This window comes from Lontra canadensis, unplaced genomic scaffold (genome assembly GCF_010015895.1).
Source record: "Lontra canadensis isolate GAN:19392208 unplaced genomic scaffold, GSC_riverotter_1.0 scaffold1, whole genome shotgun sequence".
In the NCBI taxonomy this organism is placed as follows: Eukaryota; Metazoa; Chordata; class Mammalia; order Carnivora; family Mustelidae; genus Lontra; species Lontra canadensis.
In genome coordinates this window covers 47396512-47684869 of record NW_022630995.1, presented here as the reverse complement: position 1 = coordinate 47684869, position 288358 = coordinate 47396512, and the positions used below count along the sequence as shown (strand labels likewise).

Genomic DNA, 288358 nt, shown 5'->3' with positions numbered 1-288358 from the left:
TTATCCGGATATGCTGACTGTACCAGCCTCATCGCTGCTGGAAAAGGTGCCCCGTCTCGGCGCATCAGACCTTTAGTAAGAGTTTACGGTCCGTTTTCAAGGTGCATTACCTTCCACATAGGTATTCCGTGGATTGCAGAAATGCCATCCACCGTAGCTAAAGGGCTCCATCTCCATCTGCAAAATTCCCGATGCTGCCAGTCGGCGTGACATGTGTGCACTGGGCCTTTCACGGCCATCTGGCAGCCTCTCTGAAATCACAGCTTCTCCTGCACCCCCCAACCCTGTCCTCCATCAGGAGTGGGGTCCCTGAGCCAAGACTATCGGTAAAGCACGATCAGGACGTATGGATGCTGGTGTGATGATTTAGCTGCATCACTTGCTTTCTGACATTTCCATAGCTCTTCCCGGCTTCACCTCTGTGGCTGGCCGGTTGAAAGTGGCAGGAGGCAACAAGCAGAAATTGAATTTTCCACAGTATGCTCATTTGGGTGGCTCATTCCTCAGTTCTATGGGCAGCTACCTGGGAAGTTTCCAGCAGCTGCTACTGTCCCCCACACTCTACCCTTGCCAACTCCCCTGAGGGGAACTGTCCCCGCCTGGGAAGGGAAACTTGGCTTTGAGGAGCTGGAGGTAGGAGTGTGCCCTTCTCTGGGGCCACTTAAGTGGTATATGGAGCTCCCCTCCCCCTGCCCTGAGTATCCTCAGAAAGCCCAAGAGAATTTCCCATTTTGTTGACAGTTTGGCTACACAAAGACTCCCAGGAATGTCATGGTGAGTGTGCTTATGGGAAAGGTCCATCAGCATCCACCTAGCCAACATCAGCATCCACGCTTGGCTGGTTCTCTAAATCCCTCAGACGAAGGAATGTTCGCCCGCAGCAAGGTGACACAAGAATCAGCAAGAGAGATTTTCTTTGCAGTCTTGACACCAGAACAATGGGCTGATGTGAGGGTGTGTAAGTGAAGTGAGGGCGCCAGACAAACTGGTTATTTGCTTTTGTCTAAACCCTAAATCCTCCTTCTCTGACTGAGCGTTTCACTCTAACACCTATGAGGTGGGTGTCGCCCTGAGCGGTGGCTCCTCCATTCTGGTGGGTAAAGGAATCTCCTGCTGGTTGTGTCAGGACCTGTCCAGTCTCCAGGGGTTCTAAGTTGCTTTGAATGAACCCAGGACAAAGCACGTCAAACAAGTACTATGTAGGGTTCCCTTGTAGGTGCATCTCAGCGATAGTTTAAGAAACACGCTTGCTGGGGCACCTGGGTGGCTCAGCTGGTTAAGCATCAGCCTTTGGGTCAGGTCATGATCCCAGGGTCCTGGGATCGAGCCTCATGTCGGGCTCCCTACTCAGTAGGAGCCTACTTATCCCTCTCCCTGCTGCTACCCCTCCTTGTACTCTCTCTCTTTGTATCAAATAAATAAATAAAATCTTTAAAAAAAGAAAAGAAAAGAAAGGAGAAGAAAAGGAAAGAAAGAAATGTGCTTGCTACCCACAGTCCCTTCCCTCTGCATTGAATCTTTCCTTGATGGCGTGGGTACCAACATGGGGTATGTTCTGTGTGCCCTCTTTTCCATCCCTTAGACACTGTATCCACTCCCAGCCTCTGTAATTTACTGCTTGGGATGACTCTCACTTTCCTGTGTCCTCCCTCCCATGGTGTTGGCTTGTTTCTGTCCAAAGTGACCTGTCCCACTCCAGGTCACACCTGGTTCTCCATGTGGGCAGCAGCAGAAATGATGCCTAGCATGGCAACAGACTTTATAAATATTTTTGAGCTACTGCATCATATATATTAAGTATTAACCTTGCTTCAGGCCCTCAGCTAGCTGCTAATGAGAAGACAGTAGACAAATAATTCTAACCAAAATTGATAAATAACACTGAAGGTAAATTATAAAGCCTCAAACCTGTTGGATTGGCCAGGGTTGAAAAAAGTAAAACACCCAGCTTTGGCCGAGGTGAGGAGAAGCTCTGACAGTGTGTGTAGGACTATAAATTGGTAGGACCATTCTGGAAAGCAATCTGGTGATATGTGACTGAAATAAAAATATCTATTCCCTTTGATCCTAAAATTCTAGTTCTAGGAACTTTTTCTAAGGAGATAACAGAACAAGGACACAAAGTTGTTCACTTGAGTTGTTCCACAAACATCTACTGAGGACCTTCTTTCTATATACCGGGCCTGGAGCTGGGTACTGGGCAGAGTGTCATCGAGCAGGCAGGAGGATGGGAGAGCGTGGATCCTGTCCATGTACAGGTGTCGGGGGTGGGGAGGAGAGTGGTTATCAGAGCAGAAGGCCCGCAGCATCCTCAAAGTCATTCCATGGCTGACCCATGCCACATTTTGACAGAACAGAATACTAAGCAGCCATTTAAAACGTTGCTGTGTGTCTGTCGTCACTGTTGGAGGAAGCTCTCTGTGATACTGTTGAATAAGAAAAAATGCAAATTGGGAAACAGAAAATGTTTCATTATGTCAAGTGACACATAAATGTCTGCATGAGTGTATACATAGAGAAAGGTGTCGAAAACTTGGCTGTCAGATGTCAATGTTCAGAGGATTTGTTTCTGGCTCATAAGGTGTTGTGTATGTTTCTTTCAAACCTTTCTGTATTTAATTTTTTTACACGAGCAGGTACACAGAATGCAAATACCATCTTTGTGAACAGGATGAGTGAGTGAATGAGTGAATGAATGAGTGAATGAGTGAATGAATGAACGAACCCACAAGGGAAAAAGCAAAATAGTATCAAGGCTCAACCCAAGAACTCAGTGCCTGGGAAGGCAAAACTCTCCCACTCCGTCCCAGGAAGATGTGAGCTCCCGGAGGGTCGGACCCCGGAGGCCGGTAGTAGGTGTGCATTTGCGTGGCTGCTGCCCTTCTCCTGTGTCCTAAGGTGACCCCCTCTCACCCCAGAGAGCCTCGCAGCTCTTCCCTCCTCCAACAACAGTTGCACCCCGTGATTTTCCTGGGCCTCTTCCACCTGGGAAGCTCGGAGAGGCTGAGACTCAGACAACTGGTGAAATCAATCCAGGTCCCATCGGGCTAGGGTTGGCTGGCTGGCCCCGGGTTGTTGTTTCTTATCTGCAGAGGCTCCATGGAACTGGCTGAGTGACGAGGCACAGCTGAGGCTGTTAAATCTTCCCCGGCCACGCATGTGCTGTCAGGATTATTCACAGGGGCTTCGGTCCCCTGCCCGAGACCCCGTTTCTCCAAAGACATCCTTCCAAGCCCGATGCAAGGCTAATAAGCCCAAACCCAAATTGATCTCCCAGCTGTTCTTCAGAGGTGCTGCCAGTGCCCTTATCCGAGCCAAGCGGTTTGGGATTGCCATAAACTGGGGCGATTTTTCATCCGGGGCTTTTCATCGGCTTCAGAAACTGTTCTCATTCAGCAAAGGCTTTGTGTTCCGGGTTTTTCGTTTTTAAGATTTAAATTTTTTGGAGCTGTTTTAAGTTTACAATAAAATTGAAAGGAAGGTGTAGAGACTTTCCATATATCCCCCTTATCGCTCCACATGCATAGCCTCCCCCATTATCAACAACACTTATCAGAAGGGGTTTTTTTTTGTAATTTTTTTGTTTTTCTTTCTCTCTTTCTTTCTTTCTTTCTTTTTTTTTTTTTTTTTTTTGATTAAGGATGAACCTATGTCGCCACATCATAATCCCCCAGAGTCCAGAGTCCATAGTTTACTCTTGGTGTTATACATTCAGTGGGTTTGGACAAATGTATAATGGCATGTATTACCCGGAGCCATAATGGTGTTGGCAGTTGTGGCAGAGGAAGAAACAAATATAACAACAAATACTTATGTAGAGCTTGACCTTTCATAAAGCATGTGCCTGTATATAATCCCATTAGCTTCCACTGCAAAGCCAGGTTTTCAGATGCATAGATGCATAGCACTCAGTGGCCAGGCAGGATCCATTTACTCATTCATTCATTCGCTTATTGACAAACACTTTTGTCTGAGCTCTAACTTTTTCCCAGGCACTCTGCTAGGTGATTGTATTGTCCAGGGTATGCCAGAGAAACAGAGCTGTTATGATATTTAAATATAAAGGGAGAGGTTTATTTTAAGGAATCTGCTTACAGCTATGGAGGATGACAAGTCCAAAACCTACAGGGCAGAATACCAGGAAGAGCTAATCATAGTTCAAGTCCAAAGACCATCTGCTGGCAGAACTCCCTCTTGCTCAGTGGAAGTGAGTCTTGTTCTATTCAACTGATTGGATGGGGGCCTTCAACTGATTGGGCAAGGCTCACCCACATTATGGAGGGCAATCCCTTTTACTGACTGTCAACTGATTTAAATGTTAGTCTCATCCAAAACACTTCGCAGAAACATCCAAAATAATGTTTGACCAAACATCCAGGCACTATGGCCCAATCAAGTTGTCATCACATAAAATTAAGTACCATACTAATGAAGGCACTCAGCTGAGTAAACTCAGCCCTCAACAGTATGTACTGGAATGGTAGTACAAGACAGGAAGTGATACATGCTATGAAAGAGACACAGATAGTGCTAGAAGTCTGAACCGTGCTTCGTTTGGCCATGGGTAAGAGGTACAGGAGCAAGGGGTTCACAGGAGGCTTTCTGGAGTAGAATTTGAGTGGGCTCTTGAAGGATGGGTAGTCTTTAGATGGGTGCACATAGAGGGAGGAACATAGATGGCACAAGGCAGATGGAAGGGCGTGAGCAAAGAAAGATTCGAATCTGTTCATGGTGCAGACAGGAACGGATTACAGGTATGTAAAGAACTAACAAGCAATTTTGCAATCAAGAGAGCAAAGGCATTGCACCCTAAATGTTCTTTCTTGTCCTTTTGTGCCTTCCTGTTGCCTGTGATCTGACTTCTTCCTTCGCAGAGTTATAGTTAACCATGAATAAGGCAGGCTGTGTGACACACACATCCACTGCCTGCCCCAGCACCCGCAAAACCCCACCTGCGACTCCTCTGGGGGATACTCTTCTCCAATCTCCCAATCCTGAACCCGTCAGAGCCCACACTCACGCTGCTAGAGTGATTGGTCAAGAATGGACACGTGACGCCACCGGGCCAATCATGCCTTGTGGGGTGGGGGTTTCACTCTTAGTCTCCCCATGAACGTGAGAGGTGGTGGCAGTGAGACAAGGCACACACAGGAGCGCAGTGCAGAGAAGGGAGAGAAGACAGGTCCTGGTACCTCCAAACAGAGCCTTCAGAACATGGAGGAGGCTTCTGCGGGACAGAGTGTGAGCTCGAGGTCTACAAGCATCTGGCAATGATTAAAACCCTGACAATGAGCAACAACTGTTTACTGAACACTTAGTGTGAGTCAAACACGAATGAGGTCTGTCATTTAGTAGTCCCACCCTTGAAAGGTAGTTGCTATCACACACACACACACCCCCACCACCATTTTATCACGGAAAAAACAGCCTCCAGAATCTAAGGAATATCCTCAAGGACCTTCATCAAAAAGCAGGAAAATCAAGTTCAAACCCAGGTCTCCCTGGTGTGGAACCCCAAGCTCCTGCTTCTTCGGTGGTTCAGAAACACCTGGGAAGAATCTGAGGAAGTATGGAAATCCAGGACTCCCGCTAAGACAGGTGGGTCACTTGACCTAGAGGGGGGCCCCTGGCACCCCTAATGGGCAGCCACCGCAGGAGATCGTGTGGGAGGCAGTTCCTAGTGCTGGCCGCTTGCACAGAAACATGTGACCCCCACCTCCCAAACTCCCAGCAGCCCAGGGCGACCCTAACTTTGACTAAACACCGCCCTTTGGATTACATGATTCCAGTCACCCCTGATTCAGAGAACTGTCCTGTCATCTAGGGGGTGCAAGTGAGGGGCTGGGGGCAGGGGGCTAGGCTAAAACAGGAGACTGCTCCTTCTCTTTTTAAAAGCAGCTGGTGGTTTTTAGAAAATGGGCTATATAGTCCACGAGGTAAGGAAAAGCAGCTGCAGTGGGAAACTCAGGGACGTTGGCTCCTGGCTTGTCACAGCTATGATCCACGTTCAGTTCCACTCCACTTAGGAGCGCAAATGGCCCTGTGATGTTCCGGGAACAGTGTACGCAGCTGGTCCCACCACACACATACAACCCCGAGGGCCGGGAAAGGGACTAAGGCAGGGCATGAGCCTGACTCCATGTCTGGGGGTGACTGGGATATGTTTAACTGCTGGGTGGTAGGGATGGGGGTCGGGGGGCAGATGGGCGAGAGGCTGGGGTTGTTTGCCTGTTTTCTGGAGTCGGGCAAATGTATTCATTTCGGACTTCTTTTCTGAACATTCTTCTTGCCTAAAAAAAAAAAAAAAAAAAAAAAAAAGCCTGGGCTGCAATTTTGTTTTTATGGCCTCTCTCATGAGACCAGCTTTTATTTCAAAAGTAAAACCCTAACACAAAGGGTAAGGAAGGTTGCAAACCTTTTGAGGATGGCTATATAGCATGAGCTTTCATTAAAATGCTTCCGTAACTCCTGTGTTATCAGGAAAAAACCTTTTGCATTACTCTAGAAACTCCAGGTTCCCTCTGGTTTTATGATCCTGTGAGGCTCTTGTGCCTTACACAGTGCCTGGCATGTGGTTGGTATTAAGCAATTTTTGTCCCCCAAGGAACAAGAGCAGGAAAGAATGCTTATTGACCAACTGGCTTTTGTCTTCATCAGCAAGTTGCCTCAGGGACTTCAGTATCACATGAAATGTGAAATTATTACCAAACAGAATTTTAATGAAATATTTCAGCATTGGGGGAAAGTTTAAGAAAAAAATGCAAATGCACAATTATCCTATGTTGTTACGATTTTAACATGATTCTACAAATGAACTTTAAAACAATGTTCAGAGAGAAAAAAACGAACAGAATAATAAGAGTGGTGCTGGAAAGCATTGTATCTATTTCTAAAATGCAAAAGAGAGATGTTTGGAACCAGGACTTAAGACCTTCCTCTCAAACTGGTCATTATTCAACATTCTTTGGCTACAATCAAAGATGAATCAGCCTACCTGTGCTATAGTCAGGCCACATTTCTCCTTCTTGTCCAAAAGGCTGTTGTTAGGGTCCCTGATGATAAATCTCTCTCAAGACCAAGGTCTTCCAAGTCTTCAGCATTTTCCAGATCCATATTAGCCCCATCCCCAAAAGACTCGGAGTGGGTTTGGCATGACTTACTTATAGTGAACCCATGAGAGTACCAGAAACTCTATTTCTTCTAATTCAGGGATGACCAAAGTGTCTAATATTTTTACAAGGGATCATAATCACATCAGTCTGGAGTTTCTACAATTTACCCTTTTCTCTTAAAAAAAAAAATCAGGAAAACCCTTTCCATTCCTGGCTCTCTCCCACCACTCCCCTATCTCTTGATTCCTTGGCCGATACTGACAACAGCTCTATGGCTACGTCAGCAAGTTTTTCAGGGTCCTGGGGGTACAATTTAGCTGAGCCTTGGGAGTGGCCCTATATGCTTTCTCTCTCTTCCTGGTCTTTGGAATCAGTTGTCTCATTCTCTGGACAGTTGCTTAAAGGTAAGCTCTCTGAAGAAGCTAGAAACAAACTAAGCATGGTCATGGTCTCTTCTGGGCTTCCCCACAGGCTCACAGGTTCTGTATAATAACAGCTTCATCTCCTGAGGAATATTCAACCTGTTAGACATTGTCCCACAGGCTTTACATACGGGCTAACAAGTGACTCTTTCAAGAACTAAGTGAAGAAGGTACAGCTATTAACCTTGTCAAGCAGGTGAGGAACGTGAAGCACACCAGCCTGAAGTGGAAAAGGAGAAAGAGGATGCAAAGGTCCAAGAAAGCTGCTGGCCTGGGTGGCCGTGGAAGCCACAGGAGCAGAAATGTGGAAAGCCTGAGGCTGGGGACTACACACCTACTTCTAGACCTTGATTCAATGGGTTTAGAGTATCCATCACCATCTGGTCACAGTGACCACCTGTGAGAAACCCACCTTGCTAATACCAAAGCTGTCCCTTTTGGGCCTTTGCCCTGGACCTGTGACTTGTGGGACTAATTTTCTTTTCACCTGTGGCTACCTGTGATGGGTGTACAATAAATCATGGATTCTGCTATCTTAGCTGAAGAAAAAAAATGTTAAAGAAGATATTAAGGGGTATAGTTCATGTGGGGTAGCATCCTGTATGCAAACATATGGATGTCTTCAGAGCAAAAATGGATACATATACATGCAAAGTGGGTTAAATGAAAACTAAAACTAAAAAGAGCCCTACATTCAAGTCAAGTCAGATTTAAAAAAAAAAGATTTTATTTATTTATTTTTAATTGGAGAGAGAGAGAGGGAAAGCACAAGCAGGGTGAGGAGCAAAGGGAGAGGGAGAACCAGACTCCCCACTGAGCAGGAAGCCCCATGTGGGCCTCAATCCCAGGACCCTGAGATCATGACCTGAGCCAAAGGCAGACGCTTGACCAACGGAGTCACCCAGGTACCCCAAGTCAGATTTTTTTTTTTTTAAGATTTTATTTATTTATTTGACAGAGAGAGAGATCACAAGTAGGCAGACAGGCAGGCAGAGAGAGGGGGGGAAGCAGGCTCCCTGCTGAGCAGAGAGCCCGATTCGGGACTCGATTCCAGGACCCTGGGATCATGACCTGAGCTGAAGGCAGAGGCTTTAACCCACTGAGCCACCCAGGCGCCCAGATTTTTCTTTTTTAAACTAGATTTTCAGAGGTTTTGGTGCTGGGATGATGTTAATGGAGTGTGGCTCTGTTGCTGAGCAAAAGCCAAACTGAGACCCACATCTCCACTCATACATCTCGTTTCTAAGAAGGGAGAGTGCTCTGGCAGAGAGCCTTTCCCTTGTCTCTGTGTTCTAAGGTCAAAGTCAAGGTGTGTTTGGGGTGGGGTTCCCAGAAGAACCTGTTGAAGATAAAACCGTTTGTTCACTATACAAAAAGACAGTGCTTTTGCTCAATCAAAAGGTGAGAGGCAGTGACAGACGTCTTCTCAATGAAACTCAAATCTTCCCTTTAGTTCCAGACTCCATCTTTCCCTCCCTAATAAACCTCATTTCCCTGGGAAAACGTTCCACAGACATCTTCCCAGCTATTCGGAGCCCAGCTGTCCCAAGCTGCAGATGGTCTGGGCAATATCCACGTGGAGCCCCGGGGAGCCTGAGGGGCAACTCCCGGGACCTGCTAAGCATTGAGAATGCTCCCCTCCTGAGGATTTGCCCTTGAACCTGGTTGAGCTTATTCGTGCGTGACTGAGGCAGCTGCTCACATAGATCTGCGGTCACTCAAGGACCACAAAGCTGGTCCAAGCTCAACTTCCTCCACCTCATCAAGGGGTGAGGGTTAGGATAGGGCAGAGGGAGGAAAATAAGATTCAAGGCCAGGCAGATTTGGCCCGCAGGCTTGTCCTTGCCACTTGCTTTGTGACCTTCGGCACATGACTCCATCTTTCTGAATTTCAGTATCCCCCTCTGCAGAACCGGAATAATGATTTCTCTTGCAGGGTTGCTGTGAAGATGAGACCAGATGGCATATGATAATATAGGAAAAGCCTAGGCCCTTAGTTTATAGCAACTATTCCTACATTTGCTGTTCCATGAACCGCCCAGTGATATTCTTGGAACCAGTGGCCCACAGTTGCCTAGGCGGTATGTGGGAAGTGGGGTGATGGGGGTGGCGGGCTTGGAAGACATTTGGAGCAAGGCCCCAAGCTTCTCCTGTACCGGTCCATACTCCCCAAACCTCAGGCAATCCCACAGCTTTGGGGGTCCTCCACAGACTCACCAAAGAAGGTTGTCCTGGGTTTAGGGCTGGTTCCTGGGTCAGTGTTTCCAAGCAGTCACTGATGCTCCCACCAGCTCATCTGTGTGTGATCTCACCTACCTGAGGCTGGTAGACCTCTGCAGCTGGCCCTGCCCCAGTGCACACACCCCGAAAGCCTGGGCACAGTTGGGCAGGGCACAGCCCCTCCATTTCTACCAAGTGAGCTGGTGCAATGGTTGGCAGTTCACAGGTGCAGGAGCATCAGGGAGGGGACTCAGCCAACACTGAGTGCTGGGATGAACACCCAGGATAGCACAAACACCTCCTTAGCTTCCAGTCCATGTTAGGTTAGGTTCTGGAAAGACTTACCATACGTGTCCCTCTTGTCTACACTGTGCCCTTCACTCCTGTATCAGTTTAGATCAGGTTTGGCTATATGTAACAAGTGTTTTCATGACAATAGGAATTTTAAAAGGTAGCAGTTTATCTGCCTCTTATGAAAAATGCCTCGAATAGCTCAGGGAAAGTTTTGTGAAACTGTCATCTTCAGAGGCTCAAACTCCTACCTAGCTACTCTACCAGGCTTAGTGTGTCCAGTTTGGGGCTCAGGATGGTGGCTTGAGTTCCAGCCATCACATCTGAATTCTGTGTTAAGAATAGGGAAGCAGAAAAATGTGTATTGCTTCCCTTTCAAGGAAACTTTCCAGCAGTCCCACACAACAACTCTGCTTACTTCTCATTGACCTGACCTTTCTATGTGGCTACACTGAACTCCAAAGCAGGCTGGGAAGTTTCACTGGAAGGGTGCCATGATTCCCAGTTAAAGTTGGGATTCTAAGGGAGAGGTGGGAATATTGAAAAGAAAATAGCAGGGGTGCTTGGGTGGCTCAGTGGGTTAAAGCCTCTGCTTTCGGCTCAGGTCATGGTCCCAGGATCCTGGGATGGAGCCCCGCATCCGGCTCTCTGCTCAGCAGGAGGCCTGCTTCTCGTCTTCTCTCTCTCTGCCTGCCTCTCTGCCTACTTGTGATCTCTGTCAAATAAATAAATAAAATCTTTAAAGAAAGAAAAAAGAAAAGAAAATAGCAGTCTCTAGCCAAAGCTCAGTAAATCTTAGAAGAATAAATGCTGTAGCCCTTCCTAACCACGCCCTGGGAAATCCCATCCACTCGAAGCCCAGTTGACCTGTCATTTGCACAGGCTATGACTATGGTGTGTGTCAGAGTCAGAGGGTAGGAGATAGGCTCAGGAGAGATGGATGGACAAGGCAGAAGCAACCACTGTCCACGTTGTGGCATACCCCCTCCATCCCATAAGCACACCCCCCGAAATCACTGCCAGAGCAGTCCCTGGGCACAGAGGAGGTGACTGACCAGCAACGGGGCTGCCTTGGGGACTAGGCGTGGCTACAAGCTGAACTTCCTCACTCATGCTTCACCCCAGGATGTCATCTGCTTGGCAACCCATGGTTCTCACCATTCACCACCCCGGGAGGAAAAATGTCACCTTGCAGCATGGTCAGCGGAAGTGCCGGGGGTCCCCTGGGCACATGCAGACATTCCAGCTGACCAACTGGGGCTTCAGGCCTAAGAGGGCAGATACTCCGCACCATCTCTTGGGCTCCAAGAGCCCTGCTCTCACCTCTGGACCTGTGTCCTTCCGGGCTCAGGGGTGTAGAATCATCTGAGCAGGTGGGTCTCTAGAGGTTTCCAGAGAGAGGGTATGCACCACAAGCATCTGCTCCTGAAAGGAGGGAGTGGGGAGGCAGATTCGAGGCCAGCTGCCCACATGCTGAGCAGACAGACTCGGGGCTGTTTCCTGGATTCAGCTCCTCGGCATGTTTCTGCACTCACAAGCACCTTCTGCCGGCCTCTGTCCCAGTCTTGTCTGGTGATGCCAAGCCCCATGGATGATGACTCCTGGCCGGGGTCTGAATTCTCTGGTGATAGGATCAGAATGCTGTTCCCAAAGTTCTCACCCTCTGTGTCCTCAGGAATCAGAGGTGCCTGTGTGGCTGACAATCCGCTTGCCCCTGCACCACCACCAGCATCAACACCAATGCCAGTCTCACTGGAACCTGAGCCAGGAGGGGGCCACTAATGAGTCACAGAACGGGGAGTTCACCTGCTCTGGAAGAGGGCTGACCCTACGCAAAGCACCAGCATAAACCTTGTCCCCTATTATCCCATTTGACCTTTCCTTGGAGCCTAGGAGGTAGAGTCTATTATTATTGTCCCCATTTTTCAGATGAGGAAATTAAGGCCAGAACACAGAAATCCCTTATCCTGGTTTCGGGTCAGGAAACCCAACAGGCAGCCTGTATTCATTTAGTTTGGGCCTTTATTGTCACTGATGAGATTATTTTTAAAGGGCATAACTTTGGTTTAAAAAAAAAAGTATTTCTGCCCTGTGGGCATGTCTGGATTTCTCTTCAATACATGATTTTTCATTAGCACCAGGTGCGGAAAAGGCTGAGGTTGTTTGAAAGAGACAAGTAGATTTGGGGAGGACAAACGATTCCCCAGAATGTAGCATCAGGGCGTTCTGGCACCTCCCATCCCCCAAGGGCCGACTTCTAACGAACATTCTGCTGAATAATGAACGTTCTGCTGAAAGCTTCACAGTCGTGACATTTCATCGTCCAGTCCCCGCAGGGAGAAATCATCACCTGTCCCATCTTGTGGCTGAGGACACGGGGGCTCCTCTGGATCTGCCCAAATGACACACTTCCTGACCGGCCAAATCAGCTGTAAATGGGCGTCAGCCCACCGCGGCCCAGAGCAGCTCCAAATGGCCTCCTTATTTTTGTACAGCTCATGAGCTAAGAATAGTTTTTACACTTTTAAATGATTGGGAAAAAAAATCCCAAGAAGACGAATATTTCACAACGCATGAAAATTATGTGAAATTCAGATTTCGGTGTCCATAAATAAAGTGTTACTGGATCACCGCCAGGCGCATCATTTACATACTGTCTGGGGCCGCTTTCGAGTAATTACGGCAGAGGGTGTATGGCCTGCAAAGCCTAAAATATTTACTACCCGCTGCTTGAGAGGAAAAGTTTGCCTGTCCCTGTCACACGATCCTGTTGGAAACCCTTGCTCCAAAGTGTCCAAGGACGCTCTGAGGCTGGGGTCACAGCCCTGAGTGCTAGGGTTTCTAAGACCCTAGCCCTCAGAATGAGGCCACACAAGACACCTAGGTCATCAAACTTCTCTTGGGCTTCACAGCAAAATAAGGATCATCACAGGGGCGCTGGGGTGGTTCAGCCGGTTAAGCGTCCGACTCTTAATTTCTGCTCAGGTCATGAATCAGAGTGCTGAGATCGAATCCTAATCGGGCTCTGAGTTGGGCATGGAGCCTGCTTAAGATTCTCTCTCTCCCTCTCCTTCTGCCCCTCTCCTTCCTCACACACTTTCTCTAAAAAAATAAATAAATAAAATAAAAATAAGTAAGATCATCGCCATGCCCATGCCCTGCCTGGCTCCGAAGACTGTCAGAAGATGAAAAATCGATAATGTATGCGGAAGCATTTTGTAATCTGGAAAGCACTCTCTAGCAATGGGAGGGATTACTGCATTATTGGATTCAGAGAAAGGTGATTGGTATAAGGGAAGTAAGACAGTAGGGTGGAGAGGTAGGGGGTGGAGGGAAATACACTTTGCTCTTGCATGATTCGTAAGAAAATAGAACAGACCTGCTAGAAATGGGCTTTTGTCATAAACCCGGTGCCCGGGACTCACATAATGGTTTGTTGGGCATTGCCCTGTGAAATTGACCCTTCAGCATTCATATCTGAGACTGGTGCCTCTGCCCTGAAGTGGCTTCAGGGGGCTTCTCAGGTCTGGCATTCTCCCCAAGGATTGGGCTTCCTCCCCAGGAGATCTTAAGGTGCTAAGAAGACATCCCTGCCCCCAAAGGGGCCCTGTGCCTTCTGCTCACTGGTTTGCCAGATTTCACAGAAATGTACTCCTCCTTTTTTCCAAACGTGTTAAAAAGGAATATTTCTAGAACAGGCTAACAGTCAACCCTATTGGTTATTGCTCTAGAGTGAGAAAGTCAGTTGATCATTTGTTCAAGAGATATTTACTAAGGCCCTTCCATGTGCAGAGGAGAAGGAGGAAAATGTACAAAGTAGATCAATGACACCCCCCAGAAAGGAGGCAATCCAGGGTATGGGCAGGGGAGGCTGGGCAGGAGAAATCGAATCTGGTGCCATCACCACTGTGCGCTGAATCGACTTTATTTCTCAAGGTGTCTAAGCAAGTGAAAGATGGAGAAGAAAAGGCAGCAGGAGTCTCAGAAGGTATGGTTAGGCTTGGATAGTTTTGCAATACAGAAGGCGCAGGCATAAGCCACATCTTGAGTGTGAAGGGGTATTTAGAGTTGGTGCCTGGTAACTCTGGGCTGGGGTCTGTGGCTGTGCTGAACCCCCTCCCCCGTACAGAAGCCTTGCCGTCTTGGAGGCCCTCCACACAAAGGCCAGGCTGGAGCCCAACAGCAGCCCTGCTCTCCGGTCTATGCCCCCCGCCCTGCATCCCCCCACTGGCACCGTGCATGCCTGACACTCAGCCGATCTTTTTAAAAGTGAGAGACAAACAAAACTGTGTGCAGAATTGGATGTTTATTTCCACCATCTGCGTGGCAATACAAGTTCAAGTTTTAATGGCATCCGCTCTCCATCAGTATTAGGGGACCGTTTAAACATCCACAGCCATTTACTGATTATAAACACACACTAAAAAAAAAGGCGGCAAGTGGCATGTGGCCCCTGCACCTGCTGCCTTTGTGTGCGTCAGTCAATTTCATGCCTAGGAAGTGCCGGGCTCCGTGGGGATGGCCATATACGCAGCTTGCTTGATTGGGAGTTGTGCTGTTTTTCTTTTTTTCAGGGGGAATAGCATAAACCAAGTTGGCCCCAAAATACTCTTACTGCAAATAGATGGGAATAAATGGAAAATAGACAATGATCATAAATGCAAACCAAAAAAAAAAAAAAAAATCTCTGAATTTCCTAATGTCAAAAGGTCCATTTGCTTATAATTAGTAGATTAAAACTGGAGAGTATTTTTACTAGCTTTCAAGAAAAGTCCCAGGGGTCGCTGTGCAAAAGGCTCCTGTCTCCCGCCCTTCCACTGACCCTCCCACCTCACCCACAGCCACCCCTGAACGTTTGAGTCACCCGGCAATGGCAAATAGGGCATACATTGGACACAGTGAGAACAGCCATGGGAAATTGAAGGAACAAAGAGAACTTGATGCATTTTATAGGGAAACAAAAGTTTACCCCAAAGCTGTGTGAATGTTCTTTGGATCAACTTTTTTATCTTGCAAAGGGTTTCTCCACCTCCTTCAGACCCGCCCCTGCCCCGTCATGGGTCCACCCATGCTTCAGCCTCAATTCTGACCTTGAATTAGCTGCTCAATTTTGGGTCGCATTCTAGAAACCTGTTCTTATTGGGGAAAGCTGAAAGGGCTGGGGCAGGGGTGTCCCATTGGACCAGTGTGCTCCCTAGGACCTGTGGATCTCACCTTTCCAGGTTAACCTCACCAAGGAGAAGGGTTTGGTTTTTTTGTTTGTTTTGTTGTTGTTGTTGTTGTTTGTTATTTTGGGCTTTGTTTTGCTTTGTTCTGTTTTGGATTTTTTTTTTTTCCCTGCCCCTGACAGCTTCCTAGCTCAAACTACTGTCTGCATTTGTGGTGTAAAGGACTCATTATTGCCTATGACCCGATTTTTGGAGGGGTAAGTGCAGAACAGCACTCTGTTTCTTGCCTAGTCAAAAACTCCAACTACTTCCTAAGAGTTCCTTTGTCTCACTGATGTGATGCACAAGGCACGTGAAACCCAAGGCCAACTCTCGCCACCGGAGCATCACCTTCACTCCTCTGATCCATCCCAGGGGGCCTGTCTGCCTCCTTTCCCTCTGAACACTGGTTTTGGATGGCACTCTAGTTTCCATGGCTCATTAAACCTGGCCAGCTGGAGCCAACATAACGGCTCACTCCTTTGATACATTTATTTAGAACAAGGGTTCCTCTATATATCTAGAACGATTACCTCCACTGCCCTGTGGGCCAAAGTAGTTGGGGTTCTAATTCACAGCCTTATGCTAAGGAAGCTGGCGTTGAACTTGTACACATATATGGACTGAAGTCCATTTTTAGGTGAACCAGCAAAACTGGGAGCAGGTCCAATCGTAACTTCCCCAGCGTCCTGGGACTTCTTCGGGAGCCCATGCAGAGCACAAATCTCCTTCATGAATCCAGTATCACCCATCTGTGGAAAAGTTGTTAGAAAAACACCAGCTCAGGTGTTTTGCATCTCCTCTCTCTGCACTGGTCACATTTTCATTGGTTCCTCGAGCTACTTCTCGCCTCTTTGCCCTTTTCCACTAAAATCTACCCCCAGGAAATCTTATTTGGATCCTGATTCAAACATAAAAAGAAAGGTAATTAGAAAAATGGGACACTGACAGCATATTTGATGCTATCAAGATATTGTTATTAATTTTTTTAAAGTGTGATAATGGTACTGTAACTTTTTAAAAAAAATGAGTCTTTTACTTAGGAGATATATATTTAAATGAGCTATCTGTGAAATGATGCCTGGGAGTTAATTAAAATAAGGTGGTGCTGGGGACACAAAATTAGACGTGAGTTGGTAAGTGTCAAAGCTGAGTAATGGATATGAGACTTCAATATATGGTTCTCTCTCTTTTATATATGTCTGAAATTTTCTGCCAGAAAAGGTCTTTTTGTTTTTGTTTTAAATAACCTGCTCCTGAGGCACCTGGGTGGCTCAGTGAGTTAAGCATCTGCCCTCAGCTGAGGTCATAATCTCAGAGTCCTGGGATTGAGCCCCATGTCAGGCCCTCAGCTCAGCGGGGAGTCTGCTTCTCCCTCTCCCTCTGCCTCTCCCATCCCCGCCGCCTGGCTGGAACGCTCTCTCTCAAGTACATAAAATCTTTTACAAATTAAATAATTAAACAACCCACTCCCAGGGAAACGTGATAAACTCATCTATGGTAAAATGTTGCTAACTGATGAGGATAAATGGCAGCGTTCTATTTCTTGATGTATCTGCATTTTATTTTATTCTTTTTAAGATTTTATTTTATTTATTCTGAGAGAGAGAGAGGGAGAGAGAGAGAGAGAGAGAGTACATGGGCAGGGTGATGAACAGAGGCAGAGGGAGAGAAAATCTCAAGCAGACTCCATGCTGAGTGCAGAGCCCAATGTGGGGCTCGATCTCATGACCCTGAGATCATGACCTGAATCGAAATCAAGAGTCAGACACCTAACGGATTGAGCTGCCCAAGTGCCCCAACGTTAGGGACCTATTAACAGGAGAAAACAGACTTAAGACAGAACAATGAATCCAACCCTGGTGGATGGGGCAGAAGCAAAGAGCAGGGTGGGGAGGGAGCGGGCCAGGAGGGAACAGGCCACATGAACCAAGACCTCACAGCGCAGTTCAGCTCCATGTTCTTGTTTTCATCTGACCAAATAGGATCTAATAGATCACACAGCTGTATTGTGAAATGATGGTTTTTGGTGCTACTTAATAAAAGATACTCTCCATTTCTCCATTCTCAGGTAAAAATAGCTACCGTCAGACCACTTGCTCTGAATCAGTCTTTGCTTAGTACTTGACACATATGAGCTCATAGGACCTTTATTAACCCTTTTAGATTTTTTTGTCCCCATTTCACAGATACATCAAAAGTGACTTGTGCAAGTCCCCTTGGCCCAGGGGGAGCCTGCCTTTTAATTACTTCACAGCCATGACAGAGCCTTGAACGAAACTCCTCCCGAAGGTTGGTCAGTGGAGGGGATTTACTTCTCTCCCAGAATACTGAGCACTCATCAGAGTTATGTTCAATTACAAAGTCTTGCTACATAGTCAAAAACATTAATTAGTATTTTAAGTTACAAAACAGCTAACAAATGATGCCAGACAAAAACAATATAAGAATCTGGGATGGCCAACAAGTGAAAAATTAATTAGGCTAAAGAGGAACTGTATTATGCATTCATATTATTTAAATAGTAATAAGCGATGCCCTCTGGGTTTGTCTGGTCTCTTTAGAGCCAGGGAGAGAGGGGTGGGAGACATGGTCCTGGGAAAGGTAGGCAGGGGACTAGAGAGCACCCTGAGGCCACAGGTGTCCTAGGTTGGAGTCTCAGGGAAGCAGAGGCTGAGAAAGAACCTGCATTTTGTACTTAAGAATACAATGGGTTTAGGGGGAGTAAGGCCTGTCAAAGAAGGGGGGGCAGGCTGCGGCAGGGGGAGCCAGCAGATTGCAATGCAGAACCCACCAAATTCAGCCTGCCCTGTGGCGGGATCTGAAGCAAAGACAACCCCTTTGAGGAATCCTACATCAGGTGGAAAGAGCCAGGCCGTCGTGTCACTGCCTTGCTCGGAAATGAGCCAAAGGTGTGACTTTGGCTCAAAAACGGAGGTTTGTGCTAAACTTGAAGGAGCTCAAGGCAGGGAGGCTGTCAGCTAAGTGCCCTCCCTGCAGCTGGGTAGTTAGTCCTTTCTTGAAGGGAGGTCTCTGTGTCGGCCACAACGACCAGGAGTTTGGGGACTCTGTTCTAGAAGTAGTAGAAAGCTACAGTAGAGTTTCAATCAGACATGACGGGATTTCATATATAGTTCTAGAAGTATTTAGTAATGCCTAGCGAATCATTCCTACCACAAATATTTGAGAGTCTGTCACGGGCCAGGTACTCTTTGGGTGCTTGGGATACATGAGTGGACGAAACAAAGATCCCGCTCTAGTGGAGGTTCTGTTCTAACCGAATGGACAGAGACAAACAACAGGACACAATAAATATGTAAACTACATGGTATGCTGGATGTATGCTCACGTGTGGTTCGTGAGATCAGTATCCCCCTGGGGTTTGCTAGCAATGCTGACTTAGCCCCAGATCTACTGATTCCAAATCTGAATTTTAAAGAGAACCCAAGGAGATTCTTACACACAGTAAAACTGAGGCTTCATTCTCAATTTTAAGACCATTTTTAGAGACACTATTAAGGGAGGGAGGGGAGTAACCACGGTATTAAAAATCAATAGTCTGGGGGCATCTGCTGGTAGCTCAGGTCATGATCTCAGGGTCCTGGGATGGAGCCTCAAAGTCGGGCTCCCCACCGAGTGGGGAGTCTGCTTCTCCCTCTTCCTCTGCCCCTCCCCCACTGCTCATGCACATGCTCTCTCTCTCAAATAAATAAATATTTTTAAAAAGTAAATAAAAATAAACAAAAGAGATTGTCTGGGTAGACATCATCAAAAAGGAAAATTCTGATTAAAAACAAGAAGCAGGGGAGGCGTGTAGCCAAGCATCTGGGTCGGAGTGTTCCCAGGTCGGGGGGGCGGGGGGTTGGAGGTATCCAGGAACAAGGCTCTGAGGAAGAGTGTGCCCGCAGTGTTTGAGGCACAGCAAGGCAGCCAGGTGGGCTGGAGCGGAGGAGGCAAAGGTAAATCGTGGGAAGAAAAGTCAGAAAAATCCCGGAGGTGGGGGCAGGCAGGCCACATGCTGCAGAACCCTGGGGCCAGCCAGGACTTTGGCGTCTGCTCAGTAGCAGTAGCAGAGTCCGAGCAGACAACCGATAGGATCAGTGTCTTAAAGGTTCACCCTGGATATTGTATTCCCAATAGACTGCAAAGGGGCCTGGATAGAAGGCAAGGAGGTTCTTTGGGGCGGGGGGACACAGGGAGGGGTGGGATACTGTAATAGTCCAGACCAGGAACAGACAGTTCAGATGTGGCTGGGAGCAGAGGAGGAGGTAAGGAGGGGTTTGATTCTGGATACTTTTTAAAGGTAGACTCAATATGATTTTTTTTTAATTTTTATTTATTTATTTTTTTAATTTTCAATTTTTAATTTTTAATTTTTTATAAACATATATTTTTATCTCCAGGGGTACAGGTCTGTGAATTGTCAGGTTTACACACTTCACAGCACTCACCATAGCACATACCCTCCCCAATGTCCGACACAATAGGATTTCTTGATGGGTAAGACATAGACTGTGAGAAAGAGAGGAGCAGAGGATCTCTCCAAGGTTTTTGGATTAAATAATTGAAAGAACAGAAGTCTATTCAACTGAGAAGGGGAAGTCTGTGGGTGGAACACGTTTTCTGGGGGAAAAGATCAAGGAATCACCCTTGGCATGAGGGAGATAAATGTCTAGCACATCTAAAAGATGAACAGGCAGTTTCATTGAGTGTGGAGTTGAGGGAAGAGGTCTACTAGAGATGTAAATTTGGGAGTGTTAGTCATTCTGCTGAATGTGGAAAGTCATCTAAGAATAGGGCTAAATATAATGAACTTAGCTATGCTTGCGGGTCTGCTGGCTATCCCAAAAACTTTAGTCCATAATACAGCCAATTTGGAAGTCACTATGGCATGAACTATTTCTGTCCATCTCTCCTGAGTTCTCCTGAGTGATCCGAATTCAAGTCCATAAAATAGTGAATGCATTTTAAATATGTTTCTTGAAAATAATTCTCAAGCGTAAACAGAAAACAAAAAGAAATTCATAGAAACCAAAATAGAAACTCTGAAAGTTAAAAAAAAAAAAAAAAAGGTGGTCATCTAAAATCAACCACATACTTTTTGACTTCCACTGGAGAAGGGACAAAATCCATTGATGACCCCCCCCTCAAAAAGAGTTCTACTAAATTAACTAGAAAATGAATGTATTTTAATTTAACTCTAGTACAAATTAACTTTATGTAGTGCATCATAGCAGTTATTAACAGAAAGTGCTAATATCAGGCACTGAGTTAAATCTTTATATATATTATCATCTTATTTAATTCTCAATCCTGTAAGACTGTACCCGTTTCACATATGACGGGACCAATACTCAGAGGTTAAATATGTGAGCTCACATGGTTAATAAGTACCCATGCAGAGATCCAGCTCCAAAACAAATGAGAACTACCTGCAAAATTCAAACAGCACAATTTAAAAATGAAATCTGAAGAGGAAGTAACACATTTTATTTTCAAATAAAAGATAAAGTGTTTCTTTTAGAAAAGATGAAACGCATCTAGCTTTCTGTAGTCAACAGATCTTTTGCAAAAGCTTGCTGTAATGTCATCTCCTTCCTCTTTAAACAATAACAAACTAGCCCAACCCCGTGAGACTTGTGATTCCCATTATAAATAGGACTTTTCTTGCTGATTGGTACTGATGACTGAATCAAAAAATGAGTAAGTAATCTGGTGTTCATTATCTGTACTTTTCAGATTTTCTCTGCAGCCATGATTAGGTAAACTAAGGAAATGCACTGTCAATGATTTATTAAAAATTTATTTCATTGTAAATTATATAATTAATTTTTAAAGTCTACACCGAAAATATTTTTTGAAACATCTTTCTCTTTTGGGAAAGCGTACAGGGTAGCAGGCTGACATCAGCTTCAATTCTAGTAGGCAGAGTCCCCTCACAATTATACAGTGAAATGTAGCTTTTCTTCACATTTCTCTAGAAGTTCAAGTTGACACTGCTTGCTAAAAACAGGACAGTATAAACACTTCCAGATTCTGCCTAAGGCCTTAGATTGACCTAAATAGTACGTAGGAGATTATAAAGATATATTCATTAGCCCTGTGCTCATCAGCTGATCTGTGTACACACCATACGGCTGAAGGAACAGGAAAACAAGACGAAAGGCACAAAGGGATGTGGTGGGGACGTCTTGCACCTGTACACTAGGCGCGGCCACAAGAGACAGAGAATCAACACAATGGGACAGACAAGGAAAAGCTGCTGATGGGAATTGTTTTTTAACCGCTAACAGAATATTCATAGTTTTTATTTAGAAGGTACCTAACTTCTGAGATGACCAGGCTTCTGTGTATACAAACCGGACTATATTTTTGTTCCCAAATAAAGTCAACCTCATGAATGCAAAATACAACAAAATCACTTAAGGGCTTGGGAGAAATTAGGACATCTTAGGAAATGAGAGGAGAAACCCCAAGTCTTGTGTGCACCCGATGTGTATGTTTGCAAAAACCTTTCTCTGAGCGTTACATGAATGAGACTCACCAGTTTGCTTCAATTATTTTCAACTGTTAGCTATTCTCCTCTTTGAAAGAACACAGAATTTTACTCTCATGATGAGCTACTAATTCAAGATTAAAGTAATATCACTAGTTAAAAAAAGGTCTTTAGTTCATTTAACTTTTACTAAAGCCTCTCATAGACATATCATCTACAAATGAAAACATAGCTTATAGCTTAGGCTCGATGACAGTCATGATGGGGTGCTTACAGAAATAGAACCACAGGAAAGTTATGTGCTGGGGGGAAAACCAGAAAAAACTTAATTTATATTTAAATTTACCATTCTGTATATCAAGGGCCTATTGGCTGAACAGAACTGTATTCAATAATTCACACTCTATAACTTCACTCAACTAATGCAAAAAGCTAACTAGAAAGATTTATGGTTGAACACTGAACTCCTGAGGCTGGTATCGCGTATCATTCCCTGGTAGAGTGAGAATTCATCAACAGAGGACGTAAGAGCCAAATTGAGAGCTGGATCTTAAAATACCTTTCCCTGCTGTCTGTGGAAGTAACACATTGTGTAGTGACCTAAAGAATATTTTGTGTTATTCCATTTTCTTTTCTGGGAAGACTACCACAGTCCAATGACTTTAAAAACCAAACTCCAAAACTCTACCTGAGAGGCTTATTAAGGGCAGCTGGATCGTGAGGACAGGTCATCTTAGTCACGACTGGAAAATGGATCAGCCATTGCCCCTCCACCACAGTTCAAGGGTAATGAAGGCCAATTACGAGGTTTACCGATCAGTACTAGCAACTTAAAGTGAATTTAACTGTACATACATACTTTTTTTACACTTACATGTGGAAAGGGGCGAGAGTGAGCAAAAACAACACTGGGGTGGGAGCATAAGGCAAGCCCGAATCAGCAGAACCTACAGCACCCCTTCAGAAACTCTTGTGAATTCCAGGACCCCAAGGTCAAATTTAAACCAGCAGGAACAGAGCTGTTACTCCAAAACCTCTGAAAGGAAAAAACTAATAATAAAAACTGCAGCTGATTTTATGCAACAGGAATGAAATGTTACAACACATCTATCATTCACATGTGGGTTCATGTAATTTATCTTCAATTAGAATTATTATCTATTCAGCAGCTGAAGCCCAAGAACTGCTGATACACTGCAGATGAGAAAACATTTGCTGGTCTCTCGGCTCCGGCCTTCTCAAGCTAAATGACGCTCACACGGTATAGATCACTTGTTCTAGAAACCCGCCCTGGCTCCCTCATCCAGGAAGCTGTGCCAGCAGCACTTAGCATCTGCAACACGGCTCCATTCCCTCTTGCAGACTCCAGAGGCATGGCTGGGACCCTTTCGCTTTATTGGTTCTACAGCTCGGTCCCAAATCCACATAAAAAACCTCACACCACCTTTTCACCCAGGTATGACTCCCCCGGAGTGTGTTGTTACAGCTATTAAAAAAAAAAAAAAAGATATCTAAAATATTCGAACCCCAAATGCAATAATTAACTTAAAAGTAACCTTTACAATATTGATAATTAAACTTTATGACATCCAAGGAGGTCAAGCTAGGGTTAGAGTATTTTAACTTACGCACTGGCAGGAGTGGTATCTGTCTGAGCTCATATGTGAGACAGTTTACACCACCAAGTGACAGAGAAAAACACAACCCAGAAACCAAGGCCGCATTCTCAACTGCAGTGTTTTTGAAAGCATGTTCAGTGGGATGTCAGTAAGGTTTTAGTTGAGAAAAGGGTGCCACGTTTGGATAAGGGCACACTTAAGTTGGTTTCCAAGGAATTCTCAGAGCCTTTAATGTGCTGATAGGCAGGTTTACGAAGGCCCAAAATGATCTGCCCATGGGATACTTTATCCCTGTGAGCATCTCGTAGAAACACCGCTCCAGCGAGCAGGTCTTGAGGAATATGGCTTTGGCATTTTGGCGTATTCAAAAGCTTCGCTCATTCCTCAGGCTTGGAGGCATTAGTCTATTTCTTAAAACATAAACAACAAAAATTGTTACAGCCGGTAAGTCTGGAATATCAAACTAAGAAAGTGAGCGTGGGGAGGGGGGGAGGAGGCAAATACACCTGTTCATCCTACTACGTCATTTTCACCTTCCTAGCAAAAACAGATCCCCAAATACCCAAGTTAACCACTCTTGATAATGGCTGTGCATAACACCTGAACTAACCAGTATGCAAAGCCTGCTTAGAGCAGAAAGAGTGGGAGAAAGCTTTCACTGGCCCAAATGGAAAAACGCACAAATGCCATATAATCTCAGGTTTAGAACAGGCAGCCCAGCTTATCACTTAAGAATCTAACGCTACATAATTTGGTAACATTTACTGCTTTCTTCTTTGAAGCACTACTGAATAAGGAAAGTTACTTCGGGAAACTTTGCTTGAGGAGTTGGGTTAGGGTGGTATTTCTCCTTCTCAGCATTACTGAGATTTGGGGCTGTGTTCCAGAAAGCCGCTCATCCACTGTGGGATGTTGAGCAGCAGGACCCCTGGCCTCCAGCTCTAGATGTCAAGAGCACGCCACAGGTTGTGAGCACTAAAAATGTCCCCAGGTGTTGCTTAGATATAAGCAAATCATCCCCAGCTGAGAACCACTAAGTGAAAGCTAAAGCTTACGCTGGACTCTGCTTCCCTGGGGAATGACCATTTCACAGGCAGACTGTGACTTACAGACACCAACATCTTGTAAATAGCAGTAGTGGATCGTTCTCAATTCTCTGTGACCAGAAACAGAAGTCATTTGTGAATGGTAGAGAATGGTCAGGAAGAAACAATTTACACATTTCGAAAAGAATTAGAAGTAATTTTACTTGTCACGCTAGTAAGAATGATCTGAATCATAATGCTTAATTGACAAATATTCTAACAATTAGAAAAATCCTAATGGTAGTTTTATCTGTTAAGGAACATAATAATTGAGGCAGTCTAAGAATCTAAAAAAGATAGCAAGTCATCAGATGGCTAGCTCAGACCTCAGTCTGTACCTCAACCAAATATCCTCCAAATCCTCCAAGACATTCTCAGTTCCGAAACCTCAAGCCCTATCTTTAAACTGCTTTGTACTGTAGCCTCATCACTTCTTTCAAATAGTCAAAAAGAAACCTTACACATGTCATGAAGAATTCTGGGACGTGTCAAGAAGCACATTATCTAGTTTTAAGGCCATTTCTTCAATATCTACATCTTCAGTTTTGTTGTAATTTTCAACTGCAGATGCATTACTCTCTTTATTTTGTTCTTTTCTTACTGTCTTTAAACACTTGTCAAGTCTCTTCACGAACAAGTCCACATCCTGTGTCTTCATTCCAACGGCTGCTGCAGCGTTGAGGTAAGCGCAAGGGTAATTATTTGTATGTGCCATAAAGCCTCGGAAGGTGTGGCCACTCACGGCTTGCACAGACCCAAGAGGCACAACCCTGTAAGGTAGAAGATTTAGCAATTTAATATGTCTGGTGGTGTTAACAGACTATTACCCATAAACAACAGATACCAGTATTACTAAGCCTTAGATCTACTGATAAAGAAGTTAAAAACAGCCATAAATCAGGGCCTATGAAAATAGACGGTGGCAGCCTTAAGATAAAATTATACAATACACGGCTATTCTCCGTAGAAGAGTGCTGCCTGGAGATGACCACTGACTTATCTTCCATTAAGAGCTATTACTTCTAGGAATCACAAATACCTTTGCCCCTTCTTCAAAGAGAAAAAAAATAAAATTATTTGTTTTTGTACTAAATATGGAATCTGACTTCACATATATATACTTCAAATGGAATACTGAAATTTCTAAGTCAAACCACGTTGACAAATTGCTGTGTATCACCTCCAACAATCAACATACCGAAATTCCACCTATCTGATCCGTGCTGTGCAATGGAGGGTTTTAAAGCAAGGATCCAGAAAGAATTCTGTGACTGCTTACGGGGGTGGTGGTCAGCATAAAGGGATATTTGGCGATGGCACATGCATTCTGTAAGCTTGATTTCATTGGCATACTTGATATAAGCAGATTTCTAACGGTACTTTAAAAAAAATAAGTCAATTAAATCATCCTAAACAAAAAGACAAATAGTGGCAACACTAAAAGCAAGGCCAAGAAAACCATTTTAGAAGTGTCAAAACTATGCCATGAATGGATATAGTTCATCAAGGTAAAAGGTGAATTAATCTAAGATTTTTTTCTTTTAAAAAGTTGTCCTTTGATGTGAACTCTCTAATCTCTGGTAGTCAGAGAGAAATTCTTTAATAAAGGGACGTAAAGAAGAGTACTTAGAGCAAGATAGTTCTTTTCAAGTCTTTTCTCTGACCTCATCAAATATAAAATGAAAAATGAAATGCATTTTTAAGACATGTAAGAGCAAAAAGTACATTTTTCAAAGGCAGTACTTAGACAAGAATTGCCTAACTTTTTGGTTTAGGAAATGAGCTTTTCCTTAAAAATGTTTTCATCTGAATTTAGTAATGAAGATGACTTATCTCTAGCACCAAAATGTGACACCACTGAAGATGATCAAACAAAGGAAAATAACGATAAAAATATGTACAGAGGGGTGATGAAACTTTGTTTCTGGATGTCCATGAAAACAGACAAGGTCCCTATCCTTCTGAGACTGCTTCAAGTGCAGGCCTTCCACACATGGGCTACCACAGCCCTACACACTCTCCACCTTATCGTTCCTTCACCCATGAGGAACACTCACACGGAGCTCAGCATATACTTGGGGTCAACTGTTTAGGAAAAATACAGTTAAGTTTTTGGAGACACAAATAAGTCCAGGCCTCTTTCACACATACCTACCTGGCTCCAGAAACCTGTCTGGTAAAAAGCATTGAGCCAAGCTGAGTGACAGATCTGTCCTGGTATTCACTTAGTGTCTTAAGTGTCATAGCTGAAAAAGAAAAAAGGATCCCAATACACCTTGGTTCACCAGCACAGAATCCCTCAAAAAATAAACACTTAATGAAGGAGACCCTACTTTTGTGTGTGTGTTAAAATACACATAACATAAAATTTACCATCTTAACCATTTTTAGGCATACAGCTCGGTGGTATTAAACACATTCAACTGTTGTGCAAACACCACCACCATCCACGCCCATAATTCTTTTCATCTTGTAAGACTGAAACACTGCACCTACTCAACAGTAACTCTTCATTCTCCTCCTGCCCATCCCCACCCCCCACAACCACCATCCTGTTTTCTGTCTCTATGATTCTGACTACTCTAAGTACCTCTGACAAAAGGATCATATACTTTTTTGTAACTGGCATGGAGACATTATTTTTTATTCATTGTCAAGTGGCATGATTTCATTTTAATGCACAAATAAATGATAGTAAGGATCTGTTTACCTATCAGACAAAAAGATGTTAATACAAATTAACACAGTAAGAATCAGAATAGAATTTCCCTATCACCCTTCTAAAGAGTGAACTTGCCAATTGAAAATGGAACACTGACATGATCAATATGGCAGTTTATTCAAATTCAACCGTGTTTTAAGAACATATAAGATGAGAATGTGGGAAATTTTCAGTACATATGTGAGACTAAGTAAAATCAACTTCGGCATATGAAAAGGAGAATGCTCTTTCGGATGTTATGTGAGTAAACTATATTCTCACCACTACTGCTTGCTACCATTTCCTGATATGGTATACTATATACTTGATAACCTCAACCATTTTTTAAAAAAGATTTTTAAAAATTTATTTGAGAAAGAGGGAGGGAGAGCAGTAGGGACGGGAGCAGAGGGAGAGGGACAAGCAAATTCTGCGCTGAGCTCAGAGCCCAACATGGGGCTCAATCATGACCCTGAGATCATAACCTGAGCCTAAATCAAGAGTCAGATACTTAACCCACGGAACCACCCAGGTGCCCCTTAACCATTCTTTAACAATTTTGTATGTGAGGGATCGTCGCCTCTATTTTATAGATAGGGGAAAGGAGGTTAGAGGTTAGTAAATGGCAGAAGTGGGATTCAAACCATACCTTATCATCTTCTACAACATTTACATAGATTAGAAACCAGCCAAGGACTAACTAGGGTGGGTTTTATTATGTATCAGTGGCAAATGGTTTTCCATGGAAGCCTATTCCTGAAATAGGCTTCAGTTACAGATGATTGAGTCCTTACTTTCCTTAGATACACATAAAATATGAAGTTGGGGAACTGTCATTCACAAAAGGGATAATAAGGAAACTTGAAAGTTAAATGCATAAAAGTCAACATTCATATTAACCTGTTTCATAGTCCTTGTACTACGTGACAAAAATATATAGTCCTTATAAAAGGAAATTATCATGAATACAGAGTTCTCTAACATAGACAGTCAGGAAAACAATCACAGCATTAAAAACAACACAGATTTAATTTCTAATATTATAGTTTTTTGTTAACTGGTAGAAACTTTTTAAAATTTTTAGAGTTCTTACTAGTGACTAAATTATTTTGGTTAGAAGCAGGAGTTAAAGTATCATTTTCTGCATATGCATTATAATACTTAATATTGATTTGGACTCTTTTCAGTGTATCCTTTTTATCTCAGAAATACATTAAAGCATTTCAAAAGGCTACACTTTTTCAATTTCCAAATTAATACTGTAATGAATTTAGAAATATCATTGTAACCACAAAGAATTCATACTCTTTATAGAAATACCAGCTCCCTGCTGGGGAGGGTTAAGAAGCAATGATTTTTTTTTTTTCCTTAAGAAAAACATATTACCTAAAGATATGGGATTGTGAGGTGTATACAACAGTCTTTCATTGTAGCATTCTGACAGCTTCTCTAGTTGGCTGGACAAATATGAAAACATTTCCTGCAACAACAAAATGGTACATTTTTTAAAAAATCAAATAAATGCTTAATGCAACTTGCCAGATTAAATAAAACAAAATCTGTTTGGTGTGATGTCTGTGCTGTAAATTAACTCATCTACATGCCCTACGATCAATTCTTCCTTTGACACAATATAGTGACATTTGAAGCTGCCACAATGATCAGAAACCACAGGATTTAGGTAAAGAAGGCAAAGGACCAGCATATTTCCTGCTTTGGGGCTATTATGTATCTATCACAAATTCATCCTCTTTTCAGAACCTCCAGGGCAACCACTGGAGTCCAAGCAGCCATCAACCAGTTCCCTGGACCGCAGCAAAAATTCTAAATGATTTCTCTGCCAACTTCCTGGCCCCTCTAATCTGTTCTACATGCACAGGCCCTATGCAGTCTTTGAAAAGCATAAATCAGATCATGTCCCTCCCAATGACTGACTCCCTTCTCTGTAAGTATTACCTAGAAGGCCCCAAATGAACTAGCCAGCCAACACAGCCAACTGAGCAACAGTCATTCCCCCACTTAGTAGAGCACCACAGCAGCCTCCTTTCCAACTGCTGAACGTGTCAAGCTCCTTCTAGGGTCAGAACCTTGATGCCTGCTTCCCCTGAATGGGACCTCCCTTTATGACTTCCCTATTAATGTACTCCCATCTCCCTCCAACCACTACATATTCTGGGTTTTCCACTATACTTATCACAATCTGAAAATACCTCATGGACTTGCTTAAATGAATACTCCCTGTGACTACCTGCTCAAATGGGAAAACTTGAAAGCAGGGACGTGGTGTTCGTCACTGTTTTCCAAACACCAAGAAGAATGTGCCAGACTTTTAGTATGTGAGTAACTTAGGAAAAAGTACTTTAAAATGCATTTCCTTTAAATTGCACAAACTCAAAATCAACAATTCCCTCAAATCAAAAGAACATAGCAACTAAAAATGAAAAACTGTATTCTTGGTCTTACTCTGGAAAATAAATAATATCTAATAGTAGAAAATAAAATAAAAATATTTTATAAGTATAAAATTTCATGTACACATGTAAGTAGTTCAACAAAGTTTAATAAAATATTGTAAATAAATATTAAATTGTCAACTGTTTGACTGAAAATTATACTTTCTTCTAGAAAGTAAGCTCTTTATAAAGTGTTAAAATAAAAATCTGCCCAAATAAGTCTTTCCTGAAGAAGCCCATTTGCACTCACCTCCTCCAAGTTATAGTCAAAACACATAAAACTCCAGAGATACACCAAAGAGCCAATGACCAACAGAGCTGGACCCAAGAAGAGACAGCAGGAAATGATATTTCTACTTCAAAGGCCACAAAAACTGCTTCAATTTTTTCTAAGGTAAAAGTTAGTCTGATCCTACTAAATCCATCTTTTGTTAAGTAAAGATTAAGAAGAGGAAAAGTTGTACAAGTTTGTCAATTATTAATGAGTCTACTTAAGACCACAAACATTTTTACCCTTGTCAACATGGTATATTTTATACTCTGACCTGAAAAAAATTTAAATAGTCATTCTTAAAATTTTAGACTATTTTGTAATATCAATACTCTCAGCAAGTCAGGATTGGGAAATCTTAGATCACTAAAATAAACTGATTTTTTTAAATGAAAAAGTTAACATCCATACTTGTCATACCTAATGAAGCTAAGAGGAAATGTTACTATTAGACGTAGTAAGCCTTTCTTTTTTAATAAAAAACAGTGCCGAGAAATATTTAAGGAGGCAACTGTTATCACCACTTGCAAACTGTAAAAAGCTGTTTAGGGCATCTTTTCTTAGACATATAGAAAGGCCTTCCCTCTTAAACTACTATTCTGACATTCACTTCAGAAGGTGAAGCAGTAAGATAATCAAATGGAATGCATAAATCAAGAGTTTTCCAGGCAACTGGAGTAATTCGTAATCTTTTAGTACTATACCAATGTTAATGAACAGTAGAACTTCTGGGTTTCATTTTACATTTTCAACAACTATAAAGTAATTAGATCACTAATTTAAATGCTCTGTATTGTTTAAAAAAGAAAAAAAAAGCAGTGACATATTTTAATTTAGATATAAACTGCTGATTTTTCATCAACTATGTTATACACCAAAGTCTTAATCTGCATCTCTCTTAGTTTCAAATTCAACCTCTCATAAGCAGAAACAAATCTGATAGACAGGAAATGCCTTTTATAGACTCTTACATTTTCTACCCGAACAGTAACAGCAAAATACTTATTTCAGCGATGAGGACAAATCTAAAATATATTCTACCTAGTATGGCTGCCACAGTAATCACACTGGGGTCACACATAAGCTAAGAGAAGCCTGATGAGTAATTAATATGTACTTAATTTGTAGTTAGCTATTTCCAAAAAAAAGAGGAAATGTTTCCTTAGTAACACCCCTAGAGGCTGTTTTTAAACTTACTGAGGCACATATGGCTATTAAAAAAATTGAGATTTTCCAAATATTCCATTTCTAATACTTAACAAATCAGTTTTAACTGGTTCTAGCAATCACTTCCTAACGCTACTAGAATTCAGTTTTAACTGCAGCTAACATCTTAAGACTACAAACATAATGCTAAGGTAAAATAAATCTTACCTATCACTAGTATGGGAGTATTTAGACAAAAAAGAAAATATTTGTGAGTCAAGTTCACATCCATCTACAAATACTCTGTGTAAAGGGTAATGATAGGTAATCCAATAAGCAAAGAAGCTTAAATACCTTAATGCACAAGATACTGAATCCTATAATATTTGACAGCTTAAGGTCCTAAATGCTCTCCCATTAATATCACTACATTTTAGAAATATTGTTTAGGAGATTGTACCACTATTTCCTACACTACTACTTAGCTAAGCAGTTTTTTCCTGATATATTAAAGGTACTACAAAACCTGCACTATTTTTTTTTTTGCCACAGTTAAATCTATAACTGACATTTATTATAAAATAGTTCTGTAAAGGGAGAAATTTATAAGCACCCAAAGCAAATGTATATAGAAAGATCTTACTTAAAAGAAATGAAATATTATTGATTTTCTATGTCTTTTGTGCTATATTTAACTTAATTTTAAAAGACTCTTCACTAGAGATAAACTGAACTGCATACCTGAATGCTAATGTCAGCTATATTTCTAGAATAAAAATACAAAACTTTACACCATAGTTCAGGATGTTAATGGACGGGAAGCTGAATTATATTAAGCATTATCTCTCACATGGCCTTTTGTAAATTGATTTGCAGTCGTGAAGCCCAACATTTAGCCTATCCCTTCCCATAGCCCCCAAATGTGCATAATTCACAAAATTTTAAGGGAAAATGTCCTAAGCAATCATGTTTTCTGAAACATACTGTTTCATGTTACAAGAGCAGACGAAAAGAGAACTTCACAAATTATTATAGGATGTCTTATAGGGTCGGTAATAAATCAGAAGGGAAACCTAACAAGTGGTCTAACATGTTCACAATACCATGGAAGGGCAGATGGACAAGAGCCTATGGGTACGGATCCATGCACACCAAGGTCCGTAGGTGTGGATACCAGTACTAAATGCAGCACACGGTTCGGCCTGCGGCCTTCCAAAAGAACCTGGGCATTCTCGGCCGGCTGTGCAGCTCAGGCTGAAGTGCGGCTTCCACACACTCTTCTGTCAAGACCCCAGAGCCATGCCCAAAATGAGATGCTTCTGTTGACATCAACAACTCCACTTTCAGGGCGAAATCTACTCCTGTTTCCAAACTTAGCTTTGTTACAGGACAGTGTTTGCAGCTGTATGTCTGATGTTCTTCTAGAAGTTAGCTTGTCTTCCAGAGCCTCAGCTAACAAATGCTAGCCACTGGAGCAGCCATCTGCTGTCATTCCTCTTCTGTACTCGGCCAATTCAGCAGGTATTTGCAACAATGAATGATTATCTGCTTGCCCTGTTCAGCAAAGCACTCTTTTAAAGGAAAGCTAAGCAGAATGATGGCTTCTCTGGAAGCAAAGAGAAGTCAGGAGAAACTTCTAAGACTGATCTTTCTTTCTGCTGAGAGAAACTCCTAGAAATAGTGTCTTAAATTTTAACCCCTTTTCTTAAAGGCCTCTTCAGTTAAATTTATGGCCGTTTCTCCCCTGGTGAAGATGTGTGGCTTGGCAAGGGGCTAAGGGCAGAGGTTCAATTCACACACACAGTTCCACTCTCTCTGATCCTTTCACCCTTCAAAAAAGAAGACTTGAGAAGGAATGGCTTCAAGCTGAGTTCTTGTCTGCCTCTACTGTGAAAAGATAAAGCCCTTTCTGAAGAGATATACTAGATGAAATAACCTCTAAAAATATCATTGTGGTGAATAAGGGCACAGGAAAAAAAAATCCTAAGTTTTCTTTTAACACTCCTTTTTTTAGAACGCAATAACACCGATAATATGAAAAGGAGCTCTCAGTGATGGTATATAAATAGCTCTGGCTGAAGCAAAATAGCTTTACCTCAGCTTCTCCAGAGCTGAACCGATAAACTATCACGATTAAATTGTCATAGTTCAAAAGCAAGTCCATTTAAACAAAAGAGGCCCTTACTTCTGCAACAAATCCAATAAAAAAACAATATTTATGCTACATATATGCAATTAGGGTTTATCGAGGACGTTCACATTTTTCAAGGAAAAGATCTGCCTGTTGAATGAAGTTGTTAAAGAGTAAACTTTTACTCACTTAAAATGACAGAGTTCTCAAAGGAGCACTTCGATCCTTTGAAGATTACTTCAGGTAGACTCTAAGTAAATTCTATACAAAGAATTTTTAAATAAAACCAATTAATATATTAGAGCCTTTGGGGTTTTACATACCTCTAGTAGCTAAGAACAGAGAGTCACGAGATCATAAGTTTTAGGGCGCCAATGCCTAGCCCAGAGCGGGAAAGCCCTCCCTCAATGCTGGATGAGTGAGCGGAAGCAGTGAGAAGAGGGTGATGAGACACAAAGCGCAGAGGCTTTAGAATCATGCAGACCTGGTTTCAGGGGCAGTTCTGGCACTTTTTGTGCTCTTTGGATAAGTACTTAATGTCTCTGAGCCTCAATTTCATCTGTAAAACGGGGGTAATACCTACCTCATAAACTTGCTTTAAGTAGCACATGAAATAATATAATAAACCTCACAGAGCTCCTCGCACACAGCAAACATTCATAAAAATGCTGACTTCCCACCCACCTACTTTTCCCTCCTAAAAGAGTTTCCAAATAAAAAACATTAGTGGTGCGTCTGGGTGGCGCAGTCAGGTGAGCATCCAACTCTTTGTTTCTGCTCAGGTCATGATCTCGGGGTCGGGAGTTTGAGCCCTGCCTAGGGCTCTGCGCTCAGTGCAGAGTCTGCTCGGATTCTTTCTCATTCTCCTCTGCCCCCCAACCTCATACTCGCACTCGCTCGCTTGCTCTCTCTCAAATAAGTAAATAAATCTTTTTAAAGATAACTAAAAAATAGGGGCACCTGGGTGACTCAGTGGGTTGAGCCTCTGCCTTCAGCTCAGGTCATGATCTCAGGGTCCTGGGATCAAGCCCTGCATCAGGCTCTCTGCTCAGCGGCGAGCCTGCTTCCCCCTCTCTCTCTGCCTGCCTCTCTAACTACTTGTGATCTCTGTCAAATAAATAAATAAAATCTTTAAAAAAAAAAAAACTAAAAAATAGTAACTAACATTAGCTGGCAGGACCCTTACAGACATATGCTAATACCCTGTAGCTACAATCCTATTCTTGTCCTATCCCTGTGAATTCAACTCTACTCCATCTAGATAAAAGGAAAAGAACAAAGTTCTGGATGTTACAAAGAGAGGTTACCTCTTGATATCCGAGATGGAGCCATCTGATTCATAAATATCACTAGAATATAAAATCTGGCCTATAGAATATTTATACAATGATTAACAAAGTCCCCTTGGGAAGCAAAGCCGGGCTACCTGCTGGATCTATTTACCAGTCAAGCTACATATTCCTACAGGTCATTCCCAAAGCAGGTGGTTTTTCTTTTTCAAACTAAGCAAAAGTTACACGCGCATGGGTATTTGGAATTCCCTAAAAGTATCTGAAAATTTTAAAGTCAAAACCTCAATGTCAAAAGTCAAAAGAACCATGGCATCATGGAAATTCTTAGATTCCAAAAAGATGACAGGGCACCCCTAAAATCAACAAGTCCAAAATCCCAAGGTAAGGAAATTATCTTGGAAGAGAAATACCTGCTAGTGAGGAAGAACTACTTCCAGAAGTATAATACCGGTCACACACAACAGGTATCACCATTTCAACTCACTTCTTTTCACAAATTTCCAACTATAAATATATAGAGAAATATTTCTATGACAACATCTAACTCATAATGTAAGTCAGGATCAAAAAGTTAATTTACTTTCTAATTATCCAGAAAGATACTTATTCTGTGCAATGTAAGAGATGACTATATGAAACTAAACCTAGGTGTTCCAAATACCATCCATTAGTTCATTCCACCAACATCTGATGAGCATCTACTAATATCAAGCAAAGGACATGAAGAGTAGAGGGATGAATGCAAACTCCAAGGTGGACGCTAGTCTCCCAGACTACTATAATCAAGGACCAAATTTCATTTCAGAGACCTGATGGTGATTCTGGGGGGCATGCACTCAGATAATCAGCTTAATTTGCTAGTTCAATAAATTTAACTACAAAATCACTCAAGACCTGTTTTAGTTTATTAAAACTAAACTAAGTTATTAGAGCAAATATATAATAATATTAGTTATCATATACAGTTTCAATTCAAGAACAGAAATAGGAAATATTAAATAGTATATTTGCTTGATATAATAAAAAGAGCATATAAAAAGTTTTAAAGTTTCTATCTATATTATAAAGAATAATCTTTAAATGTCTAACTTAAAACTTTATGTAATAGTCTTATGAGAGCTATTATAGATTCCAAAAATGAATTTTTAGCCAAATCTGCAGAGGGATCATTGTAGGGTAAAGAGCAGCCACAATATAAGACTGTATCTAGGATAATGGAAAAGATCAGAAATAAAGAGGTAACTAACAAGTTATATTGTTAAGCTTTGATATTTGGGATATTTATACAGTCTGTATCAAACTCCATAAAATATTATCAACCTATGTATTCAAATGCTAGGACACTGTTATATTTCTTTTCCAAGTTTCTGCTATAGATACAAGTGACCTCTGTGCCCCCCAAACAATGGGTTTCAAACTAGGGTGTGCATCAAATTCATCAGGGAAGTCTGTTACAAATGCAGGTGTTTGAGCCCCACTCCAGAGTGACTGACTCTGAATTTATCCCAAAGGAAGGCCAGTTTTATGAAGTTACCTAGAACAAACTCTCCAATAACTGGCATAGTACTTTGCTTTCTAGATTCAGTCTAAAATACCCTTTAAGAGTTCAACAGTTATTTTAGCCATCCATTTGAGTTAATGATGACACCATAGGAGTCTAATAAATGGACGAGCTGTACTTCTGTAGAACAGATGTCTCTTCCTCAGGGAGGCCTTCCCCATCCCTGCTGGAACTGCCACACGCTCCCCTACCTTCTGCTTGTCCTTTTCATAATGCCGGACAGATTTTTAATTGTTTATTTAATATCTAGATTTCCCCTGACTATAATTTCCATGACGGTAGAGACTATGCAAGTCTCATTTGTGAATTTACCTTAGGGCCTATGCATAAACATTTCTCTGCCTGAATAAAAGAATGACATGGTCCAATACTGCCAAAGTAATGTGAGAGCAGACTATAAAGGATCATGATGGTAGGCTAAGGAATATGGACTTTGTCTTGCCGGCAACCATAACCCAAAGCGGAATAACTTGAAGAACTTTAAAATATTAATCTAGCACTCTGCTATGCTATAACATAGCAAATTAGAGTAGACTAAAATTGGGGAATGGGAGAAGAACTGGTCAATTACTGTAAGCATCCAGGTGTACTACGGTAAGGGTCTGAGCTACAAGTGGTGGCAGGGGAAGGGGAAAGGAGGAAATGTATGTTGAGAAACATTACAAAGGACTCAAGGGTGTAAGGGGAATCAAAATATCAGTGTTAGAAATCGAGTTTTTTTTTTTTTTTTTAAGATTCTATCGATTTGAGAGAGAGAGAGAAAGAGCAGGAGCAGGAGGGAGAGGCAGAAGCAGACTCTCTGCTAAGCAGGGAGCCCGATGTGGAGCTCGATCCAAGGACCTGGGGATCACGACCAGAGCCAAAGAAAGACGCTTAACTGACTGAGCTACCCAGGTGCCCCAGAAATCTAGTTTAAAACGGAAAAGGGAATTTGTTGGTTCATCTCACAGCCAAGTCTACAAGCAAGCATGGCTCGATCCAGAGACTTAAATGACTTTTAGCTCGTTTCCCTCTCGTATTCTCGAGTCCCAAGAAGGCTTTCTTGGCATGGCCAGAAATATGGCAGCTGAGTATCATCTCCTTATATATCTGCAAAGCAGCAAACCTCTCTCTCTAAAGGACCTATCAAACCTGCTGGATGGCATCTACCTCCACATGCCCACCTGCAAACCAAGTTAGCCAGATCACATGCCCACTGCTCTGAACAGAGCAGGAAGGGGTGCTGTGATTGATAGTCTCACAAGGATCACCTGGAGTCAGGGATGGGCCATTCCCAACAACAGTGATTCTGCACAAGGCAAATACGTTATATCCTTTCTAAAATATAACTGCGCTTTTTTTGGCCACGATCACTAAATTTATTCATTGTTTTTGCCTCCACTGGCTATTAGTAGACCCAAGTCTTCAGATTTATAGCTATATAAGATAACTATATAGCTACCAGGCCAGACTATTTATCTACATAAGGAAAGAGCAGTAGAGTTTAGAGGTTAAGACAGTGGATCAAAGGCTCAACTGCCTAGCTTTGAACCCATGTCTCACAGTTTACCTCATACATGTTAGCACTCTATCCTTCTACTTCCTGTAAAAATGAGGATAGTGGGAACACCTCACAAAAAAATCTGTGAGTTCAAACACCTTTTTCATAGTGAAACAATCAGTTATAGGAGAGCTAAGGCCCACTGGCATCTAATACAACTAAGCTCTCATATAAACAATATAAACCCATGATAGTTTTGCTCATTTATAATCAGGCTTCATCTGTCATGTGGAAAAGGTTCCTTGGAACATTTATTGAGGTCTTCTCTTTGTAGCTACAACAATCTATGACCACGATGCTTACCTTTGGAAGCATATCAAACCGGACTTTTATTCTAATCATTTGAAAATCTTTGTTAGGTTTATTGAGGCATAATTTACATATAGCAAAATTTCAGAGGCCCAGTATTTAGGGGTCCATTTCTATGAATTTGGACAAACATACACAGTTATGAAACTACTCCCATTGTCAAGATACAGCCCATTTTCCCATCCCATGAGTCCCTTCCCTCAACCCACAACTGTCCACCACTGATTTTTTTTCTCTGTCCTGATATTTTTTGCCTTTTCCAGAATGGCATATAAATGAAACCAAACAACATGCAGCCTTTTGAGTCTGGCTTATTTCATTTAGTATAATGCATTTGAGAGCCATTATTTTGTTGCTTATATCAGTAATTCGTTCCTTTTTATTGCTGAGTATATATGCACCACAGTTTGTTTATACACCAGATGATGGACATTTGAGTTGTTTCCAGGGTTTGGCAATTATGAATAAAATCACTATGAACATTCATGTATAGGTTTTTGTACATACATAAATTTTCATTTCCCTTGAGTGAATAGCTAGGAGTGGGAAGGCTACTTTATACAGTGAGCATATGTTTAACTTTATAAAAGCCGTGAAAGTGTTTTCCAAAGTTACTGTACCATTTGTGTTCTTACCAGCAATGTCTGAGAGTTCTCTACTTGCTTGAGCTCTTTGCCAGCATTTAGTATTGTCAGTGTTCTTTACACTAGGTGTGTAGTGGTATCTCCCAGGTTTTCAGGGGCATTTCCTAAAGACTGAGGTTGAGCCTCTTTTCCTAGATCTCGTAAATCTTAAGAGATGTCCTCATAATACAAAGTAAGCAATTACTTTCCTATGGACTGAACTGGTGGGGGCAAAGGGATAACTAGAGGAAAGTAGGAACAAAATTTTTCAACTTCTGTTACATATTCATAAGGCTGTTGAGAGGATCTATCAGAAAATACAAAAAATACATAAATATATTATAAATCTCAGGGATTATAATTGCTACTAAATGTTAGAAATTTACACAAATACAAAAACTGTACCAGGGGCCTCTAGGTCTCCCAGATGGGGGATGAATAAAACATTTTAGTCTGATCCACCCTGCCAACACTGTCTCTGTCTACAATTTTGGAGTTGTCCTGAATTAATTAAGCCAGTTTTTAGTGTTGGAGACAAAGTCCAGTTTTCAAGCACAAATATCACTTTTCTTTTCACAGCCAACATAACCAATGAGTTCAGCATTCCAGTAATGACAAGAGATGAATGTATTACTTTAGAATGAGAAGCTGGCCAACTTCTGACCTGGTTCTTTCTCTTGTGACTGTCATCTCACACCTACACAAGTCTTCAGACTTCCAAAAACTAAGAAGAAAAAACTTGTCCATTTGTCTCTCAAGACCCTCTATCTTTAAGTGATAAATGAACTGAATTTTACTAAACTTAATAAGAATCTCGGATGTAAGAGTTTCTAAAAAAAAAAAAAAAAGCAAACTCACCTGTCCAAGATCACTCACAATATCTGAATAAACAGGACAAAATGATTAACTGAAATCACCTGGAGTGATTCCACATCAAAGTAATTCCCTTAGGATCACACTAGCCATCTATACTCTCAAAGTGGCAAACCAAAGGCAAAAACACCAATAATTAGGAATAATTCTAGTCAAGATTTTAGACCTATCTTTTACCTAATGGGAAAGCTTACCTTTCTTTCTTTTAAGAGCTTCTTATAGCCATTTGATCCAAGTGATAATAAAGTAATAAGGACATCTAAAGAAGGTGAAGCTGAAGCTCTTCCTGAGATAAGATAAATAAATTATATTCAGGAAGGGGGGAAAACCTTTAGAAATTAAGATTTTTTTTTTATAGTAGCCTAGGTATAAATGGATTTTTGTTAGTTATTTCTTTACCTGGATACATCTTGCTGATTTCCTGAATGAAGGAATCATTAAAGCCAGCAATTATAGCGCCACCTACTGGAACCATAAAATTTTTGTCCAAGCTCTGAACGAAAGCATCTATTCTGCCAACCCGAGCCCCCTAGAATGAAAGAACATGTAATGTTAAATATTGGCTTCTAGGAAAAAAACCAACAACTGCTATTAAGAAATAAATACCATTAAATAATGCATGAAAAATCATAAATAGATCAAATATCTTATTTTCTTTGTAACAGTACCAATAAAACATTTTTAGTCATGAAAAAGTTTTTAAATGTTGCTCCTTTTATGTGAAAGAACACTTTATTTACAACCTGCTTTTATACAAAAAAAAAATCATTAAATCCTCACAGGATGTTTTTAGTATTAGTTTAGGTGGGGACTCAGCTTTTCACCTTAGAGTTGGCTAGGAGAGTAGTTTCCTCCCCAAGAATACCAACAGTCCATCCTGCAACTATTAAGTCATTTTAAACACCCTCTGTGAGTTCAAGACTGGCCACCAGTATCTAATGGACGGCAGCCACCAATGTTGCCCATCAATCAGTTATACATTTACATCCTTCCCTTTGATGCTGGGACAATCGGCCATCTGCATGACCACTTTAAGCAACAAGCTCTGCTCCCACCACCACTCAGATCACAAAAAAGAAGAAAAAATTATTTTTAACATCAACTAATGGAATTTTTTTTGTATACTCTTGGCACTGTTTTTGTATAACTCACGTTTCCTAATGTTATCATCTTAGATGATCTCATTCTACTGCAAATGAACTTCAAGTGAAAATCTAACATCCCAGTGAAAAATTGAATACTTAACTTACCAGAAACGTAAAAACTAAGTTCTAGTCCCCATCCAACATAGTCTGTGACCTTCTATATAATGTGCTTCAATTTTCTCCTCTTAAAAATAGAGATATTATCTAAATTTCAACTAAGATCGTTTTTTTCTTTATCTGTAGTGACAGATTTTCAATCTGTATTCACAATCTACATTCCTATTAATATTACAACCACATTTGACCTTCATCTTCACACTTTCCCTCCACATCCATATCTGAGGGAGAAGAGAAGGAGCAGATCGCTGGCCTAATCTGAGAGACCAGATCCAGGCAATAGGGAAAAGCACAAAAGCAGGAAAGGGAAGCAGACTACTTTGGAAGCTACCGCATAATTGTTTAAATCTTAACCTTTCCCTGTTACTCTTCTGATGTCCTCATAAATTAAAATCAAAGAAAATCTCACCATATCACAAGGAAACAGAAAGAAGCATATAATGACTGATGAAATATCCAAACAGCACGCAAAGTAGTAGAACGTAAAAATAAAGAGGAATCCTTAGCGTTGTCTTTTATTAACATTTAAGTACTGTCCAAGGCTTCCTGAGAGAAATGTGAGTCTCAATCAGGAGCAGGAGTTTTAAGTGAACAATCACTGCCAGACTTTGCTAGAACCCTTCATCACTAAAACACAGAAAGCATAAAGGGCAGCGCACTCCGTGGCAAGAAAACAAACAGCCTGACAAATAACAAATGGTTTTATCAAAGAAACAGAGTGAATAAGCCCCAATATATACCTACATATGCTTTAAAAGAAAAATAAAATAAATGTGGAAGTAAAATATGGGTTTTTCATTTTTTTTAAATGAAAACATTATTTTGCCAGTTTTACTGAGATATAACTGACACATTCTGTGTATGTTTGAGGTGTACAATATGATGATTTAATATATGCATACATTATGAAGTGACTACCATAGTAAGTTTAGTTAATATCCATCAAATATGGCTCAATACGTTAACTGCTTCACAAAAAAGAACAACAACAACAAAAAAAGCAGCAAGTTGGACCCACTCTCGCAGAAGTCAGAGGATATCAATGAGGAGGGGAAAAAAACACCAAAGACTGAAAGGGCTTACGTAAAACAGGGAACATATGCGCATGTGCTATGAAGGAAAGGGCTACCATCAGTTCATTTGTTTCCTTGTTTATTCACAAAAGAAATATCTGGGCACCTATCAGGTGCCAAACATTGCTTAAGGTGCTAGGGGTACTGGTAGCAAATAAAACAGATAACTATTCATATAATAAAAATTTCTGCCAAAATTTACTGAGAACTTACTAAACATCAGGCACTGTTCTAAGTACTCTATGTTTTTAACCCATTTAGTCCTCATAATAACCATATGAGGTAGATGCTACTATAATAGCTATTTTACAGATGAGAAAATTAAGGCATAATAAAATTAAAGTGGCCTGCTCAAGGTCAGAAATGTACTTAACAGCACAGCTGGGATTCAAATCCAGGCAGTTAAAAGCACCTTATTGAAAGTCACACAGGCAATCAAAGGCACAGCAGGACCCAAAACTGAGGTAACCTGGAGGAAGAGCCCACGTTTATAAAACAAAATATTATTCCTGTGGCATTTCCATTCCTCCAGCTACCCAAGCCAAAGCCCTGGAGTCCCTGAATTCTCATTTCCTCATACCTCATGTCTGATTCATCAGCACACCCTATAAGATCCACTCTCAAAATACATCTGAATCCAACCATGTCTTAACCATTAATGGCCACCACCCTGGCCTGAGCCACCAACACACTTCATGTGGGCTCTGCAACAGCCTTCCACTCTTGTCTTCCTACAGTCTACTCCCCACGTAGCAGCCAGAATGAGGGCTGAAAAATGTAAATTACATGTCACTCTTCTGCTCAAAACCCTCCCGTGGCTGACAACCATACCACAGATAAAATCCCTAATCTTTAGGGCACCTCAAATCTCTTACTATCTATCATTGCTGTCCTCATTTGCCCTGGTCCAGCCATATTGGCCTCCTTGCTCTTCCTCACATCCTCCGAGCACACTCCTGCCTCAGAGTCTTGGCACTTACTTGCTGCTGTTACCTTCTGTCTGGACTCTGGAGAGCTGCAGGGCTCACCCCTTCCTATTACTCAGGGCTCTGCTCAAATGCTACTTCCTGGAGAGGACTTCCAAGATCACTCCATTTACTCTGACACCCCCTCCCCAATCCAGAGCATTTATCAAGACCTGTCATACTTATTGTTTACTGTCTCCTTCTGCTCCAGGAATAGAAGGACACTGTGGTATTTACTACTGTATCCCCAGTGCCTAACCTGATGCCTGGCACATCAGGGGGAACCCTGTATCTGTTGAATGACCTGACAAGTAGGTCTGTGAATAAGTAGTATAACACCTACTTTTTGCAAATTCTTAGTAAGCGAAGCTGCTGCTTCCCACACTCTGGGAGCTTTGTAATCCATTCCAACTCTAAATCAATCTTACATATTTCTGTGACTTTACGACATCCCTCTCCATTAATCTGTCCTACCATCCATACTCCATCAGTCTCCTAAATTAGTCAGTTTACTATATAAACAGAAGTACTGGTTCCTCAAAGCCACCTTCCTGGGGATGACACATGTATACCAAAATATTTTATATGCTCTTCATTAAACCATTCTGGAGCATCATTTTAAAAGAAAAAAAGAAAAAACTGGGGTGCCTGGGTGGCTCAGTCAGTTAAGCATCTCCCTTTGGCTCAGGTCACAGTCTCAGAGTACTGTTGCTCAGCGGGGAGACTGTTTTTCCCTCTGCCCCTCACCCTGCTCTCGTGCTCCCTCTCTAATAAATAAATAAAATCTTTCAAAAATAAAAATAAAATAAAATGAATAAAGCTGAAACATTTTAGTTATAGCTTTCTCCACTGACTGATTACTACAATACTATCTTCTCAAGAATGTATTTGCAATTTCAGCACTCTGTTTTTTAAGAGAAAATATGAGGCTCTGAAGTCACACTGAACTAAATGGGCCATTTTGTAGCTACGGGACCTAGGGCCAGTCACTTAATCCTTCAGAGTTTGTTTCTTCATTTGCAGAAAGGAAATAAATAATAAGTACACCTTAAATTGTTAGGATTAAGCTAATAAACTTTAAAAGTCTAGCAGAATTCCTGACAAATGGTGGGTACTCAATAAATGGCATTACTAATGGCATATTACTAAGAAGAACTATGGAGATGAATTAAAACTAACTATAATTTTTTTTAGAATGTCATCAACAGCAAGTCTCACTCAATAAGACCCAAGTATTTCCTTGGCTTAAAGCAACAGTGCCACCACCTCATTTTGTGAGGGCCAATTTGGGAACATTAAAACATTTAAGTACAGTTTTTTTCCTTTTAAGAAATGCTAATTTTAGAAGTTAATATAGTATCTGCAACAATACAGTAACTTTAAATATCACTCACCCATCTTAAAAGTGTTATTTTCTGATTAAAGTTTCAGTAAAATCACCTCACAAATTAGAATTGATGACAAAGTAGAGCATGCTTTCAAAATAATTGAGACTGCTAAAAATTAAAGAGGAAAGGGGAAAAGGGAAATAACAAATCACTGAAATAAAATGTTTTCAAGAATTCCAGTATAGAGGGTGCCTGGGTGGCTCAGTTGGTTAGATGTCTGCCTTCCATTCAGGTCATGATCCCAGAGTCCTAGGATTAAGCCCTGCATCGGGCTCCCAGCTCAGCCAGGAGTCTGCATCTCCCTCTGACCCTCCCCTTTCTCATGCTCTCTCTCTCTCAAATAAATAAATAAGATCTTAAAAAAAAAAAGATTTCCAGTGTGGAAAATTATACAACCTTTCTTGGCTACCATTCACATTGGAAATAATCTTGTCTAGAATTATGACAGAGGGGTGCCTGGGTGGCTCAGTGGGTTAATAAGCCTCTGCCTTCAGCTCAGGGTCGTGATCTCAGGGTCCTGGGATCGAGCCCTGCATCGGGCTCTCTGCTCAGCAGGGAGCCTGCTTCCCCCTCTCTCTCTCTGCCTGCCTCTCTGCCTACTTGTGATCTCTGTCAAATAAATAAATAAAAATATTTAAAAAAATAGAATTATGATGGAAAAGTTCCTTAAAAAGTTAAGGAATAATGGAAAAGGATATGAAAGTAATGATAGATAGTCTTCCTCTGGCATAACATGCCTACCAGCCACTCCACCTGGAGATTTATGTTATATAAACTAATCATTTCCTCATTGGTTAGCTGAATTTGAGTTGGGCTTCTGTTACCTGCAGCTAGTTGTGCCCTGATACAACCTTTCAGTAAAGAAGTTAAGCAAATCAGCTAATACTATCATATAAACTACATTTATATGAGAAATGATACTAGTATACTCCAAAAATTATTATTATTATTTTTAACCAGCTAGGACCTACTGGGCTAAGGAGCATTCACCAGTGCACTGGAGAAGGCCACAGATAATCTGTGAATAAGTCTTCCCCAGGTAACACAAACCACATGTGTGTCAAAATTAAGTATGTGATTAACACCATTATGCACATAGATTATATAACTCATACCATACATGGATAATAGCTATCCACATCTTAATACAAGTAATTAACCACTCTAAGTAAATATAATATTTCATTTATTCATCCAATTTTTCCAGGAACCAGTCACTGAATATCAATTATGTAACACATTCTGTCTTAAGTATTGAAGACATAACAGTGAACAAAACAAAGTCCTTTCTCTAACAAAATCTTAATTCCAGTTATTACCAATAACTAAACAATAAAAAAAATAAACATCATATCAAATGGTGATATGTGCTACGGAGAAAAAGAACAAGAGGCCATCAATTTTAAGAAGCACCCAAATTTTCCATACTACTAGGTAAGAAAAAACATTGTCAATTAAATACACTATAAGACACCACTGATTCTAAGACACCCCAATTTTACAGACATTATAATGTGGAAAACTGTGTACTTTAGAATAAATGAGTATGATATAAAATAGGAAAAGGGAGTCAGAAAATGCACGCAAAAAAAAAGGAACCTGAAGTTTTAGATAGGGTGTCTGAGAGAGGTAAAAAGCCACGCAGCTCTCTGGAAGAGGAACCCAGTGAGAGGATGAAACAAGAGCAAAAGCAGGGCAGTGCGCACACACATGGCACAATGAACAGAAAAAATGTGCCCAGAGGCAGCGGGTCAGAGAGAGAGGGCAGTAGTAAATGAAACTGGAGAAGGTGCAGAGGCCTGAGTACATAAAGCCTCGCAAGCCATGGCTATGCCTCTAATTCTGAGCAGGACGGGATGCCCAGGAGTATTTTCAAAATAAGAATCTACAACAGGGGTGCCGGGGTGGTAAAGTCAGTTAAGTATCTCACTCTAGGTTTTGGCTCAGAGCGTGATCTCAGAGTTGTGGGATGGAGCCCTATGTCGGAGGAATCTGCTAGAGATTCTCTCTCCCTCTCACTCTGCTCCTAACCCCCACATGCACGCTCTCTCTCTCTCTCTCTCTCTCACTAAAATAAATAAATAAATCTTAAAAAAAAAAAAAAGACTCTATGGGGCGCCTGGGTGGCTCAGTCTGTTAAGCATCTTGTTCGGCTCATGTCCTGATCCCAGGGTCCAGGGAGGGAGGGCTGAGTTGGGCTCCCTGCTCAATGGGGAGTCTGCTTCTCCCTCTCTCTCTGTCCTCCCCCAGCTCGTGTTCTTTCTCTCTCTCTTTCCTTCAAAATAAATAAATAAATAAAATTTTTAAAAAAGAATCTAAAACAGATGACTAGGATCTGGCTGATCCTTAAAATAACAAAATCATAACTTTTTTTTAAACCTGCCAACTTCATAGTTATACACTCAAATGTTTACAAATGAAGCCATTTCCACCCTAGGATAATAAGTTATAGTGATTCCTTAAATACGGAATAAATCATCAATATAGTTTTAAAAATACAATAACCCAGTATATTAGAAAAGCAACAATACTGGTAATGAAACAATCTCAGAAAGTTAAAAAAAAAATAAGCTACTAAGTAGTTCTACGTTGGTCCTGACCAAAGCTATCAGTCTAATAACCAGCAAAGAAGAGTCACTTTTACCATATGGATATTAGATGCCAATTTCTAATGCTCCATGAAGGTGAAGATACCACAGTCGATTTTACTATATTAAGTAGTAAGAAAAACGAAGGAATAATCTTGTAATATATTAAAATCATTTTTTCCCGACATTATCTTTTTAAACTCTCTTACCTGCTGGATGAGGTGCATACACTTTGAAGACTGCACTCCGTATGCATTGTTGACTATATGTGGGATGCCATAATTAGCACAGATCACAGCCAGTTCTTCTACTCTACAAACATAAATATTCAACAGAAAGACATATTCCTACTGTGCTTTTATAAATTACAGTGTGAAAATTTCTTTAATTCAATAGTTATTCTTAATGTACACCAGAAAAAAAATGGGAAAACTGAAATTTCTACAGTGGTATTTTAGCATTTTCAGCAGCAGGCACTTTAGGATAAACCTAAAAAAGCTTTTAAATTAATATTACCAATAAATGAGAAAATGGGTATTTATCAAAATCTGTACAGATGGTAGCTTTTAAATCACTTTAAGATTTCCCATATAAAAAACAAGAAGCAGATTATAATGACCCCTTCATGAGGTGGTATGTTCATTTTCAAATGCTTTTGGTTGCTTATCATACTAAAGCTAATAGCTGCAAAATAATTAGCATGTCTTGAAATCTTAGGAAATCTTACATTTAACATCTCGTAAAGTAAAAAATACATTTTCAAGTAGACTTTAATGTATTAAAAAATACAGAACATTAAATGTTTCAGTACCAAAATAACACTTTCCAACAACTTGCAAACTAAAGGATCTTTTAAATAGCTGCTGGTTTTAAATTCACTCTTACTTTTTCATTTGACACTCCTTATATTAAAACAATTTGAGAGTCTAACTCTATGCAAAGTAAGGTAATAAATTTCAATTAGAGTGTAATAAATGATGTTCCCTTGCAAAACCAAATACTACTTATGACTGAGGCCATTTCTAATAGAAATGTCTTCACATGCTATGAAGCTAAAACTAAATCCTATGATTTAATAAAACTAAATTTTTTTAAAAAATGTTCTTTCTACAATACAAAGAATTTGGAAGCAAAGCATTTTTACTCAATAAAAGTTCCTTCCCATAAGGATGTATTTCAAATATATATTATATGATTTTATCATTTATTTTTGCAAAATACATTTTCTTTTTTAGATGTTTATTAATATGTTCTTAAAGTACAGATAGGAATGATATTATTCTGTTCTTCTGTCAGAGGTTTTCAGTTTACTATTTCCTTAAGGTATTATGAATTAAAAAGTCATTTTATCATTCATTTTCATAAACCTCACAAACTGACAGAGGAACCTTTCTATTACTCAAATTAATCAAATGTTGTTTTTAAAAAACAGAACTTTTCTGGGTACGAACAAGTATTTTCTTCATAAAAGTCACTTTTGTATGTTTGTGTTCTAATAAAAGCATTCCTTAATAATAAAGCTCCTTTAAAGTATGATACTATAACATAAAGTACTATTTTAAGAAGGAAAAAAAATCACTTGTGAATTATTTTAAATATTCAGAATTGATCAAATCTGCTAGTATTTAGGGGGTGCATAAAGGTATTTAATGAAAGGCAAGGAGACAAAAAATATCCTCCATGTGGATCAAACTGTATTATAACTTAGTGGCCAATTTAAGATGTCTGTCAGATAGAAGAAATGATATGCCTTTTTTTTACATTTCCTTTGACTGATCTGGTCCCACAATATTCTGTCCAATTAACTGATAAAGACCATATATATATATATATATATATATATATATATCCCTATTCAAATTAAGACTATAAAGGAATAAGCTTAATGTAAAGAAATCAAAATATATTTTAAATTTAATAAAATCAGAAATTCAAACATATTAATAACTGTGCATCACTATTTTCCTAAAGTTTACTCTTATCAGAAACATTCATTAGATAACAGAACTAAAAAGTGGCATTTAAGAATTTGCTGATAAAAAACTTTTGTGGTTTTTTTCCAAAGGAGAGAACAATGTAAAAGACTTAACTCTATACCAAGTATACTGTAAACATCTAAAAAAAATCAAAATGAAACAAAACTAACCTCAAGCATAAACAATCTATCACAAATACCCATGTGCTATTTTTGGAAATGTGACTTATTTCTATCACATGAAAATTTTTCTAGATAGGAAAATCATCAATGAAGAATGAATAGTGATGTTTATTTAATATTTCAATGCAAATTTAAAAACTGATTGGTAAGTAATGCATAAACAAGTAAAGCATATGCAATATAATCTTAAAATAGAATTCAGAGTCCCAAATTAAACAAGGTAAATTTTCAAGAGCATGGTCTTAACATGTCTCTTAAAACATGCCTATAAAATAATAAATAGTAACATACATTCATTAATGCCAAATTGTGTGAGTCCATGAATTAAATAAAACTAAAGTATAATTTGATCTTAAAAAATAGACCAAAGTCAATATAGTTTTTAAAATTACCAGCACTTCTGTTCAAAATGTTAAAATGAAACAAAGAGTTGCTGTCAAAACTAGAAATCTGTATTACTATACCCAAGCCTATTACATTTTCAGAATTAAATCTGTGGACATCCTTTAGAAAAGTATGCTTTTATTTTCTTAAACATATGCATTCTTCTCAAAATGCAGAGACATCCACTGTGTACACTTAAGTGTACATCTGAGTTAATCTTGTAATTAAAAAATTCAAAAGGCAATAAATAATCCTAAAATTTCCTATTCAAAAAATTTGTTAATACTAATAGTTCTTATATAGGAAAACTAACTGTAAGATCAAAGAGATAGAGATAGCAATGAAAACAAGTAAATCCAACATTATGCTTAGAAGCTTCTACTAAATAATGAGGAAAAGATGCAGAGATCAGAAACAGAAAAAAGCAAGAACACAGAGATGTTCTGTGTCTACACAGGTGATAAAGAGATCTCCACTTGGTATTAGTTGTTTTTCCTTCTTCTATATCAAATTTTTATTTTCCCAAACCACCAAGCTTTTTCTCTGCTAGTCCATTTACCTATTTACTACCCAATGTTACTTAAGCATCTTTGAGAATCAGCATATCTGCATTTTATTTGAAAGACCCAATGAAAACCTAAAGGACAATATTTGCAAATGATTTACCTATCAGGCACCCTTGGAGCGAAACAGGATGTAGTGGAATGAACACACAGAATGGAATCAGGCCCAAGTTCCTGGACTTTAGACTCCACTGCTTTCAGGTCTGTGCGCAGCTCGTCACCTTCTACAACATTCTCTATCACCACAGGCTCAAAACCTAACCAAGCCAATCAGAAATCAAAAATGTTAGATAAACTAAAATAAGGGAAGATCCTGGAACTCTAGGTAGCAGTGCTATTCCACACAAGAACTCTAAATCCCGTCAGTGAACCCTCCCTGAATAATAGAGACATGGCTTGATACTGGTAGGACTCAAAAGCAGGCCAAAATAATGTGAAGGACTAGTAGACCACAAATAGGACCACAAATTTACTTAACACTTAGATAGGACTACAAAGATTAATTCTGGGAAGGAAAACAAATGTCAAATAAATACCTAAACAAGTAATAACACAGTCATTGATGACAAAAAGGATCATTTGGCACAATTCAACTTCAGACCCCAGAAAAGTAAATCTACTCATTCTCCGGCAACATTTCACTTTTTTTTAAAAGATTTTATTTATTTATTTAATTGACAGAGAGAGAGACAGCAAGAGATAGGGAACAGAGCAGAGGGAGTGGGAGAGGGAGAAGCAGGCTTCCCGCAGAGCAGGGAGCCCAATGTGGGGCTCAATCCCAGGACCCTGGCACCATGACCTGAGCAGAAGGCAGACACCTAACTGATTGAGCCACCCAGGCACCCCTGGCAACATTTCATTTTTAAGTTCACTTTATTTCAGAGATGGACAAGAATAACAATACAATTCAAGTACTAAAACAAATCACAATCACCAATTTAATATTTTACTCCTAAAGAAAAAGTAACGAACTTTAGTAGTTTACTGACCACTGACCTATCCCACAGTTTCACAAAGGCCTTCTATAATTTAAATATAAAAACTATTTCTCAATTTTCAATTGAATTAGTACACTTAACTAGCATATGATCAAAGGTCGCCCCAAATAATAACTGTGTAATCTTGTATGGTGAACATTTAGGTATCCATAAACTTCAAGAGTTGTATGTGCAATATAGACACCAAACACTGCACAGAGCACTTAGATAACCAAATACTTTGTAATGCTACTAAGTACTTAGGGTATAAGTAAAATCTAAGTGGTCAGAGTCTTACAAACTGGATAGAAAATAAACTTGGGAGATTTTACACATCAAATTATTATGTAGTCACATCTTCAGTATTCCTAAATAGCAAATCTACAGCAGGCTGGACTTATGCACTTAGGGGCTCTAAGAGACTTAGAAACCATTTACCTCAACTCACTCATTTCAAAGATAAGGGAGCCAAAATTCAGGAAAATTTAGTGGCTTCCCCAAGGTCAAACAGCAAATTAAAGCACAGTTATAAGCAAGTAGTTTTCTTCTGTGCTTAATAATCCATATCAAGTTGTCTGCATTCTATCTATAGAAATATAAAAACCTGGCCACTATAAAATCATCAATTCAATTATACTGGCTCAGAGATGTCCGGGTTTTATATCTATACTTTCATAGCTTTCAAAACAAACAAAACTTAAATAAGTAGTGCTTCCTAATGACAGCTTATTTTCTATTATTTTTCAAATTCTCTCGACCCAACCCTATTTTTGCCTTCAAACATCTAAAATGCAAGTTTTTTTGGAGGATACAACTATCTGGCTTCCTAAGAATATATCCTAAGAAAGGTTAAACTGTACATTGTAATATAAATCCTAATATCTTTTGGAAAAGTTTCCCATTTTTCAATATGGCAACCTTTCTCGTAAGTTTGGTAATTAGTTCTTTGGTTAACAGGATATAAATAAACAGACTTGACAACTTCATACTACTTAACATAAATCAGTGTATCTTTTTATCAATTTCTGCTATATGTCCTTACTATGAATCCCTTTAAATGGATTTCTTTAGGATTATTTATGCAGTTTAATTACAGGCCAATATAGTTTACTTCCTACAACAGACTGAGGCTATTCAAAATTAACTTTAAGTTCCCAAATTCACCTTGACTTAAGCAAGCTAAATACTAAAATACCAACGTAAAGTTTTTGCCTCACCTATATGTAATGATGCCTGGATCCTTACACTTGCGTTTATGGTCATAATTTATATGTATCCCATTTATGTATCTACACCCACCATTCCTGAAGCTCCTTAGTACCTTTATGCTCCAGGGATTACTGCTGGGTATTTCATATGTCATCCTGCTCAATGATCAAAACAATGTTGTGAGACAGATAATCATATTCCCATTTCAAAGAATAGGGATATATGATACAGACATTCCACTTTGGAGTATAGACCCTAAAGAATTCAAAGCAGGGACTCGAACAGGTATTCTTGCACCCATGTTTACTCAGCATTATTCACAAGAGCCAAAAGGTGAAAGCAATCCAGGTATTAATCAACGAATGAATGAATGAACAAAATGTAAGATATAAAGATATACAGAGGAGTATTACTCTTAGAAAAGGAAAGAAATTCTGATACATGCTACAACATGGATGAACTTTAAAGATATTGTGCTATATGAAATAAGCCCAGTCTCAAAAGGACAAATACACTATATTCCACTTATATGAAGGACCCAGAGTAGTCAAATTCATGGACACACAAAGTAGAACGGTGAATTCTAGGAACTGGGAGTAGCAGGGATTTTTAATGGGTAGGGATGTTTAATGGGTAGAGATCCAATTTAAGAGGATGGAAAAGTTCTGGAGATGGTGTTACACAATGATTGCACAACACTGTGAATGTATTTAATGTCATAGAATCTTAGCCTTAAAAATGATTAAAATTGGGGCACCTGGGTGGCTCAGTTGGTTAAGCATCTGCCTTAGGCTCAGGTCATGATCTCAAGGTCCTGGGATGGAGATGCCACTGGGCTCCTTGCTAAGCAGGGAATCTGCTTCTCTCTCTCCCTCTGCCTCTACTCCCCCGCTGCTCGTGCTTGCACTTGCTCTCTCTCTCAAATGAATGAAATATTTTTAAAAATAAATAATCAAATTAAAATGATTAAACCAGTAAATCTTATTATGTATATTTTATTACAATAAAAAGGAAGAATAAGAACACATTTAGTTTCTTTTTCATTCAATCACCTCTAAAAGGGTGAATTTTCTACATTATATATGTCACTTTTCTTCTTTTACCTGCAGTGATCATGGATTTAAAGCAGGACTTCTGGTCTATTCTCGGCCATATAATATACTTTGCTTTTGGTCTTTTATGTCGTAATGTTAAGAAACACAAGGTTAGACTCATACCAGTTGCCATGGGAACTACAAAGCAGTTGGTCACTGTAGGGACACCTACAAATAAGAAGTAAAGGAGAAATTAGTTATTTCACTAAAAAACCAGCATCCTTCTTGAAGAAATGATATAATTCTTCAATCAAATAGTAAGAGTTATAGACAGTGCTTCCTCTGTACTTGACCTCAGGAAGCTTACTGCCAAATTCATCCTCCAGGCTTATGGCTCTGATTTTCTATTTTTTCCTAAAGGATTTTTAAAAATATGTATGTCTTTATGTCTTTTCAAGAGCCCTTCAGGACCTGTTTGGAAAGAGGCATTAACAAAAGATATTAAGCAAAGGTGGGTGTGGCTGGTCAGCCAAAATATTATGATTAATATAGTACATACCAGCCAACTTCAAGATGTCCAGGACCAAAGAATTGGTAATTTTGTTCAAAAGGCTAGAACCTGCAGCTTTTGGTTGCACAGCAGAAATATCACCCGATCGTCCAATTCCGTGAATGAACCTAAGCAAAAAATGGGCCAACAACTGGACAAAAATATTCAGTGTTCTAAGTAATTCACTGTATAAGTATACAGGTACAATAATTAAAAAAAAAACACTAGAGGCAACACTTGACTACTGCAGATATATTTCATAAACTATTAAAAATGTGAAAATATCCTAGTTAAACTGAAATCAATTATATTACAGTAGCTAGTCTCCAAAGATGGCCACCATCAATTCCTTTTCTCCCTATGCACACACACTACTGTCAACACCAAGAAATGGAATCAAATTCCTCTCCCCTTGAATCTGAATTGGCCTTAGTGACTTGATTGGCCAGGAAGCATCTAGTAGAAGTGATGCTCTGGAATTTCTGATCTAGGTCAAAGAAGACATAAAGCTTCACCTGGCCTCTGGAAGGGCCTGCTCTTGTGGGAGCTCCCTCCTATAACCCAGATGCCATGCTGGGAGAGGCCCATGCCAGGTGTGAAGGCCATCTGAGCTCCCAGCCGTCTAAGTCAGTCAACCTGGATAAATTGCCCCAGTTGACCTAATAACTAAACTCTCAGCCAACTTCTGACTACAACTGCATGAGAGACTGGAAGCAATAATCATACTGCTGAGCCCAATTAACTTACCACAGAACTGTGAAAGACAATAATAATTACTGTTTTAAGCCATTAAATTTTCAGGTGGTTTGTTAACAGCAATTGAAAACCAGAATATATATGACATTAGATTCTCTTCTTTCTTTCATTTCCTTAACCAGAGCAGTGGACTAAGTTCCAATGGGGATGAGCTGCTATTTCAAATATAGCCTTAATTTAAAAAATACTACAGGTCACCCTTGGTGGGCGGGGCGGGGGGTGGTGGTTAGGGGTGCCTGACAGTCAAAAATCTAAGTATAACTTTGATTCCCCCAAAACTTAATTACTAATAGCCTACTATTGACTGGAAGCCTTACCAGTAACATAAGCAGTCAATTAGCACATATTTTGTATGTTATATGTATAGTACAGTGTTTTCTTACCATAAAACAAGTTAAAGAAAATGTTATTAAGAAGATCATAAGGAAGAGCAAATACATTTACAGTATTGTCCTGCATTCACTGAAAAAAATCCACATGAACTGCACAGTTCAAACCCATATTATTCAAGGGTCAACTGTATACACTCCTTGAAAAATCAGTGTGCAAATCCACTCATTTTAAATTAGATGAAATTATACACATGAAAGATACATCTGAGTATTTTTCAAAATCAAAAATGTTTGTACTGGGGCACCTGGGTGGCTCAATGGGTTAAGCCTCTGCCTTCAGCTCTAGGTCACGATCTCAGGGTTCTGGGATCGAGCCCCGGGTAGAGCTCTCTGCTTGGCAGGGAGCCTGCTTCCTCCTCTCTCTCTCTCTGCCTGCCTCTCTGCCTACTGTGATCTCTGTCTGTCAAATAAATAAATAAAGTCTTAAAAAAAATGTACTACTTGTAGTAATATCAGAAATCCATCACACTGGGATTATCACAGAACACTGGTGTCTGTGAAACATACTGAAACATAATGTACAAAGCATTTTTTAACAAATATTATAAATCATGTTATCAGCCCATTTTAACCACGAATTTTTCAGCCAAGTTACAGATCATTATCATTAGTTCTGACTGCAATGGTTTTGATTGAAATAAAATTCTACTATGCTCAGAAAAATTTCATCACCGAAAATTTCAAGACAGGAGTTTTTAAAAGTTTACCTATATTTCACAGAAAAGTGGAAGAACAGAGAAATGATCATATTTGGAAACACTACCAATGAAATGGTTAGCAGAATTGACAAAAAGCTTTCTAAAATATTGCAAAAGGAAAGTGACTTAATAATCTAAAGTTTAGCATACCATTCCTACATCTACTGCAACAAAGCAAGCTATTTATGAAATAGGATTCGGTTTAGATACTGACGAACATTTTAAAGTTCTACCTACATATCATTCTCTAAAGAACCATGCAATACCAGAAAAGAAATACGGCAAACTATCAACAACCTTAACATAGTTTAAACTCTTAAAACCAAACAGATTTATTATGTTAAATGCATAGGCAGTATTCTTAAACACCCAGAACGTTGACAGGATAACTAGAACCTTCTCCCAACTGTCTTGAAAAGCAACTACTCACACAAACTGTTTCCATCTCCCTGTTGCATCTGGTTTATATGTCCATTTGAATAGGGAAGAATAGGTCACCAATAGATGTTTTATAATTTAACATTAGTATTAACACCATTGTTTTTAACAAAAAAAAAAGAAAGGTTTTCTACTTTAAAAATATACCTGTAATGACGCCGAGCAACTAAGGCAGATGCCACTCTCCCTTCCCTTTCTCCCACACCACAATTGCCCAGGAAATTGTTGCTATCCATGATTGCAAGTTCATGTAAAAAAAGTTCAAGTGTACTTTCATCCCAACCATCCTCTGGACACTTGCCCTGGAAAAAAATAGAAAAGCTTATATTTCAGAAAATCATCCCCTAGAACTGTACTTCAATGAATTTTTTAAACTTTGCAGTGTGTATTTTGCCATGCTTCTTGCTTTCTAAATTTAGGACATAAATTCAGCATAAAGAAGAAACCTCGAAGAGGCAAAACATTTGTTACACGGCATTACAATTATCTACAGATTCCCAGAAGGGATAATAGATGAATACGATGACATTTACTCGGGTTTAAAGTTACAGTAAATTAAGGTAACTGAAAACAAATAAATTGTATCTTCAATGAGGATTCTTCGAACCAGACTGCTAAGACTAGGTCTTGTCAAACTTGAGTGAAATTAAAATTCGGGTTACTGGCAGGAACGAGACCCGTGAGGTTCTGCAGCAGTTGTTGGTTCGAGTTACTGTGTCCTGGTTTACAAACACAAAGCACTCCCCCAGTCCTTGGGATAGTCAGAGAGAGAAGGTGCGAACTTTGCCCTCTTCGCAAACAAAACAGTAAAGCAACTGGGACTTCCCCTCACTTCAGATCCCCAAGTTCGGAAAAAACAGAGGACTCAAAATCCGGACTCCCACAAGCTCAACTACACGCTCTGGGTTTTGCTGGTTTATGGTGAGGCTGAGAATTTGCTGAGAGCAGCAAGTCAGCCCAGCGCACCGCAAGCTGCGAGACACTCCGGGCACAGGTCTCAACCAACATACAGGTGTGGGTTGGCAGTACGCGGGACTAAAGGGGCGCTGGGCGGAGCCAGAGGCTCTGGGGGGCGCGGCAGCTGGGGAGTGACCCGACAGCTCGGTACCTTCTCCAGAAGCAGCCTTATGAGGTGCTCATGCGAGCGGCGGGCCTCACAGCCCTGCCGCACATAAGCCGGCGACACCAGCCGCTCGCCCGCCGCGAAGCTCTCGCGGTTCATTTTGTTGGTGGCGACAGTGATCAGCAAACACTCGACACACGCCGTACACACTAACTGAACCAGGATGCAACTCGCCGCCCGGACGGTACGGCAAGGCCTTGGGACAAAAATCTTGTCTCGCTTACGCACATGCGCAAACTGCCCTAGTTTGTGCGCCAGAAACCGTGGATTTGAGCATGCGCAGGGCTGTCCGTGCGTAAAGCGACTTTCGGAGAGTACCCCTGAGACAGACTTGGAGGAAGACTTCTGCCCTTGTGCAGAGAGGCTGAGGAGAGTAAGGGGGAGCGGAACTGTCTGGGCTTCTCTGGAGAAAAGCTTCCGTAGCTTGCTCTGTGTTCCAGCCCTGTTGAAGGGTGAGATTTGTGCAGTCTGTGCTTCAGTCTTACTTACACCGTGTTTCTCATATTCCACAACCTTTCCTCCTTACTTTCGTAGGTCTCCGTATTTGCCATTGCCTGACAGCCCGCTATGAAATAGCAGCGCCTCTGCAATAGAGAATTTTTACCCCCAACACTAATCACCCACCACCTGATTTTACTTTTTTTCTTGTACACCCCACGACCACACACCAATGGGTGTAAATTTTCTAAAGGTACAGATTTGTTTTTCTTTGCTATACCCCCAAGCACCTAGAACAGTGCCCAGAATACAGTAGGGGCTAAAAACAAACAAACAAAAAAAACATATTGATGAATTGCTTTGACCCTTCAACAACCTAGCGCTCGATATGGGAGATACAGAAATGAAAAGGTAGGATTCCTGCCTTCAGTTTCCTTGCACTCGTCTCCTTAGGTGAGCCTACAGTAATTCCTGACATTGCTCTTGTTCAGTGGTGTGCTAGAGTCCACTCGAACGGTTCCAGTTCTGCTTTCCAAGAGCTGATGTTAAATGTTCAGTAATTTTATGGGCTGGTTTTTAAATACGGCTGTTTTTTAACAATAGGTTATGTAAGTTTACAGTAAAGTTAACTATATGAAAAGCAAACGTGATAACTACACAAACTTGTCACTTCCTACCTACTTTTTCTACATTTTACTGTTATCTGTGCTTTTGAGATTATTTACATCTCTTATATCTGGACAGTGGAAATAGGACATGATGGTGTACTGCTGCACATCTCTTTTCAACTCCCTTTTAATGGTATCCTATTGTAAGCTTGAAATTGGCCATGGTGGGAGTATTTATGTAATAAATACTCAAGAAATGCTGCAAATGAGGCTTTGACCTTCCTGCCACTCCCCCCAGGAATTAGTTGTTTAACAAGTACCAACTCACTGCTGTTCCTTCTAATTGTTCCCAGGGTATCGATACCCACCATTTGTCAGCCTGGCACTTGTCAAACTGCATTTCAATTGTTAATTTTCTGTTTTCCTCAACTAGACTGTGAGCCCCTGTTTGACAAGGCAATATTTGATATCTGTGTTCAAAGCACAGAACTAAACACATAATAGATATTTGACAAATATTTATTGAATGATAGACCATTGAGAACTTTGTGAAATTATGCAGAAAGATAAAACACAAAAATAATGAGAATTTAGCTTACTTTTTAAAGTAAGCATCAGCCTTTAAACTTTTGAAGTGATGAGTTCTTATTCCCAACATATAACTCTTCTTGCAATTTCTCCTTTGGAAAAGCCTTCAAAACTGATTTGTCGATCACAAGCAAATGTGTAAAAATCACAAGAGCCATCTCATTACTGAGTGGATACACTAGGTTTCTGAGCCAGCAGTTTCTCTCACCTTAGTTTCTGGTCTTAATTTGGGAAAAAAATGTTTGTTTCTACAAACTAAATCCATAATCTAGCTCTGCCTTCATAGAAGTTATTTTAAAAAATACAAGCTCTGGAGGCAGTTGCAAAAGAAGTGTTCCGAAATTATTTTCATCCATTCTCTCACCCAATATGCACTTATTAAGCACTTATTGAGCATCTAATATTTTTAATAGGACAACATAAGAATAATTTCATTGCCCTTTAAGACATAACATAGTTAAAAATAGATCCAACATTCATAGATCTGAACTTTGCTTGTGTTGCTGGTTGTATGACTTTGGATACATTACTCATATTCCCTGAGCTTTGCTTTCCTCACTTGTAAAACAGAGACATGGAGAAAACCATCATGATGATTAAATGAGATGTAATTGTTCAGGCCATCTTCGCCTTGATAGACTTGACAAGGACCGGACCCTGTCTGATAGGATTAGAACCCCAGTCCATAATCTCTGCAACAGGTAGCTCAGGAAGCCAAACTACAACCCCTGCACCTATCTTGCCAGAACATTTAGGACTCAGTCGATGCCTGCCAGCTTCCCAGGTTTTTCACTCTCTTCCAACTCAGGACCAAGCAGAGAAAGCCAGATATGCTCTCCCTAAATCAGTGATCTAAGATGCTCTTTTCTAGTTAGCCTACCTCCATCTTCCCCTTGCCAACAAACCCCAATCAGAGCTGATCTGAACCCTTCCCAGTTTTCACCATAAAGCTTTTCCACTTCCCTGGCTGCCCTTGAGTTTGCCAAATGCAACTGATGGTGACTTACTCCCTTGCTCTAGCGAGCTCCGAATGAATAGTTTCTGTTTATTATCTGGGTGGTCTTTGTTTCTTGCCACAGTTTTCCTAAAGACTGCACTGAGAGCACTGAGACACGGTCTGCACTGTCCATCACCTCCTGGACCCCAAGCTTTGATCCAATGTGGTCCCCACAGAGGACCCTTGTGCCTTGCTGCGTGTGGTTTGTAATGTCTGTGCCTACATCATCAGTGCTGGGTCCAAACTCTGCTATCTTTGCATTGAGTTCCTCAGCTATTTATTCTACTTAAGTTATCCTTGGTGGAATCACACTATTCCTTTTCATCCTTTTGGGGGAGGCTCTCTTTTATACTTTCATTTTGTATTGTGTTATCTGAAAGTATGATTTGTCATAAGGAGGATCATAGGGTAGAACACAGCCATAGGCCCTATAAACCTGTTGTTCAAGCCAGCCTCACAGACCAATGAGTTTGCAGTTCTTACCAGATGGGCATCCACTGGACAAACTTCACTGTGGATCAGTTTTATTAACTGGGTGAGGCACCTCTTCCTAATTTGCCTTCAGTTTAGAGGGAGTGATCTCTCTAATTTTCTACCTGCCAGGGAGTTAGTGTTTGGAGGGGGCCAGCGTTCAGGCGGGGCACTTGACACACAAAGAACACAAGCATCACTTTCAATCAGTCTTTGCAGGCTCTTCTGAGGTTGTCTGAGCCTAAATCCGCTCCTCCTCCAGGAAAAACTGCTGCTTCTTATATGTGTTGTCATTATAATCACGGCTCTGGTGGCTGTCTCTCTAAATGGTGTGACTTCAGCTGTAAGGATTTGCGCCTTCAGTGGCCACTCTGCGGAACATTTGACTTGAATAAATTTTGTATTTAATGAGCACCCTAGAAAAGAAGGGGAATTAAGATTTCCTAGGTCAATGGGCAGCAGTTTTTAATTGGTATAGCAAATCCTCCAAAAGAAATTCTGGTTCAAAAATTATTTCATTAAAAGATTATTTGGCCAAAGCTAGTGAGCAATTTGACAAGCCTAAGCAACAAGAAACTAAACTCATTTCCTAGTAAATCCTCCCTCTCCTTGTCTTCCCCTTGCCTCCCTATATCCAATATCCCCTTTCCTCTTTATCCTTCTCATCTCTGTCTTTCTTCACTTGTGTCAATTACGTCTGTCTCTTCCTCTTGAGCAGACCCTCTATGATTTCCCAACAACCTTCTAGCACCATAAAATGTCAGTTGCCTCTAAAGATCCATCTCTCTTATGAGCCAGATATACAGCAACTGTAGAATTTAAACTTTGGACCCAAGATGAATTAAGAGCTGTAGTTAAGGGCCTCCCTACAAGACCCCCAACAAGACCAGGAACTATTCCTAGAAGAATTTACAATTATTTTGTGTGTATATGATTCAGGGTTACCCAGCCTACATCAGCTTGTCCATGTGTTGGTCAGGACCACAGATGCTAAATCTTGAATAGCAAAAGCTGATTGGATTAACCCAGAAAGAGATCTACAGCATCTCTTTTGCCATAATAAAGCTAGGGTTAAAAAAAAAAAAAAAGCCTGAAAAGTAGGGCAAAGCCTCTTACCAGTAATATCCCTAAACATTTCCAATAAAAATTGATTGGACCATAATTTAATAATGAAAACAGAAAAGTAAAAATGAAAGAGATTTTTGTGCTAGACTAGAAAATCCCTCTGACAACATTTGGGAGGTTCACCAAAGGTGTCAGTGTGAAAGAAGCCCTTTCATCTCAATCTGTCAATGGAGTTAAACCTGAAGCTGAAGACTGATTCAAAAATAGAATAGGAAATAGCACCTTTTCCTGAACAGTTGTTGGAACATTTTAAGAAGGGTTTCAAACAAATGGGTGATGGGTATTAAGGAGGGCACTTATAGTGATGAGCACTGGGTTTTTTATGTAAGTGATGAATCACTAAATTCTACTCCTGAAAATTAGTAGGTCTACTAATAGACTTATTATTTTGTCTTTCAAACAACTCCCAGATTTTTTTCCTACCTGCCAGTTCTTAACTATAGCACTTGAATCCTTGAATGAAAAACATTACTTTCTGCTCTGTGATAACATTCCTGCAAATTTAATAAGGAGAGACTTACTCTACAAATGGAATTGTAATATTAAATGCTTAACAGAGGAACTATTAAGGTTCTGGAGGACTCCTCTATTCATAATCAAGTTGTGTCTGAGATAAATATATATATATATATATATATATATATATATATATATATATATATATATATATAATTGGTATAGCAAATCCTCCAAAAGAAATTCTGGTTCAAAAATTATTTCATTAAAAGATTATTTGGCCAAAGCTAGTGAGCAATTTGACAAGCCTAAGCAACAAGAAACTAAACTCATTTCCTAGTAAATCCTCCCTCTCCTTGTCTTCCCCTTGCATATATATGCCTTTGTCCTCCTAGATAAAAACCTTGTCATCACACCTGACATTCTATGACCTTCAAAGTCTCTTGATGCAGAAAAAAATAATTGGAGCAGAACCCAGAGAGTAGATAGATCCTACCAAACTGCTACCCAATATCTCCAATATCCTTTGAAGCCAGAAGCAAAGGAAGGGAAGCCAGAAGCAAAGGAAGGGTTCAAAGCTATACTTGAAGGTCTTATATCCAGAGACACCTCGGTGGCTCAGTTGGTTAAGCATCTGATACTTGACTTTGGTTCAGGTCACCATCTCAGGGTCATGATCTCAGGACTGTGAGATTGAGCCCTGTGTCTAGGCTCTGCACTCAGTGAGGAGTCTGTTTGAGATTCTCTCTCTCTCTCTCCTTCTCCCTCTGCCTCTCCCCTAAATAAAATCTTTGAAGGTCTTATATCCAAAGGCCTTCTCAGACCATGCACAAACCCCTGTAACACTCCACTCTTGTCAGTAAAGAAACCAAACAGGTAAAGATTATTAATTTTTTCAAGACTTCAGGAAAATCAATAAAATTGTTGTCCCTTGCTTCCCACTAGTACCTAACCCAAATATCATCTTGGCATAATTCTACCTAAAGTGAGTTGCTTTCTTGTAGTCAATCTTTGCTTTGCCTTTTTCAGTGTGCCAATCCAGGAAAGCATATTGCATTCAGTTATCATGTCTCCTTCATTTCTTGTTTTCCATGACTGTGACAATTTTGAGGAATACTGGTCAGGTATTTTCTAGAATGTCCCACAATTGGAGTTGGATATTTTCTCATGGTTAGACTAGGGTTATTGGTTTTGGAGAATGCCACAGAGGGGCACTGCTCTTCTTATATCAGGTGTACATGATATTCAAATGACTTAATCACTTATGGTATCCTAGATTGGATTCTGAAGTGGAAGGAAGTCACTAATGAGAAAACTAGAGAAATCCAAGTAATAACTGAAGAGTGGTCAAGAGTATGTGTCAAGTTGGCTTCTTAGTTTTGGTAAATGTATTATGGTAAGATAAAATTAACATTAGGGGAAACTGGATGAAGGATATATGAAAACCTTCTGTTTTATCTCTGTAATTCTAAAATCATTCCAAAATAAAAAGTCTATTTTTTAAAAATTAAAGGGACATTTTCAGATAAAAACTGAGAATTTTCACCAATAGAGCACCATGAAAGGAAACCCTAAAGGGTGTCCTTAAGGCAAAAGAAAAATGGTTTTAGATGGAATATCAAATGCAAGAAGGGGTAAAAAGCAACAAAAATGGCTAGTTAATTGTGAATGAAAGTGGGTTAATATTAGCTATATAAAAAACTACAGTTATGTATTGAGGGGTTTATATAAGAGCTTAATTGATGTTTAATTAGGGAGGGGTGTAGTAAATAGAGTAGAAGTGTTCCAAGGGCTTTGTACTCCTAGAGTGGCCTATAGAGTTTATTAGAAGGGAGAATCTTGGTGTTTTCTCCAGACTTGCTAAGTCAAAATTCCCATTTCAACAGAGTCTTCCTCTGTGATTTACATACACATTAAAGTTTAGGAAATTCTGTCCCAAAGGTATTTGTATTATCTCAAAAGAGAGTAAAAGTACCAATTGACATTAGATTTTTACAGATGTGGAAATTATTCTTTAATCTCTAGGGTAACCAATTATGAAATAGTAAAAAATTATATAATTTCTAAATGAATACAGGAAAAAAAAGAAAAATAATAAAAAATGACCAGTTCAAAAGAAGGCAGGAAAGAGAAAAGGAAATGGGTAGGACACATAGAAACCAGTATTAAATATAAGCTAAATATTCCTTTTAGAAAATGATAATTATCAGACTAGATTTTTTTTAAGATATTTATTTATTTATTTATTTTACAGAGAGATCACAAGTAGGCAGGGAGTCAGGCAGAGAGAGAGAGGAAGCAGGCTCCCCGCTGAGCAGAGAGCCCGATGTGGGGCTTGATCCCAGGACCCTGGGATCATGACCTGAGCCGAAGGCAGAGGCCTAACCCACTGAGCCACCCAGGCATCCCATCAGACTAAATTTTTAACAACAAAAGCAATTGCATGCTCTTTCCTGAGAGCACATCTAAAACCAAAACCTATGAAAAAATTAAAAGTTGAAAGAAAAGGAATGGGGAAAGTTATAACTTGCACACATTAACAAAAAGAAAGCGAGCATAGATTACTAATATTACTTTAAAAGTAGACTTTAAGACAATTAGCATTATTAAACATAAAGAGGAATACAGCATAATGATAAAAGATTCAATTCACCAGGAAGATAGAATATTTCTAAATTTGTATATACATAATAACATAGTTTAAAAATATGTAAAACCAAAACTGAAAAATGAAAAATAGGCAAATTTACAGTCATACTGGGATATTGAACTCATAGTACAAGTTAACCCCCCAAATTAGTAAGGACACAGAAACACGATGTTTGGCAACTTGACCTAATGTACATTCATTCGTAGAATACTATACCAAACTGCAAAGTGTACATTCTTTTCAGGTCCACATGAAACATTTACCAGAATTGACTGTATCCTGGGTCATATAAGTCACAACATATTTCAATGCTGTGAAATCATGCAGAGCGCACTCTCTGACATAAGACAACTAAGCTAAGAATCAACAATAAAAACAAGGCTTATTTGGAAATTAAGCATAATCTATACATCAAAAAATAATACAGTAGAAATTAAAAAGAATGTTTAACTGAACGGTAATAAAAATACCACATATCAAACCATACTTAGAAGGAAACTTTTAAAGTATACAAGAGGGGAGTGGGGGGAATAGGAGGGAAAGCATATAGTAGAAAAGGAAAAAAAAGGCTTTACTCTCTGAGCTAAGATTTTATCTCAAAATTTAGTAAAAGAACAGAAAACAAACCCAAAAAATATGGAAGGAAAGAAAGAAGAAAGACCAGAAATTAGGGAAATAGAAAACAAAAAGGAGATTAGCAAAACCAATAGTGGTTTCTGTGGGGGAAAAAAAAAAAAAAGCTACAGATGAAGTGAGGAGAGTCCAGGTCCAAAGGCCAGGAAACTGCAAGAAGGCAGTGTGGGGGGAGGTTGATGGGCAGCAAGGGGCTAAGGAGGGAGAGAAGGGGCCAGATTTTCAATGGGGGATTTGAAGTGAAATGCTGTACCTTCTGGAAGAAATCCCCATCCTCCATATCCTTATGAAACATTTAGTAAAATAGTCTTATTAATCCACTATAGGTTTGGGTGTATTTGGGGGAGGCCTTGAAACACTATATCCTGCTGTCAGGGTGGTCAGAGAGTGAAATAAAGATAGCTCAAAAGCACCTGGTCCTCTGATTTACACTAATAAACATTTGTACCGAGCCCCCGTGTGGGGTGCTGCTCTATCCTTACCTGCAATGGCTCATCCAATCCTCCCAGGAACACTACAATGCAGGTATGAGTATCTTCACTCCACGTTATAGCTGGCAAAGCTGAGTGTTAAGCAGGATGGCCCCGGTGGTCAAGGTAAATAGCCAGGATTGTGACCAGACGTCTGATTTCAGGGACTGTGCTCTCTCCCACTCTTCCACCCTGTCAATATGTAGTATCAGGGTTCTATCCAATGGGGTGTGCATGGAGTAACAAGATTAGAACCAGAAGGGGAGAGAGGACAAGTTGCCAAGAAGTGTACTGAGCCACAAAGCTATGAACAGAAGAGCACCCCACAGTAGTAGGACCGAGATTCCTTGATGCTGAAAGTGCAGAAAGCATTATAGACCCTCTGCTCCAGAACCACTCACACCTCTTCGGTCAGCAATGTCATCATGCCTCACTCCACCCCTTCCTCCCCCCCACTCCGGCCAATGCCACCACCTAGACCAGGCCTCTGCCATCTCCCCTTGGACAAATGCAGTGGCCTCTCTGCCCTCCACTCTCCACTCTCCACTTTGGCTTATCATCCCTTATCCCACTCCAGTCCCCACTCAGCAGCAAGAAGTATCTTTTAACTATACATCAAATTACATGCTTCCTCTTTAAAGTTTGCCCAGCAGGCTGAGCATGCAATCCACGCTCTTGATCTTGACTTGTAAGGCCCTACAAGGTCCAGCCCCCCACAGACACTGAGCACTATCCTCCCTCAACTGGTGAGCTCCCACCTCACTGACCTCCCTACAGACCCAGAAACACACCTGTTTCTTTTCTCACCTCAGGACCTATACACATGCTCTGCCTGCTGCCTTCAATGACCTTGCCCTCTTCATTTTGCATGGCTGGCTTCTAGTTCCCCTCCAGTATAAATGTCATTTCATGTGAGAAGCCTTCCCTGAATGTCTTATCTAATCAAGAACTTAATTTGAAGTAAATGGTATGTATATTCACTTAAAATTCTTTTACGAATTGATTGCTTATGTAATGTCTGGAATGGGAGCTTCTGGAAGCTTGTATTTATTCACCTAATCTTCCTAGCACTTAGCACGGGGCCCAGCACATGGAATGCATTCACAAACATTTTTGAATGGAGAAATGATAAGAATGGATTCCAAAGATTGCTTATCATTTGGAGGTTGCTGAATGAACCCAGGGGAGGAGAGAGGACAGAAGGCAGACACACAGGAACAAATTGGTGACATCTCAGATTATGAGGGCATTTTGAATTGTAGAGGAGATATTTTCCATTGGCAGATGCAAATAACAAATAAGGACTGTACCATTTTGTCATTCCATTCACATGTGTTCCAGAATGTTTGGGGTAGGGGAAATGACAAGTGTCTTGAGAAGCATGGCAGGCTATGGCTGTCATAAACCTCATTAACGAGGCCTCTTAAGCAATTCAAAGCAAAATAACTTCCACGCCAAGCTTCAAAGAGCAGTTGGAAGGAGGGAGTCGGGGAAGAGCAGAATCAGTAACTAGGTTGCTCAGAGAAGTCTCCTGTGATTAGGGAGGGAAAAGTAGTAATTGCATTTTGCTGAGACTCAGAATTCAGAAACTTGGTCTCGCCTTCATCTTCTCTATTTCAGATGGAAAGAGATGAAATAAAAGTTGATGTGGATGTAGCAGAAGGTAATTTAAGAACTTCCCTGGGATGAGTAAAGCAGTTCTCTCTCCAGAGGGTGGAGAGGTAGGTAGAGAAACCGCCTCTGAGCACTAAATCTGCAGAGATGGATATAATCCCTGTAAAAGCAGGAGGGAGAGAAAAGCTGCAGGAAACTTGTCTGGGGTCTATGAACTGGCCCAGAGCCTGGGTCTTGCTGACACTTGAAAGGGAGCGAGGACGAGTCTCCCAGGCCTTTGACATAGAGAAAGGGCAGGAAGTAGAGCCCGGGTAAAGGCAAGTGGTCAAGCGGTGCTGGGGAAGGCGGCTCCGGAATCAGGCAGATGGAGTCCTTGACTGGCTCTTTGTCTTCCTCGCCATAAATTTGTGTGAATTACTGGGTCTCTCTAGGTCCCAGCTGTGTCTCTGCGAAAGCGGATCATAATATTGAGGAGAAGGCAATGAGGGATGGCAGGGGTTTGGCTCGGCACAGGGCCCAGAGGAGCACTTGGCAAATGTGAGGCCATGATCTCTGTTGTTACAGCTAGTCATGGCCATGGTAGCGAGGGAGCCACCGGACCCGGAGTGTGCACTGGCTTGCCCAGCTTCCTTCTCAGGGACCTTACCCGAGGCTGGAATACTACAAACTACATTCTCCAAACTCCCTCCCAACATGCATTCCAGAAGCAAATTAAGCGTAACTCATTAGATGTACTTGCATCAGACTTGGAAGGTGGAGAGCATTTTCTTGCTTCTTTCAACTGTGTTGTCATTGGCAAGCAAGGCAGTGGTGCCATGAGGGTTTTTTGGCCTTTTAGGGTCCATCCTCTGGGTGTCCAGAGGCAGTGTGGCTTCCTGACACAAGAACAGTCTCGGAATGGCTTCTTGGCATCATCGCCTCCACAGTGGTCTTAGAGATGGTAGCTCCTTTGGTGGGTCAGTTCTGTAGTATTCTGGGAGTCAGTTCTAGAAGCCCAATCTAGAGTCCACATCTCTAGACCACCTAATGATTTTGTAAACATCTTATCTTGGCAGGTGAGAGATGGGATATGCTATCCAGATGGAAGTACACTTGGGAAATTGGAGGTCCATCATAAATACTAGATTAGACAGAATAATTATTAATGTAAATAGAGTTCAAAATAAGTAAGTTGATAAGTCCCCTCATAGCTAAAATATCTAGAGTCACATCTGCTTCCTTCATTCAATCCTAACTGCTACTCAAGGCGTTTGCATTTCTTTTCTCCAAAATCTCACTCATGTACCACATTTTTTACAAGTGAAAAACAAGTTCAAAGCATCATTCACTTCACCAAAAATAAATAATAACTTTTCCTGCGTAATTCACACCTACAGAAAGACTAATGAAATGCCCTATCCCTAAGTAACTAAGCTTAAGGCATCATCGTCCCCTGTAACAGCTGCCCAAACTGCAATTACAGTGCTGGGAAGGGAATATCAGAGTCAGAGTTATGAGAATACAGCCAAATTCACAATCACAAACCAAGAAAGTGAAGCCGAATCAATGGACTTTCTTACAGAATGTTGAAAATGGAGACATTGAGTGAAAAGAATTTGTCCAGTACTGCCCAAGAAAGATTGAGCAATGATGACTCCATATGAGTCTTCCCATTAGTTGGACAGATTCAGCCTTTTCATCAAGAATGACTGATCATGCCTCCCTGATGACTGTATGACTTAAAAATACCCACTCCCTTTGCAATGGGCTCAAGATGTTTTTGGAAGGAGCAGGAAATAAGCACAGTCTGCATCCTTCTCATCTTAGTTGCCCTATAGATAAAAGATCAGGCTGACAATAGGATTCCTATGCTAGTGGGAGTATCACTTCTCTATCTCCACAAACACTAATAAGTTAGCATTCTAGACTTATTTCAAGCCTTGTGAGTCTGAAATCATCTTATCAATGTTTCAGTTCTACAGAGCCTGAGAACCATTTCTACAGAGAACTGAGAACCATTTGCAAACCTCTAGACCTGAGTCAGAATCTTGAGCTTGACTCTATGAAAGCCCATCAACTCTGAGACTGTCTTCTGTCCTCAAAGTCTGACTTGCGTTCCCAAGAAGATGAACACAACCTCTTTGGTCAGTTCTTAATTATGAGCATGTGGCTTATTCAAAACCATGTATTTTCGTTAAATTGGGAGACTAATTGAAAAGACAAAGCTATTGGATTTAAGAGATAGAGGTTCAAATCCTGTCTCTACAGCTTCCTGGCTCTGTGCTCTTGGACAAATTATTTTACTTCTCTGTTTCACTTTCCTAATCTATAAAAAGGAGCCAATATGAATACCTCCTTTGTATGAGATGATGGATCTACAAAGTAACTATGTTCAATAGATAGTAGCACTCAATAAATTGTAGAAATTGATATTATTTGCTGAATGCTGCAGGAATACAAACATGGGCAAGCCACAAGCAAAAACCCTTTAGAAATATCTCATCTAGTAGAGGAGGATGCCATCTGTATATAGGTAACTATAATTAATTATCTGAATGAGATGTGCTATATGGTTGAAGACCCCATTCAATTTAGACATCAAGCTTAAGTGGGAGGTAGCATTTGAAAGTGGATTAAGGCTCTGTCTAAAAATAGAAAGAGTGCTCCAGGAGAAGAGAAGAGAAGAGGGAGAGCAATAACGGTAGAGATTTAAAAAACAAAACAAAACAAAACAAAAATGAAAAAACAAGTCTGGTAGGCCTTCCTGGGGAAGGCCCTCAAGGTCAATTAGAACTTGAATAGTTGGATTGCAAAAGCAACCACAAATGCCTCTGCTTCCCAGCCTCCACACCCTTAGGTAACTGTCATCCTGGTACTGAAATTGGTCATGCAATTTGCTTTGACCAGTAGGGTGGATGGTAGCAAATGTGATTCAGGTAGAGGTAAGAAAAGAGCTCGAACAATGGACTTACCTGATGCCGCATGTGGAATCTTTCTGCCACCATGTGAACAAGCCTGCTCTATCCTGTTGGATGATGAGGACAAAAAATGTAGTCGAGATCCCCTGTGTTGCACCAGTCCATATCAGCACCGCCCAGGGAACAATGACCTAGTGTCCTGCAGCTGGCTCTAGATGTAAGCCTCAGCCCAGTAAAGACCAGCAAAAGAATCCTCAGCTGGGTCTAGATGTAAGCCTCAGTCCAGTAAAGACCAGCAAAAGAATCCTCAGCTGGACCCAAATTAAAACCCACAAGACTGTGAACAAAATAAATGGTTGTTGTTTTAAGCCACTGCATTTTGGGGTAACTTGTTAATGCAGCAAAATCTTACTGATAATGAGGAACCATGAAAAGTAGGGGCAGGTGAGAGATGGGATATGCTATCCAGATGGAAGTACACTTGGGAAATTGGAGGTCCATCATAAATACTAGATTAGACAGAATAATTATTAATGTAAATAGAGTTCAAAATAAGTAAGTTGATAAGTGATTATTCAGTGTGAAGGTAATATAATAATAATAATATCATACATCCGTATCATAATATCCTACACCCTTGCTGCTCGAGGGTTGTCTATGGGCCAGAGGCATCAGCATTTCCTGGAGCTTACTGGAAATATGGTATTTGGACTTCACCCTAGACATGTTGAAACATATTATGAATTTCAGCAACATCTCCAAGTGATTCGTTGGCACTATTAAATTTTAAGAAGCAACTATCCTATCCTAAAAATGCAAACTGAATCCATGTTGAGCACTCGCCTAATCTTTCCTATTCTAGTCAGATTGTTTTACTTTAGACATTTCAGTATACCCTCTTTGCTACCTGCTTCCCACCATAGCTTTAGTAAAATAGGAAGAAAGACAAACAAAAAAATATCTTTATTATTATTATTATTTATTATTTTTATTAACATACAATGTGTTATTTCCCCAGGGATACAGATCTGTGAATCATCAGGCTTACGCATTTCAAAGCACTCACCATAGCACATTCCCTCTCCAATGTCAACCTCAACCACCTTCTCTGTACCTCCACCTCCCCCCAGCAACCCTCAGTTTGTATATGAAATTAAGAGTCTCTTATGGTTTGTCTCCCTTCTGATCCCATCTTGTTTCATTTTTTCCTTCCCTACCCCACAAACCCCTCACCCTGCCTATCAAATTCCTCATATCAGGGAGATCATATGATAATTGTCTTTCTCTGATTGACTTATTTCATTAGGCATAATACCCTCTAGTTCCATCCACATCATTGCAAATGGCAAGATTTCATTCCTTTTGATGGCTGCATAGTATTCCATTGTGTGTGTGTTTTTGTGTGTGTGTATATTTATATACATATATGTGCATATATATATATATATATATATCTCACATCTTCTTTATCCATTCATCTGTTGATGGACATCTAGATTCTTTCCATAGTTTGGTTATTGTGGACATTGCTGCTATAAACATTCAGGCACACATACCCCTTCAGATCATTACATTTGTATCTTTAGGCTATATACCAAGTAGTGCGATTGCTGGGTTGTAGGGTATCTCTATTTTCAACTTTTGAGGAACCTCCATGTTGTTTTCCAGAGTGGCTGCACCAGCTTGCATTCCCACCAACAGTGTAGGAGGGTTCCCCTTTCTCCACATCCTCTCCAACATCTGTCATTTCCGACTTGTTAATTTTAGCCATTCTGACTGGTGTAAAGTAGTATCTCAGTGTGGTTTTGATTTCTATTTCCCTGATGCTGAGTGATGTGAAGCACTTATTTCATGTGTCTATTGGCCATATGGATGTCTTCTTTGCAGAAATGTCTGTTCATGTCCTCTGTCCATTTCTTGATTGGAATTTTTGTTCTTTGGCTGTTGAGTTTGATAAGTTCTTTATAGATTGTGGATACTAGTTCTTTATTTGATATGGCATTTGTGAATATCTTCTCCCATTCTTTCAGTTGTCTTTTGGTTTTGTTGACTGTTTCCTTTGCTGTGCAAAAGATTTTGATCTTGATGAAGTCCCAGTGTTCATTTTTGCCCTTGCTTCCCTTGCCTTTGGCAATGTTTCTAGGAAGAAGTTGCTGCAGCTGAGGTCAAAGAGGTTGCTGCCTGTGTTCTCCTCAAGGATTTTGATGGATTCCTGTCTCACATTGAGGTCTTTCATCCATTTTGAGTCTATTTTTGTATGTGGTGTAAGGAAATGGTCCAGTTTCATTCTTCTGCATGTGGCTGTCCAGTTTTCCCAAAACCATTTGTCAAAGAGACTGTCTTTTTTCCACTGGACATTCCTTCCTGCTTTGTCGAAGATTAGTTGACCATAGAGTTGAGGGTCTACTTCTGGGCTCTCTATTCTCTATTGATCTATATGTCTGTTTTTGTGCCAGTACCATACTGTCTTAATGATTACAGCTTTGTAATAGAGCTTGAAGTCTGGAATTGTGATGCCACCAACTTTGGCTTTCTTTTTCAACATTCCTCTGGCTATTCGGGGTCTTTTCTAGTTTCATATAAATTTTAGGATTATTTGTTCCATTTCTTTGAAAAAATATTGATGGTGTTTTGATAGGGATTGCATTAAATGTGTAGATTGCTTTAGGTAGTGTAGACATTTTCACAATATTTGTTCTTCCAATCCATGAACATGGAACATTTTTCCATTTCTTTGTGTCTTCCTCAATTTCTTTCATGAGTACTTTATAGTTTTCTGAGTACAGATTTTTTGTCTCTTTGGTTAGGTTTATTCCTAGGTATCTTATGGTCTGGCTGCAATTGTAAATGGGATTGACTCCTTAATTTCTCTTTCTTCTGTCTTGGTGTTGGTGTATAGAAATACAACTGATTTTTGTGCATCAATTTTATATCCTGACACTTTACTGAATTCCTGTATGAATTCTAGCAGTTTTGGAGTGGAGTCTTTTGGGTTTTCCACATAAAGTATCATATCATCTGCAAAGAGTGAGAGTTTGACTTCTTCCTTGCTGATTTGGATGTTTTTATTTCTTTTTGTTGTCTGATTGCTGAGGCTAGGACTTCTAGTACTGTGTTGAATAGCAGTGGTGATAGTGGACATCCCTGCCATGTTCCTGACCTTAGGGGAAAAGCTTTCAGTTTTTCCCCACTGAGAATGATATTCACTGTGGGTTTTTCATAGATGGCTTTGATGATTTTGAGGTATGTATCCTCTATCTCTGCCCTTTTAAGAGTTTTGATCAAGAAAGGATGCTATTTTTTGTCAAATACTTTTTCAGCATCTATTAAGAGTATCATATGGTTCTTGTTCTTTCTTTTATTAATGTCACCTTTATTATTATTAAGTTGTATTATCAAGAAACTCGTGTGTGTGTGTGTGTGTGTGTGTGTGTGTGTGTGTGTGTGTGTTTCTTGGGAACTTTGAATATGGCCCAATAAACTAAACTGCTTTATCCACCCACGTTTTAAATGAATTAAGAAATAAGACAAATGATAAGGCAGACAGAAACCAAAATATCATTTTTATTACTGATAAAGTCCATGTCATAAATATCACCAAATGGACTTCCTATACAGCATCCAGAATCAGCTGGATTTATCCCCAACCAGTGCCAGCCCAGAGCAGTCTCCCCAAAGAGAAGAAAGAAGAAAGGCCTGGTTGAGAGGAGGGAGAGGAGTGAGAGAATGGAGAAAACCAGGAGACTTACCCCTACATAAAAGGAAACACTGGGAATGGTGCTATGTATGTGTGTGCTGGTGGTAAGAGAGATATGTTCGGTGAAATGTGGTCGATGCACCTGCCTAAAACCCCAATTCTTTAGAAATCATCTTTAACGATGACTGACTGATGGTATGATCTTCTTCTATTAAGATGAAATAATCAAGATTGTAATTTGCAGTTTTTTTTTAAATGAGACCAGAGTTTAGGTTGGATGGTAATAACAAAGAAACTCTTTGAAAGTTTATGAACAAGAATCGTGCTAAAACTGAGATGAAACTACACCAATGTTGATGTGGGAGAAGCAGAGCTTTCTTTATGAAGATTGATATATGGCTCTGATGGAGAGAGAACATTCAGACACCACCATATTACCCCATGACCTTAAGTTGCCCCAAGACACTTTACTATCACTACTAATAAGGTCATGAGAACAGTGGTGATGGCCTGGGAGCACTTACTGTGTGCCAAGTATGGAACAACAAGAAAATTTTTTAGTTAAGCATCATAGGAAGCCAAAGAGGCCAGTATTTTCATCACCACTGTTCTCACTTTATGGATGTAATCAAGATGTAGAAAAGTCGATAACTCATCCGAGGTCACAAACTGATAAGGGTAGAGCAAAGTTTCAAGCCCAGGTCATCCGTTCACTTCTGTGACCTTGTCCCTTTTATCCTTGCTTTAGGGTCACCTATGTTAATTCTCCTTCCTAAAAAAACAACTTTTTATAATTATTATTTCAAGTATAAAAGATTTTTGTTATATCTTTAAAATTTTAGAAAATACAGATTGAAACAGACGAAAACAAGAATCAGTTGTAATTTGCCACAGAGGGATAACTATTTGTTAAAATTGTGGTGTATGTTTGTCCAGTCCCTCTTCTGTGCACATATTTACTGGTTTTGTTGTGGTAGTGATTTTCCAAAAAAGGTGAATGTGTCATATATATGTTTTGTTCCCTGCTTTTCACCCTTAACAATGCATTATAAACATCTTCAATGTACTTGTAAACCACATATTCTTCTAAAATACCATTTTCAACATCACATTTTCTTTTCTGTTGTATGAATCCATTATAATGTATTTAACAAGTGTTCTATTATGGCTTATTTAGGTTGTTAAAACATTTTCACTCTTATAAACGATTCCATAATGAAAATTTGTAGCCTTATCTAGGCACTTACCCTTATTTCAGACACTAGGTTTTTGCCTACTCAAAAGCCATTCCCTCTCCCCTCTCTTCCTCTTAAGAAAACCTCCCTTTGGGGAAGTTAAAGAGAGAGAAACTTTCTCTAAAAACTTTTCTCCCTGTTGCAGTTGGGTGTGGCCAAATGACTGAGTTCTAGCCAATGGAACATACGTGAGCATGAAATGTGCCATTTCCTAGCCCAAGCTGGAAAGAAGCAGCTGTGTCTTCCATTCCCTCTCTCCCCAGCTATGGAGAGTTGGAACTGCGACTACATTGTGGCACTAGAGGGTGACTACTAGGCAGGGTTCTCTAAGAGTGAAGAACTAATAGGATATAGACAGTGAAAGAGATTTACTATAAGGAAACAGCTTACATGATTATGGTGGCCCAGAAGTTCAAGGTCTGCCGCTGGCAGGCTAGAGCCCTGGCAAGCCAGTGATGCAGTGCCAGCCCAGGTCCAAAGACCTACAGACTGGGAAGCTGATGGTGTAGCTCCGTCCAAGTCTGAACCCAAAGGGCGGAGAAGACCCATGTTCCAGCTCAAAGACAGTCGGGCAGAAAGAGTTCTCTCTTTCTCTGTCTTTTATTTTTTTCAAGCCTGCGAAAGGCTGGATAAGGCCTCCCCACTTGGGGAGGGCAATCTGCTGTACCCAGTCTATTCATTCAGATGTTAACCACACCCACAAGCACCTTCACAGACACATTGAGAAATTATGTCTTAACAAATATCTGGGCACCAGTCCAGGTGACAAGCAAAATTAACTATCAAAGTGGCAGAGTGACAAGATGAAGAGAGTCTGGGTGACTTTGATTGCCAAACTGAAGGTCTTCCTTGCACCTTCCTGGAGGTAAAAAATAAACTATTACGTTGCAGCCGTTATATGGGTATGTTTGCTATGACATGGAAGAGCTGTTGCTGAAAACCACACATTCAGCAAAATTGTCCATTTGAAATAATGCTTTTAGGAATATTAGAATTATAGTCAGACCCCTAAGCACTCAATGTAACTTTGTAACCAGGGCACTAACAAAAACAGTCGTTGGAACCTGGAAAGACAACCTGGACAGTCCAGGCAGGAAGTTCAGCATGGTTGGGGGTTGCCTCAAGGCTATTAAAATGTGATTGTGGAAAATCATGGAGGTGAAGCTGGTGAAATCTGAATAAACTCTGTGAATTGTACCAATGGCCAACCTCATTTTCCTGGCTTTGCTATTTTGCTATAGTTGTACAAGATGTTATTTTTGGGTAGACTGAGGACTGGGTATATGGAATCTCCCTGCATGTTTGTTTTTGTGCAGTTTCCTACAAATCTACAATGTCAAAAGCAAATGTTTAAAAAAATATATGCAGAAATGCTGTCTTGCTTATAGAAACAATATAGATGGAAATGGAATTCTGAGCCCATGGGACCGCATCTAGGCAGCCAGAGGGAAGAGGGTAACCTGCCCCAAGAAGGGCCAGGGGTGTACCTGTCTTGGAAGGTGCTACACTTTTAATTTTCTCAGCAAATGCCCAAAAGAACTCTTGCGTATGTATCAGCCAAGAGAGGGTTTTTTTTTTTATTTTTTCCTTCCTATGGACGCTGTAAATCTACTCCCACTACTCAAGCTCCTCTTCCTTCAGAGTATGTTAATGTTTTGAACTTGACCTCTTTGCTGTCTAGCCGTTCAGAAAGGTATACTTGATTGCACGTGGGATATTTTCAAAATACAAGCCATAGTAAATTTAAAGGACAGAGGGTTTTCTGGGAAGATTTGAATCATATGAACAGACTTGCCCTTGATTATGTTCAGGTGTATTTCTAGGAACACATTTCTGCAGATTGTTGATGTCCTTTGTGTAAAGAAATGCACGAGCCTCAACCAAAACAGAGTTGGTGATTGCGAAAACCCTCAACTCATAGATCTTAACCATCGGGGCATCAGTGGGGCGTTTGTTTTAAACACAGGTTATCTGATCTCCCATTCGGAATTTCAGAAGGCCTTGGTCTGGGGATGAGGTCCAGGAGTATGTAATGTAGATAGCATCCCAGGCCATGTGGTTGTTGCCTGCCTATCTAAGGATCACGGTTTGAAAAACAGGCTTAAATCCTCAACAAGGAAGAGGCTTGCCCACTGGCTTTTAAGTATTTAGTTGAGTTCCTGCTGAAATAGTGCAATTTGGCTGAACAGTGAGCTGTGGAAGAGACGAATAGAGGCGATGCTTCAAAGACACGCTGAGCAAACTGAAAAGCAAGTTAAAGCACCGTGACATTGCTTCCAGAAGCCCAGGATTGACAGCAACTGACAGTCGTGCTGGTACCAGTGTCACCTCTGAATACAAAGAACATTGGGTATTTTGACTTATTTCAGCAGGGATAAATGTTCGGGAGGAAAATATTCCCCTAACTAGTTCCCTCCTCTGAAGCATCGGTGTGGAATAATAATGTCTTATATTCATGCATCAGCTTTCCAATCACTAACTTATTTGAAGACATCGCAAGAGAGATCTTTTAAATCATCTGCCCTTAGGCAAATGGTACATTTCTTGAAATTCCTTGAATGTTTAAAAGTGTATTTTTGAAAAACACATTCCAAGTTCTTTATAGCTTAGAAACATTTTCCTTCTCAGGGTGTTAGGAGATGTCCGGCTGAAATAAAAGTGAAGGCAAAGGAAGGCAGAAAGTTGCTTAGCAGATGGTTAAGGCATCAGGGAAAATTCTATCCCCAAGCGACACCGAGTTGCATTTGAATTTATAAAAATTATGAGACCTAGGTTTTTCCAAACACTATCCTGGACATTCATTGAAGAACACCCTCTTTATTACATTCTTGGATACTTGGAGGTCTGGTGCCTTTTTAGAATTTGGGTCTCGAATATTCTTGGCTTCTCGAAGACAAAGGCCACCATTCCTTTGTTTTGTTTATTCTGCTTTTAGTACATAATCCAATGTACAAAAGATACTCGATATTTTTGAAGGAACGAAAGGTCTCTCCTAGGATGCACTAACTAAGGGGAATCTGGAATGGGTGGGGAGGGTACCTCCAGGCCCCTTCCTTTTTTCTGCTAATAATTTGCTCAGATGCAGAGTTAACTGAGCTAAATGAGGTGGTGGTGGGTCTTCTGTAGGCCAGAGTGAGCAGTGCAGGGTAAGAACCAACAAGTACTCCTCCTAAAGCTGGACATCTTCAACAAAAAGACCAAGTTCCTAGTGTGGCTGCTTCCATTAGGCATTTGAATCACATACAATTTAAGGCTAAGAGTAACAATACCAATGTATTCTGTACCAGACCCTTTATTCGAATTACCCCCACTTAATTCACACAATACTATGAAGTAGAAATTATTATCTGTGAGGGACTATATTTGTGCCTACTCATCAATGCATTCCTAGCCACTACTAGGTACCGAATGTCCAAATAATAGTGTTTCAATGAGGGAATCATCAAGTGAGTGAAGCTCCACCTTTGTGAGTAAAGAAAGTGAGGCTCGGCGGCGAAAGACACTTGCCCCAAGGACACAGACAGTCAGAGGCAAAGCTGCAATTTGAACCCAAGTCGGCCTTCCGTAGAAGCCCACTGGCCTCATTCCCTCACTTCTTCCCTGAAGAGAAGAGGTGGTTTTGTTTTATAACAAGGAGACTTAAATGATAAAGTGATATTATGGTGCCTGTTGACCAGATTATTCGTATATTCTGTATAAGACTTGTTTCCTCAAACATGCCAAGGTCATGACTGTGAGGACGCGCTGAGTCCCTCAGAAATGACAGCCTGTGCACTCCCAGCAGCTGCTCCGAGTGCAGAGACATGACTAAGATTGCCCAGGTGGAAGGAACGAGATCAAGTGAGATATCCTAATGAAGGAAATGCACAGACTTAGCTTAAGATGGAAACACCATCTTAACAGAGTGAAACAGAGTCAAACACATCATGGGTGCTCCTCAGGGAATCACACAATTTCATGGAAACCCCACAAGTAATGGAAATTTCATTTCCTACCTACCTTCTACTCTAATATTTAAGGCGTATTTACAAAAATTGGTCATATACTCGATCAGAAAGACAACCTCAATAAATTCTGAAATACATTGTTTATAGAGGAAAAAAAAAACCCTTAAGTGATTTGGGAATGTTAAAACTGGATTTTAAAAACAAAGCAAAATTAAACCAGGAAATAATAAAGAAATGATTTCATACCTAAGCCTATGCATACAGGTAGCATGATACTCAAATGGCAATTTGAATTTGGGTTGATGCTTACATGCTTTCATTATTTGAAAAAATCTGAAAAACAAATGGAAGAGGTGGCCAATTTAAAATACTAGAAAGAGGGGACATCTGGCTAGCTCAGTTGGTTAGGCGTCTGACTCTTGGTTTTGGCTCAGGTCATGATCTCAGGGTCATGAGGCTCTGTGCTCCGTGGGGAGTCTGCTTGGGGTTCTCTCTCTCCTTCCTCTTCTCCCTCTGTCCATCCTTCTGTTCCCTCTCTCATGCATGCTCTCTCTCTTAAATAAATAAATAAATATTACAGAAAGGAAACTAGAAAGAGCACAAAATAAAACAAAGAAAGCAGGAGAAGGCAGTTAATAAAGTTAAAAGCTAAAATTCATAAAACAGAAAATCAAAGACAATAGACATAAAATACCCTTAAATTATTTTTGAAAGAACATTGAATATTAATAAACAAGTTAGCTGGATAATTAATTATTAGCTAATCAAACCCAGCAGTCTATTGAAAGGATTGTATACCATTTCCATATAGATTTTATTTCAGCATTGCTAGGATGGTTCAACATTATGAAATACACCGGTAAAATTTATTACATCAAGTTAAAGAAGAAAACTGTAATTAAATGAATGGATAGCAGAACTGACCAGAGAAGCCTAATTGCATTCAGCACTGCTCTGGTTTTAAAGCTTATGTATCATCCCTACATCTGTTCTGCACTGCGATGACAACTCTCCTAGTAAGAAAAAAAGTAGAATGTCCCTGACTGCAACCTCCCGGACTCCTCACTTCACCACCAGGAATATTTCTTATAGAACAGTAAGTGCATATTTGTATTAACTAAAATATTATCTCCTCTACTTTCTTCTCGGGCCTATAGTGAAGGATTCCCCCAGGAGGGCACGTTATTGTATGCGAGAACTCTAGAAGTCTGCAAATGGGGAGAATGCCCAGCTCAGTAAATGGCACCACCATTGATCCATATGTTTGGGTCAAGAAACCAATGAGCCACCTTGATTCTGTCCCCGTCCCTAGGCCCTTGTTGAACGCATCAGTGTCAATCACCTCCAATGCTATAACAATATACTGCAGAACTGAAATATATTTCCCATAGTCCAGGAGATGGAAATCCAAGAGGGGTTGCCAGCAGGGTCAGTTAGGGTGAGGACCCTCTTCCTGGCTTAGAGAAAGATGGCTCCCTTCTTGCTGTGTCCTCAAATGGTAGTGTGAAGTTCTTCCTCTTCTTGTAAGGGCTCTGATCCCATCATGGGAGCTCTAACCTCATGACCTCACCTGATCCAAATACCTCCCAAAGGCCTTAACTCTTAATTCCATCACAGAGCGGGGAGGGCAGGGGATGGATGGCTAGGGCTTGACATATGGATGGGGGTGGGGGACTCAAACATTCAGTTTATACCAATCAGCAGGTCCTGAGGCTCCAACTTGAAAATATATTCCTAGATGCAGCCACTTAACCCATCCACACTAGTTTAAGTACCATGATCCCTCTCCTAGACAATGCCTCTTCACTGGTCTCATGATTCTAGTCTTCCCCCCACTGCAGGGTTGGGGGAAAGAAATCAGGGTGATTTCTTTAAACCTAAGCCAGATCTCGTTGCTTTCCACTGGGCTGAAAATAAAAAACACCCATCTGGGCCTCTGATCACTCCCCTCACAACCTGCCTTGCATTCCGACCCTCCTACCATTCCTTAAAAATCCAATGCTCCTTCCCACCTCAGGCCTTTTTGTTTTAGCTGACTGCAGGAATGTTCTTCTCCTGAACACTTGCATTATTGACTTCCCTTGGGTTTCTGCTCCCTGTCACCACCCGGCTCATCTCAAAACTCTAACCTTTCACCCTGATTTGTTTTTCTTCAAGTATGTAACTCTGCCTGACATGTTAAAGTGTTATCTGGTTTTGTCTAGTTGCCTAGTTGTTTATCTCCCACACAAGAAAGTTCTCCAGGAAGGTAGACACTTTTCTCATTCACTGCTCTATTTCTAATGCCTAGAAGGAATTTGGCTCATCATCGGTGCCCAATAAATAATTGTTGGATGAGTAAGTGGAGATTTCTTCATTGTCATTTCCATAGATTGCCAAGCCCTAAGTTTGGAGGTCTCTGATTTTGAGGCTTGAGTAGGACTGGTTAGGGTGCCCAGGAAGAGGACTCTGAGATGGAAATTAACAGGCAGGAAGTTTATCAGCCTCTGGGGGAGGAAGAGAAGAAAGCAGGATTAGGCAGTGGGAGAAGTCAAGTTTTGACAAAATCTTAGTAGGAGCGACCTCCCACCCCCGGTAAACCTACCTACAGTAGGTTGACCTTTGAAGCTGTCTCAACTTGGAACAAGCGGAAAAAGCAGCCCTCTATAGCTGAAACAGTCCATTTGGACAGCTGAGGACTCAGTGCTGGTGGCACTCCCAAAAGGTGGGGAATTAGTCCCTCACTTCTGAGTGGCACAGCAAACCATCTTCCACAAATGAGAAAACATGGTTTGACCTTGGTAATTCCAAGGAAGTTTATAGCTCTTTATCTAAAGACCTCATAATGTGGCACCTATTCACAACATTACCACTCTCCAGGGACTGGTTCTTCATCTGCCAAATCCAAAACGGATGTGAGCTCTGACTGTGTCAGCACATAAAACATGGGTTAGTTTTAGTAGTACACTCCCATTAATTAAGGTTCAGAGATAGCAGTGCATACAACTGGACACCAATTTATTTTATGAGTGATGTAACTTTCATTAAAACTATAGGTTGGGGCACCTGGCTGGCTCAGTGGGTTAAGCCACTGCCTTCGGCTCAGGTCATGATCTCAGGATCCTGGGATCGAGCCCCACATTGGGCTGTCTGCTCAGCAGGGAGCCTGCTTCCCCCTCTCTCTCTGCCTGCCTATCTGCCTACTTGTGATATCTCTCTCTGTCAAATGAATAAATAAAATCTTAAAAAAAAAACCCACAAAACTATAGGCATCAGCAAGAGTTGTCCATTATTTCCAGAGCCACCTACATACAGCTTCCCAAGCTATATACTGGCTGTATACTGCAGAACCCTAGGAACTGCCATTCACATGGACTGTAATGTCCCTCACAGACATAACTCTGCAGCATATCAGCTCTGAATAAACAGTAGGTTGATTGTTGAATATGGAATTAGGGTGAGGAGAGTCAGGTGGGGAGAGTTTAGAATTGGGCATCAGATAACATGGTTTGAGACATTCTTCCCCACTGCAAACATGGTCTTGCCAATAGAATCATAATATTATATGAAGTCTGTTCAAGATTCCATTCCACGTGTAGCTTTGGAAAGGGATCTCCTTTTCATCATGTTTATAACCAAGAGAAAAGAGTATACTTCACAGGCAAGTTCATTGCCTCTCTGCATATGATTCAGTTTAAGTAACCAAATATTAACTGAATAAAATAAGCTAAAGCTTATTTTTCAATATTGTTCCAACAAGGCTTAAAAAGCATTTTTGTGTTTTTCCAAAAAAGAAATAAGAAATATATACTAATATATACTATTTTCCTTATGGTCCTTGGGGTGTAAAATTCTCTGTGCTAATTTAGGTAATTAGGAGACGAAAAAGTTTGTATTTAGTTTGATAAATGAAAACTCAGGTTTAGTAATCAAACAGACATCCATTCAAGTCCCACCTACTCACTTAGCAGTTTTGTGATCCAGACCCGGTCCTCTAAGCCTCAGCTTTGTCACCTGTAAAATGTCAATAATAATAATAATAGTCAATTAATAGCATACTAAGGAGTATGAAATAAAATTACATGAAACAACACAGTATCTAACCCATAATGTACATTCCAAATGTTAAATATTATTGATTGAGTGGAATCAGAGGTTGACCAACTTTTTCTATAAAGGGCCAGACAGTAAATATTTTTGGCTTTGAGGGTCATATCTCTGTCCCAACTATTCACCTCCGTAGTGTAGTGCGGAAATAACCACAAATACTATATTAGTGAATGGGCATAGCTCTGTTCCAATAAAACTTTATTTACAAAGTCAGGCAGTGGACTAGATTTGGCCCATGACATAGTTTGCCATCTCCTGGACTGAAGGAATAGATTGATTTCATGGCACCATAGTACTATAAATGTAGTACCTTTCCATTCTTTTTATTATAAACTCTAGGGTTGATGCTCAAGGATTCCAAGGGAATACATCTGCCTCTCCTCACTTCTTTCTTTTTTTTAATTTTTAATTTTTAATTTTTTATAAACATATAATATATTTTTCTCCCCAGGGGTACAGGTCTGTGAATCGCCAGGTTTACACACTTCACAGCACTCACCATAGCACATACCCTCCCCAATGTCCATAAACCCACCCCCCCTTCCAACCCCCCTCTCCCCAGCAACCCTCAGTTTGTTTTGTGAGATTAAGAGTCACTTATGGTTTGTCTCCCTCCCAATCCCATCTTGTTTCATTAAATCTTCTCCTACCCCCTTAACCCCACATGTTGCATCTCCACTCCCTCATATTAGGGAGATCATATGGTAGTTGTCTTTCTCCAATTGACTCATTTCGCTAAGCATGATACCCTCTAGTTCCATCCACGTCATCGCAAATGGCAAGATTTCATTTCTTTTGATGGCTGCATAGTATTCCATTGTGTATATATACCACATCTTCTTTATCCATTCGTCTGTTGATGGACATCTAGGTTCTTTCCATAGTTTGGCTATTGTAGACATTGCTGCTATAAACATTCGGGTGCACGTGCCCCTTCGGATCACTACGTTTGTATCTTTAGGGTAAATACCCAGTAGTGCAATTGCTGGGTCATAGGGTAGCTCTATTTTCAACATTTTGAGGAACCTCCATGCTGTTTTCCAGAGTGGTTGCACCAGTTTGCATTCCCACCAACAGTGCAGGAGGGTTCCCCTTTCTCCACATCCTTGCCAGCATCTGGCATTTCCTAACTTGTTAATTTTAGCCATTCTGACTGGTGTGAGGTGATATCTCATTGTGGTTTTGATTTGTATTTCCCTGATGCCGAGTGATATGGAGCACTTTTTCATGTGTCTGTTGGCCATCTGGATGTCTTCCTTGCAGAAATGTCTGTTCATGTCTTCTGCCCATTTCTTGATTGGATTATTTGTTCTTTGGGTGTTGAGTTTGCTAAGTTCTTTATAGATTTTGGACACTAGCCCTTTATCTAATATGTCGTTTGCAAATATCTTCTCCCATTCTGTCAGTTATCTTTTGGTTTTGTTAACTGTTTCCTTTGCTGTGCAAAAGATTTTGATCTTGATGAAATCCCAATAGTTCATTTTTGCCCTTGCTTCTCTTGCCTTTGGCGATATTACTAGGAAGATGTTGCTGCAGCTGAGGTCGAAGAGGTTGCTGCCTGTGTTCTCCTCAAGGATTTTGATGGATTCCTTTCTCACATTGAGGTCAGTGGCATTACAATCCCGGACTTCAAGCTCTATTACAAAGCTGTCATCATCAAGACAGCATGGTACTGGCCCAAAAACAGACACATAGATCAATGGAACAGAATAGAGAGCCCAGAAATAGACCCTCAACTCTATGGTCAACTAATCTTTGACAAAGCAGGAAAGAATGTCCAATGGAAAAAAGACAGCCTCTTCATAAATGGTGTTGGGAAAATTGGACAACCACATGCAGAAAAATGAAATTGGATCGTTTCCTTATACCACACACGAAAATAGACTCTCCTCACTTCTTAATGAGCATGAAATAACATCAACTTGAAGGGGGAAAAGTGGACCCTCTTCAAGCTCACAGCTTCAAAACCCAAGAGAAAACTAAATTTGACAAAATCTTTACTGGACTCAACATATCCAAGGTGTTTGAAGAGCCATTCTACATTTTCAAATGTCCTAACAGGTACCACATAATTAGGTTTACAATCTGTGCAAACACACGTTGCTCTGCATTCAGTGTTAGATCCAAGTTCTGCCAGTTGTGAATCTTAGCAGCCAGTAGGTGGCATTCCCATTTGATATTAATACTGAATGTTCCAAAAAAACAAACAAACAAAAAAACTGAATGCTCACTCAGTTGCAGCTCCTTCCAACTTGAGGAAATAAGATCCCTCCCCACCACACACAAGCATTTCAAAATATTTATAATTAAGGTAAAATAATTGTGGTCCCTAGAATTTCATCCAAATGACTTTTATAAATGTATTTAAAATTACTCCTTACAGTCTGTAGTAGATTGAATTATGCCTCCTCCTCCAAAAAAAAAAAAAAAAGATATGTCTATGCCCTAATCTCTGGAATTTGTGAATATGAAGTTACTTGAAAAAAGAGTCTTTGCAGATTTAACCATGTTAAGTATAACAACACAAGATCTTCATGGATGACCTGGGTAATCTCCTAAATCTAATGACAAGTGTCCTTTGAAGACACAGAAAAAGAGAAACACGGGGAGAAGAGGGAAGTCCGTGTGAGATAGAGGCATGGATCCATGGGGGCAGCCATAGGCCATGGAACACCAGGAGCCACCAGAGAGGCTGGAAGAGGCAAGGAAGGACTCTACCCTTGAGCCTTCAGGGGAGCGCAGCTGGCCAACACATGGTTTTGGACTTCCAGCTTCTAGAACTATGAGAGAAGAAATATCTGTTGTTTCAAGCCACCATTGTTAGGGTAGGCCTAAGTACCAACATATAGTCCCACTAAATAAAACCAAGTCAAAAGCAAGACAGGTTGTTTAATAAATTCATGAAGTTTCAAACTCAACTACTTCACCAAAATGTTCAACCTACTGAACATTCTATGATCCTCTATGTAGATACCCCTGTGAACATGAAGGTTTGTATCATTTGTAAGACAGAATTATATTGGAGACTTGTGTTTCAATTTCCTTAAAGATAACAAACCTGTCTCCTCTAAGATTGAAGCACTCCCACACATCATCCGGGAACCATGAGACATTCAATTGCCCACAACTTTTCCACATGCAGCATTAGAAACAAAGCAGATGAGCAGTGAAAGACAATTATATGGTTTCACTTATTTGTGGAACATAAGGAATAGCATGGAGGACATTAGGAGAAGGGAGGGAAAAATATGGAGGGGGCAGTGACTCAGAGTGGGAGATGAACCATGAGAAACTACAGACTCCAGGAAACAATCTGAGGGTTTCAGAGGGGAGGGGGTGGGGGAATGGGTTATCCCGGTGATGGGTATCCACGTATTGCATGGAGCACTGGGTGTTATACACAAACAATGAATCATGGAACACCACATCAAAAATTAATGATGTACTGTATGGTGACTAACGTAACATAATAAGAAAAAAATAAAGTATCATTTGCTAAGTAAAAAAAAAAAAAAGAAAAGAGAAGAATCAGGGACCATGTGCAGATAAGCATGCATGAAGGCAGCCCTGAATTAGCTATTCTTCTCTTACCTATTATGACCTTGTTTCTGCCCTCCTTCAAATACATTCAGCAAGCATTTACTGTGGCAGAGACCGATCAGATACAGTTCTTGTGGTTTAGTTGAGAAAAATCAAAGTCTACTGAGAGAGCCTTAAGAAGCCAGATTAGGGAACATGTGATTTGTGAGAAAGTGCTGGAGCACAAAGAGGGGCACCCCTCACCCAGGGGGCAGGAGGAGGACATGGAACCTGGGGTGAATCTTGAGAGCTCGGTTAGCCAGACTAGGGGCTGAGACATGGAATATATAAGGGAGCAAGAGGAAGAGCATAGAATTCTGGGAATCTGCCAGTGGGTTGGCATGTCTGGATGGAAGAACTATATCAGGAAAAGGCCAGGTGTGCAAACAGAGCTGCAGTGATGAAAGGCCTGGGTGAGAGGTTCTAAATTCATCCTTAAAACAATTGAGCGCCTTGAAAGTGTTCTGCCTTGGGTGTGCACCTTTTACTGGGCGTTATGATCAGATTGCTTTTCCAAAATGTTCACCTGCTGGTATGTGGACGCTGGGTCACATGGGGCAGGGGTAGCCCGGGAAACCAGATGAAGAGGCCATGGCTCCCCATTCATCCAGACTTTCAGAAAACCTAGCAACAGCAGTAGGGGTAGAGAGAAGAAGGTCCAGAGAGACTTTGGAGAGGCTAGGTCTTGGGACAAGATAGCAGGGGCAGGGGTGGGAAGAGTAGAGTTAAGAGTCACTCTGTGGAGTTTTTGAACTCCTGAGAGATTAAGCACTGTCTTTTTATTCATCTCTGTGCCAGTCCAGCAAGTGGTACAAAATTAGTCTTCTATGTGTGCTTGAATGGGATTTCCTAGGTTTCTATTAGAAACTAAGGTTCCGGGTACTTTCCATAGCGCTCCTGGAATACCCTTCACTTTCAAGTATATAAAGCTGTTATGAGAAATAATTTACAGCTCTCAGAAGGGCCTCCTGTTTTTGTTCGTCTGCCCATTTAGCGGCTTCTTCCTGGATTAATGGCCTGGTGCATGAATCACAGCGACTGCCTGTGCAGAATTAAGTGCTAACAGGAGGGTTTGGGAGAACCAGCTCTGACACTGCCCGGGCAAAGGCCAGACCCGGCTGGAATCCCCCACCCCACCCAGCCTCCCCCAGCCCCGGATCTCTCCCATGCATCCATAGCACACGAATCTTCCTCATTCTGTAGAGGGGCCCCCTGTTCTTGTCTCTCTAGCTACTGATCCCTAGAGAAATTCCTACAGCACTGCCAATGGAAGCCTTTTTAAATCATTTGTGATTGAGTGACCAAGCCAGCAAAGCACGGTAGCCCCAAAGTGCTGGACACAATGGGATGGCAGACTGCTTCCGGAAGCCAGGGGCCTCCAATGTGCTTTGATATACAGACTTTGACAGCAAGGAGAAAAAGAAATGGAAAAGGTAGGACGAAAAGCTATGCAGAAGAGCAGAGGACACAACAGCAGAGAGTCATTCAAGAGTCAGGCCCCCTGACTTGGGGCCAGGTTGGGCAGAGAAAGACTTACAGACACAGCTTGGGTTAGGTCTCTAAAGACGGGATTTAGCCCATGTTTTGGGAGGGAGTGCTATTGGAAATTTGAGCTGGATAATAATGCTCACCACCTCCAGCTTCTGCCCCTTAAGTACCAGTAGGTCCAAAATGCTTCCTGACACACACATGTTTTTAAGTACCCTTTGGAGGACTGGACTTTCCTGGGTATGAACCACTGATAGGTAGTGAAGGGATGTGAGAGATTGAAATGAAAGAGATACAGGGGCACCTGGGCGGCTCAGTTGGTTAAGCATCAGCCTTCAGCTCAGATCATGATCTGGGGGTCCCGGGATCAAGCCCCACATTGGGCTCCCAGCTTAGCAGAGAGCCAGATTCTCCCCCTCCCTTTCCCTCTGTGCATTCTCTCTCTGTCTGATAAGTAAATAAATAAATCTTTTAAAATAATGAAATGAAGAAAACCCCAGTGTGAAGGAGGGACCCCTGAGACTCATTCTGGGACCGCTGGTAGAGCATAGTGCTGTAATAGAGGATGGATAGGAAAACAACATTTAAAATGGGCTAAAAATGAGGTTTCTCATTAAATACTATTCACAGCATGTTTGAGTGGCCCCAAAAGATCATGTTAAACACTAATGTCAGGTCCAATTAAGAAGGCAAAGGCATATAGTAGATGGAAGTGAGCTCTGAACTCAAACCTAATTGAATCCCAGCCTCACTACTTAGTAGCTATTTCCTCGGTCAAGTTACTCATGTTAACGCACTCTGCTTTATCCTCTTCAAATAAAGATCATGCTTTCTCAAAGGGTTGGCACAATGTCTTCATGCCGGAGGTCATCAAGAGGATGTGACCTGGCTGACCCAGGCACAGGTGGACATGGACCACTGGAGGCTCCTCACTCCTTCCCCTGTTCTTGGAATGTACATTCTGCCCACTGTTTCAACAGCAGGAGCCACTTCAAGAATGTAGCCTTGAGAGAGTAAGGTGTTGTTGAGACCATCTGGACTTTACATATGAGTGAACCCCACTGAAGTGTCTATATAAACTCCCAAGGTTCTGATAAGCAGGTGCAAAGAACTACTCTTCTTACTGTTAGCCAAGACTAGTTTTATCTGTTCAGTTCCTTTGTTTATTAAAACTGCCACCTACCAATCTGGAGTGGCATGCCTCTTTCTTCAGTCTCAGCTTGCCCATTGCAAATGGAGGCCAGTTTTGAATTTCACCCAGAGATCGCCTAAGGCTACAAGCCAACAACCAAGCGATCTGATACCAAATCTGCTTGTCCTGATACCACTGCATCAAACATTCTTTTTGTAAGCAAGTCCTCTAAATTTTGATTGTATGTTGTTCCAAACTAATGGGAAATTTTTCCTCTTTTTTGTTAATCAAGGTAATATTTACAGTAATTTTAAGTGTCCAGTTTGATGAATTTAACACTAACATTTAGCATTTGACTGCTACCACACTCAAAAAAGTAGAACAGTTCTCCCACCCTAAAGTTTCCTTAGATCCATTCATATTCATTTATCTCCCCTTACCCTGGCCCCAGGCAACCACTGACATCCCTGTCATTATAGTTTTGCATATTATAGAATTTCATATGAATAGTCATAATTTGGACTTTGGGTTTGACTTGACTTAGTCTAATATTTTGAGATGTTTCTGTGTTGTTGTTTGTACTAATATTTCCTTCTGGGGTGCCTGAGTGGCTCAGTCGGCTGAGTCTCTTCATTTCATCTCAGATCATGATCTCAGTGTCATAAGATGGGAGCCCCACATGAGGCTCTGAGCTCCTCAGAGAGTCTGCTTGAGATTCTCTCCCTCTCCCTCTAGCCCCTCCCTCTTCTCTTTCTTTCTTACTCTCTCCAAAAAAGAAAAAAAAAGTTTTTTTCTTTTTATTGCTGTGTAGTTTTCCATGCTATGCATATATCACATTTTATTTATCCATTCAACAGTGATGGACCATTGGCTTGTTTCCAGTTTGGGGCTATTATGAATAATGTTGCTACAACCACTCATGTACATGTTTTGTTAGGATGGATGTTTGCATCTCTTTTGAGTAAATAGCCAGAAGCAGAATTTCTGCTTATATGCTTGTATGGTAATGAATCTTTAATTTTGTAAGGTAATGCCATACTGTTTGCCAAAGTGACTATACTCCCACCAGCAGTGGATAAGTTCAGATTGCACCATATCCTTGACAACACTTGGTAGTGTCCATCTTTTTTATTTTATCTGTCCTAGGATATAGTGGTATCTCATTGTGATTTTAATGAACTTTTCTCATCAAAATATCTATCAAATCAAGTTCCAAAATTGTTATTGGGAGCATGATTTGCAAAGAGAAGGCTTGGAAATTTATCCTTTCCTAAGCACAGGAGGTACTGAACAAATTAAACAATGAGACTTCAACTAGTGTACAATATTAATATTGAAATTCTGTAATTACATTTTGAAATATCTCAACTTTAAGATGAATCATTTGCTAAAGCACCTATTTTTAATTGGACCAATTTATGTCTGAACTGGAATGAAGTGAAATGTAGGAGGCCTATAATTATGCAGCATCATAAATGGAGACAACTTCTTTGATGAGGTTTTTCTTATAAAATATTTATTGAAGAAAGGTACTCTCAGTGAAGGCAAAAAAGGCAGTATTTGTGAAAATATTTGGGATGAAAAATTTACACATTGCAACATGCAGAAACTTAAAATCATGAATATCCTTATATTCATTTCCTAGGGCTACCATAATAAAACAGCAGCCGTGGTGGCATAAGCAGACATTTTATCATAGTTCTGGAAGCTCTGGAAGATCAAAGTGTCAACAAGTTTATTTTCTTGAGGCCTCTCTCCTTGGCTGCCTTTTGGCTGTGCCCTTACACGGTCTGTTCTCTGTGCTTACACACCCCTGGTGTCTCTCCGTGTCTCTAATTTCCTCTTCTTATACGAATGCCAATCAGATTGGACTAAAGCCCACCCCAATGGCCTTATCTTCACCTAATCACCTCTTTAAAGACCCTATCTCCTACAGTTGCATTCAGAGGTGCTAGGACTTAGGGCTTCCATATATGAATTTTGGGATGAAACAGTTCAACCCATAACACTCTTGCTTTAGCAGAACCAGTTTCTGACCTCCCTTTTCCTTCCATGTGACACATGAGGAAACATAGCCACTAGCATCTAGAGATGGGTATTAAGAGGACCAGAAAGCAAATGCCCTCTGCCCTGTAATCTGCAGTCGGATTGTGTTGTGTGCTTCTCCACGTGTCATCCTTGACCTGCCAGGCTCCAAAGTCCACCGATTCAGACCAGTAATATCTACCTAACCCCTTCACATTGGCATACCCAAAAAGAAAAAAAAAAATGTTTTGTTTCTTCTTTTTATGAAATAATATATGCTCATAGAAAAAAAAAAAGATCAAAACGCTGGTGAAGTATGATAAGAAAAGAAAGTATATAATAAGAAGACAAAGAGCACCTCTGCAAACACACCACCGAGGGGGGTAGCTGGTTACCATATTAGTTGTATGCCCATCGAAATATTGTGTCTTAGGGTCACCGGAGTGGCTTAGTTGGTTAAGCATCTGACTCTTGATTTTGGCCCAGGTTATGATCTCAGCTCACGTTGGGCTCCTTACTCATCAGGAAGTCTGCTCAAGATTCTCTATCTCCCTCTGCTCCCCCTACCCCATCCATGTGTGCACACACATATTCTCTTTCTAAAATAAAAAAAAAAAAATCTTTAAAAAAATATTTTGCCTATGCAAATACTCATAGGCTTTTTTTTTTTTTGGAGATTTTTTTCCTTTTTTTCTTGTATTTATTTATTTCCTCACCATAGCACATATCCTCCCCAATGTCCATCTTTTTAATGTTAAAAATAGAAATAACCATATATAATTTTGCAGCTTTGTTTTTCCTACTTAATATATTATGGACATGTTTCCCTCTCAGTAAATAGTTCTCATAGGACCTGTTAAAATTCAGGCTGGCAACCCTGCCTCCACTCAGAGCTAAGTTTTACTTAGACTCATTGCAATAAAGTGAAATTTCAGGGCCAAAAGGGGCAAAGCCACTCAATGTGAAGCAGAGTCTAGGCAATAGCCCATACGGTTCCAACCATCTCCCTAAAGGTGAGATGTAGAGATTGACAAGGGGATGCTGGGTCCCGAGTCAGGGAGGCTGTCTCATGATTTGGAAGCAGACAGCAAACAGCCTCTGATATCCTACAGGCTTGTGGGACTGTCTCTCCCAGGCAGGAGCTGTGCTCACCTCTTTTACTGAACTTCCTCCAGACTGAAATTGTGAACCTTGTCCACTCCTGATCACAGTTCTCTTCTCTCATTTAGGACACCGTGGGGCATCTTTCTTCCCCTAGCTCTCAAACAGACACATAAAAAGCAACTCAGCATCACCCCCTTCCAACCTAGAAGATCTGTCAAAAAAGAATTTGCAAACACCATACATTTGCCTCTTTTGCCTCAAATACATAGTCCATCTTCTGGGAATTGGGCCCGGGGGTCCATAAGAAAAAAAGATGTTTGTGCTAGTCTGTTCATTTCATCTCTACAAGATAGGAGAAACTACAGGAAAAAAAGCGTACCAACACAATACCCTCTTAAAGAAGTGCTGAATGTTCCACTAATAGAAATCATGTCATAATTGATTTCCTATTTCTAGATATTTTACCTTATTTCCAACTCTATTAAATGACACTTCAGGGAATATCTTAGACATGTATTTTGCACTCTTGCCTTAATATGTTTCATTGGAATATATTCTTAGAAGTGAAATTTATGGGTTGAAAGGTATACACATTTAAAGTCATGATAACTATTTCTAGGGTGCATGGGTGGCTTAGTTGATTAAGCGTCTGACTCTTGATTTCAGCTCAGGTCTTAGGGTTGTGAGTTCAAGCCCCACATTGGGCTCCACACTGGGTGTGGCACCTACTTAAAAAATAAAATAAAATAAAATAAAGTCATGACAACTATTTCTAATCTGCTCTCTAGAAATGTTATAGCAGTTTATATGATTTCAGTTATCTTGGATATATATCTTGAAATGAAATTGAGGGTCATTTGGTAAATGTATATTTAACTTCTAGAGTAATTATCAAATGATTTTCCAGAGCAACTTTGTCACTTTATATCTCATCTACAATGTATGAGGATTCTGATTTCCCTAGGTCCACATCAACACCTATTATTTTCTGTCTTTTACTATAGCTATACTAGCAGGTGAAGTGTGCTATCTCATTGTGGTTTTGATTTGCTGTTCCCTAATGATGAATGAAGTGCTCATGTACTCATTAGACATTTGTATATCATCTTTTAAAAAATCCCTATTCAGATCCTGTGTCCATTTATCAAACGGATAGAGTTAGGTGTTCCTTATATATTCTGAAAACTAATTCCTTACTAAATATATGACTTGAAAACATTTCTCCCATTCTATGTATTGTCTTTTCCCTTTCTCAATAGTGTTCTTTGAAGCACAAAAGTTTTAAATCTTAATGAAACGCAATTAATTTATGTTTTCTTTGGTTGCTATGCTACAGGTTTCACATCTTAAGAAACCATTGCCTAATCCAAGGACAAGAGCATCTATCCCATGGGTCTTATAGCTTAAACTCTTACATTTAGGTTTTCAATTCATTTTGGATTGTTTTTGTATACAGTAGAAGGTAGGGATCCAACTTTATTCTTTTGCATGTGGATATCCAGTTATTTCAGTACTATTTGTTGAAAAGACTGATCTTTCGCCCCACCAAATTGTTCTTGGCACCTTTGTCAAAAACTAATTGACCATAAATTGATTTATTTCTGAATTCTCAATTCTATTCTTTTGATCTATATTCTATCCTATGACAGTACTACATAGTCTTAATTACAATAATTTTGTAGTAATTTTTGAAATCAGAGTATGTCCTTCAATTTTTTTCTTTTTGTTTTTTTAGGATTGTTTTGTATATTCTGGGTCCCTGGCATTTCCATATGTATTTTCTACCATTAATTTGTGAAGTTCTTTCTATGTCAATAGTAACCTTTTATTAAACATACTATTTTTTCTTGTTTTTTTCCTTTTTAGTAATTTTAATATTTAATTCATCTAATCTATTAAACTTTTACTCATTGTTTCAAGATTTGGCTATAGCTAACTTTTTGGAACATTACTAGTGTTTGCTCTGCTGAACATAAGCTAGTCCTTTAATCCTCCCATCCTTGATCACTATGAACTCAGACTCTACCTGAGTCATGATCTTGTTAGCTTCTTCTTATGTAAATAGTGCAAAAGATAAAAATGGCCAAAAATTATTTACCACTCCTCCCATCAAGAGATAGGGTCTACATGCCCTCCCCTTCAATTTAGGTGGGCTCTGTAACTGTTTTCATCAATAAAATATGGCAAAAGCTCACTCTGTATCTTGGTGTAGGCATTAAAAGACTGGAAGCATTCACTTCCTGGTCCTTGGAACATTCTCTGAGAGCCTGAAGCCGCCATGTTAGAAATCTGACTGCCCTGAGATCACCATGCTCCGTGTGGAAGCCCCCAGCAGTGGGGGTGGGGGTGTGTGTCCCAGCCTGCCAGTCATCTTCCACGAAACCAGATGAGTGAAGACTTTCAAATCAGTTATCCACAAGCTAAAGCCACCAGGTGACCCCCGCTGACAATCAGATATAGAAGAATCATCCAATTTAGCGTGTCTGAATTCATAACCCACAAATTCATGACATATAATTAAATGGTCGTTGTTTTGAGTTTGTCAGTAATTTGTTACACAGCAATAAAGAACCAGCAGTTAGCCCGAGGTATTATCCACCCACATACTGGTAAGATAGATGGAGGGAAAAAAAATGAAGCATGTAATCCTTTAAAGAAAACACTTCCCTTTTAAAAAGAGGAGGAAAAGTAATGGGTGCAAATCAAACATGGAAACTCCATTAAGCTCTTGTCCTCTTTGCAGATTCTGAACAAGAGATTAAGACTATATGGGAGGTGGAGAGGTATAAAAAATGTGAGGTTTTGCGGAAATCAAATTAAGGTGGTGGATTCCTCCCTTCCTTTGGTTAATCTCCCTGAACACTCCTCCCCCAGATATAATCTAGGAAGAAGATTGTTTTTAATCCCCATATTTCTAGAAGTGAAGAGATCTTGGGAAGAGTAGACTTGGGCTAAATTCTATGCTTGCTTTCAAAGCAGAAACTACTTTAAAACTGCTTTGGCTGTTGGTGGAAATATAAAGATTCAGTTGCTATGGAAAACAGTATGGCAGGTCCTCAATAAGTCAAGTGTGGAATTATTTTATGATGCAGCAATTCTACTTCTGAGTGTATATACCAAAGAACCAAAAGCAGGGTCTCAAGGAGGTATTTGTATACGCATACTCAGCAACTTTCTTCACAACAGTCAAAAGGTGGAAACAACCCAGGTGTCCACGGCTAAACAAAATATGTTACATACACAGGATGGGAAATTATTCAGCTTTAAAAGGGAAGGAGACTCTGGCATGTGCAACAACATGGATGAGCCTTAAGGCATTATGCTAAGTGAAATAAGTCTGTCACGAAAGACAAATTTCATTTAATTCCAATTATATGAGGTAGGTAGAGTACCAAATTAATAGAAACAGAGAGTAAAATGGTGGTTGCCAGGAGCCAGGATGAGGGGTATATCGAGAATTATTGTTTAATGGGCACAAATATTTGGTTTTGCATAAAGAAAAAGTTCTGGAGATTGGTTACACAACAAGGTGAATATGTTTAACACTACTAAACTGAACACTTAAAAATGGTTAAAATGGCAGATTTTATGGGGCACCTGGGTGGCTCTGTCAGTTAAGCATCTGACTCTTGATTTCCCCTCAGGTCATGATCTCAGGGTAGTGAGACGGAGCCCCACATTGGGCTCTGCACTGAGCTTGGAGTCTGCTTGTGATTCCCTCTCACTCCCTCCCTCTGCCCCTCCCCCCAACACACGTGGTCTCTCTAAAAAAAAAAAAAAGAAAGAAAAAGAAAAAGGCAAAGTATGTGCTATGTGTATTTTTCCCACAATTAAAAAAAAAATGCTCCAGATTTTTTTTCTAGGTGGAGGTTGGGGGCTGTAGATTTTGGAAAAACAGCTGCTCTGCTGGGAAGGCTAAATCGTCAGCAATTCCAAAGATCAATTGTCTTCATTGTACAAAGAACTTAAAAGGGACTTGTTATTTATGGAACATCATTCAGAAATTATACATTTTTAGCTCCCAAGATTTAAATAATGGACACTAGTAGGAAGTTTTCTTGTAATTTAAAGCTGATTTGTAAGTATGCTTATGTTTCAAAAAAGTGTTTATGTTATAGCACTAATTTGTAGTAGCAAATATTAGTGTGGCCCTGTGCCATGCTACATCCGTTAGGATGGGTTAGGTTACACTGTGACAACAACCAATCCTAAAATAAGTTCAATCTTACTTAAAATTAATTAGACTTTATTTCTCACTCATGCTACACAGGTTGGCTAGAGACTGTGTTTCAGCATATCTTCTTTATCCTCAGAGCCAGGCTGATAGAGCTGCCAATATCTGGAACATTGTCAGCATCCTATTTAAAAAATAATAATAATTTTAAAAAAGCATATACCCAAAGGTAACCAAACTGAAAAATTGGAGGGCACAATCCCCAAGATTGTCCTCACTTCTGACACCAACTGCAAGTTCAGAGTTTCCCCCACATACCTTCAGGTTCAATAATTCACTACAAGGACTCAGAGAAGTCACTTGAAAGCTTTTATGCTCACAGTTACAGCTTGCTACGGGGAGAGGATACTGATCAAAATCAGCTAAGGGAAGAGACACATAGGACAGAAACTGGGAAGTTTCCAGACACAAAGCTATGCTGTTCTCAGGATGCATTACCCTCCCAGCATCGATGTGTGACGATACACTCAGAATATTCCTGACCAAGGCAGCTCACCTGAGCTTCTGTGTCCAGAGTGGTTATTGAGGTTAGAGAGGCACAATTAACTGAATGATTTAATGATTGATTGAATCATTGACTGATAACATGTGACCCAAAGTGCCCACCCTAAATCACATGCTTGGTCTTTCTGGGATGGCCAACCCCTGCCCTCACCAAAGACACTCCTATCAAGTAGGACATTGAGCCCCTCCTCAAAGCTGAGGGCAAAGGCCAGTCCTTTCTTCAGGAAAGGCTAAATTCTGTGCTATCCAGCATATGTCAAAACACACATGCCTTTAAAGCTTCCACTCAGAAGGAACACATGGCACTTCCTTTCATGTTCTTTTGGCTAAATCAAATCACAAGATCAAGCCCCACAACTTCAAAGGGGACAGGGAGATACATTCTTCCCCTAGATGATTAGATATAGGTGATTTGAGATCCAGTCTATCTGTATTTTTTATTTTTATTTTTTTTAATTTTTTAAATTTTTTTATAAACATATAATGTTATTATTAGCCCCAGGGTTACAGGTCTGTGAATCGCCAGGTTTACACACTTCACAGCACTCACCATAGCACATACCCTTCCCAATGTTCATAACCCCACCACCCTCTCCGTACCCCCCTCCGCCCGGCAATCCTCAGTTTGTTTTGTGAGATTAAGAGTCTCTTATGGTTTGTCTCCCTCCCGATACCATCTTGTTTCATTTATTCTTTTCCTACCCCCCAAACCCCCCACATTGCATCTCCACTTCCCCATATCAGGGAGATCATATGATAGTTGTCTTTCTCTGATTGACTTATTTCGCTAAGCATAATAACCTCTAGTTCCATTCACGTCATTGCAAATGGCAAGATTTCATTTCTTTTGATGGCTGCATAGTATTCCATTGTATATATATACACCACATCTTCTTTATCCATTCATCTGTTGATGGACATCTAGGTTCTTTCCATAGTTTGGCTATTGTGGACATTGCTGCAATAAACATTCAGGTGCACATGCCCCTTCGGATCACTACGTTTGTATCTTTAGGGTAAATACCCAGTAGTGCAATTGCTGGGTCATAAGGTAGCTCTATTTTCAACTTTTTGAGGAACCTCCATTCTGTTTTCCAGAGTGGTTTCACCAGCTTGCATTCCCACCAACACTGTAGGAGGGTTCCCCTTTCTCCGCATCCTTGCCAGCATCTGTCATTTCCTGACTTGATAATTTTAGCCATTCTGACTGGTGTGAGGTGGTATCTCATTGTGGTTTTGATTTGTATTTCCCTGATGCCAAGTGATGTGGAGCACTTTTTCATGTGTCTGTTGTCCATCTGGATGTCTTCTTTGCAGAAATGTCTGTCTATGTCCTCTGCCCATTTCTTGATTGGATTATTTGTTCTTTGGGTGTTGAGTTTGATAAGCTCTTTATATCTGTAAATATTTCTATGTGCATTATTCACTTAATTCTCTCAACAATTCCTATTATTACCCCCATTTTTCAAATGAAGAAACTGAGTCATTGTGAGGTTAAGTGACATGTCCCAAATCACACAGCCAGAAGGCCTGGGCTAGAAATGTCTGGTTTTCAGCTCAGGCACTCCAGTTCCATAGCTCATGTTCTTTAAGAAAACAAAAGAGGGAAGGAGAAAAGTTCGTATTTAAGAAATCAGAATCAAGAGGGATGCTTGGGTGGCTCAGTCGGTTAAGCGTCTGCCTTCTGCTCAGGTCATGATCCCGGGATCCTGGGATCCACTCCTGCACTGGACTCCCTGCTCAGTGGGGAACCTGCTTCTGCCTCTCCTCCCCAGCTCATGCTCTGTCTCTCTATCTCTGTTGCACCTCCGTCTCTCTCAAATAAATGAATAAAATATTTAAAACTAAAAATATTTAAGAAATGAGAATAAACCTGAGGAAGGCAAAGAGGCTCACAGAGGATAATACTAATGTCCCAGGCACCAACTGCCACCAAAATTATCATCACATCTCATAGGCTGCAATTTTTAGAAAAGCATGAATAGCAACAGAAGGAGGAATTGGCCACTAGGAGCATGGAGAGATACCAGCATAATAACTATCTTATCTCTCTACTAAAAAGATTTAGTACTAGAAAGCTGAAGTGAAATCTCATATCCTTAAAATTCATTACAGCCATAAAAAGCACCACCATATTTTCATGAGCTATTAAAACAAACAGTTAAAAAATAAAGCCCAAAGAGAAAAAAAAAAATAAAGCTCATTTGGTACCCAATAGCCTTCACAAGATCATATTTTTTCATGTATTTGTGAAGCAACAAAATTTGGCTAACTGTAATACATCTCCTTGTAACTGATTCTGCTTTCCACATTCTCTTTTGCATCCTAAAATAAGAAGCTACAATTTCCCTAACCATATAATTTCCAAATTACACAGACTGGTATCACCACATGAAATGCATTCTCTTCCTTTCTCCTCTTCACCTTTCCCAACTGATCTTTCATTTTAACAATTCTTGATGAAATCCCCCACAAACAAAGAGTAACCTAAGAATGGGCATAAGAACAGTATAAAGGGAGAGTATTAACATTTATTTTGGCACCTATTGTTTGCCCATCACATCACATGTTCTTTTATTTCACTTAATAATGGCCCTAACCTTTAAAGCAGGTGTTATTGCCCCCATATTTCTGATAGGAAAGCCTCAGAGACGTCAAGTCATTGACCCAAGGTTGAACAGCTGTACAATAGCTATAGCAGATATTGTTGATTGTTCATCAACCACTATCGCCCGCCCCCTTTTTTTGCACGTTGAACACACTTCTCATTTAAAAAGTTGAAAATTCTGAATACACTTTATTTCAAACTTCTTTGCTGCTAGGGCATGAATATATGACAATCTAGCCAAAAGGGCCTGAAGGAGAGTCTGCTGGGGATTTGAGGAAAGTTTTCTCCCTGATTAAAAAGTAAAATTCAGGGGCACCTGGGTGGCTCAGTCATTAAGTGTCTGTCTTTGGCTCAGGGCAGATCCTGGGATAGAGCCCTGCATTGGGCTCCCTGCTTGACGGGTAGCCTGTTTCTCCCTCTCCCACTCCCCTTACTTGTGTTCCCTCTCTCGCTGTGTCTCTCTCTGTCAAATAAATAAATAAAATCTTTAAAAACAAACAAAAAAAAATCATAAGTAAAATAAAATTCACAGAGATGCCTGGGTGGTTCAGTCTGTTAAATACCTGCCTTTGACTCAGGTCATGATATTGGGGTCCTGGGATGCAGTTCCATGTTGGGTTCCCTGCTCAGTGGGAAGTCTGCTTCTTTCTCTCCCCCTACCCTCCACTCGTGCTCTCTCTTTCAAATAAATACTTAAAATCTTTTTAAAAAAAAATAAAATTCACAAAAATAACAAATAATAAATAAAATAAAGTTCATACACACAAGAAGGACCCTCCTTCTCTCTACTTGTTGTTTGTGGATGAGCACTTATAATGATGTGATACCTGGAGCTACAGCAGCCTTCTTGAGACTGAAGGTATAAATCTGATGTTGAGCACTCTAAAACCCTCTAAGGATGGTGGAAAGGAAGAGTGGTTTTTAACGACATCTTTGAAGCTCTTATTTAACTAACCCTGGCACCCCTGTACCTTAGGATTTAGAACAGTGCCTGATGTCTATTAGGCATTTAATAAACTTCTATTGAATGAATAAATGAATGGTTTTAACTTTTCAAATTTGTCTTCAAAGAAGATAAAAGAAATATCCACCCGAACTAATCTTCATCTACCCTGTAACTCAGCAATTCTAGGTATATATCCAAAAGAAATGAGTGGTATGTGTCTATAATAGACATGTGGAAAAGTGTTCATAATACCTTCAAACTGGAAGCAATTCAAATGTCCAACCACGGGAGAATGGGTAAGTAAATGTTGGAATATTCATTCTTTGGAATACTATACAACAATATAAAAGAACAAGCTATTAATACAATAGCATGAATGAATCTCACAGACATAATATGGAGTAAGAGCCACTGTACACACAAGAGTACATACTACATGATTCCATTACATAAAGTTCAAATGAACCCATGGTGAAAGAAGTCAGTGGTTACCTCTGGGAGGTGGGAATGGTTATTGAAGGGTACAGAACATGAAAGAATCCTCTATGGTGATAGAAATTGTTCTACATCTTGATCTGAATTGTGATTACAGAAGTTTATACACATGTAAAACATCGTCAAGCTGTCCATTTCACAGGTGTGCCCCTTACTGTATATGCTATGCCTAAATTTTTCTTAAGGATAAAAAAAGTTGTTTTTTTTTTTAAAGGAGGTATAGGACATTTTTAAAAAATATTTTATTTATTTATTTCAGACAGAGAAAGGGATGCCCAGCTAGCTCAGTCGGTAGAGCATGAGACTCTCATTTCAGACAGAGAGAGAAAGAGACAGAGCAAGCGCACAAGGAGAGGAGGGGTGGGAGTGGGGAGGGGCAGATAGAGAACAGGCTCTGGCTGAGTGGGAACCCCAATGTAGGGCTTGATCCCAGGACCCTGGGACCATGACCTGAGCTGAAGGCAGATGCTTAACTCACTGAGGCACCCAGGTGCCCAGAGGAAACATTTTTTGCTCAGTATTTGTTTAAGGATTATATTACTTTAAATGCCTTGCAAAATAACTTTCATAGTACACTATCAAGTTGGCATTGCTATCTATATACTACAGATGCAGATATGAGACTCAGAGAACTTAAGTTACTTTTCAAGGTCACACAGCTAATCAGTGTCAAGGCTGGTATTTGAATACAAGTTCCCAAAGCCTGTGATCCTTTCTCTGTGTTACTATAAAATGTGCAGGCACCTGCATAGCCAACTTGCCAAGGTCATGGAAAGAATAATAGCTGTGACCCAGGAATACTCTTCCAGAATGTGGATTTTCCTATAGAAATTGCCTAAATAGAACAGAAAAGCCTTTATGTACAAAGATAGTCATTGCAGAATTTATAATAGTGAACAACTGGAAACAACTTAATTATTCAACAGCGTATAATTAAGCAAATGATAATACATATATGCAGTAGACTATTATGCAGCCATTAGAAATCATGCTCAAGAAAGCTTATGATGTAATTTTCAATGGGGTGAAATGGAATAGAAATTGAATTTGCTTTAAGAATACAACCATGAAAAGCAAAAAATTTTTCACTTACGCCTGTAGAAAGAAAAAACCTGAAAGTGTTTGCATTTAAAGAACATTAACAATGTCTGCCTCTGAAGAATGTGATTTGGCAAGGTGGTTGTAGGATTTGGGGTGGGTGGGGGTTTAGGAAGAGGACGGGGACTTTTTTTTTTTTTCCTTATAAACTCTGCATTTGATTTTTTACAATGAATATGCAGAATTTTATGATAAAATTATGACTCATTCAAAACAGCTGGAAGGAAATTTGTAAAATATTAACAATGTTGTCTTTGGATAATGGGACTTGAGAGATTTTTAATGCCTTTTTTCACTTTTCTATACTTTATAAAAGTCCTCTGATGAGCGTATGTTTGCTTATATCCTAAAAAAATAAATGTATTTCAATGAGATGATGCATTTGAAAGCACTCTGTAATTTGTGAAGCAATTCAATTATAGGTGATTTTATAACTACCATAAAGCCTATTAAATGCAGGCAATGCCATTTGTAAGAGCAGAGGGCAGGTCCTCTATCCTACTGCCCAGGCATTCAAGCATTGCCACAGCTGCCTCCTTCAGAAGGTGGAGGGAGGCTGAGCAAACCACCACTCTCCCACTCGGGACAACTGTAATGCTCAAGAGTCATTCTGGCAAAACCGCAGGCTTTAGTTTGGAAGATCATTTCTTGGGGCTGCACTTTCCACCCAGGCTGCATATTAGAATCACTTAGAAGTGATTTTTAATTGTTTTAAATGTCCTATCCCCAGGGGCTGCAATGCAATGGTTTGGGGTGAGAGACCCAGGTACAGGTATTTCTAAGATGTATTTCAGGTAACGATAATAAGCAGAGGGGAGAGGGATGCCATCCAGAAATGCTGTGGATACATTTCCTACCCAAGTGCAGAAAAGAGTTCTAAAACTCCTCTGGGAATGTTTAACTCTTTAACCAAAAAACCAGAAAAGCATTGCTTTCTTCAAACCAACCTGAGTTTGATTTTTTTTTTTAAGTAAGAATTTTAATCCCTACTACTACTTTGACAGTTTATACAGGGCACTCAAAGAGTTAATCTCATTTGATGATCTCATTGAATTACGATAATGTATGTAAGCTGCTAACAGGTGTAGGTAACTGCCTCCACAATTCTGGGAGGTAAGAGAGGCAGAAGCCATTATTTACATTTTGCCCAGGAGGGAATGGAGCAGGAAGTGTTTAGAAGTTTCCCAAGTCCTAATAACAGATTTGGACCCAAGTACTCCTTCCTCCAACTACAACGTGCTGGTTTTGATCTGCCAGTGACATTACACTTGAACAAAAGATTGGAAAAGCCTTGCCTGCCTCCTTTCTCACTGCATCCATAGAACATGGAAAGCAAAGTGAATGTATTGTGTGAATGTATTTCTCGTGGGGTTGTGACACCCAATAACAGTGGTGAGAACAGAACCTGGACACATGAGAAAGTGCATATTGAATGAAAGAATAAATGACTCTAACTTCCAAGATAACACTATGCCCATTTGTCTTGGTCCTTTCAGAATGCTATTGCAAAATACTGTGGACTGAGTGGCTTGTAAACAGTAAGCATTTCTTTCTCACAATTCTGGATGCTAGGAAGTCCAAGATCAAGGCTCTGGCAGGTTCAGTGTCTGATGAAGGCTCACTTCCTGGTTCATAGATGGCAATCTTTTCCATGTAGCTTCACATGGCAGAAGGGGTGACGGAGTTCTCTGGGGTATCATTTATGAGGACACTGATCCCATTTATGAGGGCTCTACCCCCATGACTTAATCACCTCCCAAAGGCCCCACCTCCTAATACCATCACATTGGTGGTTAGGACTTAACACATATAGCTTGGAGGCACACAAACATTCAGTCTACAGCACCATTTTACAAAGGAGGTAACTTGAGACTCCAAGAGGAAAGGTAACGCGCCTGAGGTATCAGGACTTACAGAAGACAGACATGGAAGGAAAGAGAACTAAGGACAGTCAATCTTGGACTCTTTTTTTAAAGATTTTATATATTTATTTGTCAGAGAGAGAGAGAGAGCAAGCAGGGGGAACGGCAGGCAGAGGGAGAAGCAGGCTCCCCACAGAGCAGGGAGCCCAATGAGGACTAGATCCCAGGACCCTGGGATCATAACCTGTGCTGAAGGCAGATGCTTAACCCACTGAGCCACGCAGTCATCCCCCAACTTTGTTCTTTTACCCACTATACTCAATTACCAACTGGTTCTAGTTTTAAACAACAAGCCCTAAGGATCACAGCATTAAAGATAATTTAATGGCAACTCTACTCCAGATATTATAAACAGATATTATAACAGGAGGAATATTAAACAGGAGTTGGCAGCAGTGATTTGCTATTATAGTGTTTTATTGAAAACAATTCATTTTACTTAAGATTTACCTCCAGAATCTTTAGTCTGACTAATGACAATATTCTGAAATGATTAAAAAAAAAGATTTTGCTTCCTGAAAAATTCACATAATATAGTATGTGACAGATCACCAGAGTCATATATTTATATCCACAATTACTAGATACGAATAAAAGAGAGCTGGAGAAAGGATTTCATATATGCTTTTAATCAGGAAAGAAAAGACCTCTCTAATCAATGTCTTGCAAAACCTCTCTAATCAATGTCTTGCAAAATTAGCCAAAATCCTAAGCTGAAGCTCAAATAATTGAAAAATGAAATGATCCATCTACTCATGACAAGGAGATTGAAGTCTTATAAAAAATGTTGAACGTATATATGCATGAAAAGGACTGACACTGCCATTTGGTAATTGGCTAAATAACAGTCATAAACAAATGGAAGAAATAAATAAGTTGAGAGCAGAAGTCACAATGGTCCCAATCATTGTCAAGAGGCCACAACACATTCATCCAGAATTCTGATGCAGAATAGAGTTGACAATGGTAAAAGGTTTTATAATTCATCCATCCATTGTCTATCTGTCTAGCCATCCAATCATCCATCCAATAGGTTTAACCACATCAAGTTGCCATTATTTGATCTTTTTTTTTACTTAAAAAGAGACAATTTCATGTGGTTCAACATAAAATATTCAGTTAATACTTGTTGAATATACTACTATATTCAACGCATTCTGCAACGTTTGGGGAGTAACGGTTGAATGAGAAATACACTCCATCCCTGCAAAACCCCAGTGGAAGAAATACATACCAACTACTATTCATAAGAGAGTTATGAATGTACAAAGTACTATGAGATTATACTGATATATATGCGTAGGAAGAACATAGAGCAAATTGTCAGTAGGGACATGGTTGGTGGGAGTTTATAAAATTATTTTTCCATTTCCTTATTTCCATTTTAAAACTTTTTATGCAATGAACATGCATTATTTTGTTCATTGAAAGTTTTTGAAAATGTACCATGAAGGTTGCAGAATTGATGGCTATTATTAAATATGTAAAAACTAAAGGATTTAAAAGTTAAAACAAATGAAGCAACCCAAGTAAAACAAATGGATGAGAGACTGAATATATAAACAATGACCAGACCATATATAAAAACAGACTCTAACCCACAACCTGCAGCAATCAGCCTGGGAAACCAACCTATTATCTGTAGTAACTAGGCCAGGAAGCCAACCTTCTATCTGTCAGTCAGACCACTATTTTTATCAACCAGCCATTAAGCTAGACAATAATCTCTGTAACAATTGACCCCAAATAGCCAGGACTTGATTAGTAAGTGAACTTCTTTAATTTTTTAACTTTGGACCAGCCAAAGATAGCCCAATACATAGAATGCCCCTAACCAGTCACATAGAACACCCCCTTCTAGTCAGCCCACCTCCAGCTTCCCCAAGCCAACACCCTCTAATTAGGACATACCTGAAGCCTTCCCTTTGTTTCGCTATAAAACTTTCCTGCTCCTCTGCCTGCCTTTCAGTCTCTGCCAAAATGCGAGTGATGATGGCTGACTCTTCTGCTGTTGCAAGCTCTAAATAAAGATACCTTGCCTGTTCTCATTTGGTTTGTCTTCATTTATTCTGCAGAAGAAAAAGAAAAAATAAACTCAAGAATGAGCTTAGCAAAAAATTCAAATGACCAAGGTAACAAAAGCATATGCATGTATGAGAAATGAACATTATAGTAACTCTCCATACCCCACTAATAATGGGGACTAGCTGGGTTCTGATTAAGCCCCAAGAACATGGAGACATTTTACTTCTTTGTATTTCCTTCTTCATACCCTCTTCCAGAATGGTTTACCTCTAACCCCTTAACCTGGAAAGGAAAGTCCAAAGCCACGAAATGCCGCTGCTGTTGTTCGATCTTTGAAGGCTGAGTCAGAATCAGAAAGACCTAGGAACCGAATTTAATCACTAAAGTATCAACTCCATGAGAGAAGGGAGCATGTCCATTCAGCTCAGTTGAACAACTGAAGTAAACATGTGGATGCAACCAGACCCTAAGCACCACAAGGAACCTGCGAGAAGACAACTCACATGACTAGGTCATTTCAAAAACCTATCTTACTTCCCTGAAGTCCCCAAACCAAGGTATAGTCAGAGAAAACCAATGATCCAACACACCAAATGTAGCCCAAACAGACTAGCCACATAGGAACCAAAGATTGGGGTCATCACTCCCTAGTAATTTGTCCTATGATGCTCACTGCTTAGTTGGATACAGCTGCATTTCTAAACTCTATCTTTCTCTCATGCTCACTGGATAGTAAACATGAATCACTATTAATAATAATTTTCCACTGCACGTCCAGAATAATCCATCCAGAGAAAATTGGAACTTCTTTGCTGAGGTCCAGTCTCATCAATTTGAGGCTCATTTTATAGAAAGGCCATTGAGCAAAATTAATGTACCCAAACAAATAGAGTTTGTCCTTGTAACTGATTCAGAGTATGACAGGAAACAAAAGGGCTGCCTTAATGGCCTCCTCTGGGAAATTTATTTTCAGAACAATGAGTTATTTTCTTCTACTCTACCAGATTACATTAAAATCTTTATTTAAAAAAAAGAAGAAGAAGAAAAAAGGAAGAAAAATAAAACGTAGTTGTCTGTTTTCATAGAAATCACTTTGAGATCTAGCTTCATTTATATTCACTTGTTATTGTCCAAGTCAAGTAATGTTATAATCTCAGAATTATTTTATTTCTTTCCATTTTCCATTTTTTCCCATTTTCTTCACACTGCCCCCAGATGTTTTACTCCCAGCCTCTTAAATGCAAAAATGCATTTACCACCATGTTCCAGAATGAGGGCACCTGAGCCACTTTAAAATACTACCATATTTTGCCATGAGATAGTACTTTGGACCATTACCTGAAAACTCTGGTCATCTCTTTTCTGCTGTATTGGAAAGGTCAGTGAAGGTATCTGCCTCACTCTCAGTCACTGGAAAAGAAAAAAAAATGTCCCCTTGTAGTCTCTGGAATGTTCTAAGCTACATGATCTGTCTGCCTCCAGACCTCCTCCATTACAACCGAAAGGACCTAAAAGCAGCCCATTCATGGGCTAACCTTTGAAGTGATGAAGCATGAAAACCTATCCAAACAGGAAAGATAGTAACAAAAGAAGCCAACCAGAGTGCCCTGTTGGAAACTAGATTTAGAAAATACAAAGAGAGAGTTGGCTGGGTGGCAGGAAGAGACTCTGAAAACTTGCAAGGAGAAAGCACAAGTGAGCCCATTGTACTCATAAGCAGTGGCCATGAGGTCAGGAAAGCAGGACCAGATGAGCGGTCAGTGGTTAGCAGGAAAAGGACAGATGAGATGGGGCAGTGCTGAATTAGAATGATGGCAGAGAATTGGTGACCCCTTGTTGCTGGGGGGTGTGGGTGGGGAATAAGAGAGAAGCTACTTCCTGGCCAGGTTTCTCTCAAGTTCAGCTGGACGGTAGTTTCTGTCACATGAGCTTCCTATTATCATGTGTACTCTTTTTAAAAATCCCACAAAACCCTATTTCAGGAACCTGAGTGTGCATCTCTTTTTTAATACAAAGGAGCTGGACACACTCACTCCTGTAAATACAAAACTTTGTCACATATTGTGGACCTTAACCTCCCCACACAAAGAAGAGGAGCACATGCATGAAATTGTAGCCAGGCGGCCTGATCTACCTCTGTTACTGATTGGTGGGGTAATCCTGAATAAGGTGTTTTTCACCTCTAAACTTATTATTTCAACCATAAAATGGAGTTGGACCAGATATGTTCCCTTGGTAGCTATTTATTGAGCACCTGCTATGTGGCAAGTTCTGCACTAACTGATGGGGCAAGACAGTGAACTAAGCACAGTTTTTGTTCTTTAGGCTTATGTTCTAGTTGGTAAATAGGTAAACAGTTTATTACAAAATTGGGTATTAGTGCTAATTAGAGAGATTATTTGGATTGGGGAAGGAGGGCCCCAAAGAAGTTTTCCCAGGGAAATTGAGACCTGGAAGAGGGAGTGGGTATGTCCTAGATAGATGGGAGGAGAAGAATGGTCAATGTGTCCACCTGGTTAGACTGTAGTGCCCAGTTATTTAATCAAGCACTAGTCTAGGCATGGCTGTGAAGGTATTTGGGAGATATGGTTCACATCTATAATCAGTTCATTTTAAATGAAAGAGATCACTCTCCATAATGTGGGTGGGTCTCATCCAATCAGTTGAAAGGAAATTCAAGACTACAGCATCATCAACTCCTCTCTGAGTTTCCAACATGCTCGCCTGACCTACAAAATTTTGAACTTGCCAGCCCCCACAATCACATGATCCTGTTCCTCAAAATAAATCTTTTATATCCCATTGGTTGTTTCTTTGGAGAGCCTTGACTGATACAATCCATGTGCAGCCATAAGCATAAGCCCTGAGAGAGAAAACCAGAAGGATGGGTTACAGAAAGTGGGGAGGGGAAATGTCTGGAGCTTGCAAAGCTTTGTCAACTCAAACAAGGTTTTTGGATCACATTCTATGTACCTAATTACATTCTAAGTGAAGCCACTGAAACTTTCTGCAGAGGAAGAACATAATTACAAATGCAAGTTGAGAAGATAACTCTGCCAGCTCTACAGAAGAGAGACGTGGAGTGGAAGTCCTGACGGACACTTTCTGTGGCTGATATCTTTTCCTCCCTTACCTCTTACCACCAGAATTATAATTTAGTCTGGTGTCCATCTCTTCAAGGTGACTCAGGAAAAGTGGGATCACATTCCCAACTCCAAGGATAAATTATGATTGTCGAAGTCACTACAATGGTCTCATTCTCCTTGTCGGTGATTGGTTCCACTGTTGGCATGTGAACCAGTTCTCGGCAAGGAGTTTTGAGGGGAGGTCTATCACAGGAGACTTATGGGAAAGGTATTTTCACTTGTAGGTTTGCACTAGGGGACAATCTCTTCCTGTAGATATGGCCATGTCTGTGTATGAACATGCCTACAACACTGCCTAGCCATGTTCACCCATAAGGGTAGCAGCCTGAGAGTAAAGCCAGCAAACTAAGCATGAGCTGAAATGGTAAAGAACCTGGGTCTCTGGTGACAGTGATGAGCCCCTGAGTCAACCAGCTCCCAAACTTGCTCACTTGCTGGACTTCCTCCTTTGCAAGATAATGAATTTCTTTTAAGCCAGTTTGCTTTGGGATTTCTGTTTTTGCTTTCCATGACACCTTAATATTTTGGGGGTTAGAGCAGAAATAAGAGTCTAGTTAAGAGACTACTGGAGTGGTCAAGACAGAGATGATGATGCTTTGGATGGGGCTGGGAGTGACGAAAGGAAAGAGAAGTTGATGACTTAGGAGATATTCCAAAAGTAGAATCAATGGAGTGGAGAGTGGGTGGATGAAGGGATGGATAGATTAAATCCTTAGGAAAGTGCTGTCCATGTTACGAATGACTGTCTTAGTCCATTTGGTCTGCTCTAACAGAAATATCACATGCTGGGTGGCTTATAAACAATAGAAATTTATTTCTCATACTTGAGGCTGGGAAGTCCAATTAATGGCACCAGAAGATTTGGTGAGTGGTGAAAGCCTGCTTCCTGATTCATAGACAGCCAACTTTTTGCTGGGTCTTCATGTGGTGAAAGGGGACACCAGAGCTCTTTGGGATTTTTTTTTAATAAGGATACTAAATCCTTTAATGAGAGCTCCAACCTCATGACCTAATTACCTCTCAAAGACCACACCTCCAAATACCATCCCAATAGGGATTAGATATCACTGTATAAATTTTGGCAGGACACATTTAGCCTATGCTAATTTCTTAATAGCTTAATATGACATTTGAAAATTTTCTGTGGCCCAGAAATGATTGCACTTAAACTTCTGAGGTTCTCTTGCATCTACTTCATTGGCCAAAAATACTAACTCTGAGATAAAAGTTATAAATAGTATCAGCACGTTAATGTCTTTGTTAATCTATGTCAGTGTCCGGAAGTCTAACTGGGAGTAGAAAGGACTGTGCAGCCACTCTCAAGTGTTTCCTCAGAGCCAAGAGTGACCATTTCCAAAGAGCCAGAGTTTCTCGAACAAATAAACTTCTCTTTTATTCTGAGGCCAACTTAAAGAGAAAGCCTAGTAGAGGAGCTACTTCTAGAAGGGGGTGGCTGGAGGTCATTTAGTGTAGGTGGGGCATCTTCATGGATGGCTTGGACAGGTTCGGGTATGTTTACAAGTATATGGATCCTGTCCCCTTCTTAGCCTTTGATTACACCTGGATCCTGGCAGGTGGGCCTGTCATATACTCAGTGAGGAGAGGACCACCTGAGGAAGCTCAGAGCACATTTGACATGTCCCCCAAAGTGAATGGAACCACATTCAGCTTGTGGTGTTTCATAGGCAGATTTTCTAGCAGGTTTCCTGCAACAAAGAGTTTTCATTGTGAAGTTTAGAATCATGATCTTTTCATCTAAGGAAAAAAAAAAAAGCACAAATCTGGTCACATGCAGGAAGCAGTTTTGCTTTGGCTCACTCTGTCTTGTGACTACTTTTTAGGTTGGCTAATGTTTTCCTTTTTTGTAAAGCTGTACTAATATACATACCAAGGCTTTAATGGGGGAACATTCCATCTGATAATAACAGGTGAAAGTTACTGTGATGGCATTTTACAGCGGAATGCATAGCTCCCCTTGACTCTTTCACCTCCAAAATTCGTGTCCACTCAAAACCTCAGAATGCGACCTTATTTGGAAATAGGGTCTTTGCAGATATAATTAGTTGAGATAAGGTCATACTGGATAGTCAAGTTTCCAAATCTAATGACTGGTGTTCTTATAAGAGAAGAAGACACACAGAGATACACAGAAAGAAGGCTGAGTGACTTTGGAGCAGAAATTGGAGCAATGGGTTTACAGGCCAAGGATGTTGGGAGTTACTGGAAGCTGGAGAGGCAAGGAAGAGCCTTTGGAGGGAGTGTGGCCCTACCAACGCTTTGATTTCCAAGTTCAGGCCCCCACTGTTGGAGAACAACTGTTGTTTAAACCACCCAGTTTGGGATAATTTGTAAAGACAGCCGCATGAAATGAATACAGGCTTCAAAGCCTGAGCCGCAGACTCTCTGGAGGCCTGCACCTGTCACCTATTTCTTTCTCTCTGTTCAGGACTTAAGGATTTGACCTATTTTCCTTTTCTTTCTGCACCTGTTGTCACCCACTCACCTGCTCTCCCCCAAGCCTAGCAATGGGGGCGGCGGGGGGGGGGAATACCCAGTTTGCCCAGCTCCCTATTTTCCTGCTGACAACTTCATAGCCCTCTCCTTATTTTCAGTGTTTTTAATTCTTTACTTCAGACAAACAGGCAACCACAGAATTAAGAATCCTGGGGAAATGACAATGTTTATAAAACTTGTTAAACCACAGCCCTGCTCTCTTGTTCCTGGATTTATCTAGCACCTGCAATTAAACCAGCATTTGGGGATTTTAGCTTTCTATCTGTTGAAATAAAAACAAAATTTGAGTTTTACACATCTATATAGTTATCAAGTATTTTAAAATTTTCCTAATATAAGCTGCACAACTTGGAAGTACCAGTGCATTTTAATGAACCACATGCATTTTTAACCACCACCACAGCTTTGCATCCTGTGAACCCATCCCCCTCCTTATCCCAAACCAGGATTTTGAAAAAGCAAATCTGACAACTCTTTTCTTTTTTTTTTTTTTTTAAAGGATTTTATTTATTTATTTGACAGAGATCACAAGTAGGTAGAGAGGCAGGCAGAGAGAGAGGGGGAAGCAGGCTCCCCAGTGAGCAGGGATCCCTATGCAGGGCTCAATCCCAGGACCCTAAGATCATGACCTAAGCAAAGGGAGAGGGTTTAACCCACTGAGCCACCCAGGTGCCCCGCAAATCTGACAACTCTTTTCTTAACTGCCTTCTGAGTTAGTCTCTGAGGAACTAGGCTTGTGTCTTTTTTGTTCATTCTGGAGCATGGGGCTAACCAACTCCCTCCCTCTTTTCTTGCTGAGATGTATCCTTCACTTCAGGAGCTCCTCTTCTCATCTGGCAGTTGTGATCATCACTGAAAAGGTCATGATGGCCCTTGGCTGACATCTGAGAACTTGGTTTTAGGAGAGTTCCCACCATTCCTGGTGTGAACACATTTTATGTGCTAAATCCTCTTCATTACCTGTTATTGTTTATCTCCCCCACGAAAATGGAAGCTTCTTGAGAACAGAGATGTGTTCACTCCTCTCACTCTAGCACTAGAAGAACACCTATCACATAGTAGGGGAGTAAGTTTTGTTGAATGAATGAATGGAGAAACTAGGACATTTTGAATCTGTATTTGCTTAGTAAGTATGGTTTTCAACTTAGATTGGGGAGCCTTGAAGGAAAGAGGGTTGCTGATGGAGCCCAACCAGTAGCAACAAGTCACTCATGGTCCTGACATTTTTATAGAGAGAAAAGTAGATCTCCTGCCTACCCCAATCTCTAATTTCTCATTCCTTTTCCAGAGGCAACCATGGTTATCACTTTTCTGTGTATATTTCTAAAAACATTCAATGCATGTATACATACTTAAGATTAATCTTCAACAGTATTTTAGAGTTATGTGTTCTGTTCACTTATTAGAAGAATCAAACTTTTGTTTAAAATCCTTTAAGCTATCCTTAAAATACTTTTAAGCAGGAGCCTGTGTGGCTCAATTGGTTAAGCGGCTGCCTTTGGCTCAGGTCATGGTCCCAGGGTCCTGGGATCCAACCCCGCATCACGCTCCCTGCTCATGAAGAGCCTGCTTCTCCCTCTCCCTCTGCCTGCCACTCTACTTACTTACACTCTCTCTTTCTCTGTCAAATAAATTAATTAATTTAAAAAATACCTTTAAGCAAAAGCTGTTATCCTTTTTGAGAGAGCTATGGACTCAATGAATTTCCAATTCAATCCAAGCTCTCTTCAGACCCACAAAGCCCAGCTTAATAAATGCCCTAAGTCTCTAATCTCATCTTTTGCTATTTTCCACCCTGGGTTCTAGCCAGAGAATGGAGGGGCAGTCAGAACCTTCAGCAAAAGGGTGAAAATCTCGGCATGAGATTTGTAATGAAAGGCAACACAGTAAAGACCTAGACTACCTTTTGAACCCAGCGTCTTATTTCTCTCTCTCACCACCACCACTCACTCTCACTCTGTTCTCTCTTTGGCACCTAAATCACAACAGGCACTCCTCAGGGTCTGCTCAAGTTGCCTCTTACGCCAGGATTTCTCTTCCCCCCATTCTTTTCATAAACAGCTATTTCTCAGCCTCCAAGTCTCCTTCTAAATGTCATCTGCCCTTGGGCCACCTGGGTGGCTCAATCAGTTGAGCATCTGCTTTCAGCTCAGGTTGTGATCCTGGGGTCCTGGGATTGAGCCCCACATAGAGCTCAGTGAAGATTCTGCTTCTCCCTCTGCCCTTCTCCCTCACTCATGCACTCTCTCTCTCAAATAAATAAATAAAACCTTTAAAAAAACAACAACTAAATGTCTTCTGCCCTGAGGGCCCTCCCTTTCATCCATTTGCCCAGGAAAGGCAACAGCTGGATTGCTGAAGGAAATGTCAGAAATTTCAGAAGGAATTTTACTCCAGCCAAGTCTCTCCCCTACTCCTAGATTCTCTTTCTTAACCTCCTTTCCTGATCTTTGCCCCCTTACATGAATTCATAGTAGTCTCCACATGGTACTTAGTGTACTGTATTGTAATTGCTTGTTTATCTGTCTGTAAGTTCCATGTCCTTGATCTCCATGAGGGGAAGAACCTTGACCTCTTTGCAGAGTTCTGTGTGTTGTTCTACAAATTACAGAATCTGAGGGAGTCATGGGATCCCCCCAAATTTGTAGACAGTTGGTCATAAATGCAAGTGGCCTGGGGGCCCCCCTGAAATATGGCTGGCTTCTGAAGTGAGAGCAGGTTTACAGAGGACTGACCCCTTAACTTATGGGATCTGTGCTAACACTGGATGATTAGTGCCAGAATTGAACTGTAGTATGCCAGCTGGTGTGGGAGTATCTCTCCTGAATCATCTAAAGGCTCCTTGCTTCAGGGTGTAAAAAACCTGAGGCTCCTAGCAAAGATTAGATTTAAAATACAGATTTTGGAAAAGCCTCCTTAGACAAAGGCCCCATGAGATAGCAGCAATTCTTCCTGCATTTTCTTATTAAAGGAGCATTACTTTAAAAGTGATGGCCACATTAGACATGGTGCATTTAGTTCTGTGTTAAGATGTCCTGAATACATAGATATTGTAGAATGAGTTTGTGGGAGTGGTGGCAAGTTTCATTTAAAGATCTTGCCTCTTCTAGAACCTGACTACTATAAAAAAATGCACTCCCTTAAGGGAATATTCCATGGAAACAAAACAAATATCTGTGAGAAACACTCAAGGTAGCAGAGCCCTCAAAACTGAGATGTTGACACAGGAACATATTTTACCATATTCATTTGAATTTTTAAAAGTCTGTTTTGACTTATTGATTTGATAATGCAGCCTGGATTTACCAATTAACTTTTAAGTTAGCTGTTTCACATATATTGAATGAGTCAAACCTATAGTTCCAAGGTTTTGATAAGATAAAAGCCATTTAGCAAATAGTATCATATTATTTAGCAGATAGTATCATATTATATTTATATTTAGCAAAATACATTTATTATATATAATGTATAAGTTTATCTTTATATCTAGCAAAATATATTTGCTACATATATAAACATATAAATATATTTATATTTATATTTGGCAAATAGTATCATATTATGAGTTAAAAGATAAGGTGCCTTGAAGTGAAAGAGTTACAGTGCAATTATTAATAATTGGATATGTTTTTAAAAGCCTTTTTGATATATTTTCCAGAAATTGAGAAAGTAAAAAATTCAAAGGAGGACCTGAATTAGGTATGTGATGATTAATCATAAAAATAATTTTTGGTAATAAGATAAAATATTCTGTGATCTTTGGTACATATTTTGAAAGAAAGATCAAAGATTTGAGTGACATTGCTATTATAAAATGTTTCCCATATTCATCTATTTATTTCAACAGATTTTCTCAGCATTTATGTCTATAAAAACTAAAACTGCAAATAGAACTGATGCTGAATCCTGCCTTATCAAGCAATAAGTAAGAGTCCAGTACTAACATGTAAACTACTGACAAAAATATGGTACCATTTATCTCATTAAAGGATACGTTTCCAATAAAATACGTCAAAGGAGGTTGTACCAGACTAACCCCTTTATGGATAAAAACGCTAAACTTTAGGGAAAATACAAAAACAATTATTTGAAGATACTGGAAAGCAACCAAAAGCAGGCAGGCAGTAATTGAAAGGATGGCTGTTCTTCAAAGAATTGAAATACAACAAGTATGATTTATGCCCATACCTCTTTTCATAGGGGGGGGAGGATTACTCAGTCTGTACTGTGAACAGCACCTGGAAGTCAATCAGAAAGCCACAATCCTAATGGCTTAAGGTTAGAGTGTGGGGCTACCAGAACACCTAGAAATGGAGGAGGAAAATCCTGAAAAGGAAGGACTAACAGAGGGAGAGAACTCCAAAATCTACACATACACCTTACCCAAATCCTTGGATGACTCCTGAACTCAGTGCATGAGGGAGACTCCAAGGAGCCCAGGAAAATACAACATCAAGATTGCTGAAAGAAATGATCAAAAATTTCAGGTGGAATTTGACTCTGGATTACTTTACTACATACTAGAATATATCAACACTCATCAGAGGGAGAAAATTGAATCTAGAGGTTCCACAATATATCATCCACAAAATCTAATATACAATTTAAAAAATAACAAATATGTAAAAAAAAAGGGAAAATTTGACCCATAGTCAAGAAAAAAAGTAAGCAATAGAAATTGACTCTAAGATAACTCAGATATAAGAATTAGCAAAGATTTTCAAACACTTTACATATACTCAAGGATTTAAAAATATATATAGTCATAATAAATTAACAGATGGAAAATGTTAACAGATACATAGAAACTCTTTAAAAAGAGTCAAATGGAAATTTTAGAACTGAAAAGCACAAAATTTGAAAATACACCCACTGGGTGGGTTTAACAGTCAATTAGAAATGGCTGAAGGTTTAGCAAATTTAAAAACAGATTAAGAGAAATTATATGATCTGTAAAACAGATTGAAAAAAATTAATACAGCCCTATTGATCTTTATGACATTATCAAATAGTGTAATATATATATATATATATATATATATATATATATATATATATAATGAGAATCCCAGAATGTGACAGGAAAAAGTTTGAAAAAATAATGGCTGAAATTTTTCCAAATTTGTTGGAATACATACACCTACAGATCCAAGAACCCCAAGCAAAACTCAAGCAGGATATATATAGAGAAAGAGAGAGAGAGAGGGAGAAATTTATATCAAGAGCATCATGGTGAAATTATTGAAAAAGCAAGGATAAAGAAAAAATCTTAAAAGCATCTAGAAAAAAATGACATAGTGCAACCTGGGTGCATGGGTGGAGGGACATAATTCAGAAATAATGAAGGGTAGAGGACAATGAAATTACATTTTTAGACTTGAACTTGGAGGGGGAGCAGAGGGACAACATAATCCAGAATTCTTTATCTAGAGAAAGTATATTTTTAAAATGATGGTGAAATAAAGATAATTTCAGATAATTGAAAACTTAAAATTTATCACCAGCTGATGTCTATTACAAGAAATGCTTTTAAAAAAATTCTTCAGAGGGAATTTATACTAGTTGGAAACTTGGGTCCTCAGAAAGGAATGAAGAGCACTTAGGAAAAAAAAAGAGCATTGGAAATGGCAAATTTGTAGGTAAATATAAAACAGTATACATTGTTTTCTTAATTTCTTTATAAGACATGTAATTATTCAAGACAAAAATTATTGACTATATTTAAACATATGTGGATCTAATATATGACAATAATAATGATGTCATTAAGGATGGGAGATAAATAGAGCAACACTTTCTCAAGGTTCTCACATTTTACATCAGGTACTACAATATAAACTGTATGCACACTGAGATAATTTAAGGATGTATACAGTAAGTGCTAGAATAAGCACTCAAAATTAATGTAAAGAGGTTTAGCAGAAGGCCAATAGAGGACTTAAGATGAAGTATGAAGAAATAATGATTAACCCAAAAGAAAGCAAGAAGGGACACACAGAAGAACAAAAAAAGGATTAAACATATAGAATATGATTGCAAATGACAGTAAATCTAAGTCCAACTACAATATTACATTAAAAATAAGTAGACTAAAAACTCCAAATGAAAGCCAGAAATTATCAGACTAAATGTAAATAATAAAATAATAATAAAATCAAGATTTTATTACCAACTATAAGCTATTACAGGAGATGCATATTTACAAACATGCACACATAAAGAGACAAATTGATTGAAAAGGGTGGAAAAAGATTTATCAGGCAAACAGTAAGCCTAAGAAAAGTGGAGTGGCTATATTACTATCAAACAATATGGACTTCAAGGCACGAGTATTACAAGAGATAAGGAGGGACAGTTCATTATAAAAGGAAGGAAGGAGGGAAGAAAGAAAGGAAGGTAGGTAGGAAAGAAGGAAAGAAAGGAAAGGATCAAATAAAATCATCAGGTAGAAATAAAAACCCAACTGAAGACATAAAAATCCTGTGTATGCACCTAATAACACAACTTCAAAAATATATAAAGCAAAACTTCAACAAACTAAAAGAAGAAATAGACAAATCTACAATCATAGAATGTAACCCTCATCTCAATGAGTGATGGAACAACTAAATATAAAATCCATAAGGATAGGAGCACCTGGGTGGCTCAATCAGTCAGGCATCTGACTCTTGATTTTGGCTGGGTTTATGATCTCAGAGTCCAGGGATTGAGCCCCACGTGGGGCTTGTGCTCAGCCTGAAGTCTGCCTGTCCCTCTCCCTCTGCTTCTCCCCCTGCTCTCCTCTCTCCTTCAAATAAATAAGTAAATAAAAAAAATTTTTTTTTAAATCCATAAAGGTATAACTCATGGGAATGACATGATCAATACCGAACTGATATTTATAGAAATAATCATCAGTTACAGAATCACTCACCTGCAGAATACACATTCTTCTTAAAGAGCACATAGACTGTTTACTAAGGCAGGTAACATGCTAGGATATGAAATGCCTCAATAAATTTTGAAAAAGTTTGAAATCTTGGTTTATCTTCTCTGGCCACAACAGAATTAAATTAGAAAAGCACCTAAATATTTGGAAATTACACACACATTTCAAAGAAATGAGTCTAAGAAGAAACCATAAGGGAAATTAAAAAAAATATTTTGAAATGATGAAAATGAAAATACAAAATAACAAAAATTGTGAATGCAGATAAAGCAGGGGATAGAGGGAAAGACATAGCTTTAAATACTTCTATTTTTTAAAAATGGAAAGGTCCAGAATCAATAATACACTCTTCTACTCTGAGCAGTTGGCAAAACAAGAGGAATCAAATTCAAATTAAGTAGCAAGAAGGAAATAATAAATCTAAAAAATCAATGAACTAGAGAGCAAAAAATCAGTGGAACCAAAAGAGGGCTTTTTGAAAAGATTTTTTAAAATGATAAACTTCTCGCTAGGCAGCCGGAGCAGCTGGAGGGGACCATGGCAACGGTGAACGCATCTTCATTGCCATCAAGCCTGATGGGTTCCAGCGCAGCCTCGTGGGAGAAACCATCAAGCGTTTTGAGCAAAAGGGATTCCGCCTCATTGCTATGAAATTAATTCAGGCTTCTGAAGACCTTCTCAAGGAGCACTACATCGACCTGAAGGACCGTCCCTTCTTTGCCGGCTTGGTCAAGTACATGCAGTCAGGGGCCATGGTTGCCATGGTCTGGGAGGGCCTGAACGTGGTGAAGACGGGCCAAGTGATGCTTGGGGAGACCAACCTGGGACCATTCGTGGGGACTTCTGCATCCAAGTTGGCAGGAACATTATCCACGGCAACAACTCCGTGGAGAGTGCGGAGAAGGAGATTGGCTTATGGTTCCAGCCTGAAGAGCTGGAGTATTACAAGAGCTGCGCTCAGAGCTGGATCTATGACGAGTGACAGGAGGGCAGACCTCCATGCTTTGTTCATTCCGTTCCCTCTCCCTCCGCTGAGCAGGGGGCCGGGCTCTCACAAATTCACTTAATTTTGAGAACTTCCTTCTAACCTGGAGGGGATCTCCTGGAACTGGGTGTGCTCACCATACAGTATTATGTGCTGCCGTCAGATTAAAATATTTCATCCCCTCCCCCCAAAAAACTTCTAGCTAAATTAGTTGTGGGGAGGTGGGAGAGACAAAATACAAATAACCAAAGTCCAGAATGTCTGAACAAAAGACAAGGTTCCTACTCTCGTGGGCTTGTAGTAGTTGTAACAAATGTTAGTCACAGAAATAAATGTGTAGGTATGGATTGTGGTAAATTCTACGAAAGAATTCTGCAGTGTAGGATAGACTGACCTAGGTTGGATGGGGGAGCCTCGGCGGACGTAAATTAACGCCAACCCCAGCGCTCCTCAAGCACACCCACCCCACCTCGTATCTTCCCGCTCCCCCAGCGGCAGGTGACGGCCCCGCCCCACGCCCCGCCCACTACGCCCCCCCCCCCGCCCTTCCGCGCAGGCGCAGGGTTGGCGCGAGGTGGGGCGCGGCTGGCGATTACGCGGGGGCAACCGCCTGGCCGGCGCAGAGTCTGTGAGGTGTCTCGGACCCGCCACAGCGGCTGCAGTTCTCCGCGATGCCGAGGCCAGAGCCGGACTGCTCGCCACTCTGAGCCGGTCCCAACACGGAAGGCACAGAGGGAGGCCATGGCGGAGTCCTCCGAGTCCGGGCGGCTGGCGTCGGAGGACGGCGGCGGGAGCTTGGAAGCGGAGGATGACGAGGAGCGGGAGCCGCTGTTGCCGCGGATCGCCTGGGCCCAGCCACCTAAGGGCGCCCCCGGGATCGCCGTCAGGCTCGTGGAGGCTGCCGGCCAGGAGGGCGCGGCCTCTCCTCGCGAGGCTGGAGACAAGGAACTGCTGCTCGGGTCTTGGGACGCGCCCAGCCGGCCCTCCCGGAGCGTGAGTGTCCGCCGGAGCTCGGCCCCCCCCCCCCCCCGGAAACTCCCCAGAGGTGCAGGTGCGACCCGGCCCTTACACCACCCCACAGCCCCCCTCCCGGTCCCCTGCCGTGAGCGCGTCGCCGCCCAGCCCCTGCAGGGTCCCATCTCTGTCCCACACCAGCACTTGCCTGGGAGGAAAGGCAGTCATGCAGGCAACCCTCCCATCCGGAGCACGGACCAGGGGGCCCAACGGCAGTCGAAGCTTGGACCCCTTGCCTTTCTCTCTGCTCCCCGTTTCCTCGCATCTTTCCCAGGGGGCATAGGCCACTTCACCTAAGGCCTGTGGTTGTCACTCTGATCCTTGGGGCCTCCCGCAAGAGTAAGCCTAAACTTTTGCAATCAGACACGGAGAAAAACTTAGCACGGTAAAATGACGTAAGTTGTTTGCTCAAGTTTGGACTTGAGGTTTGGATTAAGAACCCTGAACTGTCAGGAAGTTTCCCCGAGTTGTGAATTTGCAAGGCAGATGGATGACAGCAGAGAGATGAACAGCAAGAAAATCTAGATGCCATCCGGACACATTTCAAAACTTTCTGGTTAATGTTATTGTGACGTTAGCCAGAGGGGGCAGAGGCAGTTGAATTTCTCTAGCTGTGATTTCTCTTGCAAAGTTTTCTTTGTGGAGCCATTTCTGTTCTTACACTTCAAGGGGGGAGGTGGGGCACTTTTTCACTATTAAGTGGACCGGTAGCCTCAGATAGAAAAGAGGGTAATTGGTACGATGTTGAAGACTAGTAAAAAGTGTAGGCATGCTCTTGCAAGCATGGATATTTGTTGATAAAGCAGGTTTTTTGGCAAGTTGAGTCGAGTTAGGCTACTTTGAAAGTAAAATAGGGTACACTTGTATGAATCATAGCTGAAGATGAGATGGGCTCATTTGTAAAGTTATGGTTACATCTATTTGTTGGTGGTTGGGATGGTTTAAGTGAGATGATGTGTGTACTGTGCCTGTAGTAGAAGTCCATATGTGATGGCTTAAAGAAAAGCCACAGAAAATGCAGCTTTAATTAATACTGCTTGCTTATCGCTGAGTTTTTAGATTTTACATGTCCTGCTACCACTACAATAATGGGGCTCCTACAATTTAAGGAATTTGGGATAGAATAGGTTATTCAAGTTGTAGTTGAGCTTACATTCAAACATCCTCTCAGGTGAATCGGAGAGGCCCAGGAAAACCAAACTTTCCCCTTCAGGTCTTTCATGAATAAAGCTTTAGCTAATTGCTCTGACCTGCCAGGTCTGCTGTCATTACGTTAACTAACAGGTGCATCTACGGTACAACACTGAACAGAATAAACATGATGATCACAAATGGACCCACATTCACCTACCTACGTAATTTTGTTTCTGTAAAGTAACTAAAATCTGTGTGGCTAGTTTGCTTTTTTTCCTACCCTAAAGTTACCTGGGTAGCTAGATTTTAATGGAGCCTAAAAGAGTGTGGTTATTCTGTGAAAGTGAGGCTTTGTTTAAAAAAAAAAAAAAAGTATTAAGTCTAGAAAAAGTAACAGTGGGATAGACTGTAGTATTCTGAATAAAGATTGGTAACTAGAGGCGCCTGGGTGGCTCAGTGGGTTAAAGCCTCTGCCTTCGGCTCTGGTCGTGATCCCAGGGTCCTGGGATCGCCCGGGTTGCATTGGGGCTCTCTGCTCGGCGGGGGGCCTGCTTCCTCCTCTCTCTCTGCCTGCCTTTCTGCCTACTTGTGATCTCTGTCGGTCAAATAAATAATAAAATCTTTAAAAAAAAAAAAAAGATTGGTAACTAAAGAGAATTCCTCCCGTTTTAAATGGTAATAATTTATATCACAGTTTACAGTTGGCTAAGATTTCTTTTTGTGTAGTTCATTAATTCTCACAACAGCACAAGTTTTTATTCACCCTCATCCGTGTTGTGAGGATTGAAAATGAATAAAACTGTGACGACTAGTAGTAGGTCATAGAACTTCAGCGATAAGCCGAAGTCAAGTATACAGGAAGTGGTATAGCCAGAACTGAGCCTAGTTCTTCTTTTTATGCCCTGCACTTTTTCCATTTTGCTGTAGATCCCGAGTATTATAACATAATTGTTACTTGTGGTTATTAATGAAAGTCTTATTTTTAATGAACTAAAAAATAGTTTTGAGTTGTAAGAAGTATTTTTAAAATTTCATACTAGTCTCCTAAAAAGTTTATGATTGAGTAAATATAACTAGATTTTTAAGTTATTTTTTAATGAGTTATTTTAATAAGTTAATGGTAACTTCCTTTGCCCTTTACCACCCAACTTCCATGAAGCCACCTCTTTAGTTCTAAGCAATTCTTACCTTTAGGTCGATATAAACATGATTTATGCTTAATGCATATGCATTTATGCTTAACTATTTTTTTAATGTAAATAGGAACTTTATGTACTTCAACCAGTGGAAGAATGTCTGTAACCTTCACTTGAGCAAGACACTGACAAAGTCTGGAACCAGCATAAACATAGTGTTGGGTCAGTGTCAAAGTAGAAAGATCAGTGGCATTCCTTGTTGTAGTTGTCATTTTAATCAGTGAGTTGGAGAGAGTAATAAAGATGATAATAGTTAATACCTAGGTAGCAGTATGTGTAGGGCATAGTTCTATGTGCTTCACTTCCATTAATTCATAACTAACCCCATGAAGTGTCTACTATATGTTAGTCTCATTTTAAGGAAGCACAGAGAGATGAAGTGACTTCTCAAGGTCCCAGTTAATACAAACCAGGAGCACTTAACAGTTTTGTTAGAGAGTCTACAATTAGGGAATAGTGTTAGAACACAAAGAACTACCAAAGGAAAGGAAGTGTATACTTATAAGCCTTTTAACGATTCATGGTGCCGTATAAATGTATGAACAAAATAGCATCATTTAAAGCAAGGAAGAGGGGCGCCTGGGTGGCTCAGTGGTTTAAGCCTCTGCCTTTGGCTCGGGTCGTGATCTCAGGGTCCTGGGGTCGAGACCCACGTCGGGCTCTCTGCTTGGTGGGGAGCCTGCTTCCCCCTCTCTCTCTGCCTGCCTCTCTGCCTGCTTGTGATCTCTCTTGCTCTCTGTCATAACTAAAAAAAAAAAAAAAAGTCTTAAAGTAAGGAAGAAAGACGTGGGTAGGAAGTAAGTTGATGGAGGCTGGCACAAGAGTACACAAAATGCACATTGGATGCTTGGTGCAGGCAGCCCACAAATCTGATCTGTAAAGTTCCTGAGGAGCCAACTTGAGAGGAGCACAGTCAATGTGCCCATAAAGTTAAACCAGTTATTTGAGTCAAAACAGACCTGACAAAGGAAAATGTGTCATGTATCTTTTGGAGAAGAGACTACATGATAAATAGTATCTTTGTAATAAAAGTGATGACTTTCGTAGGGGTATTTCTTAGAACGTCCCTGAAGCCCATTGTAATAGAAGAATTTCTAATGGGTAGTGCTGTAAGTATTGCTGGATCCGTATTCTAGACACTGATAATCTGGCTGAATTTAGAGGAAGGTAATGGAAGAGTAGATGCCCTATGTGTCTTGACAGTCCTCCATAACTGACCTTTTGAAAGGTACTGATTGAGAAGCCACTTCTCCCTCTCAAGAGATTATTCTTCAACCAGTAATAAGAAGACACTTATTCTTTGTTTTCCATTTATTGCTGAGATATATCATTCTCAAATGCTTGAGTGCCTGCTGGGTACCCATGGGAACTGAGGCCTTGGGGAAACAGTGGTGACCAGATATCAGATGCGTGTTCAGTTAGGAGCCTTGTCCCCACATAGCTTTTTAGCCTAATGGTGGAAATAGTCAATTAAAACAGTTCCAACAGCCGGTGTATTTGAATGGGGAAAACTGAGAGTTCCTTGAACTGTGTCCTGGATTTAGGGGCCAGGGAACACTTAGCAGAGGAAGTAGTATCCAATTTGAGACCTGAAAAATGGCCCTGGAACTCGCAAGAGCAGGGTTCAGATCACCAAACCAGTAAGCTAACTAGTTATCTTTTTAGAAACTATTCCGGTCATTGGGTAAGATAGAATCCCAACCCCTGAAGTGAGGAGGGGCTCATTTTGGTTTATTTATTAAAATGAGACCTTGATAATTACCACATGTACTTATATAAAAGGTTTATAAAATGGATTCTCTTATTCTGTTTTCAGTTTTGGTTGCTAAGAAACCAGTGATAACTCTTAAGTGTGTTCAAGGGGATAGTTTGTTAATAAATAATTGTGAGATTTATCAAGGGCCTGCTAGGTACCAGGCACTGTTTTTAAGTGGTTAGAGTATACCAGAGAGCAAAACAACAAAAAAACAATGCCCTTCTGGAACTTAGGTCATTTTGTCATAGTGCTACAAGTGAAGAGATGGAGTTCAAGGATCAGTAAGAATTAACCGTGGGAAGGAAGCTTGGAATATACATGGAGAATAGCATAGGCAAATGTTGAGAGGATGTGCTGGATATCTTTTGAAAAGTGAGGAGCTCAAATAGGACTGGAACTTGAATAGATCACCACATCTTAGAGGAGACCAGAAGGGAGTACACAGAGGTAGAAGTGATATTTTCCTCAGAAAATTCTTTGATACACCAACAAATCAAAACCTTATAGTTTATTCCTTCAGAAGGATAAGAGTAATTTTACCTGAAAAAAAAAATTCTTTTTTTTTTTTTTTTTTTTTTACAGATTTTATTTATTTGACAGAGATCACAAGTAGGCAGAGAGGCAGGCAGAGAGAGGTGGGGGGAAGCAGACTCCCTGCTGAGCAAAGAGCCTGATGCGGGGCTCTATCCCAGGACCCTGAGATCATGACCTGAACCGAAAGCAGAGGCTTAACCCACTGAGCCACCCAGGCGCCCCCAAAATTTCTTTTAATTAAAGAAAATGTGGCCAACCATGTCCCTCTACTATTAAAAATCAAAACTGACCACAAACCTTCAAACCAAATCTCCCATAGCACGTAGAACTTGAGGCAGCATAACTTTTGGAGGTATCCTCCAAGTTAAACTAATTGCCAGATGTACACTTCAGTAAGTAAAATGAAGAAAGCTTTATAATGTAATTGTGAGTTATGACTTAAAGAAAAATTATCTCCTAAAAAACAGTTTCTTTGATTTTAGAACAGTTGATATGTGGTCATTTTTTCTGGCTGATCATTTAGATGGTAAGACCAGTTGTCTTTTAAGCGTCATTCTAACAAGTGATGGTAAATCCAGGCCATCTTCCAAGAATGCCCATTTTCATGTAGGGAGATTATCTCATTTATCCAAAAGACGGGTGCTCAGTAAGGGACAAATTATAGAGAAAGGGATTAAGAATATGCTGGCTGATTTTATAGGAATGGTTCTACTTGATCTGATTTTGTTTGAAACTGAATTCTTAACTGTTCAGAGCGTGCGCATGGGCTCCATGAAAGCAACAAAAGTAGGTTCTATGATGAACTCATAAAGCTTAGCCCATAAAACAATTTGATAACATTTAATAGCAATATGCCCAAGTCTGCACATAGTTTCCACAAGAATTGCTAAGGTATGGCATGGGAGAGACCAAGAGTGGTCAAAGAGTTTAGCCAGCTCAATATGTGTTAGTGGTATGACCAGATTCCTAAATAACTAATGTAATACTAGAATGCTTCTCATTTTGGTATACTGCCAAACACTGACAGGCATCTCTATTCTCTGCAATGGGTTTCTGGATTCTGAAGACAATATTTTAATGGGGCACATTGAACAACTGAGGCGTGAAACAAGAGGGCAACTCACATGCTGAAAAGCCTGAAAACACTTCCGTCTGGAAGGAGATGGAGAATAGAGGAGACTTAGGAGAGCATGAAATGATCTTCAGCTTTTTGAAGGGCTACCCCTGGGAAGAAAGGAGTAAGTGGACTTTTGTTTTGCTCCAGATAGTAGGTCTAGGACATTGGGAGAAACCACAGGAGACTTACTTCGAGAAAAAGGAGGAGTTTATATTTTTTTTTCATATAAAAGGAGCAAGTAAAAAGTAGTGATGTCTCCTTGAAAGTGTTGAAACAGTTGCCCAAAGACCCCCTTCTAGTGATACATTAAAAGAGTATACTGGTTGGGGCGCCTGGGTGGCTCAGTGGGTTAAAGCCTCTGCCTTCGGCTCAGGTCGTGGTCCCAGGGTCCTGGGATGGAGCCCCGCATCGGGCTCTCTGCTCAGCAAGGAGCCTGCTTCCTCCTCTCTCTCTGCCTGCCTCTCTGCCTACTTGTGATCTCTCTCTCTGTCAAATAAATAAAAATCTTTAAAAAAAGACAAAAAAAGATTATACTGGTGCTAGGAGCAGCGTTGAAATAAATAACTTTTCAAATTCTTTCTTATTAAGAGTCTTGGCCTAGAAGAAATACCATTTGACTAATGATAATTATTACTGGCATTTTCTAGCACATAAATAATACTTCATTTATTCCATTAAATATTTATTAACTCCTCAGTAAATGCTGATCCCTTATCCAGGTACCAGGGATATACAGTGATTAAAGAAAAAGTTCCTCCATTCTTAATTATTTTCATGAAGTAAATGGGAATGATTATGAATTAGCATATCAATTGTATTGACATGACTAAAATACTTGGATTATTTATTCTTCTTTTAAGTAAGTCAAATATGCCCAATTGCCCTTTTTTTGGCATTTTTAGCACATACTTTTAAAAATAAATAAGTAACAGTTTTATTTCTGCCTAAATTAAGGCAAATTTTAAGTTAAGGTAAATTTATGTTTTGAATTTTCATAATGTTGAATGCATTTAAATACCTTCCAAAGTAAAGTATGAATAATTTTTGCCTTGTCTGTCACTTTAAATGATAAATTGTTAATTCATTCTGCAAGTGTGTATTGAGTGCCTATTATGTTCCAGGAACTATACAAGTATAGTGAAAGAAAACCTTGTCTTTTTATAGCTCACAAAATAAATAATTTGTTATGTATTATATGTAATTATCATATAATATATATATTTATACGATATATAATATATATAAATATATATTAGTATATATATTTATGATATATAATTAATATATAAATTTATTATATATATTAATATATAACTATATATTATTATATATATTATATAATTATATATTATATATTATCCCAAGTCATAAGTGCTAAACAGGTCATTAAAGTGGAAGTTAGGGAGGATTGTATAGGGCCTTGGGGCCATTATAAGGATTGGACTTTTAGTGAGATGGGAAACCATTGGGCTGTTTTGTACAAGAGTGACATAATCTGACATCTTTTTTTAAAAAATGATTTATTTATTTGAGAGTGAATGATCACGACCTGGGTGTGGGGGGGGGATTAGGACATAGGGAGAGGGAGAAGCAGACTCTCCGTTGAGCAGGGGGCCCAACTGGGGCTTGATCTCAGGACCTTGAGATCATGACCTGAGCTGGAGGCAGGCGCTTAACCAACTGAGCCCCCAGGTGCCCCAGATCTGACATGATTTAAAAGAATTACTGCTATAGTTTCTCTGTCAAGTATAGAGAAGGCATGGGTGAAGACGGAGAGTGGTTAGGAGACTCATAATAATCCAGGTTAAGAGTTGATAGTCACTTGGATCACATTGAGGGGATGGAGATGGTTGGATTCTGGGTGTTTATGTAAGATAGAGTCATGCAAAGTGCTGATGGTTTAGATGTTGATGGTAAGAGTTTTAAGATCATGGATAATTCCAAGGTTTTTGGTCTGAGCAACTGAAAGATTTGGAGTTGCCAGCAACTGAAATAGGGAAACGCGAGGAAAGCAGTCAGGAAGGGTGACAAAGATAAGAATTGAGTTTGGGGGAGTAAAGTTTGAGGTGTCCATTAAACATCCAAGTAGAGATACTGAGTATAGTAGTTTGGAGTTCAGGGCAGAAGTCCAGGCTTGAAATATAAATTTGGGAGTTAATCAGTGCTGATGAAGAAGAGAAAAGGACCATGAACTGAATCTGAGGCGTTGCAAAGTCAACCTGTCAGGGAGATAAAAATAAGCCAGCAAAGAGACAAAAAGAGGAGCCAATGAAGTGGGAAAACCTGGAGAAGGGGAATCCTGGAAGCCAAGTGAAGGAGGAGGGAGTGACCAACAGGGTCAAATGTTGAAGTTGGGCAAGGAAGATGAGTTTTGAGGTTAGATTTAGCAATATGGATGACTGCATACCCCAACAAAAGCTTTATGAATGGAGTGGTTGGGACAGAAGCCTGATTAAAATGGGTTCAAGAGAAAATCGGGGAAGAAAAATTGGAGATGGTAAATATAAATAACTATAGAGACCTTCAAGAAATGCGGAACATCTAGGAGTAATGTGGGAGTTAGATTTAGGATGAAAAAAATTACAGCATGCTTTGTATGGTGATGGAAATGATCCAATAAAGAGGGAAATATTGATGCAGGGAAGAAATGCTGAAGAAATGCTCTGGACTCATCAGGAAGAGATAGGGTCTGGTACACAAAGTGGATGAGCTGATCTTGGAGCTTAGACAGTTCATCTATAGTAATATGTGTAAGGCAGAGGGTATCAGAGCAGATGTGGTGCAGAGGGCTGATGATAGTTTTTTCTGATTGCATCTCTTAAGGCTCATCTGAGAGATAGGAGGTGTTGAAAATTTGAGAAGAGAGGAGGGTTTGAGACTTGTCCAGAACAGTGGGAGAGACTGTGTACCTGGAGATGTGTTAGTTCAGGATGCTAGAACAAAATACTATAGACCGAGTGGTTTAAACAACAGACATTTATTTCTAACAGTTCTGGAGAATGGGAAGTCCAAGCTGAGAGTGCTGACATGATGAGGGCTGTCTTCCTGGCTTGCAGAGATCCACCTTCTCACTGTGTCCTCATGTGACACAGGGAGAGAGAGAGCATGCCCTTAGCACTAATCCTGCCCTGGCGGCCCTACTCTCATGACCTCACCTAAGTATAATTACCTCCCAAAGACTCTATCTTCCAATATAATTCCATTGGGAGTTAGGGCTTCAACATATTTTGAGAGGACAGTCAGTCCATAACAGGAATGTAATATGCTTCCCAAGCATTATGAAGGGCCCTCCTGAAGTTTCTGGTGATGAATTTAAATTCAGGTGAGCTATCAGGCATTGTGTTTGTGTTTGTTTGTCTAGTCAAGTTTAGCTGTCTGGGCCTAGGCATACTCAGCAGACAGTTGAGTTTAACCAGGACTGGGATTTTTCCAGGTGACCATGATGAGGGGAGGGAGGAAAGGAAGAGTGATTATGTGATGACTGACCATAATTTAAGCTGGCCAAGAAGGGACATAAGGACACAAAGATTAGTGACAACATGGTAGATCAGTGCTTTGTATACCCTAGGGGGTTAGAAGAGTTTTGGGGATTCAGGGTACCAGAGAGAATGAACTAGGAAGAGAGAAGTTACTTGAAATTGAAAGGTATGGAGAGGTTGCAGGTATTAGTAATGACAGATCTGAGGTATGACTTTGCGGTTGGAAGTTGAGGTAGGCTGGAGAACAAAATCGCTGGAAGAGAGGAATTCAGAGTAATGAGGTATTAGTGTGATTATTTCAACAAATAGGGATTTTCTTTTTTGTGTGTCATTACTTGAAGTTTAGAGAGAAGTGGGGTTAGGGAGGAAGGAAGGAAGAATCCAGGAAACCCATATGATGCTTGATTACATTTTTTTTCTGTATCTTAATGTCCTAATGCTAATAAACTAACCCAGTATTACAGGTCCCCGTCATGAGCATTCTCATAGCTGAACTTGTTTTTTCTTCATGGTCTATATTAACATTAGTTGTTTTTGTTTGTTTGTTTGTTTGTTTTTAATGTGGTTCTTCAGCATTGAATACATTCTTGGATGATCCTGAATTTGCTGATACTGTGTTGAAAGCAGAGCAAGCAGTAGAATTTGGAGTTTTTCCAGAAAGAATCTCTCAAGGTTCAAGTGGAAGTTACTTTGTGAAGGATCCTAAGAGGGTGAGAATTTCACAGATCTAGTATACATAACAGAAGTTTTGGAAAACACTAATTTAAATGTGAAATCATTGTGAGGTTCTGAAGATATTTTCCTAATAAATCTGATTGCACCCTTTTCAAAAATAAAGGTTAGGCTTTTTGTTGTTTTTAACTAAAGCACTCTATTACTTAGAAATAGAGCTCTTCATTTTAAGTCATAGTTTGCTGTCCTACTATTTTAATTCGTGGTCTCAAGCATTTATGGAATACTCATATTCACAGCAAAAGATTTGTTGAGTTTATATTCATAAGTCCTTACTTTACAGAAACTATATTAGCCAAGCAAAGTAGAAATTTAAACTTTCAAAACGTATTCAATGTAATTTCCAGATCTTTTTCAAAGGCTTATTTTGCGCTAGGAATTTTTTCCCAGCATTATGCCAGAGGAGCCTGGGCAATCTGAAGATTGAAGGCATTGGAATGTGACATAGTGAAATGAACCAAAGTATAATTCGAGGGCAGAAGAGAGAAGTTGATATGGGACTTTGTTCCACTTAGTCTAGAATTTTTCAGAAATCTATGTTATTATCTCTAAAAGCTTTCTAAATGATACATAGCCAGCAGTTCTTTTTTCAGGAGTAAAAAAGATTATGATTTCATCCTAATATTTTTTACAAAGATGTAAGTCATGTCAATCTATCAACCTTTATTCTGAGTTTGATTTTGTAATTTGTTCTTGTTGACTTTTTTACTAGTGATTTAGACTTTATTGCATTACAAAGCAATTATATACTTAAAATTATAGTAAGGCTTTTAAATCTTGTCTAAGGATGATTCACCCTCCAAATTTAATATGAATATATTTTATCAGACTGGTAATAAAGATTATAGACTTTAGACATCCATTAGCAATTTTTTTTAAAGGAGAGAATTTATTTAAAACTGATTCATTAAAAAAAATTGGAAAATGATTAGGGTAGGAGAATCTCACAGCATAGATGTTCACATATAGCTATCATTACCTTTGGATTTAGAGACTACTTTTTGTCATTGGATTTATTAGTTCATTTAACAAATGCTTGAATGCCTCCTGCATCCCGGGCACTGTTCTGAGTACTTGGAATACAGCCCTAACAAGCAGTCTCTGCCGTTATAGAAGGTACATCTAATGAGAAAGTAGATGATAAATAAGCATATAATTTTGATAATTAATAGATGCTGAAAAATAAAATCATTTGACCTAGAGCAGTGGTTTTCAGACATTGTAAAATCACTGTAACCCTTCCATAACTTGGAAGTCCAGTAATAAAGCAGATAAAGTCAGAGTTGATCCAGTTAAGTGGCATGGGGTCTTAGAGCCGTACCCTCATCTCTACTCTCACCTTCCCTAGTGTTTCTCAGAGCACAGTTTGAAAACTACTAGCCCAAAGGATTATTGATTTTAGATTGTTGAATGAGAATGAATATAAAAAAATAATTAAAACTGAACCTCTTAATATGTAAGGGTAATGCCCAAATCTGGTGGGAAGAAATACAGAAAGATTTCTCAAAATGCATTTTGTGGATTATTGTCTCTCTATATCAGAAGTCTAACAAAATTTCTACTTTTTTATATAGAAAACTATAGGTGTGTTTAAACCCAAATCAGAAGAGCCTTATGGTCAACTGAATCCAAAATGGACCAAATATGTTCATAAAGTCTGCTGCCCTTGCTGCTTTGGTAGAGGCTGCCTGCTTCCTAATCAGGGATACCTTTCTGAAGCTGGTGCCTCCCTTATAGATGAAAAGCTTCATCTGGGCATTGTACCTAAAACAAAGGTAAAGGAGAAATTGTTTTTAATTATGTACTTCTAATTTATAGCCTACTTCTCTGTGAACACTTTCGTAATATTTCTAATGACAGCCTAAAGTTGAGCCTTTGGTTTGGTATCCAGTCATGAGAAACTAATAAATTGATTCTAGTGGAAATCCACAAAGTGTCCAAGGGGAATATCCCTCACTCATACAAGCTTAGATGGTGCTGACAAGGGGAAAAAGAACTAACAGTTTGAAAGCAGAAAAATATCGAGGTTCTAGAAATTCTCCTGAAGGTAGAGATAACTAATGCGCTCGAAAGACTGCTATTTTTTTTTCTTTTTAGCCTTTATAAACTTTTACTTAAAGACTTCCTCACAATATTTGTTCCTAAATCTGCGGATGATTACTTTTTGCTTCTGCTGGCTGGTTTTTGGTGTCTCTCCCAGAAATACATGCCATTTAACTGAGTTTGCAAAATCCCTAAGTCTTTCTCTTTTAGATTCTCTGAGGCATTTACTGTAGGGTTAGACTCTGCTAATTAATGGTATTAAAGTACATTTCATGTAGTATATGAATAGAAATATTATAATGCCAATTCTAATAACCATTTTTCTAAAACTGTGTGTTTCTAGGTGGTTTGGCTTGTCAGTGAGACATTTAACTACAGTGCAATTGACCGTGCAAAATCTAGAGGCAAAAAGTATGCTTTAGAGAAAGTGCCTAAAGTAGGTAGAAAATTCCATCGGATAGGACTCCCTCCTAAGGTAAATGGGTAAATGACTGTGCTAAGTTTTATTTGGGGGGCAATTCAGCATGTATTACCTGAGCACTGTGTGCTGTAGGCTACAGATATAATAGGAAAGAAAATGGGTTTTTCATCCTCAAAGAGCTTATAGTGAACAAACCATCTCAGTGCAATATGATAAAGCTGTTAGGATGGTTAAATACAGGAAGGTCAGAGAGGATAAAGGAGGGGTGTCTCACTTAGTTTGGACAGGGAGTGTTTCCAGGAGTTTGCACCTACAGCTTTATAAAGAACCAGACCTGGGTTTTCCTCCCAGCTTCTCCACCAGTTAGCTCTGAGACCTAGCTAGGCAAGTCCTACTCTCTAAGCCCTAGGCTCTATAAAATGGAGGTGAGAAAAACTATCTCCTGGGGCTGTGAGATTAAATGAAGAAATTCATGTCAAGTACTTGGTATGGTGCCCAGCATACAGTGTAGTAAGTTGTAGTAACTATGTGTACTGGCTACATACTAGATACCTTCTTTTTTAACACTGTAAAATAAAACCTCAGGAATGATTAGCCGCTAGCTAAGCAAGAGTGGGGACAGTAAATGGGAAAGCATTCTACAAGAACTTTGGGCTGTTTTTTGTTTTGTTTTGTTTTGTTTTTTAATTGTGATTTTGTTTTGTGGTTGCAATGCCTTTGTCTAGATAAAAGAATCTGAATAAAAATTCATGGTTAACTTAAATTATTTTTAAAATTGTACTCCAAGTAATCAGGAAGTTTGAAAATTTTTATAAGGCCTGTTATTCCTTGGATATGCTGAAATTAAGTGTAATTAAAGAAGGATATTATTTCCATGTTTATGACAACTAGGACTTAATTATAAGTGTTTTAAAGAAAACCTTTTGGAAGTAGTTAAAATTTCATGCCAACAACAAGAATATAGTGTTAGGATAAGAAATAGATTTTCTTTATGGTAGTTTGTATTTATGAGGCCAGCTAGGTGACCTGTAGGTCCTGTGCTGGAAATACATGTAGTAATTTTAGTGACAGAAATGCATTTTTAAATGGACATATTTTCAAGGAAAGGGTTTTCTTAAAAACCACCATAGAGTTTATGATTGATTGATAAGTTCTTTAAAATTTATGACAGGATCTGTAATCTGCAAAGTCAAAGAATGCATTCTTTTTTAAAATAAATCTATATTCTGTATGTTGTAAAAAAAAAAATCCTGAAGTATTTCTTTAGTAAGATAAAATTGCACTGTTATTAAATGACCAGGATAGGTATACTATTTGGCTTCCATAATTAAAGTCATTTTAAGGAATATTTTTAGAAAACAGCATTCTGAGTTGAGATTATCACCTTGAGAGGCATTTTCTTTTTTAATTATCCTAAAATAGTGTCTGTGCTCCTCAAAAACCTAGGGTTGAGCATTTTTAATTTGCTATGTATTCTTTGTATAATTATTTAAAATTAATGTATAAAATAGTTTTGATAAGTGTGGTTATATAAATTAGTGTTAACTTTTTTGTTTTTCTTACTATGTTTATAAAACATATTTTATGATAATACTGATGAGAAGTTAAAAAAGTAATCCCTTTGTTCTTGTACTTTCTTTTCTAACTATAGTTCTTAAAATTATAGATTGGTTCCTTTCAGTTATTTGTTGAAGATTACAAGGAGGCTGAATATTGGCTTAGGAAATTTGAAGCTGACCCTTTGCCTGAGAATATTAGAAAAGAATTTCAGTCACAATTTGAAAGATTAGTTATTTTGGATTACATCATCAGAAATACAGGTATTGAAGCTCTCTTATTTGTTCACTCAGATCTTGTTAGCTTGCAAATTGTATTCAACTCTTTATTTTTTTTAAGATTTTATTTATTTATTTGAGAGAGAGAGAGAAAGAGTATAAGCAGGGGGAGAGGCAGAGGGAGAGGGAGAAGCAGACTCCCACTGAGCAGGGAGCTTGATGTGGGACTCAATCCTAGGACACTTAAAATCATGACCTGAGCCAAAGGCAGCCACCCAACCGAGCCACCCACGTGCCCCTATATATTCAGCTCTTGATGCAGAAGTCTTGAGGCCACTTTTTATCTACCTGCCTTGGAAAATGGAGATGTAGTACTGACTCCCCTGGGCAAAGTTAATCCTGTACTTGAGATCCTAACTCCTAGAAGGTTCCTGCTGAGGTGATAGAGGTCAGTTCTGTCCCTACTGGGGAATTTCTGGGCAGTAGGACAAAGCCAGAAATGTTATCTGCATAATATGAATAATTAAAATTATTTGTGTAAATTACTTGAGATGCTTATTTTGACATTAGATAACGTTAGTATAGTCTGTAAATACATTAAACTCTAATTTTTTCTCTTCTAGAAGGGAGCCATGGTATCGATAATCTAAAACAGTGGTTCCCAAATGTGTTTCCCTGGCCCTTCTGGGTCAGCATTATATGGGGACTGATTACACATGCATCTTCTCAGAGGAGTGCACCCCAGCCCTACTAAAGTAGAAAATCTGCAAATGGAGGCCACCAGTCTGTTTTAACATGTCCTTCAGATAATCCTGATGCACTCTGAAGTTTGAGAACCCCTGATTCAAAATGTTTACTTACTTATATTAGTTTCTGGGAAAGCATTATTTTACTTTTCCAGAGTTACCTTCTTAATTAATGTGGTCCTGGATTAATGTTAAAATTGATGTAGAGACTAGAGTACTTCTATGTAGACATTAGGTGAGAAACTACCCAGAAATTTGCCTGGCAATAGAGGTAGATTTTTTTTCTTACTTAGGTAGAGAAGTTATTCTGGATTTTAACAACCTTGATTTAATAGTTTTGCGAGGGGGAGTTTAAGATTTTTTTATTTATTTGAGAGAGAGGGAGAGAGCGGGCACTGAGCATGGGAGAGGAGCAGAGGCAGAGGGAGAAGCAGACTCTACACTAAGCTGAGAGCCTGAAGTGGGGCTTGATCCCAGGACCATGAGATCATGACCTGAGCAGAAAGCAGACACTTAACTGACTGAGCCACACAGGCGCCCCAATTTAATAGCTCTTAATAATAATTATATAATATCTTACAGAGTGGTTATAAGGATTTAATGAATTAGTACATGTCACATACTTAAAACAATGCCTGACACAGAGTAAACTCTCAAAAAATGTTAGCTAACATTTGTAAGTATTTTTTAGTTTGTGTGTGTTAAATTGGAGCTCTTAATATGTAAACATATGCCACAGATAACCAGTCGAGGTCTTGAAAACCAAAAGGCAACTAGATTATTCCCTTTGATATTAAGCTATGATACCCATAAAAAATGAAGTAACAGGGATGACAGGGTGGCTCAGTGGGCTAATCCTCTGCCTTTGGCTCAGGTCATGATCTCAGGATCCTGGGATTGAGCCCCACATTGGGCTCTCTGCTCGGCAGGGAGCCTGCTTCCCCCTCTCTTTCTGCCTGCCCCTCTGCCTGCTTGTGATCTCTCTCTGTCAAATAAATAAGTAAAATCTTTAAAAAAAAAAGTAACAAATTTGTTTTCTTTTGAAAGACAGGGGAAATGATAATTGGTTAATCAAATATGAAAAGCAGAAACAGGGAAAGGAAATTAAGGTAAGGAAATTTTAAAATTATATACATACACACATAATTTCTATAAAAGATTTCTTAAATTTATATTATCCTTCATTTCTTCATTTCCTTCACTTAGATCCTTGGTTTTATCTCCTTTTTCTGTCTTTCTCATCTTTTTTCTTTCTTTCCTCTGTTTACATTGCATTTTTAAAATTCTGTTTTTCTAAATCTCTGTAGCTTTTTTTTTTTTTTTTTAATGTTGTATTGGAATGGAAGAATGATACCAGCTGGGTACTTATTTTTTAGAACTTGGGAAATTTGTTATAGAACCACTACATTTATTTTGCCTTTATGTAATAAAAATAAAGGCTTCTGATATTTTTTAGTCAACATGTTTATATTTTAGTAATTCACTTCTTTTTGAGTCTTAATGACTCAATAATGTGGATGAATCTCAAAATCCTGCAGAGTGAAAGAAGCTACACCCAAAGGGAACACACTGTCTGATTGCACTTACATGAAAATCTAGAAAGTGCAAACTAATCCCTGGTGACAGAAAGCAGACCTGGTTGCCTGTGGGTGGGGCCAAGGAAGTGAGAGAGGGAGAGGCTGCAAAGGACACCAGGAAACTTGGTGAAGGTTTCACATCTGCAAATGCTTATCAAATTGAACACTTTAGTATGTGAAGTTTATTGTGTGTAAATTATACCTCAGTAAAGCTATAAATAGAAAAAAAGAGAAATGGCAATTATAGCAGAAATGGGTTTAAAATACACACATAAATATACATATTCATAATAGTTTCTAAATATATTTTATTGGTATATCTTAAGCAAGTAGATTTTCTTGAAAACTTCATTCTTTTACTCTTAAGTATTTTGTGCGTTTTCATTGAGTTAAGATACTTGATATAAACTAAAAGAAACAAACCAGACATATATTAAACAGAACTTCATGCTAATACTTTTAATTTTAAAGTTATCTTTCTCACTTTTTGTTTTTATGTAGGCCACTTAATATGTTTACGTAATGAGGATTCCTTAACATGAAAACCCTCTTGCTCTCAAGGTCTTTGTTTCAGCTATGGAAGACTGTAGAAGTTAGGAATGGCCTGCATTCTGTAATTAATAGTATCTTGAAGATTCCTTTTGCTAGACCTTAATTTATTTGATCTTTGGGGAATTGTATTTAGAAACATTTTGTATTTGGACTAATTATTTCTAGGGGACCCTAGAAAAGATTAAGTTTTTAGTAAGGTAACTTTGTTAAGTTCTCTTAAAAATAATCAATATTTTGCAAATGTCGTACATTTAAGCAGTGCATCTAGCAATAAATTATCTGGAACAACATACTTGTAAACCTTAATAGTTCTAGGTCCTCTTCCCCAAAGAGGAAAAAAATGAAACCATTACTACCTAAATTTATAGTAACATTTAAAAAACAATGATTATAAAATCCTTACTGATTTATAAGACAGTTTCTCCCCTTTGAGGGTAAAAATTTTTATTTTCTGGCAACTTATTTTTTATTTTTATAGGCTCTTCAAATAAAATGTCATAAACCTCAGTAATTTTTTTTAATTAATTTAATGCTTGACCTTTTGGAAATATTCAAAAAAACTTATCAGCAGACCATCTTTTTCATCTTTAGGAAACGGAATGGATTGATGATAAAGAATCACTTATTAAAATAGCTGCAATTGATAATGGTCTGGCATTTCCCTTTAAGCATCCTGATGAATGGAGAGCATGTGAGTATTTAGAACCACCTATGGATTCTATAATTACCCTATTCCAGAATAGGAAGGCAACAAAACTTATTGATATCAGAAAAGGAGAAGAAAACCTGGGTGAAGGATAACCATTGATTGGGGCTCTCTGTTCTAGAGGCTGGGGATGCAGAGATGTGTACTGCATGGGCCTCGCCTCATATTGTTTGCTTAGCTTTGAATGACTGGGTCTGGTTTTAGTTTTTTGGCTTATGTTAGTCTTATAGAATAACTTTTTACATGTTTACAACCTGGGCATCATCTTTTTTAATATTTGGGCAGAATTTAACTTTAGTGTTTTGGGTAGCATTCACTTACAAAACAGTTTAGGCCTACCTCCCCGCCTTCTGCCTTCCGCCTTCTGCCTTCTGAGTGAGTGACTATTGTTTTATCTACCTGACCAGTCTCTTTTGTGGTTAATGGGCTGGTTTGCTGCATCTTCTTGAGCTAGTTTTAGACATTTTTATTTTCCTTAAAATTGTTCATGACATCTTGAGATCTAGATTTATGAGTACAAAATTTTTTATAGAATTCTCTTACAATTAAAAATAAAATCCCCTCTATGCATGGGAAGTATTAAGGGGTGAAAGGAAATGATATCTAATTTGCCTTAAAATATTTAGGGGGAGGGAGAACAGGGATAAGTAAAACATGTTTTGTAAAAATTTAAGAATAATTAGATTATTCAAAATATAGGAATTGTACTAGTTTTTAAATTTTTTTGTTATTTGAAATATATGTAATGTATTTTTAAAATAATCTCATATCAGAGCACTTGGGTGGCTCAGTTGATTAAACATCCAACTCTTGATCTCAGCTCAGGTTTTGGTATTAGCATTGTGAGTTTGAGCCCTGTACTGGGCTCCACTTTGGGTGTGGAGCTTACTTAAAAATAAATAATAAGTAATCTATATCTACGACTATGCTTTTTTAAATACCTACTTTTTATTAGTGGGCTTTTTTTTTTTTTAATCATTAAGCTTGCCACAGACTTGTCTATTATAAAGCATTGGCCTTTTTACCTTTATTTATTATTTATTTATTATTATTTATTTTTATATATATAATAGTATATTTATTTAATATATAAATATATTTATATATTTTGTATATAATATATTTATTATATATTATTTATTATTATATTATTATATATTATCATATATTATATATTATTATATAATAATATATTTATTATTTATTATTACCTTTATTTATTATTTGCTTTTTTTTTAAGATAATTGGTCTTGTGTTGATCAGTTTTTCATTATGTTTCTTTGCTTTTTCTCTCATTGATTTGTGTTTTCCATCATTATTCTTTTCTTCTATTGTGTTCATCCTATTTTGCTTGCCTATATGTTTTTCTCTAGGCATCCTTTTGGCTAAGCCATAGATTAGATAGGGGCTGTTCTGTTGTTTTGCTCTGTATGTTCATGCTATCAGATTTACCCTTTGACGTGAGTAACTTAGGATGATTTTGTTTGGTTTTAAATTTTCTATGTCAGTTGATTTTAAAAAAAAGAACTACCTGTTGTCATCGAGTTTTATTGCTTTGTGATCTGTGAATGTGGCTGAGTGAATTCTGTTTGAAATTTGTTCATAATTCCTTTATAATCTTGTAGATGGCCAGTTTGAAGGTACTTGAAAAGAATGCATTTGGACAAGAAGTTCTGCATCTGTCTATTAATTAAAGTTTATTAGTTGTTAGCCAAGTCATAATTTTTTTTGATCTGTTAATTTTTGAGAGTTAAAGTTGAAGTTCACTGTGATTGATTCTGGCAATTTCTTACTGCATTCTATACCCTTTTTGCTGTGTATTTCATGTACATAAAGGCTTAGCATTTTATCTTGGTGATGGCTTGTTTTATGGGTGTGAAATATATCCCACTTTATCCCTCTCAGTGTTTTTTACTTTTCTTATTTTATCTGTTGTAACATTGCTATACCTCATTTCTTTTTATTAGCATTTACCTGGTATTATTTTATACTTCTATTTTTTGCTTCCATCATTTTGTTTTAAGTATATGATTTATAAACAACACTTAACTGGATTTTTTTTTTTTAACCAATCTGAGATTCTTTTAATAGGTACATTCAGCTCTAGTTAAAGTCTCAATAAATTACTGATGTGTTTGAACTTTTCCTGCCATCTTATTTTTTTTCTATCGACCATAAATTCCACTTGGTTTTTTTTTTTTTCCTTTCCTATCTTTTGTTGAACTGACTTAAGATGTCTTTGTTTCATTGTTTTTTTTTTCCCTCTAATAGTTTGGAATTTATATGCAAATTTATCTTAAAGTGTTAAGTTTAAGGTTCCTATGATACATCTGGGAAATTCTGCTAAATATACAGATGAGAATTAAGAATCTGGAAATTGAAAGAGGAATTTGTATTGAGGATATAGGTTTTAAACTGTCACCTTGGTAGCAGAAGCCATGGTGTGGTTACTGTCCAGGGAAATCATGGTGAACAAATACCATCACTAGGACAATGCGAGGTACACAAATACTCAGTAAATGTTTCATGGATGTTTAGCAAATGAAGGAAAGAAAGGGGGGTTGGTGACATTGAATACAAGAGGAAAAGCCAGCAAACAAGAGAAGTGGCTTAAAGGATAGAAGGTACGCTTTGAGAGAGCAGTGTTTCCAAAGCCACACAGGAGAGAATTTTACTGAAGGAGATGATCAAGAATAGCACTACTAGCTACGGAGACATTAAGTAGCATGAGCACAAATGGGCCTTTGGAGAGACTCTTATGAAATGACTGGTGGTCTTAGGGGAGAGGTTTTTTGTTTGTTTTGTTTTTTTTATTTAGGTAAAGAGTGTACTTGAGCTGGAGAGGGGCAGAGGGAGAGGGAGAAAGAATCTCCAGCAGACTCTGCACTGAGTGCAGAGATGTAGGATTCAATCCCCCAGCCCTGAGATCATGAACTGCGCTGCATTTGAGAGTCAGACGCTCAATGGACTAAGCCACCCAGTTACCCCTAGGTGAGAGAGTTTGAACTGAGGGATAGGGATTGGAAGTAAAGTCAGGCATGGAATAAGGACTTTTGTGTGGATTGGTCAGGAAAAAGTGAAAAGGAAATTAGATACAGCTTCAGGGAGATGTGGGCTAGAGGAAAGCCTTTCTTTGGAATGGACAGTGTACTTCCCACAGTGCACAAGGAGATAGTAAAAAAGAAGTTAAGAAGGAATGACTCTCGATAGATTTTTTCCTTAGGGCTTTCTAAATGGTAGGAGCCATCAAAGCTGGTGGTTGTCATTGGATGAAACCACAGTGGTTCTGTGGGCGATCATATTGTCATAAGCCTTACACTTTCTTTCAGGAATCTGAATATGCACCTACTCTAGAAGATTCTACTACTTTACAAATCTTTCTGATCCTAGTACTGTGTAGATTTAATGGTCTTCTTAGAGAGAACTAGAATTACCCTGGAATATTGGATCTTTGATCCCTTAAAGCCAGTTACCTATTTACCTACTAATGATTTAAAATTTGGAACATCGTATGTTTGTGCACATGGCCAATTCCTGATGATTTGTGACTAAGAGGGCAGGGAAACGTCAGCCATGGCATTTGATCTGGGGCTGTGAACAAATTATATGTGTCCCGTAATTTCCAAACTCAGGAACCAGAGATTCAGATATAGTTCTTGATGTAGGGCTGTTTGAGATAGGCTCATTATTGAAATTCTTACTCTTTACTATTTAAAACTCAGGAACCTGATTAGTTCCAGTAATACCTTCCTGTGCTTTACATCTGCACTTGATCTTAGCTGAAAGGCCAAGAAAAGATTGTGCTTTACCATCTAAATTGACTGTCCAGAGTTGGAATCGGGATGATCATTTTCTGATAACTTCTTCCTCTCTTTCTTTCTCTCTTTTGTTAGATCCATTTCACTGGGCTTGGCTCCCTCAGGCAAAAGTTCCTTTTTCTGAAGAAACAAGAAACTTAATTCTACCATATATTTCTGACATGAACTTTGTGCAAGATTTATGTGAAGATCTTCATGAACTTTTTAAGGTAAATGAATTTTTAGTCATTTATTGCAGAAAATGAAATCTTATAATAGAGGAGATTTTCTTAATAGAACTGATTTGCAGCTTAGTGCTTCTGGTATCACTACTTGCAGTAGAACCTAACTTAAGAAGGAATTAACAGTTTTACTTTACAGGAGCATAAATTTGTGAAGCTAACACTGATTTTGAGGGTTCTCTGAGACTATATTAAAACTTGACAAGTTGTTCTCTTCAAAAGTTGAGGTTTTACAAAAGTATAATTTATAATAAATGCTTAGTGAGCTGCTATGATTTAATCGCTCAAAAAAGCCTAAACCCATTGGCTGGAAGGTCATTTTAAATCCTTTTGGATCCAGTTGGAGTATAAATAAACTATTATTGTCATTCTAGAGGCATCCAAAAATAAATCAAGTAAAAATACTCTTTAAACGTTGTTTTAACTATTAAGAAGGCTTCGAAATGGCCTTACATGCTAAGTTGAAGAGTTCATTTGTTTTCCAATATATGTTTCAAAGATCTTGATTTTTGAAATTATAGTAACGTGGGTTTTTTTTTTTTTTTCCTATTCCATGAAAGATTGACAGAAAATTTAACAAAGCCACTTTTGAAAGTCAGATGTCTGTGATGAGAGGTCAGGTAAGTTAATGTTATTGTGATCTTTTTCATTAAGAAAAAAATCTTTCTTTGAAACAGTTGTTAACTTTTTTCTCCATGGTGACCCAAAGATGCAGTTCTTTTATGCTGAACCAAAATAGCGCATATGATTAAAAATGAAATGGATTTCAATAGTGGCTTTCCTCTTGTTCTAAATTAATTATTTTTGACCTTTTTGTATATCGTTTGTTAGCCAGTTTCCCTCTCCTGTGAATTCTTTGTCCTCATTTTGATAACACTTTTCCTGAGTGTTACTCTGTTTTTCCTCCTCAAATCTACTTGCTTGGATGTTTCAGTACCAGGTTCTGTCGCATGTTGATTTTTCTCACAGAATGTGTTTGGCCTTTCCTGGAGCAGTCAGTGAATCAGCATGTCACCAAAGCTGAGCAGTGACTAAGGCATAAAAGTACTAATTGTAACTCAGTCCTGTCATCCTTCATACCTTCTTTACTTAGAGATACAAGGTGTTAGGTCTGCTGGTGTGGACCTGCAGGCTGGCTGACCTACCGACAATGTCTGGTCCTTCCACTCTCTTAGTACTATTTAGATTCCAAAAGGAAGACTTGACATGAAAATAAATTATTGTAAATAATTTTGTAAATATTATAAACAAATTATTGTAAACATTGTCTTTTAGTGACTTACTAATTAACTTTTTCTTCCTAAAGTATGCAGTTAATTTAAGGTAGCTATATGCTGCATACCTGGGGCAAAGAAGTCTAGTTTTTGTACTGATTTATATATTATATAACTTTAACAAATACATATAATTAAATTAGATAAGCATTCATTCACCAAATATTTATTGACAGAACTAATGCCAGAAAGTGTTCTAGTGATTGAAATAAAACTATGAGCAAAACCCAGTTCCTTCTTTCCTAGAGCATGAGCTATGATGAGGAGGCCAGGAGTCATGGAAAAGAGATGGTTTATTACTTCTTACCTCTGGATGGATTATTACTTATACCTCTCTGTGCTCCATTGTATTTATGTGGTCCTTTGCTGGAATCATAAGTTTTAAATAGTAAGCGAAATGGCTGGAAAAATAGGCCACAGCTAGATCTTGGAGGCTGTAAGTGCCAGAATACAGATTCCATGTGGAAGGGTTTGGAGCCCTGAGAGATTACCATTCAGAAACGTTGTGATGAGACTAATATTTCTGGAGAGGGTACCTCCTGGGTTGCTTTTGTGAACTCCCTGAACTTGTACTAAATTCTGTTTATATGTGCATTTTGGGGTGGGGGCAGACAGTAGGATTTATATATCAGCAAAAGGAGTCTCTAACCCAAACAAAGATTGAGGATCACTGCAAAAGGTGAGGCTGGACAGTGAGGTGCAGATTTGCTCAGCAGATGAGGCGGCTAAAGCTGGGGAGCTTTGCAGGGAGGTGAAGTAGGTAATGCAGGCATGTATGAAGGGCTCTGGTGATCAGTAACTATAATTATGTTGAAGAGTGTTACCATCCCAAACTATAGTTGAACTAAATTTTCTGGCATAGATAATTATGCCCTAAGTTAACCCTTTTGCTTGAAACAAAATTGATTTATTAGTATGCTCCATCTTCAAGAATTCTCTTATCCCTAAAGATATATCTTATCATAGGAATTCTTTTTAAGGAAAAGCTGTAAATAATTATGTCAGTTTTAATTATAGATTAAAGTTAGTACCTGAGGGATTTAAATATAAATTTTAAAATACTTGTCTGGAAAGATATGGAGACATTCCAGTTCTGAGGTCTGTCACAAAGCTAGACCAGAGGCTATCTGCTATTTTAGGTTTACTTACTCAGATCCTGTCTCATTCACAAATGAGTTAAGGTATTACACAAATATGTGTAATAAGATAAAAAATGACAAACTCAAGATCTGGGGGAAGAAAAAGATAAATGATGCCTTGATTATATGTTTTAATTTGATTTTGCTTTTTAAAAAAATTTTAATTTGGTTTTGTCTTTCTGATAGCCAAAAAGAATAAAGTATCCTGACCATGTACATGATTACATATTTATGTATATATGTATATATGTATATGTATATGTGTGTGTGTGTATCTTTCTTTTTGGTTTTAGCTGTTTTTTAAAAAAAGGATGTCTGAAAAGTTAGATACTATTTTATGTCCTAAAGTAAATTACTAAAGTTTGAGGACCAGTGAACTCTAGTCTAAGGGAGAACAAAGTCTGTATATGGAAGTTTGTGAGTGTATATGACCTGCCTTTGGCCTAACCACCGCATCCCTACCCAGTTCTCAAATGTGGCATCCATGGAGACTAGAGTGTTTCTCCTTGCCTGCAGTGTTTAGTCTATTTCTAAAAATAGTCTTTTCTGATTTAAATACACAATAATAGATTTGTTTGTTCTCTCAAATGAAAAAATGGGTGATATGTAAGGGAGGGAATCAGATTTTAAGTCAGAGCATAGGGTCCTTTGTTGTTCATCGCTTTTCATTCCAGTTATTTGTTCATAGGGCTGTTTCTAGAATATGTGTAATGTGTGTTTCTAGAATATGTATACTTTAGTGTGTTTTTTTTTCTCCTGTTTAGTCTTCTCTCTGCCCCAACACAGTACATGCTGTGTAGATGTTTCTTTAATAAATAAATGCAAGATCATCAAGTGTCTTCTCAACTTTCAAAGAATCGTTAATATTTAGGATAGCTTTAGGATTGAGTGATTTTTGCTATTATGTGTTTAAAAATTGTTAAGCTTGTTGAATGGCTTTCATTTTCTTTATACCATTCTGTTTTCCAGATTCTCTGTAACAATCAGGTCTTTAGAGTCAGGAAAATACTAGATACTACTTAAACTAGTGTATTTAGACTAACATTTTTAGAATTGAATTTTTAAAAAACCAGAAGAAGAAATTAACCAGAACATTTCATTCCTCAGCCATGCTGGTTTTTATTTTAGTGATAAGAACAATGCTTATAAGTGTGAATTTTGTGAATTCTATGTGTCTTGTTATCCAAGTATAGCCAGCCTAGAAGATTTTAAGGGAAGAACTTAAAAGGGATCCTAAAACATAAATACAATGAGTAACTACTGTAGATAGTAAAGATTTATTTTCCTGAGTTGTTAAATACTTCAGATTTTCTAGGATCTAAACCATCCAGTTTTATTCTATTCCAAGTATTTGAATTTTATTTATTAGTATGGCTTTATGTTGAAACCCTTATGCTATCACTATTAAATAATCTTTACAAGAACCACTAAAATGTATACTATCCATATATTAGATGTTTTCAAATACCCGAAGGAGCATCTTTGTTTCTAAAATACATAACAAAAGGGAGTTTTTTACCTGATATGCGGAAAAAAAGAAAATGAATTATTAAAATTTTATTTTATCTGAACAGAGTAGAATAGGCTGTAAGCTATGCATCGAGTTTCATAACCTTATTTATGTGCCCAAGTAGCAATTCTGAGAGTATGTTTAAACATGGAATGTATATATTTTAATCTTCCTAGTTTAATTTTTTCTATATAAGAGTATAAACTCTTAAATGAAATTTTATTTTAAATGGCTACCTTCCCTAAATTTTTAACTCCCTTGGCTTTCATCATGCTTTCCCATCGCACTTTTACCCTGTAATGCTTGGAATAATTTAGTGATTTGTGCTTATTGACTCCTCTCCCTGATAAAATGTAAGCTCTATGGAAGCAGGGGTTTTGTTTGTTTTTTACTGTTATGGCCCCAGCACTTAGAGCCTAGCACGTAGTAGGCATGCAATAATTTTTTTGTTTCTGAATGAGTTTATGAAGGCAAGTATGTAGTTAAAACCAGACTTTTTTTAAAGTTTCTATTAAATTCCACTTAACATACAGTGTAATATTAGTTTTAGGTGTACAGCTGAGGGATTTGGCACTTCCATATAACACATCACAAGTTCACTTCTTAATCCCATCACCTGTTTCCCTCATCACTCTCCACCCTCTGGTAACTATCAGTTTGTTCTGTATGGTTAAGAGTCTCTTTCTTGGTTTGCCTCTCTCTTTTTCGCCTATGATCACTTATTTCTTAAATTCTACTTATGAGTGAAATTACATGTTATTTGTCTTTCTCTGACTTACTTCACTTAGCATGATACTCTCTAGCTTCATCCACATCTTTGCAAGTGGCAAGATTCCATTTTTTCTTATGGCTGAGTAATACTCTACTGTATGTATATATTCCACATCTTCTTTACCCATTCATCAGTGGTGGCCATACACTGCTGGTGGGAATGCAAACCAGTGCAGCCACTCTGGAAAACAGTATGGAGGATCCTTAAAAAGTTAAAACGAGAATTACGCTATGATACAGCAATTGCACTCCTAGGTATTTACACATAGAATACAAAAATGCATGATTTGAAGGGTTTGAAGGGTTACATGCACCCTGATGTTTATAGCAGCACTATCAGCAAGAGCCTAATTATGGAAAAAGTAGACAAAAACTTGGACCAGTCTTCGTTTAGCTTCTATGTCAAATGGAGAAAGTGAAACCATGTACTTTATTCAGTCTGTTGGGCTGAAATATGGGATGGAATAAAAACTGTAGTTATGAATAAATGGTTAAGATAATGTCAGTGAACTGAATGAAGGTTTTTGTCTTATGAACTAGTGAAAATATCTCTTTCCACAGATCTTAAATCTTACTCAGGCACTGAAAGATGGGAAGAGTCCTGTTCAGCTGGTACAAATGCCCTGTGTGATTGTGGAGCGCAGTCAAGGTAGAAATCAGGGTCGGATTGTCCATACGAGCAGTTCTTTCACCCAGACTGTCCACTGCAGGAAGCCATTCTTTTCCTCCTGGTAGCAGATGTAAGAGTAAAAGAAGCAAACCGTTCGGCATTATTATATTGTTAAAACAATACAGTAATGCAAATCTGTTAAGAGCTCCCATTGCCAAAACCTCAAATAATGTAAGTCTTTAAAAGGTTATCTTTTGAATGTAATCAAAAGTTTACAGCTTTTTTGTCCAAATATTAAATTTCTATTTCAGGGAAGAAGTGATAGATCGCCTATATTGTATTTTTGTAGAAAAATTGTATTTTATGTTGTTGATGTTAGTTTAAAAGGTAATTTCTTGGTTTACATACTCTGAAATGACTGTAATTACTTTAGAATCCAAGTAGAAAAATAAGATATTTGTTGACTTTGAATAACTTTTTATATTCTTTTTAAACATTGAGAAGGATGTTCATGTTCACTCTTCTTACATTATAAAAGGCCTGTGAGGGTGAAACTGCTCTTGTGAGTTTTAATAAGTGGTTAATAGAAAAACAGGTAAGAATAGAGCAATGTTGCCTTAATTGAAAAAGCTGCTATTTTAGAACTTGAATAAGTGTCCCCAAAGTGATCATTGCTATTAGGGACCAGAAAGTTATATTTTGGTTGAGTAGAAGATGACCATTTTATTTTCTGTACTTCAGAATATTTTTGGTCAATTATTTTGTAATAGTAAGGAAACAAATCTAAAGATGTTCTCCCTTTAGAAAAAAAATGGAAACACTCAGCTGAGACTGGAGGGGACTAACAGGAAATTAAGGCAGATCTCTAATATTTTGAAATTCCAAAATAGCATTAGAAGTCCCTTTTGTTTCTTGCATGGGATCAATTACTTAATCTATTAGTACTTTAGAGTACTGATCTTACTCAGTTTAGTAGTTCAGTTAGTATTAACTTTACCGAAAAGTAAACCATACCCCAAAGTATATATTGGATTGCATTTTGGGGTCCTAGGGCATAAGTCCTTAAAAATAACAGTCATATTATAGAGTACTTGAAATCACCATGTTAATATAATTAACAGTCAACTTTAGAATATCAGCCCTAACTAAAGGGGACATGACAGAGATAACCATGAAGTCATTTATAATTTGATTTTGAAAATTAGTATGCCAGACATCCTAGGACTTTGTAGGACTTTGTAGCACCTTTAACTCACCAAGTGATTTAAATTGAGACAAGCCGAGTATGAAGATACTCGTATCTGCCTACGAGTATGAACTAGAAGCTTCATTCTTTCCTTCAGGCCCCAAACAAGTAACATCACCCCAGACTAAACTGGCATTTGTGGTCTGGGCCTTTTGGTATTTTAGCTTTCTGTCTTGTGATTGTTTTCTTTTTTAATTAAGTATTTTTGGTAAAAAGTATTTCATGAAGGTTAAATTAGGACAGAAGACAGGTCTGCAGATCCCCCTTCCTTCACCTTTCTCCTGGTCTCCGTGGATGCGGCAAGTGAGAACACTGCCGCCCTCAGTACAGCGCCACTGGACACCTGTGTTCTTCTGCCTCCCCCGACCTTCCGCCATCTTCATGCTGAGAGCATGGGAAATTGACTGGAAATTCAAAATGCAGCTACCATCTTTAGATAAATACTTGTAATTAAAATGTGCCTTTTGAAGATGTGTTCTAAAAGAAATAAGTTGTTATGATGTGGGTAGTGCTTTTGTAAAACAGTTTTTTTTGGTATTTTGAGAATTGCTCTATTAATTTTTATAATGGAAAACTTAGTAAATTCCTACTGTTTTATATCCTGAAGTTAAAAATAGTGTGGAACTATTTTTTAAATGGCTTGACCCAGGCTAGAAGAGTAAAGTTGAAATATTTAAGGTATGATCATAAGTCAGAATATATTGGTTATATTTTGTAAATTTTCATGAAATTGATTCTTATTTAAATACTGTGTTAATTTTTTCAATGAGTATATTTATAGTGTCAAACTTGGTAGACTAAAAGTAATAAAAATCATTGTCTTAAGGTCACGGTTCTCCTAAAGTATATATATTGAATATTTAGAATGTTTGTGAACACATTTATGTTTATAAATGACATCAAACCATCATTTCCCTTGTATATTAGTGGTATTGTTTAATTCTTTAAAATTCCAAAAGCCTTATTTAAGTGGAACCTTTATAATTGGAGACATTTTACTTTTGTTTAATTATATGCTTTCTTATTCTCCCCCAAATTTGTCAGCAATTGGCAGCTGTGGAAAACCTGTGGTAGGTTTTTTGCAGACTTTAAAACAGTTTGAGTCACATTTTTTTTTTTATTTAAAGTTCTGTACTGATGGAATTAAAACCTTATTAAAAACAGCAAGTGTTCTTTTATCACATTACATCTGAAATCCTTTTATAGATGCATGAAGAGATAGGGTCTTACATTTTACAGTCTGTTTTTTCTCCCAGAGTTGCTTGGGCAATGGTACAGAGTTGTGGTCGCTCTACCTCTTCCAGCCTCTGTCGTGGTTTGTCTGTGGCCATGTGACTGAGTGCTGGCCAGTGAGATGTGGGGACAAGTGATGGATGTGACTTCCGGACTTGGCAATAAAACTCATTGCCCTCCCCTGGGCAGTGGTCATGATTGACCACTCTCTTCTCTTCCTGTTTGCATATATACAAAGAATTGGCAGAATGCAGGCAGCCGAGGCCTGTTGGTCACAGCTTGGGAGACTTCCAGGGGAGCACACTGTGTGAACTGTGATGTGAGCAAGGAATAAGTGCTTGTGTTGCGTCTCCAAAGTCTGGAATTTAGGTATTGTTGTGGCATTGTCTGCCCTATCCTGGGCATTTTAATATAAATAGAAAAATACAAATCATTTTAAAATAAAACATCAGTTTTAGGAGATACGATGGTAGCAGCAGTGAGTGGTTTTTTCCTCTCCCTGAACCCCCAGGTGTGCTATCTTATAGCAAAAAAAAAAAAAAAATAAAAACAAAAGCACCATCTTTGCTAAAATTAGCTGGTTGAGTAGTAACCCTGTGAATCCCAGAATCTGAGCAGTTTGGGCTGAAACCATCAGTGGCAGTAAGGTCACTTGGGAAGAACGGCTTTCGAGGAGTAAGCAGAAGCAAAGCAAGGGGACTTTGAGTGTCTGGCTCCAAAACCACAGTCAAAACAGACAGGGCTATTGAGCATTCAGTTGGCAGCTAGGAACAGGGGCCCGCAGAAAGGTCTGAGGGTGCTAGGGCAACCCACTCTGCAGAGTTCCCAGCAGTAGCCCAGAAGCGCGCATGGGACTGCCCTGAGGGAAATGATCAGGTGTAGAGCACAGACTGGCAAGGGGGGGTCCGGTTGGGGGGTTGTGTAGAGGAGAGAAGGTTCTGACACTGTTGGAAGAGGGGACGCAGTGGACCGAATATGGAAAGTACTAACGCGGTACACAGAAAACCATGTCCTCCCTCTGCGTAGTAACTGCAGGAAGAACCCTCAGACCACAAAATTAGGAAACTATCCTGCCCCCCCCCCCACCTCCTACACAGGAATCTTCTAAAAAGACAGGGAAATCCTTCTTAAACACAGCCACATCGCACACCGTGCTCTAAAAGAGAAGGATAACGGTCTCTATAGCATACGCATGGAGAGCGAAGATCCCAAACATTCGTAAAGCGGAGGAAAACTGATCTAATATTTTTAAAAATTATGAAGGAATTAAGGAATGATAGAAGCTCAAGAAAGAAGACTATAACATCAATATTGGAAAAGCTCAGTTTAGATAAGCAACAGGAGGAAATAAAATGAGAGCTGACAGGGCTCAGAGCAAATATTAGAGTTAAAAACACACTTCAGACATAAACTGGAAGGACTACAAGAACAAATAGACAACATATCCACAAAAACCCTACAGCAAACATCATACTGTTGAAAAGTCTCAGGGATCTGTATTCGTTTCCTATTGCTGCAGTAATAAATTACCACGAACTTTAGTGACTCAAAACCAATACAGATCAGTTATCTTGAAGTTCTGCAGGTTCGAAATCTGATATGTTTCACTGGGCTAGGGCTAAAATCACGGTGTGAGCAGGACTGCGTTCCTTTCTGGAGGCTCCAGGGGAGAATCTGTTTTCCTACCATGGCCAGTTTCTTGAGGCCTCACACATTCCTTGGCTTGTAGCCCTCTTCCTCCCATCTACAAAGGCAGCAACAAGAGGTTGAATTCTTTTCTCATCACATAGCTCTGACACTGAATTCTGCATCCCCCTTGCATTTTTAAGGACCCTTGTGATTACATTGGATCCATGCAGATGATCTAGGTTTTGTCCCTATTTTAAGGCCTGCTGATATACAACCTTAATTCCATCTGCAGCTTTAACTCCCCTCGGCCATATAACGTGTTCACAAGTTCAGGAGAGCAGGACATAGGCATTTTGGGGGAGTTATTCTGCCTTCTATACTTTCCCTCAGAAATCGGTTACATGACCTGGATGTGCCACACACACACACACACTCACATAGTGAACCTTCACCTTCTCCCCATATATAGACCTAAATACAAGAGCTGAAACTTGTAGGAGAAAATATTAGTGACCTTGCATTAATAGAAGACTTCTCAGAGGAGAAATGGCACAAACCATAAAAGAGAAAATTTGAGAAATTGGTCTTCATCAGAAACTTGTACACTTTAACACATACTTAAGAAAATGAAATTTCTGGCCACAAACTGGGGGAAAATATTTGGCAAACATATCCAATAAAGGAACTGTATCCAGAAATCCAGAATACATAAAGAGATTATACAACTCAAGAAGTAAAATTACCCAATTAAGAAATGAACAAATGATTTAAGCACACCCTTCACCAAAGAAGGTATATGTCAATGGCCAACAAGCACCTGAAAAGGGGCTCAGGATTATCATCAGGGAAATGCAAATAAAAACCATGAGTGTAGTTAAACATCTACCTATTGTGCCACCCAGGCTTTATCCTTACTGCACAAACAAAAACAGCCAGCCACATAGAAATATTCAGAGTAGCCTTTTTTGTAATACCCCAAACTGGAAATAAAAATTTACCAAAAGGTGATACACACACACACAAAAAAAAGTCCATACAACAAAAAGGAACGGGCTATTGGTACACACAGCACCGTGGATGAATTTCAAAATCATTATGCTAACTGAAAGAAGCTAGAAACAGAGCATACCATAAGATTCCATTTATATAAAACTTCAAAAATGAAAATCAGTCTATTGTTAAAACAGAATGGCCTTCTCCAACTTCAGAAGAGTTGTGAGGGCTAGGAGAGTCTGGAAGCAGATCTAAAGGGCACCAAACACACGTGAAGTATAAAATTTATTTCTAAATGATCTGAAGCAAATACAGACTGTCCGCCTTTGTTAAAATCTGAGTGGTAGGGAAATTTTTTTAATATTATTCTGTTACTTTCCATATGCTTCAATTATTTCATTTTTTTTTATAAAATAAGCTTTCATATGGGAGCATATTGATCTGAATGCTGTGTTTTCAGCCTTTATTAATGTGCTCCAGCTACCATGACAAGACACCATGACAAGACTGAGTGGCTTAACCAGTGGAAATTTATTTTCTCATAGTTCTGGAGGCTGCGAGGCCAAGATAAAGGTGCTGGCAGGATTGGTGTCTGGTGAGGCATGCTTCTGGTTATGGAAAGCCACCTTATGTCCTCACATGGCCTTTTCTCTGTGCACTCATACTGGGGTTTCTTCTTTATTGATTTATTTGTGAGACAGCATGCACAAACATGGGTGAGGGGACAGGGGATGAGCAGAGGGAGAGGGAGAAGCAGACTCCCTCCTGAGAGGACCTTGAACCCAGGACCCTGTGCTCATGACCTGAGCTGAAGGCAGACGCTTAACCCAAATGAGCCACCCAAGCGCCCCTCTTCTTCTTCTTATAAGGACACCAGCCCTATTGGATTAGGTCCACCCATATGGCCTCCTTTAACTTTACCTCTCTAAAGGCTCTATCTCCAAATATACAGTCCCATCCCTCTTCTTCGTCATATGCCTAATGGAAGAGGAAGATCATCATAAGATCTTCTGAAGTAAGGTCTGAAAGGCTTTTTTCTTAACATGCGGAACTTTTCAACTGGATTTATAATTATTATTTTGACTACTGAAATACCTTCTTGCTTATTGCTGGGTTCATGGTGAACAATGAGTTGTGAACCAGAACGGCTCATTTCTCAACATCGGCAGATACATGAATTTGCTCTGGCTCTTTTTCATTTCCTAGAACCCCAACTCCTGGCTGGATAACAGTGTGTATAATAAATATAAATCACTCATTGAATTCAACAAACATTTGTCAGGTACTCTGTATGTGAAATTCTCTAAAAGCTAGTAGGACTACAAAAATCAGTAAAATGCATTTTCAACTCTTGGATTCGCACTACAAGGACTGCTCGAAGAGAAAAGAAAAACTCAAAAATGATAATAGGACTAAAATCAAATATTTTCTAGAGAATAACGTTCTAATCTTTGTGTGTCTTACACTTGCACTTTCCTACCTTTGCCTCTTAGCTTGTAAATTCCTTGCATACAAGGGAGAGGGAGTAAATGCTTTGCAAATTAAATGCTTAACTGCCTTTGTCTTGAACACTCAACATATTATTTCTAATAGAAGCAAATGTCTAGATTTCTCTTGGACTGTGGAGGTGTGGCTTTTGTTCCAGCACTTGATATATTTTTTGGAGGTGGAGAGTAGATCATCTCCAAAGATGGTTGCCATTAGTTCCTTCCCACTTTGTAAGCATGCACTAGTCCACCCATCAGGAATTGCTGTTCCCCTCTCCTTTTCAGTCTGAGCTGGCCTTTTAACTGCTTTGAACATCAAAATGGAGTGAAAGTAAAGCTCTACCAGTATGGGACTTGGCCTCCACCCTCATCCTGAGAAGTCACCCATTTAAGACATCCAACTCCCCAGAGTCCACCATGCTAGTTACATGGAGAGACCATATTGAAGGAGAAAGAGAGTAAGGCCATACTATTTACCACAACACCATCTCTCTGAAGAAAATCAACAAAAGTCTCTATTATCTCATATGCCAACAACATTCAAATATCTTCAATTATTTGCCAAATACAAAGTTCTACAGCTAAATTTCCTTGAGTTGGGATCCAGTCAAGTTTTATTCATTGCCTTTGTTTGTCCCATCTTCTAATCCAGAACAGTTCCTTCAATTTCCCCACATCAGTAACTTTTGGAACATCCTCCCTTCTGAATTTGTCTCATTATTTCCTCTTACTGTTTGGCTTGATCTTCTCTCCTCTGTATTTTTATAACCTGAAGGTGAGATCTGAAAGCTTGACTAGGTTCAGGTTAAACATTTTTGACAAGAATATTTCATAGATGACTCTGCACATTTCATATTGCATTTACATCAAAGGTTAGATAAAAGAGATTTCATTTTTATTGAAGAATTCATCATGGTGGGAGAGGAAGTCCCAAAGGATCCGGAGAGCTGTGGCAGCAGGAACTCAGTTCACAAATCAAAAAATATTCTTGTCTATGCAGACAGTGGTTAGATACCCCCCATTTCTTTGAAAACTTAATTTTTGTCCCATCTTCTTTATCAAAGACTTTTTCTAAGTTAGCTCTCCTTTTCAATGATGATGATGATAAAGGACGGATGATAAGGATGAGTTGGTTTTCATCAAGCAAATGTACTAATCTATCACAATATCAAAAGAATATTGTCATGAATGATATTCATTAAGCCTAAAATCTCAAGAATAAAATTCCTAACTTACAACAAAGTTGTATTTCACTTTTGTGAGCTGTCATTCTTTGCTGTGAGCTATTTTGCTATTATTCAGTGCTTTTCATAGGAAGATCCCTAAATATTAAGTGGGCTCATGGATTGAACAGTGAAAGTATATAACAAAGATGAATTTATCTAAGCAAACTGAATTATTAATCAGAATCATTTTATTCAGTAAGTTTTTAGCCTGTTTCAAAATCCATGTAAAGAGTTCTTTGAGAAAGTAAATCCTTAAGCTTTAGAGTTTTTATTCTAATACCAAGTAATGCAATAGATTTGACTTTTGTCATTTCAAAATACTCTAAACTTACTTATGTTCTAATATCGCTTATCTTCAATAAATGGAAAGTATGCCACAATTCTCTTTTGACTAAGAATTTTAAATTGGAATAGACCTGTATCTAAGTCCTTGTTCTGCCCCTTATTAGCTCTGTGTCCTTGGACAGAACTTGAAATCTCCCAAAAACAGCCTTCTGGCCACATGTGAAATATATCAGCTAATGGTGATTTCAGAGGTTTGTAACAAGGACATTTAAGATACATTTTGTTAAAAGTGTGGTACAAATTCTGGTAGTTAGGGGTGCCTGGGTGGCTCAGTCCTTTAAGCATCTGCCTCCAGCTCAGGTCATGATCTCTGGGTCCTGGGATGGAGCCCCACATCGGGCTCCTGGCTCAGCTGGGAGCCTGCTTCTCCCTCTCCCTCTCCTGCTCTTCCTGCTTGCTCTCTCTCTCTTTCTCTGTCAAATAAATGCATAAAATCTTAAAAAATAAATTCTGGTAGTTATAAATTGGGCTTCTATCCAAGCATCTGTCTGTGTATATTAACGGTATTTCTGGATTTTCTGCTTTAGATGAAATAAGACTATGTCCGTGTTTATGGGTTTGGATTATTGCATAAAGAGAGTATGTGCACATGCAAATATATGGATTTGAAAACATCTTTCTGAGGGCATCGGCCCCAGATTTGGAATCAAAAGACTATCTTAAAGCTCTTCGTGGTGTGTGACATGGGCTTGACTTAGGGTTGAGAGGAAAACACACCTGAGGTCACTGGATAGAAGTAAGAGATTTATCCAAAATCGATCCTCTGAGAAATGAAATGACATCTCAAAAGGTATTTGTTTCCGGGGTGCCTGAGTGGCTCAGTGGGTTAAAGCCTTTGCCTTCGGTTCAGGTCATGATCTCAAGGTCCTGGGATCGAGCCCCACATTGGGCTTTCTGCTTGGCGGGGAGCCTGCTTCCCTCTCTCTTTCTCTGCCTGCCTCTCTGCCTACTTGTGATCTTTGTCAAATAAATAAACAAAATCTTTTAAAAAAAAAAAAAAGGTATTTGTTTCCAATCCTGAATCCAGGTTCCAGCCCGTGAAATGCTAACGTGGCCATCCATGGCTGCTGCTTCAGCCTGTGGGTTTTTTAGCCCTAAAAATTGAAAGCATGTGAAATCAAAAAGCAGCAGCAAGGCTACTCTGTATACAAAGAGATGTGTTCATTTTTCCTTTGACTCCACGAAGCCTGTCTCCACCTCAGCTCCGTTACACAATTCCCACCTGACAGTTCAGGCTTCTGAAACTACAGAGGCTTGAGGGAAGAGCGGAAAAAGCAGGGTAACCCTGCTTCTCCCTGTTGTATAAACATTCAGGGCTGATGCCTTGGCTGCCAGGGAACTGGTGTAACCAGATTCAGAGATGCTTATGCCTGAATGCCTGTCAGGACAAATAAGACTGCCTTTTATCTCCGTGTGGCTTTGGGACCCAGCCAGAAAGCTATTCTACCTTCAAGTGTTTGTTTTAAATTGCACTACTTAAAGGTAATCAGGAACTGTATTTAAACCAAGGTACTGGTTTAAACCAAGGTCACCACCGCCCTTAGAATAGTTTCTTTCCTTTTCCTTTTTTATTTTTTTAAAGACTTTATTTATTTATTTGACAGAGAGAGAGAGAGAGCAGAAGTAGGGGGAGCAGCAGGCAGTGGGAGAGGGAGAAGCAGGCTCCTTGCTGATCAGGGAGCCTGATGCAGGGCTCGATCCCAGCACCCAGGGATCATGACCTGAGCTGAAGGCGGTTGCTTAAAGGACTGAGCCACCCAGGCACCCCCACCCCCCCCAGCATAGTTTCTAAGCGAGTTAACATCTCTGTGTACACTTGTTATCCGTGCTGCATGTGAGGAGTTGGAAATGCATAGTTCCTGGAATCTCTAGCTAACAGGATGCTTGTTTTTTCTGGATAGCAGACCCCTCGATATGTTTCAAGGACGAATATTATCTTTAAGTTTCAAACACCGGTGGCTCAGAGAGTGCAAGTTGTCATTGTTGATGCAGAAATTTGGCATAATCTGTAGAAGAATGCAGAAAAAGAAAAAAAAGCCTTTGACTGGGACTTGAAGAGGTTGAAAGGTAGCAGAATAGGCCACTTCCAAATGTGGAGCTTTGGCATAAGGCTGATTTTGAGCTGAAGGCAATGAAAGAATGCAGATTTAAGAAGAGCCCTCTGCATTCCCCCTATATTTGCCTAAAAGCAGGACACAATGTGTGAAGATGCCACCCCCTCCCCCAACCCACACCTACAAGGAGGGAAGCTAGTCACTGCAGACAATTCTAGACCCTTTCTTACCATTAGGTTCCCCATATACTTTGCCTTTTCCCAGTTTAGGAAGCTCAAAGTCCTTTTCCTTTGTCTTGTCATGTCCTAAAAATACACCGTTCCTTTGTGAAGGTGCCATCTAATCCCCAGTTCCAACAAGCCTTTTGAGATACTTATCTCTGAGCTCCCAGCCTATGCTAAACGCACCTGCTAATGGACTTCTGCTGGTTTTTTCTCTTGCTAGTGTGCTAGTGTCTTTTGTTAGTCTGATATATGGGACCTGAGCGGGAGCATCCGCGATGGGTAGAAGAAAAAGAGTTTTTTCCCTCCCCTCCAAGATCAGGTAGCTTCTAGTGGAGGTTCTATTCATAATTTGGGGAGGTATTTGCGTTTCTCGTGCATGTATGTGTGTATGTGTGAAATGTCCCTCTAACAGCACTACCACTTACAAAGTCCTTGTAGTCCACCTACAAAGCTTGCCAGGGGCTATGTTGAGTGTTTTTCATGCTGGACATCTTCTCATTGCCCATCCAGGTCTGCTTTCCACATTTCCCCTCTGGCACTATGCTCTGGCAGGCTGACTTCCACGGATGCCGTAACAGGCACCCCCGTATCTCATCTCCGGTGGTTTTTGCCAGTAGGAGCCACTGACAGATAAAGCTCTGGGGCCCAAAGAAGGAGGGTGAGGTTGGAGTATTTACCCCCCAGCGTCTTCCCTGTGGGCTAGTCATGGTTGACTGAGGTCTTGCGCTGAAGGTCATGGCTCTTGTAAAGCTGCCCCTTATAAGTCTCCCCTCTGTCCTGGAGACCCGGGGCAGGAACAGCTCCCTGCTGCTAATAGCTCTAAGAGAATGCACAGTCCCTGGGAAGTGGAAGGGAACTCGGCCCCCAAGCTGGTGAACAGACCCCTTATAAAACTCCCCTCCACCTCCCTCCTGGAGTGTCCTCAGTTTCCTGCCAGGATCCTGACTGTCCCATGCCTGATCTCATCGCATTCTTTCTGCAAGCCGGAAGACTTGTATTATTATCCCCATAGTACACCTGAGAAAGCCTCAGAAATGTTAAACAGCCTGCCAAGCTTACATAATTCGGTTGTAGATCATCTGGCAGGATTCGAAGGAAGGTCTTTGTGACTCAGCTGGAGTGTCTGCCCTTCACCCGCCCGGACAAAAGGTTGTGGTCCCAACCTTTTCCCTTTGTCCTCTCTCTGTAATGAAGGCTTCGTAGATGCCCCTAGTTCTCGTGAAACAAAATTCATACATAATATAATCTACCTAAGGGCCCAATCTTAAATAAAATCTAATTTTTTTTCTTTCTTTTCTTATTTTAAGTAGGTTCCACACCCACTGCAGAGCCCAACATGGAACTTGAACTCATGACCTTGAGATCAAGACCTGAGCTGAGATCAAGAGTCAGACACCTGGATGCCTGTGTGGCTCAGTCAGTTAAGCATCTGCCTTCAGCTTGGGTTGTGATCCCAGGGTCTTGAGATTGAGTCCCAAGTCAAGCTCCTTGCTCATTGGGGAGCCTGTCTCTCCCCCAGCTTGTGCTCTTTCTCTCTCTGACAAATAAATGAAATGTTTAAATGAAAAAAAGAGTCAAGACACCTAACTGAATGAGCCACTGAGGCATCTCTGTAAAATATTTTAAAATAAGAGGAGAGTTACTTACATGTGTTTCCTATGTAAATACTTAGCATGAGTTCCTTGTTACAATATAACAAAGTAGTCAGAGGCACGTGCTCTCTTATAATGAGGACACTTGGATTTAAGAAAAGTAAGGCAAAACTGAATTTTTTACTTATAAGGACATTTTTTTTAGGCTTTATTTATGTGAGGCAGAGACTGTAAGAGAGAGAGCATGCACGAGTGGGGGTTGGGAGTAGGGACAGAAAGAGAGGGAGAAGCAGACTCCTCACTGAGCAGGGAGCCCACTGTGGGACTTGATCCCAGAACCCTGGGATCAGGGCCCAAGCCAAAAGCAGACACTCAACTGACTGAGCCACCCAGGCGACCCTATACAGGACATTTTAAATCAGTGCTAAGTTAGGAGATGAGTGTAGGATCACTCCTCTAAGGTGGATTCAATTTTTTTTCCCCAAAATATTCACTCTATCCCTCCACCGCCGGGGCAGAAAACTTTTATTTTTCCAGCCCTTGATTTTTGGGCTTGCCAACATGGCCTGCTTTGGCCAACCAGCATAAAAGCAGATAAGACTGAAATAAGGCTTGAAACATGTCATGCAGTGGAACTTGCCCTCTTGTACCTCTGCCCTGGTCATGAGAAGAGCTCCTCCCAGCTATCTGCTGGCCCTGCAGCCGGGGTCCACCGTGAGGTGCGCAGAGCAGACCTGAGCCCAACCCCAGTGTGGAGCCCAGCCCAGCAGACCAAATTTGAAGCAGAACCACCCAGCTGAGCCCAGCCTAGATTGGCCAAATCCCAACCAACCTGAGATGCATGAGGGAGAATGACTGCTGTTTTCAGCCATTTTGTTTTGGACTGGCTTGTACCCTAGAAATCGCTGGCAGATAGAATATGGTGACTGTGACAGCTATAAAGACAGGTGAAGAGGGGTTGTTTGCGGGGGGGCACTCAGATAACATGAGCTGTGTTGCTCTCACTCATGCATTTTTTCCACAGTGGTGCACGATTCTTTTTTTCTACCCAGACAAAAGCAAAGTATAATTTCTCCTTTATATGCACAGCAGTTGCATTCCTGGTATATCCTGGTACATTAAAATTGTACAAAAATATTTTGTGTTTGTGTAAATCAAAGTTAGATTCTAGGTTCAAATAAGTAGAAGCAGGTTATTCATCTACATTTGTGTCTTTCCAGATTCTAAAAAAAAAGTTGTGCAAGACTTAGTGGAATTCATTCTTCCTGGAATAGGACTGTCCCAGCTGTTACAGATCATTTGGCACCTAACCCCTACCCCCACATTCTAGTAGGGCACCCCCAAACCCTGTGATAACCAAAACCTCTGCATATTTCCGAAATGCTCCCTGGGAGGTGGCATTGCCCTTGTTGGAATCACTAGATGAAGTGACTCAATGGTCCCTTCTGTGTCTGATTTTAGTTGTCATTTAATCAGTAAATATGTATTAAATGTCTGTTACGTGTCAGCATCGTGGATAGAAGACTCATATACAACCATTGCTGTCAAAGGGCTTACAGCATGGAGGAAAGCATAAGCTAGCAATTGGGCAATTTTAAATGTGGAGTGATAATTAAAACCACTAAGGTACATTTGGGCTGCTTCAGGAGCACCTAGAAGGAGCAAACAACCTAATCTTGGGGACTTGGGGCTAAATAAAATCTTAAAAAAAAAACACAATACTTAAGTGGCTTGACTAGATGAGAGTTTATTCTCACATACAAGAAATGTAGTTAGACCAATTCCTCCTATCTTTTTGCCTTCTGTCTCAAGGTTACCTCAAGGCCAAAAATGGCTGCTGAGCTTCAATCATCACATCTGCATTCTACCAGAAGGAAGGAAAAGGGGTGAAGAATAAGCTGATAAATCTCCCAGTGGAGTCAGTTCCTTTAAGGGTCTTACAGAGGACATCTACTTAGTCTGGGGTTAGAATTGAATGATGGTGAGGTACAGTAGAGCTCCCCTGAAAGGCAACGCTGCAGGGCTGGTCATGCATCAGAGCTGGTCATGCATCATGCATCAGTGCATAAGGCTGAGGATCAACTCAGGCTGCAATGACATCTCTGCCTCGGCTCTACCCCTGCCCTTTCCAGCTCTCCTCACTTCTTTACAGGTTTTTTCTTCCAAAGACCACTTGCAGAAGAATCTGCAACCCAGGATCCACATGCAGGAATTCTATGTTCCTTTTTAGCTTAAATCTGCCTTCTTATAATCTCACCTGGGTTCTGCTGTGTCCAGTGATCTGGAATACATGGAATTCTCTTCTTTACAGAGGCTCCCTCAAACCTTGTGGCACAGCACTAAAGGAAGAGTGTAATAACTAATGTGTACATATCACTGGGCTGTTGACAGAGTCCTCTGTGTTCTTTTGTCGTGTCCTCCAACTTGCCTAGTCCTTGATAGCAGTCATGGTTATTTTTACAGGGGAGGACATGGTTATTTTTCAGGAGGACGTTCAGATAGTGACCTTCCCAAGGTCACTGGGAAGATAAATGGCAGAGCTGGGATTTCTGAGAGGAGGACTTAAAGCACTAGACCAGGTGTGTGAGTTTCCTAGGGCTGCCTTAAAAGAGTGCCTCATCCTGGGGGACTTACAACAACATGGAAATGTATTCGCTGCTCTGGAGCCGTGAGCAGCGCTATGCTCCCTCCCAAGGCTCTGGGGTCAATCCTTTCCTGCCTTTTCAAAGATCCGAGGAAAACCACACCAAGTACCTTTGGATCCAAGTCCTTCCCCAGCCAGGTTGTCAGAATTCAGGCTTCTCAGGGGTGGGGAGAGGGTTTGTGAGCTTTCCCCTCAGAAATCAAAGCAGAGAGGGAAAGTCAAGGGTATGCATGACTGTCTTGGTCAAGGGCGGCCACAGCAATACCACAGCAATACCACAGGCATAAGCAGCAGAAAGTTATTTCTCACAGTTCTAGAGGCTGAGAAGCCCAAGATAAGGTGCCAACAGATTCAATCCCTGGTGAGAGCCTGCTTCCTGGCCAGTGGGTGGTCTGTTCCTTGCTGTGTTCTCACAGGGCAGAGAAAGAAAGAGAGAGAAGGAGAGGGAGAGGGAGAGAGTAGGAGGGAGGGAGAGAGGTAAAGATAGAGAGGGCGAGGAAATTCTGATGTCTCATCCTTTTCTTATAAGGGGACCAGTCGTATCTGCGGGCTCACTCTCATAACTTCATCTAAAACCTAATTATATTCCAAAGGTCCCATATCATAACATTGGTGGTTTAGAGTTCCAACATATCAGTTTGGTGGGGTTTGGCGGTGGGGGGAGAGGGACACAATTCAATCCATAGCACTGACCCTGTGAGCAGGGAAGTTAGGATCCATAACCAGAGAGCAGAGACAGCTAAGGTGAAGTCTGTAGATTTCCTTCATTTTTGGTGGTCTCCCCTGGGAGCTTTCCCTTTAAAAAGAAGTAGGTCCATGGGGCGCCTGGCTGGCTCTGTCCATGGAGCATGAGACTCTTGATATCAGGGTCATGAATTGGTGTAGAACTTATTTAATAATAATAATAATGAAAATAATAATAATAATAAAGTAGGCGTATGTTCTTGCTTTGGGGCAGCAAGAAGAAGAGCAGGTTGGGGGACAGGGTTCCATGACAAAGGCCAGAAGAGAGAGATAGGGAGGAGGGCAGGCAGACTGACAGGGGGAGTGGCAGGGAGAAAGGAGAGAAGGGTTCGTTGGTCTTGACTGGTAAAGGGTTTCAAGGTGTATTAATATACAGATACATCATCCCATGTTATGGCTGCAGCCATAGGGCCATGGAGTTGGCATTCTTGGGTGTGGTTGATGGAACCAACTGCATCTCAAACTGGCTTAAGGAGACAAAGGAACTTAAGACCCTTATAACTGAAAACTTCAGGCATGGCTGGATCTAGGTGCTCATATGGTATCCTCACACATTCCCATTTCCTAGTTCTGCTCTGGCTTTTCTGCCAAGGCAGGGGCTCCTTGAGTGGTGGGAAACCGCAGCAACCGTAACTACCGCAAATACAACAGGACCGTGGTTGCTGCTGTGGAAAGTGCTTCAGGGACGGATTGTGCTGCCCGCTCCACTTCATCACCCCCTTCTGACCCATGCCCTTTGCAAGGTTCACCAGGCTTGGGCACATGACTCGCCTGACCCAAAAGCATATGGCAGAAGTGACAGGGGCAGCTCCAAGCCTAGGTCTCCAGATGCTTGTCCCTTTCTCTTAACTCTTGTGCTCCGGCCATTCCCATATGAAAACATACCCAGGCTGGCCCTCTGGTTCCAGGAGGGGGATGAGAGACACATGGGGCTGAGATGAATTACCTCTGCCAAGGCAACCCTAGACAAGCCAGTCGCCTGTCCCAGGCAAGGTGGGAAGGCTGAACGTGTATGACACATGAACAGTCAACATGACAGATGCCACTAAGATGACAAAATGTAACCCTTGTAGTTTCTTTCCCAACCTTTCCAGCAGCGGCCCCCAGTCATCTGCCCGAATCCAATCCATCCTTTGCATTTCTCCCCCTACATGGGCTAAAATTGGGAAGAGTTGGATTTTCAAAGGGAAACTGAGGGGTTGATTACAGAGAACACAGAGAAGTCACTCAGGCATTACTTAGAAAATGTTCCTCATGCATGAACCATTTTCTCTGTAGTAGATTTGAGGGTGGAAGTCCTTCTGCCCCACTAACAAAGTAAGGAGCGTGCCTTCCTGGTCCCTGTGGGGGACCTCATCCTCTGGTGGGGGAATTGTCGAGTCTGAGCCCATCTTAGTGATGTGGGAGAGTCGGCTCTGTATGAAGGCGTGCACCCAAGTCTCTCTCCACGCTCTGGCCTCAGAGGACCCGTTTCCAGCTCTGCCCCTCGTTTCCTCCGAGCATCCTGCTGACATCCCTCAGCTTCCTTCTGCTCAAGGATTTTCCTGCACACATAGACAGTAAAAAGAAACATTCCCAACTTACTGTTGTGAGCCCCTATCTATGCCCCTCTCAGCAAATATTCAGAGAACATGAATTTTACCATAAATGTCTGAATCTAAGGTGAGGTTTTTTCTTTTTTCCTTCCCAAAATTGTGCCTCAGAAAAGAGGGAACTGCCTTATTTTTGAAACTGTCAAATTCTCTCTCACTAAGGGGTACTCTCTCATTTTCCTTCTTTGGGTCAACACTTGCCATGCTTTTACTGTTTGGGGAAGGTTACCTGTCAAGGCTGCAAATCCATGCTGGTTTGGTCTGCCTCTATAGGTCACCCCACAACATCAGAGTTGTTTAAGACAGAATCAGAAAATATAGATGCAGTGACAGTTTTTGGTGGTATAATCTCATGAACTCAACTGCAAATTTTGTAAAGAACTCTTTTAATGATCACAAATCTGTACCTATAAGAAAAATTTTTAAAGATTTTATTTATTTATTTGAGAGAGAGCAAGAGTGAGAAAGATCACAGAGGCAGAGGGAGAAGCGGACTCCCTACTGAGCAGGGAGCCCTATGCAGAGCATGATCTGAGCTGAAGGCAGATGCTTAAGACTGAGCCACCCAAGTGCCCCAAGAAATTTTTTTAAATAGAAGTGTTAATGTTAATGAGAATGTGTAGCTAAGTCTTGAGATAAAATTCCCCGAAGTATCAACACAGCTAGATCTAGAGTTTTCTATCCAGATGACGAGCTCGTGCACATAAGGTGCTCCGGCAACCTGTGCTGGGCAGTTTGAATAGGGCCCTTATTACGTCAAAGACCAGATACTATAGGTGAAGGTGAAGGATTTAAGTGAAACTACTGGATGAAATGTGCATGGAAAAATGCAGTGTTTCTACATTAAGACACCACAGAGCGTAAGTGTGTGATGTTACCATGGGTGTGTAAATCAATTCTTCAGTACTGTAAGAGACATTTGACTAGTCCATCTACAACTCTGTGGGTGTAGATGTGTGTATACTATCATGTCTTGAAGTTGGTTCGACTGATTACTCCTACTTTAATATTTTTCAAAGTTCCTGTAGCTATTCTAGTTCCCTTGCTTTTCCTATGAATTTCAGAATATCATTTTTATCTACAAAAATCTGGCTGGGATTCTGATAGAAATTATGTTAAACTTTTTGTTTCTGAAGATTTTACTTACTCACTTGAGAGAGAGAGAGAATTAGCTGGATGGTGGGGAGGGGCAGAGGGAGAGGAAGAAGTAGGCTCTCTGCAGAGCAGGGAGACCAACGCAGGGCTGGAGCCCAGGACCCTAGAATCAGGATCTGAGCCAAAGGCAGATGCTTAACCAAATAAACCACCCAGGCACCCCTGAAATTGTATTAAACTTGTATATGCACTAAACCTGGGGAGAACTGATATCTTCACTATGTTGAGTGGTAGTAACAGTCTCTGTGTTTATTCAGAGCGTTGATTTTTTTCATTAGCATTTTGTTGTGTTCTGCATACAAGTCCTGTACATATTTTGTTAGATTTACACCTAAGCATTTCATTTATCTGAGCAGTTGTGTTTTATTTCTAGTTTGGGTGTTCATGGGATCATTCTTAGTACACAGAGGTATGATTGGTTTTGTGTGTTTGTTTATCTGGTATCTTGCAACCTTGCTGAACTCAATTTCAGCTGGAATTATTTTTGCAGACTCCTTGGCATTTTCTATGTAGACCATCGCGTCATATGCAAAGAGGGACAGTTTTGTTTCTTTCTTTCTGATGTATAAATGTCGATGAATACGCAACTACAACTTGCAACGGGAAGCGTTGCCCAAGAGGTAGAAGAGGACAGTGTGACTCTGACTTTGGGGAAAAAAAAAGAAGAGGATTTTTTCCTCAAACGGGGTTGTTGCAGTCATTTCTGTTGTCAGGTGCTGCTGGTGGTGATGCTGCCTTTTGGTCTGAAAACCCCACCAAATCTTTGCTCCAGTAATCTCATCTTCAGGCTGTATTCTTATGGGAGGAGGGTACTAGAGGTGCTGAGGGTAAAGCAGAAGATAGGTAAACTTATTGCACAGGTCCAGCAAATTGCCGGCAACCCCCCAACCCCCGCCCCCTACTGCCCAAATCCCTACCCCTGCCGGTCCACCAGAGAGGGATCCCTTTTAGGGAAAGCCAGGGCAGAAGGGACTGCTTTTTCGGGGCTCAGTTCCTCCAAGGAGCATGGGGGCGCTGTGAGTCCTCGCGGAGCACGGCGGCACTCTTTCTCAGCCTCCTTGGTAGGACTGAGACTTTCGGGACGGTGGCGGGAAGATGGCGGCACCTAGGGATTGGCTGGGAACCGTAGAGGCAGAGGGGATCGCGGGTCGTCAGGGAAGCTCGGGAGTGGAGGTGGTATTTCCTTCCGATCCCGCCACACCCGCCCCGCTGTGCCCTCACGGTGGGTGTGCGTCTGGGTTCAGCAGAGCGGTCCGGCGCGAAGGGCGGAGGTTAGCCTGAAGATGCCTTGGGCTTCTCAGGGCCCCCACACTGTTTTCCCAGATTTTTACCTTCCTCTCTTTTCACCACAGGTGATGCTGAAAAATGCCCTTTTCCGGGGACGTAGTGTTTTCACTTTACTTAAGAAAGTGTCATAGAAAGTCCTCACTGTGGTGGTTTTGGCTCCGCGGCTGTTATATTTTATTTTTCCCCTAAAGGGAAGAGGCGAGCTAGGCAAAGGCGATGCATGTTACTGAGTGAATCCGTTGTCAGGTATTTGGGGGATTTCATTGGTTGTTTTGCTATCCTTTTATGTTAAAAAGTTAGGAAGAAGGATAGCATGAATTGCTCAGAAACCAGACCCAGTTTTTCTGTTATTTGTGTAGAGAGTATGTGTCCAACTCCAAAAGCCCAGATTTTCATCGAAATGATAATTGGATGGAGGTGGCAAAGTGCTCCGTTCTCTGGATCCCTTCCAGATTTTAGTCTCAATACCGGATCATTCACTACGTAGACAGCAACTGACAATGGCATTTTCTTTCTGCAGAGACTAGTTTTCAAGAGTTAAGTCTCAAGTGATCAGTGCCTAAATATAATAGGTTAAAAAAAGTAATTAAATGGAGTGGTGGGCTTAATTATGACAAATTGTGCATAAAACCAAATCAAGTTTTATTTAAGGGTGGTGAAAACTAGGTGCTTGATGTAGATGACTCTAGTTTTACATGTTTCCCCCCCCCCCATTCTGGAACTAGGACCCACTCTTCTGTTTGTAAAGGTGAACCAAGGGAAAGAAGAAACGCGGAGATTCTATGCCTGCTCAGCCTGTAGAGATAGAAAAGACTGTAATTTTTTTCAATGGGAAGATGAAAAGGTATATCAACTCCTTAGGCATATTTAAAAAAAAATTTTGAAGTATGTGACAATTTGAGAATGTCTAAACCAATAAAAACATGCAACTTGAGCATTAAATGAGGTAAATCTCTTTAGATAATTGAAGATACTTTCGTTTTTGGTTTGAGAGATTGGAGTTTATGCTTACTCTAAACTTAATCTACTCTGAGTACTGATGTTGTAAACTGTCTCAAATACCATTCGTTTTTAAGACAATGAGGTATCATACTGGTTGGGTTATCATTTATTTATTTATTTGAAAATACAGATTTCTCCATAAAGAGTTTAGGTTGTGATCATTCTAGGCAGTGTTTTAGAAAAACATTTAAAAAAAAAAAAACATTTGCATTGAACATCCTTTATACAGCTACTGTATAACCACTGAAGGCACTTAGAGATTTGGCTATGAGCTTGGTATCCCTTGGACTCAGCTCTAATTAGAGTTTTGGAAAGTTTTGCCTAGAAAAATTTCAGCTGTCTTAGATTTATTGGAAAACAGCCTTGTTTACCACTTCTGTACACCTGTTAAAATCACCATGTGTGAGATAATCTCGTAGTCTTGCTTTAATATGTTAGGTATTGCTTCATAGTACTCTAGAACTTTCCCAGTTTAATGTGTTCTGTTTTTATTTTTCCCTGAAACAGATGCTTGTTTACAACATTGAGCTGCTTTAATTGGCTTTTTAATGTTAGCATGCAAAACCAGTTTTTCTAGGATGGTAGCAAGTTTGATAGTTTATTAAATGATGTTTTTATTCCTTTTCAGTTGTCAGGAGCTAGACTTGCTGCCCGAGAAGCTCATAACCAAAAATGCCAGCCTCCTCTCTCCCGAACGCAGTGTGTGGAAAGGTGCTGATGTGTTATCATTTTTATTTATTGTTTTTGTTTTCTTTTTCCCTGTACCTTTGCATTTACTTTCATTTAAAAAAAAATTATTGTGGTAAAATATATATTACATAAAATTTGTCATTTTAATAATTTTAAGTATACAGTTCAGTGGTGTTAATTATATCCACAATGTTGTGCAATTTTCACCATTACCTATTTCCAAAGCCTTTTCATCACTCCAAACAGAAACTCTGTTATTATTAAGCATTGACTCCTCATTCCAATTCTTCCCAAACCCTGGTAACCTCTACTGTACTCTGTAGATTTGACTATTCTAGCTACCTCATGTAAGTGGAATCAAATATTTGCCCTTTTATGCCTGCCTTATTAACACGATTTCAGGGTTCTTCCATGTTGTAGTATGAGTCAGAACCTTCTTTTTATGGCTGAATAATATTCCATTATATACACATACACCACATCTTGATCTGTTCATCCATCAGTGAACACTTGGGTTGTTTTTCCCCTTTTGGTTGTTGTGAATAATGCTCCACTGAACATTGGCAGGCAAATATCTGTTTGAGTCTTTGTATTCAGTTCTTTTGCGTACATATCTAGGATTGGATTTATTGGATCATATCGTAATTCTGTGTGTAGTTTTTTGGGGAACCACCAAACTCTTTTCCACATTGGCTGCACCATTTTACATGTCCCACCAGCAATGTACCAGGGTTCCACTTTCTCCGTATCCTTGTCAACACTTACTATTTTCTGGTTTTTTTTTTTTTTTTTTTTAATTATCTTAGTAGTTGTGAAGTGATATGTCATTGTGGTGTTGAATTTTGGGTCCCTGATGAGTAATGATCTTGATTATCTTTGTGTGCTTATTGGCCATTTGTGTATCTTCTTTGGAGAAATGTCTATTCAAGTCCTTTGTTCATTTTTAAAAGGATTGTCACTTTTGTTGTTGAGTCATGGAAGTTCTTTATATGTTAAGGGATTTATGCCCTTAACAGATGCAAGATTTGTACAAGCTCTCTCCTGTTCTGTAGATTGCCTTTTCACTTTCTTGATGATGTTCTTTGATGCACCAGAGTTTTTAAATGTGATGAAGTCCCAATTTATCAGATTTTTGCTTTTGTTTTCTTTGCTTTTTGGTAATATAGCCAGGAATCCATTGTTATATCCACTGTTAGGAAGATTTACCATACTATTTCTTTTTTGAAATATTAATAAAACTAAAACATTTTTTGAATGCTGTGAACATCACTTTTTAAAAAGCTACATTGTTGAAATGTTTTATTGGGTGACTGGGAGTTGAATCCTAGATTTAACTCTTTGGAGACGTGTGAAAAGCCACCTCTTCCTATGTCATAGGTCTTATTTGTGTATGCTGGGAGAGGCTCCTTAAGAAGCCCCTGGTTTGGGTTGTTGGAGGTTTTTCCTCTCAAGGCAACTCCTTTGGTTACCTGGGCTGCCGTGTTCAGAAGGATTCTGAGGTCTTTTCTATGTTAAGTGGAAAGGAGAACTGGGCTCTATTAAAAATACCTTCTTGAACTTTTTACATTTTGAAGTCTTTTGATGGAGTAGGCTGTTTCTTAAGATAACTCGATCACTCCTAACCCAAGTACTTAATCAGTGATAACTACTTACTACATGGAAATTCAGTCAACAACAAAACATATTTACAAGGGAATTGTAAATTTAGCACTACTGTGAGCTGGCTAGTGTGCTGTGTTTGACATGAGAATTACTTAATCTTGCTAAGGTAGTTTACTTAGATGAGAAAATTGAGGCCTGGAGAAGTTGAGTGACTTCATTAAGCTCTTACTGCTAAAATGACTTAGCAGTGACTCCGACTTACGCCTCTGATTCTAAAATGTTATTTTTAAACATAAAAGCAGATAGTAATTAACATATGATGTGTAATGATTTAAGGAGATTTAAGAAGTTAAAACGTGAGTTATATAGAGATATAATGAGATTATCATAATGACATAAAATGGAATATCAAAGATGCAGAAAGTAGAAAGCAGAAAAACATCACTGGTGGTTTTTCCTTTTGAACCCCTCACCTTGTTCATTTTGTAGTATTTTCTCCTGACCTTTTTTACCTGTACCAAAGTTTGTTTGTTTGTTTGACAAGGTCATTGCCTTAATGCGTACATAATCTCCTGTACTCTGCGTTATGGATTTTATCTGATAAGCCTGTTTTTATGTTATGACTTAAGGATATTGATGATTCAATTAAACTCTATAAGAAATCTAGGTGATCTTGTTTCCTTGTGTAACCAAATTTTAGTCTGGAGCTAAACCACTGTTCTGTCTTTGTAATGCCAGGGTGTGTTTTTTTGATAATAATTTTGGAAATTCATATTTCATGTTAATTAGAAAAAAACTGGCTAAAATGTGAAATATTAAAGAATTTTCAAAAGTTTATTTCTTGGAGGTCATACTCTCATCTCTAATCTAGTGTCGATTCTTGAGAGCATATCTTAATATTTTAAATCATCATTTTAAATCATCTGTAACTCATTAACCTTGGATTTTGTTACCCAGGCTTGCTTGCTTGCTTGCTTCCTTCCTTCCTCCCTCCCTTCCTTCCATCCATGTATTCATTCTTTGAGGACTCAAAAAGAACTTAAAATGCTAGTACTGGATTTGAGATATGTAAAGATAATGCAGTGCTAAGAAGAATATGCTAAACATAGAAATAGTGATAAGAAAAACCGAGTGCTCTAGAGTCAGCATCGATGCTGCTACCTTGTGCCATTGCTGATCAGTACAGTTTAAGGACACGAGACTTGAACAGGTCTTGGAGGATTGGGAGAAGTTGAAGCTTTTTGACAGGTAGTGTCACTGATTTCGCTGCCCCCCTTTGTGATTGATGCTGTCATGCTTGCTTAGGGGATTTCTGTGGAGTAAAACATTTGAAATCAGTCATTCCTCTAAAAATTTAAACTTTCGGCTTTTTAAAATCCGAAGTTTACTAACGGACTTAACTCCATGTTATTAAGTTACCTATTCTCTTAGATGAGAGAATTGAGACTAGCCGTTCATCCTTGTGTGTAAAGGAACCTAAGAATGGTGTACTGTTACTCGAGATCGTAACTGTTTTCGAAGTTAACTTTCTACAACTCATTTATAGATTATATTATAAAATAAGTAGTCCATTTGAAAGTATTAAAATGCATTTAAACATGATTTCTCTTCTATAATGCAAGCCTTCATCTGTCACTGTGGAGTCACAATAGCTTTTCACTGATAATTTCTCTTCCAAATTTTTAGAAAGGAATTATGGTAGCAAGCAAGAAAAATGGGCCCGTGGTATTTGATTTTTATGACAGAGCTGGGACTGCTCCACAGATGTCTAGGTGCTACAGAATGGGATTTGATAATTCGTTTTTTTAATCTCACTCTTTGAACCATGCTTTATATTTCATGTGCTCAGTTGACAGATTTACCTTTTGTGTCTGAGATTTGACTTTCCTTATAGTTGTTAGCTTCCTGTTATGCCTTGAAATGTTATTCTATTATGTAGTATGTTGGCACCTTATTGTGACCTATGAAGTCTTAGAGAAGATCTATTTTAATGCTAAAATAAGTATTAATTTATGTGCATCCATATAGTTTTGTTTAGTTGATATTTCATTTGGTTATGTGTTTTCAGAGCTCATTTAAACTCAGATTTTCAAGGTCTGCTATTAGGGAAATGCCATAAACATAATTCGTCTACTCTAGGAAAGGCAAATGGAACATCAAACGGAGATCAATAAAAATGACATTTCAAAATGCTAGCCTGCAAATTGTGAATCATGCTGAGCCCTGCGGCAGACTGGATTTCTTCTGCCCACCCCGGGTCTGTGCAGAAAGGACAACGAGGAGGTGGCGCTGAGTAAGCCTCAGCCTTCCACTCGCGTGTTCTTCCTCCCGTACTTTGAAAAAGGCTTGTTTCTGAGTGCAAAATTTAAAGCAGTGTCCTTGAATGATTATGATGTGATTTTGAATAGAAAGAAGTACACACAAGATCTCTGTTTATCTTTTGTCAGGAAAAGGTTAATAAACTAGCAGGAAAGCTTTCTGAGGAACAGTTTTGACAAGGCACAAAGATATGTAAGTGGAGGTTCATTTAACAGTATTTTTTTTCCCTTTGTTTAAAAGCGATTAAACTTGGAGACCTAAGCACTGTCAGACAGTCCTGCGTATGAGCAAATTATACCCCTGTCCTTCATGGTTTCAAACTGTCTTTCATCTCTTCCTGGTGATTTGGCAGCTTCTCTTGCCCTCAGTGGCCATCATGAGGTGAGGGCGAGGCAGTCCTTCTGATTGTGTTTAAGTAACAGAACCTGACACAGTTCTGTCTATGGGGATCTTCCCTCTCTTTTTTCCTGTAAAGCCCTTGATTGTTGTCATTCTTTCAAGGATGAGTGTTTGCTTCCTAATAATCAAACGTACACTCTGTTGCTCGATTGTGGTTCCTGACTGCATGTATGATACCTTTGTGTTTTGGGACTGAAATTGATGCATCAATTTCAATTTCAGGTCTGAGGCCAACCTGATTTTTACCACCCAACAATACACCCTACTCGCTTGTAGTTCCAACAGTCTGTTGTGCTGAGTCGAAGAGATGACAGCATGAAGGGCTGGGACAGGTTTGCACATTGGGGGACCATCCCAGCTACGTCATGACCTCAGTCTGGCTGATGGCATTATATAGCCTATCTCTATGTTGAAGATGCTAAAATGTGAAAACGTGCGTCTTAGAAGTGATGAAATGGGATGGTTGGATTTTGCTTTTTGATCCGGTCCATCGGGGTTTCTTTTCATGGGTAGATTTAGCTCATTTGCAGACTGGATATAACAGATGTGCTTGATCTTGGTTTTGCTGTATTATTTTATGCTTTCTGGTTTCCTTGCTTCTCTTTGCTCTTTCACTATGTGGAGTATGTTTTCTCTTTTTAATATGTTTCTTTTTTCCTTTGTTTTTGTTTTTGTTCTTATAATTGCCTTTGTAGCTTTTTATGCTATATTTAAATGTTTTGTTTTTTAGATTGTCTTCATACATCTAAAAATGAGAAATGATAAACTTATATTTCATCTTCTGATCTCTTTCTCTACAATCACTATCCAGTTTTGGTTATTTCTTTTTAAGGATAACCTTTATGCCTTTGAATATTGCTTACAGCTTTTACTTGATTTTTCTATTTTAAATATCTTTTGGCCTTTGACTCTGACACATGAGAAAATCAGTATACTTACAGCATCTCCCACTTTCTCCGGGACTTCCCCCGCCTCTTATATTTGGATTTATATTATTTACATTTTATACTGTAACTATAATACCCATATTGTTCTGTTTTCATTCTGTGGCTAAATGGATTTGGTACTTACTGATGGCTCCTTTGCTGTAGTTCCTTCATTGATCTCCTATTTGGCTAAAATTCATCCTCTAGTGGTTTTTGCTTTTTAAATAAAAGTCCTATATTAACCAAAAATTTTAAATCAAAATCCTGTGTGGCTATCGTATGGTTCCATTTACATGAAATATCCAAAACAGGCAAATCTATTGAGACAGAAAGTAGATTAGTGGTTGTTAGAGGCTGGGGGTTGGGGAAAGGGGAGTGACTGCCGAACGGTACAGGGTTTCTTTTTGAGGTGATGAGATTGTTCTGGAATGAGATTGTGGTGATGGTTACCCAACTTCATGAACATTCTAAAAATCACTAAATTGTATACTTTAAAAAGGTGATTATATGGTTCATTAATTAAATTTCAGTAAAAAAATGAAATCTGTATGTGGCAATGGAATCAAATCGTTCAAAAACAAATAGAGGCTTTGCAGAGAACAATACCCCTGTCTCCACCTGTGCATTTCCCCCTCCCCAGAAGCAACTATAGTCAGCTCTTCTGGCTAATTAGTTTAGAATTTTACCTTTCTGTCTGTGAAATACAAAACATGCTTATATTGCTACTTCTTGATTTATCAAGTTGTGAATTATCTATTTCCTGTGGAAGTTGAGGGTTTATCTTTCTTTCTCTCTTCTGCCCTCTCCCCTCCACCTCCACCTCCCCATAATCCTATGCCTTTTTCCTACCCCATTTGTATATGGTTATATCATAATTTTAGTTAGATTCATATTTTATTGTTTGCATTATCATAACCCTTACATGCTGCTCAGAGCTAAAGTGTGTAATAAATCGAAGTAAGTTTTCTTCTTTCCTACACAACTTTTTGGTTTTTTTGGAGTTAATAATAGACTTGGATTTTTTATTATTATAGCTGCTGTTTGCTTATTTATGTACATATCACTACTTCAACTGCAAACTCAGATGTCTGAGTCCTTTAAGAACATTCAGATATAGCATAATCCATTGGTTTCATCATCTTAGAGAAATCCGTCCCAGGGCTTTCAGAAATGCTCCAGTCTGGAATGGCCCTTTACCTGGTACCCAGCTATCCTGAAGGTTTTTCATTAAGGACCCAGATTCTATGACTACATAAACCTGAGTTCTCCCAAGTCCCAAAATATTTATTTCCTTCCTTTATTCTTGAATGGCACTGATCCAGCTATAAAATTATTCAGATTACATATTTTCCTTGGAACAAATGCAGGATTGCTTCAAGGCCTCCACAGTAGTATTTCTTAAATGATCTCTGTGAAAGGATCAGTCTATTGTTTGCTTGTATTATATTCTTGTTTTTATTCCCTACCCATTAAGATCAGATACTTCTGTAAATATAATGAAAGTAAATTACTAGGAAATTAAATGAAAGAAAAGAGAATATACAAACTACAAGCCCACATTTTTTATTAGTTTGCATACGCATAAAAGTGCTCTGATTGATATAAAAATTTCTAAACGTAGACTCTTAATATCTGTCTTTGTCTCATCAGGAACTGGTAACAGTTAACTGCCAGCACTAGTGCATGGCCACTCTGTGAGGAACACTGTTCTAGAGTTAAATTTGGTATTGTAGAAATCTGAGGCCAACCTGATTTTTACCACCCAACAATTTTGAAATCTGTGTTTCTGAAAAAACTTCTTCATGCTGATACTTGGTTGATCCCTATACAGATGGATGGAATTCTAGGTTGGAAATATTTTTCCCTCAGAATTTGGAAGGCAGGGTTCCATTTACTTTTGTATTCATTGTAGCGATTGAGAAGTTTAAGTTCAGAAGGTTCATTCCTGATCTCATAAATGAGCTGTGATCTGTTTGATCCCTTTGTCATTTTTTTTTTTTAAGAATCTTACTATTCCTGTGGGTCTGACATTTTATGATTACCTATCTTGATGTGAGTCTTTTATATTCTCTTTTGCTGGGTATTGAGTAAATCCTTTCAAACTGGAAACTTGTGTTCTTTAGTTCTGAGAAATTTCCCAGATTATATTCCTGTTGCCAAAGAATGAAAAACCAAATTGCATGTGATTTTGGGCTGAATACAACCCATTTCTTGCTTAGTATTTTCTGGGGTCATCTTTGCTCGTTTTCTTTGAATTTAATTCTTGCCTTTTCTTTAAAGCACTTTTTTAAAATCAATTATTATGGAAAATTTCAGGCATACACAGAAGCAGAGAGAACGGTATAAAGAATCTCCTACACCCACACCCAGCTTTATCAGTCATCAGTATGTGGCTAATTTTATTTCACCTGTACCTTCTACCCTGACTTCCAGGGTAGATATGTATAATTTTACCCATAAATATGTTCCTATGTATCTCAAGAAATAAGGCCTTCTAAAAAAACATAATTACAATATTATTAAAAATACCTGAAAAATGAACAATTCCTTAATATATAACATGTGATTAGTATTCACATTTCTCTGATTACCCTATAAATGCCATTTTATAATTAGTTTTTCAAATCAGATCCATACAGGGTTTATGCATTGTAATCGGTTGGTATCTTTAATCATTTGTTGAAGAAACAGAGTAATTTGTCCTATAGAATTCCTCACATTCTGGGTTTGTTGATTATATGCTGTAATGTTTAACATTTATTCTATCCCTGTATTTCTTGTAGCAGTATCATCAGACTTGTGTTCAGTTTTAGGGTACAGTATTCTTTTATAAGTAATGGGGTATATTTCCTTTTGTATTACATAGATAATGTCTGGTTATTCACTTTGTGTGATTTTAAGATTGATGATGTGCAAATTAGCCAGTCTGTAAGCAATACGGTTGATTTTGTTTATTAATCTTTTATCTTATAATCTTGATTAGCTTACTTTCTAGTTGTAGCAACTTCTTAAAAATATTTCTTCAGGACTTCCTACATAAAAGATCATGTTGTCTGTGGATAACATTTTTTTTTTAAGATTTTATTTATTTATTTGACTGAGAGAGACACAGGAAAAGAGGGAACACAAGCAGAGGGAGTGGGAGAGGGAGAAGCAGGCCTCCCACTGAGCAGGAAGCCCGATGTGGGTCTTGATCCCAAGATCTTGGAGTCATGACCTGAGCTGAAGATGGATGCTTAATGACTGAGCCAGCCAGATAACCCTGTGGATAAAATTTTTATGTTTCCTTTCCAATCTCTGCCTTTTATTTCTTTTTCTTGTCTTATCAAAGTGACTGGAATCCCTGGTCAGTGTTGAATAGAAATGGTAAAAGTAGACATCTTTGCTTGTGTCCCAGTCTTGGGAGGAATGTGTTCAGTCTTTTACAAGTATGGTGTTAAACTATAGGTTTTTCTCAGATGCCCTTTATGAGGTTGTAGAAGTTCTCTTCTGTTCCTAGTTTTCTGAGAATCTTTCTCGTGAATGAGTGATTTTTGTCAAGTTCTTTTTTTCTGCACTTGATGAGATGATTTTTTTTTTTTTTAACGATTGTTAATATGGTGGCTTATGTTGATCGAATGCAAACATTGAAGCAGCTTGGCATTCCTGGCCTAACCTACAGTTGGTCATGGTCTGTTACCTTCTTTATATACCGTGGTTTTGATTTGCTAAAACTCTATTAGTTTCTGAGTTTGTGTTTATGAGGTTTATTCATCTTTGTTTTTCTTATAATTTTTTTTTTCTGGTCTGGTATTGGGGTCATGCTGGCCTGATGAAAGGAATTGGGAACTGTACTTTCTTCTTTAGTGTATTGGAAGGGTTTGTGTGGAATTGGTATTGCCCCACTGTCTTCTTTTTTGCATTGCTTCCAGTGAGAAATCTGCTATCGTTCTTAATCTTTATTTCTGTACATGTCTTTTTTTCTTTTGATTTTAAGATTTTCTCTTTCTCACTGATTTTGAACAATTTTATTATGAGGCATCATTGTAGTTTTCTTCATGTTTCTTGTGCTTGAGGTTCTCTGAGCTTCTTCAATCTTTTGATGTAATTTTTGGAAAATTTCAGCCATAATTTTTTCAAAAATTTTTCTGCCTGCCCCTCTTGAGGGTCCATTTTCATGTATTTTGGTCCCTTGATGTTTCATTTTGGATAATTTCTAAGGCTGTGTGCCTTCATATACACTGATCTTTTCTCTGTAATATCTAAATTGCTATTAATCCCATCCAGGGTATTTTTCAGTTCAGACAATTAAAAAATACTTTTAAGTTCGATTTGGGTCTTTTTAATATTTTCTGTGTTTTTACTTAACAGGCTCGTGCTTTTTTCTACCACTTCAACATACGGAGTATAGTTACAGTCGATGGCTCTGATGTCTCTATCTACTGATCATAGCATCTCCGTCATTTCGGACTCAGTTGGAACTGATTGTTGGTGTTGTGCCCCTAACCATGGGTCATGTGTTCCTGTTTCTTACATACCTGATAATACTTGATTCAGTGCTAGCAGTGTCCATTTTACCTTCTTGTATCCTGGGGAGTTTTTATTCCTTTCCATATCTTTGAGCTTCATTCCTGGAATGCCGTTGTTACTTGGCTGTAGTTTGATACTGTGGAGCAGGATTCAGGAAACTGCAGGGTGAGGGCCAGCTGTGGTCAGGCCTGTTCAGTAACACTGGGTTTTGTGCTACAGTCACAGAGTGGATGAGACTGAGAAACCAGATGGCCTGCCAAGCTTGAGATTTATTACCTGATCCTGTACAGAAAAGGTTTGTTGTTCCTTGCTTTTAAAGGCTTATCTTTTAAGCTTTTTGGCAAGACTGGGGCACCTTGGAGGGTAGGACTAGGTGCTCCCCACTCTGAGGCAATTACCCTTGTTAGCACTGATGCTTGTGTCTTAGAAGATTTCTTCATTCGGGCTTGTTGATTGGAACCATTCTGTGTCCTGTTGGGTATCTGGTGATTGTTCTGCCTGCTCCTTTCCAGCGGTTCTCTCCCTCGCTTTGGGGTCTTTCTTCACATGCACATGCTGCTCAGTACTCAGCAACAGACTTGAGGGGAATCATGGCAAACCGTGGAGCTCCCTCTCAGTGGCCTGCTTTCTGGCCTGTGGACTCCACATGTATCTTCTCTGGTACTCGGCCTTGTGGATTCCAGCCTCCCTCGCCTCCAGCACTTCTTAACTCTGCCTGGTCAAGTCATTGAGCTGTGTTTGGGTTTTCTGTGCCCGTGTCACCAGCTCTCCACAGGCAGTAAACTGGGCAGGTGTAGCAGTCCCTCATGTGTTCCCTTTTCCTCTTCACTGTTGGGGCTGCTTGTCGTCCATTATGTTATAACTGTACTTTCATATGTTTTGTCTAAAAAATTTTGAGGGCCAGGATGGGTAAATCTGGTCTCTGACTCCATCATGGCTGGATGTGGAAGCCTTCAACTCTTTACCTTTAATAATGAAAGATAGTAGTCGTAAATTCAGTGTTTCTGTTGCTGGAGAATGTCCTGGTTCTTTCTACTGCATTTCCTGTCTTAGGGGCCGTTTTCTCTACTGACATTCTTACTTTGAATTACTAGAAAAGTTTCTCCTAATACCGCTCTCCCTTCTCTTCCCAGCCATAGATAAAGCTGTCAGAAGCACAGTTATCATAGAAATAGAAACATTTAAATTACTGACGCGATAAGCTTATTTCTTGCTGTAGCCATTCAGAGTATCGATTTGTCACTGCCTTGGGTGCTTTCAAGTGAAGCCGTGCTTAGATATAAAAAGTTTTTTTTTTTTTTTTTTTTTTAAAGATTTTATTTATTTATTTGACAGATAGAGATCACAAGTAGGCAGAGAGGCAGGCAGAAAGAGAGAGGAGGAAGCAGGCTCCCTGCTGAGCAGAGAGCCCGATGTGGGGCTCGATCCCAGGACCCTGGGACCATGACCTGAGCCGAAGGCAGAGGCTTTAACCTACTGAGCCACCCAGGCGCCCCTAGATATAAAAAGTTTTAAAGCCCACTTTGATTCTATGTGAAGCTCACAGTTTTTCCAGTGCAGTTCTAGGGGTTCGTCAGTTGAAACTGTGGGCCTCTTCTCGAACTCTAAGAACCCTTTATAAAGTGCAGTATTCGACATGCTTAGATTTGGACATTGCCGACCCGCTGCGGGCCTTGATACTGGTGTTTGTTTTTCTTTGGTTTTCTTACTCTGATTTCATAGCTGCTACTGCATGTACAAAATCAGCAGTTTTAAAATAATGTGCCGTGATTATTTTCTCTCTCTAATTATCTCTAATAAAATGAAAGGGGGAAAAAACCCCAAAGTGGTAACTTTGAAATCAGATAGGAGGATGACTTGGAAGGAATCAAATGGGATATCAGTATGGGTTTTTTTTTTTTTTTTTTTAAAGGCTTTGGATATTGTCTTGCTTTTGGGGGATGAGCTTTTTCAGAACTGCTTTCCTCCATGCTGCTAAGAATAGAGGAACTTTGTAGCAACATTTTTTCTCCTAGGAGGTAATTTTTCTTGCTAAGTATGCCATGAAAAATTGAAGAATGATCTTAATTTCTCATTTTAAAATGACTGTCATACTGAGCCAGACTATTTAACACTTCAGAGTTAGAACACATGGATTTGTCAATAAATTTAAACGTGATGGTAGTCTCCATTACTACTAAGTTGTTTGAGTAATATATTATATTCACATTTTAAATGGATATTGATCCTCATTCAGTGACTGAATTGGAGCATCTCAATTCTTATAAAATTGCTGATTCTTTTCTACTTTGTAGGTATTCAGCTGGACATCAATTCCAGCCAACATTCCACAGATTTTTCTTACCTTTGCTTCTTTACACAGTACTCTTTAGGAGGTAATAGTACTTTGTGCCTCCCAAAAAGAGCAAACAGAAATTGTCTTTAAAACACCAAACTTAAAATTTGTGACTTTGTGTTGACTTATGTCTTGAAGGTACGTGAAGTTCATTGAGTTGCCCTTGTCTCAGAGGAAGTTTTGTCAGGGATGTCAGCAGCTGCTGTTGCCAGATGACTGGGAGAGGCATCAGGAGCATCGGGTGGTAGGTGATATTTCTGTCACCCAGTTGAAAAGGCCCAGTCAGCTTCTTTATCCACTGGAAAACAAGAAGACAAATGCCCAGTATCTGTTCACTGATCGGAGCTGTCAGTTCTTGGTAGACCTACTTTCTACCCTTGGATTCACAAGAGTCCTGTGTGTTGGAACACCGAGGTATGCTATATGATTTTTTAAAGACTTCTACTATCCCCACTATTTAAACTGTAAGAAAAAATGATCACGTAGTTATTTACTATGTTCTGGGAAATCACATGCAGTTTCAAATAAGCAAGAGAAGTATAAAGCACAGTCCCTCTCTTGAGGAGTTCGTAATCTACATTACATTTCAGAGAAATCTTTGTAGATTTCTGATATATGACAGGAGATTCCTTCTGATTTGATTTTCTAATTGCTTATCGTTTTAGACTCCTCTTTTTCAGATAAGTTCTACCTTTTTAAAAATGTTTGAAAAACCGAAACCTTGATTATATCTGCCAAATTCTCTTCAGTGTTTCACTGAAATATTAGAAATACCAGGAGAACATTGGTGGGGTTGTTTTGGTTTATTTGCTTATTATCTGTGGCATTTGTGATTCCTCATTAAGTTTGCTTTCATGAATTGTTTTAGGTTGCATGAGCTGATCAGATTGAAAGCATCAGGTGAAAAGAAGTCTAACATTAAAAGCCTTTTATTGGATATCGATTTTAGGTAGGTTTATAAAGTCTGATATTTATTCTTGTTCACTGTCTCCTGTTTCTGTTTAATGTTTTTCTCTTGTTGTTTATTACCTGTTGCAGTCCTTTACTGTTCAGAAGTATTAATTGGTTAGAAGCCACCTTTTTAGTCATATAAACTCTCCTTGTAATCTTCCATATTTCAAACAGAAAGGCAGTGGATTTCTTTTGTTGTTGTTGTTGGGTGTGCTTCCTAAAGTTTTTCAGTGAATGTATCTCATTGACTTGGGCTTGTAATTTAGAGATAAATTCTTACTGACTGAAATTTTCTCTCATACACTTATTTTTCAAAAATAAATCTGAACTTCTCCCAGGATTTTGTTTCATCATGTTTTAATATATTTATTTAATGCATATGTATATTTATTTAATTTATTTCATTTTATTCTAATTCTTTTACTGTATTTTACTTTAACACATTTTATTCATCTGGTAAAACACATTTTACCAGATGATGTGCATATTGGCTTTCACTGGATATAGCCTGAATTCAATCAGGAAATAGGTCTTAAAGCAGAGGATTAGCAGACAGCTGGAGTCTGTGGGAGAAGGTCAGAATTAAATAGCATCTGATGTGTTGGGACAAACAGAGAGGAGCACACGTGGCCCTTTAGGTGATAATTTAGAAGCAGATGTGTCCACCCACAGTCTCTGGGATCCTGTAAACTTGAAGTACTTTTCCTACTTTCTGCAGTTGTTTGAAGTCTTAAATTGAGACACAGTGCACTGAAAACTCACCAAGTTAAGGTGTGTGTGCCAGTGGTTTGGGGTATTTTCATTATGTCTTGCAGTAATCACCCCCATCCAATTCTGGAACGTTTCCATTACACCGAAAAGAAACCCTCTCCCCACTTGCTGTGATGGTCAGTGATCTGGCTTCTGTCCCTGTGGGTCTGTTGGTTCTGTGTGTGTCCTGTAAAAATGCATTCATGCACCTGTGCTTGTGGCCTCTCCCACGTGCTGCTGTGTTCATCCAGTTCACGGAATGGAACAGTACTTTACTCCTTTTGAGGCTGTATTGACGTTCCACTGGATAGATGTATCAGATTCTTGTTTTAAATACCACATTCCTTTCCTGAAGAATGACTGTTAAATTATTGTCAGTGTATTATTTTAAAGGTAGAAGTTTAACTCTGGGGTTCTTATCATAACAGTGCAAACAGTAGCTGGTGTTTGCATTGGGTGTTCGCACTGAGTGCTTGTCCTGGGTGAAACCCTGCTCTCCCTCAGTCAGTCCTCACAAGAGTCTCCCCTGTACAGTACGTGCTGTTATCCTCCTCGTTTTCCAGATGTGAAAATCAAGGTACGAAGAGGTGAAATAACTTGACCTAACAGTGATGAGTGGCCAAGTCAGGATTCAAACCCAGTCATTGTGGCTCCAAAATTAAGATACCCTCTGGGAATAACTTGCTTTTAAATTTGTATAGAAGCTTTTTTTATGTGGCCCATTTCTCTCTTGTCCTAATGTCTCTCCCTTTCCCCATTTTCCCCCGTGCCTGTTCCACGAAGGTTCACATGAGTCAGCAATGGGTTTACAGGTTATTCATATATTTGGAATAAGGCCCTCCTTCATCAGGCACCTTTTCCTTGGAGCCTGGAGATCTATTTATGTCAGATAGGATGTATTGGCTCACATGACTGGAGCCTAGGATCTAGCAGGCCTCCATGCAGGCGAGGTCCTGGGCCTTGCCTGGTGTTGTTCTGGCTGCATCTTTCTCTTTCCACCTCTCGTTCTTTCTCGGGATTGGCTTTATGCTACCATTTACTTCCCGCTCACTGCCAGGGATTTTGGTGGCAGCAGATTTCAGTTTAACTGTTTAGGAAACAGCTCTCTTTCCTGAGAGCCCCAGCAGCACAGCTCCAGGGAGGAACTGGCTTGGCTGGAGCTGTATGCCTATTCCAGAACCTTCTCTGTGGCCTCGCAGGTAGAATTCCCTGGCAGCCCTGACCAAACACATTGAGTGGGTTCACCAAAGGAAACCCTCTCTGACCATAGGTGCAGGGGAGACACACACAGACACAGAAACACACACACACACACACACACACACACAAACACACACGTACGTCACGTGTCCAAAACTGAATTATTTAACGTAATGTGTATCAGTTGTCAGCAGCACTCACCTTCCTACCTTTGGGACTTTTACTTCAGTGAAAATGGTACAGGGTTGTTTTTCTAATAGTACAGTTCTTCGAAGTTACCATGCAGTTTGTTTTTTTATTTCATTCAGGTCAAGTTTTTTCCAAGCTAGTTGTGGTGGACTGGTTTCTACACAAACTAGAAAAAAATCAGTGATTCATCTTGACTTGTTCAAATTTCAAGGATCTCCAGTTTACTTTTTTTTTTTTTAATAGCAGCTTATTAAAGAGACATGGTCTTTAATTCTGTCACCCAAAACATTATGGATTTTGGCTTTTTAGACCTTTTTTATGCATATAAACATTTTAAAAAGTAAAATCAGTCTTTTTTCCCCCACCAAATATCAGGCATATTTTTGTCTTTTAAATTGAGATGTATTTCACATAGAGGAAAGAGGTTTTTAGTATTCTTCACAAGGTTGTGCAGCCATCACCACTACATAATTCCAAACATTTCCATCATCTTTGATGGTGTCTCCATCATGGTCCCCATGAGTGACCTCACCTCTTTCCCCCCTCCCCCAGCCCTTGGCCATCACTAATCTACTTTCTGTCTCTATAGATTTGCTTATTCTGGATATTTCATAAAAATGCATTCATACAATATGTGGCCTTTAGTATCTAGCTTCTTTCATTTAATGTAGTATTTTCAAGGTTCATCAAGTTATACTTTCTTATGGCTAAATAACACTCCATTATAAGGATATACCAAATTGTGTTTATCCATTCATCAGTTTATGGACATTTGTGTCACTTACGCATTTGGTTCTTTTGAATAATGCTGCTGTGAACATTTGTGTGCAAATTTTGTGTGAATATAGGTTTTATTATCTCTTGGGTATTGTGCGAATTTTTTAGGGCTGCGATAAAATAACCATAGATAGGGTGGCTTTAACAACAAAAATTTATTGTCTCAGTTCTGGTGGCTAGAAATTCAAGATCAAGGTATCAGTAGGTTTGGTGACTTCTGAGGTCTTTCTCCTTTGGTTGCAGGTGACCTTCTTCTCACTGTATTCTGACATGGTCTGTCCTCTGTGTGTGTACATCCCCAGTTTCTCTTTGTGGGTCCATATTTCCTCTTTCATAAGGACACCAGTTATCTTGCATCACAGACAACCCTAATAACCTCATTTTATTTTAATTACCTTTTTAAAAGGTCTTCAAATACCGTCATAGTCTGAGATACTGGGGATTAGGGGTTCAGTAGATTAATGTTGAAGAGTTACAGTTCAACCCATAAAGGTTGAATCTTAGGAGTGGAATTGCTGGGTCACGTGGTAGCTCTACTTTTAACTTCTTGAGGAACTGCTAAACTATTTTTTAAGGTGACTACCATTTTACATTTCCACCAGCAATATATGCAGATTCCAATTTCTCCACATTCTTGTCAGCTTTTGTTATTGTCTATCTGTATTTTTAAATAAATTAATTACTTATTTTTTTGAGAGAGATAATGAACACAGGCAGGTAGGGGGAGGGGCAGAGGGTGATGGAAAGAAAGAATCTTATGCAGGGCTTGATCTCAGGACCCTGAGATCATGACCTGAGCTGAAATCAAGCTCAGCTTGGTGAGCTTAACCAGCTGAGCCTCCCGGGCGCCCCTGTTTTCTTTCTAATGTGGTATCTCATTGTGATTTTGTTTTGCATTTTATTAATGGCTCATGATGCTGAACATCTTTTCATGTGCTTATAGGCCATTTGTTTATCTTTTTGGAGAAGTGTCTATTCAACTGTCATTTTTTAATTGGTTATTTGTCTTTGTTTTTGTTAAGTTGAAAAGTAAATATATTCTGGATACTAGACTATTAAAAATTAAATTTTTTAAACATTTCATTTCATTTTAAACATTTCATTTTGTATTGTTCATTCCTAGCGTCCTGATTTATTTTTAAAAAAATGGTGATAAAACACACATTGGTTAAAATTTACCACGTTAGTTATTTATGTGTACAGTTCAGTAGTGTTAAGTAAGTTGAATATCTTCACGTTGTTCTACAGCCAGTCACCAGAACTCTCCATCATAGCTGAATTACTTTTAATTTGAAAGATTTACATGGACCCTTAACTCTTAATGTAAGCTATATGTCTTTTTAGTTTTATCTTTCTTGAGCCTGTATATTAAAATTTCCTGGACAGAGTAGGGGGATGTGGATAAAGTTATTTTGTAACTTATTAAATACTGATACCTTTTTCTTTTTGTATCTATAAACTTCTGTGTATATGTTGGAAACAAAAACTAAAGGTATTGTAATAGTTAGCTTAGCTTCTTTTATATGGAGTCAGTTCTGTAAAAGGTTGACATTGGGTATTGAGAGAGCTCGTTGGGGTACCTGGGTGGCTCATTCGGTTGAGTGTCTGACTCTTGGTTTCGGCTCAGGTCATAATCTCAGGGTTATGAGACTGAACTACACATTGGGCCGGTATGGAGCCTGCTTGGTATTCTCTCTCCCTCTCCCTATGCCTCGTCCCAGTAAATTAAAAAGAGAAAGAGAGAGATTTCATTTTATTGAAACACGTTTGTGGCCAGAGTGAACAGTCTGTTGCCTTTACTGACGATATTGTGGGGTATGGAGTAGCTTCAGATTTTTCACAAGGACCACAATTAAATCAGGAACAAATTCGTATGTAATATAGAGTGACAGCAAGTAGTTACTTTGGACACTTTGACTTTAGTTTGTCATCAGCCTACAAAAGGTCTGTCCAAGGCTTCAGAGAACTACCCCAACTCCAATGTTACATATGCTATAAATATCCTCTTTAGGGGGTCTAAGATATGAAGTTAACATTTGCTAAGATGGATTTTTATAAGCTCCAATTTTAGCATGAAAGATGTGAAACTCTATTTGGCAAACTATCATCCAAATAAAGTTATATCAAAAAAATGGATTTCTTAGGTTCATTTCATGGACTAATTTTATTCAGCTCTTGATTACATTTCCTGTGTATAGAGCATGTTTCACACTTGGTAACTGACTCTCATTTAAAGAGAATGAATGGCCAAATTAAATGAATGTCCTTTTGCAGTTTTCAAGTGCATGCATTTCTGATTGGTTTTGTTTGCCTTATTCAATACAGAGAATAATTCTTCGAGGCCAATTTCATTTTAAGAGGGTAATGTTCAGTGATTTTTCATAATTTAAAATATGAAAAATTATGCTCCCTTGTTTGTATTTGATGGAAACTCAGAGCTGAAATCTTGGCTTTTTTCCTCTCTCTGACTCTGCCTACTGCTGCCCAGAATGTTTTGGACAAGTGTGCTGTGCTGAATTTTATGTAAATAAAATTTTCTTTTTTAATTTTTAGAAAAAGACTATTGTATCTTTGAGAAGCAATACAAAAAAATGGAGAGGGGGTAGAAATATATTTTAAAGGAATTCTATTTTCCTTTGTTCACACTTAACAGCAATGCAAGAAAGAAGAAAATCCTCAAATGATAGTCGATCCACAATGGTACTGGTATTGAGATATACTTACATATAAAATAACTGATATACCTATATTATCCGTTATTTGGAATTTAGTTAATTAGGAAGACATTTGTTTATTGATGGCAATTGACATTTTCCCAGCATTCTGGAATGTTCATCAGGTTACAGTCTATTTCAAATGTTTTTTCAGTTATCCAAACCTTTTATTTCTTCAGTGCAAATTTATGTTTTATGAAATCTGCAGATGTACTGACAGTATCTCAAATGATATTAGGGGACATTGTACTTAGAATGAACAGCTGTTCTTCTGTCTCTACAGAACAAGAAGAAATGGGTTTAGATTATAGGAGGAGAAATTTTGCTTGGACATAAATGTAATTCCCTAACATGAGGGGCATTAAGACGTAAATCTTTATAGCCGATACTTATTAAAGTAGCGATGCCTAGCATTTCAGTATATGCTATGTAGCTGCTTTGTATTAAACACTTTACATATATTTTCTCATTTATACTTACCAATTCCAATGAAGTAAGACACTATTATTTTTTTCCATTTTGTAGATGAAGAAACTGAGGCTCTGGTAGGATAACTAACTCACTAAGGTTACATAGGTAATAGTGAGACACCTGGTGTTTTGTTTTGTTTTGTTTTTTTAAGATTTTATTTGAGAGAGAGAGTGTGTGTGAGAGAATATAGGAAGGAGTAGAAGGGGAGAGAGAGGGACAAGCTGAGTGCAGATCCCTGTGTGGGGCTTAATCCCACAACCCCAAGATCATGACCTGAGCCAAAATCAAGAGCTGAATGCCTAACCGACTGAGCCACCCAGGCCCCCCAAGACCCAGTGTTTGAAACCAGACTGTCTGACTACAGAACCTGTATAACTTTTTTTTTTTTTTAAGATTTTATTTATTTGTCAGAGAGAGAGGGAGAGAGAGCGAGCACAGGCAGACAGAATGGCAGGCAGAGGCAGAGGGAGAAGCAGGCTCCCTGCAGAGCAAGGAGCCCGATGCGGGACTCGATCCCAGGACGCTGGGATCATGTCCTGAGCCGAAGGCAGCTGCTTAACCAACTGAGCCACCCAGGCGTCCCAGAACCTGTATAACTTTTAACCATAGTGTAACATGAAAGGGATAAAGCAGGTCTGTCCATTAGACTACATGCTCATCATGGGCAGCAAGTCAGTTATGGACAGTAAGGGAGGAGTAGAAGTAGAAGCAAAGTGTCATTCTCACGATTTGGTTAAAGAAGTCGTATAAATAAGCATGTGCGCCTGGATTTTTTTCACTAGGTTATGGATTCTGTACAAGGATAGTGTGGTTCGTATGTGAGTTGTTTATAGCAAAATTTTGGAGGTTCACAATGCTATCCTGATATTATACAAAAAATTCAGAATTCAGCAAGAGCTAACAAGACCCATATATATAAAAAGGGGGAAGATGCAGAGACAGACAATACAAATACAGTTAAGGTGTAAAGAAAACTCAGTCTTGTAAGAAATCAAGTAAATGCAAATTTAAACCATAATGTGCTATGAATTTTTAGTAAATTAGCAAAAATTTATAAAATGTTAATGCCCAAAGCTGGTACTTTCATTCATTACTGATTGCATTTTAAAGTAGTATCTTCGAAGAATAAAATTGTTCAATCAGTAAATAAATATCTCTCTTTCCTGGCACTAATTCAGTAAATATGAAATGCACATGCTTATTTTTCTTATATATTGAGAAGCATATTTTATTGAGCTAATCTGCAATAGACAAGAAATGCTTTGTATTAAATATTTTTTTTGTTAACCACAGAAGAAAATAATTAACAGCTGTTGAGCCAAAATGTTGATTCAGTGTTTCTCTTGAAATTATTAAGTATGAGAGATGTATTTTAATTGCCAGCCCACCTCAAACTTAAATTGTATAACAATCTATCAGTAATATCATTGTTTCTGTATAATTCTGTAGTTTGAAGGAACATGTGAATTTTGTATGTGAGTCTTCTGTAGTTTTCTCACTGGTTTATTGACTTGGGAACATAATTTAAGTTTGATATTCATTCATTGTTACTGACTCCCTGAGAGTTTCGGAAAGTATTCTTTATTTCAAGAAACTAAGGAATGATGAAGTTGCTTTTATTAAGGGTGTGATTTTATAGTTTTAAAACTTAGTTTGTATTTACTTACTATATAGCCATAACTGGGGAAATAACTACAGTAATAAATTATTTTACAGGTATTCACAGTTTTATATGGAAGATAGCTTTTGCCATTATAACATGTTTAACCATCACTTCTTTGATGGAAAGGTAAGAATTGCAACCGTTATCCTTGTTATTGCGGAAGAACAAGTTCCAGAGTACCTCCTTTCTTATTTTTTAGAATCCCTCAAGATCAAATCATGACTGTTGCACCATTTATTGATTGGCTTTTTTTTCCCTTCATCTACTGAGTGTGTATCGAGCATCTAGAAGTGATTGTGCTATTCTTCTTTTGTGATTTATCACTGCTTTTTGGATACAGACACACTTTCTTACCACGGCCTCCAGGGCTTTGCCCGATCAGAGACATGCCACCCTCCAGTCTCTCTTCTCATTCCTGCTCTGGGGTTTGTGTTTGTGTTCTGGATGTATGACTCATCTGTGACTGTCTTTTCCACCACACAGGCTTTTGCCCATGCTGTTCCCTCTGCCTTCTAGTTTCTGTTCACTGCACCTCGTCCTTCAAAGCTCTGTTCCAAGTCGCTTTCTCTAGGCTTCCCTTAACCCCAGACAAGGTCAGGCTGTCCTCTGTAGCTGTATGATACTGTAATTAAATAACTCTGTGGTTAGATGTTTGATGTCTGCCTCCCTGGTAAATTTCATGTCCCGATTAAGGGGATTCATAGTTTTATTAGACTAATTCTTAAAAATTAGACAAATTTGAGAGTGACCCCTTATCTGTGAGCTCTGGGTGATAGTGATGGTGATAATGGCAGGGGCCCTCAATGGGTAGCAGAGGGTGGCTTCTTTCAATAATACGATGTTAGTAATGTCACTATGAATAAGCAGCATAGCAGAGCTGATACTTTTACTCCTAGATTGAGCTCTTTGCGAGTCATATTACAAGATAAAAACTATACCCAACCAAGTAATCACACCTGACAGGAAGTTGGCCACAACTGTTTGAAATGATCAAGACTACCTGAAGCACATATCCATATAAGCATGTAAATCAATTTTTCAAAAATTGTGAACCGTGTATAAATATATATTGTTTCTTAAAATGTTAATTAATGATAGAAGAAAAAGCAAGCAAAACTAAAAAAAAACTAGTATCTAGGAAATGAAAACAAATTCTAAATTGTTGGTTGGGATTAAAAAATGAGTCTCCTGATTCAGTCCAGCCAATGATGAACTCCTTCCGTGAGACTCAGTCAGCATTGGGGTATATATTTTTTAGCTGTGATCACCATGAAAACCAAGTATTGAAATAAATAGCAGTTAGAAATAGACATAGTTCAGTTTCCCAAAGGGCTTATGTGGTCAATAATCTCTAGGATTTGAGAACTGATAGATGAGTGTGAAGAAGAGAGAAGAATTGCAGACTCACTTGACAACAGATGATGATGGACTTCTCAGCTAGGCCAGTGGTGGTGGGGAAAATAGAGGTGGGTTCTGTGGGCGTTTCAGAGATGGAAGCCAGAAGGCTCGGTGGTAAGTGTACTGGGGTAGAAGTCACAGATGACTTGGTTGTCTGGCCTGGCTTTGTATTTCATTCTTCAAAACAGAGGAGGGGAAGTTAGAAGTGGAAGTTGGAAATGTTGGGTTTGGGGGGGAAGGTGGAATATTGCTGTAGAGGTATTCAATATGGCTTCTTGGAACTCTGCGGCCTCAGGCTCCAGGGTGTGGTCAGGGGCATGTGTGTCAGGGCCAGCGTCAGAGGAGGTGAAATAACCGAGTGTCTCTTACTGCTGGATGCTGGTTGTGTATGTGCGTCTTGTTTTTCATACCATGACTTTGCTTTCTATCTTGAATAGTAATGGTGAGATAAGAGTGAAATGACGTGGGCACCTGGGTGGCTCAGTGGCTTAAGCCTCTGCCTTCAGCTCAGGTCGTGATCTCAGGGTCCTGGGGTCGAGTCCCTCATCGGGCTCTCTGCTTGGCAGGGAGCCTGCCTCTCCCTCTCTCTCTGCTTGCCTCTCTGCCTACTTGTGATCTCTGTCAAATAAATAAATAAAATCTTAAAAAAAAAAAAAAAGTGAAATGACGTTTGAATACCTAACAGTTGCCTAACCATTGCTTATATTTTAAGAATAACATGTAGGGGCACCTGGGTGGCTCAGTGTGTTGGGCATCTGCCTTCAGCTCAGGTCATGATCCCAGGTCCTGGGATCGAGCCCTGCATCGGGCTCCCTGCTGAGGGAGCCTGCTTCTCCCCTGCCTGCCATTTCCCCTGCTTGTGCTTGCTCTTTCTCTCTCTCTGTATGTGTCAAATAAATAAATAAAATATTTTTAAAAATGTAATATGTAATTAGCCTTTTCCTAGAAAATTCTTTTTAACTTTTATTGAAAGCTTATAGAATTATCTTTTAAGTTTCTAAAATAATGGTTGGAATAAGCTGCCAAGATGAGCTCCACTTTATTTTTCCCAGAAGAAAACAATTGTGTAGCCCAGACTTTCCTTTCTCTATATTTTAGGAGCAGCCTTTACATAGCACTGCAACTGTAGAGATTGATCTCCAGAAAACTATTGTCTTGGATAATTTTATGATGGGCCCTTTTTCTGCCTAGTTCCTGAGTCAAGGTTTTCTGTGGAGGCTTACCATCTACTAATCAATCGCTCAGTATTTAAGTATCAGCCAGGCGCCTGTGAAGGTGTGCAGGGTGCTTTGGGGGATATAAGCCCCTGTCACGGACCATACACACTTCACAGCCCACTGGATTAAAAAGCAGGAGTTCCCTGTGCAGGATTTTCTCATAGAAAATCATATAGTCTTTCAGGTAATAGAAAATGTCATACGCTTTAATGGGCAAGGAGATTGAAGTATGTACAGGGGATCGTTACTTAAAGTACCACGCACCTTGGGGACACCTGGGTGGCTCAGTAGATTAAGTGTCTGCCTTTGGCTCAGGTCATGATCCCAGGGTCCTGGGATGGAGCCCTGTTTGGGTTCCCTGCTCAGCTCCATGCTCTCTCTCCTTCTCCTTCTGCCCCTCCCCCTGCTCATGTGCATGCACTTGTGCTCTCTCTCTCTCAAACAAGTAAGTAAATAAATCTTTAAAAAAAATAATAAAGTACCAAGCACTTTTTTAGTGATGATTGAGATGAAAGACAGAGTTAAGACACTGTCAGCATTGGTGGCATAAGCAAGCATCTGGTTTCCACAGGTGGCCAACATTTAGGACCCTCAGCAGGTCATGACTGGACGTCATACCGTTGATTCTTACCTGGAAACAAATGTACGCTCTTGGTTTTTTAATTTGGCTAAGACTTTAGGTTTCATTTACTTGTTTCTTTTCTTTTCCTACTTTTAAGTCTAAGGAACTGGAAGGTTTTTCAATAACATCATCTGTACTGTAAGTCCTTGTTCATGTAGGCAGGTTAAGGAAGTGCCAGGCGGCACTTGAAAAATGATTAACCTTCCTGACACGCCATCCCTCGCTCCAGGACTTCCAGCGGGAAGTTAATAAAGACTGTCCCCGGGAAAGGGGATTAGGATGTTGTCGTTTTTCCTCTCATCAATTGAGTCTTCTAAATTGATTTAGTAGTAAAACAATATATTTTTTATTATAAAGTACATATGGGTTTATTAAAGTTTAAAATGCCATTAAACTTTAAAGTCTTAGGCTATTCTGTATACTGTTGATTTGCTTTTATAGGTGAGTGCTTGAAAATGACTGCGAAGTCAGTAGACTGGGGTTAGTGTTATAGGTATATCTCTTATTATCTGTTCTCGCGAAGCAGAAAATAATATATATGCTAGACAGTGCCTAATGTTAATTTTACAGTGACTAAAAACACTTCGTTAATAGCCTGGTTTCGTGGCTTGGCCAAGCTTTGTTGTTTGTGGACTTTCATTCATTTACTTAGTGTGCGTGTCCAAACATGTCTGTCCAACACCTGCTGCCCAGCGACGTGTGCGAGGTGACTGGTAACGCGTAGCTCTTATTAAACTGAACTCGTGGTGGACAAACCACACAGGAAAAAAATAGGTCTTATTCGTCTTTGTGTCTCCAGTGTTTAGCTCAGTCCCCGCTTCTGTTTGTGGGATTGAATTTAGTGTTTTAGATAGTCTTCATGGGTAATGAGTTTTTCTCTCTTGGGTTACTAAATTTAGTTTTTTAATTTAACCATTTGAAATGTGTAGTCCTCTGATAGGGATGGTGCTTGAATTTGCAATTTTAAAAACGTGCTTATCAAGGAACCCAAAAGATAAAATCTCCTGGGGGCTGAATGAGAGAGGCTTCCGGATGTCACTGAGGGACTCTGGGGTGGCAGGATGGGTGAGGTTTCAGGACAAACAGTGGGACTGAGCCTATTGCATTCTCTGAATAGGATGGAGTGCCTCCCTCTAGTCCTCATTTAGAAATGAATTTTTATTTGTTCCAGGCTGCCCTTGAAGTATGCAGAACATTTTTACAGGAAGATAAAGGTGAGGGAGTCATTATGGTGACGGATCCTCCTTTTGGTGGCTTGGTTGAACCTCTGGCTGTTACATTCAAGAAGTTAATTGCTATGTGGAAAGAAGGTCAAAGCCAAGGTGTGTAATTTATTACTTACTGTGAAATAAACATGTATCTGTGTATCTGCTTTCTGTCAAATATTAGCAGAGCTCAGTGAATCAGAGCTCTGATAAAATATACATGTCTTGAGTTTTGTGTGTGTGTTTTTTTTTAAACAGGCTTATTTGAGAATGCGGGAGACTTCATTATCATGATACACTTCGTATTATCCTAATCACATGTTCTCAACATGACTTGTAGGTGAACATAAGGAGACCTTATGAAGAATAGGAGTAAACTGTTGTAATTTATTCAATAAATACTTACCGAGTGGCCCCTGTGTGCAGGTACTGTTTAGGTGCTAGAAATAGAGACTGAACCAGACAGATACGTATTCCTGCCTACATGGATCTTACATTACATATACCTGAAGTCTTGCCCACAGCTCTAAGAGGGGGCCCAGTCTCTGGCTCAGAGCTCTAAACTGTGCCAAGATTTGGGTAGGAAGATCGGATATGCACGAACCGTACAGTGGTTATCAGTGACAGACAGATACCCACATGGACAGAGGTGGGTTAATGGCTGGGGGTTATTATTCAGTTTAAAGTGCCTTAGGCCTTCAAAAATTTTATTTAATTAACTGTCTAATTAGTTGGTATGATCATTTTTTAGTTTCCAGTTTGCAAATTGATAAACTGTAAGAGTGTCAGGAATTTGTGATCAGGTTTCTCCTTTAATTATGCTACATAAATAATGTGCTTTGGAGACAGAATGCAAAAGAAATCTGAAACATGACTCATAGTGTTAAGTATTCTACTTATTTTCAGTTCTTAAGTCCACTGATCAGAATGGATAAAGTAAGTCAGTGTTATTGAAGAAGCAATGAAGAGCTCCTCTTCTTTGAATTTCAATGGGCTTGAATTTCAGTTCTGCCACTTATTAGCTGCATGAACTTAAAAAAATGACTTAAATCTTATGGCTTCAGTTGCCCTGTCTATGAAATGGGATTATTATTATCTAACTCCAGGGGTTACTATACGGAGGTAATATATAGAAAGTACCTGGCATTGGGCTCAGCCTGTATGAGGTGCTCTGTAAATAATAGCTATGTCCCCTGTCATTGAAGTTAATTTTGATTGTTTTTAAGAATCTCCCATGCTTCAGGAAAGATCGATTCATCCCTGAAAACAGACATAACGAGTTGTGGCAGAGCTGGGATGCTGACCTGAGGCCTTCTGCCTTCTGGCCCAATGCTTCCTGCCACCATAACGCAATGATCTTGGGGCTTCCAAGGCAGGCTCCTTGTCATTCCCCACTTAATGGTGATATCTTTGCCTTGACCTAGAATACAGAGATTGTGTGTGTAAGGACTACTCTTATTTACCATTTATACCTGCATTTAATGTAAATGTAATATTTCCTTTAATGAATTAAATTCATTCATTCATTCATAAATTAATTAAATGAATATTTCATTTAATATTGTAAATGTAATGTAATATAAAAGAATATTTCCATTGACTTTTGGGAAAGGTCAAGTTGTAAATGGCACTCTGGTAAACATTCTTTTCTTTTGTATGATTTAAGTGATTTGAACAATTGTAATTTCTCCCAATATTAGAGGTCTTTCAGTTACAGCTCTTTTATTTTTTTTCAATATCAGTTTCTTATTTTCTTTTCCTTTTTTGTGACCCATTAGATAGCAATCAAAAAGAACTACCCATATTCTGGATTTTCCCCTATTTTTTTGAATTCCGAATTCGTCAGTTTTTTCCAAGCTTCTGCATGCTGGATTACCAGGTATAGTAAATATTCTGTTTTCTGGCACGGTTGATGAATGGGCATTCTGCTTAAGTAAATATTCTGATGAGACAATCCATTGATTTTAGTAAATGAAAATATCATAAGCTGTATTAAACACTAAAATTGAAACATACATGGCTTAGTCCAGAGGTTCCTAAATGTAATTCTTAGGGTGCTGAAATCTATATTAAAAATATAGATTCTTAGGTGCCAAAATATACATATGAAGTCAAAATTAGAGGGTACAGCCCCAAGAAGCCACATTTTACCGAACTTCCAAGGTGATCCTGCAGCGCAGCCAGGTTTTAGACCAGCTGACCTCACTGGCCCCAAAGTCATTGTTATGAACAGGAGTTTTGTCTGTTCAGAGGTTGTAGAGAAGTTGGTCGCTTTTTCTGGTCGGTGGAATGTCAGCTACACTTTACTGTGCCACTCAGAGGATGCCAGGAGCTCTGAAGGGAGGTGTGTCTGAGGTGGCAGGTGTCAGAGAAGCAGAGAGGCTGAGGTCCGTGTGTGTGGGCGAGTGTGCTGATTTCAGGGTGGAGTTGACTGGCCCTCCTTCCCACCTCTGCCCTCAACTCTTGCTGCTTTAATGTCTACTTTCCTGCCTTCATTTCCTTGGGTTCTGAAGTTAACCCCCTTGTCACCATCACCGTGTGGGGTCACCAGGTGGCCACTGCTTCTTCTTTTGTAATGAGATCTTTCTCTTTGAGCTTTCTGAGCAATGGACTACCTTGATGAAGGCTTTTTCTGCCCTAGAACTAAAAATGAACATGTCTTCACTCCCGTTCCAAGCTAGCACTTGGGTCTCATCTTTCTAATCTTGAAGGCATTTACCATTAGGAAAATTAGTTAGAAATTCTGAAAGAAACAATGTTACCAAAAATGAGAGGGCAAACCCTACCTGTGATTCCATCCCAAGTAGCAAATATCATAATTTGACACATTTTACGGGTTTGTAATCATAGCAGATGAATCTGAATTCTGCATTCTTCACTGTGTAAGTGTACATTTTAAAATGTAGCTCCATAGTCTTTATGCTATTAATCACTTTATTTTCTTTTAAAGATTTTATTTATTCATTTGACAGCGTGCACAAGCAGGGGGGAGTGGCATGCAGAGGGAGAGGAAGAAGCAGGCTCTCCACTGAGCAGGGAGCCCAATGTGAAGTGTGATCCCAGGACCCCAAGATCATGACCTGAGCTGAAGGCAGATCTTCACCAACTGAGCCTTCCAGGCACCTGCTTTTAATCACTTTAAATTATTTCATTAGCAGGTTATATTATCAATTGTTAGCTTTTTTTTTTTTTAAACACACAGTTTGCTCTCACCTTTATGGTACCATAAATAACACTGCCATAAACATCTCTGATTCACATAATTTTTTCCATATTTTACATAACTTCCTTAAAATAAATTTCCAAAACTGAAATAGTGTTCCAAAAATTATGTTATCAAATTGAATGGACATTTTTATGGCTACTGAACCGTATAACAGTTCCTTTCCAAAGTTTATAGCACAAGCCATTTTAACCTTGACTTCTTGAGCTCTGCATTAGACAAAGTCCACATCCTAATTCTTCCCAAATCTGGTTTACTTTCCTTTTCTGGAGCACATAGTTCTGTTTCTTGTCTGAGGGGTACTTCTAGTATTGACATTTGCAGTACAGAGATAGCAGGCATATCCTAAAGACGTTAACTAAATAAACTATTTTCAGTTGTCAGGAGTGCCTGCTGCCTTTGACAGTGAATAATCATCTAGTACATCTAATACAATGTCTGGCACAGAGTAGGTGCCTTGCACTTATTGAATTTTTGAAAAACAGTGTGAACTCCAGAATTGAGAAGGACCTGAGTTTTAATCCTGGTTCTGCCACTTACTTGTGAGGCCTACACATTTTATCTTGTGACTTGTTAAATAAGCAGAGTAATAATATATCTGCCTCATAAGTTTTTAGGAATTATTTGAGATAATACATGAAGAGCCTTAGCCTTGTCCCGAACACAAAGCAAATGTAGAACAATGGTTATTGCTCTCAGCCTTGTCAAGACCAATCAGGTAGTCTCTGGGTGCAGGTAAAACTCTACTTTGGGTATTTTATTATTTTTTTTGTACAGTATATGAAACATAAGGTCCCTCAGAAAACTGTTCCATGCACATTTAGAAATGAGTTTTCACTGCAGGCAAGAGTTTGAAATGGCAAAGAAGCCAAAGAAAGCAGATCCAGAGTAGAGTGCACAAGAGAGGTTCATGTGGAGAAACCAGCCATGGCTTGTTTTGACGGTTTGTGTTACTAGAAAGGAACTTGTGGAAATTCTGGAGTCTGAGTTTTGAGAAACAGTTCCAAGGTCCAAGTTTACAGTGTATGGGTGAAAAAAGTTTCTCTAACTAGGCCATTTCAGACTGGGTATCAGACAAAGTGAAAAGCAGTCTTTAGAAAGGAGAAAGCCAAACTTTGAAAAGAAAAACTAGAATAAGGTCTGTGAAACAAAATAAATCTTCGTTTTTCCTGATTTCTACTAAAGAGAAGAACACTGCAGCCCATTGCATGCTCAGATGGAGAAACTGATTTTTACCATATCTCCTGTTGTGTTTATAAGCCTTCATTTGTCATACCTGACCTTGATGTTCCGTCCTTCATTCTTTTCTTAATTTCTTTCTTTCTTTCTTTTTTGAAAATTTCTCTGGAGTTATTATTATCCTTTCTGAAACTTTTGCCTTCTTTTCTTTCGTTATTTTAACCTTATTTTATAGTAATTTCTTTTCTGGTGTATATTAGCTGCCTTCATCAAATGAAAAATTTGGAAGTCTCTTGTCTCCTTCACAGGTCTTCTGCCATAGACCTTGATTAGACTTCTTTCTCACATTGCCCAAGATGATTATAAGCCAGCAAACCACAATGCAGTAAAAAAACCAAAATCACTAAATCTCTTTTGTTTGAAATACTTTTCAGGTAAGAGGGAGGCAGAAATGCTGCAGATCTTCATAAAATGTAAATTATGTAGACTCTTCAGTGATAAAGCACTTGATGAGTACAGAATAAAATAGTCACCAAAAGGGCACCGGGGTGGCTCAGTCGGTCAAGTGTCTGCCTTCGGCTCAAGTCATGATCCCAGAGTCCTGGGATCGAGTCCCATATCAGGCTTCCTGCTCGGTGGGGAGTCTGCTTCTCCCTCTCCCTCTGCCTGCCATTCTGCCTACTTGTGCTCTCTTATCTCTCTGTCAAATAAACAAAATCTTTAATAAAGAAAATAGTCACCAAAGACCTAGAAAAGCAAGAATTTTATTAAGGGCAGATTAGAAAGGAAGGATGTAATAATGAAAAGAAATTTTGACCCAGAGTTAGAAGTGTGAGTCCTAGCACACTGCCTTTTAGAGGCTCTTTAATTTGAAGAGGGAAAAGTCAGTTTATCTTTCCTGGCCTCTGTTTTCTTACCTATAAAATAAAATGATTGAATGAGGAAAGAGATGGCAGATAAGTTTCACTTTTAGTGCTAAGCCTGATGAATTCATAGTGACTTTCTGGAGAATTTGTTGAGAATACCAGGCTCAGTGGCAGGGAGTAGTGTGTGATTGATTAGTGATGTCTGCCGCAGGGGTCCGGTTGGGGCGAGGTGACATTCAGGTCCTGTGTTTACCATATCTGAACTAGATCACCTCACTTCCCTTCTACCAGGAACATGCTACGATCCATCTCTTGTTTTTCCTTAATCCGGGACATTTGTCTGGATTGTTAAAAGTAGAGCTTTGTTTTGTTTTGTTTTAAAGCTATCCCTTAAAAAATCATCCTATGTAGAAAACTGTTTTTCAAGGTTAGTTTTGTGTTCAGAAGTTAAGATATTTTGACAGGAATTTCTGACAAGTGATTGCAAATTATAAGATGACAACTGAAATTCTTAAAACCTGATGTGTAATAAATATAAACATTTAATGGGTTTGGAGTGACAAGGGGAATAAAATATATACTATATATAGATAGCTATTCTTTTATTTATTTTTTAAAGATTTTATTTATTTATTTGACAGAGACACAGTGAGAGAGGGAACACAAGCAGGGGTAGTGGGAGAGGGAGAAGCAGGCTTCCTGCTGAGCAGGGAGCCTGATGCGGTGCTCGAGCCCAGGACCCTGGGATCATGACCTGAGCTGAAGGCAGACACTTAACGACTGAGCCACCCAGGCATTCCTAAATAAGAGGTATGTGGGATATGGGGAATATGACTAAAAGACCTTTTTGCTCTGGTGGAAGTTGGCTGATGGCGATCTTTTGATGCAGTGAAATTAAGTAGATCACAGTCCCGAGGAAGTTAGGAAAATACAAGTACTCTGTCTTATTTCATTCATCTTTGTTTCCCTGCTGGATGCCTAGAACATAGTAGGTGCAAAATGAATGTCTGTTGACCTGAACGTCTTGGTTTCCGTATAACTGGTTTCAGTCCCATGTCACAGAAGAAATTTGCGTATAGATAAAATTAAAAGTTAAGAATCGCAGAGATTCTGTGCTTTCCCTCATTTCTATACAGTACTTCATCACATTAATCAGTTCCATGGGAGAAATTTTCTATTTGAAAATGCCTCTCATCATCATTGTGAGTGAAATGTCAGAGATAATGATGGGAAAATGGTGTATCAGCTCTAGCACTAGTGATAGGCAATTTGCAAAATTGTGTTTGCTTTACAGCGCTTCCATAGGACGTTTATTTGTGTGGATGAAGCTATGAAATATGGATGTATGTTAGAGGTACATTAATTTACCCTAGCAGCATGCGTTTTACATACCATATGTTTATAGTTAATTAGCACAACAAACCCGCATTTAAAAATAATAATAATCTCAATTAGGTTATGCAAAATCAAGCAATCAACTACCTTCCTGACACATACGTTCTCTGACTCCTTGGGAAACCATAAAGAGATTGTTCTTTCTTTCCTCCTTTTCCATCTGCTATGTATTGTATTGCATGGAATATTCCATTTACTAGAAATCTTTCTAAGGCCCTCCTTTCCAGCATTTGAAGATCTTTGAAAGGTTCTCTTGGGAAGAATTTTTTTTTCCTTAGGACACTCACAAGTGTTCAAAATATCTTTGTTGAATTTAATAAAGTGTCATATATTTATTTAATACATAGAGGAGTGCTTAGGGGGAATTATGAATTGAAATCATTTAAAAAAACTACTTATGGTAATATTTTAAGGTGATTTTGAAGTAAAATCTGCTTTGTATCTTAGCCTCTAATAGGTGACATATATTCACAGAAATTTTAAGTTGGAAAGAACCATTAGGGGTGTAACGTAGGCTAACTTCCCACCATAATAATCCTCTCCACTAAATTCATGACAAGCCGTCACCCGGCCTCACTTGAATGCTTTCAGTGAGCAAAGTCCTGCAGCCTTACAAGGCAACTCAATTTATTTAATAGCTCTAATCGTTAGAAAATTTTCTCATATTGAGATAAAATATGCTCCCTATTAACTTCTAACCATTGGTCCTACTTCTGTTCTCCAAAGCAATAAAGGCTGAGTCTCATTTCAATTCCACTGACACCCCTTCAGTTATAAAATAGCTATCAGATTCTCCTAGTTTGCGCTTTTCTTAATAAACACCCCAACACATTAAACAACAAATCTTCATTCCCATTACTTTTGGTAGAAACGAACTGGTTTTATCAGCATCTCCCTTCATATCCAGTGACTGAATGCAGCACTTCACGTGATCTAACCTCGTCCTTTGCTTGTTATGATATTGCACTTCCTTACAGGGCGGCTGTGAGCCCACGCCAGCTTTCGCACAGTTAGCCAGACTATGGACTCATGGTGCTGAGAGTTAGCCAGAACTCCCAGGGTTTCTTGTTTTGTTTTGTTTCCCCACACTGTCTCTTGTCTTACTGGGTCTCCTATGGCACTTCCCCCCACCCCACTGCTATAGCTTGTTGATCTCTCTTCCTGAACTCGCTCACCTGCTAATGTGGTAGCTGTGGGCAGGGCTGTATGGAGAGCTTAGGAATTTCTCATTAAAGCCCTCTCTTTCCATTGTCAGTAAGTCCTTACATTTTTGTGCTTTGCTTATTAAATAGAGCTAGTTTGCAAGCCATTTCTTTTGAACAACTTTTAAGTGTATTCTTGTTTAGAATCTGAACAGTTCATTATAACATATTTGAAAGTTGGGCTGTACCTTTACCGACTTCATAAAAATCTCACAGTATTCTTGTGGATAATCTAGAACAATGGTGCTCAAACTTTAGTGTGCCAGGAGGGCTTGTTAAGAATACAGGTTTGGGGGGGGGCAGCGTGCCTGGGTGGCTCTGTGGGTTAAAGCCTCTGCCTTCAGCTCAGGTTCATGATCCGAGGGTCCTGGGATCGAGCCCCGCATCGGGCTCTCTGCTTAGCATGGAGCCTGGTTCCCCCTCACTCACTGCCTACTTGTGATCTCTCTCTCTCTCAAATAAATAAATAAAATCTTAAAAAAAAATAAGAATATAGATTGTGGGGCCTGACCCTCAGGAGCTTCTGTTTTAGGAGGTCCTTTGATGGGGCAAGAATGCGCTTTTCTAACAAGATCTCAGGGGCGACGCTGATGTGGCTGATCCAGACTCCGTGCTCGGAGAATTACTGATCTAAAGAAAGATGGACCTAGTGACTAGGTGGATTCTGAGCAGGCTTGAATCCAAAGTGAGAATGTGTGTGGATAGCAGAGAGGCTGGAGAAGGAGATGAGAGCAAGAAGCTAATAAACATTGAGCCTGTTAGCTCCAGCTTCAGATGCTCTGTCAAGGCTGAAAGCTGAGGTAGGGTTCTTGAGGAGAGGTAAATGTTTGAAATAGTCACAACCATTGTTGTGAATCTCTCTCTTCATCTGCATCTTTCTGTCTCTACCATATATATGCCAGGCCCCGAACTTGGCATTTTATGCACATTGTCTCATGTAACCTTCCCAGCATCTCTGAGGCAGGGCTCAGTAACCTCCTTTTCCAGGTGAGAATTATGTAAATTTGCCTCGAGGCACCAACAGGTGAGTGGCAGAGTTGCTCTCTGGTCCCCAGCCCTGTGCTTGGCCAGGGCATAAGAGGTCAAATGGTGAACGGTGGGGGTTCGAAGTAAGGCTGTGCTGGGACTTGGTGACCTGCAAACTGACAAGCAGCTGATTTCACACACAAAAATGAAAAGCTCCAGCCAAGTCATCACACATCTTCAAGGTTGGAATTCTTTAGCACCAAAAGCTGAATTTGTAATTCCTTAATAGACCTTCTTATGAAGTCTGTTGTTTTTGGATAAAAGATTACAGTTGTTCTCTTAAGATCAGGCTATATGAATCTATCATAACAAAGTTTACCTTTTCCATAATGGAATTTCACCACCACCGAGGCCCCTCAGAGTCTGTCGATTAAGAAGTAAACTTTTGCTTTTAAGAATTTTGTCTTAAATACTTTGGTTTAACTCCTCTCTTGGCACCAGCTTGTTCTTTATTGGTTAAAGAGTCTTTGTAGATGTTGACTCCTTTGAGTGAATCTTCTTTTTCAATTTTTTTAAACTTTCTAGGTAGATTATGATAATCATGCACTTTATAAACATGGGAAGACAGGTCGAAAACAGTCTCCTGTGCGTATTTTCACCAATATTCCACCCAACAAAATAATCCTTCCTAGCGAGGAAGGGTACAGGTAAGATCTTAGTGAGGCCTTGTAATACATGAGTCACTGAGAATCAAGTTCTATATGTCCAACATCAAAATGCTTTTAATAGTGACTCATATAGTTCTTCTGCTACCTTTAAATTTGGTCTATAATTTTGAATTGAATTTGGATTACACTCCGTTTTTGTAACAAGTGCCATTTACCTGCTCTGTGAATCTTCTTGAAAATGTGCAGCTGATTTAAGTCTTTCTTCCTTAGATTTTGCCCTTTGTGTCAACGGTATGTTTCCCTAGAGAATCAACACTGTGAGCACTGTAATTCTTGTACCTCCAAGGTATAGTTTCTCTAGAATGCATTCTTATTCATATATATTTGTTTTATTTTAGCTTATTCGTTTCATTACATTTGCTTAATGTTATTTTTTTTAAAAGATTTTATTTATTTGAGAGAGAGAGAGAGTGAGCACAAGCTGGGGGGAGGAGAAAAGGGAGAAGCAGAAGGATACTCCCTGCTGAGCAGGGAGCCCAAAGTGAAGCAGGGCTCAGTCCTAGGACCTGGGGATTGTGACCCAAGCCGAACGCAGACGCTTAACCGACTGAGCCACCTAGGGACCCCAATGTTATTTTAATAACATTACAGTTTCTATTACTGTATTATTTATTTTTGTATATCATTTATTATACTTTAATACAGTGTTTCTAATTTTAAAGTAGGACAGCCTTTAAAAAATAAGTGCTTTAAAAAAAAAGTGCCTTCATCGTTATTAGCAGTTAATTGAGTTCACTTTTTTTTTTTAAGATTTTATTTAGTGGGGCAAGAGAGAGCACAAGGCGGGGGGACGGGAGGGCAGACGTAGACTGAGAAGCAGCCCTCCCCACCCCCCCACCCCTCCCACTCCCCACCCCACCACGCAGGGTTCAGTCCCAGGACACCAGGATCATGACCTGGGCCAAAGGCAGATACTTAACCGACTGAGCCACCCAGATGCCCCTAAATTCACTTTATGTGAGGTACTGTATGATTACTAAAATTAGGAGTGTCTCAAATAAGACGTGAGGTGAGTGCTGAACTTTGTTGAGGATAAAATTAAGATGTTTCAAATAAGGAACTGAACCACAAGATAGCATCCCTATTTTGTTGAAACAGTAAGAACATACACTGTGCACTTTTCATGTACCAGGGCCTTCCCTGAGGGCTGTCCATGGATTAACTCAGTTACCACACAAAGCCCTAGTAGAGAAGTACTCTCCAGTTTTTACAGGTCAGGAGGGACTACAGGGATATACCTCCTACTCATTGTCTTAAGGAGGTAGGGTGGCCCTTTAGGTGCCTTAAATCCAGTCAGAAAGAACAGGTGAAGTTTAGATTGGCTAATATGCACAAATGATTTGCCAAAGGAAAGGCTGTATTTTTTATAACCATCATAAAGTACATTTTGCATAACTTTATCATTTTGTTATTGGTTATACTTGTTTTTAACTGTGGTAGCACATCTGATTACATGTATTTTCAGTCAGCGGAGATATTATCGGGTCCCTTATTTTAAAAAAATTATGCCCAGGTCATTTTCATAAAGCTCAAAATGAGGAAACAACATTTTATTATTTAGAGACACACACATAAGTGGTAAAAATAAACAAAGGCAAGGAAGTGACCATCACAGAAACCAGAGTACGTGTTACTTGGTGGGGCAGAGGAATGCCGGATTGGGAAGGGTGCCTGGGGGAGTGTCTAGGGGGTTAGCAGTATTCTCTTGACCTATTGGGATTCATCAGTGTGTACTTCATAACACTCATTAAACTGGACATGTAAGTGTCTTACATACTTTTCTAGGTAGTTTTAGTTCACAGATTTAACATTACCCAAACAGTACCGTGTAATTTCTATCTTTTTAGATGATCTAAAGTTCTCAAATTCGAATTTCATTAAGGATTATGCTGCATAGGCACGTAAAAGTTATGAATCATTAATTCTCTTGAAATTTTCATTGAGTCCTTCTTTGTGCAGTTTGGGTTGCTTGAACTGGAGTGGACTTTCAAGTTCATGTAGATAAATCCCCTAGTTTTCCAGTTAAGGAAATTGGGGCCCATCAAGGAGGTGTTTGAGTTGAGTGGAGAAATGCATAGATTAAAATCAAAGTATTTAATTGTGAAGCCCAGGAAAGTGAGGAATAAGGAATGAATAATTTACACAGATTTTAATAAGACATTTTAATTTTTAATTGTGGAACTTGATTTTTTAATGATACATTAAACATAATTTAAAAATTATTTTTGTAGGATGGCAGGAAATGGAACCATTGCTTTCTCTGCAAAAAGTGTGTAAAACCTTGTAAGTATTTAGACTTAGTGTTTGGGATCCTGTGAAAACATTTTAGAGTTTTTCTTCACCTAAATGGGATTTTTACTTAATTGTATTTATAAGAGAAAAAAAATTAATATAGAGACCTACATGGATTTACTTGCTTTCTAATTTTTGCAGTTGCCAAAATACACACTCTCTCCTTCCTGGGGAGACATGACTTTGTAACCTGCTTCAGTGTGGCATTTGGTTTGGCTCATTTTAATAAGGCTTTGTGTCACTCAGCCAGCCCCCATTGTGTCAGTGGCCTACTGCTCATGACTCATTGAAGAAGGGCTGCACTGGCTGCCATGTATCAGATAGAAGTTAGTTGCTTTATGTGGGATTCTGATCTCTTAACCTTGGCGTCTTTAACCAAATTATAACCATTTAAACAGATCGGTCACGATGTTTGAAGTAAACACTGTTCATGCTTCCCCGTCATAAAGGTTGATCAAATGAAAAATTAAATGAACTTCTTCTAAAACTCAATTTTTATTTTATAGCCTGGATCCACTGTAGCATTTGTAGTCACTGTGCTCTTCCAGATCATTCTTGCGGGGGCCCTAAAGATGGCTGCTTTATTTGTGGTGAATTAGACCACAAACGTAGTACTTGTCCTAAGATCGCTACATCTAAGAAAGTGAACAAGTAAGTTGAATTCTTTTATTGCCTAGAAAAAAATTTTCTTTGTGTGATTTGTGTAAAGCAGTCCTCCACAAAAGTATGCAATAGAGGATTCAGAAGTGCTGTATTATTTCCTGTTTTTACTTTTACTTATTGTTTGCATAGATGGGAGGAGGGAGGGCACAAAGACAAGTGAAAGAGTTTAACATTTTACAGGTAAGACATGAAAATCACCAAAGTATAAGGTAGAAACTGGTTAACTTTTTATCTCCCGTGGTTCATATGAAATTATAATTTGTGGGGAGAGAGTCCAGCCTTTATTGACGGACATGATATTTAAGTCAGCACAGATCAGATACAGACATATGACAGCAGGTGAGTCTGGAGAAGGCATTTCAGGTGGAATATAGTATGTAATCCCACAGTGAACACATCGGAAAATGAATTTATCTCTTTAAATTATATCAGACTTCAAAAAAACATTAACTATTTTAGTATGTAAAATTTTAATTTTTACCATATTTTCTTATGCTTATTTTCACTTTCTCCACCAGTATTTGGTGTTGGTTATCACTCAGAGCGAAGTTAGACCAGTGACAACAGCATATTTTAAAAAACCATTGCTATTTCAACTGGGCGCAGTTGAATGATTACACTTAAAAAAAACTAAAAGGGATGATAGTTACTGAGTCTTCTTGTTTTGTTGTTACGAAAACCAGATAGATAAATTAACATTATGTGAGAATTGCGATCAGCATAAAATTTCTGAGCCATCTTATGACTTGTGATTAAAAAAAAATTCTTCGTATTTGAATTATCTGATGTTATTGTAACTATTTATGGTTATATTAGAATTCTTTTCCAGTTGTTCATTTTTTTTGGTCAGTGGCAATTAGTTTTTCCCATTAAGGCCCAGCCATTTGAATTCTGCCTACTGTTTTATTTTTCCATTACTTTTCACCAAATTTACTCTAAACAGTTATTTCTACTAAGTAATCCAGAGTAGAAATAGAAGTTTCTAAATTAAGAAATGTATTACAGAATCTTCTAAAAGATTTTTTCTTAGAAACCTTTAAGAATAGAGACCCCCTAATAAACTATTGGTCTGGGATTGTACCATGTACAGGGTAAATCTGGTTGCAAATCAAGTTAGTGACATGTTCAGACTTTGAGTCTGTGATTTTACAATACAGGGGAACTGAATTTGCATTTTGGTAATGTATTGTAGGCTCTTTGTTGGTCCTCCGTAGCCTGGGCTAGTTGGCTTGGTGGTATTGTATTGTTTCCATCGAAGGAAACCATTTAGTATCTTTCAGTATTAGATTTTATCAAGTTTAATTCAAGAAGCAAATCCATTAGGATGTGGCGTACCTGATAAGTCTTAAATAGTATTACTTTTTTCTCTCAGAAAAGACTCCTAAACTCCTATGAAGAGTTATCTTCAGGTATTGCTTTCAAAAAAATTTTCCTAATGAAATTGACAAGACAAAATGGTTTTTTTTTCTTTACAATAGTAAAAAATAATTCTAATCCTCTTTTTAGCATATATGGCATAAAAGATATCTCATAGCTGTCTTATATTAACTTGTTTTTCTTAAGTTTAATTTGCCTTTGCTTCTGAACTGGAATGATGCTGGCTCCCTCTTGTGGTTAATCGTTTTTATCATTACATAAATACCTTTAATTTAGAGGACAAACACTAGGTCAATTCAATTTTAAGGCAAAACAAAACAATGAATTGATTTATACTCAAGCAGTTCAATTTATACTGCATTGAAAGACTTTATCTCTGGAAAGTTTGTTTATTCATATTAAAATGAATATTTTTCTTCTGCTTTTGTTTACTGTGTCCTCTAGTGAGGTCTGGTTCATGTTTAGTTCTTCTTATAAGTGGAAAAGCCAAAGAAAATGTCTGTAAATTTTGTATACAGGCACACACAGCTTCACTGACTATGCTGTCAAGAAATTATGCTTCATTAAATTTGCTAAATCATCACTTATCAGGACATTAGGCTTCTTAAAATAATGGCTGGAGGGAAAAGAGATTTATGTAACATACACAGAAAAGTATAAAGATGGCTGTGGTATTTGTTTTATTTATGAACCGATAGGTTATTCCAGTCTATGACCCAAAATCTAAATATGGAAAAATGGAGAGTTGTCGAGCAAAATTCTGAAGAACAGTCATGTGGTACTACTAATAATAGCTAATATTTGTTTAGTGATTACGATATGCTTAGCACGTTATATATCTGAATAATTTATAGCAGAGTATATAGTACAAGGTAATTAAGAGCACAGGTTCTAGAATCAAGCTGGTTCTGCCACTTCCTCAATGGAGGATTTCATAGCCTCAGTTTCTTCCCCAAAAAAAGAGTTGGGGGAAGGATAATGAAAGGCGACATCTAGCTTGTCTCAGTCTCCCAGATCCTTAGAGTCAAAAGTGATACCCACTCATTTTTGTATTTCCAGCACTTAATATGTATGTTGTGTGAACCAAAAGTGAGGCCAGAGTTTGCTCCACAGAGTGACTATATCCTGTTTGTGAATTGCAGATTTGGGTCCTGGGAAGACCAAGAGTAAGCTTTTCCCCAGGACTTCTGGTTTAGGAGAAGGGAATCTAACGATTGATATGGCTGGGCACCAGGGGGATCTCCCAGGTTTGCAGGAGCTGGCAGCCCCAGCCTTTCCTCGTCACTGTATGATGAATGGCGTAATTCTGCTAGCTTGGAGAAAGTGAATGAACAGACTGGTAACCGTTCTCAGCTATAGGTAGTCTGTAACTCAGTGCAGAGAGCACCAGAAACTAAGGATCTGTTTTGTTCTGGTGGGGTTTAGTGTCCTCAGAGCGTGAGTTCCAACTTGTTCGATGTGAAGCTAGTCTTTCAGGAGGACAAAGACCACAAAGTGTGGGCATCCTGTATGGCACTTGTTAAGACTTTTAGACCCACTGAGGAAAGGAGAATTAGCTGTAGGACTTAGAAGATGGGCATCTGTAAGCATTGTCCATTTTTCCATTCTGCTGTTTCATTTCTCTGCCTCTGCTAACTGGCAGATGTGTTGGTCCTTTTCCTGAAAAACGTCATTCAAGGATTTGGAGATTGAAGTGCTGAGCGGAGCAGGACGGGTGTACCAAAACCAAAACTGTAGCCCCCAAAATAAATAAATAAACCCTCCTAACTTATTGGCTTTATGATTTTTAAAATTTAAATAATATGTATCCCAAATGTTATTTGAACATACAATCAACATAAAAACTATTGACAAGATATTTTGCATTCTTTCTTCAATATCCAGTGTGCATTTTACAGTTAGACACTTTTAACTTGCTCTCACTACGTCCTAGGTTTCCTGGTTGCCGCACGCTGGCTAGAGGCTACCGTGCAGTTCAGCACAGCAGGGGCTTTTCCTGCCTTGACTCTTTACTCTGTGCTGGGTTTGTCGCAAATAAATCTGTAGTAACCGTCTTTCAAAGAAATTTCTTTACTCAAGTGTTTTGCTTAGTCAGGCCTCTGACTGTCTCCTTGTTATTATGGTTAGGATCCTGAGGATTTATGCTTATGATACAGTAAATTCGTTTCCTTCTGTTTTCTTATTTGGTCAGCTGGTTAATTAAATTCCAACATAATTACATAATTCACTATGCTTATTCTACAAAATAATTTAGCACCTTGTTTTTCAGAGCTGTCAGAAAGCAGAAGCAACGAAAAAGTAATAAGATGAAAATGGGGACCACTAAAGGACAATCCATGAATCATACATCTGTTACAAGGAAGAAGAGCAGGAGAGAAAGAGCCCATCAATATCTTTGCTCTTAAATGTCCAGTGACTTGAGAATAAGAAAGATTTATAGTCCAACCTTTGATGCCATTTTCTGAAAGTGCCACACTGGACTTAAATTCTTTCACTTTCAAAGGTATGCACCTTTCTAAGGCAGATAATGGACAGGTGGTATTTGCTGGTTTATGGACCCCTGTGCAACCCCTCTGGAGACCTGGGGGAGGTGTTCCATCCTGAGCTGGTTGACCAGATCTCTCTGTATGCCTTTTTTTTTTTCTCTCTCTCTTTTAATTCTCTCTGAATCATATGATTTTGGCCTCTTTTGAAAAAACGGGCATGCAGCGTTCTTTTGCAGAAAAGTGTCAGAAGAAAAATGAAAGTGAAAACTTGAGCTCTTGTTTACATTGAACGCAAGAATGTTAAATTAGGTCCAGAAATCTTTTAAGTTAAATATCAAAACATTGTATGTTGACTTAAACCCCACTCGCGAAGTAAAGTACAATGAACAATTATTTTTAGACAAAATTATGGGAAGAATTTTGACAAAACTAAAGATATAAATATTATAATTATGATTTTATTATTAAATATTTGTCTCTCAAGTACTTTTTATAGTGTCCTTTGATATAATAGAACCATTTAAATGTTGTAGGATAAATGAGACATCTAGAATTATGACTTGCTCTGTCATCTCAGTGTCTTTTAACTTAAGCAGTAAGGTTATTTCTTTGTAAAAGTAATAGAAGGCAGGAGAGTTTGGGGATTAAAACCTCTCATCCCTATTCTGACAAACGCTTCCTGACTGTAAGTCATTGGCCAGGTTGTTCACTGGCAGCCCATTTCTTATTATTATATAATTACTTGATTATATAACAGTAGTTATACCACAGGCTTGTTTTCGTGATGACGTTAAATGGGGCACAAGTGCCCGGCTCTCAGTTCTGTTGGTGAGAAATGTTACCAAGTGCAGATGGCTGGAGCCCTAGTGGTAATCATCTGGTGGTCCAGGATCATAGCGGTGAAGGAACCGGGCTTGAACTCTGAGAACAAACAGTCTCCCCGTGTCTCTGCTACGTACCTGACATGATCTTCATAAGACTGCATACTTTTGAACTGCTTGCATTTGCATAATGACTTTTCTTTTCTTCCCAAACAGCTGCTTTAGAGCAGGTTTGGAGGCATGCTTACTTGGGCTTAGCTAGAGTGCTTGAGTGAAGGTACAAGAGCTGCTCCCCATCTGGCCTGGAAAATCCATCTGGTCTTTAAGTTAGGACTGTTTGATGCCTGATGTGGAAGCACAAGCATGGCCCTGATCCATGGATTGGGGTGTATATTCAGTGACATCAAAAGATGAGCTAAGCCCCCTGGATTTAGCAAGCATCATAAAACTCTTCCCTCACCCCCTTTCCACATGGGTTGCTATGGTGATCAGAGGGGTGGATTCAGAGGTGACTGGGTGAGATATGAACCTTTTGCAGAATCATTGTGAGTGTTCCCCCCCATCCCCTGATTCAGCCATAGGCCTGGACTTTACTTGACCTTCATGGTGTCCTCTAAACCATGGTAAAGTCTCAAAATCTCCCCTGAAATTCAAGACACCTGAGGGGACCGTGATTCCTGAAGAACTAGGTCCTGCTGATAAATGGGTTATTATCATGACCCCATTTCCTTAGTTTTAAGGTACCATCAATTGTAAAATGCACTATTGATGTGATTGTGGCTTTTCTGGGGGAGAAACCCCATAGCTCATTAATTGTGTATATTAAATTTTAGATGTATCTTATTTTGGAGATACTGAAATGTTAAAAAAAAAAAGTTCACCTTAGAATTGAGGAAATAGGGTATTAGTTACAATCAGAAATTATGTACTTTAAAACTTTAACTGCTTAGGAAGTTAAAAATAAGAAATTTGATGATTCTGGGGGCTCAGTTGGTTAAGTATACAACTCTTATTTTTGCTCAGGACATGATGTCAGGGTTGTGAGATTGAACCCTGTGTCGGGTTCCACACTTAGCGGGGAGTCCACTTGAGATTCTCTCCTTCTTCCCTACCCCCTCCAAACCCTGCTACCAATAAATCTTAAAAAAAAAAAAAAGGAAATTTGGTGATTGTGTTCTTTGTTTAATTAATACTAATTTTAAGGACTTTCTTTTCTCAGGGAATAAACTAATAGGATGTAAAAATGTCTCTGGAAGGTAAAGTGTGATGGGAGATGAGGTCATTTGTTCTAATTAGGAATCTGCATATCTGAACATATTAAGATACCTACTCAAAACAGCCATAGAGGAAAATCCCTAAATTTGACACATAAAACTTTCTAAGCTTTTTAAAAGGATGTTTTTTCTTAAATTATTACAGTTAAATTTCACTGTAGTTCTTGCTTATTTTACAAAATTTAAGGAAATCCAGAGTTACTTTGTAGGCCCTGAATGATCAGATTTCAGGCTTTTCTTGCATTTAGTTTGATATTTAGACTAATTTATTTCTTCAGTATGCCCCACTGTTTTCATCTCATCCTCTTCTTTCTGTTTGGACTATTTCAAGTCTCACTCGCTTTAGGAAGTCTTGCCTGGGTCCCTGCCACCAGCTGGTACCTTCCTCTCTGAAGCCTGGGTGTTCTGCAGCCCATTTGAGGCACTTCTAACGTATTATTCTGTGATTAAATTTGTAGATTCTATTTACCCCAAAAGATTTTAGTTTCTTAATGTCAGTACCCATTTTATACCATCTTATATCTCTCATGCATTGTAGGTGCTCAATAAAAATTTGATGAAAGCACGAAATTTTGTAGATGTTTTCACATAGTGGGTGCATTAGTTTATTAGGGCTGCCATAACAAAATACCAGGGACTGGTGGCTTAAATAGCAATAACTTATTTTCTCACAGTCCCGGAAGCTGGAAGTCCAAGATCAAGGTGTTGGCAAGTTTGGATTTTCTGCCTCTCTCCTTAGCCTACCTTCTCGCTCCTCCTGTGGTATTTCTTCTGTGTGTATGATTCCCTGGTATCTCTGATATCTCTTTGTGACCAAATTCCCTCTGCTTATAAGCATACTAGTCAGGTTGGATTAGGGCCCACTTTCATAGCCTCATTTTACCTTTATTTCCATTTTAAAGGCCCATCTCCAAATATAGCCCCATTCTGAAGTACTGGGGGCTAGGGCTTCAGCATCTGGATTTAGAGGATGGGATTCAGTTCTTAACAGTAGGCATGCCTAAGATATGGAGAGGACTTGGTTTTTCTTGTATTTATTTTTAATTTTTATTCATTTATTTTTGTTAAGTATGTGGGGCTTGAACTCATGACCCCTAGATCAAGAACTGAGCTGAGATCAAGAGCCGGATGGCCAACCGACTGAGCCACCCAGGCTCCCCTTGGTCTTTTCTCTTTCCTATAAGGACTGAAAAAAGGAGAACAGGCTTAAACAATATTGGGGGTTATTTAGAGTCAGGAGGAAGACCGTCTTGATACTCAGGGTTTAGATGTGTATTTAAGGTTGGGATGTGCTGTGTGAGCAAGACTGACAGCCTTGAAGCTTAGAATAATTCAGCTTCCAAGGTTATTTTAAGAAAAACACTTAGGTTGATGTCTGGCCCCTTCAAAGTCATTTACAAAATACTAGGCATCTAGGAGAAGTTTGACTAATTTTTTAAAAGAAAATCACAGCCCACAGAAGGTTCTGGTGTGATGCTTCCTCCTTCACAGTGTCATTGTTGGGGTCTCCACTACATGTCTTGTCAGTGAAATAAAAATGTGTTTGTGTGTCTTTTCATTTCTAATTCTTTTAAGGTACTTAATGTATGTCCTGTATTAGATCAACTTTTTTGTGCTTATTTCTCCTGTATAGATTAGAAGCTCATTGGTGGCAGGGGCCTATGAACACCGTGGTGTGTGTTCTCTAGCTCCTAGAGCTATGCCCTGCACACTGTGATGTCTGAGGCAACCAGCTGCTGCCCATGTGACTTCACTAATCCCCCCCCCCCCCCCCCCCCCCCGCCCGCCAACCCCAGAAAGTGGGTGGCCAGGCTGACACGTTTCCTCACCCACCAAGTGGTAGCTGCTCGTAAGTCAGGACTGAGTGAATGGAAATGCCGTGTCATATACTGCATGAGGTCTCAGCACCCTAACTGGGCTACATGGGGAAGAAGCTAATATGCTTAGAGCTGCCTTGGTAAGGAAGGCTTGCACAGACTGCAAAGGAAAATCCAATTTCACTTATTTGATGCGATTTTAATTGGAACATTAGGACAGGGGTACTTTAGTCAAGGGTCAGCCAAGAAGGTCATTGCAATCAAGTGCTGATAAGATCTCGACAATTTGATTTCAAGCGATTTAATATAAATGTTAACTCAGCAAGACTGAGGGAAGAAAGCTCCCACAGTGAGCAAGCAGATCGCAGAGCTCTGAGAGGTGAGTTTTATCCCATTAGCTGGACAGTCACAAGATTCTCACACTGTTTAGTTGCTTAGTACCACTGCAGATGAGAAGCGTGACAGCTACTGTTCTGAGAAATGGAGCCCGAGGAGATGGGCCAGTTTCTTCGCCTGTGAATATAGGGGTGAGGAGTAGGAGAAACCAGAAAAAATCAGACTGAACATTATATATGCGTAATGAGGACAAAAAGAGAAAAAGGGCTTGCCTATTAGCTTAACAATTAATGCATGAGTCAGGTAAATTAAAGAAAATGGAAAGTTTCTCCAATCTTTCCACCTGGAGAGAACCACAGTCAGAACTTCTGTGTGTGTTCTTCAAAGGTAGATTTTTGTATAAATAGCCATATAAACAGACACTCTAAAATTTCCCCCACAGAAATGCAATTGGGAGTACATACTGTTTTATAATCTTTTTCATAAACATCTGAACATCAGTTTATATTTACAATAACAGTAATACTCTTCAGTATGGGTATATTTTTTAAATCAATATATGATGTTTGGACATCTCATTTGTTTGCATTTTTTCCCTCTTGTAAACAACCCTATGCTAAACATACTTATGACCAAATCTTTTGTTTCCTTAGGATAAATTTCTAGACATGAATACTGGGTCTGCAGCTCTTATTAGAACCTCTTTCTTCAGATTGGAATCACATGAGTTGGTCTCTGAATTTCTTTCACAGAGACAAAACACCCTGGATTTAGACTCTCTGCTGGGATGGACAATCTCCCAAATGCCTTTTGTACTTAAAACTCGGGTAGTTGTGATTGATTGTCATACTGAACAATGTTGATTGGTTGTGTCAGCAGGATCTTTCCCATTCTCTCCATTGTGTGCCTGTTGTGGGGTTTGGGAGAGAGATGACTGATATCCTCTCCAGCTCTTTGGGAGGACTTTTTATTGGGCATAATTCCATACCCTTCTGATTTTGGGTAGGTTCATGATAGGGGTTGGTCTAATTACAGGAAAACTCAAGACTTCAGTTTTGTGATGGGTGAAGAGGTGTTTGTTCTCTCTCTGAATGCAGGTGCATGTAGATCAGTTGCTGTTGGTAGCTTTCCAGTAACCACATGGGGAGCTAGACTTAGGATGATGTATACCCTGAGCTTGGTCAGGGTTGATGACTGAGGTTGCTGGATCTAGCCTGACCTGAACTTGAGCCTATTTTTGGACTTGTAATTTACATGAGCCAGTACATTCCAGTTACTACTTCTGCCACTTTAAGTTGGGATTTTTTTGTTACCTAATAAATGCAACCATGGTAGGACAAGATATTCTAACACCAATCTTCTACATTTATCTCTTGCCAGCAAATTCGGTCAATTTCTTATTTTGTATGTTTCACCCATTTTAGGACTTGGAAATAGACCTCTCAAAATAACAGCCTTTCATATGGCCTAGATTAGTCACATCCCACATAGTTCTATCTTCCATTCTTGTGTACAGTGTTTCCCACATCTTTGCTCAGGCCCTGACTTTTCCCCTTCAAACCTGCCATTTCAGGTTCCTGTTGGTCATCGTAGGTTCACACACCATACCTCCACCTGAACATAGTCTTCACTCAGCTCCTTTCCTCTGGTCTGCTTTCCCTCCCTTCCCCTTCACACTTCCTTCATTACCTCTGCCCTAAACCAGCAATAACCATTTCTCTGTCCCCTGAGTCTGCATACCCAAATATCCCAGTCTTGACTAGTCCCTTGCTTTCATTCCCTCAATCTAATCAATAATCAGTTCTTTGTATTCTTCAGAAATGTCTGGAATTGTGCCTCCCCCATCCCCACCTAACTAGTCTTCCTGCCCATCTTTACTCCTTCAGTCATCACCCCGTCACATGAGTTAAGGTCCTGAATAATCAATGAACCAGTGTGATGCAACCAATGATACAACTCCCCCCGCCCTGCTGCCCGCAATAAATCTGTTGACAGCAGCCCTGCCCTTCAAAATCCAGCCTTATACCATTACAACACATGGAAGGATGCCTTCGGCATGAGCTAGCCCAAGGGGTACAGTGATTAAATAAACAGCCTAGCTACCAAAATGTTATTTCATGAAAGCTAGTTGTTGAATTCCCCCCCACCCCAAGCACTAGGAAGAGGATATACAGAGCATGGGAATTCTTAAGAGTATTCTCTTTTTCCCTCAAACCCTTATGCTCCCACCCCTATACATTTCTGTCTCCTATCCTTGCCTCCTTAAAAAGCACCTAGGCGTTCTTCCCTTTTCCTCTTGATTCTGTGCCACAGAAGTGCAAGTAAACCAATTTGCCAGAGCAATGTTTTCCATAGAGAATGGGCAAGGCAAAGAAAAGTAAGGTCCAAAATCTCTGGGTCAGTGGGAAAAAGAAGAGGCTGGAAACACTGTGTTAGTGGCTACTTTGTCCTATGGCTACTTTGGACAATTTACAGTGTCCCCCAGACCCACCAATATGCATTGAGGCACTATGGCCACAAAAAATCATTTGCTCTTTCCTGGCCACACCCTGACCACACGTGTAACTCCACCGCTATGCTGTTTCCTGGGCAATTCTCCCCTGTGAATGCACTACTCTCCTGTTTGGTAGCACCTTTTTTTTTTTTTTTTTTTTTTTTAAGATTTTATTGAGAGAGCAGGAGCAAAGGCAAAGGTACAGAGAGAGAAGGAGAAGCAGGCTCCCCACTGAGCCTGGAGCCCGATGTGGGACTTGATCCCAGGATACTGGGATCATGACTTGAGGCGAAGGCAGCTGCTTAACAAGCCACGCAAGCGCCCCTAGGTAGTACCTATTAACAGTCCTCCTGTGTTATATGAGGAAATGGGCATTCCATTTCCGTAAGAATGTTAGGTGGATGAATATTGCCTTCCCCGACCCCAGCATCCAGATTATCCATTACTGCCACCCCAGAACATTAAATAATGCCTGAAAATGCATCTCATGAATAACAAAGGCAAGTGCATTCTCACCTTAGAAATGTTGCCTCTGGAAGAATTTGGGGGTCATGCTAAATTGTTTGCAGCAAAGGCAAGGGGAAAAGCCTATCTCTAAAGAGGGGAGCAGGGTAGGCATCAGGTAAGAACAGTTCCACAAAATAGTGCCTCAAATATATGCTGCTGAATGAATGGGTCAACCTCTGACCTTACTTCCCCGGGGCTAGATCCAGATAGAGAGCAAGAAGATGGGGCTTGTTAAACTTGAAGATTCTACCATTTCTTTCTCCTTTGAGTAAGTGAAAAGTAGATGGTTTTCTACCATAGATTTTAAGTTCAAGAATCACAGGATATGGTCACGTTCTCGTAACTGGGGTCATAACTTGTGTGAACTTTTGCACCTGCTAACATTTAAATTTGTCCGCATAAAGCAGTATCTTGATTGTTGGTAGGCCAAACTGTAAGCCTTTTAGGGCAGAGCCCATGCCCTGTGCCTTTGTGTAGCCCAAATTCTTTCAGATTCTTTTTCCTGGTAGATCTCAGACAGCTGTAGGATAAACCCTGCGGGAGCCCACAACCCTCATTTATTAAGCGGGTCTGGGACTACTACCACCAATGAGTTGTTGAGGCTTAATGGAATAATCAAGGTATTTGACTACTCAGGGGTTTTGGAGCAGGGCCCTCCCACCTTGGCTGCAAACCAGACTCACCTAGAAGAGTTAGTACTGGGTCGCATTCCTTATCAGTTCTCTTTTCATTGATCTACGGTGCTGCCTGGGTTAGGGTTAGGGTTTAGAAAATAAATCTCTTCAGGTGATTCTACTGAGCACCTGGGACTGTTAACTACCTGTTTGGAGGCTGTCAAGGGAGGCTCCAGCCGATCAGGACTTAATGTTTCCCTTCCTTTTCCTCCCCACAGTCTCTGAGGACTCACGCCCAAACCTATGCCCACCCAGCGACCCCCTAGCAGCTTTCCGGGACAACGGACCCGGCCAGCGAACGCGCGTACACACGTGGGGACCACGCCTCACCTGCAGGCAGCCCTGCGGCCCCGGGAATACAGGCGCGGCCTCGGGAACACAGGCGCGCCCCCGCCCCGCGCGCCCCCGCCTCCAGGTCCTCTCGCGAGGAAGTCCGGGCGCCGGAAGTGCCTGCAGCGCGCGGCGGCGGAGCGGCGCTGAGGCTCCGGCGGGAAGGCGGTCGAGGGTGGGTGAGGCCGCTGGGATTGCGTGGGCTGCGGAGAGGGGTCTCACAGGTACCGCAGGGGTCCGAGCTCTCCGGGGAGGGCCGGGGGCAGGGCGGTCTCCGGCCCCTGCGGGTCTCCGACTGGGGTGTCATTGCAGGGCCGCCCCCATGTTGCGTTTTCCGACCTGTTTCCCGTCCTTCCGGGTGGTGGGAGAGAAGCAGCTGCCGCAGGAGATAATTTTCCTGGTCTGGTCACCCAAGCGGGATCTCATCGCTTTGGCCAACACGGCGGGCGAGGTGAGTGAGCCCGACCCGACAGCAAGCGCGTTGCAGCCTGACCCAGCCTCAGTTTCCCTTTTTGTGGACTTGCTGGGCCGCCTGTGGACCCCGCCCCCTTCCTCTCCAAGCAGCTATAAACCTTAGGTGAAAGTAGAAGGGAGCATCTACGGGAAGGATCATTTATGTGCCCATTTCCCCTATTTCATGGCAAAAACAATAATTTTCACACAGCACAGTCACTCAGTCCTGCATTCCTCGGTCTCCTTTAGTCATTTGTTAGATGGGCTTTTTAAAATCCCATAATGTGTCACTCATCAACTAGACATCGTAGATCCACAGATCCTGCCCTGAATTTGCTTAGGGTTCCGTAGCGGAAGGAAGATGAGTTCCTCTCAGACCTGAGCCGCGAATGTGCATACATGCAGCTGCCACAGAGAACAGGTTAAAAAATCGAGAATCTCTTGTCCAAGTTCCCTACTGTGGAGGGGATCATCACCTCCTCCTGAAAATACCTTTAAATTTAGGAAGGGAGTGATGCTTCCCTGGGTTCCTGACGGAGTGTACATGAGTGGTGTCACTTAGGGGTTCCACACTAGGCTTCATCAAGTATACCCGCTGCATCTACCTTTCTCTGGAGAGTCCCTGGTTACCTGGCAACCATTTTGTGAGGAAACCTTCAGCTCCGCATCTTTCCCCCTTTGGCCTTCGGGCAGGTTTTTAGGAATTACCTGGCCAGGTGAGAGTTGTGTTGTGTGTAGACGGGCTTGGACACCAGGTGGTAAGCAATACTTAGCATCCGCAAAGCTTAGTCGCTGTGCTGACTACTAATAGCTTCTCACAAGGCACTGAGGTCTCCTTTCTCGAGGCCCTCTCTGATGTCTCCTGGTCCCTCTCCTTTGCCACTGGGCCTTGGAACTCTTCATGCTCTAGAGAGGAGAGCCGCAGCAGCAGGATGGAAGGGAGAGAATGGGGCATCGGTGCGACTAGTTGTGTAGATGTAATAGGCACTTGTTTCTGTTTCCTCAGTGAAGAAGAAAGAGTGGTGTCCAGGAGTGAGGATGGAGAAGAAAATACTGGAAGTTTGAGGAGAAAGGAGGGGTATGGAAAGCTGACGAGGCAGGTGGACTAGGGAAACTTAGTGAGATTGCTGGTACTGACCAGGTTAGTGGTCTTGTACTTTGAGAGACTCTAGTGAGCACGGTTGTGTCTCTTGTTCTGTTTGACTGGGTGAGTGTAGACATGGTTGGGTTTCACCAGGGTTGTTGTTTTGCAAATGAGACATAGCCAGAGAGATGCAAGGGAGTTAAAGTTACATGTCAGAGGCGCGATGGTAATGATCCTTGGATTCTAATATGATTAAGTATGGAAGTGGGGGTATGTGTGAGTGAGGGACAGTGAATAGGTGGAATCCATGGATTGTAGGACTTGGTGAGGTTGAAGAAGTGAAGTCGGGTATTAGTAGGGTTGAGCTAGAAGGGTAGAGGCAGTGATGGAAGGTGGGAGGTTTGAGACATTATGGCATTGCTTGTAACTAGAAGGATGAGGTCAGGGCGTGACCCTGGGAGTGGCTGAGATGAGTAGAAGACATGGTCATTGGAAGAAAGGTAATTGAGAACTGAAAAGTCAGGACATTGTGGGTCTTGAAATCATCAAGAATGGTGATGAATAGTGTTGGAAAGCATGAGTGAACCGGACAGGAGTCTGTATCTCCCAGGAATGAGGGGAATGCCTAGGGGTCTTTAGGGAACGGCAATTAGGGGGGGTGGGTGGTATGGTGTGATTGGATATAATTCAGAATTAGAGGATTTTAGAGAAGAAAAGTCATCCAGAAATGGCATCAGGGATCAGGGAGGAAACTTACTTTATCTCCTGGCCCAGTAGAATGGAGAACATGGGACGCAGCCTGGCTATCAGCTGAGAATCCTCTGGAAAGTGGTGTCTTAGGGTGAAAAGCAGATTTCAGAGAGAGAAGGAAGATACGAGCATCATGATGATACCTGACCATGAATTTCAGAGGGTGCAGAGGAAAGGTTTTGGAAGTAAGAAATGGCAGAGACGGGCTCAGAAAAGAGCAGTGTGTCTAGGGAATGAAGGATTCCGTGGGATTCCTGGCTTCCTGTGGGGTCTGATGTACCAGGAGTGAAGAGTGCTTTGAGCTAAGGGCAGGAGAGGTGAAGCTGTGAGTGTGGGGACCTGAGAAGGTATGGAGGCTTTGCAGGGGTACATACCATTTCTTATTTTCCATGGTTGTATAGAGGATGAAGTAGGCACAGCCTTTGAGTCAGAAAGAGCTCTGGGGGCAAGAAAGAGCTCTGGGAATTTTCCCTTGTGGAAGTGGAAATTTAGAATGACTAAGTGACTTGTCCAAGATCTGTGGCCTGCTGAAATTCCATCCCAAGGTGTCTGATTCCAAGTTTGGTGTTATTTGACTATTACAGCTAGTTTTCTGTGCTGTTTACATTCCTTGTTTCTTTCTCTGTTGTGATCTTCTTGGACAACCTCATTTCTTTCTAAGAACTATGTCTCTTGTTGACATTGAAGATAGGAAAATGTATAGAGTACAGGGTTAAATAGGTCTTGTTTCACCCATCACTTTGAATATACCTTCAGTTCATTCAGACCTTGTTGTCTTCTCATTTCTTCTGATAGCTAAATATTATGCTTTGAGATTATTTATTTATTTTTATTAACATATGTGCTATTTATTTCAGGGGTACAGGTCTGTGAATCATCAGTCTTAATTCACAGCATTATGCTTGCGATTATTTTTAAAGATTTTATTGTGATGATCTAGGTTTATTTCAGTTTTGGAAATGGGTTTTTTACTTTTTACCTTTGTATCTGTTTTGTCTTAGGTTTTACTTCATCGACTTGCAAGTTTTCATCGAGTTTGGAGTTTTCCACCCAATGAAAATACAGGAAAGGAAGTGACCTGTCTGGCATGGAGACCAGATGGCAAACGTAATGATAGGAATCTTTGGAAAATACGTTGTTATTATTATTATTATTCCCCAAAAAAGTCTTTTGTAAAGAAAGCTTATTTCCAGAAAGAATATATTGTTCTTACTATATTCTTTTTACTTACTAAATATCAGTTTGGAAACTTTGCTTTTTGGAAGCTTTAAAGTGTTTTCATAGAGATAAGGTTAATTTTGTTGTGTTGTTTTCTTGGCTGAGCGCTCTGTAAAATGAAATTTGACTTCTTGGCAAAGCTAAAATCAAATCTGATGGAATGTGCAAAATACTTAGGCTTTGCTCTTGATGCTGTCTTTTCCTTCCATGATGGCCCAAGCTCCAGCTACATTCACTAGTCCGTTCAGTACCATTGTGGTCTTTTCTTCCCAAAATGTATGTTGGCATTAAATGTGTGGCTCATAAATATTCTCTTAGCATGAATGCTTATCTCACCTGAAGGACTATCAGCTCTGACCCCATCCCTTCCTCTTTCTCCTCTAATCTTTATTTTGTAGCTTCTTATAGCTTTGACGACTGAACTCTGCTTCCACCTGTTGTTTTTACAATGACAGTCATAATTTGAGCTGCTGTACACATAGAGTCAGTACAGTAAAATGCTATAAATTATACAGGTTGAAGTTCATCTGTTATCATTGGTGCTTTGAGAAAAAAAAGCTGAATCATTTTTGTAAAATGATATGTACTCCTTATTGCCTGTTTTTTTCTAGTAAATATAAATGAGTAGGTAAAAACACGCTGAAAGCCTCAACTACCTGTCCATATTCATTTTGTTCAGCTCTCGTTCTTTTAGTAAAAAAATGGGGGGGGGAGCGTATATGTAAAATTAGAGGACTTTTATAAGTAACATGAGATCTTGCACTATTCATCCCAAAACACCAGAATCTCAAAAATAAATCATGAAAGTCCATGTGTGTTGAAATGTATATAAGTAGATGAAGTTTTTATCATTAAAAAATATGCCTTATGTTTTTGGACAGTGAAATAAGGTTTTTTTAAACAATGATTATTTCAAGATTGCTTTATATTTAAAGAAGAGGAAATGTGGATTGCCTCACATCTTGTAAAACTGTGTGTCTTGATATACTGTGAAATGTGTAGCTCCCTACTTAGAAATTCTTAAATTTGATGTGTTAGGAAGATATTAGTGACATTTGTGGAGAAACTGTACTAGATAATTCAGCCACAGTGAAAGGAAGAAGACTCATCAGCATTTGATAGTCTCGTTTCCCTTTAAGGGTTAGAGACAGAAGGGGACACTGAGCCTTCTAAGAACCAAGCAGATGGAATCGCTTCTTAACATTTTAGGCTTGTTCACTAGACTAGCGTCTTTTGGTGATAGGATATTGTTGTTTGTCTGTTGAGACCTATTCTGTGGCTTCTGCTGGGAAGCAGGGCTCCAGGCAGAGGCTTTGATGTGTGAGATGTGTAAGACACTAAGTACAGTACACTAGGAAGTAGTAGGTCACTCACGAGACTTTAAGCCTTTGAAAATAAGCTTAGGTAACAGCATAAGTACATGTAAAGATATCTTTCTGTATTTAAAGATGTTATTGGAAGGAAGGATTTTTAGGTTAAGTGATTTCTATTATTATGACGCATTTAAAATAGTAAAACCGGGCAAGAAGGGAAATAGCCATTTTGTTTTCTCGAATGTTACGGTAGTTTGTCCTGATCATCTCTTCTTGTTTCAGTTTTGGCGTTTGCTCTTGCTGACACCAAGAAAATTGTTCTGTGCGATGTAGAGAAACCTGAAAGCTTGCACTCCTTCTCTGTGGAGGCCCCAGTGTCTTGTATGCATTGGATGGAAGTGACTGCAGAAAGCAGGTAGAGGAGTAGGAGGAGGAACTCCAGCAGCCACGGTGGGACAGTTGTGCACTTGCCGGGACTAAAACAGACCCTTGGGAGGATCTGAGTGTTGAGCCTGGGCACATTGCATTTCACTTTGGATTTTCAGTTTATCAAGATAAGATTTTGTAATGCTTTGTTAGGTTTTATTTTCTTCTGAAAAAAAAAAAAAAAATTTTTTTTTTCTTTATTAGAGCAATAATGCCTGAAAAGCTAAGATTTTTCTTTTTTTTTAATTTTTTATTTTTAGTAGTTATGTCAGTGATTTGCACTTTATTATTTATTTATTTTTTCCTTAACTTAAATTTTAGGTAGTTAACAGTGCAGTATTGGTTTCTGGAGTAGAATGCAGTGGTTCATCACTTCAATACAGTGCCCAGTGCTCATCACAGGTGGCCACCTTCATGCCTGTCACCCACTTAGCCCATCCCCTGTCTGCCTCCCTCCATCAGCCCTCGGTTTATTCTCTATTGTTTAGAGCTTTTTATTGCTTATTTCTCTTCTTTTTTTCTTTTCCTCCCTTCCTGTGTGTTCATTTTTTTTTTTTTTAATTCTACGTGAGTGAGATCCTATCGTAGTGATTTGTACTTTCAAGTAATAGAAATTAAAATCAGTGATTAACAAGTTGAGGTTCTTTGTTCCTTTTTGCTGCCAATTTCTTTTGGAGCTTGGGGCTTTTTGGCATCTTAGTAAATATCCTCAGAGTATAGAAAATGCTAAGTTAAGCACTCTGGGGGCTTTGTTTTGTTTTGTTTGTTTTAAGATTTCATTTATTTGAGAAAGTGAGTGAGCACGAGTAGGAGGAAGGGCTGAGGGCGATGGAGAAGGAGACCCCCCCCCACTGATGTGGGACTCCATCCCAGGACCCTGATCATGACCTGAACTGAAGGCAGATGGAGCCACCCAGGCACCCCTGAGCGCTTTGTTTTGATGCTGAATGAGCTCTTTCTGTGTCTGTGGTCTGATAGCTTGCTGGTCTCATGAAAATAACTGCCTTAGTCTGCATTCAAGTCATATACCAAGTTTGCAGTCAAGATGGCTTAAAGGATGAGTTTGTTTAGCTAATACTGAGAATAAAAGGTTTTCTTGTTTGTTTGTTTTTAGGGAAGTGTGATAATTTTCTTACCAATAGTTTTTCCTTTCTAATAAAGTGTTAAGTTAATTTCAAATTAACTAAGGGGGAATCTATAATAATACTAAGGATCTCACCTGGTGTTTGAAATTCACTATAGATAAAACATTTATCTATAATTGATGTATCATCAAATAATCCAGGGTTGCAAGTAGCCATGTGAATTTATCAATGCTTAGAGGAGCAGAGTATACCATGGCATTTCTGTCCCATTCCAGGTACCTGCTAAGTGTATTCCTAATATACTTTCTGCCAATAGTTTAGAAATAAAATGTGGAGATTCTAGGATCTCTCAGGACACCTAGTTTGTGTTTTAAGTGGGAAAAAAATGCATGCCAAGTCGCCACTTTTTCACCTTTTCACTCATTACCACCCTTATTGGGAGGTAGAATTGAGAAACAGGAACAAGCAAGACTATTTCAGAATGTGTGGTGCCGTCTTAGATACCTGTCAGGTTGTCAAATCCCAAATGTGTATAAGCCATAGAACCCACAGTTGAATGAGGTAATAACTGCAGTGTTCTTTAAGATCCATTCATCCTTGGTACTCATATATGTTTAGTGTTGGTTCTTAGAGTTAAAAAATCATAAATTCTTGGGGCACCTGGGTGGCCCAGTTGGGTAAATGTCTGCCTTCAGCTCAGGTCATGATGCCTGGGTCCAGGGATCAAGCCCCATGTTGGCCTCCTTGCTCATTGACGAGTCTGTTTCCCTCTTTTCCTCTGCCCTACCTCCACCACCTCCTGCTCATATGCTCTCTGTCTCTCTCTCTCACTTACTCTCTGTCTCTCAAATAAAATCTTAAGAAGGAAAAATTCTAAATTCTTAGTATCTCATACTGAATGCATAGAGAAAATTGTTTATTAGTATTTTTCCTCTAAGTAAAGTGGCTGGGTTTTTTCCCCCCAGAAACAAAGCCCCTCATAAAGGAAGAATTTCCTATTTTTCTCTTTGTTGTCTGTGATTGTTACAATGACTGTTTTATAATAGTAAAATATGTGTGGCATCTGTTTACTTGATAATGTATATAATGTATAAAACTGGGCAATTTTTTAAAAAGTACTTTTAATGGAAAGATAAAATCTTTGGTAGTTTTGTAATGCCTCTTTGTTTTTCTTTTCAGTGTTCTAACATCCTTTTATAATGCTGAGGATGAATCAAATCTTCTCTTACCTAAACTGCCCACCCTGCCAAAAAAGTAAGTATCAGTTTAATTTCATTGGAATCCATCTTGCAGATTTCTCTTTCCTTTACCTTTATTTATTTTTTTAAAAAAAAGGTTTATTTCTTTGACAGAGAGAGCGAGTGAGCACAAGTAGGCAGAGAGGCAGGCCGGGAGGGGGGAGCAGGCTCCCCGCTGAGCAGAGAGCCCCATGGGGGACTCGATCCCAGGACCCTGAGATTATGACCTGAGCCGAAGGCAGAGGCTTAACCCACTGAGCCACCCAGGCACCTCTTTCCTTTACCTTTAAACATTGCGATGATTTTCTCATGTGTTTTAAAAAATATATTGTTACTGCTTTTTACACTAGTCTCTGTTTTTCTCTAGTTACAGCAACACCTCAAAAATTTTTAGGTAAGATATGTCTTTTTTGTTTTCAGGTCAAATAATCTTTTATTAGTTGAAAGATATAGTTGAAAGGTAACCCAGTTGTTTTTATATTTTAGTGAAGAAAATTCTGATGAAATTATTAAGCTTTTGGGAGACGTCAGGTAAATCTTGCAAATATCTTAAATAACAAGTCTAATTTCTTAACATTGATGTTTGGTATTTGAGACAGAGTTCAGAGTTTCAAGGGCAGTGCCTTTATGTGTTATGTTATTTCCCTGCTGACAAACACCACTGAATAATATACAGACATTAGTGTCTATTATTTACTTGTTTTTATTGTATGGTCTTTTAAATATGAAATATTTACTTGTTTTTGTTGTATAGGCTTTTAAATATGAAGTAAAGGAAGATAGATGTTACTAGAATTTCTAAAATTTAAATTTAAATATTCCAGATTTTTTAAGCCCTTTTAATGCATTTAGCATCAGAGCCATGATACCACTGATGGCGCTTTGCTCAGCTGGAAAAAAGATTGTGTTATTGAGAGTATATAAATACAGTAGTTGTTAAAATACTATATCCTTATTTTACTATAAACTGATGTTTTTAGGCGACAGCAAATTTTTGTTCCTCTGAGAAAAGGAAGCAGCCCAGTGTGATTGAATATTGAGTATTTGTGAATTTGTTTGGGGCTTGTTTCCCCGCAGGGGAGCCTTAGCATGCAGATTATTTGAGAGCAAGAACAATTTATATCTTAGTTTAAGAACTTAGTCTTTTCTGTTGTCCTCAGCTTGTTACATTCCTTTTAATTAGGCTTAATATTCTTGTCCTCGGAGGAAGCTCTGGATTTATTGAGCTTTATGCATATGGAATGTTCAAAATTGCTCGAGTCACAGGGGTAAGTTTTCCTTTAAAATTTTCACATCATTTCTCTTAGACTATACCACCTAGAATATAACAGCTAACTGATTTATGGAAAAAACAAAACAAAACACTAGGGTTTTTTTTCTCACTTTCAATTAATGGAGTTATTCATTTTTAAAAAGTTAGGATGATTTTCTTACTAAGATAAAATAGTGGTGATATGATATCTGTGAAGCTCAGGTACTATTAGTGGAATTAGTCAACTTTTTCTTAACAAAAAGATTGATTCAGGATACAGTTGATTCTGACTCAGTGTCTTTCTAGCCTGTAGTCAGGGCAAGAGCTGCAGTTTGTGACTGGAACGTGAAGGAACATCATGAGAAGCGCTCTTCTACTCAGCACCAGATCTGTGCTGGTTGCTCAGTCTTGGTCTTCTCCACAGCTTTTCTGTCCTATTCTCACCATTTCTGATGGGAGAGAAATATTGTGGGCTCTCCAGCACTTGATTTGGTTCCCCTTATGGAGGGGTGTGTGTCCATGAGGGGTGTGGACTGGGGGGGACACACATCTTCCCTCTCTTGCACGTGTGGAATGCGTCAGGCTTGTGTGGTTTTGCTTTGGAGAGTTCCATTAGTTTCTGTTGCCTGTATTGTAAGCAGGTGCAGACTAGCAGTGATACTAAATGGACCAGGGGATTTGATTGTCTTACAGATCGTTGGTACTTGTCTTGCATTGTGTTTATCCAGTGATTTGAAGTCATTATCAGTGGTCACAGAGGTTTCTGCTGGCGCTGCTTCGGAGGTCTCATACTTCCAGGTAAGTGTGGAAACCTGGTAGCAGCAGACAGTAAATATCTATATATTTTTTTAAAATTTTATTTATTTATTTGACCGACAGAGATCACAGTAGGCAGAGAGGCAGGCAGTGGGGGGTGAGGCAGGGTCTCTGCTGAGCAGAGAGCTAGATAGGGAGCTCCATCACAGGACCCTGGGATCATGACCTGAGCTTAAGGCAGAAACTTTTAACACACTGAGCCACCCAGGTGCCCCAGTAAATATATTTTTTTAAGGTTTTATAGTTTTTATTATTCTTATCTTTGGATTCTAATGGTTATTAAAACAAAGAAAAAAAAAAGAAAAAAAAACAACTTGGAGCTTCTAAATCTCATGTATAGAATCTTGCTCTAGTGAACATTTCATTATTCCCAGAGTCCAGTATAGTTTTCATAAAAACAGTGTTTTGATAGTTTATTAATGACCATGTTAATTGGTTGCTATATCAGTCTGTCTTTGTACCAAGTATTTTTTTTTTTTTAAGATTTATTTATTTGAGAGAGATAGTATGAGCAGGGGGAGGGGGAGAGGGAGAGAGAATCCCAAGCAGATTCTGTGCTGAGCGCAAAGCCTGTCATGGGACTCCGTCTCACCACCCATGAGATCATGACCTGAGCTGAAACCAGGGGTCAGACATGTAACCAACCAAGCCACCTAGGCACCCCTGTATCAAGTGTGTTCTTCGGACTCTGATCCTGGGGGCACCTGGGTGGATCTTTTGGTTAAGCATCTACCTTCAGCTTAGGTCGTGATCTCAGGGTCCTGGGATTGAGCCCTGCATCAGGCTCCCTGCTCAGGGGAGAGCCTGCTTCTCCCTCTCCCTGCTATTTCCCTGGTTGTGTCCCCTCTCTCTGTCAAATAAATAAATTCTTTAAAAATAAAGAAAAGGGACTCTGATCCTAATACTAATAAGAGCTAATACAGATCAGTTGTTTAATATGTGTGAAGTACTGAGTAGTTTAGTATAATTCATTTGAATCTTCACAGCAACCTAATAGGTAGGTCCTATTATTATCCCCATTTTATAGATAAGTAGAAACTGTAGAACTTCCTCGGCATCACTCACATGGAAGTGATGCTGGGCAGTATGGTTCCAGGGACCGTGCTCATCACCAGCACGTTGCCTCTTGTGTCAGATGATCATTTAACGTTGGGAAAAGCTTTGTACTCTATGCTGTTTATATGGAAGCCATGTGGGCTCCAATAGAGTATTTATGTTATAGCCTTGCCTTTAAGAAAGTCTTCCCTAGATAGGGTTTTTTTTTTTTTTTTTAAGATTTTATTTTTAAGTAATCTCTATACCCAACAAAGGGCTCAAACTCACAACCCCAAGATCGAGTTGCACTCTACCAACTGAGCCAGGTGCCCCTTCCCTAGATTTTTGTGCCAGATAACCCTGCTGCTTAACCTAAGGATGCACAAATTCTAAACAAAAATAGAACAAAAAGATGCATTGTGCACTCTGTCTGATGATTTCCAGTATTTGTTGTTGTATTCATAGCACCAGGGAGCTCTTGACTTCCTAATTGCCTGGAATAGTTGGTCACGTTTGTGCTTCAACTTAGGGTTCTGTGAAAATATGATTTCTAGGATTGCATTTCGTGCTGTAATAAAAAGATTTGCTATTTCTTTGAAGTTTGGAATGGATATTTTGTTAAGTAATAGCTTTTTAAAGGTATGATTTTTATTTCATTGTAATGGATATGTAACTTGTGTTTATCAGTAGCATATAGTTCTTTAAAAACTTTATATTTGTAATCGTTTTTTAATTTTATAGTAGTTTTACAAAATAGATTGTATTTATCTAGCTATGGAGATGGCACTGCAAACTTAGGGAGGGTTGATCTGTGCACAGGTAAACATGTCAGATTAGAAAATCCTAAAGTTCTGTTCTGTTGGTCTTCAAAGTAGTAGGCTCAAAGGTAGCAGAATTCAGACATGGTCTTTCTGACACATACTTAGACCTTGATTTTAACTCTTTAAATTGTAGGATTTCTTTTTTGAGCTGGGACTGATTTATCTTTAAAAGAAGTATGTGTGTGTGATTGTAACTCACTTTATTTTGATTTTACAGCTTGAAACCAATCTACTGTACTCTTTCTTACCTGAAGTAACTAGGATGGCTAGAAAGTTTACTCACATTTCAGCACTTTTACAGGTATTTATTTGTAGCTTGTTTTATGTGAATATTTGCTCTTAAGTTTCTCACAGTCTATAAATAAAACACTTGCAAATTTCATTCTGTAAGCTAACTATCTGTGGTATAAATGTCTGTTCTGATAATCTTATAATGTCTGTTAACAAGAAAAAGAAATTTAATTGAAAATCTATTCCCACCAGAAAAGAAAAAAGTAGTTCAGATCTTTTAAAAATACTTCCCTAAGTGAAATAACATTCTGGAATTTTAAAAGTCTTACTGCAAATCAAGCATTATGGAAAACAGCCATTATGTCAGTTCACTCTTATGTGTAAAAACCCACCCCAAATTAGCTGATTCCGCAAGTTTTAGTTTGGGCTGGGCTCAGCTAGAAGGTTCTGTCGATCCGGGCCAGGTCATCTCAGCTGGGCCCGGTCAAGCATCATTGGCCAGCTGGCTGTTCTGAGTGTCCCTCAACAGTGGTGGCTCCCCACGTGACATGTCCCAGAAGGCTAGCCCAGGCTTGTTCGTGAAGTGGCAGCCACAGCAGGGGTGTCAGGAGTGCAAGTGGGAACAATGCAGAGCCTTTGGAGGCCTTGGACTCGGTGTCCCTTCTGCTGTGTGTTGGTCACAGCACGATACAAGGCCAGCCCAGATTCAGGGACTGGGGAGGCCGAGTCTGCATCCGGATAGAGGAGCTACAAAGAACTGTGGCTTTTCTCTTTCAGTCTGCCATAGTCCCTGACATGTCAAAGATTTCTGGATGGTATCTTTTTAAGGATTTTGTTTGAAAATTGAATAGCTGACTCAACCAGCATTTTGACAGTTAGTGTACATGAAACATATATATAAAAAAAGCTGGAGGAGGTCTGTTTTACCAGATAAAAACTTAATTTCAGAATGTTTGATGGTTAAGTGGTTATCAAGCATTAGTTGTGGTCTTCTCTTTCACAGGCTGAGTGAAAAATGATTGAAAGTAAATTCTGGATTTCTTTGAGATATTTGGCAGGAAGAAGCATATATTACTTAGCACATTGATTTAATGTAGGTTTTTTTTGTTTGTTTTTACTATTCTGATATTTTGTTTCCTTCTTGTTAATAGTATATAAATTTGTCACTAACATGTATGTGTGAAGCCTGGGAAGAAATACTGATGCAGATGGATTCTCGTCTCACCAAGTTTGTGCAGGTAATGTTTGTGAAGTTTCCCCTGGATGGAGTGAAAGCAGGCACGCTGTGCTGCTTTCATTTCATTTCATTGACTTCATGAGCTACCTGGTGGATACTGGTCAGGTTTGTAAAAGGTGAACGTTAAGCTTTCAGATGGCTCGATCTGACCTCGCACTGTTTTCCCCAGAGAGAAAAGGCTCTCCTCGCTTGGGACAACCTAGGTGGGGACTGGTCTGTGAAGTGGAGCCAGTGGGGAGTGGAGAGTCAGGACAGGTACTGAAGAGCTGACTGGGTACTTGCCATGAACTGATAGATAATCAGTTTAAATAAGGATTTGAAGGAAGGTTAAGGAAAAGGAAGGGATTCATGCTTCTGTAGTTTTAATTTTGAATTATACATGTAGTTATAATTTTAAAGATACATATCATGATGTTATCCATTTTGTCTAGGAGAAGAGCACAACCACTTCCGTGCAGGATGAATTCATGCACTTGCTGTTATGGGGGAAAGCAAGGTAGTGAACTCACACTAGGTGCTCTTGTGTTTTCTTCCTTTTTTACAGTGTTTTGTTTGTTTGTTTTTTTAAAGTAATTCATGTTTGTTGTAAAAAAATAGAAAATTCTGGTACATAAGAATAAAAAATAGTATTGATTTTTTTATTCATCTTTTGTAAATGTAATCATTTTCTGTGGCTATAATATATGTATGTATTTCTACATGTGTAAAAAAATTTCTAATTTTTTATGGTCCCATCGGTTTTCTCCTTTATGGTATCCGCCTTAGTGTTATTCTTAAAAAGACCTTTCCCATCTTAAGAGTATTCAAAGATTGATCTGTATTTTTGTTTAGAGTTTTTGTTATAGTTTATGTTTTATTCCATCTGCATGTTCCAGATGTGATTTATTTGGTTATATGCTATGGAAGATTTAACTTCTTCTTTTCTGAAGGTTTAGATAATTGCCCAGCATAATTTATTGACTATTACACTTTCTCCTTATGGATTTGAAATGCCATCTTAGCATTCGGTATGTCTTAAGTATACTTCAGTCTGTTTCTGGACTTTATTGTTTTCTGTTTTCTGTCTGTTCCTTAAGTCTTAATTTTTGTTGGAGTTTCTTTTTGTTTGTTTAAAAATGTTGTTTTTACTTTTAAAATTTAAAAGTTTTAAGTGATGGATTTACATTTTGAATAGGGAAGACTAAAAATACTTCCTTTTTCATTGTAGTGCTGAACTTCAGACCCTCTTAATGAACCAGTTAACAGTAAAGGTGCAGTTAAATTATCTTTGTCTTTAAATGGCTGTGTGCACTTTCTTGATTTTTTTTTTTTTTTAGAGCAGTATGCAGTGTCTTACTTATATGCTAAATATATTTTTTCCTCTTACTTAGGGCTTAAAGAAGCTTGGCCAGTCTATAGAGTCATCATATTCCAGTATACAAAAATTGGTTATAAGTCACTTACAGAGGTATGAAGGTGATGTCGAGTTTTTGGTGTTGTCTGTATGTACTTGGTGTCGGTGTTCTTCATCAGCTGTCATTCTCTCTTTTTTAGCCTTTTCTAGCTAAAATTGTTGCATTGGCACTTGAAGGGAATCTTGGAGTGCCCAAGATATAAAGAGTCAATAATGGTACATCTTGAAATAATTTTCAAACATCTTTTCACTGGAGTAGGCTCTCTGTCTGGGTTTTTTTTTCCTCAGCCAGACAGCCAGGCGGTATATTTTGAAAAGACATATACTCTTTTTTTTTCTTTTAAAGATTTTACTTATTTGTCAGAGAGCGCACAAGCAGGGGGAGCTACAGGCAGAGGGAGAAGCAGGCTCCCCACTGAACAAGGAGCCCAATGCAGAACTTGATCCCAGGACACTGGGATCATGACCTGGGCTAAAGGCAGACACTTAACCAACTGAGCCACCCAGGCATCCCCGTATACCCTTTTTTGATCAAGGAAATTATATTTATCATTTCACAGTTTATAAAACATGATACGTGTTTTTACATTTAACACTTTTGCAAGGTGTTGATTATGATTATCCTCCTTTCACACAAAAAGAAACAAATCCAAACTGGCCTGAAGTTACTAAGTGTCACAGCTAGACCCTGATCTTTGTGTCTCATGCTACTTCTATCCACAGCTCCCTCGAGAAGCAGTTTGCATGTGGCTGCTCAGTGTTTGACTTAAATTTCAATATATCCCTTTATGCTGAGTTCCCTAACCCCTACTGCATCACCTCAGCCTTGGATCACTGCAGGGGCCTTTGGCCTGGTTTCCAGTCCACAAATAGATTTGTGCCCCTCAAGTAAATTTCCCAGAGCAGATCTGATCATGTTACTCTTCCTTAAAAACGTCCAGCACCTTCCTATTGCTCTCAGGACCAAGACTTTTGCATGGTCTTTAACACACCTGCCTCTCTGCTTCATGCACGCTGGTGGCCTTACCAGACTTGACATTTTTTCTTCTGACCCAGGGCTTTTGTGCATCCATCTTGCCTTCTGGAACATTCCCACCCTGCTCTTCACTTGAACCCCTTAACTCAAATCTCACTTGTTCCGAGAGGCTTTCCCTAATTCCTCAGATTAGGTCAGGTTATTCCATTACACCTACGCTGGTGTGCATTTCCTTCCAGGCACTTATGATAGTGGGAATGATATGATGTCTGATTGTGGTTATGAGTGTCCTTTCCCCATGAGACTGTCAGTGCTGTAAGGATCCTTTTGTTTTGGTCACTGTTGTGTCTCCAGTATGTAGCACAGTACTGACTTAAAGTTAGAGATTATACATGTTTGTTGAATGTTAAATACATATCTTTTGGGTGAATAGGATGACCATCCGACTGTCTTCAGGGTGCCAGGTCCAACTGTAGAACATAATGTGATCTCGTAAGATTAAATCTTGCGGTTGTGTATTCATCTCCATCGTCAGAGTGGCCAGATGGTTCTGCTAGTTTTTAGAGAAAAGTTTGAGAAATGATCATTTCTCATAGAAAGAAAATTGTTACTTTCAGTTTTTATTTCTGAAAATTTGGAAATGTTTAGGCGAGGTCGTAGCTGTCTGCCACCTTGATGATGGTAATGATAATAACTTATTTCTGCTCTGTTTTGATAGCGGTTCCGAGTCTTTATTATACCATTTGAGTGAACTGAAAGGAATGGCTTCATGGAAGCAAAAATATGAACCTCTTGGACTAGATGCTGCAGGAATTGAAGGTAGTAATTTAGTTTTTTGGTAGAGTACATTAAACACACTTTACTTAATGGACAAATGATACTTACTTATTTCTCTTTAGATGCTATTACTGCTGTGGGTTCTTTCATACTCAAGGCAAATGAACTTCTTCAGTAAGTATTGAGGATACCTAGAATCATTGATGTGAGAATATTTTATTCTAACAAGCAAGAACCCAGCAAATTGACATGATTTTCTTAAAATTGGTTTTATAAGTTTTTATCAAAGTTATCACCTTTACATGATTAAAACAAGCCAATAACATAGCTGTCTTATCAGTTAAAGCGGTATTGTATTCTCCCGTCTGTCCTCATTCGAGTCCCCTCTCCAGGGGGAATCCTTGAACTCCAGTAACCATTTCTGTTTTTAGTTCTTACCTCCATACCTCTAAATTGTGTAACTATACTGCAATTATTTTATTTATCCAGTTTTAGAAATTCTTCTGTGTTTGTTTCATTTTTCCTAGACTTTGTTTTCTCTTTTCTTGTGTTGTTTGCCTTTTTTATATCCTTAGATTCTTCCCCTGTCTCCAAGGCAGGATCACACCCTGGGACCCCCTCCCTCCCTGACATTTCTCCTCCAGCCTTCCCTCCCCCATGCTGGTCTGGATGCGCTGTTGTAGCTGCCCCAGCAGCCTGCTAGGCAGGCATTTCGGTGCTTTCTTGGGTTAGGTCCAGACATCACGATCGCCTTTGCTTCTTGCTTCCTTTCATCACTTTGTTGGGAAACATCTCCAGTAACTTGCTCAGGAAGTAGTTATGCAGTGATAAACTCTGTGTCTTTTCTCCTACCTTCATGCTTTATTGATGGTTTCCAATGGGTATAGGATGATGAAGGGGAAATCATTTTCTCAGAGAACTTTGAAAGTATTGCTTTATTATATGCTGGTCTTTCTGTAGCTGTTGGAAGGTCTGATGCTTCTGATTCTCATCCCTCTATAGGGTTTTTTGTTTTTGTTTTTCATCTCTCAAAGCTTCATTCTTTATCCTTGATATGTTGAAATTTCACAGTAGTGTTTTTAGATGTGGGTCTTTTCATTGTGCTGATAATAAGAAAATATTTGAATCTGAATTCTACCGTGTTATTATTTTAGTAATCTCCTTTTCTCTTTCTCCTCCTCTCGTTTTTTTTTGTTGTTTTTTTTTTGTTTTTTTAATTAGATTTTTTGTTCTAGAAACTTTGTTGGTCGGATACTAGGCCGTGAACTGACCTGTGTCTTCTCTTTTTCTTCACGTAATTCTCATAACTGTTTCTTTTCTATTTCCTGAAAAATTTTCTTGACTGAATTATGCAACGTTGTCATTCATCGTGGACCTTTATTGAGTACTTAACTGTATTTTAAACATTATTCTAGAGGCTGAGGGTATAGCAGTGAACAAAACTGATAAAATCTATATGGGTCTTATATTCTAATGTGGTGAGATAAAGAAATGAATGATGAAAATACATAGCAAGGCAGATAGTGTCAGGAGTGGTGAGAAAAACCAAGCACGGAAGGGGGACCTTTGGGATGAGATTTATATAGGGCAGACCTCACCAAGATGATGGTATTGGAAGGAGTGAGTCATCAATATTTGGTAAAAGAGAGCAAGTATGAAGGCGCTGAGTTTGGAGCGTGCCTCAGGAGCCACTCCAGCTGAAGTGAATGGAGCAGAGTGTGAGAGATAGAGGATGAGCTGAGAGAGCTCATGGAGGATAGGCCACGTTGTGTAGAGCCTGTAGGCAGTTGGAAGGACTTTGGCTTTTACTCTGGATGTAAGAAGAAGCAATTAAGATTATGGAGTGACAGGATGTGACTTAGGTTTTCAAAAGATCCTCTTGTTCATTGCTTAGTTTTGAGAATAAATTAAAAGAGGGCAAGGACAGAAGCCAAGAGAGAAATGGTGGTTACAATCCGAAGAGGTCAGAATCTGGGTACATTTTCAAAGTAGAAATAACAGGATTTGCTAAATGATTGTGTGTATGGTAAAATAAAAGAGTTATGGGTAATTATGAATTTAGGGTCTGAGCACCTGGAAAAGTAGGATTGACATTTACTGAAATGTGAAAAACTAGGGAGAGAATATATAAATTATATATGTGTATCTTATGTTCCTCAATTTGGGTTTATCAGATTTAGGTTATACATCCCTGGCCAGAATATACATAACTGGTGGAGTGTCCTTCTCAAGGTGTCACATCCAGAGGCAAATGATGTCTGTCTGCTTCTCCTTAGTGGTGTGAATTTTGATGACCAGACGAGTGTGTCAGCTGTATTAAATTTGAAGTGTCTGTTAGATACCCTCATGGGTATCTGTCCGAGACATTGTTGATCATATTAGACTAATATTCAAGGGAAGGGTCCAGGCTGGAGATGGCAGTTTGAGAACCATCAACACATTGGTGTTATTTTGAGCCATGAGGCTGGATGAGGTAGTCTGTATGCTTAGAGAAGAGGACAGATCTGAAGACAGCGATGAGCATTCCAACATTTAGAAATGGTATTGATGGGGAGCTAGCAAAGGAAACTAAAGTGGCAAAAAGACCAGGAGAGTGGGTGGGTATCCTCTAGGCTGAGCAATGGAAACATTGTAAAAAGAAACGAGAGATCAGTTGTCAGATGCTGCTAAGTCAGGTAAGATGAAGACCAAGAATAGAACAGATAATCAGTATTACTAGAAACGATTATTGGTGACCTTGATCAGAGCCATGTCATGGAGTCATGGAGCCATTGGGATGCAGAATGAGAGCAGATGCAAAGAAAACAGTAAGTATCATCTCTTGTGTAGTTTTGTTGTGAACGGAATGGCCAGTGGTTGCAAATAGTTGTTGGGTTTTTCTGTCTTACGGCAGGAGAAGTTAGAGCATATTTATATATGATGGGGTGTTCTGGAAGGGAAACAATTGATGATGGCGGAGAGAGGAGAGGATTGATGGAGTAAGAGTATGGGAGGGAAGGGCCATGTGGTGCATGTGGGGAATGGTCTGGAAAGATAGAGGGCCATGTGCGCATGTGGGGAATGGTCTGGAAAGATAGTGTATCTATAATTACAGGAGAGAAGGCTGTGTAAAGGGTCACAGACGCTAGTATCTGGGCACATGGAGGCTTGGGGAGGTTCACTTGCAACTGTTCTTACCGTCTTAATGAGATAGGCAATGTTCTGTCAGCTGGAGGTAAGAGTGGGGAGGTGGTTTAATAAAGGAAAAGGTGTGAGCCAGTTGCCTTCAGGGAAGTGGGAGAAAGAACGGGCGGGTAAAACAGGCAGATGCTGCTGGTGCTGAGGGCCACTTGGGGAGCCCTTGTGAGCATGTAGAAGTGCCCCTGGTCAGCGTGGCTGCTGGCTTTTCTCCAGCTGGGGTCAGCCAAGTGTGCCGGGGCACAGGGCAGGTGAGCACTTAGATTTGCTAGGCTTGGTGACCAAAGCGAAGCCAAAGTGGGGCCAGGGAATTAAAGCGAGGGCATGATTCAAATGAACCTTGAATTGGAGCTGGTTTGGGGGTAAAGTGGGAACACAATGTGAGTGAGAGACAGGGAGGAGAGGTGGGGGAACCAGTAGGTGGTAGTTAGGGAGACGAAAGCTGGGGTGCTGAAGGGAGGTCCCTGGGAAGACAGGTGGTTGTTGGTGAGTGGCATGCTTGATGTTGAGAGTCAGAGGGTTCAAGTTGGTAGTGAAGGGGTGTAGGCTGTCAGCTTTGGAATTAGTAGTCAAGGTGAGTGGAGGACTTGACCGTTACCTGAACTGTCGCATTGAATTCTTTATCACAGCAGTCCTTGTCTTTCAATTTCCAAATGTGTTTTCTTATTTCTTTAATCATTTTTCAAAGCTGTGCTCTTGCTTTGTAGATGACATCTTCTCAAATCTCTGAGGACACTAATTAGATATTTTTATAAGCCTGCAGTTCCCTGAATGATCTCCACTTCCCGGGTCACTTATCTGTTTGTCTTTCTTCAGATACCCGATGCTCCAGTGTTTACTCATGTTTCTTCATGAGGTGATTTGAAGTTGCTTGGAATCTGTGGACAGGACAGCAGAAAGCTGGCTTTGGCACCCGGGCAGGCGTATAGAGCTGTGTGGTGGGCCGCCAGGACCTGCATGGGACCACCTCAGCTCTTCCCAGTTTATGCGCTTTCTTGGGAAAACCCTGTTCATTTCTGTTTGGGGCATAGACCCATAGGCATTCATGTTTAGGAGGAAAGAACACATTGACTGCTCTGTATTTCGGTTTGTCCTCCTGTGTCCAGCCCCGTGTGTCATCCTGAGGGCTGCTCTCGAGCCTGACATTTGCAAGGTCCAAAGCGTCCCTGGGTTCTGTAGGCCGGAAGTGTCCTTGCTGGTTGTCCTCTCCGTGTTCTGTGTGTGACTGCCTCTGTTGAGCTTCGTCAGCCACGTGGCCTTTCTGACATTTCTGAAATTAATGTCTTTTCTACCATCCTTTTTGTTTTTGTGAGTTTATAGTACATCCCTCCCCCCCCACACCCCATTATCATTTTAATGGGGTTTTAGAAGGTAGAGGTTGGAGACATTTGTGTTCAAAAGACAAAATGAGAGGAAAGATGGCATTGCTTTTCATATATGTTGAATTATTTTTTGGTTCATCGTATTTGCAGAGAGTAGGTATAAAATACTAAGCTTTTTGTGATCACTTTTCAATATGAACGGAAGGTAGTTTATTTAACTTTTTTGCTCTCTGGAAGAAGTTGAATATAGCATTGTTATTTTAGGTTATAGATGAAGAAAGTGAGGCAGTGAGAATTTTGTTGTTCACCTCCACCATTGCTTGCTGGGTATAGGGGCCGGTCAGAGTATTGATTGGAAAGACAGAAAGGAACTTTTCTTTCCTTTTTTCATTTTGCCACAAGAGAGTTTTGATTATATTACTTGGTAATATCAGAAATGTGGCAGTCTTTTTATGTCGGGTGTTTTACTCTAGAGAGCTAGGTTAATGATGGTGACCCACCTCTCCAGTAGTATGAAACTTATTCTTGGAAGGGGCTTTGAAATTTAGGAAAGAAAGATGCAGGTATTACCTGCTTAGAGAAGTTGTTACCCTGTAGATGTGAGCCTAAAGAGATTTTTTTTAAAGTGATAGCCCTGTCCATATTTAAAGATAGTTTCATCGAAATGAACATGACTTCCACTTTTAATACTTAAATTTGGGGAATCCATTTCTGTAAAGCTCAAGGAAATTCAGTTTTTGAGATCAGTTACTATAAGCATCAAAAATCAACTTCCAAAAATAATGTCCACTGATAGCAGAGATAGTGACATAGTACAAATTTATAATCCTGGTGTTCTGTTGGCGTTGATGTTTTTTCTTCTTACTGACCAGTGAGTATTTTTTTTAACTGAGAAAAATGCTGAAAATGGGTTTTTGCCGACTTCTTTTGTTTGCAAAGTTGAAAAAGGATTTCATACTTTATTGAATGGTGGGAAGGACCATTACACAGTTTGTGGCAAGACTGTTATAACCAGTTAGAATCTGAGTCATTTGCTTTATTTTTGAGAAGAATCAGGACTTGCACTTCTGAAGCTTTATTTTTAGGTATGTTTTTGATTTGTAAAATCAAAGGTTTAAATGTCCTTCAGATAGGATAAAAGAGAATGGTAAGGATGATTATATCCCAGAACAATTGAACGATGATATATGAAACACACATTATAATTTTATTTCTGATTTATTTTTATCTTTTCAGAGTTATAGATAGTATGAAAAACCTCAAAGCATTTTTTCACTGATTTCTTTTATTTTTGTCTTTTCAGAGTTATAGATAGTAGTATGAAAAACTTCAAAGCATTTTTTCGCTGGCTTTATGTGGGTAAGTTGATCGAATGAAGCATTCTTATTACCTTCACCCTTCTTTAAAAATTGTGGGTGTATCAATTTAGAATATTTCAGTTATTCTGCTAAAATTTCAAGTAACTGTAGGAGTAGAGCGAGTGGTATAAATGACCCCTCTTTTACCCTTCACGGGTGTCAGTGTTTTCAACACACAGCCCGCCTTCCTCCCTCCGTACCACCAGCCCCAACTTCCCCAGATGTCACTTGTAGCACCGGTTGTCACTCACTGCTGAAGGGTAACCTTTTTTTTTTTTTTTTAACTTTTTTTGACCTAGTAACTTTTCCTTAGGTTAAAATAATATTTTTGCATCTCTGCTATGTAGGTGTTAGGTTTTTTAAAATAAGACGGGGAAAAAGCAAAGATCTGGCCTCTGCTCTTGAGTAGCTTATTTTCTGTTCTGTTTCTTGATCTTCCGTTTCTAGAGATATGCCATCCGTTAGGGTAGCCAGTAGCCACCTGTGGCTCTTTAAATTAGTTGAAATTACAGGGCCTCTGGGTTGCTCCATCCATTAAGCAGCTGCCCTTCAGCTCAGGTCATGATATCAGGATCCTGGGATTGAGCCCCGCATCTGGCTACCTGTTCAATGAGGAGCCTGCTTCTCCCTCTCCATCATTCTCTCTCTCTCTTTCAAGCAATAAAGGAATAAAATCTTTAAAATAAATAAATTAGTTGAAATTACATAAGTTACATGTTCAGTTTTTTAGTGACGTAATGCACATTTGAAGTACTCTGTAGCCACACACTGTTAGTGCCTGCCACATTGAACAGCACCCAACAAGAAGTTTCTAGCATCCTTTCCATCAGACACTAGTGCCCTAGCTAAGTTGAATGCAGACCACTCATTGCCTTTCTTTGTTCTACATAGCGTCTTTTCATTTGTGGGTAGTTAACCAGGATTTACTGACTTCATAGTCCATGTTCTAATGCTTACTCTGCAGCATGTGCATATTTTATGTAGGTCCATTTGAACTATTTTTGTGATCCCCCCCTTAATATCATTGAAATAATCCAGCATACATTCCCTTCCAACACAGGCAAAAATTTGGTTATAAATGAGATTTATTCCTCGTTTGTTAAAATTCTAAAGAGTAAATAAAATAGAAGTTAAATTATCTGTAATGTGCTCACATCTTTTAACAAATGTCCAGATCTTCAATTCTGGTATCTTACAAACAGACTTTGTATTTGTCAGCCTAATGTAATTGCTTGTGGTAAAAAAAGAATGGGATCCACAGATGTTGGCATTTAAAATTCTTTTTTTTTTCTCCTCAAAACCGTACCAATGCTAGCCAGAATGGGGAGCCAGAGTGTTCATCAGGCCAGCCTGTTTAATATCAGAGATGCTGATTAGAATAAATTACAATATTAAAACTCAATGAGATCTTCGAAATAATTTTCTTTTACAGAAGAGGTTTGGTTTTACTTGTGATTACTGGCATAGTTGAGGCAGTTTATATTCTATTGCATGTCCTAACTCTAATGAGAAGCCTGATTAGGAGAGAAATGAATTACTGCTCAATCCTTATCATTAGAGCAGGGCAGCAGAAAGCACGCTGGATGGGAGAACTGAGACCTCATTATAATCCTGGCTCTGTCACTTGTTAGTGGAGTCGCCTGGGTTTGCTCCTTTGGAAAATGTAGCCTCCATGAAGTCAAGAACTTCTTTTGTACTGCTATATCCCCAGCACCCATAGTATGCTCAGTGAGTACTTTTTGGATGGATAAATGAGTCAATGAGTGCACTAGATTATGGTTTGTTTTTCAGATAATTTAGAAGTTTGAACTAATTAAGAACGGTTTCTAAAATAATCCATGTTTGCAGAATCACATCCAGCGTGCTTATTCCTGACCGAATGCAATTACGAGGGATATTCAAACAGTGCAAAAACACATGCAGCATTCCCCTTGACTTAGGTGGACATAATATAAAAATACAAACCTCGGAGAGGACAACAAGAATTGGCTGCAGATATTAGAGAGTCTGTAAATACACGTATATTTAAGTGTATGTATGTACACAAAAGTCTTAGTGCAAATATCTTTGTGTAGCAAAAGACCCAAGGGAGAGAAACATGTTTGTTTGGTATTCTAGGGCTTTTGAAGGACTGAATTGTTTGCAGATTTTAAGAGAAGAAATGCCATATGTTAGGAGAGGAATGAATCTGGTCAGTGCACGTCGTTGAGTTGACGGAGAAAATAAAAAATAATAGTTTAGGATTGTTAGACCAGCCTTTTTGAACCTGAAAATACAAGTCAAATTTAGAGTCTTCACACTTTAGTTTAAGATTTCTTTGGTTGAATATTGAAGATTTAGTCCAATGAAACACATTCAGTCTTTGAAATGTATCTATATTAAAGTTAGGTTTGTACCTTTCCTTTAAAGATAGTTTTTTGATTTCTGTTTCCAGCAATGTTGAGAATGACAGAAGACCACGTGCTTCCAGAGCTGAATAAGGTAGTATGTGGTAGTACGTTTTCCAGTGTGTTAACTGCTGCTCTGACTGAGCTCAGCTTGGCTGCTTGGCTCAGTATTCATACACCATTGCTAGTTGACAAGGTGTCAGGCTATAGACCCTAAATGCAGCTTAGTAATTGAGTCTTTTTTTTTTTTTTCTTTTAAGAAATTTTATTTTTCCATCTCACAAAATACCTTTACTATGGCTATCTAATTTTATAATTTTCATGTTTATATAAGATTTTGTAATCTGTATTATGTAGGGTGCTTGTATTCTTTACTTTCCTTAAGTTTTGAATGCATTTTTATTTCCTTGGAAATCTGGTACTTTAAATATTAGTCCCAATGCTGATGTCTGGTAAACAGTAGTTTCTCTGATTACAAGGATTGTGACAGTGGCAGTAGAATTTCCTTTAAGTAAGAACTTTCAGACTAGGGCAACATTTGCACCTGATTTCTGTGGTCACTCATCCTCACCCCTGCCCAAACTCTGATTCACATAGATGAGGTAATCTGGGGCCTGTGAAAATGGAGAGCATTAGAATTAGCTCCAGTGGACTGGATGAATAAGGGATCGCCATTCTGAGACTCTTACAGGAAGCAGATCTTTTGTGCTGTGGATGACTGGCCTCACAAACCAGGGAGGTTCACATTAGCTGTTTCGCTGAGACCACTCTTTTGTTTGGGGAAGTAAAATGTGTCTGTTATCGGGGGAGACCCCTGGGTGTAATCCCCGGGTATAATTCTGTGAGGGCTGAAGAACTGGGGTGGGGTGAATGCAGGGTCACTGCAAGAAGCAGGCCAACCGCCAAGCAGGCATCACTGTTGAGTTGTAGGTGCTCACTCAAGTCAAGGTGACTTCTCTGGACGTAGTCTCTTCCAGAGCAGAGACCCTGTACACAGTCTTATTAGCACAAGGCCTAAAATAATAAACAACTTCAGGCCATAAGGAATTCTGTAGCTCTTGGATTAGCTGATTGGAAAAAGGGGTATAAAATGTTTAATTACATGCTTGTCAGAGCTTCAAGATTTCATATTTTCACAGCTGCATAATCTTTTGGATTTCTATTGATGTTTCTTTGAAGGAACTTTGCCTCTTTGTATCATGGCTTTTAGTAGGTAGTAAAAAAAAAGTCACATTTATTATTACATAATATAAGATCTTTTGGGAAGCTTTCTTTTTCCTTGATTTGTTTTTCCTTTTGTTCCTTTTTGATTTTGATAGATGACTCAGAAAGATATCACATTTGTTGCTGAATTTCTTACTGAACATTTCAATGAGGTACGAAAGTGTTATTTCTATAATGCTGGTTTTTTTTTTTTTTTGAAAGAGTTAAACAGTTGCCATAAACCTGGGTAATGGTGAGAAGTAATCACATTTAATCCAATTTAATTGACATTTTTAGCAGCTGTGCTTTTTAAACTATTGAACTAATTAATGGCAATACTTATTTTAGAGCCTTTATAAATCCAACTTTTGTTTGGATGTGTGTCATACAATCCCTAGAAGAAAAAGATAACTGCCACTAACAGCTCTCTTAAAAAATAAACGTTTTCATTAAGCTTAAGAATTTTTTTTTCTTTCTCTTCTGTGAGTTAAGAGCTAAACTATGCTTATTCTTTCTAGGCTCCAGACCTTTATAATCGAAAAGGAAAATACTTCAATGTTGAAAAAGTTGGTCAGGTATGGGCATTTGATTGAAAGTGGATATTACTTTTTTTTAGAAATTATTAAAACTAATGCTAAAACTTTAGCAGTGTTAGTCTTTATTATCCAAAGTTTCTGGAAAATAATATAGTGCTAGCTTACACAGCAGCCCTTTTCTTTTAGTAAAGTAACCAAAAAGGAGCAGTTTTTAAACTTTTGGTCTCAGAACTCGTTTATATTCTTAATAACTATTGAAGACTCTGAAGAGTTTTGCTATTTATCAATGGGAGATATTAGTAGGCATTAGAAATATAACAGAATACAAAATTATTTAAAAGTAACAGCAATTCCACTTAACTGTTACGTGTTACATAAATATTTAGAATAAAAATGACTATATTTTTTTAAACAGTTTAGTGAAGAGTGACATTGTTTTGTAGTTTTGCAAATCTCTGCTGTCTGCCCTAATAGAAGACAGCTTCTCATAGCTGCTGCTTCATCTCCTGTGTTGGGTTTTTATGTTTAATGTATGTAAAGAAAATCTGGCCTCACATAGGTTTTAGAAAGGGAGAAGTATTGTAATGGCTGTTTCAGATAATTGTGGATGTTTTTTGATATTATACCAAGTCTTGATAAGAGATAGTATCTTAAAGGTTAGCTTTAATATGGAATCTAAAATTGCATCAGTGAACTTTTCATACTCTGATACATTAAAATCCATTCATCAGTCTTATGCTTTGAATGGATCTTTTACCTGTGCATGATTTTGTAGTATTATGTATTGGTCATTTGGAAAATACTGGCTCACTGAGTTATGCAGATCTTCTGAATGCTGACATCTTTCCGTATGCAGTATCCAAAAGTCAGATTTATGAATATCTGCACCAATATCATCAGAAAATCTTTAAGTACCATGGCTGTCAAGTACACAGTGGTAGATACAGATTTTCCAAAATTTTAATTTTTTGCTTGAATGTTTAAATTTTATCATTGGCAGCAAATACTGTCAGTTGTTTTGCTTAAAGTGACAGGTTTGCTTTATTTTCAAGAATATATCTACCAAATACCCATGTACGAATAATCATAGCTTATCTGCCAGTCATTCTTTCAAATAAAAATGGAATTCCATTAACAGCAACAAATTGCCTGGCTTACCCCACAACTACAACAGTTTCTTAAATGTTTTTCCTCATGGCCACCATTGTACTTTGGTATTGGCCAAAGTGCTTTATGTTTACTTTCCAACTTTGTCACAGAGAACAGTAAAAAGATTTGTACTCCAGGGTTGAGATTTAATAAAATTAATTATTTTAATAGCTTCATTAAATAAGTCAAACTGTCAGTATGTAACAAAAAGGAATACAATGCCCACTAGTGTGGCTTAAGACCACCACCTTGCCTCCCAGCGTCAGTTTTCCCCACCTGTGCTTTTGACCCTTAGTGCAGATGTCAACAGAGTTGAAAGGGCAAATAACATTTTGACATTATAAAAATAGTGTAATGAAATCTAGAAATACTAAAAAAAATAAAAATAAAAAAGATAAATAAAAATAGTATTGACCGCATGGATCCTTGAAGCATCTTTAGGGCTCCAGGGGGTCTGTTGACCACACTTTGAGGACTACTGTCCGAGAGTAGATTGACAAGTTGATACTTTTAAAATTAATTTATAAGATAGGTGCGCATGCGCGATCTCTCTCTTTCTCTCTCTCTCTCTCTCTCTCTCACACACACACACACACACACACACACATACACACACATAAGATTAAAATGTCCTTCATGAAAATGGAACACAAAATTTAAACTCTGTGTGTGGTCTCTGCATCCATAGCATTCTGATCTTCCAGAAGTTTGCAGCTTGCCAAGTGGCTCGGCATTTAGTGAATTTTGGTCACTTCACTTGGAATAATAGCTGTGCAATTTCAGAGCACTTGTCAGTAAAACAATCACCTTTAAAATAGAATAATGCTAATGATAAGTCTTTGAAGCCTCCTCCTTTGTTTATGACATTTAAAATTTTGATTTGGTATTAATTCTAGTACTTGAAAGATGAAGATGATGATCTCGTGTCACCACCTAACACAGAAGGAAACCAGTGGTATGATTTTCTTCAAAATAGCAACCACCTTAAAGGTATTTAATGAACTTTGTGGATTTGGGCTATGTTTATACTTGCTTTGAGACCAGTATTTTAACTAGGAGTGTTGCTGGACAATTACTGAATATTTATTTCAGGTCTTTAGATCATTTGTGCCTATTGTTTTTGATTAGAGAAACAGCAAAATAAATAGTATATGACTTTACCGTGATAGAAAACAGTCTGAAATTAACTGTGATAGGGTAAGGTTGTTTATTCTCAGATCCTCTTGTCTGTTTTGTACACTATGAAAAAAATAGGATATTAGGAAGAAAATTACACAGCCTGCTAGTGAGAGAAGTCTTTTGCTGATTCCCGTTTGTGAACTAAAAGCATAGTGATGCTTTAACTATTCTCCTGAGATTGTAGGGTTTTTTTTTGTGTACTTGTGCTTTTCATTCTCTAGGATCTTGAAATGTTGGTATAGTAAAATGATCCAACATTATTCAGGATGCAACACAAAATAGCAACCACTAAATATATCAGAACTTCACTATTTTAGATGCAGATATCTTGGAAGCAGTATTTCTTTGCTTGCCTCACAGAGTAATTTGATCACAGCCTGTCACTTTCTTAGGTCATTAGGGTAATAGCCCCCAGCATGTAGTTCTTTCCTTCATGCCCCCAGGAACCTAGGCACCTGTTATCCCCGTTTCTTAATAACGAGGCTGAAGATCAGAGAAGGCCCAAATCACACAAGCTAGTACGTGATGAAGCTAGGTGTCTGCTGACCTCAAAGCCCGAGTTTTTAACTCGACTCAGTGGTGACCTCTGCCACTCTCTCTGGTTTCTGTTTATCTGAATGAATGAGGTTGGATGGGAGAAGGAGAGAATTCTCTGAAGCCCAAAACTTGGCTTGTTGCCCTTTTATTTTAACCCTAGAAGTTCAAATTCTTTTTCAGAGCAGGACATTTTTTTATTTCTCGAGATCTATTGATTCAGTTAGTTAGTTCAGTTAGTTCAGTTAGTTATTGATTCAGTTAGTTCTTTTTCAGAGCAGGACGTTTGTATTTCTTGAGATCTATTGATTCAGTTAGTTATTAAAAGGAGGGAGAATAAAGGTACAGCTGACTCAGCTCATTGCTGTTTAATCAGGATGCATCCCCAGCCTGAGGAGGGCTCATGGCAGTGTGCCAGGAGTGGTGGCACCAGCGCCCTGTCTGAGAGTGGGCTAATACTGGTCCTGGGAACTTGGGTGGACTAAAAATGGGCCCTACCCTCTTTTTCCTCACATCTGTGGCTGAACAGGAAGGCCTAATCTTAGCTAGGAGCATGATGTTTAACCAAGATAACACTTCATATTATTAACTTCATCTCAAGGTTTTGCTAGTATGTGAATTGGGACAAGTTCATTAATTATCGTTTCTTAGTCTAATGTGAAGAAATACTTTCATTATGGAACTGTTTCTGGGTTTTGTCCTTTTTTGTAAGATTTATTTATTAGAAAGAGAGTGTGTGGTGGGGAGGGACGGAGCAAGAGGGAGAGAGAATCCCAAACAGACTCGGGGCTGACCATGAAGCCCAACACAGAGCTCAGTCCCATGACCCTGAGCTCAAGACCTGAGCCAAAACCAAGACTTGGATGCCCAACTGACTGTGTCACCCAGACGCCGCATCGTTATGGAACTGTTAAGAAAACTTTCGTGAAACTTCTTTCTAGCACTTTGCAAAAATTATGTGCTAAATATTTGCTACATGTACTTTCTCAGGGTACATGAGGGAGTGCTGGGGCTGTAGGATGGGTGAAAGTCGCTGCTCTGGGCTTCGGGGGTTGGAATCTGCTCTGCGACTTCTTGTGATGTGACTGAGGGCAGACTGACCTCTCTGTGCCCGTTTTCTCATAAGTAAAATGAGGGCGGTAGTGGTGCCTCCCTCAAAACACCATTGTGAGGATTCTGTAAATGCAGGTGGAGCGCTGGGTGCCCAGTTCATGGCTCCTGAGCAGTAGGGGTGCTGTCACGTGAGCTGTGGTTACTCAGAACACTTCTGACATAAAATGAGAGGGTTTTCCTCCTGAGACCAATTCTGATACCAACTGTGTGTCCTGTGATTCATATCTGATGCTGACTACCCAGACTCCACAGCTTCCATGGCTCAGTCCCACCAGACCGCCGCTGTGGCTTCAGTCCTGAGGATTAGGTCCCTGGGTGGTCTACATTTCTGTTCCCACCCTCGCTCCCTCCCCCTTTCAGGTTGGTTATTTGCTAAAATGGCCCATAAAACCAAACACTTCACTTAGGTTTACTGCTTTATTATAAAGACACAAGGCAGAACAGCCAAGTGGAAGAGCTGCAGAGGCAGGGTGTGGGGGGATGGGCTCAGAGCCCCCGCGCCTGCTCTGGGTGTGTCACCCAGCACCCAGAAGCCCTCTGTTCAGGGGCTCTTTATGGGGTTTTCATTATTCGGGTGGGATTGATTAAATGATTGATGACTGGTGATTGGACTCAAGTCCAGCTCCTCTCCCCACCCTGGTAGTTGGGGGATGAGGGCTGGAAAGTCCAGGCTTCTATCAGGGCTTAGTCTCTCTGGTGACCAGTCCTCATTCTGAAACTATCTAGGGATCTACCCACAGTCGCATTGTTACACCAAAAGATGTTCCTATCACCCTTATCACTCAGGAAATTCTGAGGGCTTTAGATGCTCTGTGCCAGGAACCAGGGACAAAGATCTGATACCTTTCTCTGCTCCCACAGCATCTCTCACCTGTGGGAAGCTTAAAATGTTAACCCGATTAAAACTCACTTTGTCCAGCATAGCTGGGACATGAGATGCTGGGAGTGAAGGAAGCCTAAAGAGCTCAGGAGAAGAGGGTGGGCCTGGGAGTCCGAGGGTTGGATTCAGAGGTGTGAATTCATTATCATTTTCACCCCAGGCAGATTGCCCAAACCTCCTGGGCCTCATTTTTTAAATCTGTAATTTGGAGAGTGCGATGCTTACTTTGTCCAGCTGTTGTAAGCAATAGAAGTAACAGGATGGAATCTCGCATAGTCGCTACCCCTGAGCGCTTAATTATGTATTACTCGCTACTGGTAAAGTAGCCTTTTGCAAAGTAAAGTGCTTATTTACACAGCACTAGTTTCTTGTGTCTTGTTTCTGTTTTCAGTATTATACTTTTCGAAAACAATACTGGACTGCTGTTGTCAGCCCATTGTGGCAAAGAGTAGAGAATGAACTCTTTTATTGTGTCTTGTGGTTCCCAGATCACCCCTTCCTTCTTATACCCAGCAGAAGCAAACCGTCAGATTTGGGTAGGGGAAAATAGAATAAAGAGTACGGAGTGGGTGCGGCAGGTTTTAGTGGGCCGGCAGCCGGGGATGGTGAAGAAAAGGCAGGAGGCCACGGTCATTCGTGGTGAGGTTGTGTGAGGGGCTAATGAAGCAGCCAGGGAGATTGCCACTGTCAGATGAGCTGCCTCTGACAGATTATTTTCTCCTAATCATTTGGTTTACTATAACTTTGTGATTTTGTTTTTGTTTCTCTTCTTGTTTGAAACCAGAAAGTCCTTTGCTGTTTCCTTATTATCCTCGAAAATCATTGCATTTTGTGAAAAGGCGGATGGAGAACATTATTGATCTGTGCTTGCAAAAACCAGCAGTAAGTTTGAAAAAGCAATGCATGCCTTTGTGGAGGAGTGAGAATATCTACAGTATGGGGTTCACTTATGTAAATGGTCATAGTTACTAAGGTGAGCCTTATGAAATGCTGTTCACCCTCTGGCTAACAAAAATGGCAGGTTCACTGGGTTCACCCTAACATTTCCTCTTACTGTTAGTTTCTTACATAAACTAAGAAGTAAACAGATAACAAGGTTATTAGGAGTGTTGGTATCCTTATTATTTTATTTGTTCCTAGAACAAACTTCTTATAAACAGTCTGGGCTAGAGAGCTATCATGTGTCTAGCTTACTGCTGCAGGAGGGAAGTAAGATGCCGTGAGATGCCATGAGAGAAGGGGATGGGCTGGGTGTTCTTAGTCTTCTATGCATACTTCTTTCTGGTGTACTTTTCATAATTTCTTCAGTCTCTTTTCCTTGCTGTTAGAACTGTCATTAAAGTTTCTTGTGTGAAAGCTTGGTGATCTAGATGGTTTTTTACTAGACTTGCATAGTGAAGGTCAGGTACTTTCTGTAGAGTACTTGTGTGTATGTTATAAATGCTTTGATTGTACTTTTAAAAATCTATTTTATTTAGGATGTCATTGGAAAATCGATGAATCAAGCAATCTGTATTCCATTATACAGGGATGCTAGAAGGTAATTCTATTTACTTTTTGGGTGGTAAAATTTAGTGGCCAATTTAATTTTTTCTTACCTTTTTTTCTTTTGTTTTAGTCAGGACTGTACACGCAGATTATTCAAATTTCCTTTTCTGTAAGTGTATGTTTCTTCTTGTCTCATACGAGCAATACAGTTTTGTTCTCTGATGTGATAGCTAAATACCGTGTTTTGACATTAAATTTTTTTCCTTAGGTGGAATAATAAAACCTCAAATCTACATTATCTTCTTTTTACTATTTTAGAAGATTCACTTTATAAAATGTGCATTTTAAGGAGACATACTGATATTTCCCAGTAAGTATTAATCTAAAGTTGAGATAGAGAGTGAGATTTTATTATTTTTAGTAATAAATGTACAGCTTCCCTCCCTTATATTTTGGGGTTCAGTTAAGCTACCTTATGAGTTTAGGCTTGCCGGTGCACTGTTCTTAGTCTCCTATTTCACATCATTAAGATGATAATGCCAAATTACAAGCTTCATGATCCCTTTTGATTTTAGATTATTAATTTTGTACAGGTATAGTTGTGACTTGTAGGATTTCTTTAGCATTAAGAAAAATACAACAGCAGAACACTCTGGATTATATCTCATGAACTTGAAGCATTCGGAACTGTGGCTTGGGTTCCTTATGGAAAGGATTTTAGCCTCGGGTTAGGTATGCCTTTCATTAAACAAGAGGCCTGCCTAGAGACTTCTTTTGAGAATCTGAAGTAAAAGTTCTAAAAAATAAATCACGTACAGAATACCATTAATAGCGTAGAGGGTTTTAATCTGAATTTGAAGGAGATGTTTTGAGACCCGAGATGGGCCGAAGAGAAATAATTTGGTTGTTCCCAGTTGTCCTTAATTTTATGAGGTATCAGTGACTAAGATTTTAAACAAGTTGCAATTTTGATGTAGGTTTGTCTATCTAGAGGTTTAAATTAATTGTCGGTTTTGCAGAGTGAGCATAATGGTATTTTGGGTCTGGGACTTGGCTGTTTAGGTAAATATACTAACACTGACAATCGTGTTCTTTCAAGCACTTAGATTATTGGCTATCCAAGTTGTTCCACAGTCTTTTTTCTCCCCCCTTCTTTCTTCAAGATCTGTAAGTAATGGACTAATTGCTATTAAATTTGGGAGCTTCACGTATGCCACAACTGAAAAAGTGAGACGAAGGTAAATCTTGAATCTTGTTTGGATGAGATTATATACATATACAAATGATATGTGCATATGTTTAATTATAGAAATATGGTCAGACTCAGGTACAGTGATTATGTTACGCTTAGGAGGCCTTTGTAACTTGCAGCAGAGTGCACAGGATTGCTTACATAGCTTATACTTCGATTGACTTAACAATTGAATAGAATCTTACTGCCCTTCAGGAACTTACATAACTGTGGTTTCCTGTGATTAATACTTCCAAGCTCCTGGTCTGTTGAGAAAGCAAGATGGTTCCAGGGGGCATGTGACTGAAGTTGTTGTTACAACAATAGTAACGTGTGGTGGCCTCATTGTCACTGCTCTGGGATGTTCTTAGAATATAAAAGGGTAACAGTAGCAAAGTCATCCCTGAGGCTGTGGAGTGGACACTCCTCACAGGCCAAACCTTTTCTCACTCTCTTTTCCTTACATAAAAGGAGTTTTTTATGATAATGTCTTTACAGTTGTTGTGACTTTTCCTCTGTCAATCTTGTTTTTACTTCTCAGTCTAGTTAGCCCTGTTTGTTTAGCCAGTATCTACAAGGTGCCATTCCTGGAATTTCCACAGCCTTAAGGCCTGACTATTGGTATCAGGAGATTTCTGAAACTGTGAACCAACCTCACCCTCCCAGATTTTTCTTTTTTCATGGTGACCTGTTTTTTAGGGCCTACTTCTGTTTGTGAATAATCACTGCAATTGGTAACTGATTTTAATGCAAACTGATGATGTATTTTCAGTGTATGAGTATAGAATGTCACTTGGTTTTTGTTGTATTAAATTTTTGCATGGTACCATAATACTTTCTCAGTTGTTCCAATCATCTATGGTGTAACAGAACGTCATTCACTTCTAGCGCCTACAGCTGCTTAGATGCACAGTTCTATGATGATGAGACTGTAACAGTAGTTCTGAAAGATACCGTGGGGCGCGAAGGGAGAGATAGACTTCTGGTCCAGTTGCCATTATCTTCAGTGTATAACAGCGAGGATGCCTCAGAGTATCAGTTCACGGGGGCTTACTCCACAAGGTAACTAACTGATCAGTAAGAAACTCTTGCTGACGAAATAGTTCTATGCTTTTGAATGTGTATCGTACATTGTGGTTCCTTAGGTATGCTAGGCAGTGCTTATGAGGGATAGTAGGAAAATCAGCTGGACAGAAGTACTATTTTTTTTTTTTTTTAAATACTGGCTTCAACAGCTCTCCTGCCCTTTTGCTTTGCTAATAAATCAAGAGTATTAGGTGAAATAAGGTGGGGAATTATTTGGAGTAGCGAATGGGACTTCTGTACTATTTTTAAGGGTAGCTTGAACCCCAGTTAATAACAGAATTAGTTATTTTAGATTTGCTTCTATTGGTTTCCTCCCAGAATCAGGACTTCAGTAGCCAGTGGAGGGTACACAGCCAATTCTAGAGATGGCTTTAGTTTTCTTAGATTTAAGTGAGTAGGTCCCTTCTCTAATTAAAAATTTTGTCTGTTTGTTTTCCTTGAGCAGCAATCAGAAACCTTAGTAAGATGCCATTTTAGCTATTTGGAATTGCAGTATTTTCCTAGAATATAGGAAAATGCGTTTTATACAGTGGCTGATAGAATTATTTTGGAACTGGGAATGGTGGTAGAAATCAAACCCATGGTAGATCCTCATATTACCTCCTTGTAAACCAGAGAGAAGATTGCCTTTTCATTTTGGGGTTGCATTTTCCCTTCTCCAGGCTAGACGAACAGTGCAGTGCTATTCCCACACGTACCATGCATTTTGAAAAGCATTGGCGATTACTGGAAAGTATGAAAGCACAGTATGTTGCTGGGAATGGTTTTCGCAAAGTGTCCTGTGTGGTAAGTATTTACAGATTGTTTACTTACAGAGTAATGGGAGGAAGTGACTTTGGATCTATAAGGTCCTTTCAGAAAGTGTAAACATTTCATGGTGTATTACTTTTATTGATTATGAACATGTTGTGGTCTTAGCTATGTAGCTTTCTTGCTCTGAGAAAGTTGACTGAGTAATACAGTTCTAGATGTTAATTAATTATTTATTTATTTTTTAAAGTAGTCTTGACACCCAGCCTGGGGCTCAAACTCATGACCCTGGGATCAAGTATCTCATGCCTTTGCGACTGAGCCACCAGGCACCCCTTGATTTCAATTATTAGGAAAATTGTCACTATTGTATATAGAGATCCTTTTATAGCAAATGAGGCTAAGTTTAGTGATTTTGTTGTAAATCGATGGAAAATAACTTTCATACAAAACCATTTTTCAAAATTTTGATTTCTTATATATTATTTATTAGTTCAGCCATTAATTTAAAGATTCTTTATTTGATCTTTTCTTCTCCAGTTAAGCTCAAATCTCCGTCATGTAAGAGTATTTGAAATGGACATAGATGATGAATGGGAGCTTGATGAATCTTCAGATGAAGAGGAGGAAGCCAGTAATAAGCCTGTGAAGATAAAGGAAGAAGTGTTGTCGGAGTCAGAGGTTGAGAACCAGCAGGCCAGTGCTGCCGCATCTGCTCCGGAGATAGTCATCAAAGTGGAAAAACTTGACCCTGAGCTGGACTCCTAATCTAGCTTGCTCTGATTTTGTATGTCCTCATTATGTCAGGAAGGACATGGGAGATGGGTGAAGATGTTTTGGATCACTTTTAATTTTCTTTGTATAACAAAGAAATAAACCATACATTTTATTTTTCCTTATTCTGCTTCAGCTTCTCTTAGTAGTAGAGTCACTATGATAGACTTTCTTTTTGGTGAGATTTCTTTTTAATACTGTGTGCAGAACTCATGTTTAAAGAAAACATAAATTGAGTGTGAAGAAAATTTCAGTCTTTTCTGTTAAAAGATAGGTATCAGGAATCATTCCTATATCAAGAAGAAATTACATTTAAGTAGTCATTCATCACTAGAATTTTTGATGCCTTTAGTATTTTAAAAACATAGATACTTATTCCTTTTCCATCGTCCCCCTTCTAGTTGATTCTCGGTCTCCAGAATGCTTTCAGAATTATATTTTCAAAATTATACTGCTTTACTGTAATGCTAAATAAGCCAAAAGATGGGTACTGTCTTTATCATCTAAACAGCAAAAACACTGCTTGACACCTACGTAATTATCTTCTCATTTTGTTACTGGATTTGAGCTCTGAATACTTAGAATTGGCAGCGTTTAGATGTGTCTTTTTCCTCTATTTAGAATTGGCCAAGGACACATGGTGGCTTTGTGTGCAACATCTTATAAACACAGAAATGTGGATCAGCTAAGCCTAATGTAGCATTAGTGCACATGAGCTCCTATTGATTTCCTGGTGCTCATTCCTAAAGTTGAGTAGTGTTCTCATGAGACTTTCAAAGAGTTTCCATTTTACATATGAATTCTAGTATCAGTTCATCGATGAATGAAAGCCTCACTTTTTAAAGCTTTCAGTATTTTCAGGAAGGAAAATGCACTATAACCACATGAGTGGCTAACTGCCAGATTCTGTGTCATTGTCTGTTTCTTTCATAACACCCGTTGCACTTAGAATTTAGGTACATCATGCTTTAGATACTCCAGGTACCTCAGTTGGTCTGATCTGTGTTGGTTTCAAAGGGAAAACTGAAGAGAAGCCACTATTGTGTGCATGAGTTTGGCGATACTCCCGGATCTGTCCGTGTGTGGCCTGGCACATAGCAGGCCTCTAACTTGCTTAATATATGATTTACATCAGTACTTCGTGGTGGTTGGTCAGTTTCATGGCATAATGCAGATTTTCTGAATGAGCTTTTGTGAGCAAGAAAGGTAATCTCTCAGGTGACATTATAACTTGTTAGAATGAATTAAAATTTCACAATGAGCCACCAGTTCATTAGATGGTAATCTGTCCCATGTGACTTCAGCATGAAATTTATAAAGATTTTTTGATATGTATACGCTTGCTTTCTGCAGTTCCAGGCTGAAACCAATTGCCTTCATCTCAAACCAGGCATCAGTACTAGTTCTACTGATGTACTAACTATCCCTTATCATCAAGTTAAATAATTGTGAATCATTCCTAATTTCAGGAGGAGTGCTTTTCCATTAATGATTTTAATGATTATCATGAATAATTTAGGAACTGGCTTTGTGTTACACCAAAGCAGAAAATTTGAGCTGATACCTGAATTCCTTCTTAAGTTTTAATAATTGTAGTGCAGATAATGTTTTATCATTATATTTTTAGATAGAGGCTATGATTTCCATACCATTAGAAACTTTTTACTTTTAATATTTAGAAAGAATTTGAGCATTATAGACTATCATTTCTAGTTTATTTGGCAGATGCTGAATTTGAGTTTTGAATTGAGTTAATGACAAGAAAAATGGGACATGTGGGATCCTGGTCCCTGACCTTCAGGGGTCAGTGGGGATTATCGATTACCTATCTCACTGAGGACTAAATGGGTGTCGTAGAGCATTGTGGTTGGCCCATAGGAGACACCTGATAAAGATCAGCATTTATTAAAATTCTGTGCTGCTCTTTTCCAGGATAAAATGTGTTGATATTTTAGGAATTCAAATAGCGCCCTCCCCCTAGCCTTTTTTTTGGGAGGGGGGTGCCTGACTTAATGGGACTATGATAATAGTCTTGCTAATGCTCTGGCTTTGTAGGGTTTTTTTTTTCCATTTTCTTCTTTTTTCCAAAAAAAAAATTTTACACTTAGCAAAATGCTAAAACATTTTCTCTTCTTTATTCAGAGCATTTGAATATAAATGTGAAGAAAACTATTCATTATAGAATAACCTTGGGTTTATGACCCCATAACTAGGGAATGTCTCTTAGATATAGGTACAGATACAGATGTCTGAGTTAATCTGAATACTTGCAATTCTTGAGGAAATCCAGCAAGCAGACGTGCTAAATACTTGTAGAGAATGCTATAATTGAAATCATGGGTTGCATGAATTCTCCAGGGCAAATCAGTTTCTTTGGCACCTCTTGGCATTTGTGACAGTTATTGTAGACTGATTGCATTTATTAGAATATGCATGTGACTGTCCAACATACCATTTTTAGTTCTGAGTAGAGGGAGATGGTACTTAGGATTATACCAAGTCAAGGTCACAAAAACCTTAACAGTATGAGATTAAGGATTATTTTAGAGCAGGCAATAGTACGTGAACTCTTAGGAATATTCAGTTTAGAAATTCTCACTTATTAAAGGGTTGGTTTTAAGTAAATGAATTATTAATATATAGATAATGTTTTTCACTTTTTGGGGTCACTGGAACAGGATCTTACATGAAGCACACACCTATCACATCAAAATTTCCTCGGCCTGTGATTAACAATGCAAATTTATAGGCGCCACCCAAGACCACTCAGAATGTGGAGGTAGGGCCCTGGCCTGCATTTTTAACCAACTCATCTGATCTTAAGCCCACTAAAGTTGAGAACCTTAGTAGTCTACAGAAGCTATTTTTTAATAATTAGATGTTTATCATTTTTTAATTAGAAGCTGCTCCCTTAGATGCATTGGAAACATATTTTTTTCCCTACGAATGACCCTAATGTGATTAATTTTACATGCAACATGCTCACAGTTCTGTAAATCTGTTTAAACGATGGTGAGCCTAATTATCCTGAGTCTGTGCACCGCAGCATGTAGAACCCAATCCCAGAAGGCCACATTTCAACCCTAAGCTCACGTTCCACGGAATGATAGATGCCGAGTGGGTCTGAGTGCCGAGATGCCAGGCAGGCCAGCTAATAGACGATTATGACTCATAAATGACACCCTCGCTCTGGGGTGTGTAGTCAGACTGAACACACAGTACCCCAGATGCTAAGTGGACTGTGTGGTTACTGCCATCCAGATGACCAGTCTACCCTGCGGACGTGACTGCCTGACGTGTGGCACCAGCTGCATAGATACTTTCAATGTTAAAGCAGGGAGACAAGTTTGTAATTCGTGCCTCCTCCCCTTCCAATTGCCAGTGTTCCCATATTCCCCCAACCAGGCTGAAAAACTTTAGGAACTGTTTCTATTCAGTTCTGTATTCCTAATTCTTGTTCCAGAATGACCATTATTATTTTAAGTTGTATTTTTTTCCCACTTTACAGATAGTAGAGCGAGAAGCAGATTTCCCCCTGATCAGGGAGCCTGATGAGGGACTCCATCCCGGGACCCTAAGATCATGATCTGAGCTGAAGGCAGACGCTTAACCGACTGAGCCATCCAGGCGCCCTTGTAGAACTGGGTATTTAGGAGCCCAACCAGATACTACGAACTGGCACCTGTGACTGTCGGCATGTCAAATGATGCTGCGAAGTGTTCTCACGATGATAACACGTTTTCCTGTTTTCCCTTCCACTGCTTACTTTGCACCACTGTGCCCTGCCTGTCTACTGCAGGAAGAGGTATGAAGGATGAAATGTAATATATATGGTACGGTTTGCTGTTTTAGGCTGTACAGTCAAGATCTCTGAGTCGCAGAGTGGACATGGAAGGGGCAAAGACCACGGCCGTGGGGTCCTACGGGGTGTAGAGCCCATTCTCTCCCTGCTGGGGAAGGAGCCATCGGAGGAGACTTGGGAAGAGTGGTCCCTAGAAGCAGGAGGAGACCCAGGTGACGTCTTTAATGGCAACCTAGTCAGGGGAGCCTTCAATCCTGTCAAATGCTGCCCAGAAGTGGAGGAAGGGAGTGACGAGGATTGGCTAGTGTGTCTGAACACTAGAGTCAGCGGTGGTTGCATCTGGAGCAAACTTCAGTCTTGCGAGCATGTCCCCAAAGCTCAGCAGCCCCTGCAGTCTTCCCTGGCATCATCTCGCGGCTCATCTTAGTTTTCTTTCCCCTTCTTGGAGGAACCGGATTTTTTCTGCCCCAGAGATTTGGGACGTGCCGTTTGCCACAAATGCCCTTCCCTTACTCCTGACTCAATTCCTCAGGCTATGTCATTCTCAGAAAAACCCCACTGAGATTTCAAGAGTCTCTCCTCCCCTTCCCCATCATGAGAGATGTCACAATTTGCACTTACGTCCTAATCAGGTGCTTACTTTATTGCCTAAATTAGATTATAAACCCTGTGACAGAGATCATGCCCACTTTGTTTACCTCTCTATACCCAGTGCCTACCAGAGTGCCTAGCACATAGTAGGTGCTCAAGAAACACATCCTAACACACAGCAAAGTGGACACTGGTCTGAGGTATGAAAGATAAATTATCTTGAAATTTTAACAACAATACAGTGCTTTGAATTGTTACAAACAGGTTGGACCGCCAACTTTGCAAGCTGATTGACAGATTAATTCGTCTCCTTAAAAACCGCCATGGATGGTCGAGGTCGCGCCCACTGAAGGTGACCATTACCGATCTTCCGGGAGCCTGCCCTTCAACCAAATACTGGTGACCTTATACCCATATTTCCAAATCAGGATCCCTAGTTTTCAGCCTCCACATAATTTTTAAGGCCTCTGTTTTTGTAAGCTTAAGAAATGATGTATTTAAAAGATGACCTATAGTTAAAAAAAAAAAAAATCAGTCATGACAACAACAGGCATGGTTTATCAGGGTGGCGGAGGCGGTGGCGGCAGCCGGGTGCGAGTGGGTGTGGAGCAGGGGTGAGGTGAGAAGCAGAGGCCACCCAGAGGGGCAATGCACAAAGAGTTTTGCTGCAAGAGTATGAGGGGTCATGTATGGCATCAGGAAGCTTCAAAAAAGACCGATGACATGGAGGCATAGTTAGACATCCACAGCAGTGACGTGCTGAAGGGTGAGAGACTGGCCATGTCTAGAGAGAAGGGGAAGCGTGAGAGTGAAATCCTTAAGAAGCCCAAACATTTGAGACCCAGCGACCAGGGGAGATCTCAGCGCTGGAAGGGAGCACGATGTCCCTTGCATCCTAATGGAGGCTGCGTGGGGACACGGGTGGGCGGTCCATACAATTTCCCCAGGGAACTTAGGTGTCAAGATCTCAGCCTACAGCCCCAAGCTGTGGCTTCCCCCTGCTTGCTGGGGAGGTGGGAATGTCAAGGGTGCCCAGGAGACCTGTGGTGTCCATTTCAAGGGAGTCCAGTTCATGGGATCTTCTTCTCTGCTGGGGCGTTGAGTTTAATCCAGGTTGGGGTTTTGTCAACCCATTAGGACCAGACAGAGAGGGTAAGGGGGTTGGGAAGGTAGTCACCCTGTGACAGGGGCAGTGGGTTGGAGGGTGGGGAATTGTGGGATTCTGGAATCAGCACTGGGAGGACAAGGAGATATGGTGGCCAGAGAGGGCCATTTTCAGTGACTGTTCCAGAACTGTTGGAGCCCATGTGTTTCCTGCAGGGCAACTGCAGGGCTGGGGGCTTCCCCCGGGAATGAGGGACTCACTGGAGCCAGGTGGGTCAAGAACGGAGGGGCCTGAGTTTCAGGATGGCTATGACAGTCCCGGAGCGGTGACAGCCGCCATGGTGGGGAAGGTAGGAAGGTGTGGACCAGAGGTCGCCTGTGAGTGGCGAGGACAGGACTGAGCAAAACAGCAGAGAAGGGAAGATGTCAGTGCTTCCAGAGGCCTGGAGGGAGTCAGCGACTCACTTACTTGGTAGGTGATGAGGCTGGGATTTGATCCTAAGCAGTCTGAGGCCATGCCAGCTCCCAGGTCCTAGGCCAACTGCCCCAGAGGAGCTGGAAACAGATAACCATGCTGTGTCTAGGGTGGCCGTCTGGCCGAATCCTGCCCTTGGTGTAGGGCTGCTTGTGGAAACAGCTGTGTGGCAGAGCATGCAGGCCATGAGGGGACTGCTTTGAGCTTGAGGGAACCTGGCTCAAGGGCTGGACAGGGCCCTGGAGGAGCTCAAACAGAGCCATCCGCCTGCCCTACTGTGCGGAGGTGCTGGGCAGGGCCTGTTGGCTCTGGGTCAGCAGACCTGGCTCTAGGAACCTGCAGGTCTGCAAGGCTGTATGTGAAAATCCCGTGTGCTTGGGGCTACAGGCCTTCTGGGGCCAGGTCTGAGGCCTTCATCATCCCAGGGTCTGTTCCTGCACCTGCGGACGTCCATCCCCTTCGTCCTTCTCCACCTGCAGCTTGTCCAGGTTTCCCTATGCAGACATCTGTCCCAGAGGACGAACAGCATGGGAAGGACTGCAGGGTCCCCTAGAATCCTCTGATGAGCTCTGCAACCAAGGCACTGCTATCCTTGTTTTATAGAAAAGAAAGTAAGTTCAGAGGGCTTTGCTGTGTCTCAGACACACTCGTAGGTGGTGGAGCCCAGAGGCAACACTGATGATCTGAGCCCAGGTAACAACGATTTCTGACTGTGTTCGAGGGCTTAGGAGGCACTATGCACCGTGCCAGCCTCCACTCATGAGTAATGCACTGATGCCCACCATGGTCCTGCAAGGCAAGTGCTCTTACTGACGCCATCCCTAATTCACATATGAGGAACCGAGGTGGAGGGCAGTTTTCTAACCTGTCCATGGCAGTGACATGGGCAGTGGGCGGTGTGGTGAGGCCAGGCAGTGCAGGGCAGGACCCTTGCATCTGGGGTCTGGTTTGTTCCACAACACCCCTACCCCACCTGCCAGCTGCCTTGCCCACAGTTGTCTCTTGAGCACAGTCTTCCTTCAATGGCCTGGTCACCATCCTGTCTGTGCCACGTGGACCAGATGACGACGCAGCTTCCGCTCAGGCTGAGCTCCTTCATTCAGAACTGCTGTCAGCTCTGTGAGCAGACAGGCTGCGAGGCGGAGCAAAGCTTTTCCTCCTGCAGACATGGGGGCGGCCTGTGGTCCAGCCGGGACGCAAAGCCCACATTCTGACCCCCAAGAGGAGGGTGGTTTCCTCCCAGGCAGTACTGCCCACAGCCAACTGCCCGTGTCCTCTTCCTTCGCCTCCTGAGAAGGTTCTGGAATATGTGGATCCATGTGTCAGAGAGAGGGCCGTGCTTTCTCCCCAGCAGGGCCCAATTCGTCAAGAATGTGCTGCGTTTTGTTCGTCTGCAGACTTTCTGTGGGTAAGGAGGCCCGCAGCGGATGGAGAGCGGGTAAGCTTGGGAGAGGCAGAGAGCTGATCTTCAGGCTGAAAACATGGGCCGAGCAGAGGGCAAATCAGTCTACGGTGGGCAAGCCATTGAACCCAGGACGGCCAGCTGTGAACCCTGAGGAAGACGATGAGACTCCATGAAACCCGTACGAGAACAACACACTTGGGCCATTAATTGTAGGCTAGAAACTGTGATAATGCAGTGTCAGGAAACACCAGGGACATCTTCTGTTTTTGCACAAAGTAGCTCGGAACACCACAGGCCAATGATGCTGCTTACTCACCCGATAGGTAAAGGGGGTATGATGGGGCGAGAGAGACTCGCAGGGGTGGAGGGGTGGTGTGGCAGAGCGGGGCCATGCAATAATGCAGCTTCCATCTGAGAAGTGGAAGTTAAAGGAATAGATTTGCAGATTGGCTCAGCAATGCCACTCACTTACGATCCATGGCCCCTGGGAAGCTCTGCCCCTGAAACTGGTGGAGTCTGAGCCCCCTCAGTCCTTCTTGGGAAGCCACAGCACTGCCTGGGGCCTGAGAAAGCTCACTTGAGCCCCCCGTGGGCCAGTGCCCCAGGCTCCCAGCCCGCAGGGCCAGGTCCACAGAGCCAGCCATCCAAGGTAGGAGGGACTGCTCCCCACGGCCACGGCCACAGCCACAGCCACATGGGTTTCTGAGGGGAGGGTGCTCTGTGGGAATGCCTGCACCCAGGCAACCCAGGCACAGCATGGGCCTTCTGGCTTATGCTGATCATCAGGCAGTGCTCTGCCAGGTCCAGGGGCCTGCAATGGACATCCCTGAGGGGGAGATTGTGTGGGAGGCTCCCCATCTGGAAATGGGGTTCCCAAGGTCGTCTTGGCCTGGCAGTTGGAGGAGGTCAGAAATCCCAGCAGAGGGCAGTAGTTCGCTTGTTTGCACATTCCTGTGAGGCTCGGCTGGGCGACCTGTCAGTGGGTCCGGGGCTGCGAGCTCCGAAAGGCCAGGCTTAGCTGGGGCTAAATGAGGACCAACCAACTGAGCAGAAGCAAAGGTTGCTTACCCTGAGCAGGGGTGCCAGCCCCTGTCCCTTGCGTGTTGGTAGAGACTCGAAGGTGGTGGAGGAGTGGGGAAGCTTTGGAGGGCAGAAGAGGGGAGGGTTCAGGCGGGGAAGTGGGAGGCAGGCAACCTGGAAACTGGGCCGCCTCTGGGACTGGTGCGGGGTGCAGGCTGGGCGTCCTCTGGGTGGTGCCAAGTGGGAACTGGCAGCAGACACTAAGGAAGCTCTTGCTTATTGATCAAGTCCCGGGCCCTTGGGGAGGGTTGTTATAAGCGTTACTGTTTGGCCTCCCGGATTGTCACAGGAGAGAGCAGTGTGACTTCCTGCAGGAATGACAGATGGCAGGCTGCTCCCTGGGCTGAGCATCATGGATGGGGTGCTGGTGTCCTGGCCAGGCTGCTGCAGGCTGGGCGTCAGAGTACTCCTTTCATACATGCTCCTGGCCACTGACCATCCATTTGTAGGTTCGGTCTGTCATCCTGCTGTTGTCACCCGGGGATTCTGGACAGGGGTTTCCATATTTCCACATCATCCTGGGCCCCGTAAAGGCCATCATTCCCGGGTTCATCTTTGGACTCATGACCAGGCAGGCTTGCGTGTGGTTTTGGGTGGAGGCTGATCGAGCTGCAGGTTTCCCAACTTTTACTTAGATTGGGAGGTGGTACTGTCCCTAGGAACTGAGGGCCTCCAGCAGGGGGTTGGGGGGGCACCCAGGCACCCAGGAGAAAGCCCTCAGGGCCTGGCTGACAAGCCCTTTTCCTTCTCAAGCTGGCAAATCTTCTGGTTTGCTCTTTTCTTCCTGGCATGGCCAGTGTCTTCTGAACCAGGCGGGCGAGTTTGCCGTGAGTGCTGGCTAAAATGCTCGTCTACCTCTACTCCAATCTTACTAATTAGGATCCTACTCATTTCAAGTAGAGAAGTTTTGGTCTATTTGGGGGAAAAAAAAAAAAAAGATTTGCTAAGCAAATGCACTGTGCAAAAAGTTTTCAGGGAGAAGGGTCATATTTAATCGGTTGCAAAAGCAACATTTTCAAGCATCTCAGCAGTACCGTGTTAATATGAAAGCAGTGAATGACCTTACAAGTGTAAAACCCAATTTCAAGGCATTCTTTGCTATTCCTTTGTTGGAAGAGATCCTTAAGAGGATGTGACCTCTGGTTGACCCAGGAGCTGCTCCCCCCCCAGCCCCCGGCAATCCAGCAATCCTCACCCCCTTCCCCTGGCCTTGGAATGTAGCTCTGCCCACCTTTCCCACAGGGGAAGCTGTTTCAAGGATGTAGTCTTGGTGTTGAGACCATCTGGATGGTCTAGATGTAACTGAACTGAACTGTAAGGCTTCCGCATAAAGTTTTACGGTTGTGGCGGGCAGGGGTGGGGGCGGGGATCTATGGGTCTTGCAGCTTGATGACACCTGCCACCTACCAGTCTGGAGTGGCCTTTTTCTTCGGTGCCTCATTGCCCTCTTGTGTATGGGGCCAGTTTCGGATTTCACCTGGGGAACTCCCCAGGTTTGCAAATCCACATTCGTGCAGGGACTCCCCTCGCCTACCCTTGTAGCCACGTCAGGGCCCCTGAAATTCTCAGAAGCAAGAAAATGGAAACTTTTTACAATAATTTGCTAATCTGGGCTCACTGCAAAAAAAGCAACATATGGCTTTTTAAATCCTTACATGGAAGTGTTGAGGCTTTTTTGTCCATATTAGTGGCTGCTTCCCCTGTCACAGTTCTCCCAGGGTCACCCAACTTTCCTCCATCCTCCGCCCATGCCAGGCCCTCTGTGTCAGCACCCTGCACAAAGCCAGCCTCCCCAAGCAGTGGTCCCCCAGCCCCTTCCCCAGCCCTGACAGAGCCTGGGGAGCAGACAGAGCCAGCTTCCAGGCCACACTCTGCCACCTAGTAGCCACGAGGTCTTAACCTCGTGGTTAACTACTTAACCTCCCTGAGCCTCAGCTTCCTTGTCTGTGAAATGGGACAGTGGTCCTGCACTGCAGGGGCCCAGGCCCAGACCCACAGTCTGCAAACCCGCTCGCTTGTGGGCCTAGCTCTAGATCAGCACCATCACCTCACTGCTGGGATTCAGGTTTGCTTTCTGGTCAAAAAAATATTCCCATTTCCTATCACCTAGGACATCACGGCTGTGAATGCCCTCCAAACTCTCAAAGGATAACAGCCTTTCTCCATGGATGGGGTACAAGAGAATATGCCACAGGGGGCTGTGGGCAGCGGCCGAGGAGGTCCTCCCTGAACTTTGGGAAAAGCAGTAGTTTGGGTTGGAGTAGAAAGGTGGCCTCCCCCATGGCCATTGGCAAGGAGGAAGAGCTCATTTGCATGCACAGGACTGAAGGTTATTTTGGAAGAAGCTGCTCCACTCTTTAGCCCCACCTCCAAAGCAGAGTGTTGGCGGAAGGGACGTGGATACGGTAAATGGCGTGGATTAGTAACCAGCACCGGGGGTACTGCCACCTTCCTCCACACCAGGTGTCCCCAGTTCCCCCCTGTGACACTATCAGTTTCAAGACTGTTGAATCTGGCTGGTCCCGGTGTGGTTGGCTCGTGGGACAATGCGGTTGTGATGCTTTGCAAACGCCTGGTGCTTACTTTGGTACTGAGTGGCCAGAGAAAGAGAGTCAGTGCTCACTAAACGCCTTAACCTGCCCCAGTTTCTTGGGGACCTCCATCCACCCACCCTCCCTCGGTACTTTGCAGCCTCCACAAAAGTCTCTGGGAAGCCTGAGAACACCTGAGTTACAGACTAGAAAACAAGATTCAGATGCACTTTCTTTTGATTGAACCAAACCCAAGGGGTTTTGACCCAAGGGTTTTTCAAACACAAGTACCAGGCTTCTTATAATTGATGTGGGAGATGATTGTCAAAAATGTACACAAACCAAGACGAGCTTTTTGTCCTACTCCGGTCTGCCCAGAGCTGTCTCGGCCGGAGCCGGCACTCTCCCTGCCACCAACACCCCAGGATTCCCTTCACCTCTGTTTCCTGGGTCCCTTTCCTCCCTCTTTCTGAGTCAACCCCCCATTTGGGAGGAGCACGTTTTCCAGAAGCTTCCTAAGGAAGGGTACATGAGAGTAGCCTTTCTGAGACGTCTTGTCTCTGAAAAAGTCTTTGCTGTGACATCCATTGACACTTTGGTTGGGTGCATATTTCCAGGTTAGAAACCACTTCTGCTCAGGGTTTAGAAGGTGCTGCTCCCTTAGCCCCCAGCAGTCCGTGTTGGCCAGTAACCTGTCCTTCCTACGTGATGACCTGGGCTGTGGGTTTGTGTCTGTTTTCTCCTCTGGATGCATTTAGCATCATCCCTTTCCCCGCCCCAGTATTCTGAGATCTCCATGATGTGTTTCCATGTGGGACTCTTTGCGTTCATTTATTGGGACCTTAATGGGCTTTCATCTGGAAAGCCAGATCCTCCATTTACAAAGAAGAATAAAATATGCAGTAGGCTTTGCTCTAAATTCTACATGGCCAATCAATTCTCAAAGAGTGCTTTCCTTGTTGCTGCTGAACTCTTAAATTGTAACCAACCATTAGCTCCAATTCAGGCATGACTGGCTGGACAAAATCAGACTATGAGTTTATTGGCCAGTTCAGCCAAGGGGGCGTTTGTGCCATTGATGAACCTGTGTACTTCCTGAAGGGTTGTTGGTTGTTGTTCTGTTCATGTTAAAGAGTAAGACAAAGTCAGACAGCAAAGATGTTGTACGTTGCAGACACAACAGGTATAAACAACCTCGAAGATACAGAGAATAATAGTAATTCATAAAATGTCACAAACTAATGAGAAGTAAGGCCTTTTGAATGTTCATTACATTTGTTTTAATACAATTTATTTAATCGTAAGTTTATATATGTCTTTTTTTCTTAGTAGTTGTGTTTAGAAAACACCTTGAAAAACTCCTGAAAATTTAAAAAGTGGCTGTCACAGGTCAGAATAAGACCACACCCACTCACCCCTGCAACCTGTGTCCTTCATCTCTGGGACTTAAAAAAAAAAATTATGATTTCTTGACTTTTTTTTTCTCTTCATTTTTCTCTGTTCTCCTGGAATTTGTGTGAACTGGTTTTCTTATTTTTAAAATCTTTCTTCTCTTTCTTTTTAAAAAAATCTCACTGCTTTTTGGCTTTATTTTCTGAAAGATTTCTTAAACTTCATCTTCCAATCTTTGAATTAATTTTAATTTTTTCTAGCATATTTTAATTTCCAAGAGCTCTTTCTTTTTCTTCGATTATTAAGATTTTCCTTCTCTACACCCATTGCCTTCTTCTGCAAGATCCTGTTCTTGTCTCCTTGTCTCATGGGTGTCTCTGTCTTGTCTGATGTCCCTGAAAATGTATGCGATTGAGGTGTGTGTGTAGTTTTTATTTCCAAGCATAATCTTTAGCTTGACTTTGGACACATGGTATGAGAGGTGCCTTCGATATATCCAAGTGTGGTTATTGGCTATCGGGGGTGTTCAGAAGAGTGATTTAAAATTGGGATATAGGGGCACTTGGCTGGCTCAGGTGGTAGGGCATGAGACTCTTGATCTTGGGGTCATGATTTCAAGCCCCATGTTGGGTCCAGAGCTTACTTTAAAAAAATTAAAAATGAAGAATGAAAAATAAAAGTTGACTATAACTTCCAAAATTGGCCTGGGAGTGATGAGATGATCTAAGGAGGGAACAGAGAGTAAGATAAGCACAGGGTCTTGGTAGAACCTGTCTGTTGTCCTCCCAGATGTGGGAACTCTGCAAAAGGGAAGGAGCTGCAAAGAAACCCAAGAAGGAGCAGCTGGGAGGGTCAGAGGAGCCCGGGCACATAACGGTCAGAGAAGCCAGGTAGGGCTTTCTGGAAGGAGAGGTGGTCAAATGTGGAAGATTCTGAGAGGCCTGGTAAGATAGGGAGTGAAGACTCCTCTGGTGAGAAATCCCATGAAGTGGTTTGTGGCTCATCATTTATTTGTTTATTTTTTAAAGGTTATTCATTTGTTTGATGGGGGGGCGGCAGGGGGAGCGGAAGAGAGAGAGAGAGAGAGAGAATCTTAAGCAGACTCCCTGCTGAGCATGGAGCCCAACTCTGGGCTTGGTCTCATGACCCTGAGACCATTTTGGCCTGAGCCAAAGGCAAAAAGTCAGATGCTCAACCAGCCGAGCCACCCAGGCACCCTGTGGCTTGGCATTGAGACCCAAGTGTCTGCCACTTCTTCATTTCCATTTTGTTCCATGCCTTTCGAGCTCATACTCCCCTAGATGCGATATTTCCACATCAACACCCTCCTTCCTTCCTGGCACCTTCTGCTTTTCCTCTCCAAGCGCATTTGCGTCCTTAGCACCTATCACACGTGGCACTGGGACCTGTGTCTCTTCCTCACTGTGTTGCCCTTCACAGGAAGCGCGGGTGGCCTCCTGGGGACAGTTGCGGTGCTCTGTGGACTGTCTTTAAGTCTTGTAACAACACCAAGGTCAGCGATTCGCAGGGGAGTCACAGGCTCTGGGGGAAAACTGCTCAGGGTCACCCCAGGGGAGGGGCCCACAGGACCCCCAGCCTCATCAGAACAACTTCCAAGTGTTTTCAGCTCTTTCCTTTTTCATAGCACATCACTGTGTCTGGTGCACCCAAAGCCACGACGCTTAGATCGTCCTGTCCCATTTTCTGAGGAAATGTCACCCCCTTGGCAAGACCCACTTTGACTCCTCAGGGGGTCTGTGACAGGGGTGAGAAGTCTCAGGTCTTTGGTCTCGGGCTAACTTCAGACTGAGCTAAAGAGACATCTTGGACACTTTTTGCCCTTGCGTTCCTTTCCCCACTTACAGACACGAACCTCATCATCCCTACTCCCGGAAAATGTGGGGTGAAAACAGTGAGCCCTATGCTTGCTTTTGAAATCCCACCACCTGGATAAATTTTCATCCAAAAGCATGTAGACGTTGGGTGGGCCCGTGGTGGGAGGGGGGCTCCAGGCCTGGACTGGATGGCTGTGAGTCCTGGTGCCCCCTTCCCTCTTAGGAGGCCTTGGCTCACTCATGAAGCCTCGGCTCCTTCAGTGGGAAACTGGGGGCAGACAGGCCCACAGAGAGTGTCATAGAATTACGTAAGCCAAGGGGTGGAAAGTGTGAAGTTCCCTGTACTCTTGGAGATATGCTCTGAAATGTTAGCGGCCCCTGCTGTGGGCAAAAGAAGAAGTGAGAACTCTGGTGGCCATAGGATCCCCCACCACACCCCAGATCCACCCCTCCCTCCCCACGCAATGCCGTTGAGTCAGTCACCGAATTGCTCTGTGCCTCAGTTTCCTTATCTGTAAGTTGAGGATTATCATGTTACCCACAGCAGAAGGCTGTGAATGTGTGTGTGTGTGTGTGTGTGTGTGTGTGTGTGTATTTGGATTTTATTTTTTTATTTGAGAGGAAGATGGGGAAGAGCAGAGGGAGAGGGACAACCGGACTGTGACCTGGTTTTCAAGGGACTTGAACTTACATGTTCTGAGTCTCTTGTTGATGTTAGAACAAAGTTTTGAGTCTCTTGCTCAGGATTTCTGAAACTTAAGTTATTTATGGCGTCCTTTATAGGAAAAATTTTTACAGACCTCTGAGAGTTTTCCATCAGTGAACCTTTCGGGTATCCTGGGGACCTTGTTTGAGAAACAGTGCATTAGATGGGATTGGTAAATGAAGAGAAGGTGAATAAATGGATGGATCTGGGCAGCAGACACCGGCCTTGGCAGATAGCCACCTGGGGCCTATTAAAAAGGCTTCCGCTGTGTTGGATGTAGGGGCTTGTGGCTGTGATCGTGTGTGTAATGCAGGCGTGGTTCAGACCAACAGCAACCATGAGCCGTTCCTGCTACTGGCCATCCATCCTGTCTTTTGACTCCTGTTCAGACTTCTGTTTGTTCTGTTTGTAGCACCCAGGCTACTCTGTCTGTGACTGTTTTCACCTACCCATGACTCTAGCTGGTAACCTGCTCCACCAACAGGGAAAGATGTGAGAGTGTCTGTATCATTCCAACCCACCACCACTGAAGTCTGTGTTTATCCTCTGCCCCTATTAAACTACTAACAGAGTCTTAAAATCCTTCAGGGAAGTATTACCTGCAGCCAGAAAGGTAAGCCCATGATCGCCATGTAGTCTGATGAATTATCATGACCCGAGAACTTCAGGTGACCAGCCCTCAGATGAAGAAACAGGATGTTGTCAGTATCCCAGAAGCCTCTGAGATGCCCCCTCCCCACGGGAATCCCGTGCCGACCATCCATGACCTTTGTCTGCCCTTGAACTTCATATAAGCAGACCTCTATGCAGGCTATATGTATTTTTTTGCGATGTGTTTAATTTCTTTCTCTGAACAGCACCTTTGTGAGATTCTTCTGTGTTACGTTGAGTGACAATCTGATATTCTCATTGGCTTATCATATTGCATTGTCTGAGTATACCAAAATGTATTGCTCTGTTCTATTGCTGATAGATATTGAGTAGTTTTCAGTGAAAGGCTCTTCAAAATGAAACAGCCATGACATCCTTGTACATGTATTTTGGGTAACCCATGTAAGCATTTCTGCTGGCATATACCTAGGAGTGAGGCACGAGATGTATGCCAGCAGTTTTTCCAATGGTCGTACCAATTTACACTGCCACCAACAGTGTAGGAATGTTCCAGCAGCACGTCTCTTTGCCGAGACTTGGCATTGCTCCCGTCTTTCAACTCAGCCTTTCTGTTGGATGTGTGGTACTATCCCATTGTGGTTTCACACGCATTTCCATAGGACTTGTGAAGTTGAACACCTTCTCCTGTGGTTATTGGCCATTTATAAGTCATCTTTGGTTAAGAGCTGTTTCAAGGGTCTTACCTGGGGAAGTGGGATGGGAAAGAATCCAGAGATGGGCCAGGGTAAAGCTGTGAGGACTTTGGGGCCGCCATTTTACTGAAATGTAAGGACTGACTCCAAGGTGACTGGGAAACAATACCCCGTTATTCTGAGTTGTCCAGAGCTGCAAAATTCTTTTGCATGACACGGTGCCTGCCAGGAGACTCGATCCCTCACGTGAGCTGGGACCCATAAGGCAGATGATAGCTCGTGAGGAGCATGTCCTAGCCTGACTCGTGGAAAGCCTGCTGTGTGTCCTGGGCCATTGGAATGTCAAGCTCCCACCATCGGCTGGAGCACAGCCTGACTCCGTCATACCCGAGAAGACATCAGCTGTAGTGCTACTGAAGCTAAATGAACCAGCCCTGCCTGGCCCAAGTCATGCATTTGGTCAGAATTGACATAATCCTCTCCATTCTACTGAGTCTCATTACAGTGATTTGCCCACCCTGTGATGCTTATTAAAATGATGAAATTTGGGGCGCCTGGGTGGCTCAGTCAGCCAAGTGTCTGCCTTCGGCTCAGGTCATGATTCTGGGGTCCTGGGATGGAGCCCCACATCGGGCTCCCTGCTCAGCGGAGAACCTGCTTCTCCCTCTCTCTCTTTGCCTGCCCTCCCCCTGCTTGCATTCTTTGTCTCTCTAAAATAAATAAATAATCTAAAATGATGCAATTCAACACCTCTCTTAGTCTTCTCTATAGTTCTATTTTTTCATTTTTTTTTAAAGATTTTTATTTATTTATTTATTTGAGAGAAAGGAGAGTGAGAGGGAGGGAGAGAGAGAATGAGCAGAGGGGAAGGCAGAGGGAGAGGGAGAAGAAGGCTCCCAGATGGAGCAGGAACCACAGTGCAGGATCCCCGAGGCTCGTCGTTCCATCTTGGTTTTCCCACAGGAGGCGCAAGTGTGCTCAGTGTGTTGGCTTAGTGCAATCTTCTGCATCATTTTCCCGTGCAAGGCACCATGCTGGCTCCGTATTTACTGAGGATTCTGACCTTCTCGGTGCCTTCAGCCCTGTCTCCGCAAACCGGGTCTGAGCCCAGGGAGCTTCTTCTCTATATGTCAGATGAAGCAGATGATCTCCCCTGGTGTGCCGCAGTGTAGACGGAGAAGCACCCGGCTCTGGATCAGACTGTGCATGTCCGTGTCTCAGTGCACTATGTAACCCGCTGTGCGATTTTGAGCAAATCACTGTCCCTTTCTGCTGCTCAGTCTCCTCCCCTGTAACATGGGTCTCCACTCCCCACAAGGAGAGGGTTCAATCAGATAATTGATGCAAAAGCAAATCATGAACCTTAGGTATCAGGGAGATGTGAATTATGATTTACACTGAGGTATGGACCTGATACATTTGGTCAAGCAAACCAGTGAGAGGAGATCTTGGCAAAGTGTCAGCCTTGGGGGCCAGAGCCAGGGACCATGGTGAAGGTGGTAAAAGGGACGTGGAGTAGACTTTGGAAAGCTAATGCCCAGAGTTCTTTTAGGAGTGAAAAAAATCGAAAAATCACAACGTACAATGAGAAGTACAATTTTTGAACCATCCAGGGGCTCGTTTCTGCCAAACGGGACATCATTTTTCTGTACTAAAATTGTGCGGGATGCCAACTTTTGAGCTGTAAGTTGGCTGGCTCACCTGGGTCTACCAGAAGGATGGGCTGCCTTGGAATGCTATGTGGACCTGGCCACCAAGGGCCTTCGGTGGTAGCATTTGATTTCTGCAGAAGGGGAATCCCAAGGCCATGGTGGGGGTCCAGCTTGAGAAAGAATCTGTTTATTTCCAAAACCAGGAGAAGAAGAAGAAATAGAAAGGCCAAACTTTGAACAAATCCATTTTCCTGATGCTAATGTTAGCAACTTCTCCCGAAGTTTTAATGTGGGCAACCCCAAAGGGATAAGAGAGAGGCATCCGCACATTTTCTCCTGGACTGGGGGGAGGGGCAGGCAGAGGGGGTCACAGGTTTCTAGTAGAGGAGTCAGCTAGGCTGCTGTGTCAGCCTCAACCTCCTCACCAGGGGATTTCACTCTCATTTCTACTTGGTATGTGCACGGGGGACCGGGGTAGGCCATGGCCAGGTCCTGGGGTTGTCTCCTTTCCCTGTACTGTCTGGCTCTCTGCCTGGGCTCCCCCAAGCTAGAGAGGAAGTGCTTGGGGTCAGAAGCAGCTCAAGAGAGTCCTGAAAAATTCAGAATTTTACTTTCCCCTGTATATGCACACTTGGGTATTTGCACAACAACTAATTAGCATGGATTACCTTTGTAATTTTAAGAGTGATGTTAAGAGAAATACAACTCAGAAGATTTGGCTGATTCTTTCTCTTATTCAGCCAACACCCATTGGGTACATGTGAGTACCAGACTCTCGGATGGCTCCTGCAGATTCAAGATGAAGGAGGCCCTGGCCTTGCTCTTAATTGGCTGGAGGAGGACACAGATGGACAAGTACCTAGGTGAGATAAGAGTTGTAGAGGCTGGAGTATGGGAGGTACCAGACAGAGGGGTGAGAGGGGTAGGGTGGTCCGTGGGACCCTGGGAAGGCTTTGTCAGGATGTAGAGCTCGAGCTGAACTAGAACTAGAACTAGAACTAGAATTAGAACTAGAACTAGAGTAAGCTGTCTGCAGACTCACAAGGGAGGGGAGGGCATTCCAGACTATTAGTACATTCTGAGCAAAGGGCTTGGGTGCAGTCAATGACTGGGTTACCTCCCCAGCCCATCAGTGTTCAGTATTGTTGGAGTATTCTTGGAGAGAAGGACAGGACATCCAGCTGGAGAAGTGGGCAGGGGCCAGATCATGGAGAGACTGTGTGTCATGCTAAGAAGTTAGGATGTCATTTATTCATTTGACAAACATTTATTGAGCACTTCCTATGTGCTCTCACCACTGTTGGCACTGGTGATAGATATCCATTGACACTCCATCCTTGCCCTTATGGTCTTACATGCTAATGCAGGGGGCGGATAGACCATGAAGTAAACAAATACATGAGCAGAATTATTTCAGATAATGGCGCTGCTTGTAAAGAAATGTGAAGCAGATTAAGGAGCTCAAGAGGAGGACAGAAGGAAGGAAGGAAGAGGAAAGAAGTTGCTATTTCAGGTTAGGCAGGGCCTTCTAGCAGAGATCTGAATGAGGTGGGAGGGGAGTCCAGGTGAATATCTGGGATAGATTCATTCCTGATGGAGGAAACAGCACCTGCAGAGGCCCTGTGGTTTGCACATGGGGGCAGGGAGGGGGCAGGCAGAGGCGGTAGAGGCCAGATATAGCAAGGTCTGTGGGTTTTATCCTGACCGAGATGGGACACCACTGGAGGATTTTAATCAGAGGAAGAACACGACCTGATTTCTGTTCCAGAAGAATCATTTGTGCTGCTGTGTTGAGAACAAAGTATAGGGGAGAGAGGGCAGATAGAGGGTGACCTGTGAGGCTCTTGCAACAGTCCAGCACAAGGTCTTTGGTTGGGCAGAGGAGGGAGCAGTGGAGGGGTGAGAGGTGGTCAGATTTCATCTGCCGTATCCCCCAGGCCAATGGTTCTTGAAGTGGGGTCATGGGGGCATCACCTGGGAATGTGCCAGCAATGCAGAGTCTCAGGCTGACCCCAGACCTGCTGACCCCAGAGATTCAGGGGACGGACCCAGCACTTTGTGGCGTGCACACACTTCAGGTGACTCGGTGACAAGCAGAGGGTCACTGCCCACACATGATGGGGGCGATCCTGAGGAGTCTGGGGCCAGAAGCTGGACTGGATGATTTGTCAGTTGGGAAAGGGGGTCTGGGGGCCCCATGGAGGAGGAGCGGGGGACCCACTCTTTGGCAAGAGGTGATGAGGATGCCCTGAGGGCTGGTGTGACTGAGGTGGACATAGGAGGAGAAAGGATGAAGGCTACAGAATGGTACGCTTGTAAAGGGCTACAAAGGCACATTTTACGTCACATGGGTTATCACAACTTAAAATATTTCTTCGAAGAGAAAACCAGCGTGGCAAACTGAAACCACACAGTTTCATCTGTGGGATACCCCTAATTCAAAGGCAAGCAGAGCAAGCCCAGGCCCCGGCATGAGGTCACGAGGCGGGTCATCTGAAGACTGTTCGTGGCAGGGCACCTGGGTGGCTCAGTGGGTTAAGCAGCTGACTCTTTATTTCAATTCAATTAATTAACATATAATGCATTATTGGTTTTAGAGGCAAAGTAATTCATCAGTCTTCTATAACACCCAGTGCTCATTACATCATGTGCCCTCCTTAATGACCGTCACCCAGTTACCCCCTCCCCCACCTTTCTCCTCTCCAGCAACCCTTAGTTTGTTTCCTATGATTAAGCGTTTCTTGGGGTTTGTCTCCCTCTCTGATTTCATCTTGTTTTTATTTTTCCCTCCCTTCCCCTATGATCCTCTGTTGTGTTTCTTAAATTCCATATGAGTGAGATCATAACTGTGTTTCTCTAACTGACTTAGAATTTCTAAGTGCCCAACTCTTGATCTCAGCTCTGGTCTTGATTGCAGGGTGGTAGTTCAAGCCCCACATTGGGCTCCGCCCTAGACATGGAACCTACTTAAAAAAAAAAGTGTTCATGTTTAATGTATTAATTTTTGTCATTTTATGAACATGTGCCAGAGCTCATGTACCTGGACCAAAAAACAATGGCTTGTCTTGGATGCTTTCCTTTCACTGATCACTGTACCCTGTCTGGATTATGCTTTTGAAGTTTTTCCTGGGTTTCATGCCCCACTGTCCACCCCCAGTGCCACCGTCTGACGTTGCAGGCCAGAACTTCTAGCAGACTCCTCACGGGTCTCCCAGACTCCCTCCCTGCTACTTGTCATCCTACAATCCTGGGGTCATAGTGGACCTCTTTATTCAGAGGCTCACAGCTCTAGTCTGGTGATTTTCAGGTCCTAGAGGTGCCAGAGTGAGTCCTCTAACCAACATGCTGATTCTGCTCCTCTCAAAAGCCTCAAACAGTTCCTTTCCGCAGAGTAAAAGACAAAGCCCTCAGGGACCAGCCCCTGAGAGATCTCCCCTGCCACTTTCACACACACTTAACTTTCTTCTTTCCCTATATTGATTCTGCACCAGCCTGACTGGACTCCTTGTTGCTCTTGGAACCTGCCAGGCACATTCCCCCTCCAGGCCTTTGTCCTGTGCCCTCTGCCAGAAACACTCTCCCTTCGACCATCGGGATGGCTCCCTCCTTCTCCTGAGCCTGTTGGCTCAATCCGATGCCCTATTTCAAACTGCAGTTCCTTCCCCAGGCCCCTGAGCTCCCTTACTCTCTCCTTCCAAGGCTCTCATTGTCTTTGCACAGGGCATTGAAATCCAGTGAGGACGAGGACTTCTGTTATTTCATTCACAGATGTCTCCTAAACCGCTGGGACATATTAGGAGCTCGAGAAACATCTAGAAATGGATGAATGAATGACTCTTTTCCAATCTCCCAAGGAAAACCTGGGACCCATCATTTGCTTCTTACCTCTGCTACCATTTGAGCCTCAGAGAATCTTACAGCAGACTCAAGCAAAGACTGAGTTTCCACCTGACCTAGTGTCAGGACGATGGCCAATGCCTCTTTCCCAAGTCCGGCCCTCCACCCAGTGCCCTCTGCCTCACTCCAGGTCTCGCCTTCCCAAGGGGCTGAGCAGAGGAGAAAGGGGGCTACAGCAGAGTGGGGAGGGGGTGCCCACGGACAGGCTTGGAATTGGTTTGTGTTTCTCTGTAGGGATGGGGGCAGGAGGACCAAGGCCCAGGCACTGGGGTGATTTCTCATTTAAAGAAAGAGGCTTTGTGATCTCTCCGAACTCAGCCTAGCAAGGGCACACTAGGAAGAATGGAAACGAAAGGTATCCTTGAAAGGTGTCCTTTGGGTAGCTTATTCTGTCACCTGGGGCTTTCCTGTCACCTTCTCTGCCTGCACCCCCTCTGTGTGCATGTGGCTGGCCGCTGTTTCCCTGGGAGGGAGCTGGTGCCTCGAGCAATAGGCCGCCTTGACCTCCCTTCCCGTGGTCTGGGCCATGCCAACGTGAGAATGTGGGGGCACTGGGTCCCAGCTGGCTTCCCCACCATTGTCACTTCAGAGGTTATAGCACTGCATCCCTGATGCTCTGTGTGGACACCTAAGGACTCTGAAACCCAAAAGCCATGTACTGATTTTGGTAACTAATTTGGCACCAAACAGGACCTGAATTTGGTGGCCAAACTCACCGGAACAGCTGTCTTTTGGGCCTCGGTCCTGATTTAGCCCATGGAGTGTGAAGATGAGTCAGTTTTGATGCTGAGATACGAATGTGTTGAATCATGTTGAGCTATGTGGCAACATTCAATGGCGGCATGCTCTTCCGGATCCCCCCACCACCCAAAGCGGGGTGTCACAGGTCACCTCGTACCTGTAGTGCGGGGACTTTCTAAAATCTGTGCCTTCTGGATTTTGAGCCATGGCTGGCCTTGGTTTGTGGAGCAGGGATATGGGTCCGTGTGTGTGGGTTCTGTGGCAAGGACCCAGTGAGGCGTCAGGCCTCTCCAAGTCAGGCGGCCTGACTTCAACTTGCATGTACTGGCTTCGTGGTCTTGGCAAGCCCTGTGACCTCCTGGGCCCTCTGTTTCTTCTTCTGTAAGATGGTAGCCAGGACATTGCCAGTGACAAGGGCTGCCCCTGGCTGTCTCGCTCCCTGTGCCTCTTACCAGCTCCTCGCAGGGCCCCTCTTCTTGAACTGTTCCTCCCCTAGATGTCTCCATGCCTGGCTCCCAGCCTGTGTTCAGATGTCTGCTCTGCTCAGAAGTCCCCTCCCTAGAGAGGTCTCCCAAACCTGTGGGTGAGGCCCTGAGCTCCCTCCCTCACCTCCTGTCTCAGTCCTGCCTTTGCCCAGGCTCCCACTTTGCTTTTCTAGCGAGCATGTGTCCCTGTGTGCCATGATGTTAGCTAATTATTTGTTTCCTTGTAAATCGCCCGTCTCCCTCCTAGAAGGTGAGCTCTGAGGAGGTGGGGAGTCATTGACAGATTTGCCGCCGCTGGGCCAGTCTGTGCTTGCTGTGGAACCACAGAGAGGGTGGAGCAGCACCCTTTGCAAAAGGGGCCTTGTGGAGCCCAGGAAAGAAGGCCGGCAAGGCCAGGATGGACTCGCCCCCCGTCCTGCCCTCCCAGGGTTCTGTCTTGTCCTCCTGGAGTGAGCGAGTTCTCATCTTATCTGTAGCAGAGATTGGGGGAGGCCAAGATATACATGTATGGGCATGGGGCGGTTCTGAGGTAGGAAACAGAGGAACACTTTGGTTTTTCTTGTCAGGACCCAAGTACAAGCCGATTAGAAAAGTCCTTAAATGCCTGTTTGCTGTGGATTTGGGGAAATAACTCGGAGGGCCATTCTTTCTGCCTCAAAGTGAAATTCTCCAAACCCTGGGGGTTGGTCTCTGCTTTTGGCAAAGGCAGACAACAGCCCCCCAGCCCCCCAAACCTCCTGAGGATGGAGATCAGCTGAGGGCTCAGAGGGGAGCCAGGCCTTCCAGGGGTGACAAGGATAGGAAAAGCCTTCGCTTCTGCACAGGGGTCCTCAGGCTTCCCGGTACCGGGGCCTTCCAGAGTCAGCTGGTGAGGAAGACGATTTTTCTGGACTCATTTTGTCATGCTGGAAGCCTCTCGAGGGATCACGCAGAACGAAGTAAAGTGGAATCAGGCTGCATATGAGATGATGCTTGAAACAAATTGGAGTAAATGCTGGATTGAAGAAAGATGCGTTCTCCAGGACTCCAGGCTGGGCTGGGGGAGCCCGGGGTGGCTTTTAGGTTAGTGGAGGTTGCAAGCACTTCGGGATGAGTGAGCCAAGTTAGTTAGTTGAAGGGTGATTTAAAATATTCAGCCCCAGGGTCCCAGAATGATATTAATGAAATATTAGAGACCTTGAAAATGTACGCAAGATCCCAGTGAGCCAAAGAGCAAGTCATCTAATGAGCACCCGTGTACCTGCTACCTAGGTTTATAGAATTTTAATTTTGCCCGATTTTCTTCAGATTTTTAAAAAAAGCAATACAGACACAGTCAGAGTCCTCTCCATACCCTTCCCTGATTTTTCCCTTTCTCCCCTCCCTCTGAGTTTAGTTATTATTCCCAGGTGTGTTTTTACATTGTTAATACAAATATTGTCTCCATAAATAATTATGCTATTGCATAGGGTGTTAAAGTTCACATATCATTAAGTTTTTTATTCTATAATATTATATAATAGGAATATGTATACACACACACACACACACACACACACATTAGAGACTGTTATACCACTATATACTGCCTGGTGCAACTCACCTTTTCTTGTTGAATATTATGCTTTGGCGATTTGCCTGATGTCGAGACATAGAGCAAGAGTTCAGTCACTTTGTGTCTGTAGAACGTTCCATTATGTTAATACACGGCAGGTTATTGACACCTTCTTCTGTTGACGGGCATTTCTACTGTTGCAAGTTTCTGCTGTCACAAACAATACGTTGATGACCATTTTCGTACCGGTATCCTCGCACTCTTGCCTGAGTTTCTATAGAATACGTATCTCAGAATAGAATTCTAGCTCAAGTGCTCTGCCAACATCCCACCGCACTTAGTCCTGCTGGATGGGTCTCCAGTTGGTCCATCCCAATTCACGCCTTCAGCAGAGCATCAGAGTTCCTGTCTCTACCTCCTCACCACCTCTGTAGTGTTGCCGAAATGTGTCACCCCCTTGAGGGCAGGGTTCCAGGACCTGGTGCCCGGACAAGGGCTGACAGCTGAGGACTCCCGGGAGCTAAGGAGGGCCCTTCAGTCATCAAAGGGGAGCAGAGGCCCATGATGCCCTCCCCTCGCTCCCCTACCTGGTCTCCGCCTTTTGAGTCCCCGAACCTGTGCCGGCCAGCCTGGCAGCGATGGGTTGTATCATGCAGCCTCCCTGGCCTTCTGCCTTCCGGTTGACTTTGACCCAAGGGGCAGATGGGAGGCAGATGGACAAGAGGGGAAAGAGGTGGGGGTGTTTGTTCCTACCGACCCCCCTCCTGGCAGAGGTGGGGTCCTCTCTGGCCTGAGTTTCTGCCGGGACAGCTCCAGCAGCCCTGGGTTCCAGTTCCTTTTGCCCCCCCCCCCCCACTCCCCGCCACCCGCCAGGCCTCACGGAGTCACGGCTCCCACGCTGGCTCCTCTCTGGGGCCTTGACCAGCCTCAAGGGCTTCCAGAATGACCCATTTGTTGTAAATAGTAACTGTGATCCCTTTAGTAAGCTCATCAACTCATCCCTCAGGGTGTGCCATCTCCCTCTTTCCCTGAATGATACACTTCTTGAGGTTTTAAAGATAATTGTAATGTTTAGGAACACCACTCTCCTCCACCAAGCTCTCGCTACAAAAGGGGAAACAATGTGGCACAGCGAAGGGAGGTTATAGCAGGAGGGCTTCAGAGCGGGAATTCGCCTCTGAGCTGCGAGCCAAGCACCGCCCTCCAGCTGGAGAGTCTGTGCCCCTGCCCGTGTGCTGGGTGGTCTCTCGTCCTCTTGGCTCTCCCGGAAGGAAGTAACTGCTGGGTCCTCTAATGGAGCCTCTGGCCTCTCCAGCCTCTGCCCAGCCTCTGCCGCAGGAGGGAGAGTTTGGGAGGGAAGGAAGAGACGGTGAGGAGGTCGAGAGTGCCCCCCACCTCCCAGGTACCCAGAATCAATCTTCTGTTCCTGGGTGGGGGTCAGGCTGAGCTCTCCAGACAGGGCAGTGGAGAGAAAGGCCAAGACTCCAGGAGGACATGAGGACCCACCGGGCCCAACCGGCCAGCACTCTCTCTGTTGGGGAGCTGGCCTGGCTCAGCGTGGCATCTGGGCAAAGTGCATCCCCAGACTTGGTAAACTTTCGTTTGAACTTCTGTGATCATAGAGATGTCTTGGTTTCACTGTTTTAGAAAGATTGAAGCCATGTGGGTTTGCTAAGAAGAAAGAGGAGTGTTTTCCAAAGCAGGCTTGTCGGAGACAGACAGAGACAGAGATACAGTGAAAGAGACAAAGAGGGGGAGAGCGGGAGAGACAGACACACAGAGAGTGACAAAGATGGAGAGGGAGACAGAGAGAGACAGAAAAGGAGACCCCGAGAGAGAGAGGGAGACAGAAAGACATAGGGAGAGAGAAGAGACACAGAGACAGAGATAAAGAACGAGACAGAGAGAGAGAGGGAGACACACACACAGAGACAGAGAGAGACACAGGGAGAGAGAGAAAGAGAAAGGAGACAGAGACAGAAAAGTAGAGGGAGAGAAGAGACACAGACTCCCAGAGACAGCGAGGAGAATGGAAGGGGAGGGAAGGTGGCTCCCTCTAGGGAGCAGCGGTGGTGACAGCGTCCCACAGGAGCAGTTCCTACTAAGGGATCAGGAGGTGGAGCAATGACCCCACGTGTGTTTCTGCCCAGGAGAGCCCGGACCCCTGTCCCTCTTCCATGGCTTCTGTGACAGCTGATCACTTGTTGTAACAAACACTCCTCGGTAGCAGACCCTGAGTCCTTTAGCAGCAGGAATCCATTTAATGATAACAACCCTGTGAAGCGGGAACTACTGTGAGTCGTGATTTACAGAAGAGACAGAGGCACAGAGAGGTTAAATAACTTGCCTGGGAACACACAGCCAGGAAGGAGAGAGGCCAAGGGCTACGGGCTGCAGAGTCTGGGCCCTGACCCCTGGCTGGGTGGCCCGGGGACCCCAGTTTCTCCAGATCTCTTGTTGTGCGTGGGCACAGACAGGAACACTGGTGCCATCTCCCTGTCACCTTGGGAGTCAGGGCGGCCAGAGGCCTTTACTGTTTCCCATCCTTCTTCTCACCAGGTGCCCTGCGGAGTTGAAACCCCAGGAGCTGCTGTCACCTCCATTTTACGGATGGGGACATGGGGGCTCAGTGAGGACAGAGAGAGACAGGGGGCAAGGTCCTCCTGCTCCTCTGGGCAATTCTCCTGCCACCCCCACCCCCAGCGGTGACCCCCAGCTGCTGCGGCTCCCCATGAGGCCCTACACTCCATCCCACTCTGTGCCCCAAGGCCCCAGATCCACCCTCCTTCAACCCGGGGCCCTGGTCCTGGAACGTCTGTTCCTGATCTACTTTCTCCTTTACTGTGTTCTCCAGGAACTGTGTGGACATGTCCCTACTCCCTGCCTGACCGTCAGTAGGGTTCTTGGGGCCACATGACTTTCTGGGGAGGGAGATGGCCAGTGCCAGAAAATACATCTGAGCCTGTTTTTCCTCACACTTTTCTGTCCAAAAAGGGCCATAAAGTGCCTGTTAAAAATGTGGATTCCTGGGGTGCCTGGGTGGCTCAGTGGGTTAAAGCCTCTGCCCTCGGCTTGGGTCATGATCCCAGGGTCCTGGGATCAAGCCCCACATGGGGCTCTCTGCTCAGCAGGGAGTCTGCTCCCCTTCCTCTCTCTGCCTGCCTCTCTGCCTACTTATGATCTCTATCTCTCAAATAAATAAAAATTTTAAAAAAATCTTTAAAAAAATGTGGGCTCCTGGGCCCCGGATATGGCTGGAGTCAGCTGGGCTGGGGCCTCTCACACAGTTGTCTGCAGTGATTCTGATCCAGAGGGTGCCACCGTTGGAAGAACAGCGCTCCCAACTGTGTGATTCTGGGATTCTGGTGTGGATTTGGGTGAATGACGGACCCCTGGGGAATTTGCCTGGGTACCCCTCCAATCAGAGCTCTGATGGTTGCTGCAGAGCCCAGAGCTGTGGTGGGAAATGGGTAGGTGGCCAGAGGCAGGGCTGGGAGCCTGCAGATGGCCGGTGGCCAGTGGCCTTGGCCTGGGTGGCTGTGTGGGCAGGCTGCTGACCAATGGAGGCTGTGTTAGCTTCTTAGGGCTGTGGTCATCAAGTACTATGAACAGGGTGGCTTGAAACAAGAGAAATGTATTCTGTCTCACAGTTCTAGAGGCTATGAGTCTGAAATCAAGCAGTCAGCAGCACCATGCTCCTCCCCAAGGTGCTAGGGAAAAATCTTTTCTTGCTTCTTCCAGCTTCTGGTGTTTGCTGGCTGTCCTCGGCGTTCCTTTGCTTTCTTGAGGCCTCACTCCAGCGTCTGTCCCTCTCTGTCACCACCTGGCTGCCCGCTCCCTGTCTCACTCTGCTTGTAAAGACACCGTCCCGTTGGGTTTAATGCCTACCCTACTCTGGTAGGACTTCATCTTCAATTTCAGCGGATTATCTCTGCAGTGACCCTATCTCCAGATAAGATCACATTCTCAGGAACTGACTAGAGGCAGGGCTTCAACAAATCTTTTTTTTTTTTTTTTTTTTGCGGGGTTGGGGTGGGGGAACGTAGGTCAACTCTCAGCAGAGGGGATGGGATCATTTTGATGCTTTTGCTCAGGATGGGTACAGACAGATGTAAGAATTTTCTCTCAGCTCACCAATGGGGAGTGGAGAGCATTAAATCACATAAAATGTCATCTTATGCACATAACACAGCCTTGGTTTTTATAAAAAGATGGGAGGAAGTATTCCCAGACCCAAGTCGCTTTCCTGCTGACAAAGACTTTCCCCGTGACAGCAGGGCATAAAAGCAGGAGCTGGGGTTGCAGGTGTCAGTTCTGTGGAGGCCCGGGCACCTGTCAGGTGAAGGAGGAAGAAGACATAAAGACCAATGATATAAAATGTTCCTAGAGGCTGATTCGAACCCCCCTCATTGATTCTCGCCAACCCCCAAGATGATAGGGGTTCAGATCACACAAACTCTGTGAACTCAGACAAACCTTCCGGGCTTCAGGTTTGCTTGGGGTTTTCCTCCGAAGGGGAGAAGATCACACACGACACGTCCCGGGCAGGGTTGCCGCAAGGCGTAAAAGAAACACGGTGGAGAGGGAGTAGGTTACTAAGTAGGTGTCCAGAGCAAATTCCCTTCCCTTCCCCTTCTCCCTTTCTCTCTCTCTCTCCTCCTCAGGGGAAACCTAAGGCATCGGGGTCAAGATCTTCAGGCATACACCGAGTGGAGGGCCATTTTCTCTCCGGAAAATCTTGACGTGTTAGTGTATAGTGAGTGGGCACTAGTGATACTAAACTCATGATGGTGTGAACATGTGCGCCGTGTTCGGCACCGACAGCTGGGCATGTAAGGACTCCGGTTTGGCTCCAGAAACTCTACGAGGTCATGCTATCAGCTTCCCTCTACAGCGGAGGAAATGGAACTTTCCTCAGCCTCATCTTCATCCAGTACAGGCTGTTACGTGCCGGCTTTTAGTGGCTGAAGGGGGATGGTGGGAGAATACACCCTGAAGACAGGGCACTGGGGTGGCACCACACCCAGTGGCCAGCCTGGGCCCAAGCTCCCTGTCCTTACCCAAAGAGTGTGCAACTCAGGAGTGAGTGGTTCCGACACTTGCAAGTTAAGAGGCTGGAGCTCTTGAATTCCTGCTCATGATCCTTGAGAAATATTAGTAAATATCTTATCTTACCCTGATAAGAACCAAGAGGTGATGGGGGTTCCTGGGTGGCACAGTTGGTTGAGCCTGTGGCTCTCGGTTTCAGCTCAGGTCATGATCTCAGGGTCGTGGGCGTGGAGCCTGGTCAAGATTCTCTCTCATCCTCTCCCTCTGCCCCTCCCTGCATTCTCTCTCTCTCTCCAACAAATATATAAAATTAAAAACAAAACCAAACAAAACCAACAAACCTTGATTTATAAATGAAATCAGAAGGCCTGGACCAGTTCAGGTCTCCTTCACCCTCTCTGTTCTTTACCAGGTTGCCCCAGGTCATTGGCAAGCAATGAACAGATCCTTTTCTCCATGGATTGCTCTAGAATACCATTGCTCTTTCTGGAACCCTATGGGTGTAAAACCAACTCCACCAATACAACCACTTAGGTGTTTTGGGATCTTCCAGATACGGTGCAGGACAGTTGACGGGGGCTCCGGTCTGGCTTCATCAAGGGACAAGGACCCTGGATGAGATAGAATTATCCCTTCCCCTCTGTTTGTTACAGGATCTTGTTGCCATGGTGAGAGGACACTGGGGAGGAGAGTGAGAACACACTATAATATGAGAACTTCAAATTCTTGGTGGAAGTGTGACAGCTTCTTTCATCTCTGGGCCTTCCATGGCCTGGGACATGCTGAGACAAGGGGGCGGGGAAGAGGAGTTGGTGTTTCACGGTGACAGAATACCATTTTGCAGCATAAAAAGTTCTGGGGTAACCCAGGTGCTGAGTCGGTTAAGTGTCTGACTTTGACTCAGGTCATGATCTAAGGGTCCTGGGATCAAGCCCCACATCAGACTCCATGGTCCATGGGGAATCTGCTTGTCCCTCTCTCTCCCTCTGCCCCTACCCTGGTGTGTGCTCTCTCTCTCTCTCTCAAATGAAATATTTTAAAAAAAGAGGTCTGGAGGTGGACAGTGTATGGTGGCACAACAGTATGAATGTATTTTGTACTATTCAACTGTGCACTTAAAAATGATTAAGATGGTAGATACTCCATTATGCATATTTTGCCACAATTTTAAAAAATAAACGAAAGAACAACTAACTGAATGAGGTAAGTTCACACTGGATGCAGTGGAAGGAAAGATGAGGATGAAGAGAGAAGGACATGGGGTGCCTGGGTGGCTCAGTGGGTTGAGGCACTGCCTTCGGCTTGTGTCATGATCTCAGGGTCCTGGGATCAAGCCCCATGTCAGGCTCTCTGCTTGGCTCTCTGCTCCCCTCTGTCTCTGCCTGCCTCTCTGCCTACTTGTGATCTCTCTCTGTCAGATAAATAAATAAAATCTTTAAAAATAAAAGAGAGAGAGAGAGAGAGAAGGACATCTAAAGGTGGGAATGAAGCAGCCAGCAGGGAGCTGGGAGTGCAGTGGGCTGGGGTGAAGAGAAGGGCTCTGACCAGGCAGAGATGGGGGACGGGCAGTCTAAGGGAAGGAAAATGTGGGTAGGAAGCAGAGGGAGAAGACTGAGCCTCGGCTCAAGGAACGGCGTGTCATTTGGATGCACCTAATTCCAATTGCTGGAGGGAGAGTCACAGAAGATAGTCAAAACCCGGGGAATTTCAGCTAACATTTCTGGAGCACTTCCTAGAGACGAGGTATGAAGTCACCAAACCTATCAACACATGGCCATCAGCATGGCTACTATGAACAGAAAGAAGGGAAGGAAGGAAGGAAGGGAGGGAGGGAGGAAGGAAGGGAGGAAGGAAGGAAGGAATGAAGGAAAGAAGGAAGGAAATAAGTATCAGCAAGAATGTGGAGAGCCTGGAATCATACACTGTTGGAGGGAATATAAAATGATGCAGTCACTATTCAAAATAGTACAGCAATTTCTCAAAAAGTAAAAAATAGAATTCCTATATGATCCAGTAATTCTACTTCTGGGTATACTTCCAAAAGAACTGGAAGCAGAGTCTTGAAGCCATATTTGTACACCTGTGTTCATAGCAACATTACCCACATGGCCAAAGGGTAGAAACATCCCCAGTGTCCACTGATGGATGAACGGATAAACAAAATGTTTATAGCAGTCTGGGGAGGAATTATTGTTTCTCCTGGGATGTGTGTGGATGTATACATACAATAGAATATTATTCAGCCTTAAAAAGGAAGGAAATTCCGGCATAGGCTCCAACATGAACGTATCTTGAGAACACGATGTTAAGTGAAATAAGCCAGCCACAAAAAAACAAATAATGTAAGATTCCACTTCTGTGAATGAAGCACTTGGTGGAATCCATAGACACAGGTCAGATGGTGGCTGCCAGGGCCCAGGGGACAGGGGAGTCATTGTTCAATGGGTGCAGAACTCCAGTTTGGGAACAGGAAAGGCGTTCTGGAGATGGATGGTGGTGATGTTTTGCACAACAATGCGAATGTCCTTAATGCCCCTGAACAGTGCACTTGAAAATGGTTAAGACGGCAAATGAATTTATGTGTATTTTACAACAACAAAAAAGATCAAACCTCTCAACAAATCTATGAAGTAGGCATTTATTAGTATTCCCATTTTACAGATGAGGAAACTGAGGCATAAAGAAGTTAGGAGATGTTATTAAAATCGCACGGATGATGAGAGAAAGCTGGAATTTAAATCTGGGCAGACTGTTTGCTGCAAATATTCATATGGCCTATCGCTCTGCTCAAAAGCTCAGCCTGCAACCACACCCTCCTTCACGCCCTGCATGAAATACCGGTTGTCCCTGCCCAGCACAACCCCCCACCCGGTCCTTACTAACCTGCTTTAGTTTTCCTTCTTGGCACTTTGTACGACTTGGCTTATACTTACTTGAGTACTTTTTTTTTTTTTTTGAGGGAGAGAGGGTGCGACAGAGGGAGAAGGAGAGAGAGGATCCTAGGCAGGCCCCACACCCAGCGTGGAGCCCCATGTAGGGCTTGCTCCCACCACCCTGAGATCATGACCCGAGTCAAAATCAAAGAGTTGGGTGCTCCACCAACTGAGCCACCCAGGCACCCCTATTGCATTACTTTTTAATGTCTGTCTCCTGGCTTCGTGATGGCAGGGAGTCCTACTATTTGTTAACTGCAGTATCCAAGCGTCAGGCATGTAGCAGGTGCTCAGTAAATACTTTTTGAGCCTTCGATGTGCCAGATGCCGGGAATGTTAATACGTTCATGAACTCGAGTCCCTGGCTCCAGGGCTCCTGGTCCAATGGAAGATGGACAAGCAAGCAGATAGTCCTGTGTGCCCAGGGAAACACCCAGCATGGCCTGGGTGGGAGCCAGAAGGCCTCCTGGAGGAGGGACAGCCCCCTCAGCTTAGTTCTGAAGAAAGAGTTGAGGATGTCCAGGTGAAGAAGAGGAGGAAGGGCTCTCTGGGCAGAGGGAACAGCATGTACAAAGACCTGGAGGTAGAAAGAGCACTGACCTTTAGGAGAGTTCAGCCAGTTAGTGCATGGGAGGTGGGATGAGGTTGGGGTCCTGAGAGAGGCCCTGCGCAGGTCCTTAGGGCCGTGTTGGCCTGCTGGCAGATCCCCGATGGGTCTGGAGAGCTGTTCTTTGCATGGTCTCATTTCTTTCCTACATTCCAAGGGGATGCCTTCGTTTATATCAGACCCATTTCCACCTCGGCAGGGCCTGGAATTCCATCAGCGACGTTCGGAGTCCCATAAATATAAACCTCACCAGGGAT

At 40.7% G+C, this 288358-nt stretch overlaps 4 protein-coding genes and 1 pseudogene across 11 annotated transcripts; 4 read left to right on the top strand and 1 right to left on the bottom strand.

The window, feature by feature from the left end:
- Positions 1–24595: 24595 nt before the first annotated feature.
- On the bottom strand, positions 24596–57102 carry SEPSECS (Sep (O-phosphoserine) tRNA:Sec (selenocysteine) tRNA synthase). The gene is made up of 11 exons (XM_032853958.1): positions 56896–57102; positions 55935–56089; positions 53513–53631; positions 53023–53181; positions 49837–49990; positions 46838–46940; positions 39752–39881; positions 39547–39638; positions 28540–28633; positions 26608–26698; positions 24596–25222 (listed from the first exon to the last, which is right to left on the bottom strand). The coding sequence occupies exons 1-11, from the start codon at positions 57007–57009 to the stop codon at positions 24919–24921; spliced, it is 1515 nt and encodes a 504-aa protein (XP_032709849.1). The 5' UTR covers positions 57010–57102; the 3' UTR covers positions 24596–24918.
- A 54217-nt stretch (positions 57103–111319) lies between these two features.
- Positions 111320–119558, top strand: LOC116863212 (annotated as a pseudogene).
- A 616-nt stretch (positions 119559–120174) lies between these two features.
- On the top strand, positions 120175–148735 carry PI4K2B (phosphatidylinositol 4-kinase type 2 beta). 2 transcript variants are annotated; one of them, XM_032853936.1, is made up of 10 exons: positions 120175–120612; positions 130365–130501; positions 132098–132298; positions 132910–133041; positions 134654–134807; positions 136556–136617; positions 138229–138328; positions 142237–142370; positions 142943–143002; positions 147638–148735. In XM_032853936.1, the coding sequence occupies exons 1-10, from the start codon at positions 120303–120305 to the stop codon at positions 147809–147811; spliced, it is 1464 nt and encodes a 487-aa protein (XP_032709827.1). In that variant the 5' UTR covers positions 120175–120302; the 3' UTR covers positions 147812–148735. The 2 variants fall into 2 exon arrangements, with proteins under 2 accessions (XP_032709827.1, XP_032709835.1); XM_032853944.1 differs by lacking the exon at positions 120175–120612 and adding an exon at positions 126095–126433.
- An 18205-nt stretch (positions 148736–166940) lies between these two features.
- ZCCHC4 (zinc finger CCHC-type containing 4) lies at positions 166941–210936 on the top strand. Of its 4 annotated transcripts, none has more exons than XM_032853908.1 (14): positions 166941–167072; positions 167863–167981; positions 168768–168850; positions 181058–181333; positions 181788–181868; positions 189688–189760; positions 194043–194193; positions 195855–195955; positions 200639–200698; positions 203493–203614; positions 203846–203921; positions 205867–205918; positions 206434–206578; positions 210237–210936. In XM_032853908.1, the coding sequence occupies exons 1-14, from the start codon at positions 166946–166948 to the stop codon at positions 210370–210372; spliced, it is 1602 nt and encodes a 533-aa protein (XP_032709799.1). In that variant the 5' UTR covers positions 166941–166945; the 3' UTR covers positions 210373–210936. The 4 variants fall into 4 exon arrangements, with proteins under 4 accessions (XP_032709799.1, XP_032709790.1, XP_032709814.1 ...); XM_032853899.1 differs by having other exon boundaries at positions 210222–210936; XM_032853923.1 differs by lacking the exon at positions 200639–200698.
- ANAPC4 (anaphase promoting complex subunit 4) lies at positions 210363–255103 on the top strand. 4 transcript variants are annotated; one of them, XM_032853870.1, is made up of 29 exons: positions 210363–210470; positions 219019–219157; positions 221995–222100; positions 223807–223939; positions 226215–226289; positions 226641–226667; positions 226760–226804; positions 227457–227541; positions 228219–228323; positions 230415–230498; positions 231580–231666; positions 232097–232161; positions 232873–232915; positions 233036–233112; positions 234753–234853; positions 234934–234985; positions 240614–240669; positions 243103–243149; positions 244375–244431; positions 244777–244833; positions 246840–246933; positions 250434–250531; positions 251128–251189; positions 251268–251306; positions 251406–251507; positions 252301–252375; positions 253257–253430; positions 254117–254240; positions 254745–255103. In XM_032853870.1, exons 2-29 carry the CDS (start codon positions 219029–219031, stop codon positions 254970–254972), a joined length of 2427 nt encoding a protein of 808 aa, XP_032709761.1. In that variant the 5' UTR covers positions 210363–210470; positions 219019–219028; the 3' UTR covers positions 254973–255103. The 4 variants fall into 4 exon arrangements, with proteins under 4 accessions (XP_032709761.1, XP_032709752.1, XP_032709769.1 ...); XM_032853861.1 differs by lacking the exon at positions 210363–210470 and adding an exon at positions 218870–218930; XM_032853878.1 differs by lacking the exons at positions 210363–210470; positions 254745–255103 and adding an exon at positions 218870–218930 and having other exon boundaries at positions 254070–254228.
- Positions 255104–288358: the final 33255 nt, after the last annotated feature.

Bases quoted from the DNA above. Each gene is read 5' to 3' on its own strand.
- SEPSECS (XM_032853958.1), bottom strand. From the start codon at position 57,009: ATGAACCGCGAGAGCTTCGCGGCGGGCGAGCGGCTGGTGTCGCCGGCT. The intron at 56,090-56,895 runs GTACCGAGCTGT...ATTTTTTTCCAG, and splicing joins TAAGGCTGCTTCTGGAGAAG to GGCAAGTGTCCAGAGGATGG. The intron at 53,182-53,512 runs GTATGTACTATA...TCTTATTTGTAG, and splicing joins GGACATCTTGAAGTTGGCTG to GTGTCCCTACAGTGACCAAC.
- PI4K2B (XM_032853936.1), top strand. From the start codon at position 120,303: ATGGCGGAGTCCTCCGAGTCCGGGCGGCTGGCGTCGGAGGACGGCGGC. The intron at 142,371-142,942 runs GTAAATGAATTT...ATTCCATGAAAG, and splicing joins ATCTTCATGAACTTTTTAAG to ATTGACAGAAAATTTAACAA. The intron at 143,003-147,637 runs GTAAGTTAATGT...CTCTTTCCACAG, and splicing joins TGTCTGTGATGAGAGGTCAG to ATCTTAAATCTTACTCAGGC.
- ANAPC4 (XM_032853870.1), top strand. From the start codon at position 219,029: ATGTTGCGTTTTCCGACCTGTTTCCCGTCCTTCCGGGTGGTGGGAGAG. The intron at 226,290-226,640 runs GTAAGTATCAGT...GTTTTTCTCTAG, and splicing joins CTGCCCACCCTGCCAAAAAA to TTACAGCAACACCTCAAAAA. The intron at 228,324-230,414 runs GTAAGTGTGGAA...TTGATTTTACAG, and splicing joins CGGAGGTCTCATACTTCCAG to CTTGAAACCAATCTACTGTA.
- ZCCHC4 (XM_032853899.1), top strand. From the start codon at position 166,946: ATGGCGGCACCTAGGGATTGGCTGGGAACCGTAGAGGCAGAGGGGATC. The intron at 167,073-167,862 runs GTGGGTGTGCGT...TTCTGGAACTAG, and splicing joins CGCCCCGCTGTGCCCTCACG to GACCCACTCTTCTGTTTGTA. The intron at 200,699-203,492 runs GTACATTAATTT...TAAACTTTCTAG, and splicing joins AATATGGATGTATGTTAGAG to GTAGATTATGATAATCATGC.